This window comes from Epinephelus fuscoguttatus, linkage group LG18, assembly GCF_011397635.1.
Source record: "Epinephelus fuscoguttatus linkage group LG18, E.fuscoguttatus.final_Chr_v1".
NCBI classification, from domain to species: Eukaryota; Metazoa; Chordata; class Actinopteri; order Perciformes; family Serranidae; genus Epinephelus; species Epinephelus fuscoguttatus.
In genome coordinates, this window is record NC_064769.1 from 19742864 (window position 1) to 20031221 (window position 288358).

At 40.4% G+C, this 288358-nt stretch overlaps 11 protein-coding genes across 20 annotated transcripts; 6 read left to right on the forward strand and 5 right to left on the reverse strand.

Annotated features, from left to right (window-relative positions):
* Positions 1–5489: 5489 nt before the first annotated feature.
* Positions 5490–50159, reverse strand: lrrc75bb (leucine rich repeat containing 75Bb). Its single transcript, XM_049604980.1, has 4 exons — positions 49642–50159; positions 39516–39644; positions 33898–34010; positions 5490–9177 (listed from the first exon to the last, which is right to left on the reverse strand). Exons 1-4 carry the CDS (start codon positions 49921–49923, stop codon positions 8574–8576), a joined length of 1128 nt encoding a protein of 375 aa, XP_049460937.1. The 5' UTR covers positions 49924–50159; the 3' UTR covers positions 5490–8573.
* An 11252-nt stretch (positions 50160–61411) lies between these two features.
* Positions 61412–80988, forward strand: ggt1b (gamma-glutamyltransferase 1b). 2 transcript variants are annotated; one of them, XM_049603535.1, is made up of 13 exons: positions 61412–61620; positions 66801–67011; positions 67245–67375; positions 67496–67585; positions 67816–68008; positions 68092–68252; positions 70293–70442; positions 73285–73421; positions 75377–75564; positions 75658–75785; positions 78154–78266; positions 78399–78512; positions 79090–80988. In XM_049603535.1, the coding sequence occupies exons 2-13, from the start codon at positions 66845–66847 to the stop codon at positions 79234–79236; spliced, it is 1719 nt and encodes a 572-aa protein (XP_049459492.1). In that variant the 5' UTR covers positions 61412–61620; positions 66801–66844; the 3' UTR covers positions 79237–80988. The 2 variants fall into 2 exon arrangements, with proteins under 2 accessions (XP_049459492.1, XP_049459493.1); XM_049603536.1 differs by lacking the exon at positions 61412–61620 and adding an exon at positions 65150–65362.
* Positions 80989–82952: 1964 nt separating this feature from the next.
* ggt5b (gamma-glutamyltransferase 5b) lies at positions 82953–93240 on the reverse strand. Its single transcript, XM_049603538.1, has 12 exons — positions 92067–93240; positions 90106–90233; positions 89927–90022; positions 89212–89407; positions 88333–88493; positions 88025–88171; positions 87742–87872; positions 86437–86624; positions 86235–86326; positions 86007–86116; positions 85813–85923; positions 82953–85552 (listed from the first exon to the last, which is right to left on the reverse strand). Exons 1-12 carry the CDS (start codon positions 92240–92242, stop codon positions 85406–85408), a joined length of 1683 nt encoding a protein of 560 aa, XP_049459495.1. The 5' UTR covers positions 92243–93240; the 3' UTR covers positions 82953–85405.
* cabp1b (calcium binding protein 1b) lies at positions 90178–132828 on the forward strand. 5 transcript variants are annotated; one of them, XM_049603540.1, is made up of 8 exons: positions 121202–121782; positions 125546–125713; positions 126592–126622; positions 126737–126880; positions 128396–128505; positions 128830–128904; positions 129042–129114; positions 131247–132828. In XM_049603540.1, exons 1-8 carry the CDS (start codon positions 121741–121743, stop codon positions 131270–131272), a joined length of 669 nt encoding a protein of 222 aa, XP_049459497.1. In that variant the 5' UTR covers positions 121202–121740; the 3' UTR covers positions 131273–132828. The 5 variants fall into 5 exon arrangements, with proteins under 5 accessions (XP_049459498.1, XP_049459496.1, XP_049459497.1 ...); XM_049603541.1 differs by lacking the exons at positions 121202–121782; positions 125546–125713 and adding an exon at positions 90178–90278; XM_049603539.1 differs by lacking the exons at positions 121202–121782; positions 125546–125713 and adding an exon at positions 110426–111987.
* Positions 132829–135742: 2914 nt separating this feature from the next.
* On the forward strand, positions 135743–144062 carry LOC125906269 (glycerol-3-phosphate acyltransferase 4-like). 3 transcript variants are annotated; one of them, XR_007451763.1, is made up of 14 exons: positions 135743–136046; positions 137126–137432; positions 139349–139418; positions 139528–139822; positions 139939–140013; positions 140211–140300; positions 140443–140536; positions 140664–140779; positions 142397–142452; positions 142549–142634; positions 142720–142848; positions 142983–143062; positions 143217–143293; positions 143548–143684. XR_007451763.1 is itself a non-coding variant. In XM_049604773.1 (13 exons), the coding sequence occupies exons 2-13, from the start codon at positions 137265–137267 to the stop codon at positions 143702–143704; spliced, it is 1416 nt and encodes a 471-aa protein (XP_049460730.1). In that variant the 5' UTR covers positions 135743–136046; positions 137126–137264; the 3' UTR covers positions 143705–144062. The 3 variants fall into 3 exon arrangements, 2 of the variants coding, with proteins under 2 accessions (XP_049460730.1, XP_049460731.1); XM_049604773.1 differs by lacking the exon at positions 143217–143293 and having other exon boundaries at positions 143548–144062; XM_049604774.1 differs by lacking the exon at positions 143217–143293 and having other exon boundaries at positions 137162–137432; positions 143548–144062.
* Positions 144063–146461: 2399 nt separating this feature from the next.
* LOC125905685 (trichohyalin-like) lies at positions 146462–166450 on the forward strand. The gene is made up of 6 exons (XM_049603823.1): positions 146462–146958; positions 156200–156627; positions 156711–158904; positions 161435–162307; positions 165211–165325; positions 165526–166450. Exons 1-6 carry the CDS (start codon positions 146579–146581, stop codon positions 165721–165723), a joined length of 4188 nt encoding a protein of 1395 aa, XP_049459780.1. The 5' UTR covers positions 146462–146578; the 3' UTR covers positions 165724–166450.
* Positions 166451–168330: 1880 nt separating this feature from the next.
* brf2 (BRF2 RNA polymerase III transcription initiation factor subunit) lies at positions 168331–179081 on the forward strand. Its single transcript, XM_049604797.1, has 4 exons — positions 168331–168673; positions 173505–173564; positions 173670–173991; positions 177977–179081. The coding sequence occupies exons 1-4, from the start codon at positions 168334–168336 to the stop codon at positions 178788–178790; spliced, it is 1536 nt and encodes a 511-aa protein (XP_049460754.1). The 5' UTR covers positions 168331–168333; the 3' UTR covers positions 178791–179081.
* Positions 179082–193667: 14586 nt separating this feature from the next.
* Positions 193668–201053, reverse strand: LOC125905978 (prolactin-releasing peptide receptor-like). Of its 2 annotated transcripts, none has more exons than XM_049604332.1 (3): positions 200989–201053; positions 195979–196458; positions 193668–194301 (listed from the first exon to the last, which is right to left on the reverse strand). In XM_049604332.1, the coding sequence occupies exons 2-3, from the start codon at positions 196425–196427 to the stop codon at positions 193668–193670; spliced, it is 1083 nt and encodes a 360-aa protein (XP_049460289.1). In that variant the 5' UTR covers positions 196428–196458; positions 200989–201053. The 2 variants fall into 2 exon arrangements, with proteins under 2 accessions (XP_049460289.1, XP_049460288.1); XM_049604331.1 differs by having other exon boundaries at positions 195979–196453; positions 200989–201045.
* Positions 201054–215176: 14123 nt separating this feature from the next.
* anxa4 (annexin A4) lies at positions 215177–229689 on the reverse strand. Its single transcript, XM_049604627.1, has 13 exons — positions 229547–229689; positions 226726–226775; positions 224391–224478; positions 222425–222519; positions 221388–221501; positions 219737–219827; positions 219134–219213; positions 218719–218775; positions 218551–218644; positions 218170–218265; positions 216209–216267; positions 215730–215852; positions 215177–215412 (listed from the first exon to the last, which is right to left on the reverse strand). Exons 2-13 carry the CDS (start codon positions 226732–226734, stop codon positions 215356–215358), a joined length of 963 nt encoding a protein of 320 aa, XP_049460584.1. The 5' UTR covers positions 226735–226775; positions 229547–229689; the 3' UTR covers positions 215177–215355.
* A 4861-nt stretch (positions 229690–234550) lies between these two features.
* Positions 234551–259152, forward strand: LOC125906169 (AP2-associated protein kinase 1-like). Of its 2 annotated transcripts, none has more exons than XM_049604618.1 (20): positions 234551–235598; positions 236920–237038; positions 238685–238793; positions 238985–239127; positions 239734–239855; positions 240241–240322; positions 241627–241759; positions 241918–242021; positions 242342–242424; positions 242588–242748; positions 243484–243605; positions 243804–244175; positions 244485–244630; positions 244724–244932; positions 245024–245113; positions 246873–246965; positions 247368–247475; positions 247695–247865; positions 250207–250314; positions 256761–259152. In XM_049604618.1, exons 1-20 carry the CDS (start codon positions 235436–235438, stop codon positions 257462–257464), a joined length of 3342 nt encoding a protein of 1113 aa, XP_049460575.1. In that variant the 5' UTR covers positions 234551–235435; the 3' UTR covers positions 257465–259152. The 2 variants fall into 2 exon arrangements, with proteins under 2 accessions (XP_049460575.1, XP_049460576.1); XM_049604619.1 differs by lacking the exon at positions 256761–259152 and adding an exon at positions 250688–255383.
* Positions 259153–269592: 10440 nt separating this feature from the next.
* Positions 269593–287791, reverse strand: LOC125906172 (anthrax toxin receptor 1-like). The gene is made up of 18 exons (XM_049604622.1): positions 287425–287791; positions 282656–282727; positions 282499–282570; positions 282273–282354; positions 282115–282148; positions 281769–281848; positions 280510–280578; positions 280341–280421; positions 280172–280232; positions 279883–279981; positions 278069–278138; positions 277886–277964; positions 276185–276280; positions 276028–276069; positions 275767–275859; positions 272103–272261; positions 271249–271329; positions 269593–270560 (listed from the first exon to the last, which is right to left on the reverse strand). Exons 1-18 carry the CDS (start codon positions 287628–287630, stop codon positions 270180–270182), a joined length of 1857 nt encoding a protein of 618 aa, XP_049460579.1. The 5' UTR covers positions 287631–287791; the 3' UTR covers positions 269593–270179.
* Between the last annotated feature and the right edge of the window lie 567 nt (positions 287792–288358).

Sequence of the window (288358 nt, forward strand, 5' to 3'; positions counted from 1 at the left end):
CAGATGTAAGTCTTTAGCAGTCCCACCGGAGAGATTTTCTTTTAAAACTTCTCACATGGTCTTTGTTAAATAACTGTGCGAGGCCCAGAGAGGTGAAATTATCACATTCCAAAAAAAAAAAAAAAATCAAAGATGAGAGAAAAGTCCCACAAATGGGAACAGATATGTGTTGCAGAACTTTGCGTTTCTCCTTCCCTCTCCCATTAATCATCTCACAACCTCTCAGATTTATCTTGTGACCCTGTAGAGGGGGCCGACCCCTACGTTTGGAACACTATACTCAACAGCCTAACTATATATTAAGTAATTAAACCTCAACTGTATTTTTACATTGTTTTATTGGTATTTTTACTTCAGCTAATGATCTGAGTACGTCTTCCACCACTGCGACTGTACATGGCGAGCCAGCAGTACAGTGCTATGTGCTGCTGGCTGAACTCCTGTCATTAAAAAGGAAGATGTGAGAGAGTTTGTACCGGGGTCAAACCACAGGAAGGAAGAAACACAAGGGCAAATGAATGAAAACATTCTCCCTGCCTCCTACATCACTGAAGCACTGTGTGTGGTAACTTGTGGCCTCTCATTGCACACACACCATGTCTAAGAATAACCAGGTCAATGCATAATGACTTGGCTGGACTGTTGGTTTAGTAAACAAGGAGTGTAATCTCTTTGAAAAATCTGCACCGACACTTTGAGATGATTGAACTGGGTAGAAATGAGAAATGGTCGGTGAAACTCTTTGGCAATGTCACAAAAGAACAAATACTACAGTACAAGTTGTGCATTCACAAGTTCCATTTAAAAGCTTAGTGTTAAAATATTGATCGAAAAACATGCGAGCAACATTTTAATGTTGTTGCTGGTGCAGGTCGAACATTACTTTCATGTACATCTGTTCAGTTAAAGAATAACATGCAGTCCAGGAAGAAGACGTGTCTAAACACTGGCTGGTTTAAAGTCTCAGTTGGAAACATTTTGAAATTTGTATATTTTTTTCCCCAAAAAACATTTGTACCATATCTAAGGCACACATATCTAGTAAAAGTACAGTCAATGTTTAGACTTTTTTGAAATGTTTCTCCCAAAATGTGTGACTACTGAAACATATACACTGTAATAAAAAGTATTATGCCCTCAATGGCCACTTTATTAGGTACACCTTGCTAGTATCAGGTTGGACCCTTTTTGCCTTCAGGACTTAATTCTTGGTGGCACAGATTCAACAAGGTGCTGGAAACATTCCTCAGAGATGTTGGTCCATATTGACATGATGACATCACACAGCTGCTGCAGATTTGTCGGCTGCACGTCCATGATGAGAATCTCCCGCTCCACCACATCCCAAAGGTGCTCTATTGGACTGAGAGCTGGTGACTGTGGAGGCCATTGGAGTACAGTGAACTCACTGTCATGTTCAAGAAACCAGTTTGAGATGATTTGAGCTTTGTGACATGGTGCGTTATCCTGCTGGAAGTAGCCACCAGAAGATGGGTACACTGTGGTCATAAAGGGATGGACACGGTCAGCAACAATACTCAGGTAGGCTGTGGTGTTTAAACCATGCTCAGTTGGTACTAAGGGGCCCAAAGTGTGCCAAGAAAATATCCCCCACACCATTACACCACCACCACCAGCCTGAACCGTTGATACAAGGCAGGATGGATCCATGCTTTCATGTTCTGACCCTACCATCTGAATGTGGCAGCAGAAACCGAGACTCATCAGACCAGGCAACGTGTTTCCAATCTTCTATTGTCCAGTTTTGGTGAGCCTGTGTGAACTGTAGCCTCAGTTTCCTGTTGTTAGCTGACAGGAGTGGCACCTGGTGTGGTCTTCTGCTGCTGTAGCCCATCTGCTTCAAGATTTGACGTGTTGTTGGTTCAGAGATGGTCTTCTGCAGACTTTGGTTGTAACCAGCGGTTATTTGAGTAACTGTTGCCTTTCTATCATCTTGAACCAGCCATACTCCTCTGACCTCTGGCATCAACAAGGCATTTATACCCAGAGAAGTGCCGCTCACTGGATGTTTTCTCTTTCTCGGACCATCCTCTGTAAACCCTAGAGATGGTTGTGTCTGAAAATCCCAGTAGATCAGCAGTTTCTGACAGACCAGTCTGTCTGGCACCAACAACCATGCCACGTTCAAAGTCACTTAAATCACCTTTCTTCCCCATTCTGATGCTCAGTTTGAACTTCAGAAGGTCGTCTTGACCATGTCTACATGCCTAAATACATTGAGTTGCTGTCACGTGATTGGCTGATTATTCATTTGCATAAATGAGCAGTTGAACAAGTGTACCTAATAAAGTGGCCGATATGTGTATATACTGTACAAACATGTAAGGATTGTGTTAACCAATCATTATCATAACATTTTAGTTGATAAGTCAATATACAGTATTTAGTTTGCAAGGTTGAATCATATTCCCTCAAACTAATTCCCTTAACTTAACTTATAATATGCCTAAAATAATATAAAGACAAATGTTTTATGACCAATAAAACTTTATTACTACAGACATAACAATTGTTCCCATCAAACCTTAACCATTTATTTGGAAGGACAAACACTACTTATCAAGTGTCACTTAAGTTTCTATATGAAGAAGAATGTCTTAAAAGTAAGACCCCAAGTGATTTCAGCTTTTTGAAAAAAATATAAACCCAAAACAAAACATAAAAAAGCTATTAAGCCGCTGCTGTCAGGCTTTTGAACACTTTAACTGGTGCATCCTCAGAAGGTGACAAATAGATTCAATATCTTCAAGAAAAATACACACACCAGAGAGTGTTACGCAGTTGTGTTAAGCTTACACAAACATCAAATGAGCCCACAAGGACCAATCTCAAAGTCGTTTACACAGATGTCCTGGGGCACGGGAAAAACAAGTGAACTCATAATATCTAAGACATTATCCCTGAAGGAAACCTGGAGACGGTTCAAAATAACACAACAGAACGGACACTGGAGAGGATTCAAGTCCAATCTCTTAGCCGATCTCCATTGGGGAACGCTGTTGTAATATAGGGAAGAAATATTCACATGTTAGTGAGTTTTGATTTTGGGAATCCTTCTTAACTCTTCAAACATGCTGTAATAGACGATACTAGTCTATATGATGAAGCTGACTATGTTTCCTCACTTTAAAAGGTTTAAAAATTAAGTACGGGTTAAAAACTTGCTTGATTGTTTGCTAGTAGCTGTTAGCTTGTGGGCTTACTGGGGTAGCACGTCTAGTTCAGCTGATTTAAGGTTGCATCTGCTTCCTTGTTTTCAGTTTTGTTAGTATTTCCTGCTTTATTTTGACGCTCACCCTTGTCTCTCATTTCAGGTAATTCACTTCCTGCCACTGTGTGATCACCTGCCCCGCCCTGATTGGTTCCACCTGTCCCTCATTACCCCTCCTCCTGTGTGTATTTAGTCCACCTGCTGCCCTTTGTCTGTGCCAGGTCATTTTCAGTTTTCTTGAGCACATGTTCCAGCCAGCTCTTCCTAGTGTTGTCTTGGTTTTTGATAAGATATTTTGCATTTTTGCATTCTGCTTCAGGCCCTAGCTTTTGGAAAGTTTTGTTTGTATTTTTGAACTGTTTCACTGTGCACCGACCTTTATAAAAGACCTCGTGTTTTTGAGTCCTGCAACTGAGTCCTTTCTGTGTTGGTGCCAGTCTGATAGCAGAAAGGAGGGTTTAGGAAAATAGCATTTTGATGCTAAAACATACTTCAGCTACATGGAAAGCAGGAAGGCTACGTAATAACACATTTTTTATTCATTTTTGTATTTTTACGACACCCAAGGACACCTCACAAAACCAAAATAAGACAGTCATCACATAACAAATCTTAATGAAATGCATATACATGTAACCAGTGGACTGTAGTGTTTTTGTGTTGCATTGTGTTGATATGAAGAGGCACAGACCGTGGATATCTTTCGAGCCGATCTCCATTTATTCCTGACAACTGGCAGCAAGAGGTAAAAACAAAATCTTTCGTCAATTACAACCATATTACCTCAAGTCCCTACACACATTAAGTGACACATGAATATGTTAGCATAAAATTAACTTATAAACATAGCTTAACAGCACTTAAACACAGAAATTACTACGAGAGCGATTTCCCTCACCAATGGAGTACAACAGCAAAAGGGGAGAGAGAAGGTGGGAGACATCCCTTTATAAGTAGGGTACAGAAGAGTATCAAACATTCCACATATTGACTATAGAGCATGTCAGGTAATTCTAATACTTAATATTACAAATGTACATATGACTTTGTTACACATATCACTGCTGTATAATTGACCCTGCTACCTACAGATAAGAACATATTCATCAAACATACTATGAAACACCAGGAAAGGCTGACCTAAAAAGTTGAGAACAGCCTTTTCAGTTTTCAGTTGCAACTTAAATGAAGAAAGTGACGTGCACTGACACAGACCCTGAGGAAGGGCATTCCACAGATTAAGGCCAGTAACACTACAGGCCCGGTCACCCATAGCACAGAGCCTGGAGGGGGAGGCGAGAGTAAGTGGGCTTCAGAGGAACAGAGCGAACAAGACGGTGTGTGCAAATGGAGAAGAATGATATAAAAACCTTGAAAATAGTGTCTCTGAGTGTTTACAGACTTTTCGTCTGGGTTGGTAAACTGCATCTGCTGATGATGCAGATTATGATGCCTGCATGACTGAAAGCTGTGAGACAGTTACTAAATGGACCTTGTGGTGAGACGGATTTCTCAACCTTTTTTTCCAAGGTCAAGAACTTCTTTTTTAATGTGTGTTGAATCAACTTTATAGTCATTCTACAGGCTGTAGTTTGTGTTACCACAAAGCTGTACTTACTGTAATTATATTACAGTAGTAAATTTGCATTGTTACCCCCCCACTGCTGTACATAAGACACTGTTAATGTCTGACAATTTGTTAAGACGTGAAGAGCTTGAATGTCTGCAGGGTGTTTAAGTGTCGGCTACAATCCAGAACAGATTGCTCTGTTACCCGACACTCCTCCGCTTCTTCTTTTAGAGGGACAAACAGGGATCGAAGATGGATGGCCCCGGGCTCTCCCCCTGTGAACATGAAAATGCCTCGCTAGCAGAGCAGCTACAAGTCAGCAGGATGTTGATATTATTCTGCCCCTGACAGGTCCATACAGGGCTCCCTTCTCATCCTCACACAATATTAAAATGCTGACATGGAAACCAGCTGCTGAAAAACCCCAGAGTCATCAGACCATCCCTAATGCGTCCCTGAAGTATGAGAGCAATTACTAACTTTCAGGGCTTTATATATTATCCAAACTAATGTGTGATGGTGAGGTACAGAAGCAGCTTCGTTAATGGAAAATAGAACTCCTGGTTGTAATAAACATAATCCAGGTACAACGCACAATTAATAACTTCAGATTTACCAATGACAAAAACTCCACAAAAGACAAATATTATTCAAATCATGTTTATTTTTAAAGCAACAGCAGGCAAACATCACTTTAACTTTAAAAGCGAGCTGTGATTTAATGAGCCAAAAACAAAAATTAAGCAAATTCACAACTGATTTTCATCATGGCAGTGAATTGTATGAAATTCTATCAAACGAAGAAGTTGAGATAAAACATTTATTTCAGGATGCGGGTGACTCAGTGAGTTGTTTTTATATCAACAACAACAACAACAACCCATGAAAACAAAGCTTGTGCATTCAGGGACGGATTCGTCCTTAAAGTGCAAATGAGTAAACATTTCATTTCTACGATCAAAGGTAGCAATTTACTCTGCATGTCCACAGTACACTCATGCACACAGGCGCACACTTTAATTATGCTCTCATAGACACACACATACACACACAGACGCACACACACACAAACCAAGCATCCTGTTCATTAATATCCCTGTAAACACAAATAAACAGATTTTCCTGAATAATAGCATGGAAAGGGAACAGACCACATTAACATCTGTAGGCAGGATAAAGTGTGGGCAGTTGTGTTCACATGCGGCAATGTTAAATCCAATCCCTCACCCCCCCAAAATAAAATCTCAAATATATTGGAACATTAATGTACATGTAAACATGCTCTCTGTCTGTGGGATCTGACGTCACGCTACAGTAAACAGTCATGCCCATTTTTTAAAAAAACAATACAAAAAGATGAGAACTACACACCTAAAAAAACCCGACTAGTCAAAAAAAGAAACTGTTGCAGTTTACTCATGCCACAACATGAATGTGCACGCTTTAGCACCACAGAGGAAAAGATAAAAGCAGAGCTGTTGGTAATCGCTTCATTGTCTGTGTGCGCCTTTAAAAACAGAGTGGGCATCTTCCTCGTTGCTTATGGTCTGATTCATAAATAGAATCACTCACAAACCACCAGTGGACCAAATTATCTGGGGCTAGTCCTATTTGCTGGGAAAAAAATAGATCCTCTGCTCACCATCTGTGACTAAAGGGGCCTAACAAGACCTGATAGAGGCAGTAATCAGTTCATCGGCAGCTCATCCCAGAACACTGTGTGTGTTGTCTGCATGTCCGCGTGTGTGTGGATCAGGCCGAGGTTTTTCTCCACACAGCTGCAGCATCGGTGTACCAACACCAGCTGAAGCACCAGCGCTGGAGAGTTAAACTAAAATGGATTCAGTATGCCTCATTTACTCACCGAAACCATTTATTTAAAGACAAATCCTGACTAAATACTGTGGCCCAACAGAAAAATGAGGATTACTTTGTGCGAACATAATCTCACTGCAGTGGAGTTCTGACTCCAAACATAAATATAGCAAAAATGTCAGTTGAAATTAAACAACTTCTTAAAGGTGCAGTGTGTAGGATTTAGGCGGATATATTGGCATGAATGAAATATATTATTAAAATTATGTTTTCTTTGGTGGATAATCACCTGAAAATAAGAATCTTTGTGTTTTAGTTACCTTAGAATTAGGCATTTATATCTACGTAGGGAACAAATTCTCGTCCACAGAGTCCGCCATGTTGCTACAGTAGCCCAGTTGGACAAACCAAACATTGCTCTACATAGAGCCATTCCCATTTTTCCATCAGCCACTGTAGTTAGTGACAAGCCGAACAGTGTCAGGAAAACACTGATTTTTAGCTTGAAACTGCTTTATTCAATGTTTTTATCAGTCTGAATCACCGAGTCAGTTTGTTTGGAAAAGGAAGAGACCTCTGTGGATAATTCGGCTCCCTGCAAAAACCTCCTGAAGGTCTGGATCTTAAGTTATCAGAGAAAAAAGGTGAGCTGTAACAAGCTGAACAGCGTCAAACACTGATTTGTAACGTGAAACTGATGAAGCTCAGCGTAAGTTCAATCTTGACTCTCCCTCCCACTCCCACTGCTTCCTCTAATCAGCTGTCTATGGGTGTTCACTCCTCTAGTTATCCTTTGCCACGATGTCTATCAGCCAATCAGGATGCTACTGCAAAATTTTAAATCTGCTCTCTCCTCTGCTGCTGTCAGCCATCATTTTAGGCAGAATTGTCATGCCATTCTCCACCCCGTTCACCTCCAGCCATTGTATCCAGAGTCCAGGACAAGCTCAACAAAGGCCATTCCTCTACTTATGCTGAACATCAGCACTTATCCAAATTCTCCACATCTTCTTCTCATCTCATCCTCACCACCTCTACCGCCACAAGTGTCTAGACCACAGGAAGTTTGCCTATTTGACTATGGATTCATCACCCTTCTTATATCACACTATCTTGATGAGGTCTAATCACCAAAGACTTTTCACATTTTTCATTCTCATGTGCACATGTAAGAACGAGTCTCTTCTGACTGAACTCTATTCAGTGTTTTTACTGGTATTAATCACCTGATCTGTTTGTTTTGGCAAGAGAGAGACCTCTGCAAATATTTTAGCTCCCGGTAAAATCCTCCTGAACAATGAACACTGAAGAATCCCTAAGTAGGAGTTCACGCTAGGCACACCATAGAAATTACAGCTGGTTGCAGTCTGCTATTCTCACAACTGGATGCTACTAAGTCCTGCACACTGCTCCTTATTGCAGGATATTTAGTTATTTCTTCAGGGTTTTCACAGAAATGGGGCAGCAGGGGTGAAATTGTCAGAGAGATCAGCTGGGTAAATGTGCTGGAGGGATGTGAATTAGTAACACTCCCCCTTTCCTCAACTGCTACTGTCGAGGTGCCCTTGTGCAAGGCACTTAAAACCCAGCTGCTCAAGTCGACAGTGGTAAATAATGGGAAGCTTCAAGGTGTGAGAGCACAAACTGTTCACTGAGAAACAGCAAACATGTTCAGTTAAACTTCTCCTGAATCAGTGAAGGTCAGATCGATCCATAAATAAATTCTGAGCGTCTGTACAACCACAGAGCTGCCTGCACTGCTGAGCTTCAGTAGTCAGAGCATCCAGAGGGACACATAACACAGTTACTTATTTTTAAGTTATTTTCAGAAAACACGTGGGTCACTGTAAGCATCTGCCGCAATGGCAGCTGCTAACACAGGAGGCTAGACTTAGGGCGAGGTGATACTGAGAGATATGAGGGGCAGCCAGTCAAAAAGAAAGCAGCTCAGGGCAATCACCTCCCACAGAAGTGCAGTGGCACATTTTTTGACATGTTTTCTTCTCCAAAGCCCCAGGCTTGAAGCTCCAGCCTGTCCTCCTCCTCCTCTTTATCATCTTCCTCTCCATCCCCCTCCTCGTACAGACTGGGCTCCTCCACAGACGTCTCCATGTTTGGGTTGTAGCCACTGAATGTCTGCGCCTCCCTGTACTCGTAAATAGTGGGGAGGCTACTGCGCAAACCAAAGCGGCGCCGCAGGGCCACAAGCAGCGGCTGCGGCACGGTGAAGATATCCACATTGTTGCCCAGGTCGACCCAGGCCAGGCTGGGGAAGCTCTTAGGATCCTTCACTGCGTCTGTCAGGTCTTTCAGAATAGCCACTGTCAGACGGTTACCATTGACGGCCAGTATGGTCAGTTTCGGCAGGCAGCCAAGGTGGGGCAGCAGCAGCCGTAAGCTCTCGTCCTGCAGCTCTGTGAAGCTCAGGTCCACAGCCGACACTGCGTCACTGCTGCTCTGGAGGTAGAAGGCCACACGGTGGACATCTCGGCCAGACAGCGGGATGCCTGACAGGTTGACCACATCGCCGGACAGTTTCTTCTTCAGGGTGGTCTTTAGGCTGAAAGAAGAAAAAACAAACTTCTATCACTTTGTTTATAAGTTGGATTTTTGAGACACACAACAGCCATTTGTTAGGTGTGCTAATTCTTCAGCGCTGGCAGTTAGTTTTCCAGAAGTGTGTAAAGACAAACGATCTTTACTTAATGATGCCGGGGTTATTGATTTTAAGGGCTCTGTAATGGGGTGCCACACTGTCCCACAAGTACAGGGGAACTGCAAAGCACGCAAAAAACAAAACAGTATCCACCAGTAGAGTATGGAGAGTGTAGCAATCAATAATGTAAAGAAGAGAATTTGCATTTAAATGCGTCTCGGTCTGAGTTCCCTAAGCAGCAAATTCTGTCTCCTGGGCTGAATGTCATCCACTGAGGAGCACCAGCTGTTTTCAGTTTCGTGTGTCACTTCTTTCTCGTAAAGCCACCTCTAAGCCAGCTCTCTAAGTCTTTAAGTGCAAAACAACCATAAAAAATAAAGAAATAAATAAATGACTGGAAAACAGAGTAAACAAGGCAGAAAAAGAAAATGTTGGCCCTTCTGTCAGGGCCAATTAGCAACAGATGTGTCACCTTGTTTTGAGCTGCAGTTGTAGTTTCAACCTCGGGACAAGTGTCATTTTGTAAACAAGGATTCAGGAGAAAGAAGCATCTTTTTGAAAATCAGGTCACATGCGCTAAGGTGTTGTGGGTGACACGTGAATAAGCTCCTTGAGCTCATCTGGAAATTTTGAAAAATGTGAGAACTCACTAGTGTGATGCCCTGCTCTAAGGGCTCTGACACACCAAGACAGAAGAGGAATGTAAGTGAGGAACGCAAACAAACGACTATAGTTAAGAGGACGTGATCAAAACAAACTTGTTGGGTTTTTTTTAGCCAATGAAATCTTTAGCAGAAATGGTTAGTAATTCTTTGTGCTGTTGTTTGCTAGCGCATGGTAAATATTATTTGTTCCTCTAACACTAGGTTGTGTTGTTAATGTGATACTTTTCTAACTAGCATCTTGAATCGATCCTGTCAGATTTCTGGTTTTTCTTTTTGGATGACAAATACAGATTACCACCGCCTGCTGTTATGGAGAGTTATTTCTTCTCACGCATGCACAGGCCGTACATGCAAGCTGGCCATTGGCTGCAGTCTTTGTAGTCTGTTCAAGTGCAACTTTTTGGCTGTATCACAGGCAATGTGAGAAGATGCAGCAGTCAGCTTTCATCGCCAGTAGCTCTTGTTGGTTGTAACCTTGTTTGATGGACAATTTTAAGAGGAAGGATCAAAATCGATGCAGCACAACCGGATATATTGTCTTTTTTTCCCCCATGCAATCTCCTTCAATGTCAAAACCTGGTGTCTACATTACCCACAATGCAACTTGACCACTAACAATCCTGTGGGAAATTCAGGTATATAATGCTTGTAGCTAGAGATAGGAAGTGGGATAGAGACGTCAGGTAAGCCAACTTCTTTCTAACTCCACACATCCAGTTTGTTTTTTCTATTTTATTTAGTGGCCAGGCTTAACTGACACCAGTGACCTCACTTGAGGCAGAACATGACATCATTGGCGGCAGTTTAGTAACGCTCATTTCAGACCAATGATTCCCGATGAGACAAAACCACTTTAAAACGTTGCGGAGAAAAGTCGGAAAGTGGCCATCTGAGCTCGACTAAATCTGGCTGATGGTGTCACTGGCAACTCCGCTGGTCAAATCACTGGCAGCTGATTTTAGAATGTAAGGCTGGTCACCTATTTCCTAATTCAGCTTGTATTGAAGTCCACTGGTCAAGTGTTCGCTTGCTGTGGCAAGGGCTCTATGCCCACCGAGCCCTCTGTTTCTGTCCTCAAGATGCGCTGGTATCAGACGGTGTGTTGCTGTTGCTGCTTGCTGTATGTGCTTATTCCTCCTCTGACACACGCATACTTACTGACTGATTAATTTGCGCTGCCTACTTCTATTATTGTGGCCTGTTTACTATGAATACAGTCCATCTGATGCTCATTTTGTTTCTGTTTTTCGCCGTTTCGTCACTACTACAAATGTAACCATAGCCAATATCTCACTATCACTATCCTCACTCATATTTTAAGAAGCTACAAATTATATTCAGCCACAAAATAAGCCTGAAAAGCTGCAAACAGAGCAGAGGTACAGAGATTTGTTGCATAGAGGTGATACACCGTCTCATCTAGTTGCGTTGCTGTGAACCACCAGCTTTTTAGAACGTCGCAGAATGGCACATTGCAAGTAGTAGCATATTTTAACTTATCTTGTTGAGCCTTTGGTCTGAACTGGGCTTTAGAATTTGAATTGAAAAGTTGGTGGAATCTTCCTTTCACTATCAAGGGGTGTGAATTGTTTTTGCGCCTCAGTTATTTTATGGATGACATAAGATGTTATATGTTAATTAAAAGGGCTGGTAGCTGGATTTTATAACCTTCAGACAGAGCCAGGCTAGCTGTTTCTCCCTGCTCCCGGTATTTATGCTAAGCTAGTTCAGTCAGTTCCTGGCAGTATCTTTATTTTTCTTGTACACACAAGAGTTGTAACCACCTTCTCATCCACAGCTCAGCAAGAAAGTACGAAAGCAAATGTCCCAAAATGCTGAACTTTTCCTTTAACTTTTGTCAGACTGTGATAAATGTCTTCTGAGACATTATGTGGGACAGACAGGAGGATAAAAGGGTACTGGATGGATGGATGAACACACTATGGAGGGACGTAAATGAGTGAGAAACGGGAGCGATAAAGGCAAGTGATCATCTATTTCAGTCCAAATGACTTGAGACAACAGGTGTGAGGTGAATCCATCTTAAGGAAAAATACGACTGTAACCACCGCAGCTGTCAGGTTAGATCATTGTCTTCCTCGCCGCCTCTGATAGCACACTGCGATCTAAAACAGCATGTTCTCCCTATACCAGAGTGTGGTTAAATATGCATAGGAGAGCTATAAGGAAGCTGCATGCATGTGACAGTAGCACTTGAGAGTTAAGGACCATCTACACAACGAGCGATAATGATGTGAGCATCACTGAAAAAATGATAACATTCTGTAAACAGTGGCGCCAAACACAAGATGCGCTCCAGCTGTGTGGCCTTGTTAGTTTAGGTGGATTTTGATTGGCTCTCAGTGTTTATATCAGTCATAAAATTGCTCTGAAAATGATCCCAACAATATCATTGGCCACTGCCATTGTTGTTACACTTTCGGTGTGGGCTCTGCCGTCCACAAAACAATATTAAGTTATTGTTCCTTTGTGGTCGGCCCTTAAGACAGAACTACAGTGCATTAGACTCCTTTTGTTTTTACTGACATGTAGACTCAGAGGCAAGACATCTGCCAAACAGATGACAATGCAGTGGAAGCGTGGGAGACTTTGTTTAAAAAAATTAGACAAACAGGAGAAAATTGTTGTGTTTAACTGGCCAAAGGTTTATCCTTTCTTTGTCTTAGTCCTGTTTGCCTTCGCTCGTCCCTCTGCCTCCTCAGGCATGGAGAGGATTATCCTCACATCTCTCTCCCCTCTCTCTCTCTGGTCTGTCTGAGAGCCTTAAAAATCGGCAGCCTGTGCTCTTTACATCTGTCACCCTTTCTGCTCGGTTAAGGCAAAGAAAAAGATCTGTAGCACATCGGGCTGTGATTCGCAAGATTATTGATTCCAGGAGTAGGCTATAATTCATCTCTCCCTCCTTCACATCCTAACTCTCGCTCACTGCCTCTCACTTTCTTGCTCTTCTATTTCTTGGCCTATTTCTTTTCTCTCCAATAATCCCACTGACTTTCTTGTTCTATATTTGATCTGCTGAAGCACCTGTAATCTCTCTTTCATTTTTCATTTTTTTCACTGGCTAATTGTAGTTGTAACTTTATTAAAATTCTTACCTATCAAAGTCCATACTAATTCTGCCTGTATGTGTTTCCCTAAACTATTTATTAAACATTATAAGGCTGCAAATAACGATTGTTTTCTATGGACTGTTTCATTGCTTTTCTGTTGCTAGGGCAGCAGCTTTGGTCCCTGTTTACTTCCTGTCAGCTTCTGCATTTACATACATTCAAACAGGAAATACAAAGGGACCCATTTAGAATGTTTATGTTGTCTAGTTTGAAATAGTCTTATAGACCTTTATTCATCTGTTTAGCCCAATGATTTAATCATTTATTCCAGTGGTTCCCATGTTATATCTGAGCAGTCGTGAGAAGACTAACAGAATAGGAAAGCAGAAAAAAAGTATTTCTACTGCACAACATTATCCTGGTTTTTCTGTCCTTTTCTAGTCTTTGCTTTTTGCCTGTGAATTACTGGATCATTTGACATCTTCAGACCACTTAAAAGTATTAAGCAGTCAGAGACAAAAAAAAAGGACTGTTTGGTTAAGAGTCTACAGCCATCAGCTTTACAAGGCTACACTGAGGCACAGGCATGCTTCGTGCTACATGATAACAATGACAATGCTAACATGCCGATGTTGGTGCTTCACAAAATGTTAAGGAATCACCAGAGTTGTTATAATTCATCCTGAGAGGAACATGAATGTCTGAACCAGTTGTCACGGCAATCCATTGATAAGATGTCAAAATATTTCACAGAATAAGTAAAAGCTTTGACCTGCTAGTGGTGCTAAAGAAAAAGTCAGAAGATCACCAAAGTCAGTAGAATTCATCTTCTCAAAACCGTGAATGTCTGCACAATATTTCATGGCTATCCATCCAGTAGTTTTTGAGGTTTGTCAATCTGCAGCAAATAACAAATAATATTCACCATGCTACTGCGTGCTAGTGGACAATTACACAAACAATAACGAACAATCTCGTTAAAGAGCTTAATGGATGAAAAATAATCTTAACCTTATATAATAGGTTTGCTTGATCTCACGCCCTCTTGACTTTAGGTGTTTGTTTGCTTTTTGATCCATTTCTTTTCTCATGCATGGAGCTAAACCACCAATAAGAGTGATCTCACTCACCTATGGACTCCGCCACCCCGATTAGACATGCTGAATCGGCCAAAAAACATTTGACAAGGGCCGATAAAGGCTGACTAGTTCCAATGTTGTGGAACACGCTGCAAAAACAAGGACATCAGATGCTCACTGATGGGCCTACACTGTCGGCTTAGTGCGTCAGGCCCCTTACAGATAGACATTGCCATCTCTAGAGCCATGGCTAAAAATGCATGAAACCACAGGTTAAGTCCTCCACATGGCAGAAAATAGTAAAAGAAGTCAATCACTATTTTCATTAGCCAAAGTTAATGTTTTCAAAATGCTTGTTTTGTCTCACCAACAGTCAAAAACCTTAAGATATTAAATTCAGTTCAGTTCAATGATATAAGCAGTAAATCCTCATACCCAGACACTGAAACCACTAAGTGTTTGACCATTATCGCTTGACGAATCCCGAAATGATTAATTGATTGTTAAATAGATATTGATAAATTTTATGTCGATCTAGGTAATGTACTTTTTGAGTAATTGTTTCAGCGCTCAAACATTATTGACCTTGACTGTAGCATCTAAAAGTGCCAGGAAAGTCTGACGGCATCCGCAGCTTCTTGGCACACTCGACCGCTGCTGTGACTTCAAAGGGTTTACTGTACCGCTGTGCAGCCTCTGCGCTTTACTGTAATGAAACTGATTATGGGCATTGAATTTTGTTCTCTTGGACTTATTTATAGGAGGGTTTTCCAACTTGCGCTGAAGCCCTCCTCTCTCACCTGTGTGCCTATATTTATGTAGGAAGAGCTGTTCCATGAGACAAAGTCAGCCAGCAGCACTGTAGCTGAGTGGGTGGTGCAGGGGGAGGGTGGGCTCTAATGTGCTTTTAATGAGACAGAGTAAAGACGACTTCAGACTTCCTTCCAAATCCTCTGCCTCCCAGCTCCGTGAGCACAGTTCCACCCACAGGCTGCTCGGCTGGCCGCAGGCACAGGGGCACAGATAGCTTTTCTAAAACCACAGTGTACAGTGTAGTCCATCACCCATAAATGATAACAACATAAACAACAAAATGTCTCATCTTGCTCCCTCTGATGTGGCTGCCATGCTCGTAGGCAGTGTTGCATATCCTCTTGGACCAGCTTAGACACAAACAACTTCAAAGGATAGTGTACCCAGATAAACACGATGCGCAACAAGAGCGTCCCCTGCATCGGGACTCATTCGAAATCAAACATCTGAGGGAAATCCATTTATTGACATCCTCAGGAGCAACTGATATAATAGTGCAGGAATCTAATAAGAGCAGACTATCGTATGTCGAACTATTGGCTGCTTAAATGTGGGTTCAGGCAGGCTGTCTAATTGCTTTTCATAGCCTGTCTTTCCTTGGGGATGTTGTTAACTTTTATGCACTGAACAAGGGTCCTTGTTGTTCTATACTTATGTAAACCCCAGAGGTAGGGAATAAAACATCTGGGGTTTGTGATGTTGAGACAGTGTGCACGCAAAGAGACCGAGCTTACAGAAAAGGTCAGAACAAAACCTGGGAATGTGTTTTTTAATGAATCATTTTAATGAAACAGTGTTTTGAGATAAGGTGCTGAAGAATCAGTGATTCGATCTGTGTTTAAACTGCAGTGGGAGGAGTTCATACTGGATAACAAACCTACAGTGGCTTGATCTATCTCGCAAGCTGCCAGTGTTGATACAGAGATTTACTCAGGCAGCCTCAGCTGCCCAGCGACTATTGCAACAACTGCACACTAAACATCTCTGCTTCAACGATCTCTTCCCACAGCAAGAGTGGAAATCTGCATTGAAATATACAGTGCACACCTTTCTGATAATGTGTGAAGTGTGGCTTTTGGCACTGTTATATCCCCCAGTATTTACCACATAAAACATACAGCTGTATATTGTGTAGAGAATATTATATAGACCAGCTCCAAAACCTCCACTTCTGTTTCAGATCTTATTAAAGGCTGTCTGAGATGGCCCTACTTAGTGCGACCAATTATCTCCTCTTCACCTCTGATGTTGGCAGGTCTGCACTGATTTTCTGTGACTTTATCTCCTACCTGTTGAGCAGCCAGTTAACACTTACCACTGGCAATTTTAACTCAGCTACTGCCCCTCTGAGTTGTGGAGAACATCAGGGCTCTGTCCTTGGTCTCCTTCTATTTCTCATCTAAGTGCCTCCACTTGGTGGAATAATAAGTAAGTTGCATTACTATGTTGATGACATGCAACTCTATGTATTTGTAAAATCAGGGACTACCAGTCTCTGACTAACAACTCAACTTAAACTCTAAAGAAATATCAGAAATAATCCTGTTAAGGATTCAACTCGTTAATTTAGTGATAAATTTGATAACTTGCCATCCACGCTCAAAGTACATTATGCAGTCAGTGGTCTGGCTCCAACAACATATACAAGTATCTTTGAGCTTTTGTGCCTTTATGTACCTGTGCTCAACCTCAGATCCTGGACAAAACTCTGCTAGCAACACCCCAATCTAAAACTAAAGGAAGTCTGGAATTTGCGGTCAGGAGCCTTAAACTCTGGAACAGCGACCCTGTTCAACTTTATCTTGCTATCAGTGATTTCCTTTAAATCTCTCGTAAAAAATCAGCCCAGTTGTCAGAAAATATGTTCCTCACATGTTTTTGCAAACCAAGGACACATTACATTTGTATATTATTTTGTAGCAGATATGTTTAAATCTTTATATTTCTCAACAGCGCTGTGATGAGGTTAGGTTTAGGCACAGTGTTTGCTTGGTTATTGTTCGGAAAGGATCATGTTTTGTCTTAAAACATCCACATTTGGTGGCACAAAAGCTGCTCTAATAGCCGGGACAGGTCAGAAAAAATACCCAGGTTTGGTGGCTCAAATTCCACAGAGAAATGCCGCAATGTGTCAGTGAAAAACACTCAGGTTCTGTCGCTCAAATGCAGTTGGGGAATGCTGCAATGTGTCGGTAAGAAACACCCAGGTTCTGTGACACCATTGGCATTAAGAAACGCTGCGATGTATAGCTAAAAAAAACAGGTTTGGTGCCACAAACAACAGTAAATGCTGTAAAGGACAGTAAAAAGATAACTAGTATCGTTCGTTTCAAACAGTCTGCAGCTTGTCAGGTGTCTCGCCGAGGTAACACGCCATCCACCATCCCCTCCACCTCCCTGATGACAAAGGTCAGCTTATATATTATGCCATTTTAAAAATGTTGATGTTATATATCATATTAAATGTGCAAATGTGATGTATTCATGGTCTGCAGAGATGTAAAATGTGAACATTTTCTCCTGGTAACTGGCCTGAAAAAAACCTATTACAATATGGCATTTCTGTGTTGGAGTGCTATACGAAGAAAGGTTATTATTATTATTTTATTGTTCCATTTTTATCCTTTTGTGCAATACATTCCCAGACAAGATGAAAGCCTCTCCATTTAAGGTTGGGTCAGGTCCATTGACTTCTGTAATCACTCATTTTCTAACCCATGTCTCATCAGCAGCATTACTCTGCAGCTTCTCTACTACACCATTCTGATAATCAGTTTCCACTCGAATGCAACCAAACAACACTCCCTCTACACTTAACCTAAAAGAAATGAATCGGCCGAGAGGTTAACATTTAAAAAGGGCTGAGAGGGTCGGACCAACAAGTACATTCTCCTAAATTAAAATACAATAACATTTTTACAAGGAGAATCGTACAACCTCTCAATACTCTGCCACCTGGGTGAGAGTTAAAAGGAAATGGCAGGAGAAACTTGTAATGTGTCCACCCACATAGAATACACATTCCCCTTCATTTACTCTCATGAATCAGTAATACATCAAGGGACGGGGGGAGTGTTAGAGGCCATATTTTTTTCCTCGTGTTCATGTGCAGTGGGATTTCATGTAACAATGTGTGCAGTATGTACTAAGACTGGTCTTGTTTGGTAAAATAAATATGTTTAACATTTTTACCTCTTTTTGTTTGCCTGAGCATTCAAGCTTTTTTTCAGCACTGCTGTATGATCACAGCAACTTCACTGAAGCTAGATGATTTGGTACACATTTCATAACACCCTTTACAAAGCACCTTTTAACGTTTAACTGATAGCAGTATTAGCTTTTCGGGAAATGCTCTTACTCTCTTTCTTGATGAGCGTTAGATTAGAATATTCACGTACTGTTGTTATGCTGTCTCAGAAATAGTGGCGATAAATGATATAACCGCCATTTTGAGACCATTTTATGCCACTGATACACCCTTTCAAAGACCAATGAACCTTTAACACTTGAAAATATCCAGACATTTGAATTGGGAAATGAAAAAAGTATTCAACTAATCTGAAGAATGAGTTACCACTGGTTAATATATACAAGGAAGTACATATGAAATGTGTACCTTTATAAGAATAGCTCCTCCTGGTTCCCTCATCTGGAAGTAAATGTGTATTTTTAAATGTTTTTTTGTTATATGCCTGAAATAATGACGGTGGTCAACACATATTAACATATTTTCACATTTTGTTGTATTACAATATGTCAGTAGAAACCTACTTGTGAATTTTGGAGCCTCTATGTGTCTTAAAAATATGGTTGCTAACAAGTGGTTAAATGAGACTACAAAGCATCATCATGCTGAACATGGCTTTACAGCCTCATTATGAAGGCGACATTGAAGGCATCCGTGGTGTAGTTTGTTTATAGCCTAATGTTAGCTTTTCAGCTTTTTTCACTGCATTTAGGCTTCAAAATATCATGAAAGTAATGTTCTTTATTTATCATTAACTTTTGTCTCCACAGAGCTTATTTTCTGTGATAATCCAAAATCCAATAGAAAAATTCTATTTGCTTTTTGTTGAGAGAACCAGATCAGTGGAAACATCCAGGTTGGCCTACAGATAAAAGTCATCCCTGCAGCACTCTATTCTGCCGTTGTGCAGTAGCCAGCTAGACATTTTAAAATGTGACATTCTTATGTAAACAAACATCCATGTAAACACAACGGGCAATAATGAGGTCAGCAAAATAATTGAGGTCAGGTCCAAATGTCACACAATAAGTCAATGAAGTAATTATCATGACAAGCCTAATGTACTGTATGTAAAATATGAAGCTAGTGCTAGTTAGCTTAGCATGAAGATTAAGTTAGCCAAGTTAATGCTAGAGGAGGATATATGCAACCTGGCAACCCAAAAAACACTCTTATGCTTGGATAATGCTATTACTGATCTTTAAAGCACTGCTAGATTATTTATCAACCATTTATTACCCATTTAAAAATAATAAATAAATAATAAATAATTTAAAATATATAAACTCAAGCTTGATAATAGTGAGAGAAAAAATATTTATATCTTGGATATTTTGTATGTTTCAGTAATATGTATTTTTCTTGCTGGTCTGGTTGCTCATATGATAAAAACTGCAAAGCTCTGGCCAGCATCTCAGCTGGGAGCACAAACTCTGTAATACAAATTCAAATTTGCTTTCCGCTGAGCACGCAGAGAGACACTTGACTTTTTTTTTTTTTCAGGGGAATGAAATAAAAGCACTTGAGAAACATTGGATGTGGATGCTGTTCCACGGACCCATGGGATTGGTCAGATCAATGTCTGCTTCATCAACGCTTTGGTCTTGACCTGTTTATTCTTCAGATCGATCTAAGCTGTTTTGCCTCCAGGCATCTGTATAATACATGCGGGGTAGTCTGGCTCAGCCGTGGGAGAGCCTACGAGGGCCTAATGTAAAAACTCATCCTTGAAAAGCGAGCTGATAAAGAACTGCTCATTTATTTCTGTGTGTCTGTGTTATCTGAATGTTGCTTCAGGAATGTGACTGCAGGCTACGGGGCTGTACATTTCCTGTTCTTGTTTGTTTCACCCAACTCAGTTTGAACATCAAATGTGTGAGTGCTTTGGTACAGTCTGGTCCATGTTAATGAGAATCCTGTACAGTCACTCTGAGCAAAAAATGTGGTTAAATTTGCCTCAACTATGCGACTGTCACACTGATACTACGGTTCTGCAGAAAATGTGCTGGGAAACATGAAAGTGGTGATTGCCTACACCATCCAGTGTCTTCCAGTTTCATGGGGATAATGGCACATTTACTGTGAAGGAAAATATAGCTCCAAAGCTCATTTGGATTTGGATTAAATTTCAGTGAAACATTAAACGGATGGGCTGATAAAGGCTTCCCCTATTGTTCGTCGTCAATGCCTCAGCTCCGGGCTGTGCAGTGTTTTGACATCTCAGATCAGTCACTTGGTTCTTTGAAACTTTGAATTCGAAGTTTCCTGGGAAATGTTGATGTCAACACAAAGTGAACTGACAGCAGTGATGGGAACAGCACATGTGCCCTTAAAAAGTCATTAAAAACATGGGCCACATTCCCACCTTACAAACAGCTGAGTCAAATCTGTGCAGATATAGCATCATTATTCTCACCAGCCTTTTGTACAGGTGTGAAGGTGGAGTTTTAATTAGCCCAGAGAAGGACAGAAAAGGGCTCAAGGGGCTGTCGAATCATTCTTAGGTTTCAGCTACTCCATCATGCAACTCTCATGGGCTCTTTGGATGTGAACATGAGAAACCACACAGCATGTGCTGAACAGCACAAACAGGAGTGATATAATGTAAAATACAACATACAAAAAAGTGAGAAGCAGAGCAAAAAAACATAATATAATACAACTCAATTGCAAGAATAAATGTTCAAACCACATAATACATAATTGTACAATATTATGTATTATATGTTTGGCACGATTAAGGCACAAAAACCACTTGGTTACAGTTTGGGTAAAATTCAGGTTTTCACTTAAAATACTTAGTTTTGGTGGCCCAGTCCTCACTGAAATTGCAGCGATGTTACAGTAAAAAACAATCACTTTTCAAGGGACAACACACTCCAACCTTGTCACATATTGACGTTTGGTCATGGACTTTCCACGTCCAAATATGACATGAAAGGTACCCTGGGTGCGTTGGTTTTTGACGTTCTGGGACATCGTGTCAAGTTTTGCCTGTTACATGCATTGTCTTTTTTCAAAATACACTTTGGTTTTCACAGGAAATTTGACGTTTACATACTGTCTCTTAAAATAAATGCACTGCATTGGTACAAAACCGCCAATTGACATTTCTTTTGCTAATGCATGTGGTTGGGTTTAGACAACAAAAACACGTGGTTAGGTTTAGGAAAAAAGAACAAAGTTTAGCTTAATAATCTTACGGGGTGCAAACACCGCTCTCCCGTGTGAAGGTTGGTGTTTGTTGGACCCATCCAACATCAGTCCCGCCCGTCCTGCTAGGACTTTCCTCCCCTTACTTTTGTTCATGTCCTGCCACGTTTCCCCCTGATGCCACTGAGCGCCATAAAAGAACAATGCTGATGTTTAAGGACAACTTTTCCATCAGTGTCCGACACCTTAAGTCATTGCCCAAGCGCTGGATTTCGCCAACTTTGGAGTGAGACTGAGTTGCAGGGTACTATCCTGGCAGGAAACACAGCAATGTCTTGGTAAAAAATAAATGCTTTTCGTGGCACCATCCCAACAGGAAACACAGCAATATTACAGTAAAAAAACAATGCTTTTCTTGTGCACTATCCCTGGTGGAAACACGCTAAAAAGCATCAACGTTTGGTGGCTAAAAAGCTGCCGGAAAAGCAGTAATGACTCCCTAAAAAGCAACAATTTTTGATGTTTGTTGGTCTTGAACAATGGTCTGCAGTTTGGTGGGCATCTCACCAAGGTGTCACGACATCCACTATCCCCTCCTGATGACAAAGTCAGCTCCTACACTATGTCAGTTTAAAAATGCTGATATGATATGTATGAAATGTACAGATGTAACATACCCAGGGTTTGCAGGAATCTACAATGCCAACATTTTGCTCTGGCTGCTGGGTTGTATAATGTGCACATCCAAAATAAAGAAGAAAAGGAGGAAGAGGTCTTCATTTCTTTTGTAAATCTCATTTCCCTTAAACTGACACCAGAAATACCTCAAACATCCTCACACGGATGCGACATGGATTACCTCAAATAATATGTGACTTCTGACCAAAGATAAAAGCATATTTCCTGTGCCAATGATTATAAAACCTCTTGGTACAGAATGTACCGTAATGCAACTGTGCAGCGTGTAAAATGCAAAATGTACTCCACGGCTGAGCTATAAATTCACCCATGACTTGATTTGATGTGACAAACTGGATGCTTAGGAGAAAAGAATACTGCGACATAACACAGAAAACAGTTTGCATTACATAACTGTATGGCATGGAGGAGTACGCCTGTGTCTGCTATAGTATGTCAAGGCACGGTTATGAAATCAGCATTAAAATGCAGGGCTGTGAACACAGACCGAGGGGCTTGATCGTTGGGGAGTGATCTGTATCAGCTTTAAAAGAACGAGACCCACACATCATCTGAAGCACACAGTCCTTGTTTCTGTTATTTTTTTTAGCTCTATTCTTGAGCAGCAGCAGCCTTATCTCAGATTTACAGTTAAAATCCAATCAATGAGAGGTTAAGAGAGGTTCGATCCCTGGATATAAACCAATTAAGTCTTGAAATTCTGTTATTTAAAGCCTCAGTTTTTTTTTTTTTTGTTTTTTTTAATTTCTGTTAAATTAAAAACACCTCCGACCTCATGTTTACCGGTCAAGACATCTAATCATTCTCATTATCTCATTATGGCCCCAGTACCCTGTAGATTGGAGCGATGGATTGGATACTGAGCTTCTCTTCCACCTCCCCCTCACCCTCCAGGATCTCTGTCTCTGTCTGTACCGCGGGAAGCCTTCAATTATTCATGGACGAGGATGGTGGCTGGATCTTTAAGTCTCTATTAAAAGTGGAGGTCAACTAGAAAGCAGATTGAGCAGACTGAGTGCAGCGTGCAGTCAAGTGGAACACTTCATTTCTGAATGGAAATATGAGCAGAGAAAGCAAAACCCTTCCAAGAAGAAAACAGACATCTGCGATTGCGTATATAAAAACACAAAGTCATGTTTTTCAAATATTCCTTCCCCGTGCTGTGAGATTTTTGCCCTCGCCTTAGGAGTCGACCTTGTACGCCAGTCAGAGGTCAGGCCTGCTGAGTCAGAGCCTGTTCGGCCTTCCAGTGCACACCTCAGGGGGGTGACTTGGCTCCAGAAATAGGTCATACACGTGTCAAAGGCAGATGACACATGGCTCGGTGTACGGATGCCACATGTACAGTAAATGCAATAAGGAAGAATTATCTGGCTTATTTTTCCAGATATGGCAGGGCAATTGTGTCACAGAGAGTAGGTTTAATCAGATCATAGATGACAGCTTATTATTATTAGTAGTAGTATTATTATTGGGGCATCACCTCAAGGTAAGAACATACTGAGTGCAACTCTGGCTCAAGGAATTTCCTGCAGTTACCTGCTTTAAAAAGCTTTGATGCCTCTTAGGTCATACTTTATGGCTAATGTCTGCGTGCTAACATGCTAACATGCTCACAATTCCATCGCTAACATGTTATTTACCAGGTATAATGTTTACCATCTTCAACATCTTTGTTCAGCATGTTAGGATGTTAACATTTGCTAATGTTTGCGAATGTCTGTACAAAATGTCATGGCAATCCATCCAATAGTCGCTGAGATATTTCCGTCTTGGCTACCTGAAAACCTGACCCTGCCATTTATTTAGCCACACGTATCTCCTACCTGACAGGAAAATATTCTTGCCTCTCCTTCTTACAGTATTTAGGGGGACTGCCCATTGTTTGGTTCATATTTCATACCACTGGATGTAAAGCCCATTTGTTGGACAGCCTGCTACCCAAAAAAAAACATGCATTGCCCTGAAGGGCTGTTTCTCTGAAAATAGGCTACATGCTCACCCAGACAGAAGTAAATGACTAATTATTGTGCTGAATGACATCATTAGACCTACTCTGCCTCTGATTGGCTAGTAGTGATTGTTTCAATGGTTATGTTTAGGCAACGTTATGTTCAGGAGTAATACCGGTTAGGGTTAAAAATATCAGAGTAGGCCAATCAGAGGAAGGTCTATTGAAGTCAATCTGTCATGGTCCTGGGTTTGTTCATATTCTGTTATCCTGTGGACTGTTTGTGTTCCTTGTTTCATGTGGTTCATTCGTGTTTAATCTGCTTCCTGTTTTATTTTGTAGATTCTCTCCTCATGTGTCGTATCTGGTTTTTCTTCCTGTCTTTGTGTGTTTTCCTGCCTGTTTTCTGTCACACTTGTCTCATTAGTCCCTCCCTGTTCCCAGAGTCTTCCCCTCACACCTGTTCTGTATTAGTCTTGTGTGCTCCACCCTTGTTGTTAACCAATCTCCATTTCCCTCCTTTTGCTCATGTCCTCCTGCTCCAGCTGTGTCTCGTCCTTGTGATTAGTTTTCCGTGTATATATACCTGTGTGTTTCCCTTTGTCCTTGGTCAGTTTGTCTGTTTTCCTCCTGTGTTCCTCCTGCATTCATCCCTGTTCATCGTGTTTTTCCCGTTTGGTATTCAGTTTGGTTTTTGTTCTGCTTTCGTTTGGACTCTGGGTTGCCTGCCTGTGCTGGATGTTTTCAATCGGCTACATTAAAGCTCGCTTTTTGTTAGAAACTCTGACTGTCTGTTGGTCTGCATTTGGGTCCTCCTCTGAACTGACACGTGACACAGTCTGCATAATAATTAGCCATGTGCTTCTTTTTGGTAAAGTGCCATTGTAGAAACAGCCCTTCAGAGCAATGAACATTTGTTTTCAGGATACAGGGCTGTTGGACAAATGGCCTTTCAGACTAATGGGACATTGTTTGGACTATTGGGGCTTTGAAATTATGAACCTTAGCAACAATGGCATGGCACAGTGTGTGGTCCCCTTGACTCCCCAGCTTTGCCATCCTTTTTTGTGGCTCACGGCCCTTTCTGAAGTGTTGATGGTTTGTGGTGCAAATTGGATGCGTTCTGGTTTTCCGTTTATAGTCACCGAAGTATTGACCAATTTGAGTGGAAGGTTAACAGTCCCTGTGGAGAGCAAAAGGGGAATTGTGCATTTGCAGATATACAAATATGCAGATATCTATTTGTAGAAATTGTCCATAATGACCAGCACATGGAAGAGGAAGTCTTGGCTACATCAGATCTCCTGAAATACTGACCCTTGCCCCAGAGGTTTATCGTTGTCAGACCAATAGCTGATGGGTTTTTGGATTGTCATTATTATGACTGTGATTTATATCTCTCCAAGGACTCATAACACTTTCATCTTCTTTCGCTAAAATTTGTTCTTTATCCTTTTTTTCGTGTATGAAATTGCAGCACTCTAGAAAAACAATATGGTCACACAAACATGCCTCAAAAACACATAGTTTTAAGGGTTAATATGCCAGCTTACTGTGGATGAAAGGCCAATACATAGAAATAACAAAAAGATTTTCCATCATGTAGACATGACCTTGACGAAATGGACAGCAGAGCAAGCTTAATTTATAGGTCACCAACGTGTACAATATTGAAGGCTGTGAAGGTGGAAGGTGTAGTGCCTTGGTAATATTGCTGTGGCTCTGGAAGGATCATGTAAGGGAGAGGAGCTCAAAATAACAGCGAGGAAGCGAGGTAGAGGGGATTTCTTCAAAGATTAGAGCAAATTAGCCTGAGCAGAGCAGGGAGAAACTGGAGCGAGAATCCCAGTGAGCACTTCTCCGGTGATTAGCCGGTGAAAAGCCGTCTAGGGATCCGGACTAGAAGTACAGTTGTGGAAATGCAGTTAAAAAAAGTGGTCATAAGCATCCTGGCTATTATGCAGATGTCTAAAAAACTTTCACTGCTCGACCAAATATAGTTATAGCCAAGATGCCTGGATGGCTTTTCACTGGCTAATGCTTGCCGGGGTGTGATTTGGAAGTGAGAGGATGACGTGAGGTGCCACTTGAGGAAATTAGTTTTTTAGCCCATGAGCAAGGACAGGAAAAAGGTGGTTATCTTGTTTAAGGGGGGAGGATATTCCAATACTGGTGATATAAGCGAGAAAGATCAATTTGTGAGCATCATGATGCCGGTCACAGGTTGGTGTGCAGGATAGGCATTGGCCCGTAGGTGTTGAGTGGTGGCCACTGTGGCAGCCTCATACTGATTGTATGCATCGTGAGCCACAGGAAACCTCTGGAGGTAGCTGGAGGATGATTTGATGAAGGAAAAATTTGGGAGGCTGAGGACAAGTTAGACCGCAAAGATCTGGATGAGCCACAGGCTGAGGGGAGTATTTTGAGAGCCGAGTGGGGAGCGTGTTTCTATAGTTGAGGCAGGAGACAGTTTAAAGAGTAACCCTTCACTAAATTTTGAAAGGAGGAAAAACATAGCTGCGCCGGCCTCTATGGGTGTGTTCAGAGATGTAACATGGTTCTACAGTGTGTGGGGGGAAAAGCATTTTATCAGGGCAAGTCAGATAATAAGACTTCATAGAATTATATTAAACTTCAACAATGAGAGGAGCAGAATCTCTAGTGAAGAAAAGTTGGGATCTGACATGTTATTGAGTGCAAACCTGCAAGTTTGGGCTGCAGCTGCAACACAACATGGGGAACATTGCTGGGTGTCACATCAGGATTCTTTAGGCGCCAGTCTGCTTCAGTCAATCAGTCAGACAAGTTTGTACAAAGTGTTGTCTTACAGGAATACTTCACCCCCAAATGACTATTTGTATAACAATTGTTCACCTTGTGTTATGTTGAATTTAAGATGACAAGTTTGTTTTACTGCCATGCCTTCACGCCTCAGATGAGAGCAGAATCCAAAAACTGAGAAAATTTTTGATGAATTGAAGTCAAAACTGTATCAAAACATCCATTTCTAACTCCCACACAACTCGTACAGTATAATCCAAGTCGCTGGTCTACTGCTGCCTCGATCAGTTAGGTAGTTTGTGTCACTGTGTGACTTTGGTGAATCCAAACATAGCCTTTAAAACACCAAAGTCACTCAATGACAAAAACTAACAAACTGATCGAGGCAGTGGTAGACCAGCCAACACATTCTCACTCCAACCCCATCACATATTGATGTGCTTGGTCATGGACTTTGCAAGGTGTCAACTTCTGCCTGTTAGATGCATTGTCTTCTTTCAAGATAAGCTTCTGTTTTCACAGGAAATTTAACATTTACATAGACTCTTTCAAAATAAATGCACTACATCGGTACAACACCGCAAATTGACGTTATTTTTCTTTCAACAACAAATGCACGTGGTAAGCTTAAGGCAACAAAAACACGTGGTTACATTAGGTTGAGTAATAAAGAACAGGGTTTGGCGTTGGAATCTTACAGGATGCGAACACCGCTCTCTCGGGTGAAAGTCGGTCTTTGTTGGACCCATCCACCACCCAACCCTCCTGCCCACACACACTTTCGCCGTCTTAACTTTTGTTCTTGTCCCACTGCGTTTTCCCCTGATGCCACCAGGCACCCTTAAACTATAACAGCAACTGGCCACGTACCATGTCGATGTTACGATGTTTTTTTGTTGGTTTCTGACGCTGCAAGTCACTGCCCAAGCACCAGATTTCAATGACTTCAGAGAGAGACCGGGCTCGACGAGCAGCTCCTGAGTTCAGTGAGGTAAAATTACTGTTATTGTCAATGGAGTCTGGCTTTAGAAAGAGCATAGATAAGTTCACTTTACGTTCAGTTCCCTGTTGGAAAAGGCTGTCTGTTTTGGAAGTCTGTATAAATAAGACTTGGATTATTCTGCTAGAGTTGTGTGACAGTTTGCGAATTGATGTTTTGATATAGTTTTGCGGTTGTTAAATGCAACTACCTATGACTTTAACTAATCAAGATCTTTCTCTGTTTTTGGATTTTTCATTGACTGGAGGCATGAGAGAAAAACAAAGGTTTAACACATGGAGAGTAATTGATACACAAATGGTCATTTCGGGGGGTTAAGTATTCCTTTAAGGCGAAAGTGTGCTGTTTCGAATGGGAATAAGCCTGCCGTCATAACGATTAATGATGCTGCACTCAGCTATAAACATGAAATGTGGTGGAGCTGGGTGAAGAATGCAAAGAGTACATTTCTCCATACGGTTTATTTCATTGACAGTTGCAGTCCAGTCGTCCTTTTCGGAGGGTTTGGCTGCAGTCGTATTTGTGGGATGGCTTTCTTGCTAGCAGCCAGGTGGTGGGTGTTTCAGATGCTGTTTGACAACATGACAAGCAAGCTTGAAGTGCACTGATGCCTTTAGCAGTCTATGGAGGGGTCAATGTGGTGCTGTCACTGCTGATGGAGAGGAGAGGCAGAATGCTGGAGCATCTTTGTCATGTTGAGACTGGGTTTAAGGGTCTTACGAGACATCAGGCTGGAGTTTTGCAATATCAGGCAAAACTGCAGACCCCTCTTTGACTCAATCTTTCTCATAACCCTGGTTTCGTAACAGTTTTGTTTAACATTGTTTGCATGACTAAGACAACACATGATGACACTGTGCAGACATGAGGCCGAGTGTTTCCACTTCTTTGTGAACATTGCTGTCGTATGTCACCATTTTTGAACAGTGCAACATTAAATATGATGTGTTTTCAAACATGTTCAGATGTTAAATGTTGCCAGATGTTGTTATTGACTGAGATCAGCAGAGCAGTGAGTGTTTGGACTCTGACTGTTATCTCAGGGAAGTGTTTATTTCAATCTTAAGCTGTGAAGATCTGCAGATATGCATGCAGACTATTTATATTTTTTTGGCAGGTGAACATGTGGAAGTCACGCCAAAGAAGCTAGCTGGCAACATACTGCTTGTTACTACTCCAATAGCCTAGTTTCAGTAACTGTTAAGCTTTATATGCAGATGAATTAAACCAATGAAATTTCTTTAGGACAGAGTTTGTGTGTGAGCTGTGGGAGGAAAGGCACTTTAGTCTGAACAGTGTGAGGTCTGGGTCAAATATCAAGACTCAGACAGACTATCAAAGCTCACCCACAGCTAATTACACCTGCCCAAACAGCTGTCTCGTTTCACTCTTATCATCAGTCGGTACGACCTACACGACTGAATATTGGCACTTAATCCCATCAGCTATTCTGCGGAACATTACATTCTATGCTGACTCAAATAAAGCAAATAAAATGCAAGATGCACTTAGATTTCCTTCAATACTTGGAGTGTCTTCACTCTACAAAGCTTAACACTAAATACAAGAATTCAGTCGCGTTCTCGAGCCACAGTAATTTCTTTAAACGTACTGAAGATGTCTGTAATAGCTGCTGTAAGAGCCTCGCATCAATTACTGCCTCGCAGTAAAGACAAGCCATGAAATAGCATCTGCAATCGGAGTCCAATCTCTTCAAAATGTGCTGGAAGGGCAATTTTAGTGTCATAAAAAAATATGAGCTTGATTAATCTGAAATTCAATACCAATTACAATAACATTAAGAACTCCTTTGGGGACTCAGCAATACTGTGCTTCTCAGAGACCTGGCACATGAAGCTGCAGAGGGAAAAATGAAATTGCCTTGATAATACATAAAGTGTGACACTCTTGCTTTGCAGTTACAGTGTCATAAAAGCAAAGCAGGCTGGAGTAATAAAGCTTGAATCGTGATTTATGTGTTATCTCTTGAAGATTTGCAACCAATTGCATACACTCCATGAAAACAATTCAATTTGAGTCCCGGTTGGAGAGCAGGCTGCGGCATTTCCAGATTGATCAAATAGGCTTTTCAGCATCACTTGAAGGAAATAAGAATGTAAGAATGCAATATAGGTTATGTGATAGGTAATGCTTTTTATCCCTAAATAAGAAGAGATCAAATTGGCGATCGATTCCAAGCGAGGCAGGAAGGAAGAGGGGGAAAACGCGACTTCTAATCGGCAACCTTGCAGTGATTCCGCCTCCCCCTTTTTCTCTCCGTCTGACAGAGCGTTTCCCCAGAGCCTCAGCTCAAACTGCAGAACCGCTCTGTGTGGCAACTGTTGAACAAAATGGACTCTCACAAGAAGGAGAGAAAAATCTTACAGGAAAGGAGGAGAGGAAGAAAATCAATGCAAGGAAAGGGATTTTAAAGTAGGAGAAATGGAGGGGCTGAGGGGAGGAAAAGGGAAAAGGAAGAGCAGAAAGGTGAGGGGAGGAGGAGACACTGAGGAGAAGGAAACAGAGAAAGAGCTCTAATGAACAGATCAATAACAGAAAAGCATTTGAAACCATACTAACTGTGCCCTAATGCTTCATTTGATCCAAAGACTCCAATATTTGCTGGTGTTAGTGGGCGTCATATTCACAGAGAAAGAAAACAGTCTGGTTTGAATCCTACAGTAAGTGCTGCTGCCTGGATGCTTGCAGGCTGGGAGGGAGACAGAGCTTGCTAATGAGCACACTGGGAGAGTCTGCCTTGTTGTTCTGTTGAGTGTTATTTCGAAATACTGCAACCAAGAGACAGGGGCGGGAAGTTAACTCAAGCTGTCAAAAAAAATCTTTCAATCTGGGTTAATAGCTCAGGGAGAGGGACCCTCATGATCATCATTAGAGATGCTTTTTTTTCTTTTTCTTTAATAACCTCTCCACAGATGTACCTGTTACTTAGTCTGAGTTAGAGAGCATTGTTTGTTTACAGTGTGTTTGTACAGTAGCTGGAATCTGCGTCTCTCTGTTGCTCTTTCTTTTCTCACCCGAGCGTGGACAATTAGTGTCTGACCTCTGATAGCCTGCAGTTAGGTGACAGTTGGCCTGAGTTTAAATCTGGCTCCGACTGTTCAGTCACGCTCCTCATCTTCATCTTTTTTTTTTTTTATTAGTTATTAGTTTCTGTTTTGTTTCAGATCATTCTTGCAGACATTTGTAGACGCAGAAAAAAAAAACTCTGGGTCACTGAAATCTCTGTAAACACATCACACTTGTCACGGGTGGTGTTTTAGATGGTGTGAGGCTGTTTTTGTCACAATTTTGCTGCTGAGAGGCAAGTGTGAAAATGGACGTATCATCCTCGTGAGACAGTAATGCCGGTTGATGATGTGATGACCCTCTATTAAAACCTGACAACAGTTTAGTTCCAGAATGTGGAAGATAAACCTTGGGTAGTAAGAAAACATAAAGTATAAATTGACAGGCGAAAAGTTGCAATGCTAGATTTGGTTAAAAAAACAAAACCCATACATGAAAATACGCCTATGTTGAACAAAAATATAAATGCAACACTTTCGTTTTTGCTCTGATCTTTCATGAGTTGAAATTAAAGATCTAATACTTTTTCTATGCAATCACAAGGCTTAGTTGTTTCAAATAATGGTCAAAAATGTGTTTAAATCTGTGTTAGTGAGCACTTTGCAATGTGGCATATCAAGATGCCAATTAAACAGCCCCATTACTACTTAGGGGTTTTAGGATGATCACAATAAAATGACAAACACAACACAATGCCACAGATGTGACATGTTTTGGAGGAGTGTGGCTTTGGCGTGCTGACTGCAGGGACCATCCAACAGAGCTGTTGCCCCTTAATTAAATGTTCATTTCACTACCAAATGCCTCCAAATCTCCAACGTAATTTAAGAAAATTTGGCAGCACATCCAACCAGCCTTACAACTGCATACCATGTGTAATAACCATAGACTATAGCTACAGCGACAAATTTGGCATTTTGGCTGTCACCGTCTTGTTTTTTTGGCACCACAAGTGACTATATTTGGATGAGAGGTTGGAGCTGTGGAGGAGCGAGGGCTGGTTCTGACTCATAGACTTTGGTGACGCCTTGCAGACAGCCTGTCATTACAGGCAGCCACACCCTTAATTATGCCTGACTTAATACCTTAATAACCTTAATTAAATTTATACAGGTGAGCTTTATAAAATATCACCCCCCCTAGAGTTATCATGAATGTGGAAATTAGCTCTAGGGCCCGAGGTGATCTTTTGTACCAGGCTGTAAACATGTTTATTTCTGCTGTAAAGCTGGTGCATGTTAACATGGGTGTCTATGGGGACTGACTCATTTTTGGAGCCAGCCTCAGGAGGCCATTCGATTTGCACAATTGAAGAGTTTCTGCATAAACTCTGACAAGCCCTCTCAGAGAAGCTCATCTCAGTAGCAGACCATTTTGCAGGTGAAGGAGCTGGATATGGAGGTCCTGGGTTGGCTCACTAGACCGGTTGGATGTAGGCCTACTGCCAAATTCAGAAATGACACTGGAGACAGCTTATGATAGGAAAATGAATACTCAATTCATCTGCAACAGGTCTGGTTGATATTTCTGCATGCCAATGGCATTTTAGAGTGATCGTTCACTGTGACCATCCTAAGGCACATCAGTGTGGTAATTATGCTGTTTAATCAAGACCTTGACATGCCACACAAAGCGTTCACTAACATGGATTGAAACAAATTTATGAACATAATTTGAGTGGACTCAGCCTTTTGTTTGCATAGAAAAACTTTTCAACTCATGAAAAATAGAAGCAAAAAACATTTTGTTTCAGTGTATTAAATGCAACAAAAATGAGAAGCATAAAACATCACAAATTAATTCCACATTTTAATCAGTCACAGTCACCTTTGTTTTTCATTGTCTTTCGACATGATTTTCCTCGGGGACGTGATCGGATTTATTTCACCTCTAATCAACACATAAAGATATGGCTGAATTTGGTACAGAACAATAATGTGTTGCTAATCTAGTCACATCCTGGTATTTTATGGGAATTTTCACTAAAATCTGCTTCTGTTTCCCAGAATACGTGTGCTCTGAGTGTGTTTTGTGATACTAAAGAGAATCGTAGGTGCTGAGGCACTGAGGGCTCTCCAAAAGTCATCAGTGCTTCCATACAACTGTCATAGATATTGAATCTAAATTAATGTTATTACAGTCATACAGCTGGATCAATTCAAGCTACATAAACAAAAGTGACAGGTTACAGTTCAGCTCAGGCAAAATATGTTTTAGATAATCACAAACTTTAGGTGCAAAAATGCAGACGGTGAACAAGTGATTTAATTATGCAGACCTCCAACCCAATCTGCTGCCACTGCAGCACTAATATAGAGCTTATAATAGACTTAGGCTGCCCGAGCTACCACACCCCGGCCCGTAATTTTGACGGTGACAACGTGTGTGTCGGCTTTGTCGAGTGTACCAAGTGCTGCACGATGCTGGTATATGACAGCAAAAAGACGGGGACCTCACACAAAGGACGGGCCAGGCCGGGCTCGGACAGAACGTGCACGGGCTCGGGTGAGGTCGGGCTGGATGTCTTGGTCCCGATCTAAGCTCTGTTTTTATCTGTTCAGCACTATAAAGATGGTCAGACTCTCCATTATAACCACTACTGATGATACACTGAAACACAGATGATAAAATATTCTGTATGGTTGGCATTGTGTTGTTTTCCACCTCAAAGACACTGCACATTAGCGAGCAATTGCTTGATTAAAAATCAAAGAATTATGTAAGAATGACATCATATAATGAGAATAAACTGCTGTTTTTCAAAAATCAATTTTCATTCGTGGTGAGAATTAAAGAGTGATATGTTCCCAGTAGGGAATCATTTTAACATCACGACAAAAAACTTTCAGTCCTAATTAACACACTATCACAGATGTAACCTTGACATACTGGAGGTAAATCTTCCCACAAACTGGTGGAGGACTTCTTCCAAACTTGTTCTCGTATTTCAGAGAGGCTCTCCGGAGATTTATGAGCAGCACTAATGCTTATGGTGATGAATGTGTTTACTATGGCGGCAAATGTCCATCTTCAGAGTGATGGCACAGCGTGTGGCGGCAGCAAAGAGGACACACTCACCAGGCCTGAGACTTCCTCCTGGGCACGCTCTGTCTCGTCCACTTGGAGTGAGGGGTCAGGTGGTAAATCAGCTGGCGGCAGATTTTGTTGGTGGACTTGAACGAGTCAGTCTCCTGTAACACACACGGAGGACAAATGATGGGTGACACATATTAATCAAGCTCAAACAGCGGCTGCTCGGGGATAAATGGAACAGTTTGAGGGATCACACATTCTAACACACCAATCATCTCTGAATTTTGCACGTATGGAAAATGAGCTGTTAGATATTCACAAGGCAAAAGTAATTTATAAACTCCGGATGTCTGATCTTGCTTTCTTTCTTCCTGCAAACAACTGATGCACTGATTTCCACACAGTCACAAAGTGTTTCTCTCTTGTCCTTTGAATACAGCCGCTTCAAACATTTTCTACATAGAAACATTCATTTATTTTCCCTCTCGCCTCCCCTCTTGCTCCATGTCTCTCCTCCCCCTCCTCTCCCTGCCTTCTCTTTTCTCTCTCCCACCTCCGTCAAAGACTTTAAATGGAATGGGTTGTGCTGAGCAGGGTAAATCTAATTAATGGTACAACACAACAACAAGAAAGAGGCAATGTGGCGAGAGGGAAAAAAAGACAGGGGCAATTTACCTTAAGGCGATTAACCATTCCCACTGCCACTTCCTTTCTTGGGCGACAAACAAACATGCCTCATACTTCAGAACATTCAACACTGCTGTTTCAGCCGCTTGGATGACTGAACACAATGTTATAGCTGCGCATACTGATTCGCAGTCAAAGTATTCTTAGAAAATGTGAATCCATGGACTGGAAGGATCGACAAAGTCACTTAATTCTATAAGCATTACAAGCGTTAATCACGGGTCTGTAAAGCTGAGCGCATCACAACATACATTAAATTAACTGTCAGAAACTGAAGACCATGAGCTTCAAAACATTCACAGAATATGCATCTTTCAGCCCTCAATATGTTCTTGAATATATAATCTAAATAAATCTCAGTGTGGTGGAAAATACTGGGCATTGAGGCAGCTGCCAGGCCTTAAATCCAGCACACTGCCTCTCTACATCCTCGTCACGTCTGACACAGTATCCTGCCACGGGTCGCCAGCCAGTCAGGAGAATGCTGCCAGCTCCTCACTTTCCCTCCCGTCCTCCTGGGCTTTCCCCGCCAAAGCAAACAGCGATAAGATAAGAGTTTCTCACAGGTGATTATCATCTGGTCTTGGTAAGTAAAAACTGGACCACAGTGGCTTTATCTTAAGGAAGCCCATCTTTTCCTAAAAGAGATAAGCGCAGACTTACAGATAACTGTAATGGCTGCCGGGTCTGTGTTTTACAGCCACTCTGAGCTGCTTCTGTATTGTCTTCACCCTTATGCCAGAGTTTGAAATGTAATTTGAATTTTAATATCTTGGATTTGTGTGCTGTGCTACATGTGAATGGGCTGACTCCCAGTCTGGATAAATCACAATTTACAGTTTATGTTGACGAGTGTCAGACTAACTGATGGGTAAAGACTAATGTTAGACAACTGAACGTAAATTATTTACGTTCTGATGCTGTAAAATGTTCATATCAGAGAGTGATGCTAATCCTTTGTTTTGAATTATGGGGTTGTTCTAACTATTCATTATTGGACCATATAGTGTCATTCATCATTAATCAGGCTTTTTAACTGATCTCTTTATTTATCTATTTTAAATTCTAAATTCCTCTTATAACCGATTTATCCATCTATTATCTATTTTTTATTTATTTTTTATATTCTTACCCTTCCTCTTTTTACGTTCTTATCTCATTTAACCTTTATCTTTTGTTATTTTAGTTAGCCTATAGGTTTTAGTTTTGATGCATTTTATGTCTGTTTTAGATCATTCTTGCCTAGCTACTAACTCAGTTTTATGAGCTAAATAGCTTTTTGCTGGGTGGGAGGGTTGGGTTTTCTCTTTTCTTTTTGCTTTCTGTCTGGATCTTTGTTGTTTTTAACCTCTGTGAGGCACTTTGTGTTACTGTTGTATGAAAAGTGCCAAATAAATAAAGTTGATAAAGTTGATTCACAGTGGGGATGCCGGGGACATGTCCCCACCACTCATTTGAAATGGCTGATTTTGTCCTCATCACTTTTTTAAAAGCATTATTTGTTAAAAATGTTCTGAAATATAGCTTGCACCAAGAAATGCTACATGTAACTAACAAGACAGGAAACCTATTAACCTTTATAAAAGTAACCTAAACAAAACAAAACAAAATAAAATAAAATAAAAATAAAAATAAAATACAATTAAATTAAATTGAATTAAAATTAAAATTAAATACATTTAAATTACACAAAAAATAAAATAAAATAAAGTAAAATAAAATACTCCCTAGCATACTGTGCCGATCAGTAATTTTAATAAGTAAATTCTTAACACAGTCCAAGCTTTCCATTCTTTCTCTCACTGAACATAACAGCACAAGCGATCAGATCCTTTAGAAATGATTTAAAAATTCATTCATGTGTCATTGGCTTGAATGCAACATGCACATTTAAAGAACAAAACAGGACAGAGACGTACATCATGCCTTCTATACATGTGTGTTACTTCAGCAGGAATAACATGAAATGGGAAAAGTTGAAGAGTATATATATAAATAAAATATGAAAGCAATACAGAATGCCTGAGAGCCTTAATGTATTATATTCCATTGTATTTTTATATTTTGAATTGTGTTTGAACAGTACCTGAATCATGTGTTTTCCTTTACATGAATAAAAAATTCCCATTATAAACTGGTGCATAAAGAAACAGCAGAAAACAGGAAGTGCAGTGTTTGATGCTCAAAGTCTCCTGGGGGAGGACTTCCAGATCTTTCACTTCATGTGTGTCCCTCCCACAGTGTTAAAATTAAACCCTACACCCCTTAGTAGTAGCCTTGGCTATGCCCTTTTGATGCACCATTTTGCCCCCTACCAGCTATAATTATCTACACTGACCTTATAGCAATTCCCCCATTATGTTGCCTAAAATCACTTATGTTAAAGACATCTGAGCCTTTATGTCCCCACTCCCCAACACTGTTAAACACAAAGTAATGCCCTTGGTTTGGACTGTACCTTTAGGGACAAAAATTTCTGGCCTGTTGAGCAGAAATGAACCTGATGTTTCACTTTGTAAAATAGCAAGGCCCTCCTAGGGCTTTTGAACTGCATTTGAAGCCTTGTCTTGAGTTAAAAAAAACAGCACGACCCTTTGACAACATGTAAAAACAAAAACAAGTCTTTTTGTCTTCTGCAGACTGCAAGGTGCATCATTATGACCCACAGCACAAATAGAAGCTATGTTTTTGATGCAACTATTAACTATAACTTAGATAAAATATAAATTTGGGATGGGAAAAAATCACACCTTCAGCTAAAAGAATAATACCTTTCACCTTGTCTGACCACCTTCCCCCTCAAATAATTTTCATAATGTCCCTCACAAACAGTGAGAGGTTTCTGTTACCTGTTACAAAACAGGCTTCACAGCACTCAGCGGACTCCAGTTTGATCCCACTGGCCACCTGCTACCTGCCAGAGCCCTCAAAGTTCTCTGCCAAAGCCACGCTGGCCCACAAGCCTCAGTGCCATTGACCATGGCCTCGGGCCCTGTTGACCTCAGCGTGATGACCACTGGGCAGCTGCCCACTCTTCCCGATATGAAGCAACCTAGGCAGGTACTCTTATACACCTGCAGGTCCTGGAGCACAGCTGCAATCCGATGTGCTGAAAGAGCACATGAGCAGGGGGGAAGACAGACCACATGGTGCCACTGCAGAGCCAAACCCTGACCCAGTGCCTCCCACTACCCACCCTACAGCATGCAGGTGCGACCTTTGTAGCTGGCACTGAGAGGCAGTTTTCATTTCCACCTCCAGATTGTCTTCCAAATGCTGCTCCTCCACATGCAGACTCAAAAATGAAAACAGGTGGCAAAAAACTTCTCAGAATATATTGTGAACTATGGCTGAAAATATCTATAAGTGCCTATAAAGACATGTTCAAATGTAAATGATGATGCAACAGAAAAAGGATGGTGCTTGTGTAATGCCTTTGGAGCCTACCGGACACTCAAAACACACAAACACAAATTGCACACACATTCATATACTGGTGGCCAAGGCCACTTGCTTCTCAGTGTTAAACATTCACACCAGTGGTGTAAGGTAGTTACAGGCCCCAGTCCATGCTGTTATGATGGGCCCTAATACATGCTACTGTGCACATATCGTCTCGTCACATGATCAAACGGAGACTCAACACAGGGCATCAACATATATATTACCCAGCAATCATCTTTGCATCTACTGTGTACTGTATATGACAAAAATATGGATATGCCTTTTCCAAGGGTATATATAGCAAATAGCACCTTTTTGAATTCAGTTCAGTTCTTCTTTGAACACAGGCATAACTCTAAGGTAGCAATCACTCATAAGGGCTCATTTGCCACCCAACACATTGCTGGAGGGTCTGTTAAAACAGTGTACTGCTGTGGACAGAGGGCAGCAGTGAAACATATTGTAGCCACCTAAAAAAAATCAACAAAATTTTAAGTGTATGCTACATTGAGAGTATTTTCACAGCCCTTTCTGACGAGGAAGCCATTAACAGATTCCCATCTATACTCTTGTCAAAGCTACCAGACTCCATTAACAAAAACAGTAATTTCACTCTGCTGAACACAAGACCTGTTCTCTCTATAGCCCCCCCCAGCACATAGTCCCCAGTGCAACCACACTACCTGTACTGTCTATATTTACGCCCTTGATTCACATGCATTCACGCACCACTGGGAGCAATTTGTGGCTCAGCATCTTGCCCTAAAAATACTTTTATACGCTGACTAGAGAAGCCAGTGATCACCATTCTATGGATGTTGATTCTGTTGTCACATATTGTTGATGTACACCAGTGCTGTTCCATTTTGCAAGGAGTTTTGTTATATTTATTGGCTCTTGCAGTTGTACAGATGAGGTTTTGACATTCAGTTTCTCCACACTGTGTTTTTACACTTGTTATTTCTGTCAACTCTGTATATGACATCGACTGTCTTTCCTGGAAGAGCAACTCTTCCTCTGTTGTCCCTTCTGCAGTTTCTCCCTTTTTTCCCATTTAAGACTTAGCAGAGCTTGTCCTTATCTGATTTGAGGGTCTAAGGATCAAGGGTGTCATATGTTGTACACATTATAAAACAGGAGCCAGCCACTTATGCAAAATCTCTACGTAGTAAAAGTTAATATGTCACCTAATAGTGAAGTCATTTTAGAGACACCAGAACATGCCTGGTGATCCATTATGCTACTGGCTAAACACCTACAGTATCATTTTCCATGCTTCCTTCCATGCTTCTGTAGCCGTGTTAATATTAAGAGAACTGACACTTCATTATTGTCACAGAAGCATGACAACAAATGTGACACATGCACTTGGGCATGGCTAACATGGCTAACATGGACATGTCGCAGCTTGTCTCTCCTCTGTTTACAGTTGTTGTCCTTGTCCTGTTAATTAATGTAAAATCTGTATAGATGGTTTTTCATAATTCATGAATGTAACAGTTAAAATAAACTGGATCGTTCTGGATTCTCACCCTTTTTGGACACTGCAGGTCGCGGGCGAGACCGAGCAGCAGCTCGTGAGAGATGGGGTCCACCAGGTTGAGAAAAGCTGCATTCTTGTACAAAATGTCATTGAGCGACGTTCCCTGGAGGCCCAGATCCTGAGGGGAAAGCAAAGAGAGGAAAGTGTTCGGTCAACTCTTAGTAAAACTAACACATGATGTAGAAATTCATATGATTAAAACAGCCATGTCTGAGCCTCGCTTCATTTAATATTCAAGTGACATTTCATGGATAGTTTAATGAAAATAGATTGTCAATGTTTATGAGCTTTGTTCATCATCCCCTTTCATTTTGTCCTCTTATCATGCTGAGAGCTGATAAGGTTTTGCTATCGGAGGCATGTATTAACACCCAGTGCACTTGATTAGGGGTGGGGAGGGTGTCTGTGTGCATATGTGAGTGTGTGTATGTGTGTGTGAGGGACGGTGGGAGTAAAGTTTAAGTAAGCTAAGATATAAGTGGTGTGGTCTTTTTTTAAATATTACAGTTACATTCTCGAGTGAAGAGAATAACACTCCTGGTTCGTCTTATCTCATTTGAAGGTTTCACTTGTCGTATTGCCTGTGGGACTTTCTATCATTTTCACAAAATACTACTACTCTTAATTGTCTTAGGAAAAAAGTTTAGATTCCAGTTAAATGTTCCTTCGCTTTCTACCCTCAATCTTCAGCATTCATAAGTGAAAGATTGTGTAGAACAGAGAAGAGTTAGAACCAGGATAGGCATTGTTTAGTGAAAAAAACAAAAAACAAAAAAAAAAACAGGCTTTTTAACAATTTGAAGTGGCATCATATCTTTTGATATGAGATATGCCAATGCTAGACAGGGTTGGATATCACTACTCGATACCTTTATGGTTTCGGTTGAAATAATCCAATACCACATAGTATTGAAATTAGGGATGTGAGTGATTAGACGTCGCAACGATTAAACATCCACCCCTTCGCTAGTTGGCACCAGAAATATCAGTCGATTAAACCAATTACTGTTTTATTCATGTACAAGGCTGTTTAACTGTCATGCAGCCGCCTGCCACTAGTGGGGGCGACAGAGCCGTCAGACAGCAGTCCCCCTCCCCGCGGTAATGCACGAGTAAACTGGAGTTTTAAAACAGCATGGCGGGAAATAAGAGAGATTTCCTCTTGCAAAGCCAGCGCTGTTTGGCAGTACTTTAATGTAGTAAATGAATTCAGTAGCAATTTATCTTTTTGAGACGTTATATTATTTGTTAACTTTAAGTGAGTTGTTGTCAGATAATGTGCAGGGTTTACATTCATACGGCGCAAAATGTCTCTCATTTCATCTGAAATTTAGCTTATAATTTAGATATTTTGTTAACTTTAAAGTGAATCATTTTTGTGGGATAATCTGCAAGGTTCAATGTGCCCCAAATTTCAGAGGCAATTTATTTATTTTAGATTGTAGTGGTTAACTTTTGACTGAGTTGCCATCATGTTCACATTTGTACTGCATGGCATAAAGTGTCTTGTACTTGGGCATTTAAAATCCGACATGGTTGTTGAAGATTTTGACTGTTTTCTTGAGTGCTGCCTAGCCTTAATTAAAATTTTTGTTTAGTCAACAGGGAAATTAGTTGCCAGGAACATCCTACACCACCCCAAACTTTCTGTTGCTGCCATCTCCGGAGCTCCGGACCTCTCCTCTGGCAAGTGTACCTGGTTAGCAAGAGCTAACATAGTAGCAGTGCTAACATCCAACACTGAGCCATTTCCCAGTGAACTCATACTGATACCAAAACAGCTCTACTTGGCTGATAACCATTAAATAACATTAGAAACTGTTAGATAATGTAACTGATCCTGATGCAGAGCTCACAATCCCACAGCAGCAGCTACAACTCATACAGTCTGTGGTGTAGCGAAGTCGAGCTTGGTGTGTTTGACTGAGTTGGCAGTTCAGATGCCACCAAAATATTTGAAAGTATGGCTATACACTACATTCACATGATGAGTATGGAATGAAGTACTCTGATTGGTATCACTTTAAGGGTACTGGTATTGCTGCTGGCATCATAATTTTTTAGAAGATCCCCGGCCTTAATGCTTGATAGTTTTTTCTTTTAGGTTGATGTATATGCAGCTTGTGTTTGTAGGGTCTTTTTATTGTTAGTTTCTCAGCAGTCTCTTTGCTGAACACAATATTTACGATTATCCCGATAATTGAAATTCACCACAATCAACTTATTAAGCGTTTTTTTAAAAATCATGATCCGTGACAAAATTGTATCTCCTCCAATCCCTAACCAGGAACCAAGACACATGCCTGCTTATTAATGACACTTTTATCACCTTCAGGCTGTTTTATATTTGCGGAGACAATGTAAATATGTTGCATCTTCAGGTAATGCTTCGAGTGCTGACGTGTCATTAACAACCAGTGTTTGAGCCTCACCAGCATGCAGCATCCCCCGCCTTTTTGGGGAAGATACCAACACTGAAACAGGAAGGAGGAGGAAAAAAAACAAAACAACAAACAGCAGGGAAGACATGAATCTGAGCAGATGAAACAAGATGAACAGAATATGAAAGGCGAGAGGAGTAAGAGGAGAAATAGTGAAAGGAAATCTCCTTTTAGGCACAAAGCTGCATTTCTCTCCTAATCCACAACAACTGTTAAAAGATGATTTACTCTACTCATCCATGCTGTTATATCAGTGACATAACGGCTGCTGCTGACTAACAAACATATTTCACTGGACCATCATCCTCTTGTAAAACTGTTCAACTAGAAGCTGCGGAGCTGATGAGTAAATACTGTCAGCTCTATATGAACTGAAAAGCTTTTCAAACAGCAGGCTGGAGGTTGAGGCTGTGTAAAGCATGCTGTATACGCTCTGACAGCCCTAACACTAAGGGGCACAGTGGAAGCAGAGAGGAAAACTCCCATCAGCATTTTCTCCTCCTCCAGCTTTTGAGTTGATTTATTACAGCGGAGCTCTGTGGGATTCCCTGACGCTGGACTATCCTCCCCGACCAGCTCTCCCTTCAATAAACCTCATTTAGCACAGACTGAGGGTACCACATGCATCCATAAATGGAGACACAGAGGAATTTGAAGATTATTTTATGATGACGTGTGCTAACTACGTAGTGCAGCATCAGATATGAGGGGGGACTCACAGCTGAAATGAGGCACATCTTTTAAATAGATGCAGAGATTTGATCCTGTGGATTAATTTGACTGATTCCTAATCATAAAAGCGTGAAATGTTTTCCTATTTGTCACTGACAGGATGCCTGCGTACTTCCCCTTAGATCCCACTACAAATGTCCCCCTGAAAGCCGCATATCTAATCTGACGTCTGCCTCGTCACAAAAAAGTCTGAATAAAGCGAGGAGCTCCGAACCGCAGAGCATCATCCCACACATGCAGTTCATTAGAATCCAATTAAATATATTGCGCTGCATGACAAATCCAGTCCCACAGTCCTCTGCTTCAGTGTAAGAGACATGTCACAGCTGTCAGGTGTCCACTGTGGTTTGCTTACTTTTACTTGGGCAAAGTATATGAAAATCCAAGGTATATATTCAGAACTGCATAGTTGTGATGTGAGAAAGCACTGAGAAGCAGAAGATTCAAAGACACAAATGCTTGGCCAGCAGCAGCTATGTTTTGGCAAGGATATGTGACAAGTAGGATGAGATCAATATCTCAGCTTAGTCAAATGTGACAGGACATATGAAGAATAGTTTCCTCTGGCACACACTGATATATCTGTGTATGTGTATGATGTCGTTGACAGAGCATGTTGCTTATATTGCTACAGTCACATAAGCAATCTGTCCCTAAAATAACGAGTAACTTTATATATGCATTACCTTTACAAACTGACTCTCCAGTACATTCATTTTCACCAGGTCTTTATGATATTTATGTTGTAGCTTCAGACCACATGAGCCAAGTGCCAAAAGCTTGACCTTTTTCAAATGCTCTCAGTTTGTGAGAAGCATACCAGAAGCTGACCTTCTTTAAAGGAATAGTTTGACATTTTGGGAAATGTGATTATTTGCTTTCTTGCTAAGAGCGAGGTGAGAAGATTGATATGAATCTCATGTCTGTGGTGCAAGTGTGAAACTACAGCTAGGAGAGAGTTAGCTTAGCACAAAGACTGCAGCTAGCCTGGTTCTGTCCAAAGCTCATTAATTAAATGGATAGTTCAGATTTTTTAAAGTGGGGTTGTATGAGGTGCTTATCCATAGTCAGTGTATTACCTACAGTAGACGTCTGTTAGTATGGCCCCCAGTTTGGAGAAGTAGCAGGAGTGCTGACGTGGAAGCTAAGCAGTGTACTGCTGTGGGCAGGCTGTAGCAGCCAAACATATTTTAGATACCTAAAAAACATTTCACCTAAAAAAAAAAATGAATAAAAGTTTAAGTGTATGCTATGCTGAGAGTATTTCCACTGCTTTACCTTTCTATCAGACAGTCTTTTTTGATGAAGAAGCCGTTAATGGATTCCCCATCTAAACTACCAGGCTCCATTAACAAAAACAGTAATTTTGGTCTGCTGAAAACATGACCTGCTGGTCTACTGCTGCATTGATCAGTTAACTAGTTTGTGTTATTGTGTGACTTTGGTGAATCTAAAGTAACCCTTTGAATTGCCAAAGTCACACCACAACACAGACAAAATAACTTATCTAAGCAGTGGTACACCAGCAACTCCTGTGTTCTGTGATGTTAAATTGTTGTTTTTCTCAATGGAGTCTGGTTTTAAAGAGAGTGGTATAATGGCTTCAGCTCCCCGTTGGAAACTGCAGTCTGACTGAAAGGTAAAGGAGTCAAAATATAGTGTACACTTCAACTGATTGATTTAATACACTTTGTTGCTGTCCCTGTCCACAACAGCACATTTCTTAGCTTCTGTGTCTGTAGTCCAGCCTGCTTCCCCAAAGTGGGGTCATGCAGACTGGCGTACCCCATACGACCCCACTTAAAAAGATCCGAACTATCCCCTCAACACATTACATCCTGTTTGTTCAATCTGTACAAAAACCAACCTGTGAAAACAACTTCCAGAACAGCTGTTGTCCCCAGTCCAGTTTTTATGCTAAGCTAAGCTAACGGCTGCTGGCTGTAGCTTCATATTAACACAGATATGAGAATGGTATCAATATTTTCATCTAACTCTTGGCAAGACAGTGAATAAGTGTGTTTCCTGAAATCTTGAACTACTCCATTAACATGTCCATGTCACACTTTTAGGCTATTTATTTATTCATTATATGGGACATTTTGTCTTTATTTGAATAGCGTAGAGAGAGGCAGGCAGGAGGTGTGGTGAAAGAGAAAAATAAACCCTAACTCTAACCCCTAACAAAACATAAATATTTCTACCTTAATTATGTCTTGATGGATGACTTTGATCAGAGAGGCACCAACATCTGGGTGGCTGACGCATTTGAAGTTGAATAAAATAAACAAATTAAAAATATGTGTTGTGACAGCTAACCTCGGACTTCAGAATGGTCTTCACACACCACAGAATACATCTTAATTAGTGTCTTCTCCGTGGCTGCACACTGGTTACTCTGTGTGCACGCTGTAGAGCGTAATTGATATGAGTATTTGCTGATTCTTTGTTTACTAATGAATATGTAGAAAATCCCAAACTAATTAACTTAATGGCCCAGAAATCAGATCTGCGATGGAGATACAGCGCGGGGGCCGGTGTTTTTGGTTCCTCTTTGTAATGACTTCCTCTATATGAAAGAAACCTGTTCCAGCATCCATCATCTCAAGGTGATTATCTCCAAATCCATCCGTCTCTGAGAAGGAAAACTGCTTTGCTGCTGGAGAACAACAACAGGAGATCTACTGCCAGTTTTTTTTTTCTTTTTCCCGTCTTGAAGTATTGTTAGTCAGACACTTGGCTTCAGCCCCAGCGACATACAACAGCGCTCTGGCTTCACCTCACTGAGCGATGGAGAGCACATTGGTGCTTCGTGAGCAGTTTAAATGCAGAGCTGCGGAGAAAACTGCCCCTGCTCACGACCGACAAATGTACATGTTGATCTCTAAAATCTTTTTTCGTACAAGATATGACTGACTGCAGGACTGCTTCAACAAACAGGCACAGGCACAGTGAAGTCTTACAGGAAGAGATGCATGACTCATATCCCTCCTGCTTCACACAAATATGAATATAAAGCTTTAGAGTGAAAATTAAACTGTATATACTGAGATAATGGATTCAATGCAGAGCAGAAACGATACCTACAAATTTGTCTTCAGTTCAGACTCCTCCGACGCCCGAAGCTTCTCCTCAGGATTGTTTTCCCTCTTTAATCTACACACATCTGTGTAATTTATTCTACGGCACCATACAGATGGGCAGGGAGTTTGCATGACAGGGGGCCCTCTTGATCAGAACTGCTTTTGTCTGAACTTCAAAACTGTTCTCCTTTGATCAATGCATAGCTACCAGAAGGCAGCAGAAAGCTCAAGCTGAGCTCTAAAAACTATTTCTTTTTCTTCTCCCCGTTTGGATAAATCTTCAGAAAGTGTGGATTAGAGTGGGGAAGGTGTTACAAGGGGAAGTGTAACAGATAAGACGTGAAGGTGGAGTAAGCGATCCTGGAGAGAGATTACTGATATTTGAGTTGTGGAGTTTTGTTAGCATAGAGTTACTGTCGCTCATGCTCCCACGTAGGGGCGAAAATCCCATTTCATATTTGGGGGGGGGGGTTGAATAAACAGTAAAATTTTAGAGAATAATTCCAGGGGGGGCCAAGGAAAAAAAGTTGTAGCCTGTCTTTTATACAGGATCTTTTACCGCAATTTGACGCTTTAATCTTCTCTCTATCTCTCCAACAGGCAGACTGAATGTCTATACTAACTAAACTAAAACTAAAACTAAACATTTCCTGCAATTAAACTGGTAAACTGGTTTATAAACAGTGTGCTGTGAGATCTGCTGCTGCGCACCTCACAACCGTGCGTAATAGTCACGCATAATGACTGCTCCTTGTCTGCACGTCTTTGATGTTTGTCTCACTGACAGGAGGAGAGCCTACAGACAAGTACCCATTAGCTACGCTCCGTCACAACCGTGCGTAATAATCGCGCGTAATGACCGCTCCTTGTCTGCACGTCTTTCATGTTTGTCTCACTGACAGGTGGAGAGCCTACAGACAGGTACCCATACGAGCCGCTCCGCCACAACCGTACATAATAGTTGCACGTAATGACCGCTCCTTGTCAGTTAGACCGCACGTCATTCATGTTTGTCTCACTGACAGGTGGAAAGCCTACAGACAGGTACCCATTGCTCTGACTGCTCTTGTCCTGTCCTCTTCCTCTTCTTTCTCTCCTGTCCTATCACTAAACTCTGAGCTTAATCATTGGCTTTTAGCTTAGCAGCACTGATAATTGAGTAGGCTTTTGAACAATGCAGGAGAAATGTTGCAGACAGTTTATATTATCAGCCTGGGCCTGGGGCTTGTTGTAACAGTAAATGGGATGTGTTGTAACATGTGTAAGTTAAACTGTGTCTGTGTGAGTGAACATCTTACCCTGTGATGCGCGATGTGGGCAGCGGTTCCAGCCACACGCTGCTACTGCTGCCAAGCAGCCCTGCCCGTTGGAAAGAGTGTGGGATATACCACTACTAGGAATGGGAGGGGGGGACTAAATCTTTTAAGATTTAAATTGCACATTATTGCGCGATTATAATGAGCACCGCTTACATTGTGCTTTCAATAAATACTACTGCATTGTTCAAAAATTATTAATTGTGTCTCAAATGATTCTAGGGGGGCACAGCTTTACTGAAGGGGGAGTCATGTCCCCCCTGTCCCCCCTGGGATTTCCGCCCCTGCACTGTACTGTCTCTTTATACGTCCATGGCCTTTCCCCAGCCCAGTGGCAAAAAGAAAATGTTCGTATTGTAGGTTTCTAAAAATCAGAGATACGTTACATTTGAATGTTTTGTACACAGCATATTGACATTTCTATACTGACGTAGTACATGAGCTGATTTTGTCAGCAGGAGGTGGAGGGGATGGTGGATGGCGTGATACCTGGGTGAGACGGCTGCCAAGCTGCAGATCACTACAGACCACTATTCGAGACCAACAAACAACCGCACCAGTTGTTTTTGGGTAACCCTTCACAGCATTTCCACTTGCGTTTTAACACAGAACTTGGGTGATTTTAGTGACCCTTCACAGTGTTTCCTAGCGATGTTTGAACCAGCAAACCATGGTGTCTTTTACCAACACGTTCCTGCTTTCCAAGACGCGGGTGTTTAAAACCAAACATGACCTTTTATTAACCATAACCAAGTTGTTTTTGTGCCTAAACCTAATCACACTTTTACCACAGCATTGTTGAGAAATCTTTAATTTCTTTGTATCTGCTACAAAATAATGTACAAATGGAACGTATCTGTGGTTTGCAGCAACGTACAATGCCAACATTTTTTCTGGTGTGTGGGTTGCCTTTCCCCTGTCCTGTGCACGAATACGAATGCCCCCTGTTGCTGATTGGCTGGATCGGACCGTGCCACCTTCTTTTTTTGCCATTTACAGAGCCAGGCCTGTGTATGACCACCAGATTTCTTCAGCATACACACAAATCAGAATGTGAGGAGATCTTCTCAGAATTTGACAAAAAGTGCACTGGATTAGAATCACTGACTGCACCTTTAAATGCAAGAAATAAACATACCTATAGTTGGGGGCTATGACGCTGTCAACAAAGAAGTGTTTGCACAAAGCCGTGCAACAGGGGAGTGGACGGGTTAGTGTTGTTTTAATGGTAAATGGATCTGCACTTGTACAGCGCCTTTCTAATCTTCTGACCACTTAAAGCCACCTGCCACCTGCTACTCAGTTTTTAACACACTCACACACTGATGAAACAGCCATCGGGTTCAGTATCTTGCTCAAGGATGCTCCGACATGCAGACTGGAGGAACTGGGGATTGAATTGCTGATCTTCTGATTAGTGGACAACTCGCTCTGAGCCACAGCTCCCCCACAAAACCACATCAGAGTATCAAGTGAGTTTGCAAAAGTGCTTCTTCCTATGCGGATTTATATATTTAAATAAAAAACCATCTCATGCACATTTCAGACCTTCACACGGGAAACAGTGAACAATGGCAGAAAAGGAGAACAGACTTGTCTTTCCACTCACTTGTGTTATTTACATAATATTTCCTTTTGCACCCTTAACTCTGAAACCTTGTTACCAAGAGGCCACAGGCTAGCATATCATTTGTTTAAAAAAGACCCAATCCCAGTCATTCACTTAAGATCACAAAGTTTGTCACAGTAGAAACAGAGGCAGCCAAGTCTTCCTGGTGTATTTTAAAGGGCGGACATATAATGCACTCAGTGTTCTGTGTTGTTTGGAGCTGATTGAATATTCAGAGCATGAATCGGCTGGCTCTGTAGCCATTCCCTTTCAGACAAAACAGGTGGTTGTTGATTTAAACCAGCGTCTCATTATAAGTGCTTCTTTTTTTCCTCAGGAATATTAAAAGGAGGTGACAGAGGATACAGTGTTTATGTCCTCACTGGGAAGCTTTTATGAGAACTTGCAAAAAGTAGATGATGAAATGACTTTAACTTTAAAAAGATATGTTAACACACTGATACCTGCAGATATGAGCACTCCATGAAAAGTGGGATTTTCTCCAGTGGGTGCCATCAGTTTTAATATAGCTGGGCTTTTGCTGGTTATATACAGCAGGGAAGTCCAAAAATACCCATGTATGTAAAGCTCTGTGTACATAACATATAGGAGGTGTGTCAGATTTATTGAAATAAGGACACACGTGAATAAACTGCTGTGATTTACATATTTAAAAGCATCTGCACATAGATTATCACATGAACTTGTTTCTCAATAATATAAAATCAACAGGCCTATATGACATGCAGATAAAACAAAATAAAGTGCATTTTGACGCATGAATGTCAGAAAACTTTTTGCCCACGTGCTTATCACCAAAACCCACTCACAGCATCAATTAAACCACATTTCCTGCTGTAATAACAGCGCGAGAATAAAGTACAGCCGAACAAACTCAGCGCATCCATGATCCATAACAATGCCAGCCCTTTACCTTCCTCAGCAGTTTGAGCACTTCGGCTGCTTGCTCCATCTTCTGCTCCCGGAGAAGCCTCTGGATTTCCCGGATCCAAGCCACCCGTCTGACATATGGGCTGTGGTTGGTTTTCCGCAGCATCCCCGGGAGCTTGTCGGACTTGAGCATCAAGGAGGTAAACAAGAAGTCCCCGCCGCCACTTCTCTCGCCCTCTCCCGGGGTGTCATTCCTCTGGCGTCTCCTCTTGGGCAATTTGGTTTCTAAATCGAGACTTCTCTGTCTGGTCAACTTAGAGCCCATCACTCCTGAGAGGATGTGTCGGTGGTGGTGGTGGATGTGGTGGTGAGAGGGATTTCACAACATGAAGCCAAAACATCACACTTAACTTGCTCCTCTCTGTAAAATAGTGTCTCAAAGTTTCAAGGCTACTCTGCACTGTAACGCAGCATCCTCGTTATAATAATAACAACGTGTGCCCGGTCTCTCCGTCGTCCCCTGACTGCTCGCATCCGTCCATGGACTAGTGCCTGAGCACTCTGGCATCCTTTGCTCTACTCAGAGCTGGTGCGCTCCTCAGCCAATCAGATCGTGATTCTCGGCACAGCCTGAGAGTGAGAGTCACGTCGGAAACTGAGCTCGGCTTAGTTTTCTCGCTGAGGACCCCCACATCATAACGCACAGGTTGTTTATGTGACTCTGAGTCAATCAGACAAAGTGGACTCCTTTAATCCTGTGTTATTGTGCTGTGGGGTCTTATGTAACAATTTCATAATACTGTAATATGAAAATGTGATAGATAGATAGATAGATAGATAGATAGATAGATAGATAGATAGATAGACTGTTCTTTTGCATAAATGAACAATTAATATAGGAACAAATCATAAGTGCAGGACAGAGAAAAGAGAGTCCCAACATTTGAACATTAAAACAATATAGGTTTTACAACCATGGGCGGATTATGAGAAAGTAGGCCCCTGGGCACAGATATGCAAAAGGCCCCACCACCTCTCCTACATCATCACATATTGATGTTTGGTCATGGACCTCCCATATCCAGATACAATGAGAAAGGTTCCCTGGGTGTGTTGGTTGCTGACGTTCTGGGATGCCGTGTCAAGTTCTGCCTGTTACATGCCTTGTCTTCTTTCAAAATACACTTCTGTTTTCACAGGGAATTTACTGTTTACATACTCTCTCTTTCAAAATTAACGCACTGCGTCAGTACAACAATGCAAATTGACCTTTTTTTCTCCAACAACTAATACATGTGGTTAGGTTTAGGCGACAAAAACACGTGGTTAGGCTTAGGCAACAAAAGCACGTGGTTAGGTTAAAGCAACAAAAACACATGATTAGGTTTAGGCGACAAAAGCATGCGGTTAGGTTTAGGTGACAAAAACACGTGGTTAGGTTTAGGCGACAAAAACATATGGTTAGGTTAAAGCAACAGAAACGTGGTTAGGTTTAGGCGACAAGAACATGTGGTTAGGTTTAGGCGACAAAAACACGTGGTTACGTTTAGATGACAAAAACACGTGGTTAGGTTTAGGCGACAAAAGCATGTGGTTAGGTTTAGAAGACAAAAACACGTGGTTAGGTTTAGGCGACAAAAGCATGTGGTTAGGTTTAGGCAACAAAAGCATGTGGTTAGGTTTAGAAGACAAAAACACGTGGTTAGGTTTAGGCGACAAAAGCATGTGGTTAGGTTTAGGCAACAAAAACACGTGGTTAGGTTTAGGCAACAAAAGCACGTGGTTAGGTTAAAGCAACAAAAACACGTGGTTAGGTTTAGACAACAAAAACACATGGTTAGGTTCAGGCGACAAAAACACGTGGTTAGGATTAAGCGACAACAACACGTGTTTAGGTTTAGGTGACAAAAGCACGTGGTTAGGTTTAAGCAACAAAAACACGTGGTTAGGTTTAGGCAACAAAAGCACATGGTTAGGTTAAAGCAACAAAAACATGTGGTTAGGTTTAGGCGACAAAAACACGTGGTTACGTTTAGATGACAAAAACATGTGGTTAGGTTTAGAAGACAAAAACACGTGGTTAGGTTTAGGCGACAAAAGCATTAAGTTAGGTTTAGGCAACAAAAGCATGTGGTTAGGTTTAGGTGACAAAAGCATGTGGTTGGGTTTAGGCGACAAAAGCACGTGGTTAGGTTTAGGCGACAAAAACACGTGGTTAGGTTTAGGCAACAAAAGCATGTGGTTAGGTTAAAGCAACAAAAACAAGTGGTTAGGTTTAGACAACAAAAACACGTGGTTAGGTTTAGGCGACAAAAACACGTGGTTAGGATTAGGCGACAACAACACGTGTTTAGGTTTAGGTGACAAAAGCACGTGGTTAGGTTTAAGCAACAAAAACACTTGGTTAGGTTTAGGCAACAAAAGCACATGTTTAGGTTAAAGCAACAACAACACGTGATTAGGTTTAGGCGACAAAACACGTGGTTAGATTTAAGCAACAAAAACATGTGGTTCGGATTAGGCGACAACAACACGTGATTAGGTTTAGGCAACAAAAACATGTGGTTAGGTTTAGGTGACAAAAGCATGTGACTGGGTTCCTGACAAAAGAACAAGGTTTGGCTTAAGAATTTTACAGGACGTGAAAGTCCTGGGTGAAAGTTCGTGTTTTTTGGACCCATCCACCACCACTCCTACCCTCCCTACTCAGATTTTCGCCGCCGTAACTTTCGTTCTTATCCTGCCGCGTTTCCCCTTGACACTGCTGAGCGCGGTTAAACTATATCAACAACTAGCCAAGTATCATGCCGACGTTAAAGCACAGCTTTTTCGTCAGTGTCTGATGCTGCAAGTCACTGCCCAAGCACCAGATTTTGACAACTTCAGAGTGAGATTGGGTTGTTTTAACAGAGATTTTGTTGTACGGCTGCTCCAAAGTCTCTTCTTTGGGGTGCTTTTGCATTTCTCTCATTTTTCTTTTTCTTCAGTGTAGTTTTAGAAAGCATGCTGGCATTACAGAAGCAAAGGAGGCGTGACTGGTGTGTCATCTAATACAACGGCATCTGCATCTAGTTTGACATACAACATATGCTTCAGCAGTGCTTTCTAAACAATAACAATGGCATTAATATGGCAATAACAATCATTTACTGTCTCTGCTATATGGCTGCATATCTCATCCTCTGCTCGGAGGATAAGAAGCTCCTGGAACTTATTGTTTTCTCAATTTGCAGGCATTTTGTGGCCACTGTTCTTCTTTGAGTTAGCTGCTAACTGCCTCTAGCTGCCTTTTAAATCTCCAGTGGTGGGTTGCACACATAACATGTTGTCAAAACACCACACTTATCCTGCCCATGGTCTCATCCCTTTTATACAGTGAATCAGTGCTGTTACTACCTTTCTTGTCTGCTTAACAGCAAAACAAGTCTGTCCATCACTTTGCAGTTTTAATTATTTTATACAGAATGGCAAGGCGCCATAACAGCACAATATTTCCGCCTTGAACAGGGAATAAAAAGGGGCTTTTGTAGTGGTTTTGTCTCTTTTGTTGTTGTATGTGTGTTTTTTGTTCATTAATCATCTCTTTAAGATCATTTTGAATATCTTTATGGCTGTTTTGTGTCTTTGAGGTCATCTTGTGTATCCTTGTAGTTGTTTTGTTCATCCTTGCAGTCATTTTGTGTCTTTTTTGGTTATTGTGTGTCTTTTGTAGTTGTTTCGCATGTTGTTACAGTTTCTTTGCATCACTTTGTATTCTTTTTGTGTTTCTTTGTGGCCATTTTGAGTCTCCTCTTGGTTGGTAGATATTAATTAGAGTGACATTTTGCAATTGAAGGTGGCTCTCTGACACTCTGGGCTCCTGGGCCTGTGCCTGCTAGGACCATTCAGTAATCCATCCATGTTTATGACAGTAATATTTATGACACAGCTGGGTGTTTCATTGGATAGCATTACATTTTTAATGATATTTATATTGATTTGTCCAGCATCTCAGGTTGGAATATATATGCAGTCTATGATTCATGATTCATTATTGCTTGGTGCAGGTGGAGGCTCATTTGGTGAATTGGAAGAACTTGCATCATTAAGATATTCATGAACTTGGTTAGTTTAAAATTTATGCTCACCATAATCTTGGGTGCTATTTTTCCTGAGGTTTTGGGATACAATGTACAATACTTAAGGACAGGTAAGTAGCCATTCAGCGGCCTGCTAATGCTGAGTAAAAACACTGAAACTCCCCTGTTTAAATTGCAAAGTAGCCTCCAACTAAAGTGCATCTATCAGCTATGCAGACTGCATGAGCTAAACTTTTGGGTGTCCATTAAATAAGGAACAGTATTGATCAAGCCCAGACTGATGCGCTGGTAGACAGATTTAATCAGATACTGAGAAACATGACCTGTAACTGTGATCAGTAGAGAGGCCCTGACAATCTAAAACAAATGGATTAGTAATGATACATCTTTAAAGAGAAACAAACTGGCAGCTGACCTCCATGAGTTTAACTTGTCTATCTTGCAGCAGTGATGTATATGTGTACTCCTGAGTGTGGCTACAAGTGCAACAGAGTGCACTGCTCACAGTGATTTTAGAAGGGAACCAGACTTGATATTTACACCAGAGAGACCATACAACTGCTTTTAGACCTAATGTTATGTTACACTTTCCAAACGTAAGTGCTATATCGTAGGCAACTGGACTTGAGTTTCTTGAAGACGTTTCACCTCTCATCCAAGAGGCTTCTTCAGTTCTAACGGACTGGTGCAGAGTCTCAGGCTTTAAACTCTGTGTAGGTGTGAATCCTTACAGAGTTGTTGAGGTTACATGTGAGCTCTGAGTTTCAGAATCGTTAAGGTCCAGACCAGGTCCAGGTCCAGGTTTGAAAGAGACGTGAAAGAAGCCATCTACGTCAAACTGGAACAACCATGGTTTACGACACCACTTATCACCCACCTACAATCCAGTCTTGACACACATCACACAAGATGTTCGGGTGGGTCAACGACTCACATGTGACCTTAACCACTCTGAAACTCAGAGCTCACGTGCGACCTCAACGACATCATTAAGCGTTCACACCCACACAGGATTTAAAGCCTGCCATTCTGCACCAGTCATTTCAAGAAACTCAAGCAAGTCCTGTTGCCTACGATATAGCACTTGTGATTACCATGACCTGGATGACTGAGAATCTTCATAATTTTTAATGTCAAAAATAATCCCAACATATTAGTCAATTATTTATTTATCTATTTATCTTTTATAAGTTTTTGCAAAAAGGGAGAAAGAAGGATTTTTCCTCTCAGTGGTTTGAGTGGTGTGTCTCAACCATCATGAAACCAGAAGGTATGAAATATAAATTTAGGTTTCTAATTCTCTAAAAGTCGTCAAAAACTGCTGCTGGGTCAGTGATTTCCACATCAGACACTGACGCAAAAAAGCACCTTTCAAAGGCATGATATCTCAGCGTAAGTTTATAATGCCTCTGAATGGTATCAGTTGGAAACCATGCCGGTGACAATGTAATATAAGGAGCTGAAAAGTCCCTAAGGCCGGTGGGAAGGGAGATGGATGGGTCCATGTGTCCAACAAACTCTGGACTTTCACCTGGGAGTCTGTTTTTTCTAAATCTAATCATGTGCTGTTGTTGCCCAAACCAGAACACAGACTTTTGTTGCCCAAGGAAATGAAGTCCGTTTTACAGATGTTTTAAGTTTATTTTGAAAATGACTGTTTGCATCTAATGAGCAGAAACTGTGCACAAAACAAACAACGAACAAACAAAAAGCACTTTAAGTTCAAGGCAACTTAACAGCTGCTGAAAATCTTGCTTTTCTTGACCTCTCCTTGCTGAATGTGCAGACTGCAGGACAAAGTGGCCAGAATCTGATTAATTTTGCTCAGATGCGACTGTTTTTGTTAACAGTATTATGAACAGCAGAAATCACATAAAATAAAACGTTGACTTCAGTGGCCTCCATGTTTACCTCCGTACAACAGCGTGCTGCATGTCTTTGTTATTGCACTTGTGGGTCAGTTAATGACCATGACCAGCGGAATCCAATATTGGCCACATTTTAAAAATAATATGAATAACAAACAAAAAAAACAGGTAGCAATAAATCCAAATTGAGCACTAACAGCCAAAATAAATTGTCAGGTAGGCGGGGCAGAGCAGGGTTTTTTTAACCTGCTACACAGACTCCGTCTTTGTAGCATGTGGTTGTTGCCAGTTTGCTGTGTGTGAATTGAGTTTTGCTAAGTGATAATGTAGTTTGGAAGAATAGAAGCTATATTAACTGATACTGAATTAATTAACTGAATTGTTTTAAGAACAGGATGCCCTGATTTGATTGATTCAAGTTTACTGGCTGCTTTGCATTGCCTCTGGTACAATAAGGTATTAATTTTTATCCCTTTTAAATTGTACTTGTTTTTTATACAGGCCTGCGTAGTTTTTGCCTGTTGCAGGATTGAAGAGTCACGCAAAGAGAAAAAATATAGTCCAGTTGCGTAAAAATAGATAAGAGCCGCATGATGCCTGCACAGGTAACCATGGTCAGTGTAGCAGTATCAGTTGATTATTACTGACACGCTTTGCTGCAGGCATGCTATGCAGACATGTCGCACTACATCTCTGTCCCATGTCTTTCAGACATAATGCTTGCAGTGTGAATGTAGCTTATGTGTGCTCCACGATGCGTCAGTTCTATGTGACATCACTGTTGGGTGTGGTTAGCAGTGCAACAGACTGGAAAGTCTGACGAGGGGTGAGGGTATACACTGTTTTTCATTCTGGTAATAAGTTCCTCTTTGAGGCTACAACTATGTTGTCTTTGACGTACTGCTAACAGACATTACACCGTGACGTGGACAACCTAACATTCATAAGCTTGATTTGTACATTTATTCATGAAATGAACAGAAATCAGAGAAGGACGGCTCTGTGAGAATTTGCCTCCAATGAAAGGAACCTTGACATCAGGGGCCTAAGGTGAGATAAGTTACACAGTGTGATGACATGCTTGAATCACTTCCTACAACCTCTAAGCTGCATTCTCTGTCATTGGTTCGGATGCATCTTGTTAACCGACTAAAAGCACTGAGGGAATCTTTCTGTCTCTGATCCGTGACAGTGAGAGATGAGTTAGGGCTCGAGCTTTAAAAACCTTCAGTACTGTAAGCCCTGTATACTATAACAGTGGGTATATGATCTTACATTATCAAACAACCCCTAGTGGTATTGAGCATGTAAAAGTTGTATCACCTTCCAGCCTTAATGCAAATCCATGGAAACTGTAGTGAACATATGCTGGAGAGGAGAGTAATACAGTCATCGAGCAGCACCTGGTGCATCCCCATCATGCTGGAGCTAGATAATGGCGCTCACTGGCTCTGTCTGTATGTCAGGATGACACTGCCCAGCCCCACTGTCAGGTCAATGGCAATTTTATTTATAGAGCACATTTCAGTGAACTCAAAATGCTTTACATTGAAAGAAAATAGATTAAAGACAATATGAGGACATAAGCAGCATTAACATGTAAGAATACGATATGAGCATTAGTCATCAACACCAACGTGACAATATACACACAAAAACATCAACACAATCAAGACACACGTGCAAACTGACCTATCACTAACAAAAACTGACCACTCAAACTGAAGACAAAGAGAAACAGTATAGTCTGTAAATAGTCTGTCAATATAAATACTTAAGCAATTAACCAAAACACCAACAATCTAATATAGTCCAGAGAAATACACATAATCTCTACAGTATACGTCCAGTCCCCTCCTCTCCTCCAGGATGTGGCAGGCACTCAGTACATTCTGATTGGCCACTTCCTGTATTTACAGGCACATATTTATAGGACCCATCTTTTGCCCCAGCCTGCCAAGATTTTCCTCCAGCAGCAGCACCCTCGGCACTAGAAACTCAAAGACATAGAAATTAGAGCAACTAAAGGCAAATTAAAGTGTGACTGCACAGAAGTTAACTAAATGTGACAAATAGAAACTAATGCGCTGCCAACAACACTAAATAAACTATGAGTATGATGAATGAAACAAAAGCCATGCATCATTATTTATCTGTTTGCTGATGTGTGTACAATATGCATGAGGTCGAAACATCAGCAAACTCAATGGGGAGAAAATTAGTGTGAACAGCAAAGCAATATAAGGCGTGTGTAGGAAGGTTACAGACATTTAAATCATCTGTGCGACAGCAGGTCAGGCCATTGCATTTCCCAACCTTAACCAAGGAGATATTTTAGTTATTTCATTATGAACAAGGAATTTTCCTTACAGGTAGTTTTTGTGCCTGAATATAATCAAACCACAACTGTAGCATTGATTGGAAAACTGTTTTACGTTTTTTTGTTTTTCTAATAGTAGTTTGTGATCATTTTGAAAGGCACTTCAAGGCATATTCCACTCTGTTTTTCTCACATGCCTCACATGCAGTGAACAAACAATCCAAAAACTGAGAAACTTCTCAATGAATTGAAGTAAAAACAGTGAAAATATATCAAAACATCCATTTACAAATTCTTACACAAGTCGTGCAGTATAATACAAATCTTGTTTATATGAATTTGGGAACTTCACAAAAGGTGTAACTTATGCTCTCTTCAAAGCCAGACTCCTGGTTCAATCCCAGGTGGGAGCCCCTCTGTGCAGAGTTTGCATGTGCTCCCTGTGTCAACGTGGGTTTTCTCCAGGTACTCCGGTTTCCTCTCACAGTCCAAAGACATGCAGGTTAATTGGTGACTCTAAATTGTCTGTAGGTGTGAATGTGAGTGTGAATGGTTGTCTGTCTCTATGTGTCAGCCCTGTGATAGTCCTCAACAGATTCATAAAATCATAGAATTGTAAAACTATAAAATGTAAAAATCAAGTAAGATTTTAAAAGAGTTGCAGCAGCGCAAAGCGTAAAAAGAAAGAGTTTCAGAATGGAGGACCTCAGGAGGTCAGAGCAAATTAAAGGCTAAAGTGAACTGATACATTTTTATCTTTCTTCTAAAAAATATTTAGCGAGCTAGCTTCCCTGATATCTATTGATAGTGTGTTCCAAATCTTTGAGGCGTAATTGACAAAGGCTGCATCCCCGATCTTCTTCCTGCTGTTGGTGGGAACCTCCAACAAACCAGCAGTAGATAATGTCAGGCAAACAGTTAACAAGGAAGTTAGCAATGTAGCTTGGTCCTAGCCCATTTAGGGCTTTGTATAAAAGGAGGAGGAGCTTAAAATCAATTCTAAATGTAACAGGAAGTCAGTGCAGAGCAGCTCAGACTGGCCTGATGTGCTCTCTCCTCTGGTATCTGGTTAATATCTGAGCTGCAGGGTTTTGAATGAGCTGAAGTCACCCAGTGGTGTTTTTTGAGAGGCCAGTAAAAATGCTTGAAATAAAGGCATGAATCAATTTCTTGGCATCTTTTTCATTAAGAAATGGTCATACCTTAGCTTTGTTTCTGAGGTGACAAAATTATGATTTCGTCACCTTGTTAATGTGGGACTTGAAGCTCACACCAAGGATCACACAAAGTGAATGTCACATAGGTTGAATAATTGATATACAAATGGTCTTTTCTTCCTGTTGATGGGGGTGTAACCACGTGAGACACACAAAAGGACAATTGAGAGGTTTAAAGTAACTTTCTGTGAGCGGGCACTGTACACTGCATACCTGACCTTTTGTTTCCAGACAGATGGAGTGACATCTGGGATGTTTTGGTGCAGGAGGCGTCAGAGCCGACAGCCAGAAGGACGCTCCAGGAGCAGATCATGGCAGAGAAGGAATGTTTCATGATATTTAGTATTATCGCCTGTTCTGCTTCGCACTGCATGAGGGACACCAGTGTCACTCTGTGGTTTACGAGTTTACAACCCTTTAAAATTCATGGTGAGTCGTGTGAGAATAACTGACTGACTTGGTCCCTCGCTCTTCATGGTGGAGCGGTGAGGTGGTCCTCCAACATACAGTGTCAAGCCAAAAGCAGGACTCATACATCTCCACTGAGGTGTGTCAGCGGTTCGGCTTACATGCCTCCAGCGGCATACGAATTGATTTACAGCCTGATGATTGTCGTGGCACCACCACAGCACAGATGTGTCATTTATTATCAGGCTCTGACATGCATTCTTTATATAACCAAAGTAATTGTATTTACAAGGGAAGAAAAAGGAGACAGAAGTGATGTACAAGAAGAAAGACAAACATGACAGCGCATATCATAAAGCCGCTTTGTCAGTGGTTGCAGACGACTTTTTTTTTTTTTTTTTTTTTGCATGAAAAACAAAAGGATGAAAAAACAGTGGATGTTTTTTTGTTTTGCATTCGCTGAATAAAGGAAGAAATCAGAACAATACAGCTGGTGCAGCTGCTGGTTTAGCAGATACAGTCCACTACACAAATGTTAGGCTTGAGGTGTAAATGGCTAAAATATTTTCTGCATCTACAGGAAAGACATTGTCAATTCTAACCTTTATACTAAGTATTAAACCAAGCTTTTGTCATTGTGTGTGGCCAGATATATATATATAAGCCACGTTGGCCCTCTCACAGTCACGTCTCAGTCTTGTGAAATAGAAGATGGGAGTCCAAAAAATAGCCACTGACTTGTCATTTAAGTAAAACAGTTTTCCACCAGAGTTAACCATGTTTTGTTAGCTTTTACCAGCCCAGATGAATGTCATATTTTCTTACATTCCATGCCCTTCTTTAAGTTTCTGTTTGAAACTGAGCTATGTAACTAACTTTGGATATTTAGTAGAGCTGATGGGCTACAGCTGTGATAACACAAACATTAAGTGTTGGTGTTATCACAGCTGGAACTAAATGTCCAATGCAGGGACCAAATGAATGAAAAAAAAGACTCAATGGATGGTGCTATTACCTTTTCTTTTGGAAACTGGAGGATAAAACTGCACAACGATACACATTTAATGCCTGATTTTGCTATAGTGGAATATGTTGTGGCGGAAAAAAGTAACTTATATAACTGGTTAATTGGGAATCAATTCAAGGCTGACTGTCAGGGCTTTTTCTCAAACTGCATACATGCCCCTACTTGAGTGCCTTCAAGGCATCTGGAGCTTAAACAAATTAGATTTTTAGCACTTAGTTTTTCTCCATTTTCTTCATGAATTGTTTTATTGCTGGAGCTTTACATGAGACGGTGCAGTCTAGGAGTTAAGCTCAAACTTAAAGGTGAATTCAAAGGGGATTTTAATCTATATAGGTTTCAGTTAGCTGCTCCTGGTGTCCCCATGTCAAAGTTGAGAGTCCTCTGCCCTGTCCCTGCTGGTCTCACCCTATTAGCCTTGCTGCTTTTAACTGACCCTTCTCATCCAGCTCTGCACCCCATCACACTGTCCCCCTGCTGTTTGCTCTCCTTTCATCCTCTCATGGCGGATGTGTTCTTCTCCCTCGCAGCCCCGAAAGCCTACATTTTCCTGGTGAGGAGGCACTTTATTTGAAACTTAAATATCAAAGGCTTTGTGAGCTGTCATACGAAAACCAATATTTTTTTTTTCTCGAGCTGCTTTGCTTCAGAGCTTTGGAACAGGTCCCTACTTTATCATTCTGTGAAAGTGTTGTTTCCTAGAGTAATATGTCATCAATTTAAAATGAGCCACCAGCAAACTACTGTTAGTTAATCTTTCTCACAGAAAAGTACCCGAGCATATAGAGATCTATTCATCCAGTGACGTGCTGCTTCCTCTCAGTTTCAAGGTCATGCAATTGCTCAGTGGTATTTAAGAAAGGTATGTGAAGATTGAGTACAGATGACTAATTATTTCAGTGATAACTTGAATATCGTCTCAAGTTGTTTCTTCTGTGTCCGTCCCCTTAGAGACACAAGATAGGTGCTTTATGGTGGGGTGGGTTAAAGTTTAATGACCTGGTGATAGTTACATATTGAGAATCACAGTAAGCCTATTAGCTATCAGCTGCTGCAGATCTGGGCAGACACACACAGTGAGCAGGCTGTCGCCGAGAGAAACCAAGGTAAGATAGAAACTTGTTTTACATCTCTGGGAAGGTTTATCTCAAACATCCAGGTGGTACAATGTTGAATCCAAAGCCAAGACTAGGATTCAAATTTCTCCTCATGGTGTCTCTAACCTCACAAACATCCTTTTATCCTTTAATTGGTAAAGTTACTTTGTACTTAAAGATGTGAAGGCAGGCGACAATTTATATAAATGGTGTGTGTGCTGTAATGTTCAACAGTAGCGCTTATGCTGTGTGACTAAATCAATTCACGTGCCTGTTACATAATCTGGTTTCATTCCTCTGACAGACCAAAGAATCTGCATGACAGTAGGCTTTAGGGGTTTGGAGCAAATGGGGGGAATGTTTTAAGCTAAAATACTCTTGGCTTTTTTTCTATTTGTCTTATTGGCTGCTAAAAGCAGAGCCAGGAGGATTCACTGCCTCACAGTCAGATCATCTCAGACATACAAACCTTCTCAGTGCATGATTCAGACAACTTTGGTTTAGCACAATTATTCAGAGGTTTATATGCCAGCAGAACCAAATCCTTCTGTTGTCTGAGCTGACTGCATTATTTTAGATGTATGTTTCAACATAGCAGGGTTTAAAGTTAATGTTTTTTCCTGGGACAAGCAAGAAGTTTACTTGCCTGAAGTTAATTTTCACTTGCCCCTATACAAATTGTTTTATTTATTAGCGGTAATCAAATAACAGAAAAGCCAAAAGTTTTTCAGAAACTTGATGTACATTTAAAAAATGAACCCTGTTTTACCCGCCTTGCTCTTAAACTATCAGCACACTGCCAGCGGTACCCAACTAAACTCCTGTTTCCAGAGTAATTGAAATGCTTATGTGCAAGGGCATATGTTTTATATTCAGTATTTGGGGAGAAAATATGAATTGGCAGGTATGGGAGTCCTCTGCAAGAAAAGACTTAATTTTCTGCATCTTGGTGAATTTTTATGCACCGATTCTGCGTTCTCTGTATCAATTTATGGTGTACATGTTCCTTAAGAGGGACGTCCCATTTGTTCATTCATAAAACAGGTGCAATACAAGTACAGTCCACCAGACATAATGAAGATGTGAAATGGGACACCCTGATAAGCTATCTGAAGCTTGTGATCAAAGGCCCAGACACAGAGCAGATAGTAAATATGAATTTACAATATATGTTTACCAACACGTTAAAAAAGTGCATGTATCATACAGTAACATTGACAACATTTGGTTTAATAGGTCAGATACAACAGAGACATGCGGCAAGTGGAAATAACAGTACAATTTAAATGGTTTCAGAGTAGAGAGACTCCAGCTGGTTCAGGTATTTAAGCTTTGTCATATTTTGGTAGTAACTGCTGCCATTGTCATGATCCTGGGTTGTTTGGACTTTGTTTTGGAGTTTTCTCTTTGTGTTCCTTGTTTCATGTGGTTCATTCGTGTTTAATCAGCTTCCTGTTTTATTCTGTAGATTCTCTCGCTAGAATCTCGTCAGTGTTCATTGTTCAGGAGGTTTTTACCATGAGCTGAATTATTCGCAAATGTCTCTTCCTCTCCAAAACAAACTGATCAGGTGATTAAAACTTGTAAAAACACTGAATAAAGCAGTTTCATGTTACAAATAAATGTATCTGTAACAGTGTTTGACATTTCGGAGACAGGCGGCTCACCCAACGCATGCTCCCTCTAATTTCCCTATTAACTTCATGTGTGCTCACCTTTTCCTGATCCAGACGTTCAGGAGGTTTTTATCAGGAGCTGAATTATCCAAAGAGGTCTCTTCAACTACCACTAAATAAACTGGTTTTACGTTACAAATCAGTGTAACTCGGACACTGCAGATGGGCCTCTATCTACAATGGCTGATGCAAAAATGTGCATTGCCCTATATGAAGCCAGTGTCTGGTTTGTCTGTTCTGGACTACTGAAAGAACATGGTGATCTCCATAAACAAGGACACCATCCCTATGTAGATATAAATGGCTCATTCTAAGAAAACAAAATGTGATTATACATCAAAGAAAATACTTTTGTTATATTCCATTTCTGCCAATATATCTCTCAAAATCTTACACACTGGACCATCAATTCTTTTTATCACATGCCTGATAAGGCAAGTGAGTTGCTAGATTTACTAGCCCAATGTGGCCTTGGGTGTACTACCAAACAGGCCTACAAAGCCCAGGCTCAGGGGCCCAAGGGGTCAGACAGCCTCTAAGACAGAACCTCTTCCTGAAGTTGCTGTCAATAACTTTGCCTTTCTTGACAAAGGGCTTAGTCATTCATGTCAGTAAAAGAGTCCCTCCTAAAAAAGTACTAAAAAAGAACAACTGAAGGAAGAGCTTAAACATTCACTTTGAAGATGTCACAAGAAAGAAACCATCATGACACATTTTAAGTGAGTGTTCCTATCCCCTCAGTTTATATGTAGGACTTTAGACCTTTTATGTGTTTGGCTCAGGGGCCCATTGTGTCATGACCCACCTCTGGACAAGGTGTCTACTCGCCCTGGACAATCCCTGTTGTTGAGACCTGCATAGGTATTTATTTGATGGACAGTTGCAGGCTAGTTAACCACATACATTCAGTGTGACAGAGTAGCACAGTATTTTCATCCACTTAATCAACCTTCATTTAAACATTCTGGCAATGTCATTTAAAAAGAAGCTCAGTATGATGTTTGACACGAAGAAGCCTCAAGCCCTCTGTGTCAGACTGTATTAAACTTCTTACTGTAGTGTTTCCACTGTAGCCTGATAAGCAGTGAGGTATTAACGATGTCAGTAGAGGTGTAGTGGATTTGTTTACAACCAGGAAGTTAAACAGTTTAAAGTGAGTTTAGGGTTATATTGCTGCCATTAGAGCCTCCATATAATTTGACCTGTTGCCCACAGATCAGCTTAGCTGGGTTAATTCTTAGCTAACAGTTTTACTTTTAGTCTTATTTGATGTGGATATGTCAGAGAGAGATATGCAGGTGCTGATTGGTGTTAAATCCTTTGGTTGAAGTTTGGCAGCTTGGTGCTTGAGTTGTCTTCAAATTAATCAAGCAGCCTGTGTTTGTACTGACATGACAGTGCATTACCTAGACAAAACATTATGATGAACACCATCATGTTTGTGCTGTCTATTTTATCACAGCTCAGTGACTTCTACATTTGCTCAAGGGCAACTCCACGGATTTTACACATCGTCTGTTTACATGTCTGAGAGGGAGTACTACTGCATCTGTGAAAAACTTTGTTAAAAGCCTTTTGTTGCTCCACGGGGAGGTGCGCAAAATCTTAAAATTGCCTCAAGTGATGTCACCTGAGTCACAGAATTGGTTGGTGAAGACAACAAGTTTGACAGTGGTGTGGGGTTATCAAGAAATTGGTTTCTCAGAGCTCTGTAGCTTTGCTTGAGGATTATGGCTCAAGGCTACATTTCAATCAGGAGAGACAGGTGAATGTGGTAAAGATAATTGTTTACTACAGATTACAGGTGTACAGATTAACAGATGATATGTGATGATTACGTTTTAACAGAAAGACTTTGGCACTTGGACGCTACAGGGAGAATGTTTAATCTCATCTGCACTGGGCAGCAGCAAAATAAATCACACCATGCAGTCCAGACACTGGTGGCAGCGGCTGATGACTCTGATGACACTGATGAGCACTGATGAAGCTGATAAATCTGGGGGTGCGCACAACAGCAGCATGAACAATCATATTTAAAGAGTCAGCAGCGAGATGATGGGCAAACAATGAAGGTGTGTTGGCCAAAGACTATAAATAATGGACGTTGCTACTGTGACATCACCCATTGGTTTGAGGACTGCCATTTTGAAGCCTCAAGCTCGGCATTTCAGCCATTGCCATCTTAGTTTTTTCGGAGTCAGAAGTGACCATATTTAGAAGAGAGGTTGGAGCTGTTGAGGAGTGAGAGGTGGCTGGGTGTCATAGACTGTGGTGACACCTCACAGACAGCCTGTCACTCAGATGGCCCCATCCTTAAATATGCCTACTTTTAAGTCTTTATAAAATGTAAATGGATGGTTTATAAAACAATTCACCCCGTACACTTGTCATAAATATTGAAATTAGCTACAGAGACCAAAACTGTTTTTTGTACCAGGCTGTAAAGTTGTTTATTTCTGCTGTACAGTCGGGCATGTTAACATTGGAGTCTATGGGGATTCACTCTGTTCTGGAGCCAACCCCCAGTGGCCATTTAGGGAACAGCAGTTTGTGGCACTTCAGCCTCGGAGGTTGCCTTTTGGTGTCGGCATGTTATTAGTTAAATGTAATAAGCTGACAGAACAGCTGATATCTCAATTAAAAGCGCCAGACATTGATGGCATTGAATTTTGAGTGGGCAAGTGTTTCAAAGCAGGTGGCAGTAAGGCTCATTTGGTATATCTCCACCATCTTTTCAGTTGCCATTTTCTTCTGCAGTAAAGACAAGCAGTGAGCCGTGACTATGCATAAGCCAGTGATTCCCTAACTAACTTCTGACGCACTTGGACTATTGACCATTGTAGTTACTTAGTTATACATTTAACATTACTCACCTGTTGGTACATGCTGTAACACAACAAACAGATGCAACTCCATGGTAATAAGCTGATGTTAGGCTTCCGTGCTGCTGGGAATCAGAGTTTAAAAATCACTCTGGTCGAACATCCAGTAATGATGATGAAAATAATAGGGGATAGAGGATTAACTGTCCTCATTGTTGTGACTGTGAAGACATCCGGATGTTTTGCTTGTAAAAATGATTCCTGGTTTTAATTTATATATACGCATAAACTTCACATTAACTGAACAAATGCATGAAAATATTTGACATAAGTGGCACCTAGTTGTGAACAAGCTGTTTTTTCCACATAAATACTCTGTAGGTTTTGTGTATTAGTACTGTTATATCAAGTTCCAGCTAAATTGGAGTCATTAATATGTATAATCTTTTCATGTAATAAATGTTTCAACACATAGGTTTCAAAGATTAAACCTTAAAATGAGGATTGAGGTATCATATTGCTTGAAATTTATGGATATTTATTGATTCTGCAGATAATTATGTATCATCTATGTGTGTTTTGGGTTTGCTTGCTTCCTTTTTTTATAAAGCACAGCTATTTTCAGCTGCATTTTCATTTTAAATGTAAACATTTAAATTCAAACAAATAATGTTTTTTCTCTTGACAGGCATTAAATAGAGCATTTATTGTCGCTCAGCTGTAAAAAAAAAAATGGCAAAGAAGACAATAATTGTGGCGCTGGCGATGCTGCTGTTGGCAGCCGCCGCCACATTCGTGGGTGTCTTCTTTGGCGTCGGAAAAATGAAGCGACCAAGTGAGCAGGTGTTCTTGAAGGCAGCTGTGGCAGCAGATGCTGGGCCGTGTTCAGAGGTCGGCAGGTGAGAGCTTACACACTGAAACATCCTCCAGGACAGACACATTGCTCTGCTGTTGACAGACTCATATGCATGAACATAGAAGCATGAAGATTGCTTGCACATACAGCCATATCGATGCAAATCCCTGTGAACCTGCTTTATTCTTTGCCAATATGGGGTCTTAAGTCTTAAGTGTAAAAACTAATCCTCCACCCCTTCCCTCCTTGTGTGTGTTTTAATTAATTTTACCACAGAGACATACTAAAAAAGGGGGGGTCTGCAGTAGATGCCTCTATAGCTGCTTTACTGTGTGTTGGACTTGTGAACGCTCACAGTATGGGCATCGGAGGAGGAGTTTTCTTCACTATCTACAACGCCACAACTGGTACACCTTCAGTCTCAGATATGTTTCTACCACAAAGTCTTCTGTTGTTTATGTTCCCACTGATGAAACAAACTCATACAACTTCCTAATTATCTGGTTCCTAAATGCATTTCCACACAGGGGAGGTTGAGACCATTGATGCCAGGGAGACAGCACCACACAACGCAACAGAAAACATGTTTGGGAACAGTACAGATTTATCCCAGAAAGGTAATGTTTAACCAGTGCTATCAGACATGGAAATGAGCTGATGGAAATTAAAGCTAACGTTATCACGAAAGAGGATGACCTTGTGCTAGTGACGACAAAAGAGAGTGTGTAAATTCTCTGAGAGCTTGATAGACTCTAGAAAAAGAGTATACCAGTGCCCTAGAATAATGTCTAATAACTTATGAGGCAATAATCTAAGTCTTTGTTTCCTTTGCTTCCATGGTTGGTAGGAGGGTTGTCTATTGCTGTACCAGGGGAGATTCGTGGTTATGAAATGGCATACAAACGACATGGCAAACTACCTTGGAAGGACTTGTTCCAACCGAGCATTGAGCTTGCAGAAACAGGTTTTCCTTTGGGCAGGGCACTTGCCATCGCTCTGTCCAGGCACAAAACTACCATCATTGCTGACACAGCGCTATGGTGAGAAGCATTGACCTAAGATGATAAAACTCACTTAAAGCAAGCTTTGCTAGCATCTTAAATTATTTTTTTCTCTATTTCAGTGAAGTGTTTTGTGGACAAAAAGATGACGTCCTTAAAGAAAACGACACCATCAAATTTACCAAGCTTGCAAAAACCTACAGGAAAATAGCAGAAGAGGGTCCTGATGCTTTCTACCAAGGAGAACTGGCTCAGAACCTTGTGAATGATATTCAGGCAGCAGGTAATATTTATCAGCTGCAACGGCATGGCTGGTATTGTTTGTGAGTCTGTGCGTGTGTCTGGTCATCGTTTCATCATCATTTTCGGATAAATGTATCCTAGTTTCAATCAATCATGGCGGTCTGGTCAAGGGTATATGGAATAAATCCATTGCTGTTTCACTCCCCATTCATCATATATTGATGCTTAGTCAGTGGCCCTCAGGGTCAGATACTGACGTACTGAGGCACCCTTTAGTGACGATATGAGACACACTAGGTGTTTGCATTTTTTGCTGTAGTATAAAGAGAAAGAAAGTCTGCATAGGGAGGGCTGGAGGTGAGGTGTATGGATTAAGCAAACTTTCACCTGGAAAGCGCTGTTCGTTTCACATATGAAACTGATTGTTTAATGTGTAAAATAGTACGCTAGTCACATGTGTCACGTGTTACATTACCATAGCTATCAAGTGACATATTTTAAGCCAAACCATGGTGTTTTTTTTCTGAACCTAACCACGTATTTTTGTTGCTTAAACCCATACCTTCATCACACCATGACCTCCAGCATGCACTGGAATGGTTTGCAGCCGAGTGTGAAGCTGTTGGGATGAGAGTCAGCACCTCTAAATCTGAGGCCATGGTTCTCTGCCGGAGAACGGTGGATAGCCCCTTCCAGGTTGGGAGAGAGTTACCACTCCAAGCAAGGGAGTTCAAGTATCTGTTCATGAGTGAGGGTAGAATGGAGCATGAGATGGATTAGAGGTTTGGCATGGTACCTGAAGTAGCTAATATGGGTGCTGCGCCGGACTGTCCTGATGAAGAGGGAGCTGAACCTGACTGGTCCATCTTCATCCCAACCCTCACCTTTGGTCATGAGCTCTGTGTAGTGACTGAAAGAAGGAAGTCGCGGATACAAGAGTTAGAAATGTGTTTCCTCTAAAGGGTGGTGTAAAGTAGGAGTAGAGCCGCTGCTCCTTCGCATCGAAAGGGGTCAGGTGAGGTGACTGGGGCATCTGATCAGGATGCCTCCTGGGTGCCTTCTGTTGGAGGTGTTTCGGGCACGTCCCACTGGTAGGAAGCCCTGGGGCAGACCCAGAAGACACTGGAGGGATTATATATCTCATCTGGCCTTGGAACGCCTCAGGATCCCCCAGCAGGAGCTGGAAGGCGTTGCTGGAGAGAGGGGCGTCTGGAGCACATTGCTCAGCATGCTGCCTCTGCAACCCAGCTTCGGATAAGCAGTTGAATATGGATGGATGGATGGAACTTAAACCTGAACTTTAGTTTTTACCTCTGCTCTTAATTTACTTTTAAAAGAGACTGTAAACATTTAACAAGCATAAACTCTACATACGTATATTGACACGCTGTCCCTGAGTGTATAAAACTGACACTGGATGGGGACTAGAGCATTATAGTTTGACCCATAGGGCCACTGACCAGGCGTCAGTATTTGCATGCTGGGAGTGAGAATGTGTTGATAAATCTGGCACAGTTCACCTGTTTCACCAAACTCCTCATGTCATGTGCTCCACTGCATCATACACACTGATATTGCATTGTGGCTGATGTGGTTACATCACAGGACAGTCTCCAGTTTCATATTTGTTGTACTAAAAGCCCTTCAATGTCTGTATAACCAAATTGTCTGAAGTCACATCATAGTGCTTGTTGAAAAGCTCATTTTCTTTGTTAGATGAAATAGTCCACTACAAATAGTAGCAATAGCAAGTTTCCACTTTTGTCATTAACAGTAAAAAAGATACAAAATTTTGTAATCTTTTTAGTTTATTTTACAATCCAAACAGCTATTTCTGCAGATTAGATCATGTTTCTGTAGCCACGAAGCACATTAATCTCTTACACAGGGACTTTATCATCATATCATTATTGCAACTTCTGTGATCATTTTAGTCATTTGCTAAATAGACTTAAGGACATATAATAAAAATACACAAACACCCACCTCTCTCTGCAAAGCTAATTTGTATGTTAAGGAGGATTTGTATTTCCAGTTCTGTCCAAGTGTGCATTCACAGTGTGTGTCAATCCGTGTTTAGGCGGTATCATCACAATGGAGGATCTGAAGGATTATGGGGCTGTCTTGGATGAGAACCCTTTAAGGGTGAACGTGGGGGAGTACACCATGGCTGTTCCCAATGCCCCCGCTAGCGGCCCTGTGCTCTCGCTGATATTAAACATCTTGAATGGTAAGCCTTGATGCTTTGTCCAAAACCATCCCGAGTGGGAGTGCTTCAATGTGAGCTGCATTCACTTTGCCAGTCACTCTCTGAGACTCTGCTGTGAGCAGCATGTTGATCTACTGTACAGCAAATCTACTCTTAAAATAAAACAAAAAGGTTTGTTGACTTCAAGTTATCTAAGAATATCATGAACTACTTTCTGGCTCTGTGTTTTACAAAGTACTTACAAGCAGTACTTTTAAAATATCATATAGCATATAACTGCATCCCTTCCCTTAGATACATATGACTTCTCCTAAAGAACCAAAGGCAGAAGATGTGTGACATTGCTATAGCACCACACAGCCTCCCGTGTAACAGTCAATGTTGCCGTTTTTAACCACGACCACAATACATCCACAACCCTAACCAAGTAGTTTTTCGGCTGTAGGAATAGCAACAGACCAAAATATCTTAACATTTAATTCATGGATTGCCACAAAATCTGGGACATAGTCTGCATTTATTTTTTCCAGGTGATGTATCATAAAGGACGGGTTTATAATTCACAATTTCCATCTCAAAATAGTCTGGTACCCATATGAACACTGGAAGAGGTTTTGCTTGCTGTAATCATTCCTCCTGTTGATGCTGGCCATTCAAAGATCCCATTCTGTCAGAGATTTTTACATTTAAAGTGCATTAGAAATCTTAAAATAAATTCAGTCAGAAACACTATAGTCAAAGAAAACTTTATTTCCATATGCAGTATTTGCCAGTATGGCTCTGTTCTGGGGCCCCTGCCTTTCCTCTGGCTTACACAGAAAGCATAAGGCAGAGAGAGCACACCTGTCTGCCCTTCCATGTGCAAATGCAGAAAACCTGAGACAGAGAGAGCACACCTCTCTGCCCTTCCATGCACCTACATAGAAAAGCCTAAGGCAGGCAGAGCAGCAGCAAAGACCCTCCCAAGCACAGAACAGAGCCAGCATCACAGAACATTTTTGCACAGAACATGGGGTTGTAGTTTTTTTATCTCTTAAACTGAAGGTGCACTAGAAAAGGAATCTTTTCATGGTAAGTATGAACAGGAGGAATGATCACAACTTGCCAAACCTGCCTCAATGTTCTTATGGGAACCTGTCTACTGTTTTATGACACACTAAACATGTGGTTTTGGGTGAAATGTATCAACAATAATTGCCATGAAATTTGGTACAGATGTTCATGCATAGCCCACATGGTTCTGCAAACCAGGGATAATTTACATCTGTACGTTTCATCATATCACTGTTTCTAAAGTGTCATAGTTGTCATTACATGCATAAGTTGACTTTACTATTGAGAGGAGGAGGGCATAGTGGATAGCTTGACACCTCAGCAAGATGGCTCAAGCTGCAGACCACTGTTTGTGGCCAACAGCAAGACTAGTTGTTAGCAAGATATTGGCAGCATTGTGCCACCAAATCCAGGTAGTTTAAGCCAAAACATGAGGTTTTTCAAATCAAAAACAAGAGCACAAACATAACCACACATTACAGCGTTGTTGAAATATAAAGAAACTTAAAGTTCCGCTACGTAATAATTTACAAATGCAACATATTCATGGTTTGCATTAATGTACAATGCCAACATTTTTCTGGCAGTTGGATTGTCTGGCAGTTATGTAACTGTAATGCTGTGGTTTTATTAGCTACAAATGTAAGAAAAGAAGGAAGGAGAATTAGACATTTTTCAGATGAGTTAAATAAAATGTATGGTAAGTTATGAAGCTATGACTAGCAGCTGGCTGATATAGCTTAGCATAAAGACTATAAACAAGGAAAAACAGCTAGCTTCTGTCCAAATGTAATCACATCACATTTAAAAAAAAACACCTAAGGCTCACTGATTACCATATTAATTAGGTGCTAAGGAAAAATCTAGCACATAACCAATGGTGAGACTGCTAAACGTTGTTGTTTTGGTATGAGCTCTGTTGCAACACTGACAGATGGTACCTTAGAATGGCATAAAGCAATAAGCTACTGAAACAATATCAACATTTAACTTCCTCCGAATCAGAATGAAGTTAAATCCACTGAGGGAACGACTCTGTAACCCTGACAGAAGGTCTTTTGTCTGATTGAAGTTATGACGATCTGAACATAATTGCTGTCTGTGTCTTTACACCTGAGAGACTCACAGGAGTCTGATCAGCTAAGTTCATGAACATTTTGCCAATCACATTGTTGCTACCTTGGTCTGTCGCCATCTAATCACGCCTGTGTACTCTGTCTGATTTAACTTTCTCCTACGTTGGCTGGTCGTTGCAGAAACTGTCCATGTTTAAGACACTTCCTCTTCCTCTCTGCTACTTTTCAGTACAGTGACAGTGTCTGCCTCTGAGGATTAGACGAGAAACTTCCTTCTAAAGTAATTAATCTCTCTGAACCTTTCCTTTCCTCTGACTGGCCACCCACTCACTGCGGCCCCCTGCCTCACACGCTAACACTAATCTCACCAATTTACCTCTAATTGGACACAGTCGGATGGTGGAGGCTTTGCGCACACATTTCAGTGACTGCCCAAAACTTTCATTCTGCTGATTTACCGTGACTCTTGCCTCTGTTGACAGCTGAAACCCATCAAACCAAAAACTCTCTGGTTCCCTCAGCCGCCCCTTCTGTTTCCCCCTGTGGCTGTCAGCTCAGGCTAATACCCATGGTCTGGTCACGGCAGCTTTTAGACTAAATAAAAACACAGGAAAAGGCCGGGTCAAGTCCATTTTAGCTGTCTCCTTACCTACCTGAGCAGCCATCTGAATGAAGACAGATGAGTGAAGCTGTGGTTTAAACTCAGTTACTGATAATTGTTTCATTGTCTACAGGGTACAACTTCACCTCAGACAGTATGGCAAACACTGAGAAAAAGATCCTAACCTACCATCGCATCGTGGAGGCTTTCCGCTTTGCTTATGCAAAGAGGACTTTACTTGGAGATCCAAAGTTTCTCAACATCACAGATGTAAGGTCATGGTCTCTGCTTCACACAGTTTTAGTTTTTGGGGCACCACACTATTTTAGTGCCACTTATCCTGAGGCAGCAGCAGCTTCTCATGTACACAGGGAAAAAATGTCTTGCACTTGTTAGCACTCATTATAACAATTTTAAAAGAGAGTAGCAGTGTGCTACCACAGGGGGGGGGCGCCAAAATCAGACATTCTCAAATTTTACACACAGTAGTGTTAAAAAATGTTTTTAAAGAACACATTCTCACTCCCAACTCACCAATACCAACACCTGCTCAGTGGCACTACACCTCAAACTACAACACTAGCCCACTAGCTCACCTGCCCCATGTACAAAGGCTATATCCTTGCTGCAGCGGCAGGGGGCTCAAATTCAAGCCAAGGCAAAAAAAGGCCCCAAAATATCCTAAAAAAACCTATAATGCCCCAGGTACACCTCCAACACCAGTTTTGGATGCTAAGAGACACCATGTCAATTTACACTAGTTACAAGCAATCTGTCTTTTCAAAATAAACTCCCATTTTCACAGGAAATGTACAGTTTCCACTCGTTAAATGCACACAGTCTCTTTTTAACACAAACTTATAAGGTATTAAAAAAAACATTGCTTTTAGGTGTACTTCCTTAAGGTAAGGCAACAGTAGCGCGTAGTTTGGTTTAGAAAAAACATCATGGTTTAGCTTAAAATAAGTTGGTTTGTTACTGATGTGATGTAACTTAATGTGACATACTTCACATTCATCATATGACATATGTCACTAGCATAATATGCGACACCTAGGCGACAGTACTAGCACACAACTTTGTAATTGAAATAACTCAATTGACTCAATTGAAGTGTCACACAGGAAATTAATCAGTGTTCTCTGAGCTGAAAATTCTGGAGTTAGTTAAAACATTTCCTGTTGAGCCCACTCTCATTCCAAAGATGTCGAAATCTGGCCCGTGGGCAGTGACTTGCAGCGTCAGAAATAAATGAAAAAAGCTGTCCTTTAACATCAGCATGATATGTGGTCAGTTGCCGTAAAGGTTTATCAGTGTCCAGCGGCGTCAGGGGGATATGCTGTGGGACAAGGACAAAAGTTAAGACGGCAAAAGTCTGAGTGGGGCGGGAGGGAGTGGTGGTAAATAGGTCCAACAAAATCAACTTTCACCCGAGAGAGTGGTGTTCACGTCCCATAAGATTCTAAAGCCAAATCCTGTTTTTCTTGCCTAAACCTAACCATGTGTGTTTGTTGCTGAAGGGAAAACCATGTCAATTTGTGCTGCTGTACTGACGTAGTGCGTTTATTTCCGGTGAAAATGGCAGTGTATCTTGAAAGAAGACAATACATGTAACAGGCAGTACTTGATACTGTGTGCCTAAAAACAACCAAAACATAAAAACAGTTTATTCATGCTTATGTTATAACAAACAAAAATTGTAATGCCATAGGACATACATACGATTTAAATGCAGTATCAACACTTTCCAACTTGGCAGATTTGTTACCATGTTTCCTCTTTATGATGTTAAAAGAATAATAACAAACATATTCTAGATGGCGTTATGTTTCTCCTAAAATATCCTGTTAAAAATTTATAGTATATAATTTGTAGGAGACAAATGGTTTGTGTTGGTTGGTGCATTGTGATAAGAATAATGTTTTTTTTTGATTGACTTTGAAGAGTAAATATCTAAATAATCACATATTCAGCATAATTCGACAAGCCTCTCAACTTCGGGGAAACCATTAAGTCTCTGCTACGTTATCACACAGACATGAGTGACTTGAGACATAATTAAAAGCATGCAAGACTTTGCCTGTCGTAGATTAGTAAGAACAGTTGTAAAATTCCCCAGAACGTGAAGAAATACTTTATTTAAAAAATAAATAAATCAAAAACACCAAACAATACTTCCTGTAATATTTACTGATTGATTTCACATCCCACTTTCTCTTCCAAAGCTCATCCAAAACATGACTTCAAGTTACTATGCCGATGACCTCCGGGAAAAGATCACAGATGACACCACTCATCACATGAACTACTACGAGCCAGAGTTTTACATGCCTGAAAACCACGGGACCTCACACCTCTCTGTGGTGGCAGAAGATGGAAGTGCCGTGGCCGCCACCAGCACCATCAACCAGTTGTATGACCCTACAAATCACCTTTACCAATGTCGGTTAATAAGTCTTGTGCCTGTAACTCCTCTGATATCTCAACTGTGATTGTCTTCCTGCAGTTTGGGCTCCAAAGTAATGTCAGGATCAACAGGGATACTTCTCAACAATGAGATGGATGACTTCAGCTCGCCGCTCATCACTAACGGCTTCGGAGTCCCTCCTTCACCCAACAACTTCATCAGGCCCGGTTAGATTAAAACACACACGCACACACACACACACACACACACACTAGCTCATACACACACAAACACACAAGGGTCCTCAAGTGAAATAGTATTATAGATTGACTGTAAAACGTAAGGCTGATTAAAGGTCACGCAGAGGTCAACCTGTCCTTCTTGACACTGCATGTTTTGTTTTTGGCTTCTGGATAATGTTTTTTTTGTAGATTAAATGTGGATTTTTTTAGTGATCAAGAAGAAAAAGATAATTTAATGTCAATAACAGGTCTTTATAAAGTGATTAATTACAGATATAAAGTACACAATAATAGATCTCTGTGTATCCACACAAAAAGCCATGATAGGGTCTGTGTCCACATAACATTTTCTTTTTTTTTCTTTTTCAACAGAAAAGCATTGGCATGGTGCTGCTTCATCTCAGTGCTTTGTAGAAAGTATTTTTTTAATGACCTGCTCCCATGAGTATGTTTCTATGACATATTGACACTGACTTTAGCTAAGTAGCTAACTTAATGCTACACGAACAGATGGTCGTCTACACAGTCAACAACAAGCTTACAAAGTCAACAGTGTTAAAACAACAACACTCACCAGCAACATTCAGCTTCTGGTAGCTGATCTGCACCTGAAAACAAGCTTTTCTGTCTTTGCTGTGACGGTAGAAAGGAGTATAGCTAAAGAAGCCGCAGTAACGTCATCTGCACTTTTCTGAAAAGTTCAGAGACTTTCACCTGGAAGCGAGAAAATGGTTCAAAACAGATGCTGGGCATGGTGGTTTTCTTCTAGGTGGCTGCATGCACTCTCTCCTCATTGGGAACAATTGAAAAGTGATGAGAAAAAAAAAGCTATGTGGACACACCCTTAAATCTACTTTGATTCAATGTTATCTCTTCCCTACTTGTCATGTTTTGTTGCTTGGGCAGAAGCCACGGTTGTTACTAAAATGACACTGGAGGCCCCTTTTGTGCTGTATCTTGACACAAGTGGTTTGTAAGAAAGGGCCAGTGGTTAGGTTTAGACACAAAACTACTGGATTTTGGTTAAGAAAAGATTGCACTTGGCGTTGAGTGGCAGAAACACTGCAGCTGATGTTGCTGTTTGTTGGTGGTGAACATGAGTCTCTTAGACCAGACTCTGCTAGTTCAATCAGGAGAGACAGAAGACTGAAGTAAAGATAATATTTAATACAGACTATGAGTGTACAGATTAACAAATGATTTGTGCTGATTAAGATTTAACAGAAGTCTTTGGCACTTGGACACCAGAGGGAGATATTTTGTGGAGGTGATGGTGGCTGATGACTCTGAGACTGATGGCTAATGAGGCGCATGAGGCTGATGAATCCATAAAGACTAGGTGGTGATGGGGAGGTTGAGAGTGTGCACGATGGCAGCAAGAAAGAACTACAGCAGAGAAAGAATCATGTTTAAAATGAGGAGCAGTAAGACGATAGGCTGATAGAGGAGGTGTGTCGCTGTGCTATTGGTTGAATCAGCTGATGACTCAACTGACCTACCCAGACAATGAAACCTAAAGATAGTGAGTGAGCATACATGCAAGGAGTGAATGGCAGGATGAGATAGATACTTAGAGCCCAAGCACTGTCTTCCAGTCTGAACTCTTGCTAGAGCTTTATTTGTTGGACCCACCCACCTTAAGCGGACTGTCACTCTACTTAAAATACATCTGTTGCTCTGAATTTTTATAATGCCATGGGTGGGTTTATGTTGGAGTTGGTAGAAACCCTGGTGTGTCTCGCAAAGATCCTTAATGGTGACAAGACTGGTACACAGAGATACTGGACTCAAGGTCACGACTCATGAGACAGTTCAGTTGGATAATCAAAAGTCTTTACTTCATAAAAAGGGTTCGGTACACAGGTAGGTAGTCAAACAGGTGAACAATCTAAAAGGGACCACAGGCAAAAGACGAGTTCAAAAAAGGAACACTAACACTAGGAAAAATGCTGGAATGGTACAAAGACAAACTGGCACAGGGAACAGGGAGCACACAGGTGGGGATATTTGGGCACAGGTAAACACATCAGGGTGGGGCAGACAATCACAGAAGCAGGGAACACATGAGGACAGGAAGTGGGGATCTGAAATGAGAGGAGAGGTCAGTAACAAAATAAAACAGGACATAAATCTGAAGAAGGAGAACAATAAAAAACATGACCTAGGGAGCTTGACAAGACATGACGAACGGTAGACGCCAGTGACACTGCTCAAGCGGCGTATTTTTACACCCTGGTAATGAGACCAGGCTTTGATTCAATGTTGTGAGGCAATAAAAAAAAAGATTACTGGAAAAGACATAAACTTGTTTCATTTGAGTTTGTTAACCACAACCATTAAATTCTGTTCAAAGGAAAAAGGCCAATGTCGTCTATGTGTCCAGCCATCCTCTTTGACAAAAACGAAAGGGTTAAGATGGTGGTTGGAGCGTCAGGAGGAACGAAAATTACAACAGCTGTCGCTCAGGTGAGATACAAGCTGCGGTCAGAATTTGTTACTGCAGTTGTAACCATTTAAAGTAGCATATAAATAAAGTGTCTTATCATAAGCAGATAATTACTCCTTGGCTGTGAAGTTATCCTGTTTGCTGTTTTGTAGGTCATTCTGAACGCACTGTTCTTCGACTACAATCTTGATAAAGCCGTGTCAGATCCAAGACTTCACAACCAGCTGAGTCCAAACGTAACTGTGGCAGAGCCAGACTTTGACAAAGTGAGTGTCACAAACAGCGAACACTACTGATATATATGACTAATGGCAGGGTGACGGTGTGTAGGAAGATAATCCTTCAACCAAAAGCCCAGCTAATACTCAGCCCCTATACCTCAGTCATGACCGGCACCTGGGACACTGTTCATTATGTTTACCTGCAGGGATGTGTTGTTCTCACAAGAAGAAAGATATGCCAGCAAGGGTTGGTAATAGTCTAATCTGTGGTTGTACATAAATAGAATAATAGAAACTGGAGAACTAACCCTCACTTTGACCATTTTACTGGGATGTAAAATCCTTTGTTGCTGATGTTACCACTCAACTGGCAGGATTTTGGCATCCCATCGATTGTGTGTCAGACAGCACATCATGGTACAGTGTTTTCTTTGATTTCTTGCTTATTGAGAGACGTGTTTTCAAAGACTAAAAATGGGTGCCAATCCTCTTCATCAAAATGATCTTACACACCAACAGGCAGACACAGCATGGTTGATCCCTGCTGTGTGACATGAACAACATGCCAAACCTATTCAGTCTTCCTCAGTCTGTGTGTCTTCATATATGCTTCTGTTTGCAGAGCATCCTGGATGGTTTGGCATCAAAGAACCACGAGACAGAGTACCTCACATCAACAGGTGCTGTGGTACAGGCGGTGGTTCGCTATGATGATGGACTCAACGCTAAGTCAGATCCTCGCAAGTGGGCGTACGCCGCAGGGTACTGATGTCATATACACACCTCTGATTATGGAAAGACTGTAGCTGCATGAACCTTGACACCAGCGGTATGAGCTGAGAGATTAGAGACTTGATAAAGAACAAGGGACCATCGTCGGCACCAGTTAAGTTACAATAAAGTTCATGTGCTTCGTAGCGTGCAACTCAGATAACAGAGCATTGACATATGGCTTGTTATGACTTTGAAAACAAAGTGCCTCAGTGTGACGTGAATTTTGCGCTCTGATGTCTCATGTCCAATGTGTTTATGTCACATCATCATATCAGGTAATTAAGAAAGGCATAGGATGTTATTTAAATGGATAGCTTTACAATCATCAGTTCACACGCTCAGTCAAACATGTACATGTCCCCTATTTATGAAACACTTTTGTAAATCATTAGCAGTGTAAAGCTGTTTCCTGCTTTTGTTCATTAGAGATATGGTATGTGATGTCAACACTAATTATTAACAACTGAACTCTTAATTAATGAAATATCCACAGAACATATCAACCAAAACTAACCTCAAATACATATATAGTCATTTAAAGGGACAGGTTACCCCAACATCAGAAATACATATTCTTCCTTTTGTTTTGATGTTGGAAAACAAAAAAAAGTTACATAGAGAAATCATGACCCAATTACTCAAGATAATCCAAAGACCTTGTGTGTGCAGTTTCGTGAAGGAACTATTGTTTTCTACCAAACTACACCCACCAATTGTATCACCACACAAAAGGAAGCATACATCTACTGCTAGCTCACCTAGCACAACTGAGCTGGGATGCCGCTGATGTTTACATCTCGTGCGATCACGAGCTTGAGTCTCTCGTCCATGAGTAGATGCACTCTTCCTTCTGCATGGTGATATGGCTGACAGGCATTGTTGGTAGAAAGAAAATAGTTCCCCCACAAAACTGCTCACACAATTCTGTGGATTATCTTTAGTAACCGGGTCATGATTTCTGCAAGGAGACATTGCTGTTGAGTTTTTCAAATGTATTTTTTGGCACTTTGAGCACCACGAGCCGAGTGCCATCTAGTTCTATTATGTAGGAGAGAAGGCAGACACCTCTATGGCCAATATTTCCAACACACTGCAGCTCACATCAGAACAATCTAGACTGATAAACAGCACTACAGGTAACATTAAACATATGTATTTTGGATTTTGGAGTGAACTGTACCTTTAAAACTTTAACATATTTCACAAGGGCTGTCCATGTGAGGTGACAGCAAACAGAGGGAGAGTAGGCAAAAGGTTCTGTTAAAATAAAGGACTGTAACACTCTGGGGACAAACAGTCCCTCTTAATGACGTATTTCCCACAACCCAGAGTGCAATGGCCTGCAATGACCCCAAAACAACATTACAGCTGTTCCTGCTCACTGTCACCGCTGGGATTCAGGGCTTCTCCTCTCTCAGCTGGAATGTAAATGTGTTATATAATTAGTGATATGTATGAAAGTAAATTTATACTGCTTTTATCAGCGCTTTGCTATTAATGACTGGTTCTTATGTGATAAAAACACAGTTATAGTAGCCTACAAAGTGGTTTAACATCCACAACACATGTATTTATTTAAAAACAAATGAATGGATAATTTATTTGAAAATGAAAATATACCATTAATGTGTTTTATTGCTTTTTTTTAGATTGATAAAGTAGATATTGTTGATGTTTTCTATTTTTTCCCCATGAACACTTGAAATGAACATACTCTAATTATTAAAAACACACTTGTTGAATAAAAGTCTTTTGGTTTTTTATCAACAATAATTTTACAGACTAGCTGGCAGAAGCTTCTTACTTAGTGTGTCTACCAGCGTAACTGACATTTGATTGACAGATGCGGGGAATATAAGCTAATGGTTAACAAGAGCATAAGAGTTTATGGCCATGTTATCGCTCTGTGAGTACTGTAGGTACTGTAGGCATTGATCTTTGCTTTGAGATAAATGTTAATGTCAGCAGGCTACCGTGCTGACAAAGACAATGTTAAGCAGAAGCTAAGCAGGTGTAATGGTTTTGCTTGTTTGTTTGATTAGTGTTTTAGCATGCTAACATATGCCAGATTAGCACCAAACAGAAAGAATTTCACTTGATGGTGATGCTAAAAGAAAGTCAAGGGATCACTGCAGTCAGTAAGATTTGTCCTCTTAGGAGTGTGAATTGTAGTACAAAATTTCACAGCAATCCATTTAATATTTGCTGAGATATTTTATTCTGGACCAAATTGGTGAAGCAGTCGACAGGGGCCGACTTGTTACCGTTTAACTAGCACGGCTTAAATGTTATGGAAAACAAAAGTTTAAAGTTTAGGTGAAAAGTTTGGGCAAAGCACTGACGTCAAACATTAAATAACTTCATCAGCTGTTTCATTCATGCCTCATAATCACTGGCTCACCAGCTGTGTGGCTATCAGCCGATATGTAACATCCAATCATATTCAGGTGTAGAGCACAGCCATGAACTTCACACTTATCACGTTTATTTCGCTGACATGCTGCAGCAGCTCCTCCACCAACCCCACCTCTTTCTGTTGGGCTACATTTCTGGTAAAGTTGTTTAATATAAAGGCCGAGATGCAGCCTAAATCTACCTGCTGTAAAAGGTAAATCCCTTGATGCAGGGCTCTCTGGCTGAGCTTTAAAAATGTTTTTAATATGACTTTAAATTGTATCTAGATTTGCACATTATGTTTGCTGATGTCATTTCCAGTGATAGAGGCCAATCTAAAATTTGTAGGTTTGTAGTACCCGTTATCCAGACGGCCGATGTTAGGGTTAGTCAAGCCAGATAATGAAAAGATATCCGGGGTAAGTTGACTTTGCAGTACAGGCCTCTAGTGCGGTTACAGTTATTTTCAAGGAGATGATGAATGCAGAAATGAACGACTCACACTAGAATTTTCCTTGAAGGCCCAATTAAGGCACAAACTCACTTCCACATAGTTAGAATGAACTTCAGAGTTATGCAACTCACCCCTTAGGCATTAAAGAAATCTGTATATCAACGTATACGTGGCTTAAATGTGACCAACTGCTTTGCATAGCATTATGACAGTTAAAAAATAATGACGAACACAAACAGACTGAATCTGTAATAACATCAAATAACTAATTATTGAGATAATTTGCTTCATCAGGGGACTTTGTGGCTAAAAGTGCGCTAACAGTTGAAGTCACAGAGTCATCGCTAGATTATTTCACTGCTTCTGCTTTGAGTGAAAGACATTTTCTTCATGGTGTAAAATTATGCTTTAAATTGCTGTTATTCGCACAGAGAGGGTCATATGAAGAAGCTATAAAGTCACAACTTATTCAGATTAACTCATTTGTCATACAACAAAGACAGCAGTGCTTCACACAGACTCAAATTTGCATGTTCTCATAACTCACAGCTAGTGCCTCAAAGGAAAACGGAGCAGAATCCACTTAAGAAATCATTACTAATTCATAAGTCTCTCCACTGAAATGTATCTCATTACTGCTTCCTTTGTCTCAGAGCAAAAGTGCTGCTCTGAAACAAGGCAAACAGGAAAACATGAGGCAGATTATTGCTGATCGTACTGTACTAACACCAAAGGATAAATGTTTAAAGATCTGTAGTTTACAGTGAAAAGCATATTGAAGGATTTTGGGTTGAACAAAGAATGAGCTCAAGCAATCTTTTTATGTGTTTGAAAAGTATGTCTGCTGGAGATCAGAGACTCATCAAGCTTTGTTTGGACTCTTATTTTTTATTGTGAAAACACAGATATTCACAGTTAATACTTGTAAAAATGTGTAGTTATTTTACAAAACATTTTGACACATTAAAACACAGAAAATACAAAATGACATGGTGGTGTAAAAATACACTTACTATTTTTTAGAAAATTGTGTTCATTGTGAATCAACTTTTTTTTTCTTTCTACAGTATTTCTTGATCTTCAAACAAAGATCACAACATCCTCAGGGCCTTGAACAGGGCTGTTTCACATACAGTATAATCTTTAAGGTCACAGTAAATGTTCCCTGTTTGGGCCTTTAACTCACATGTCCATCAGGATTTCACTTTGAAAGGGTTACATGGCTCATCTGTAATAAACAGTTTTTATGCAGATTGTCAGTCAGATAATAAAACACTCGCTGATTTTAACAAACTTAGCATGACACAGCGGTTGGTTTTGTTTTGTCGGACTGCAGCAGATTTTCTTTTATGGCTCGCTGCTGCAACCGTACACTTTGGTCAGGAGTGTGTAATCCTACAACACAGGGTGTGTCAGCGTGTGTGTGTGAGGACTGGCTGTATTAAAAAAGGCTTTATATATGAAGCAGTCTGATCAGCTCAAAGGGTGAGTCCTGTTTATTATCACAGCTTGGGTCTTATTTTTGTAGTAGCAGTCACCAAGTTTATTACTAAGATCGGGGAACATCACAACATCACTAAAAAGAACACTGACAGGGTAAGAAACCCAAGTAGTCAGTCAATAAAACAGTTCCCATGGTTACTCGAATGTCTTTGTCAAACCTTGGGGGTGAATGCTACCCAAATTTTCTTCATAGTCTATTTATTGGCTTTTCCAGAGATCTCAATTGTCATGACAACAGAGCAGACTCCATTTGGTGATGAAGACTGTGAGATGCAGTTGAAAATTTCAGAAAAACCTAATATGTGGACAGTGAGTTAAGATCATTTTGTTGAAGTGCTGTTTAAAAGATCAAGAAAGAACTTTTAGGATCATTTCCTGAACTGTGCGTTTGGGGCGAAGAAGTTGGTCTCTGATGCTGCATTCCCATTGCATGGAATGGTACAGCATGGCTCTGCTCAACTTGACTTAGTCTGTTTTGGTTTTCCATTGGCAAAAGTTGTGGATAGTACCTGGTCAACGTATCGTCATAGAACAGTTCGTATGACATCCTTCGAATTAGCCCTCCAAAATTAAGTTTTGTTCTTAACATAAAGTTACAGAGGTATGGTCTGGGGAGGTAAAGTTATTACCTTAAATTACCTTAAAATGACTCAAAATTCATTCTGAGTTCACATGGGTCCAAAGACGCATCTCCAACCTGCCTCCTTAGAAGACATTGTTGCTAATGAAACAATTCTGCAAGTATCGCATTGATGATGATGTCACGACAGTTTCATCAATGTCCCTATGCTGATCAGATGAGAGTCCTGCCTGCACTGAGGGGTATTATCTGCAGTGAAAAACGAAAAGGAGAATAGCGCCTGGTACCAAAAGTGGGTTGAGTCAAGACGAGTCGAGTTGAGCTGAACCATGCAGTGGAAATTACACATAACAGTCTCTGAGAGCGACTTCTTGGTTCAACGATGATCCAAAGCACTTGATGTGGTTGTGCATGCACACAGTTTTTTCTGTGCAAAGAGGAATTACTATCAACCTTTCTGGAGCAAAAGTGAAAATGGTAGACATTAAAAAAAAGAAAAAAGTCAAAATATCACAAAGAATTTGCAAAATTTGTGCAACTTTGGACGACAAGAGGTTTAGATAATCTGATCATCCGACCACTTGTGTTTCTCACTCCATCTGACCTCTTTAGAGCCATGTTGCACATTTCAAAAATCTGTGCAATTACAATGGTGAGTTCAATGCTGTCTGACCGATGTGTACAAAAAGAAGACCAAGGTTATAATAAACTGGAATTATCCCGTAAAGGTCCAGTGTGCAGGATTTAGTGGCATTTAGCGGTGAGGTTGCAGAACTTCAACTTCTCCCATGTGCCAAGCATGTAGGTGAACTACAGTGGGTGTGGCAAAAACGTAAAATTGCGTATAGCCCTATTTAGAGCCAGTGCTTGGTTTGTCCGTTATGGGCTACTGTAGCACAATATGGTAGACTCTGTGGAAGAGGACCCGTTCCATAGATTTAGACATAGATTTAAACGGATCATTCTAAGGTAACAAACTCACAACAATTCTTATTTTCATTATCAACTAATGGAAACATTATGAATAACACCTATCATTCTTGCAAATAGATGCCCCCCACACTGGACCTTTGAGTCAAGTAGTTTGTTGATTGATTGTGTTGCTCATCTGAAAAGAGCCCAAGCACCTCACATTTTGTTGCTGGTGTATTCACTGTTCTTAAGGCTGAAGGTTCAGTCAGTCATTTGGGCAGATTTTATTGTGAAGGTGGTGTTTCCTTCTGGTCTGTGAGGTCAGTATCCAGCTGACACTCCATTCTTCCTTCCGTCCGATACAGCCACAATGCATCCATTCTCCTTTTCCACAGCGTTGACTACATTGAAGAAGTATTTCCAGTCCACAGGTTTGTGTCCAAGAGCTGTGAGGCCATCTTTCACTGACTGAAGGCACAAAACACACACACACACACACACACACACACACACACACACACACAAATTAATACCACTTATCCTTCCCACTTCAGATTTCAAAACTGATTACAGGTAAACTGAAGCGGACATTGTAGGATTATGTCCTGGTAATTTCCATCAGAACCCATTAAAATTAATAGAAATGTTATTCATTAGATAGGCGGTCACAGTCTAGTGAATTCAAATGTCATTAATGGACAGTGAGGATGAGAACATGAGTGTCTCACCTTGTCAAAATGATCCTCAAATTTCACATTGTTGTTGGAGTCAACAAACACTATAGGTGCAGCAATGGCTTCTGTCAGATTCATCCCAAGCCACAGACGATTAATTATAGACTACAAGAAGGAAAGAGAATCATGTAAGCAAACAAATGAGGACGCAGATTAACAAGTATGCAAACAGAGTTCTATCGAGCTACCAAGGCCACTGCTGAGGTGATCATGCTTCCTCCCGATCCGCCAATCACAAGTAGTCCTCCAGACTTTGACTCCAATATTACTGGGGTCATTGAGGACGGAGGCCGTTCACCTGTGACACCGATTACACTCCATATCAGACAGAAAAGAGACTTCAATGGCTACATTAAGTAATGTCTTTAATTTTATTGTCTGAGGTTAAAAGTCCATGTTTGTGTCTGCGACTCTACCTGGCCTCATTGTGTCTGCTCTGCCACAGAAGTCAGACAGCTCATTGTTGAGGATGATGCCTGTTTTGGGAGAGTAAATGCCTCCTCCAAATCTACAAAACAAAACAAAGAGGACTGAGCTGGTAAGTATTACATCACAGTAGATTTGATGTCATTCAAAGTAGATGCAGAACTCTTCCACTTCAAGAGGCTTCCTGCTCACAAATGGTTTATGGTGCTGGTGGCAGAGACAGCCAGTCCATCTTCATCCAGGACAGACACGTGTGTCGTCCCAACGTGATCAGGGGAGGGCTTGGTATTGCTGTAGTAGGAGTTGTCATGGGTGCGGTTCAAAAAAATCATGCCCCTGATGTGATCAGTGAAGACAGGATCAATCAAATGATCTGCACTCTGAAAGAGAAAGAGTCATGATGAGGAACAGGATATAACAGACGCTTTTACAGCCAAATATAAGCACGCATGTTGGCAATAAAAGTGTCAATATGGTCTAGACATATAAAACTATTGCCAGCATTAAAATGTCTGGTTGTTTGATGTTTGGATGTCAGACTCAATAATCCATCACCGGACTCAAATTCTACAGAATTCCAACAGGATCACATCTGTTTGTGAGCAACATGTTTCAGCGTAATGAGTTACTGTGTTAAGTGGAGACTCAGCTGAATGTGTCATGGTTGCTCATAGTGATGGCAGCTGTTGAAAACATGAACAGAGCATGTAGGTGTCCTCGTAAAAGCCTTCAATTTTACCTTCATTTTAAGGTAATTAATTTTTTATCTGTTTATTATCTTCGCCAACCATTTAAGTATGTTACGACATTTGGCCAAAAGTCACCAGTTAACATGGTCTGGCTATGGCTGCAAGCTATTAAACATGTTGACTGCCACTGAACTGAGGACATGATCAAAACTACGTGTTACAGTAAAACTGAAACAAAATTCATGTTTGCACAACAGCTACATCATCGAGCTCTGAACTATGCTAGCTAGCAAGCGGACAATAGAAAACAATACAACCTGGTCTGCACTGGTGTTTAGGTGGGTGGAGTGTGTCTGGTGGTATCAACGTGAATGTCAGAACCCAAGGTTTCCCAACAGAACATTGCATTGTAACAAGACGATCAATATTGTTCACGTCACCTGTCAGTGGTTCAGTGGTTTCGATGTTTTGGCTGGTCGGTGTATGATGTGGAAGTTGGTCATTATTTGGCAAAGTTAATTTGATTAGGAAGCATTCGCAATCTTTGGTGGTTAATGCCCTTGTGTAATGCCACATAAACCAAAACAATGAGCTGCAAGTTGCTAAAACGCTGAATAGAGCCGGGGAAACTCTAGGATCGCGTGATAATTCTCTACAAGTGAACATCTCATCACTAATTAAGTTAATATGATTAGTGCAGCTTTAACAATTGTTATAAAGTGATTTTTGGCACTTTTAACCTGTTTTTCTTTTAACATCTTTTGTCCTAAGAATAATGGAAAAAACAGTAACTATCTCAGACTCCAACCTCTGCGTTATTAAATACAGGATCGCAAACACTTCGCCTTTGTCCATTAGCGAATTTAACTGCCTCTATATAACGATGGTACAGCTGAATCTTCTGGTCACCATCCAGAGAGTTTGGACTCAAGGGGAACCCTGTGGAAAAAGGAGAACAATAATTAATTTTAAAACCATTTTGCTCTACTATCGTTTCATAAGAGTACAAGTCAAAGACTTTGGAATTGAATGAAACTGCTATGGCAGGTCAGTTTAAGGAATCACAGGAGTTATCACACGGTACGTGAAACCTTTCATCAGTCTGAGAATGAAGGCAAGCAAGGGGCCCCCTGATGGTGGTTGAGGGATGTGCATCTGAGCGCCTCCCACTTGGACTGTCAATGCATTCTCCGTCCGTACCTGGAAGGACTTCAGGTCCTCCATTGTTAGAGTCCCATCTAAGAAAAACATGACAGATTTACAAACAACGTGTTCATCTTAAATTCTCTTTACTTTTCTACTTTTTTTTTTCTTAACATCACAAACAAGTGCATTCTTTTTTCTGTCTGTTCAAGTATACACCTGCAGCTTGCCAAACTAGTGCTGAAATGACACCAACCTGCAGCCTGTATGTCTTGGATTAAGTCATGTCCTATCTTGCCAGTGTAGAAGGCATCTGCCCCTTGCTTTGCAATTGTTTCCATGGTTTCTGCAAGTTTAGGAAACTTCAAGGTGTCTCCTGTGCGCAGGACGGTTTTGTTCTTGTGGCAGAAAACTTCACTGGAGACGAGCATCCATGTAACAGAACATATGAGAACATGTTATACAATAATATCATGCTTCCTGTTTTATTTCGTAGATTCTCTCCTCATGTGTCATGTCCGGTTTTACTTCCTGTCTTTGTGTGTTTTCCCGCATGTTTTCTGTCACACCAGTCTCGTTAGTCCTTCCCTGTTCCCATAGTCTTCCCTTCACACCTGTTCTGTATTAGTCTTGTCTGCTCCACCTTTGTTGTTAGCCAATCTCCATTACCCTCCTTTTGCCCATGTCCTCCTGAGAGAAATCTGAGAGAAGGTGACCACTGCTTTTATGTCTGGGTCAGAAAACCCTGTTCCTGAAATGTTACGTTAGGAACTAACTGTGTGCCCCCTTCTGCTATAAGAATAAAACACTAATCACTAATCCCAGAAAGCATTCGAATGAGAGTGTAAACTGTGTGAAACTATTACGTAACATGAATTTCTTAAAGTTAAATACGCAGTCAATTGTTAACCCAGGTGTTAACGTAAAACTAGCATTAAATGAGTTAAAGCAGAGTTTATAGGAGAGGCCTTTGCTCCAGGATTTCTGCAGTGACAAGGCTTCAGTGCCCTAAGTCATTTATTAATAGTGTTCCTGCAAAGCAGATATTCTCAAAGTAACATTTATGTTAACAATTATATTTTTGGAGACCTTCAAAAGCTCTCAGTCACTATAAGCAGTAGGTGAGGTGCCGTACCAGAGAGATGAATTTTTCACGTGATTTTTCACAAATTGGTCCTCCAGAAGTCGTCCAAGATACGCTGGCATAGGGATGCCGTCCCTGGCCAGTTTAATTGTTGGCTCAAACAGCCTGGCCCAAGACAGCTTCCCATACTGTTTGTGAACTGCCTCATAACCACGCAGCTCTCCAGGAACGCCGATCCACTGGCTGCCTACAGTGAACAGGTGGGAAACAGTGCAGCTGCATCAAACAAATGATGGAAACCAATGATCAAAACTTCAGGTGGACTTACTGTATGTGGGAAAGAAGGAGGAGCAATACAATGTTTTTGACTCCTGATGATATTGTTTGTTAAGATCAACAAATGTGGTTACATTCATAAAATTTGAGCAATTTAAGCCCTACTGAGTCTTCTTCTGTGATAGGTGGTGATTTCAAGCAAATTTAAAGGTTCCGTTTTTAGGATTTAAGGGGATATATTGTCAGAAAAAGAATAATAATAATAATAATCACCATCAGTCATCACCTTTGTTACCTTAGAATGAGCTGTTAAAATAGGGAGCAGGTTCTCGTCTACTGAGACTGACATTGTTTCTACAGTAGCCCAGAAAAAAGGTGAAAAATGGTGTTGAAAATGATCCACGAGTTACTGAGATGACACCGCAAGAGGAAGTGTGGGTAGGAAATGTTTATAATAAGCTACTTTATACCTATAGGCTGTTTGGCCTACCTGTGATCACTCCAAATGATTTGGGACAGTCATTTAACAGGTTAGTTTTGTAAGACTGCGGGACGGTCTCTCTGAAGTTGTAGACTTTAACATTGCCTGAGAAGAGACCAGCAATTCAGAATGATCAGCCTAATCAGTCATTATCAATTGTGGTTGCACAAATCAATGAGAAGACCCACCTTTTTTATTTCTTATGGTGAAGAAAGATCCCCCTCCAATACCCATGCTCTGAGGGTTGACCACAGATGTGCACAGAAGAGCTGCAATGGCGCCATCTACTGCCGAGCCTCCCTGCTGGAGGATGTTCCTGGAAAACATGTTCCCAGTCATTCACACTGGATTTATGGGAAAGGTATGAACCCACAGTCACTCACTCCCTGGCAAGATATCTACCCACCCACAGACACACATGGACACATTCTCTGGTAGTTGCACACATCACTGGGGTTCAGTGTTTCAGGGTATCAAAGTATCGAAGTGCTGCCAAAAGGCAAGTTTAAACCATGTGCTAATGCTTGAGGTAGATTTCAGGCAGCATACCAAGAAGGCGCTGGCCATGGTGTTGCTTTGAAACTTAACTCTACTAAACTGTCTGTCTTAACAAATAAAACTCATTTGTTATAATGAGGCTCACACAGCTTAATTAAACTGCACAACAGAGCATGTAAGCTAAAATCTGAACCGACTCCCAGAGCTCTGAATGGGTCCTTTCACTCAGAGACTGGCATGGCATCAGATGTGCTCGCTGAACGACAAGAGAAGGGGGTGTCAGGAATGTTTTGGCTCTGTTAACGTCAAGTGAACTCAGGCCTTAAAGGTTGCAGGGTCTAACAAAGGAAAAAATCCCAGGAGGTCAAATGACAGACTAAAATCTAATGAAGAATCTCACTAAAAGAGTCCCATGTGAACATGAATGTTTGACACTGGTTTATGTCTTTACATCGTAAACTGAACTTTTCATGAGATATTGTCTGCAGAAGGACAAAAGCAAATGTAGGTTGTATATTTGTATTTACTGTGTTTTCATTAGTTTCTATCCATACCTGAAACAGTAGGGTAAAAAGTTAGTTTGGAAAAATTGGAGATAAGAGAGTCTTTCCTGCTTTTTTACTGCAACTGCTGCACAACAATTTCCCTCAGATTATCTTATCTTATCTTATCTTATCTTATCTATTTTTTTCCTTTTCTGCAGACTAGGACTAGGAACTATAAACTTTAAAGCACATGTTGCGCAGATGATTTAGTTCAAGAGAAAAAAGGAGTGATAGGGTGTTGTTAAAAGTTTCTTTCATCAAATGAACGTGTTTCCTCAGTACATTACTCATTGAGCTCATATTCATTGTCTCTGCTGTGAAGTGGGAAATGAACATGTGGACAGAAAAAAGCTCTGCAACTGAACACAAAAGCAGGAAGAGCTTCATGCACATTCCAGTGATGCAAAAAAGAAAAACTCTCACCTTTATTCTATATTTGGAGTTACTATGATGATTGATTGATGGAGCCACAGTATGGACTCCATCAATCTATCATCATAGTAACCCTCACCTTTATTCTATATTTGGAGTTACTATGATGATAGACTGATGGAGTCCATACTGTGGCTCACCACTGAACAAATAACTGCATCAATGAGTAGATTAAAAAAAAAAGTAAATCTGTGCCATCCATATTAGATAGATTAGGATCAGTATGCGGTTTGGAAACCTGTTTTTTCTGTTACTGTCACATCCAGCAGGCTAGTTTCGACATCTATCAACAAGAGGTGAGGAGAATCAGGGCCTGTCTGCACACAGTTCTGCAGGCATTATCTCTATTCTTCAAACAGAGCCTATCAAATCTCTTAAACTGCTTATCCCATTGCTCAGTTCAGCTTTTTATCTCACCCACAGGAGCAGAGGGAGAGTGCAGCCTGGCAATACGCAGAGTTATGAGTAACTAAAGCCATTTTTGTGAATAAAATAAAGTGATGGGCATGCTGTACACTGTATCTAACACAACCTTACTCAACTCACAAATTCCCCCAACAAAGAAAAAACAGCATTCACACTTCAGTTTAGAGGTTTTTAGATACAGTGCACGGAGCCAACTTCAGCTCTGATTTCTTTCTTCTTAGAACACAACTTTGCAGAAGGTGACTTACCTGCCAATCTCGGAGCAAAGTCGCGAGTCCGCAGCCACAGCCGCGTGCCTAAAGCTCCCGCTGGGACACTCTCTGTCCACAAGTGAGACGATGCAAAGACAGATGACGGCAACCGCGCAAATCACACAAGCCAAGATGAAGCAGCACAACATCCACGGCTTGTATTTCTTAGCCATTGCAGCGCCTGTGCAGGAATCTTTGCGTCAAAGGGAAACTGTTGCTGCTGCCGCTCAGTGCGCACACATATGAACCCTGCCTAATCCTGAACGTGGGTTCACCCCTCCCCTACATCAACTGTCTGCTGTGTTGAAGTGAAACCGAGGAGCACTGGGACGGAGTTACTGGACAGCATCACGACGAAAATGACTAAATCTGTATTCATCATCCCACTCTCATCCCACAAACCCTGTGGGGATAACTATGAGCTCACGGTTAGTCCCAGATGTCGGTGTTTTTTTTTTTTTGGAAGTTTAACTGATTTGCTGTAAATGAGTTCACTGTTGTATCATTTCCAGGGAACTTGGCACAGTTTTCCCCCTTTTGTCTTTTTTTTTTTTTTTTTTTTTTAGCTCCCGCAGCTCCACTTCTCACTAACCAACAGTATCGGGAAACACAGCTCACTCCCTGCTGTACCATTATACATTACTGGATCAGATGTGTAGATTACAGGGGACACAGGGGACACTCCCCCCTCAGCATTTACAACATGTGCATTCCCTTCAATTAAAACATGAAAGTAGCTTTATTTGGGCAAAATTAATGACATTTTTATCATAAACTGATGCAGAAAAAGAACAAACTGAGGCATAGAAATACACAAGAATGCAGAAAATTAAGTGTATGATGCTCAAAATGTTATAGCAAAGGACCCCCAACTTCCTGTTTAATGTGTGTCCTCACCACTGTTGAAAAGAAATCTACACCCCTGCCCTGACTTAAGGATGAATGAATGATCTTTAGTGTCATTATACTCAGCTATTTCATGAGGCTTCTCCCTGTGTTGTAAAAATTAAGCAAATAGATAAAAGAAGTGATTGCAGCATAATGTTCTGAAGACTTATGCAAGTAATACTACTACTACCACTACTACTAATAATAATACATTTAGTTTATAGATCACACTTTAAAAAGTTGTACTTGCTAAATTAAATTTACACATTTACAAGGTTACAAATTTGCAGGGATGAAAGTTATAAATAATAAATAAATGTTAAATCTTTGTTTCTAATGTTTTTTGCGTGTGTGTTTGTTTCACAGTCCTTGATGTTGGTTGGTGTGTGTGTGCGCTCACAGTTCCTGTCATCTTTTCTGTTGTTGGGCAGGGAGGTTTGAGAAGGAGGCCAAAGCTCTCAGGTTTAAGTTACTTTAATCTACCAGTAGGTAGATTTTTAGGGAAGGAAGCTGCGTGATATCTTATTGTTCTAAACTATTTGCTGGAAGGCAGCTGTTCAAACAGGAAGTTCTTAGCGTGTGGTGTCTCTGATCGACTGGCACAGATAATGTCCGGGTTTGGGAGCTCCATCCAGACAATGTGCTGGGCCGCCTTCGCCACACAATGTAAATCCTTTCGCTTGCTAACAGTGGCACAGTTAATCAGGATGCTCCTGTAAAAATTTCGTAGCAGTTTGCGTGAGAGCTGGGCCTGTTTTAGTTTCCTGAGGAAGAAGAGTCTTTGTTGGGCCTGTTATGACCGGGTGCGAGGTGATGGAGGTCCATGTCAGGTGTTTTGACACTCTAAGGGACTTGAAGTTTTTCATATTTTCCACTGCTTCTCCATGTATGAGGAGGGAGAGATGGATTTTCTCCTTGGTTCTCTAGAAGTCAGTAACCATTCTCCTTAGAGCCCTCACACTCCAAGTGTGTGTGTCCCACACCATTGGCACTAGTCTGCCCTTGTTGTCCATTGTTTGTTTTTTTTTGCTGATTTATTGTGTTGAATTGGCATTTGAGCCATTGTAATCACTGTGATTGTAACTTTAGCTCTGTGCAGCTGAAGAAAAATGGAAGTTATGAAAGCAAACAAAGGGCTAAAGTCAAAAGAGTATGAAATCAAAAAAGGTGTTATATTATGTAAGATTTTTTTAGCCATTTAGCTTTTCAGTAGAAAGAGTTTGTTAATGTTTATGTCATTGTTCATTAACACACGGTGAATATGTTTTGTTCTTTCAACATCAGGTTATGTTGTTAATGTGCTAACTGGATGACTAGCGTCTTGAATCCATTCTGACGGTCTTCTAATTTCCCTTTTTGAAAGACGAATTCTCACTGCCGCAGCCTGCTTGTATGGAAAGTTAGTTGCTCTCACTCGTGCACAGAACACACATGCTAGTTGGCCATTGGCTGTAGTCTTTGCAGTGTGTTCCACCGAGTTTTTGGCTAAGACACAGGCGACATGAGATGACACAACAGTGTGGGTCTTAAGTCTTGGTCAGTCGCCCACTTTGGTCCAGACTGACATATCTCAAAAACTATTGGATATGCTGCCTTGATATATTGTAAATGTTGACAACTGATGTATCATAAGCAACTCACCAAATGAAAGTGTGGGTCTTAAGTCTTGGTCAGTCGCCCACTTTGGTCCAGACTGACATATCTCAAAAACTATTGGATATGCTGCCTTGATATATTGTAAATGTTGACAACTGATGTATCATAAGCAACTCACCAAATGAAAAAAAGTAAAACTGGTGATGGACAAGTGAGTGACTTATGAGATATGATGACCTCTTACTCACTTGTGCTGAGCTACTACTGGCGACTGAAGGGCTACCAAGCAGAATAAGATTTCTGTGTGTTTTTGATGTTGCAGCACATATTGACAATCCCAAAAGTCTCCAGATGGCCAGGCTACCCTTAAGCTGTGTAGAGTGGCACAAGCCCAGACTGGGAACATGAGCACAACATAGCTGCCAGCACCTCAGCCACTCTATCTCCAACTTGACTCATTTTAACTTCAGGTGAAAGCTGATTCAGTAAAGTTAACACTGAAACAACAAAGCTCCACCCAAACTCTGGATTTCAGCCCTGCAGGTGACTGCAGCAGAGGGCACCAAGACTGAACATGTGAGCTGGTACATTGCCAAATCTTCCAGCCAGCATGGAGGAGAGCCAATCTGATAATCCATGAGCTAATTGCACATGATCACACATGGTTAGCCTGTGGGGAGGAATAGTAAATACCAGGTTATATATGAATGATCTGATACAGTATAGGTGCTGCTATATCTCAATTTGCCTCCATGTGTCAGTGTTTGTGCTGGAAGTATCTTTATGTAATGTAAAGTGTGTCAGGTTAAAAGGACACTTCAGCTGTCAGATCCCTGCTCCTTTTGAAAGCCTGCATAAATTCCTAAACCCATTCCATCTGGATGTACTGGCCAGATGCACCAATATAATCTTCACCTTCCTGGACCTAAAGGGAGACACAAAGCACAAGCAGCAGGCCAGGCAAGACACAAACTAACAAGCCATGGCAGATCCAGACAGCCTCAGCATGCACCTCTGCCTGATTGTCCCCAGTGGCCCGTGGTGGCGTTCGCTGACCGAGGTGCTGAATGTGCTCTGGCAAAGGTGGCACTGACTGTCGCTGTCCGTGGTGCTGACCCTCAGCTGGGGCAAAGCCCTCGGGAACTGTAAGGGTCTAGTGCCATGAGAGACAGCTGTTTTTCCACTGCTATTTATAGTAACCTCGAACTGAATCTAGTTGACAGTAAATTGTTTCTATTAACTAATATTAAAAGTAACACTAATCTTGCCTTTAACCTCAGCAGGATTTTTAAAAGTTGATTTTCCCCTAATAAATGGTTTAATTTTAGGAGATTTTCCTTATGTTAATCCCAATCTATAGGCATATGTATAGTGAGTGGCCAGACACATGACTAAATACAGAGTGTTTTAAATGTACTGTATATGAACTGTATAAGCTGTCATTTCAATGCTGAGGGAGAGCACACTGATATGATTTACATACATCCTGTCCAGTGCTGCCTATGGCCACGTAAACCTTCAACACAAGGGGGAGACGGTGTGTATATTTCCAGTAGGAAACCTCTTGACTCCTGTGATGATCACCAGTAAAACATCATCATCACTCTATAGGTTCGGTGTCTTGTTTGGTACCTTAAATTTCTACCTCATTGAGACGGAAGCTGTTTGATGAAAAGGGATTTTGGAGCCCCGTATAACTTTTTCAGAGGAGGAGTTTAATGTGCAAAAGGCTGGAGAAGATGGTGTCAGAGTCTAGGGATGTGGCAGTACAGCACCAACAGTCTCAGCGGAGAGGAGAGGCAGATTTACAGGCTCAGGATGCATTTACACATGGGGATATTTTAAGGCAGGTGCAGTATTGGCATGGGGGGTTTGGGCTGAGCATAACACAGCCTGTATGGAGCAAAGCAACAGCAGCTGGCAGCAGGAACCTGGTTGTAGAGGAGATTTAGAGGCAAGAAGAGAATGTTGGATGTGCAGGAGCAGTCTCTCAGGCTAAACAGGGCCAGGTGATGAGTTGAGAAAGTGTAGACAAGGGTGTAAAAGAAGTGTGTGCAAAAAGGACACAAGATAGGATTTCGTTTGTTTGCGAGAGTAAACAAGTCAGCGGGCGAGTAATTTTGAACAGGCATGAAATAGGGCAGCTAAAGATAGGGAGGCACTGGAAAATGTGAGAGGATAATAGCTCATAGTCCCTCAGGAGACTGCTGCCACTAATCTAAAACCAGATCTTGTGTTGTGGTGAGTGTTGTATGTTTTATGACAGTACCATGGGAGGATGCAATAGAAATGGCCTGAGGGAAATATACAGAGTAAGGAGTTGGGAGCAGAGGTTTGTACCCTCAGGTCCATCCAGTGGTGGATGGCTGCAGGAGTTTTGCGCACATGCCTGCAGGGCTTTTGTTTTTGAGTTGTTTCGTTGGTATTTCATGTTTTAGTACTCTGTGATGAAATTCTGTGCTAGGAAAGGCTCCTCCTACTGGGATCTACTTGTTGTTTTAGTTTTGCTGGTTGTGATAATCTATAATTAACCCCACTTGTGGATATTGTTTGTGATGTTGGCAGATTACACGCTGAAGAAGGGCGTCTGCCCCAAAACATCCGTGTGGCAATATTATAAAGTAAATGGGGATGCTGTCCTAGTGTTTACCTTGGCAGAAATCTGTTCATTTTAAACCAAACCACAATCATTTCCTTAAATCTAACTGAGTAAAGGCTTTCTGGCAGAAAGCTCTGAAGGTAACAGCAGGTTTTGTTAGCAGATCAGTATTTTCCCTGCTAACTGAGCTGGGTGTGAGAGGGCGGAGCCAAAAGCAGGCACTAAACAACATGGCCGACACTGCTGCCATTTCCAGTGCTGTGGGTTAGAAGAAAGGTGAGTGACTGGAGCAAAGATAGATGAGTTCAGGACTTATAACATCAACATGTGATGCAATAGACTAGGGTGACCATATTTTGATTTCCAAAAAAGAGGACACTCGGCCGGCCACGACATAGCATACTTAAATGATACTTGCAGCTTACGCAAAGATGCCTTATCATTTTAATATATTTAAAATTCATATGTATGGATAGAAAATTCAGTTATATTACAAAATAATATCTCTCAAAGACAGAAATTCAGATAGGCCCCAATAGGGGACACACACACACACACACTGAAGTGTGGCGATCCGAGCCCAATGGTACCCGACGGGTTGGGCCAGGTTTGGTCAAAAATGTAGCTATAAATTGTATTCGGGCTCGGGTCGGATTCGGTCAGCTTTCAGTGAAAATGTAGTGTAAAAATAAATAAAATCCTATTGTCTGTCCTGTTTATTGCTTGGGCGCTGTTATTTACGTGACAACACCTGAACATAACACACACAGACACACATTAGCTTTTTGTTTCTACCTCTCTCCTCTCTGGAAGTCTCGGACCTCCAGCCGCCCGCCACCGCCTTGATTAAATGCTGAAAATAAAATAAAAGAGGGAGACAGGTTTTTCCTATTTTATCTTATTTTGTTATATTTCTCCCTCTCCTCTCGCTGGAAGCGTCAGACCTCCCGCTCCCGTCTCAAACACGGAGGTCTCCCTCTCCGCTGAGCACACCCGGCCTGTTAAATAGCCTGTAACCGTAACAACTGTGTGACACAAACTCAGTGCTTTGGTCATTAAATAATATCGGGCTCGGTTTGGGTTCGGACAGAAATATGCGACCCATGCCGCACTCTAACACACACACACAAACACACGGAAAACCGGACATTATCATCAGTTTATAAAAAAAAACCCAGATGCCCTGGACGGGACGTGAAAAGTGGACATGTCCGGGCAAAAGAGGACGTTTGGTCAGCCTATTCAATAGACAGAAGTGTACAGTGTGGTGCTTGTTAAGATGAAGTAGGTGAAGGGTCTTCCCCCAGCATGTGTGGTGGATTGAGCAACATGCTGCTGAGGGTTAGGTGGCTGCAGGCCTGACAGGCTTTTGGATCAACTTGTTGCTGCATGTCATTGGTTAATGGTGTGAGACAGAAGTGTATGCTTTGTTGATTGCTGAGGTGAGACTAGCTATTTTATGGTGACGTAGGCAGTGTGCTCGTTAACATGACATATTGGGCCTCATTCACGGTGTGTATACACAAATCTGTGCTTAAAATGTGCTTACAAACGTTTTATGCACAAGTCTGGGATTCATTAATGTTTTCTTATCTGAATTTGTTCGTACTCCGTAAGCAAATTTAGAACTGCCTTAAGACTGCAGCTGATCGGAAGATTGGTGGTTTGATCCCCAGCTCCTCCAGTCCGCACATCGAGGTATCCTTGGGCAAGATACTGATCCCCAAATGGCTCCTGATGGCTGTTCCATCAGTGTGTGAGAGCGTGTGAATGGTTATTGAATATCTTGTATAGTAGTCTCAGACATCAGTGTGTTAATGTGTGTGTGAATGGATGAATGTGACATAGTGTAAAAGTGCTTTGAGTGGTCAGATGACTAGAAAGGCCCAGCTGTATTAGAAAATATAAACACACCTTTTAACTAAATGTATATTTAGTAAAAATGCACTGAGGCTTTACTAGACAAGATTCAAAACCATTAATTTACAAATGTAAGTGAAATATTTAGTCTAAACACAATATAACATCCGTAGATATCCACATGCTGCTGTTGTATTGTTTCAAACATTCATATTTCTCCATATATTATCCATAATATCTTCAGTTTGCATGTAAATATTGCCGACTCCTCTCTGTAAAAGTGGTGGCTGAACCCTGACCTTTTGATTAACACCTCTATTGAGCCAATAAGAGCTTCCATACTGAAAGTCTATACTTCAATAGGCAACAAGGGCCTGCCTTGATGGAAGTGCCTCCCCTACTTCCTTTGGCCTCAGAGCCCATCAGTGGCCAGCAATTGGCCCGATGGCTTATGTAGTTAGGGACACTCCTCACCTCCATGGGAGTTTTTAACTCTCTCTTGGCATTATAGACTGTCATACACACACAGAAATGATAAACACATGGCTCCTCTGTTGTCTCAAGGGGGGAAAAACAGTCTTTCTTATCACTTAAGGTTTTCTAGAAATGTTTTCATACACAGAAAGCTTCTAAATAGACATTTCTGTCTATGTTTAATAGTTTTTCACTCATATTCACAGATTTAGAGCATTGTTTTACCCTCTTTTTAAAAAAAAAAAAAAAAAGCACCAAGATGAAACCTTAGAAAAATGTGTAAAATGTTTATTTTCTGTGATGTAGGTGTCTACTTTGAATTGAGACCATGCATCTTTTTTCAAGATTAAAAAAAATGCTTTATTTCAGTTATTTTGAAACTCATATGACTCAATGACGAAAGCACTTACAGTGATTTTGATTGTTGGGAAACAAACTTTGAAGCGTTACCTTTCATATGAGACCATGTATGTACATGTACTAAAAATGGAACAAGACCAGCTTTCATTTTACTGTGGGTATGGCTTGGATGGACATTTAAGGTGAGTTTAGGTGAATTTTACAAGGAGGATGAGAGGGTGCCCACCTGCTGACCCTGTAGACTTGCCTGCACTCTTACACTTACGCACAACTTAATTTCGATACCATGTTCTGTTATTTGCTAAGGCAGGTTGCGGGACATAATTCAATACTGGGCTTACATAGCTCACCTGAGTGTTGGCGCATTTTACTATGCATTGATAACTGACAGAGATAATATTAATGAAAGCATTTAGACAAAAATACTCATATCTCTTTAGGTCAAGTGCATGAATCAATGCATGTGTGTAGAATTCACAGACATCAGGGGTATTAAAGAGTAACTAATGACCTTTAATAAGACCTGTAAATAGAAAATCTTGCCATAAAACACATGCTTGTTAATGCTAATTAATGTTACATTATCTTAATGTCACAGGGTGTGAATGCCTACAGCACTGCATTGTAATCCAGGGAGCTGGATAATTTAGATTATTTTCAATTATGAAACCAATTAATCTCACTAAAATACAAGACAATGTGTAATCATTAATATCTTCATGGTTGAACAGCACACAGAGATGGTGCAGGAGCATATTTTGCAAGGATACCACTGTAGGTCGTTGTGTTCCTATAAATAGTGCATAGTTATTATTCTGCCCTCCCAGCGTTGAACCACCCCCCACCCACCCATGCCATCCCCTATTCACTCACATCCACCATCCTATGTGTGTACTACACCTATACAGCTCTTAGTCTTTCACTCCCAGGCTCTTTGTCTTTTTGTAGTCTGTAACCTTTAAATTCTTCAGGAGAGTGATTCATGATCCCAAACACTCACTTGTCTTGTCTTTGTTAATGCGTAGTTTGGATTATATAATTGCTAACATGCATTTCAAGACACTCTGAGGCTGATGGACAGATGAGGGAGCATTTTTGTCTCCTCCTCTGAGGCATAAATAGTTCCAAAACAATTTTCATCTGGCTGAGTCACCCCTGAAGAGCAAAATTAGGTCAGCCGGGTAAAGATGGATGAGTACATTCAAGATCATTTGGATTACAGATGATACTGATAATGATTTCATGCATCATTCCAAAATACACTCTTAACACTTCAATACAGTACAATATGCAATGATGCTTTTTGCAGTACATTTGCAACTAATGTTAGACACTAAAATAAGAACATTTTCATGCAAATTACTGCTGTTATTCCACCATTTGTTACTCTTTACCAAAGAAGTATGACAACTTCCTTGGTATATTTGCACACACTTCTTTTAAAGGAGTATATTAGTCATATATTTTAAGGATGAGAGTGCCCATAAAATCACCAAAAATATCACAATTGTGCTTTGGATATGAGCCACATTTAGTATATTTAGTAAGTATTTAGTCGAGTAAGTTACGTTAGTCTTTATTTCACTCCTTTATCCACCACGTTCAAAGTGAAACGCACCTACTGTGTCTGGTAACAGTAGCACTGATTGAACTTGCACCAGCCCTCCATTTACAGTGATGAAACCATTATTGGAGTGGGTGGAAATTAAGCAGTTTAAGCTCAAAGGAATTAATACCTCCCTCATACAGCTGTGGCTGATTGAAAATAAGCACTTGAACACGTCATCAGGTCCTTATACCCACTCATTCAGAGAGTTGTTTCAAGAACATGGATGCTTTGTTTTTGACAGTTTGTTAGTCCAATGAGCCCAATGAGCTATCAATGGGCGAACCAAGTGACTGTGTTCATTTTAATGCAGACTTCCGACCAATTTGACAACAACATACAGTGGTGGAAAAAAGTTTTCGGACACCCTTAAAATTTTACACAATCTCAAATATTATCATGAAATATTTGTGGGAAAATCTTTTTTGTGTTTCAAAAGGTGTGGCTGTATTAGACAGATACAAACAAATACAAATTATATTTTTTTGTTTATTGTTTACAAGAAAAACTAGCAAAACTAAATTCTTGACAGTTTCAATATGTCAGTTCTCAACATTGTTGGTATCAAAGTCAACAAATAACAGAGAATGTGTTCAAAACTGAACAAAAAATAAATAAACCATCACATCATCAATTTAATATTTAGTAGTCCTGCCATTGGCACGTAGTAGAGCCCTAATCCTGGCTGGCATGTTCCCCACGAGCCTTTCACACTGTTGAGGGGTAATCTTGTCCCATTCTTCTTGAATTACTGCTTTTAATTCTTCTAAATTCTTTGGTTTATGCTTTGAAACAGACCTTTTGATAATCCACCACAGATTTTCAATGGGGCTCATGTCCGGGGATTGAGCTGGCCACTCTAAGACCTGGATACTGTGCTCCTGCAGCCAAGTTCTACTGGCCTTGGATGTGTGGCAAGGGGCATTATCTTGTTGAAACATCCAGTTTTTACCTTGACGGAACAGTGCACGCGCAGAAGGGAGCATGTGGGTTTCAAGAATGGTACAATACTTGGTAGAGTTCAATGTGCCATCACAGACAGTGAGATGACCAACACCAGCAGCACTCATGCATCCCCAAACCATGATACTGCCTCCACCATGCTTGACAGTAGGTACTGTACATGCTGGAGATAATGCTTCGCCTGGCCTTCTGCGTACCCTCACATTAGTAGGAGGAAGATAAAGCTGGAAACTGGACTCATCTGACCACACAATCTTCTTCCAATTCCTGGCTGTCCAGTTCTGTGTGCCTGGGCCCAACGACGCCGGGCTAACCTCTGTCTCTCATTGATCAGGGGCTTGATAGCCTTGTAGGACCTTAAGCCATGATCTAAAAGTCGGCCACGACAGTGCGGGGTGGAACACTGGACACCAGTTTGGTTTGACCACTGCTGCTGAAGCTCCTGTGATGTCATTCGGCGGTTTTGCCTGCACATGCGGATCAGGATGTGGTCATTTCTTGCTGAAGAAACCCTTGGACGCCCAGATCTTGGTTTGTTTTCCAAGCTGTTGGTTCGTCTGTATTTCTGCAGAGTGTATCCAACTGCTGAAGGACTGCATCTGCACTTCCTGGCTATCTGGCGGCAGCTGTACCCTTCCTGGCTGAGAATCTTTATCTTCAGGCGTGTTTCCTGCGTTAGGTTCCTGGTTTTAGCCATTTTTGTGTCTGAAGAACTTTCAAATGTGCTGGCTTTATGTAGACACGAAGTTTGGCAACAAAAATTGTGTCTTTTAATAAAAAGAACAACCTTCATCACTGGTACCAAAATGACCCAATACTCAAAATTTCTTATGTATTTTTATGGAACCAATCAATTTTAAGTTTTTAATGGCTTTTTTAGGATTTATTTAGTATTTTGGCTGTGACTGTACTAAAAGAAATTGCACTTGAAGACCTAAGAGTGATTCTTAATGCAATATTTCACAAATGCATGGGGTGTCAAAAAACTTTTTTCCACCACTGTATATTACATTTAGATTCTGGAACATACATTAGCCATTAAACATTAACGTCACGTTATATAGCCCAGTCACCAGAAGGAAATGTTGGCATGGTACATATCTGCAAACCACGGATATGTTACATTTAAATAGTTTATACATATATCAACATTTCTAAAGTGACATTGTTCTGATAACATGTAGGCCTATATGAGTTTGTTTGATACCTAGGCATGGTAAAAGGTAAATGGACTTGCACTAGTATAATATCTTTCTAGTCTTCCAACCACTCTTTACACTACAAGTCACACTACACACACATTCACACACTGGTGGCGGACGCTACTGTACATGATGCCACCTGCTACACAGCTTAAACACACACACACCAATGGAACAATCATCGGGAGCAGCATGCAGTTCAGTAACTTGCTCAAGGATATTTTGACATGTGGACTGGAGGAGCCAGGGATCAAACCACTGATCTTCCAATTCGTTGACGACCTACTCTACCCCCTGAGCCACAGCTGCTCAGGAGGCACCTGCCACAGCTTGGCAAGATGGCCACCAAGCTGCAGACTATGCCATTTAGCAAGACATCCCAGCATTTTCTGCAGCTACCATCAAAACTGGATGTTTTTTAGAATATCACCGCACAGCAGGAAGTGTGTATTTACTGCTAACTTAAAGGGAAATTTCAGTTTATTTCAACCTGTCTCCTATTGTCCTAAATTTGGTTCAAGTGACTAGTGACATACAGATAATAGTTAGCATGTTAGTCGTTAGCCTAGATACAGCCGTAGCGTCAGACCTGTTAAAACGTAAGTGAACGGGCAACCTTCAAGTGCAAAGTTAGTCCACTAAACAAGCTTTTTTTCCACAAAGACTGCCTCATATCGTTAGGATAAATGTCAGAGAACATATAGAAAACGACATGTAAACGTGTTATCTTACCTTACTGGTGTGGTGCTATGTTTGTTTATCCCTCTAGCTCTGCTTTCCAAAGTGCAGCCGAAATATATCTCCCCAGCTCTAGATAAAGCCCAGCTGGATACTACTCCAGGTGGAGGTGTCTCGTCCTCGGTCACATCCAGACCTTGAAAATAAGGCTGCAACCGGTTCCATTCCTTGCAACAGAGGCATTCCTCTTTTGTGGGCACTGGGGCACAGCATTCACAGGTACACCACCAATCTCCAGAGCTACGCAGCCTTGCAGCAGCCATTCCTCCTCTCTCATCCTCTAACTTTACCTGTTGCGCCTCTCTCTCCTCCTCCTCCTCCTCCTCCTCCGTTCAGGCAACATGGCAGCACACCGGTAAGGTAAGACAACACGTTTACATGTCGTTTTCTATATGTTCTCTGACATTTATCCGAACGATATGAGGCGGTCTTTGTGGAAAAAAAGCTTGTTTAGTGGACTAACTTTGCACTTGAAGGGATGCCCGTTCAATTACGTTTTAACAGGTCTGACGCTACGGCTGTACAGCTCTGATGAGGAGGATGCTATCAATGTTTACATCTCATGCTATCATGAGCACAAGCCTCTCATCCATGAGTAGATCCACACGTCCCCCTGCGCAGTGATACGGTTGGCAGTTGTAACTTAGTAGACAGAAAATAGTACCTAGACAGAACTGCTCACAACAAAGTCTGCGGATTATCATGGGTACTGGGTCATGATTTCAGAAAAGAGACATTAATGTTGAGTTTTTGTTTTTTTTTTCTAATTTTTTTTTCTTTTTTTCTTTAGTGCTTCGAAAACCACAAGCTGAGTGACATTTAGTTCCATTATATTTGAGAAAAGAAAAGGCAGACATATCTACTAGGCTTGGGCGGTATCGATCAGTGAGATGAGCAACTTTGTTATGTTTGCAAAGTCTTTTAGCCTTCAGTCTAATAAGTGCACAATATAAACTCACAAAATGACAAGAAAGTTAATATTCTTACACTTATTTCCTTACTAAACAGAGACATGCAACTGCACACCTTCTGAATTAACATTAACTCATCCTTCATTCAAACTAGACAGAAACAAAATTAAACTCATCAAAGCTGTCTTGTTATCTAGTTAGTCCACTGTTCCAACAATCACCACATGTTGAAATAACTCTAAATTCTCTGAGTTAGAAGTTCTCCCCACCGTCTATCTCTCTGCTGTTGCTGGCCGGCTGTTTACAGTCCTGTAACGTTATCCCATTGGCTTTAAAATTAACCATCAGAATCATCCAACATGGGGCGTTGGTGGCTTAGTGGTAGAGCAGGCGCCCCATGTACAAGGCTGTTGCCGCAGCAGCCCGGGTTTGAGTCCAGCCTGTGGCCCTTTGCTGCATGTCATCCCCTCTCTCTCTCTCCCCCTTTCACACTTAACTGTCCTGTTCATTAAAGGCAAAAAATGCCCCCAAAAAAATCTTAAAAAAAAAAAAAGAATCGTCCAACATGCTTTTTTAAAATTTCCACAGTGAATGAATATCACATAGATTTAAGAGTATTGTATTTCATGTCTCCATCTGTTGGTGGGCCATCACGATAAGAGTATACATGCATAATATGATGTTAATTCCACTACGGAAGAGACCTGATGATCTAAAATTAGGTGGTGGAAAAAGTGGATATATCGGTATCGGTATCAGTTATTGGCCAAATGAGTTGTTACATATTGGCATATCAGATATTAGTCCAATATCATGTATCCCTACCTACTACATGAAGAAAGTGTGGTGGTACATTACTGTGGATTGTTGAAGCATCTATCACATGATGGTCCAGGACCTGCAAGACACTCTTGATCACAGACATTTGAGCTTCCCAGAGGTTAGAGAGTTAAGATCAAGAGGAACTGACTGTCCTCATGAATAAATATTTGATTATTATTATAATGAGTTGTGCCGTGGTTCATTGGAGCATTCAGTTAATTATCATGTCATTCTATGGATGACAGCGAGGCTTTCATCTGAACTTTGTCCAAGTATCAGGTTCGTGCTTGTCCCATGTGACCCTGATTGTCTCATACCAGTGTTGATATTACATCCTACAGAAAGTGCCCATTAGATGAGTGGGCAAAATGTTTTGATGATTCGGGTGAGGGAGTGCTTTCTTCACCTTGTAGGTCCCAAGCTGCTCTGTGGTTAATTATTCACCCTGCTGATTAATCTTTCAGTAACACCAAACTGCGCCAGGGGACGAGGTTAAAAGGGATGCAAGGTGTGATCAGAGTCTCAGTAAGAGTTGGCGTGAAGAAAATTTAGACTTTAAAAACTTTAAAAAAGAAAAAAAAAACTGTCCCATGTCACCATAAAAATTACAGTACAGGATGTTAACGTCAGTACCCTACTAGCATTAAATATAAAAATTAAAAACAAAATTTATGTGATTCAGTGTTACTATTTATTTAAATTTATTTTTTGTCAAAGAACGCACGATGAACTCTCTTTTAACCCACATTAATGTCACTCACATTTAAAATGGCAAGTTAATATTTGTGTCTTTTCTTCACAAATATCCTATTTCAATCTTTTATTTGGTTTTCAGAGGGTTTCCAAAATTAGAAGACTACCAAAATCACTACACAAAATTTTGACCATATGTAATGCTTTTATGTACCATTCTCATGAACATCTTAAGATGACCTTGAAGGAATTCTTTCAAGTTTTGCACAAACATCCATTTGGACTCAACAATGAACTGAATAGAATTTGGCAGTCAATGGTCATGGTCAAGGTTGTTGTTACCTTTTCCGTCTCATTCTTGTGAGTGCGATATCTCACAAACACCTTGTGGGAATTCCTTGAAATTTGGCACAAACATCCACTTGGACTTAACGATGAACTGATTAGAATTTCATGATCAAAGGTCAAGGTCACTGGGACCTCGTCTCTCATTTTCATGAATGCAATATCTCGAGAACATCTTGAGGGAATTCCTTAAAATTTGGCACCAACATCCACTTAGACTTGATGATGAAATGATTAGAATTTCAGGGTCAAAGGTCAAAGTCATTGTCACCTTGTCTGTGTCATTCTCATGAACGCGATATCTCAAGAACACCTTGAGGTAATTCCATCAAATTTGGCACAAACATCCATATGAACTCTATTTATATTTTGATGTTCAAAGGTCACTGTGACCTCACAGAATGTGTTTTTGGTAATCAATCAATAATTTATATGCTAATTATGACAAAATTACACATAAATGTGCAATAGAATAGAATAATTGCGTGATGACATTTTATATCCAAAAGGTCAACTTCACTGTGACGTCAGCAAAAACACTTTTCTTGCCATTACTCAGTGCCATAACTGCTGACATTTGGTCAGATACTGAAGTGGTGACACTAATTATGGGTGCCCACCTTGAAGCTGTGGTGATTATATAGATCGTCTGTATTGCTGGGTTGAAGATATGTGTGAAGCAACCATGTTTTAGAAAATGTAGTTGTTGTAGCTAACTGAAACTTGACTGTTTCACGGAGGCATACAACTGCGAGGCGATAGTTCTAGTTTTATTTAATCAAAGATTTTGTAGTTTGGTGTCCCTCCCTCAGCTGGACTTGGGACATTGTCTGCCATTGCAGTCCAGTTGGCAGCAATCCTTGTCTTTTGAGTTAGATTTTAATATTTGATAAATGCAAAATATTTGACCAGATAGGACCTTACATCACCCTCAACAGTAGATGAGGAAAAAAAACCTCAAGATCACCTCACTCACTGACTTGTTATGAAGCTTTACGGTCTTCAAATCTCCTGTGTAAGTGAATAAGTGGACCCTCTTGAGCTGAGACTGTTTGTCAAAAGATTCTTCACATTAATCATGCACAGAAATATAACACAACATTGTCAATATGTGTGCTGTGTGTGAGCACAGAGCAGCAGCTGTGTGCATTGCAGCACTTGCCATGAAAGTTAGTTTGGCCATCTGACCCTGCGGAAAGCTGGAGCGGGTGATGTCGGGGTGGATTGGGGGGATAAGCGCAAAAATAGAATGTGACATGGCCCCCCAAAGAGTAAAAAAAACATGTAACTTTGTTTTTAGTCAGATTTTGAGCAATGAATTCCCACTGTCATCTTTTTTCTGTGTTTCTGTTTTTTTAAAATAGGTGTTTATTTTGTTTATTACTGTACACCACATTTTTCTGTTGTTTTTTTTCTTCTCGCTGTCTCTACGGACATTAAATGGGCCATATTGCACCCTGAGGCTTGTGTGTCCCCCGCTGCAGTCCAGTGTCTACAGAAGGGGAAAGAGCAAGAGAGGAAAGGAGGGGCAAATGAAGAGAAAATGCTAGAGATGGAAAAAAAATGTTAATAAACAAGACTCACACATCTTATATGCATGATATGTTCCAAAACATACATCAGTGGCATATCAGATCCAAATATCAGAATTTCTGCTGAGCATAATAGAAAAGGAGAGGGTGTTGATAGTACTATGAGTGTAACTGATAGGGTTACACCTGATAATGACTGTACAGAGTATGAATGGCCCAGCATCGGCGACACTTGATGAGATGCACAGAGCATAAAAAGGTAGCAGAAGAGTTAAAGCAGGCCGATGCTGAAGAGGGGGGGAGGACGGGAACGCTGGAGTGAAGATACTTTGCCTCTCCCTGGAGCAGAGGAGACAGAGACACAGATGTCAGAGAACAAAAATTCCCCAGAGAGAGGAGGGCAAAAATCTGCTCATTTCTCAGCTTTGCACTGTGAAACACAGTTCGTGAGAGCCTGATAGTCTAATTGGCTCCGTGTATTAACATCATTACACACTTTTGCCCTGCGTCCCCGGACATCTGCTTTGAGAGTTATGACCGTAGGTGTGCAGATGGGGTGAGACTTAATGATTGTCACGCTTTATTTTCAGTGTTTTTCTTTTTCCCTTTTGAACTTTGCTGTCACTATTCTGAGTAACCCACAGTCAAATATTCCACTATGTTCACACTTTGGCACCATTATTATACCCTGATTATGCAACCGTGTTGTGTGTACACAACAAAAATATTTGTGACTCACAGAAGTTGGAAAGCAAAATTGGTGTGAATTTTATTTATTTACACAAGTTAGAATCAAACCAACTAAATAAGAAATAATAAAAAACAAATGTGCAGGGAGAGGAAAAGAGGCCATGCAATACCAAGATAATAAAAAACAATATTGACATTGTCATATATCGAGTATATAAATAAATAAAACCGAGACCAAAATATAATCTAAAATTTGCTTGCTTAGTATTCCTTGTACTGTGATTTTAACCAAATTAAAATAATGTTTCATAGTTTAGGAACTCTAACAAATGAAAATGTACCTATCATAGTGAAATCTTTGGGTATATGAAGATTATATGACTCTCAGGTTGAGGAGAAAGTGAATCTGTGAATTTGTTGGAATATACAGTAAGAAGAAAGATGATTTGGTAGATTGTTTAATTTTTTTCAATGTTTTCTTTGGTTCAAAAACACTGATGTCCAATGGCCATGTAACACTGCATTTCCAGTCTTTTAGTGGAGAGTATTAAAATAAATCATGCTCTCAAAATTCAACATTGGTGGAGACGCAGAAAATGGAAGGTTGGGAGACCTCTCCCAGAAATTTTTGAACATTTAACACTTAAGTTCCTGCATTTTGGTTAATTTTTATGCACCAGTTTGGGTCTTTTCTGCATCAATTTGGGCAATAAATGTTTCCCCAAAATAAAAGTCCTCTGCTACTTTCATGTTTTTATTGGTGAGACAAATGCACATGATCTAAATATTAAGGGGACCCTGTGCCCCCTCTGAAATCTGCACCTATGTTTGCTCTAACAGCCTATAGTTCTGTTTAGTATATCACATCGCAGTTGTTTGTTTATCCCCATGCTGACTAATGAATAAATGGAGCCTCAGTGTTAATTCCAAAAAAGGTTATGTTACTATTTATAGCTCAAAACTGCTGAAGTGTGTAAAGGAATTTCACTTTGTCATCATTTTTGTGTTATGCTTTTTAATGTTTGCTCTTGTATTGAATATATGTTGCATTGGTGCAGAGTCTTTAAATTGTAAGAAAATCAACACCTTTTAGAAACTCAACATCTGAACTGATCATTTTAGAGGATTTTGAAAAAAAAATCTTAGATCAGGGGTTCTCAACTGGGTGCCATTTTAGGGAGCCAGCATATGATTAAAGGCCACACAGGAAAAGTGCACACACTAAGGCTCTTTATGACTTCTATGACTTTTTATGACACACTAACACTTTGCAAAAACTGTCAGGCTGTTGGGGCATTTTAAGCATGACTGAATATTCGGGGGGATTTGTCCTCAATATACATCATAGTTAGTTACACTACAGGTCTGTAGGACACAGGGCTACTTTCTGACATGCTTAAAAAAGACCTCTGACCTTTGGCACGAATGTGTCAGCAGCCACTTGTTGATTTTTTTGGTGAATCTGTCTGTCTGACATCATTTGTCCGCAGATGTGAAATATTTAAGGTTGTGTTTTCTTAAGTAAGAGAAAGGTTCAAACTGCAATAACAAAATAGAAAAGGGATATTAATGAAGCGCCTCATTATGCGAGGAATGATCTGTAGTGACGTTGGTCCTAATGAACTTTACGCGTGGACTGCGTGACAGACAGGCGGCAACGCAACACAGTGCTGTCATCCAAACTTAGCGGAGCCCCCTGTGAAGCGTCAGACGGAGCGCCCGGCTGCCAGATCAAGCTGCACTTCACTTTCACTGCAAATGCTCGATCAGGTGGCTGCTGCTTCAACTTCACCCCCGCGGACTGTGCAGTGATGGTCGAGTGCGTGGATGTGGATTAGTAGAGAGTGTTGGTCCAACTGGCTGATGCTGAACACCTTGCACGTGGCGGAGGACTGCCTTCTTTTCTTTTGCTCGACCTCCAGCCTCCAGCAGCTTCACTCTGTCTGTCAAGCGACAGAAAGCGAACCATGAGCTCCTCTCTCCCCAAAAGCGAGTCCACTACTTCTCTGCTGAGATCCTCGGGGTTCAACCGCAGGTCTGCGCACTCCAGTAGCGCTCCGCGAGATCACCGGAGCCACCGCGCTCACCATCATCCCACCGGGGCCGGAGGCTGCGATGATGCAGGCTGGACAGAGGACTGCGAGACGAGCGCGCGGAGACCTCTCTGCCAGCCAAGACATGCAGACTCTCGAAATGTTGGTGATCACCGGGCGCAGAAGAGCCACTCTCACCGGCAGACGAGCGTGCCGGATGACGGTTACGCTCAGGAGGATGTGAGGCACCGGACGAGCCGGCATCAGAAAGAGCGCAGCAAGTCCACCAGGTCCAAACACTCTCATCATCACCACGACTCCTCTCGAGGCGAGCTGCCTCCTGCAGCGCATCACCAGGGCGGCGCCCAGCAGGACAGGAGGACCTCTCCAACTCCTTCTTATCCTAAGCAAACGGACGACGCGGCTTTCTTCTTCGAACCCAGAGAGAGAGTCATCACCGGCTCGTCCTCCAGCCTCAGCTCTGACCCACCTGCGACAAGCGCACCTGTCAAGCCCGCATCCAGCCGCACATCCAAAAGACTGAGCGCAACCGCGTCAGAATATGACTCTAGCCTCCATCCTATAGTGAAGTCAGTCTTTGGGCAGGTAAGGGGGCATGGAGAGGACATTAAACCTTTGAAACAGTTGTGCAGATATAAGTTTGTTTGTTGGACTTCAGCAAAAAAGTCGATTTAAGAGTGTGCGTCTGCGCAAATGTGTGGGAGTTTTGTCTTGTAACACAATGCAAAGGGCAAAATTTCAATTTGCAGAGTAAATACATCAGCAGCAGCATGAATCAAGAATCCAGACTCAGAACATTTGGTGGGAACAGGCACACAACTTCAATACTCAGATGGCTAAATTTAAGAACAATGTAAGGACCTTAATACCAATGCAGTCTTTTTTCTTTTGTCAAGTCTTGCTGGTTTCACATACTCAGTCTAAATGGCAAAGACAAGGCAAAACTCCCCAAAAACTAAAACAAGTGAAATATTTTAGAGGCAATTCAAAGAGAGATCCCCCTCTGTGGACAGCTGGGGGTGCAATTGGAGCCATAGGTGGGGAAATAAGCAAATAGAAATAAGACAGCTAATTTAAAAGTCCATCAGTGAGAGTGTAAATCCATAGGACTAAAATCCAATCATTACACTAATCCCAGTATAAGAGGGAGCAGGTATATATCAGTCTCAGCGGCTTACTCTCACTCAACATTACGTCCGTATTTTAAACAAACTTATGTGATATTCTACTCCTTTATTGTAACATTTAGCTGTGGGTGCTTGACAGTGTATCACTGCCGCAGAGCTGATTGGTTGACAGCAGGTGGAGGTTCACGGGTGAGATGTAGGTGAAGCTGGCAGCCCTCCGGTCACCCCAGTTGAGCAGATTAAAAATGGATGCACGCATTCAGTCCAAATCTGGTTCCTGTATGTATCTGGTATCCATCACTTTCATGACGGGGGTTGCTGCAGTCTGTCATGCATCCCAGTATGAATACAGCCGCTTTCATTGTGCCTGTCACCTGAGCAACAGCAGGGGGATCAGCTTTCCCGCTGTGTGGAAAACTTGTCAATGATGAGAACTTGTCACTCACACAGACACACACACATGAGCACACAGGTAAGTACGTTAATATACTGATACACATTGAGGTGAATATGTGGGTTAACATCAAATAAAGGGTGTTATTTCTTTTCCCTGCATCACCCGTTCACCTACTAATAGTTGTCTGCCACACTTCTCCTGTGACTCCAACACATCGTGCAGTTGTACAGCACAGCAGGCTGTCTGTTCCCTCCCATCTTTTTTCTTGTTTCAATGAAATCCTTCTCTCTGCGTTGATGATAAAAAGCTCAAGAGGAGACAATTACCTCCCCGAACGCTAATGTGTTCCAGAAATAACTCCTCTCAATCCAGGCCAGAGCTTCAATCAGTCTTAGGGGTTCCAGTGAGGCGAAATCCATGCAGCGGTGTGCTATATAAAGTCTCTGGAGCTGCAGACGTGTGTGGAAATAGCAGATGTTTTGTCATTGCCATCGAATCTATAAATGACTGCTTATGTTTTCCACCTGAAATACTTTGAGTTTTGGGAGAACAGTAAACAGTTTTACAGGGTTATTGTTTATTTGGATAGTGATGTTGGCAGCTGTGGATATTTTCTGTTGAGAGAGATGTGAAAAAATAACAGGATTACTCAGTTATCAACTCACATTAAAAAAGTTCAGACACTCAGCGATGATGAATGCATGTTTTGTGACTGAATCATCAAGTTTTTAAAGAGGACAAGTCCCTGTGATGCCAATGTGAAGTCATTTGACGCCACTCAGTTGGGCACATCAGTGTGTAAGATGTGTGTGAGCATGAAAAGAAAGAAACTGATAGAAGAGAGGTTTTTTTTTGCACCTGCTCAGCACCTTACCGGAGCTGTTTCTCTCAAGTGACCACGCAGTCATAATAACATGCCTTTAATGCTTCTTGAATAGCTGTGGCAGTGCACCGCAGAATGCAGGGTGAGATGTTGCACACTACAATTCTACTCTTTCTTTTCACATTTTCTTATGTAACATCAAGATCTGCATACAATCCCAACAGAACTCATTTGCTGCCAGTGAAAGAAGCTAAAAATAGCCCATCAAGACCTGATTACGAGAGACTGGAAGAGGACAGAGTGTTTTTTATTTTTTTGTTGTTGTTGTTGTCTTGGTAAGAATATTCAGATCCTTTGGCGAACATGCTACCTGACAGAGCAAATTTGAGATACAGTTGAACAAAAGAGCAAGTTACCAGCATGTGCGGTCATGTTTCTCTGAGCCGCCGATTTATAATCCACGCTTTCGTATTCATAAAATGAATCATGGTTGCAAAATAAGGCTAATGTGGGGGTTAGAGTAAGGACAAATGTGAGATGCGGCGAGCTGCTTCAGTGTGTTTTGCATCTTGATGGTTGCTGTGATTCAGATAAAACATTTCAATGTGAAAATGTGTACATTCAAAGCATGCAGGCTCCAGTAACCTCACATCTCTGCACATTAAACTATCCAGGTTGCACCAGACACCTTGATCAAGGACGGAACATGAGCAGTTTTATGTCCCTGTAGAAATTCTGTTTCTATTTTAGGAGATTCCAACAATCCACATCCCTCAGCTTTTGTGACCTTCAGTGACCTTGCTCACAAAAACCCTCAGTGGGAATCTGGGAACGTGCTACAGACCTCTTATTTTAGGACTTCTGTTATCTACTGTAGAGAGATTTATAATTGAGCGGATGATTTTCTTTTCAAATTAAATTTAGATGAAAGAATCTGCGTATTAACCAGCAGAGGGAGCACACACCGCTCGCACTAATGGGTCTGAACTCAAAAGAGTGTGTGAGTGAGGGAGATTAACAGTCCACTGTGTGTCACATCAGTGAGACAAGAGAAGTGAAAGGGCAGCAAAAGAAAGTGAAGGAAGCGAGGCAATCGGACAAATCAGGAGGAGGAGGACAAAGGATAAAATAGAAAGTGCTGGCAGACCTGATGATTGTTACATAAGACAAGCGCTCATCAACTCTCACTTCCCTGCTCCCACCTGACAGCGGCGGAGACAATGAGAGGAAAGGTCTTAAAACACAGATTAGCCCTTCACTTCCTCGTCTGGTTCTCCTGCTCCCATCCTGACATTTCCTGTCTGCCTTTCCCTTTCCTCTTCTTCTTTGCTTTTACAAAATATCTCTTCTTCTCCTTGTTTCCTCTGCCGGGGTCACGCTGACCTTGATGATGTCTGAGGAGTGAAGGAGAGGAGGCATGCTTTACAACAAAAGACAAAATTAGCAGAATAAAGAGAAAGAGCTTTGTGGAAATGAAAGGAAAGATCATCGCATTCACCACAGCATATGCCTCCAGTATGTCTAGAGTATAACAGGCTATTTTTAGACACAGAGGGATATTTTTATATCTGCGCTGGCAGAGAAGGAGGTAGAAAATTCACTCTTTGGTTAAATCCCTTTTTTGAGATGAGGATTAGGCAGTGAAATGCAAAAGGCTGCGCGCACAACTGCACGTGCTGCAATTCTAAGCACATGCGTGTGTGTGATGATGCTAAATATTCATGCAGACCTGAGGCTGAGAGCGAAAGTCAGTGAGAGACAGGGAAATGAGACAGAGGACACAGGATAAATGAGTCAGAGGAGAAACAACAGAGGTTTAATTGACTGAAATGAGACATGTCAATATTTTTTTTCTCCCGCTGACGCACTAGACGTTTAACCACACTTATTGAACGTGTATCTGAAATAACACCAAAACAGCAGAGTAATCTGCATGAAAGCTGGTGATTTGAGCTATTTGGATTTAAATGACTTAATCAACTGTAGGATAAAACTGTGACGTCTTAGCCCAAATACAAGACGATGACGCAAGTGTGCACTGTATTCACCACCCTAAACGTCCTCTGTTGACGACAAAAATACGCACAGAAAAATCTCACAGTCACTGTTTTTATCCTTTTATCTTCACTTCAGAATACGTTGTGAGCTAAACCCACACTTTAGAGGAATTTTTGACATGACTACATCTTATTCCACTTTGCAAATAAAAAGATGGGCACAAAATTTTGCCTTGAAATAGCAAAAGAACAATGTCAGGTTGCTGAACGCATGAGAGCTTGCTATTACATCAATCCCTTCCTTCCCCCTTGACATCTTTCAGCTCATTTAACACACTCGATGGCTGTGGATGAAGCAGGATGAGCTTCCAGTCTAGTGCATATAGATTTCTGTGCATAGTGTGTACAATGCAAAAATCATTTTAAATCCTGGAAAGCTGTAGGAACACAAACACTCCTCAGATATTCAGATACATGTTCTCCTGAGATGTTGGTGAAATGTTGTCGGTATGTGGTGTGTAAGCAGTTATGTAAAGTAAATGGTGTGTGAGAGTGAGAAGGGGTGAGGAAGAAGGACACAGCCAGAGAGAGAGGGGAGAAATGGATCTCATGCCCGTGCACACTATGTATGGTCTGACATTATGAGAGCTGACGGCTCCTGTGTCTGACGTCTGATGTGTTCTGAAGTTCACAATGAGCCTCCGGTGAGAGGCTGGGTGATTCATCTGCAGAACAACACAGAGGAGCCGCAGAGATGTTGAATGGGAGCGAGATCTGAAGCGACTCCGGCGTGAATGTGTTTATTAAAATAGAAGAGAATAGACAAGGTCGAGCAGCAGAGGGAAATAAGGATACTTATTAGTGCTGCAATGGCCAATGCTGAAGTTATCTCAGGAGTGAATGCAGCTGTTAAAAACCTGAAATGAGGATTTTATACTGTGTATTATGGTTTGTAGTGGTAGAAGAATTGCTCACATCCTTAAAGCCCCCCTAAGTTAGAAAATGTGTTTTGCTCATCGTTACTCCACTTGGATGTTTGACCTTCACTCTGCAGAATGATGTGTGTGCAGAGTTTGACACTAGAAGGCTGTTTTGTAATTCATCTCCTGAAGGGAGAAAGTTTCTCTGTGCTGAACTTAAGACAAGCACAAGCATGACTTTATGACATCACAGCTTGTTTGGAAGCTAATCATGGTTCGATCTGAAACTTATACAAGTGTGATGTGGAAACTTGTAGCCTCTAGCACACACTGAGAATGGAAAGTATTATGAGGGGCCGGGCAGCCTAAGCTGCCAGCACGGTATTGTTTTGTTGCATGTTCTTCTTCTTCTTCTTCTTCTTCTTCTTCCGAGGAAATCATACTTCCCATGCGTGAAAAATCACCAATCTTTGCACAAAGTTCCAGTCCCATGCCAGATTGCCTCAGCTGCAAAAACAGGCCAATAGTCCTGATGGTGGCGCTACAGCAAGCCTCTAAAGTTCAAAAATTTGAAAATTCACAACAAATCAACCATATATGCCACAGATTTGCAACTTTCACCAAAATGTAGCCCCAATACTTTTGTACATTTAAACCTATTGCAAATTTATGTCCTACACAAACGATGTACACAGATTTTTGATTTATCGAAAATTGAGCCTACAGTGCATCAAAATGTTTGACTGTAAACGGTATTGTAAACATATACTTGCAAATTCTTGCTAAATACATTTTCAATGTTCATTAAAAAAATGACAACATTTTGGAGTCACGGTAGATGATGTTTGAAAAATATCAGAATTTTATCTCAAAAACTGAAATTTTTTTTAACAGCATTTTGAATTTTGCTCTAATGTGAACAATTGGAGTCAATGCAAAAATGGCATTTTTAAACATCAGTTTTTCACTTATGGAGCAAATTAGTCATTGTTACAAACAAATTACCAACATCTCCAGGCTGTCTAGATGCAATTTGAGCATTTTCGGATTTTTGTCTTAATAACTGAATTTATGACAGCCATTTGAATTCTGCCTTTACACACTAACAGCTGCTGTCTTGCACACAGATGACTGGCTTAGTCAATTTGTGAAGCTACAGGTAATATTTCTGTTTGCCAGTTAGCTCAGTGAGATAGAGGATGGTTCTTGGTGCTGAAGATTGTGAGTTCAAGCCTCAGCTCATACAATATTTCCGTATGAGAAATCTCCCCAAGCTTTTCATAAAGGTCCAGTCCCATGCCAGATGTCCTCAACTGGAAACACAAGACAATAGTCCTGATGGTGGCGCTACAGCAAGCCTATAAATTTCAAAACTTTGAAAATTCATAACAAATCAACCATATGTGCTACAGCACATGGCTATTGTAAGCACCCTGATGCTTGGCTTAGTCAATTTATGAAGCCACACATGAACTGTCACTTGCCAATTAGCTCAGTGAGATAGAAGACAGACCTCAGTCTCAGAGATTGTGAGTTCAAGCCTCAGCTAAGGCAGAATGGGCATTCTAATGTGAAAATCTTATGTTCAGGAATCATGCTATGTAGAGACTACTAAGGTTAAAATAATTATGATCCAGGCAGTTTTGCGGAGAGACAAATACTCCCTGTTATCCCTTGTCTCTTTTCCCTGTTTATTTGGCTTAGCTATCAGTCAATATGCAGAGTCTATCCAATAGCTACTTTTACATTTTAAAAAATGTTTTTGTCTTTGTCACCATGGATAATGTTTAGCTTTAAGCTAGATCAGGCCAGTTTGTTCATGATTGCTAGCAGTTAATGCTATTCTTACTTTCTTGTTCTTGAGTTTTTTCTTTCCTTTGTATATTATGAGTCTGATCACTTCAGCCACTCATCCACAATTTGAAGGGCATGCCATAATTATATGATGCAACATCTATGTTGTGATATGCTTTGTTTTAGTGTGTGTGTTGCTCAGAATTGCCTAATTTTGCCTAAAATTGCCCGGCCCCGACCATTGTTGCGCAGCAGCTATAATTTAAAGTAAACTGTTTAGTCTGAAGGGGCTTAAAGGGACAGCTCACCCCTAAATCAAAAATGCATATTTTCCTTTACCTGTAGGGCTATTTATCAGTCTAGACTAGTATTGACTTTACTCTTGTTTGCTGTGGCCATGTCTGTTACCTAGTACCTAGCAAGAAATATCTGGTGTTAGGTGACTGTTCATTTTCTTGTTTCCATCTGTCTATAGCCCCTTTTACACTGCCTCTTCAAGATGGCAATTTCAGGTTATGTTATGCTGCCTCGCCGTGCTGTTTAAAGCAGTGGTTCCCAAGTAGTCCAGCCACAGGGCACAGATACCTTTTTACTCAATAGTTAAAGGCTCAAACAGTGTAATATATTCAGTGTCATACTTGTGTTTGGCCATGTTGTCGAGCTAGTTTGCTGTCTCTGTTAAGTTGTTGTCCATCAGTCACTCACTCTACAGCAGGAAACAGCACTTCAAAATAAAAGCTCTGTGCTGGAAATTCACTGTACTTAAAAATAAAGTGTGTTTTTTTTTACAAACTTAACATGTTTGTGAGTCACTTGTGGTCCATTCAAAATGGATGTGCAACCCACTTTTGGACTGTAACCCACCAGTTTGGACCACTGGTTTAAAACGTGCAGTCAAGGTGCTGAAACGATGGACAGCCAGTAGAACAGGTCATGAGTGGCACAGTTTTATGTTTCGACAACATGTTATGGGTGTCACCCACTGCGTGGGATTCTAAAGTTGCAAGTAGCAGTTAGCAGCTAACTTAAAGGAAAAATATAGCACTGAAAATGTCCACAAATTAGGGAAACAATGAGGTTCACAAGCTCCTTAACCTCCGAGCAGAGGGTGAAATCAGCCACCATATGACAGGGATGATAAATAATTGCTGTTGCCATGTTATGCTGGTGTTGTTGTTGATAAAGCTCTGCTGACACGTATGCTATATGTCACACTACAGGCCGATGTTGTTGTGTTGCCTGTCATGCCTGTAACGCCTCTTTTGATTATATGACAATTGCTGAGACTTCAAACCATTTCTATACACACCTTGGCAAATGAAGATATAACAATTTATCACATTTTATAAGCGATCATATTTTTTTTCATATGTTTAATCATCAACCACTGTGTATTCAGGGAAAATTAACTGAGCATTAAGCTCTTTTACAGCCCTGAGTTCACATTCAGTGGGCTCGAAGGATACAAATATATAATTGCAATAAAGTGATGGGAAAAGTCCATATAAACAATAAATAGGCAATATCTACCAGGAATTATAAACAGCATTGGAAATAAAAAACAGTAAGAGTTAAAGAATTGAAAATGGAGTCTGCCATAAAGGATGGATATATCACAACAATAAAAACAGTAATATGTATAAAATATCATGTCTGTCAATTAACCAAAGCAGCAACTCTGTAAAACAACCATATCATCTAGCATACACTTGAAATGATACGTAACAACACTTACCTGTCTAATTTAATTACCTTTTGTAACTTGTTCCATTTATGTGGGGTGAAAAAACTAAAAGCTAATTTAGCGAGCTCTGTACTGTATCTGAGGGGTTTCAAGGGATAAAAATTCCTGTGAGCGTGAGTGATGAGAGATGGACTTGATTTTTAAAAGGGAAGTAAGGTAGAGGGGCAGCTTTAGACAATGTTTTTCCCTTCTGTCAGTGAGAGAACACCATCCTACATTCTGATACAGCTCACAGTGATCTAAATTTAAATTTGCAAAGTCAATATAGCTGTAAAATTAATGAAGTGAAGTGAAAAGTGCAATATTACTCTCTGAAATGTAATGAAATAAAAGTGGAAATGGAAATGGAAATGCAAGTACAAGTAACTCTTAATAACACATAAGTACCTGCACATTATTTTCCACTGCTGGTTTTAGAGGTGTTTGATCTCCAGTGTCATTGTATTTTACAATAAATGCGTGTGTGTGTGTGTGTGTGTGTGTGTGTGTGTGTGTATGAGTGAGGCAGAGAGAGAGCATTTGTTTGCCTCACTGTGTGTGTTTGCATTTGCACGTGTTGGTTCGCATCCTTGGTGGTTCACAATCCGTGTGTCATTTCTTTGCATATTTTGGCTTTGATCTGAATCCGTGCCCTTCAAGCTTAACATGACATTGTGATGCTTCTACGTGTGTGTGTGTGTGTGTGTGTGTGTGTGTGTGTGTGTGTGTGTGTGTGTGTGAGAGAGAGAGAGAGAGAGAGAGAGAGGGTTGGATGCTGGGGGAAGAGTGGGGAGAAATATGAGAGAGTAGGGGTTGAAGAGCAAGCGTGTGTTATATTTTTAGCTCCACAGCCCCACATCCATGTGTGTTTAATCGAGTGTGTGTATGTGTGTTTGTGTGTGTGTGCATGTTTGGATTAGTGTCTCCAGTGTCTCGCTCAGGGGAAGGTAATATGCTTGTCCGAACGAGCTTCTTCTGTCACATTCGCATAGATGGTTTAAAACTGTGGAGTGAGCGGGAGTAGAGGGAGGGAGCGAGGGAAAAAGAGCGTGAGACAGACAGACGGACGGAGAGAGGGAGTGAGAGAGAGGGTAGAGGGGAGGGAGGAAAGACACTGTAGGAGAGAGGATGGAATGAATAAGCAATCTTGCTTTTCCTACTCCTGGCGTTTGCATCTCGCTCTGATCACATGCATGCTTCCTCTCCCTCGCTTATCTTTGTGTTGTTCTGATCTGTCCTTCGTCCTTGTTTACATATTTCCTCCTTTGTCTCAGTGTCCCTCCCCTTGTACCTTGCCTCTAGGTCCTCCCCGTACACTCCTTCGTCCTCTCCCTCCTTCTACCTCCTATGATATCTCTGCTCCTCTCCCTGCCTTTTCCCAAATGTCCTCTTATATTAGTCAATGACCCACTGAACCCTCTTTCCCTTTCTAATCACTCCTTTTCCCATGCATGCCCGGGAACATATGCAAACACACATGCATACACTCACATACAGGCACACTGACACACACACGGTTAGAGAGAAAACATAAAGCAAGGAGGATTTTTCTTTGCAATGGGCAACTCTGTAAAGTCGCTTAAAATTTTCACCAAGAAGGTAAGGTCCGCTCTGCTGTGGTCTCCTTGAATCCCCTGATTGTTGGTGCATGTTTGTCTCATGGTGTGACCCCAACCTGACCAAAGGCTATGTGACTGGACCCTGTGTACTGTCTGACTGGGTGTTCACAACAGGCTGTCTCGAACTGTTTCCCTGTGTTTTGTGTCGTCCCAGCACATGGGAGAGTAAAGCTTGCGCAGTATGTCAACACTGGGGCTTAAAGTATTGATCAGGACTTTGCTGACTTCCTTTAAAACTAATTCTGCATGTGCTTTATGAATTGCACTGAGCTCAGTGAAGCGCTAATGTGGCATTTGCATCTTATCATATGCCTTCTGTTCCCTCTGTGCTCAATAGTGCATGTTGCATTCCCTAGAAACCAATTTTAGCCTTTTAGACAAGAGGTCAAAGGAGGCGGTCGGTGCTGCTTGTGCTCGACCTGTTTGCTGAGGTGAAGCCGTTGAATTTGGATCATGTCACCGAACATTAGAGTCAGTCAAATCGCACAGTGATGCCACCTTACCAGCCAGCGGAAGATTTCTACCCTGTTGAACCTGCACCTGCGGGATGTGACCAGTCAGTGGAAATGTTGCAAACAGGTGTGCTCTTTCAGCTATATCAGATTCTATTAGCCCTGGCTTTGAAGCTTTTAGACAGCAACATAAGTGCACAGTTGAGGAGCAACGGAGGAAGAACACTCAGGTGCGTTTTTGTAAAGGCTCAAGAAGATAACCTTCATTCGTACAATGCATCTCTCACATCTGCTGCCATGTCAGCGTATGCTTGAATAGACTCTCAGTGTAGCAGGCAAACAGCCCCACAAATAGACTTTTTTCTTCATATCAGCAGCTGCACATCCTTGAGGAAGCACAATATGACGTGCAACTGTTGATGCCATCTGTGCAAAATGGTTTGGAGTGGTGGAGAAGTTCTTACTTGACTTTTTTTTTTTTTTTTTTCTTGGTTATATAACTGCGAGCGCGTGGCTTCATAGTACTTTTCTGGCACGATATACCCACAGACAGCCCTGCTCCATGCATCACTTGGTCAGATTACCCAGTGGGCATCCGTTCCTGTGGTGGAGACTGTAGGAATGCATGAACTGGCATTAGGACCGGCATGGTAACAGATGGAGTGTGAAGGTCATTTGTAGAGAACATAATACCGTGTATTTTTACATGTAGTTTATGTATGCATATATATTTTTCATTACATATGCATGTAGTTGTTTTATTGTAAAAGCATCTGGAGACGGGTAGCATGTCTGAGAGATTTAAAGCGGCAGCAAAAATGGTCCCACAGTAATTTGCTGTGACAGTGAATCCAATCCACTCGCTTTTAGCTGGATTTTCCTTAACTGAGTTGGATGTTACACGGCAGTAATTGAAGACTTGACTGGCATTATCATGTTTTATAAGAGAGATGAGATGATACTGCTTTTGCATGACAAAAATGTGCAGCAGATAGTGACAGAGCATGAGAACAGAGTCCTTTGTCTGATAGTCTCTTGTTTTCTGCATATCAGATTATGCAGCTAGTTTCTCTGATTTAAATATTAGTCAGAACAAGGCTTGGACCTCATTTGAATTTATTTAGACAAAGCTATTTTTGTCCAGTGGCAGGCAGCGATTGCTCATTTTTAATTAACCTGTAGCTCTGTCTGTAATTGGGATGACTTCTCTCGGAACAACGTTTGCCCCTTGGTCGGTTGGCTAATGGGTGATTATAATGAAATGGCTGGCTGAACTTTAGTCTTCTCTTGTCTTCTGGACAACACAGTTATTTTGTAATTTGCACAAAAAGCTTGTCGCTCTTGTTATCCCAGCATGACTCTGTAAAAAGACTGTGTCGTCGACCCTTTATATTCCCTCCCATCAGCAGACATCGTACTACCACTATGACTACCAACACATTTAGACTGTATCATTAGTTAGAGTCATAACACTGTCAGTTAAATCTTTACTCATGTGAACTCTGTTGTTTCTTAACAACCAACAAATTGGGTATTAAAGGATTATTTCAGTGTATTACGACTTGGGTCCTATTTTTGTAGTTGTGGCCATCGTTGCTATCGGTTATTATAATATTGTACTAACCAAAGTTAGTGTTGTTAATTTTGGAGCACAGCAACGTAGCTACAACAAAGTAGGATGGAGCAAGAAACATAAGTGGTCAGATCATATAAACTACTTAATTCGGAGATAATTAATTTATGATAATTAATAATTAATTTGGTGCACTTGAAATGTTGGCAAACTGTGGAACTTGTTCTGCTCCTGTTGGGGGGTTGTGGGGTGCTGGAGCCTATCCCAGCTGACACTGGGCGAGAGGACACCCTGGACAGGTCACAGGGCTGACACACAGATCCATTCACACTCACATTCACACCTACGGACAGTTGAGAGTCACCAATTAACCTGCATGTCTTTGGACTGTGGGAGGAAGCCGAAGTACTTAGAGAAAACCAACACTGACATGGGGAGAACATGCAAACTCAACGCAAAGGAGCTCCCACAGCCTGGGTTTGAACCAGGAAACCTCTTGCTCTGCCACCACACTGGCAGCACAAATATAGTCAGTATGTTAAATTTAAATCACGAAGTTGGTCTGTAAAACTGTTTTCTATGTTTATAGCATACAGTTTGGTCTTCTATTTTAACTTTTGCCTTAATTCCAAAAGTTAAATTCCTCTTCCAACTGAATTCTCAAAGTTAGTTTAAAGCTTATAAAATCATATATGATCTGACTGCTTGTGTTTCTCACCCCGCCTGACTTTGTAGTGGTGATGTTGCCGTTTTCCCAGATCTCAGCAGTTACTTTGGTGCTTAGATGTTATCATAAGACCACATTTATTGTGTTATTATCCCTCAAAGACAGAAAATGTGCAGCTGAGGACTAGAAAAAATAAAATAATTAAAGGCTGGGTATAGTAAGAATCAGAGCTTTCTATCGTTCATTATATGTGTACATTAGAAAATACTTGTTAAAACGTGACAACACTAGGAGCTATTTTGTGGCTGGGAGCTGAATTGTAGTTGTTGTCCACTGCTGTGGATGTATGATTTATGCTATCATTAGCTGTTGTTAGCTCCTGAATAAAAGGCTGAGACTGTACAGTAGCTCACTCATTCCTCGGCCTGGTGTGTGGGTGCTGTCCTGTAGCTGCTAACAAGAGTCTGTCGCTTTGCAGTGGCTCGTTCTTTGTTTCAGGTCCCTTGGCGGACACGCCCCCAGCATTGCACAGCAGAGAATACTGCCTATTTTTTAACCAATTTGAAACCTAATTTTACTTAAATACTTAATATTGTAAAAACGTACACCTTTCTGTGATGTGACAAACTCAGAGCACATGTTTATTTTTGCTTGACCTGGACTTTAGAGAGCAGTTACATGAAGCTATCAGTGTGACAAAGATGTATTTTTGCTATGCAGTAAACTACGCCATTAGCATTATGTGTAACACATGATACAGAGGCTAAGTATTGTTCTGTTGTGCAGGATTGTGACCTGCAGTACAGACTCATGGATGGCATCAGTTGCTCTTGTCATGACAAATTACAACATCTTCCCTCTGACTGAGGTGCTCTCCTCCATCATGACTGACCTGACTCCACACCTCTCTATGACTGACAGGCATATGTCTGTCACCCCCTCCATCCCACCTCCTTGTCGACTCCATGCTGCCACAGTCTGAGTCACGGTCTCTACCCCTGTCTTTGCCTCTGCTCCCATGTCTGGCCCCCCGCCCCGGATGCTGCTGCAGGACCAAAAGAAGAACTACAAAGCAGTGCAGTCCTGTGAGGAGGGGGGCTCTGGGGGGGCCTATCTTGAGCCGCTAGTGGCCCTGGCCCAGAACGGAGCCAACATGCACAATGTACTGGGGCCTGCGTGCATCTTTCTACGAAAGGGCTTCGCTGAGAGCCGGCAGGCTGTACGTAAGTCCAGACAATATCATGTGCATGCATGCCGTGAGATTAGCACCCAACACAGTATACGCCCAATAACAGAACCATGTGATGAATGTGTGTGATAATCACCTCTCACTGGAACGTCAGCACTCACAGCATGTAAATAATCACAGTGGAAATAAGATGGTACCTTTAAGGTATGAAATCCTTTTTAGTCTTTTGATAGCTAAAATGCTAAATGCAAGAGTGTGTGTGTCTGTGTGTATGTTTATGCATGTGGCTGCATTACTCATAAACATTGGTGGATATTTGTGGCAGGAAGGACGGAGGATTATTAAAGCCGGGTTATGGTGATGGCAGAAATGCTCCCTACATGACGATTATCTGTCTTTGTCTGCAGTGACAACACGAGTCAGGGTTTGTTATTAAAGAAAACAGTGATGTTGAAATCTTCAGTGTGGACGACCGCTGTTTTACTGACTGTTCTGATAACAAGCTCTCACATGGCTGTCCATAATGGATAAAGGGGTGCAGATTGAGTCATTTTAAGTCAATGGACCATCAAATAAAGGAACTGTTGAGTACTTTGCATTTTTTATTGCCTCTGCATCACCATCTTTACCTTGTCTTTGCTATTTAACTTTTATCCCATCACTTAATGTTTTATTTTTCAACAGGATGTCACAGAGTGCCAAGAGTCCGCATGTTTTCTTCAGCATGTGATAAGCTCTTCCTCTTCGACTGGAAGGAAACCTGCAGACTCTTGGCATTCTGCTGCAAAGACGTGCAGTTTCTTATTTTTTTAGCAGCATCATATTGTGTGAGGAGTGCTGCGTATTGGCATGATTTTAAAAATATCAGGAGTGTTTGGATCCTAACCTTGCACTGTGATCCTTCACAGGACCGAGAACTGAGGCCCGAAGAAATGGATGGTATGTATGTCACATTTTAGAAGTGAAAATAAAGGACGTGAAAATAAAACTCTAACTTTCACAATTATTCTCAAATAACTTTTCACATTTGCACCCTGTCTCCCTCACTGTCAGAGTTGCGTGAGGCATTCAAGGAGTTCGATAAAGACAAAGATGGGTTCATTGGCTGTAAAGACTTGGGGAACTGCATGAGAACTATGGGCTACATGCCAACAGAGATGGAGCTGATAGAACTGAGCCAGCAGATCAACATGAATTGTGAGTAAATCTGTCTGTGTGTGTATGTGTGCATGTCTATGAATTTTGTCTTCCATTTTACATACTCATATCATTACTGAAAATGTTTGACTTCAGTACATTTACAGCCACATTAAAGGAGCAGTGTGTAGGATTTAGCGGTGAAGATTCCAGCCAGCTATAACTTCTCCCATGTGCCATGTGTGAATTCCCAGTTAGGATTATTTCAGTGCTCATTGTTCCATTGTTCGGGAAGTTTCATTTCTAAATAAACGGACTAGGTGGTAAAACCAGCAGAAACACTGAATAAAGCAGTTTGTCATTAAAAATGGGTGCTTTTTCCCAATGCTGTTTGGCTCATCATGGAGGGGTCGCTATACGGTGACTGATGCGAAATTAAGAGAGGCCCTATCTAGAACCAGTGTTTGGTTTGTCTGTTCTGAGCTACTGTAGAAACATGGCAGTGCAACATGGTGATCTCTGTGGACAAGGACCCACTCAGTATGTAGATGTAAATGGCACATTCTCATGTGGGGTTTATTCTTCTGTATCGAATCAACACTATAGCCTGGCATGCACCTCCTTGGAAAATTAACTCCACGTCGCAGCGACACAGACCTCCTGTCTATTTTTGGAAACTGAAACCATTTCCCTAGTTGGCAACAAATCTTTTAGTTACTTTTATTTGACAATAAAGAAACAATAAATTGTGAGGACAATAAAGCCTCCACAAAAATAGCATTTGAAATCTTGTGTTTGATTTATCCTTCAGGGGATTATACTTTGGGATTTATTTTGGCTTCATATGAACAGAGGAAAATCGCCACTCATTGCTAAGCTAATTTATACAATGTAAAATGCAATAGGCTTGTGCTAATAAGGTTAGCATGTTGTATTTGTTTGGAAAACCTGTTAAGTATAAGACAGTTGTTTTGTCTGTGAATCTTGAGAGTTATAATGGAGCTGAATTTTGTAACATTACCTTTGTTAAATGTTGCTGTTGTCCCTGGCTTCATATGAGTAGAGGAAAAATCCACTAGCCAGTAGGCTAATTTATACAATATAAAATGCCATAGTCTTGTGCTAAAATCATTAGCATGTTGTATTTGTGGGGAAAATGTGTCCAGCAAAAGACAAGTGCTTTGTCAGTGAATGCTGCGAGTTATAATGAAGTCGATTTGTGTACTTTTGTTTGAAATTTCACTATTAAGCCATGTTTAATGTGTGTTTAATGTGGCTTTTGGATGTGTTTTGAACCAACTAAACTTTACAGCACTTTACAGAAACCCTGCACAAGTCTAAATGCTCACGTGCATAGAACTGACACACAAAAACTATAAATCCAGTTTAAGATAATGAAAACAAGATAATTCAGGTGATTATACACCAAAAAAAACTTATTATATTGTATTCCATTCCTTCCAATACCCAAATCTGACACACTGGACCTTTAAAAAGCACAAATAAAGCAAAATGCTCTGTCATTTTTTGTCCTTTAAGTGTAACCCAGCTTCCTCTTTTCAATCTGTCCAACAGTGGGAGGACATGTTGACTTTGAGGACTTTGTTGAACTTATGGGGCCCAAACTTCTGGCTGAAACGGCAGACATGATTGGAGTGAAAGAGCTGAGGGATGCATTCAAGGAGGTGAGGAAAGACATGGGGAGAAGCTCACAGAATAGCAATCAAGCATGTTAACAGCATTATGTGAAGATTATCTTAGAGTGTTACCTTGTGGAAAGAATATCTTTAGAGGGGATTTCAGGTATGGCAACTATGGCATTGCAAAAACAAAACATAAGATTTTATGTCAGATAAAAGTGACAATAATCAGGATGTTCTACTTGGGTAATTTAGGGATGTTAACAGTGGTAGGGATGTATGTAAGAAAAAGGAAAATGGAGGTTTGATAATCTCATTCAATGATTTTATCCTTTTTGTATTCTGTTTCTCTGTCTCTCTCTCTCTTAGTTTGACACAAATGGTGACGGACAGATCAGCACAGCAGAACTTAGAGAAGCAATGAAAAAACTTTTAGGACAACAGGTACAGAGTCTGTCCTCCTCTCTCTGTAGCTCTCCATCAGTCATGATGTCTGTTTGAATCTTTCCTGTTTACTTGTGCATCTTGTCTGAGATCGTGTCGTGGACATTCACACCTTCCTCACAACCTGACTTTTTCAGGTCGGACACAGAGACCTGGAGGACATCCTACGAGACATCGACCTCAACGGAGACGGACATGTAGACTTTGAAGGTAAAGAATCTTATGCAGTGTGTTTGCACAGCATTTCACTGTGTGCAAAGCAAACAAACATGCTTACACCATACCTTTGTCTGTTGGTGTCTTTCTATTTCTGTCTCTCACTAAACACACATAAACCTGCAAACACATTTTCAATGTAAAATCCCAACATGTGTGCTGGTATTCCAATACCATGCTGATAGTGAGGTGAGGAGATGAAGGCAGTAGGTCTGTCTGTCAGATTATCTCCATACCAAAGGATTATGGCACCTCTGAGATTACCCACAGAGAAAAAGATGCATACAGGCTGTCTGCGATGAAAATATCAGAGAGGGCTGCTGTTCTCAGTAGTGCAATACTTCAACATATTTTCACATTTTCCATCAGCAATAATGTCCAAGTTACATTTGATTGAACAAGACCGAAAAAGAAAGTATACCTCTGGAGTGCTAGAACACATGTAGATCATGGTGAACAGGATTAATGTGACTTTTGACATAGGATGTGTGGCAGAAAAGAACCAAGTCATGTCCACAGTCCATCAATAAACGTGCCTATAGGTCCATGCATAAGTGAAAAATTCTGCTTTGATCTATGATTGAATTGAATGTTGCTAGCAATACTTTAAGGAAAAATCACAGCAACTAAATACATTAAAACATACTTGGTAGTGTTCTGTTGTGCAGGTCTGTGCCCTTGATCTTGTTGTATATTTTTCCATCTGACAAATGTACTGTAACTCTAGTATTCATTCTACGATCTTAAACCGCTAAATGTTTACCAGCTAGCTGGTTGCTAACTGTGGTTGTCTGTCGATTGGTGCTAAGCAGCATATAGTGGGTAATTAGAGCTTATTCACTTAAGAAGAAGTGCTACAGTATGAGCTATGAGAGTGGTGAGAGTGAACCAAAACAGTTTAAGGTTGTAAGATGTAAAACCAAAACAATGAGCCAAAAGATGCTAAAATGCTCAATAGATTTGAGGGAAACTGCAGAGTTGAGTGATAATTTCCTGGAGCTTAGTCACTTTGAGCGACCCCCTTTTACTTTACATGTAAATATTGTCTAGCGCAGCTTTAAATAGTTGTTATCAAGCTAAAATATTTTTGCATACAAAGGGGTGTAAAGTACAGACCATCTTGCAATTTTATAACTGTTTTTAATCTTGCTTGAGTTTCTTGAAGACGTCTCTCATCCAAGAGGCTTTTTCAGTTCTGACATGCATACAAACAGAAGAAGGCTCTTAGCCTCAAGAAACTCAAGCAAGTCCAGTTGCCTACGGTATAGCACTTACAGTATGAATGTGGACCAGGGGCATAATTCTGGGGGGGCAGTGGCCCCTTCCCTAATTCCTAGCCCCGTACTTCTGGCGTCCTTGCACAAACTACTTCTATCCCAATAGAAAAAAATGATTTTCAGTGATTTCGTTTCCTGCATTCTGGTGACATTTAAACAGTATTTTTCTGTTAAACGATTTTAACTTTACTTTTGACTCTAATCTTCTTCGTCTAATATTTGCTTGAGTATTTCTTTCTCCCACTGTTTGGGGTAGCTGTAACTTTGCCCGGGTGGAAAAGGTCATTGGGCTTGGTTTATAAATGCTCTACAGTGCCAGAAACAGGTTGTGGCAATGAAAAGGGGAAAAAAAGGTGTGAAATCTTTCCATAAATTGGGGGAAATGTGAAAGAATTGTGCAATTGTATGAAAACTGTGAGAAGGCAATAAAAAACACGAGTCTCCTGGGAAAATGGGGAGGGTTGGCAAGTACGCTGAGAACCCATTGCGTTAGGGAGTGATTTATTTCAGCTCATTAACCCAAAAGATTTCTTTTTTTGCACAAATTATTCACAAACAACAATAAAGTGAACAGAAAGGCATGACACGCATTCAGTAGCAGAAAATCTCTGGTGATTATGAATTTCCTTTTGGGAAAAATGGAAATTTGTATTTAGCGCTTGGCAAATAAATAGGCCACTACATTTTTGAGATGTTGCTGCTGCTCATCTTCAAAAGCAGACAAACCCTTCAACAGCATGACGTATATATTAGGGAGCAGTTGTGCTCACTTGTACAGCATCATATATTTAACTGAAGATTTTTAACTGAAGCTTTGTAAATCAATCTGTCTTCTTCTTTATTTCTCAGAGTTTGTGCGGATGATGTCTCGATGAGTTCCTGACAGAGAGTCGACATGTTCAAACACAACATGGATGCTCTGTTGGTGTGGAAGGAAGAGGAGAGAGACCCACACAGAGTACCGACGGATCTTGAACTTCTGAACTGTCAATGAACGAGAAAACAAAAACATATCAACCCTGTCCTGAAACTGCCACGCTGAAGCACAAAGGCTGACGACGACAGCCGGGAGCAACACTGTTGATTACATGCTGCTGCTGTTTCTTAGAACATAAACACAACCAACAGCTGCGTTTCTGACTTTTACAAAGTATATTTTTTAAAGAAGCCTATTTTCCTTAACAACAGAATACAAAATAACTAATCAATAATAATATTTCTAAGGCTGATGTGGCTGTTGATTTAATGGTTAATGGGACGTTTGAGTCAGTTTGCTCAACACCATGTTAATAACTGTAGCAATTAAGAAGACATATTTTCGACTGCAGCAGTATGCCAGCAAACACCCAAACCAATACAGCACCTTCTGCTCTAAAGCTGAGGACAGCTTAAGCACAAATATAATATGGCAATATGGATATACTTCATGTGATCCTGTCAAAGCTGTGCGTTTGTGTTTTGTGCATACTGTTGTTTCTCCCCTCTCTGTACTGTAGGTTTATTACATCCACTGAGACTTTTGTCAAACCCTGGTTAAGACAAGCCAGTATTTGTTTCGTAATTATGTGTAATGTAGCACTGACACAGTTCTTCGGACTTAAACGACATTACGCCTATCTTACTGTGATATATATGTGATCTTCAGTGTGCATAAGACTCCTTCATCTGCAAAAATATGGAAGGAAATTCTCTGTAGTTGCAGTGCTAATCTTGACTACTGCGATAAGCCTTTTTTAATTACATGTATGTTTTATTAATTCTGTATATTACTCTGCATGAATACACACAGAGTTTGACAGATCACCACGATGACAGGTGATCAACAGAGCGTATTTATGAAAAGAGAGCCTTTTTTTTTTTTGCTTTAATTTATCAGAGAGCTTTCATAAATGTACGTGTTTATTGGGGTTTTGTGAGTCTACCGAGTCTGCAGAACAGTCCTGAAGTGATTTTCACTTTGGTGCAACATTTACTCTTTTAACTTTAATACCTCAAGATGGACTGAACAATCAACCTCATCCATAAACTGCCCCTTGCATAAGCTCAAACACAAATTTCTTTACCCTCTTACCTTCATATCTATATTTATAAAGAAGCAGCGTTAGCTCCTTTATGGAAAAAAAAAGCCAAAGAAAGTTTACAGAAATATTATTTGAGTCGTGTATAGTTGGTGTACACGGTGTGTTTTAGAAATATGATCAACATGGCTGCTTGAAACGCCCTTCCTGGTTCGCGGGGCAGCTAAATTGCTGGTTGACTGTTCATAAATGGACACAGGGGTACAGTATATGCATGCTATAAAGTTGAGATATTCTTCCAAAGGGAAATCTTACTTTGTGATTTTACTTGTCTTAACTGTGTGAAACTATGCATGCAACAAACAACTGACATTTGTAGCAGAAGATATATGAAAATAAAGGTTTTTATTGGAACTTGAGCACAGAAGCGATGTCTGTAAATAACTGTGTGTCTGTGGGGAGTCTTTTCTTTGTGGGGACATTTGCGTTCAAAAGCTGGTCCCCATAATATCAACCAAATCTTTAAAATTTCAGTATAAAGACTGGGTTGCAGGTGTCCATTAATTTCCAGTATTGGGCATAAAAAAGTCTAAAAAAGGTTAATGAAAAACTCAACTGTGTGGTTTTAACTCTACCACAGCAGGCTCATGGGAGAATTGAGCAATATTAGACACCACTTCTTAAGAAGATCAAAATAAACTTGACCCTCGCCTGACAATATTTGGATTGATGGAAAAAATTAAGCTCCTCAAATCCAGTGAAGTCTGAGGCAAGACAGAATCTAGTCTGATGTTGTGTTTCAAAAGCCAAAATGGGCTTGAACAAACATTTGAGTGTGGTTTATCAAACTGAATAATTTCCTAAAATGTGGACTGAGGCTCATAACAACAAATAAAGATGGGGACAAATACAATACTGACATTTACAGAAATCTGTTTAAGTAGCACACTGGCGAGTCTTCTGTAAACACAGGCTTTTCTCGACTCACTAATTATGCAGAGTAAAAGCCTGGCTTGGCTTTTAACGGAAACAGCAGTGCATCTTCTTCAGTGTCTTGTAAAATTCAAATGCATTTTTCAGTGTGAATAAAATATTTATCAGAGAGGATAAAACTTATAATAGCAAACAGGCAGCGTACACAGCGACAGCAAAGGTTTCAAGATTAAGAATCAGAATCAAGGTAGTCCAATTGTCTCATACCAGGTTTCAATGAATTGATTACAGGAACAGGGAGGCACGGTGGTGCAGTGGTTAGCATTGTTGCCTCACAGCAAGTGGGTTCCCAGTTTGAATCCAGGGTGATCGTTTGAGCCCTGCTGTGCTGAGTCTGCATGGTCTCCCTGTGTCAGCATGGGTTTTCTCTGGGTACTCCAGCTTCCTCCCATAGTCCAAAGACATGCGGGTTAACTGGTGACTCTAAATTGTCCGTAGGTGTGAATGGTTGTCTGTCTCTATGTGTCAGCCCTGTGTTTGTCTGGCGACCTGTCCAGTTCTGGACACACTATATTAATTTGTTAGAAGTGTAACTATTCAGTGTGTTAATTATTTTAGCTAAGACTGTGTTTTTTATACAATTGGTATAACAATAGCCCGTAACAGATATTATGCAACACCAATAGATACATTATTGAAAAAAAAATGTATTCCAAAATGCTTTTAAATCATATATATAATATTTTATATACATCCTGCTAACTCACAGTAAATCTTAATAATAAAAAACAACGCTGTATGAATTCAGACAATTTACTGCAGTTATAATGATCCCAGACAGGGAGTCTTGCACACTTGGTTAGAAATTTAAAAATTCCTAATCTACTCCAACAAAATGTCCTTGTTACTGTTTACTCTGCAGCCCACATGAAGAAAACATTGTAGCCCACATTTTAGTTGTTTTAATTTGGGTGCAGTAGACAAACTTCTTTGTAAGTTTACCACATAAGTAACAGCCTGGCAGTGGGCACATTGTACTGTAACACATTGTACATTGCACTGTAATTGTGGGAGGGAGTGCCTCCCACAATATAAACTACTATTATTATTTGCTTTCCTTTGGTGCCCATTTTCAGCATTTTTAACCATTAGTGGGGTGAAGTCAGGTAATTTAAGATATCAGGTTAGAAAGGGACAAAGAAGCTTTTACATCTTGGGCTCGTATATTAGCAGCCAGTCACCAAAGATGTTATTGAGTTGGTGCCACAAATGTGCTTCACATGAACACTTTTACTGGTCTTAGATATGGGAACAAAGAACAGAACAAAGTATAAAAACATCACTGCTCCTAGAACTTGCAAGGAAAGCCATGTGGCATGTTGATTTTCTCATTTTGGTAACAAGACTTCTGCAGCTACAACAATAAGGGGATAACAATGAAATGGTTGTAGGATGATGCATTTTATTAAATGTTTGCTTTATAATCAAAATACTTTCACGATACACTAATCATTTTATGGGAAAAGGCTTTGAGTGAGTACTTTATGCATTCAGGTAAAATGAGACATAAAATGAAGCTAAAAAGTGAAACATTTTTCTGAAGTGAAACCAACATGTTTTGGGGATATCAGGTGCCATAAAGTTATAACTTATGCTATTTTTCCAATTCAGTTCAGTCAATTTATTATCAATTATTGTGTGCAACCCTGTAATATTACAGACATTTTTAGTATTTTTGTCACTTTAAAAAATTACTGATGTTGTAGTGAGTCCATATCAGCTACAATACCACAGAATTACACACATGTAAGCCCACACACACACACGTCCACTGTAGACAGTATGGCAACAAGTAGACCTGCAGAAAATGGCCAGGGAAAGCATAAAGAAAAGTTGTGTTTTCTAATTAATAGTTAGGTTACATTAATGATTTTAATGAATTAATGACTGAACAAACAAACATAAGTGTCCAATTTTATCTGAGTTTGAAGGTCCAAAGTTGATCATTTTACCTATAACGTAACATATTTTCCTTATATAAATAGAACCGAGATCTATAACAAGTTCTAAAAGTAACACTTGAGGTAGTCCTCAGAATTTTAGATGGTTTTCTTGATGATCTAAAATAAAGTGATTCAAATGACCTGACTTCACCTCAGGCCTATTGATGGATGGAGCTACGACAGTATATGATAACAACAAAAATGGTAGTTCCTCATGTTGTCATTCTCCAGTATGAACACATTAAACACAGTTAATGTCAGTACTTCTAATTCAGACAAAGTTTTGACTAATTTTGGACCACTGCACTGTAATCAGATTTACTATTCAAGTTTCAAGTCCCGCCCACAGTGCAGTGACAGCGGCCCTCATTGGCCATCTGTTGCCATGGCGACTCGCTACAACGCTGCCTGTCGTTGTAGTTAGCATGTTGCTAACAGCCTCTAAAGCCAGCACCAATGGCCAGCACAGTGTCAGAGAATCCTTGTATTGTCCAGATGGAGGACTACCTAACCATCTGTCACCTCGGTCCTCCTCCGGCACACGACCAGCGTTAAATCCGGAGGACGCCACGATGAGAGCCGTTAGCCGTGGGTCAAAAGTTAGCTTTATTAGCCTAGCAGCGCCCTTGTAAGCTAATTAGCGTGGTACAAACCAAACTTATTGAGACGTCCTAATATCAATAACCACCAGAGGGGTAAGTTTATGTGTCCAATTAATGTTACAGGGTGCTAGTACTGTATACAGGTGATAAACGTTAAGCATGGGAGACAATTGAATAGTTGATGTTATCTATAATTTAACGTTACGCAGTGTGTAATGTTAAAGCATTGTTGCTAGATATCAGTGAAGCTACATAATGACCACTTACTGTAGGCTATTTAATTAACTTTAAATAATGTTGTTGTCCCTTAACGTTAAACTACTGTAACTTCATTATTGTAAATTACTGTATTTTCCTGGTCTTATAAATTAGTTAGCTAAGTTGTAAGTTTGAATTGCTGACTATTACAGAGCTAGCTGCCATTACTGAACATTTTTGTGTCCCTTCAATTACATCACCTGCTGTAAGGTTTTAGTGATATTGCACCTGTCATTCATGCTTGACACAAACCAGGGACAGCTGTATTCTTACATTTAATTTCATCACTCAATTTATAGATGTTGACAATATTTCATACCTTAACTACACAGCTAGACAAGATGTTAGCCAGCCAATAGGTAAACTGAAGCTCTTGGTGGATAACTCAGAAATGATGTACTCATTGTCATTTCATCAGATTCTTTTTCGTCAGCTTACATCAGAGTTAAACCAGTTTTTCCTGCAAAAAGGCAACGGCTGTCAATTAAGCAGCTACTGCCTCATTGTTGAAAAGCTGGAATAACTCTTCTGCATGCTGTCACAGGAAAGTCAGTGAAGTCAAGTTATTTTGAACCCTGAGAAAACTCATCCTTGTGGGGAAGTATTGCACTTTAACTGTATTTTTCATTACTAACCTTCAGTAAGAGAAGTTCCCCAACAACAGTAGACCACTCCGTTCTAACAGCACACCGTCCAGTGGAGGGATACCCAGGAAATAACTCTATATTAGTGTTAAACTGTAGCCCAGGATGCTTGATTATAGATAATATGTCAGTTTGATAATGATTTATGTGTGAAAATATGTGGGTTGATGTCTAGACCACTTACCTTAAAGGAAATGCAGTGAATTATAAAGTTTGTACTTTTTCTAATGACATGATTGTGATATTTTCTATTGTCTTTGTCAAACGCAGACAGTGAGTCAGTTCTGATTTCAGTGTTGACTTTAGACACAGACTCTTCAAACGGACCAGAAGACTTGCCTTAAAGCTGTGGGTTTCGCCGTGGCGTGCTGCCTCTTTGATCCCTGAGACTCTTCGGCTGTTGAGCAGCATGACTTGGTTTACATTTTCTGCTGACAGTCTGCTGTGCAGGTGTCTTGGCATCGCCATCACTGTGTGGTTTACTCTTCTGTTTGTCTTCACAATCGTGCCAGCTGTACTTGGAGTCTCTTTTGGTATCCGAAGAGTCTACATGACGACACTTCTCAAGGTCTTTGAGGTGAGTCTTTGCACAATGTGCAGTATTATTAGAGGGGTACAAAATCAAATTCTTTGTGTTTTAATGTTGTTGAACAAGGGGTTTGATGAACAGAAAATGTTTGTTTATTCATTGTGCAACATTTTGGAACAAGTATCTTACTTCTGAACTGCTGCAGTCATATACTCTTACCATTTAAAACACTAATACAGTTTGCAAAAAAAATATTTGGCAAGTTTAATCTCACTGATTTTAAATGTAAAAAAAAAATGCATTCCCCATTGGATGCAGCCCCTGGGTTTTCCAAGCTCAGGGGGACTGATAGAGGCACAAGCCATGTTCCTGCCTCCCTTTCCTCTGGGACTTGGATTTTGGGACAGACTCCAGGGAGGAACAAGCTTTTAGCCATGGGACTACCATCTGAGGTGGTAAAGATACAGAAGGGAGCTCAGACTCCTGGGATGGAGTTTATCTGCTGACATAGTTGGAGGATTTTTGAGATGTGGTAGAGTTATCACAAAGCAAATCTCACAAGCTCAGCTTCTGTGGCCCTACAGTTTCTGTTGGAGTTGCTAGAGCTCCCCTCCTACACTCAGGATAATGGAGATTGGACAAATAGGGACATACTCTGTTGACCGAGCAGGCTTGCAAACTGCTTTTCCAACCTGATGGTTGTAGTACATTTGAAGGCAGCTGTTGTAAGGCAATTTTACCACTCTTTGAGCCCCTGGAGCTGGTCAATCTGAAGTAGCTGTCAGTCAAGACTGTCTTTCTGCTGGATTTTGCCAGGAGGTAAGGATGAGCTGCAGGCTCTCTTGAGGCTTATGATGGATCAAGGTATAGGGGTGGTTGTGCAGCCAAATCTGACATTTCCTCCAAAGATCCTCTCTGGCTTTACTTTCTGCTTTGTCCACTCAGATTTCTGACATTGAACCTGGCAGAAAGCAGACCTACAATACAGTGGTTTCAACCCAGAGACCTTAAAGTCCAGGCTTTCCCACTGGACTCAAGAGGATTTACAGAAGATAGATATGAAGCTGGTATTCCACTGCCTTCATTAATGACCAAATTCTACCTGTGATAGGACAGCATCATTGCATTCTGCTGACATATGTGGTATTGCTACATAGTCTGTACCACCCACATGATTCTGCTATCTTAATGTAGCTCTGAGTACCTCCTACAGGGAATAGGTGCTTCCTGGATGGACAACAGGAAGTTTTGTGCCTGGCAGGCTGGCTTTAGTGGCTTATCTACACTGTCAAATCAGCCTTGGTATTTTGCAAGGCTGGTAAGCCTTTGGTAGTGACAATCATGGCCTCATTCAGCAGGTCTGGGAGTACTTGTTGGTGTAGGAGTGTGTATGTAGTATACAATTGTGAGTGGTTTGTTTTTTTCATGAGCTACAGCCCTGCTGGAGTGCACATTTGTGCTTTATTTAGAGAACACACCAGGCGATGGTTTTTTAAATTTCCCCTCTGCAGGTCTAGGTGGCACAGATGCCTGATCCATCAAAAGTGTGACCTATTTATGCTTGAGTAAGTCAGACAAAGGCTTTCAAACTGAAACTGGACCAGAATAGTGTTGTATGTTTCTGCAGTTTCCCTGCATTGTTTTCTCAACTGCAAGTTTCTAAGGAAAAGATGTTCTGTTTTGCAGAGCTGTCTCTCTGCCTCCAGGGAACATGTTGCCTAATTTCATAACTCTGATAATATCACAGTCTATGCTGCCCATATCCTTTTTGAGTCTGTAACCTTGAATGCAATTTGGAGGCCTGCAGTGCTTACTAATGTCTGTACAATTTTATAGCTGCTAGTCAGCTGTAGCATAACGGAATTAAGGTCTTACTCTTATCTGTATGTCGAACATTACAGCAAACAACGAAAGCATAATTGTTAATCTTGTTTCTTTCTTAATATTTTTCCTTTTTTAATTAGTGGGCAACCATACGAATGGAGATGGGAGCAAAGGAAAAGAACCAGGAACTCTATAAACCCTATAGCAATGGTAAATGAGTCACATTTTAATATTCCTCAGTCATGAATGCTTGCTGCACCTGCATTATTTTGACTATTAACTCAAATGCATGTTTTTCTTTTTTTCATTTTCATTGAAGGAATCATTGCCAAGGAACCATCATCTTTGCAGCAGGAGATCCAGGAGCTCCGGGGTTCTGCCAGCTGCCTGCGCTCAGAGCCGGAGTTTGAAATGGCTGACATTTTCTACTTCTGCCGGAGAGGTGTGGAGAGCATTGTGGATGACGAGGTGACCAAGCGTTTTTCGGCCCAGGAACTGCAGAGCTGGAACTTGCTGACTCGAAGCAACTACAACTTCCGACATATCAGTCTGAGAGTTACTGTCCTGTGGGGACTAGGGGTCCTCATCCGTTACGGCATCCTGCTGCCCCTCAGGTCAGAGCAGCACACAGGCAGGTTATGTGGTTGAGGCACATTTTGTAGAACAAAAGCTGCAAATGAGTGAACAACTTGTTCAGTCTTGAGTAAACTATATATTCTTGTTTCTGCAGGGTTACTCTGGCAGTCACTGGCATTAGTCTGCTTCTAGTCCTGACTACGTTCGTGGCCTTTTTACCAAATAAAGAGTAAGTTTCCCCAAAATCTCGGAACAGTTCAAGCATACAGGTGAAGATAGATCCTTATAAAAAAAAGTAGATATATGATCAAAAGCTACAAGACTGGCTCAGTATACACCTTGTTTTTTAGCCTCAATTTAACCTTGAGTTGTGCATTTTTAAGGGTACTGGAGTAATTATTGTTGCATTATGCTGTATGTCTTCAGTTTAAGGTTCTACCTGAGTGAGAAGGTTCATCTGATGTGTTACCGCATCTGTGTGAGAGCTCTCACAGCAATCATCACGTATCATAACAGGTACAGTATATTTAATAGTCAGAAACAAAATCAGCTTCCAAAGAGAGAGAGTGTATAGTTACCTCTTTCAGGAATGGATATTTGCCAGTCAGTCTTTCCTGTCACCAAGTTGTGTGACTTAAACAACCTTGTTTAATTTCAGAGAGAACAAACCAAAGAATGGCGGTATCTGTGTGGCCAATCACACAACACCCATTGATGTCATCATCTTAGCCAACGATGGCTGCTACTCCATGGTGAGTTTATTTGTCTCTGAATGTGTTTCTGTGAATGAGTGTGTGTTTGTTCATCAGAAGAGTGAATGATTGTGAAAAATCAGGATTGATGTTTTTGAGTTGAAGTTGAGTTAGCCTTGTCTCTCAGGTTGGCCAGGTGCATGGAGGGTTGATGGGAATGATCCAGCGAGCCATGGTCAAATCCTCTCCGCACATCTGGTTTGAAAGATCAGAAGTCAAAGACAGACATCTAGTGGCCAAAAGGTAACAATGCATCTTCACAGTGTTGGCATTGCTCATGTCTCCAGTTGAAGTATCCTCCTGAGACTCTTTTGTTTGGGATGCATTTTTAATTTCTCCAAGCTATTTGGGATCAGTAGGACCTGATAAGTATAAAAACTAAACATTGTCAACAGTAATTTAGTCCCAGTGTCCTCAAACAAGATAATAATAAAATCCTAATGTGTCCTAACCAGTACTTCCTAATTGACAGTGCCTCAGCTTGTTGCTATTGCTAAAATTGGTCAAATTTGTTTCCGTATCAAACTACAAACATTCTTAATCATAAATAAACACGTTTCAACCACTAAATGTCATAAGGTTTTGTCCCTTGTCCGCTTTTGTGTCGATATCAGCTGTAGCTGACTTGGCAGAGATGGCTGCCATCTTGTTTTTACACGGATTAGTGTACTGTGCTCTTACTACCACTGAATGGCACAGAAAATGTCCACGAATAAGGACAACAAGCCTAAGTTAAGCAGAATGAAGTGTAAGGTCAAGTTAACTCAAAATGTGATGTCATATGAGGACATGGGATCTCAGCAGGATATGGTCAGTCCTGCTGCTGTGCAACCACTTATCAATTAGGAATGTCAGCTCAGTGTGCACTGAATCATGGTACACTTTGTTCACCCCTGAATATACTTGTATATATCTTACTGTGACTGGGTGTCACAACACTTGGTGCATTTGGTTTACAGTCAAGTTTAAATGATGGCTGAAATACGAAGTTGTGGTTAAAACATGTAACTGTGGCCCAGACACATTTGTTACATTTTGACTAAAAGGTTAGCTTGCAGTTAAAGTTTAACTCAAGATATTTTGTTACTAGTTGGCCGCCACAGTTTTTTCTTGTGAGAAAAGGGCCTATTTCACATTATGTCTCCCACCAGAGGGAATGTTTATTGGTCCGCAGTGCATTCTGGTCGATGTAGGTTTTCTGCATCTTGAGCCAAAGCAAATACCACAGTCCTTTTCCTGTGTGTGTTGCATCTGTCAAGTGTTTGCATCTGTCTGCTGTGTAGACAGCCTAGTTTAATGCAAAGACCATTTTCCAGCTGTGAAATACTTCTTTAAAACATAAAGTTCAACCACTTCGCACACACATTATAGAAATATGTTTTTGTTATGGTTAAGGCCTCGTGACACATAATACACTGGTCACTTGAATGGCAGCGCTGTGAGTAGATTACTCTGACAACAGTCATATTCTTGTGTCCTTGCTCTAAACATGTGTTACAAGAAACCCCAGTGTTTTCTCAGTTAAGGACACATCAGTATGTGTGTATGGTTGGCAACAAACAATGAACTTGACAGTGAGCACTGCCTGAAATAAAACTGGTATAGCCTGTAGGAGCTTGTTGATAGAACTTGCATTTATAAGTGTTGGAAGGAAGTATATAACAACAGTTCATGTGACTTGTGATCACTTATTTATATTTTAACTTGACAAAGACTATGGATATTAAATATATAATGGTTTGGTTTTGCTGTACAAGTAGTAGTTTAGATTGAACATTATTTGATTTCTAGAAGTGAGGCTAATGGCTAGATTTAAAAATACATGCATATATTTTGATCACTTCTGCTTTGTCATTGCAGGCTAAGTGATCATGTTGCTGACAAAACTAAACAGCCCATCCTGATCTTCCCTGAGGGTGTGTATGGTGATATAATTGTTTTAAACCCAGGTGCAGAGCACATAAGGCTTGTTGTTTAGTGTTGATAAGAGCTTCACACTGTGTCTTCCACAGGTACTTGCATCAACAACACATCTGTGATGATGTTCAAAAAGGGCAGCTTTGAAATTGCCTGCACAGTGTATCCAGTTGCCATCAAGGTATAGAAACTTTTTTGTCTTTTTCCTCCTCTCTGCTCCTTTTACTCCAACCTACACTTGATATGACCCTGTGTCTTTCTTGCAGTATGATCCTCGGTTTGGGGATGCTTTCTGGAACAGCAGTAAGTTTGGCATGGTGAATTATCTGCTGAGGATGATGAGCAGCTGGGCCATTGTCTGCAGCGTTTGGTACCTGCCACCGATGAACAAAAAGGTGAAAGTCTTTATCACAACCTTGTTGAATCACCAAAATCAGTGATACAACTTTCAGCTCATCTGTTTATTCTATCCACTGGAGGACTTTTTCCACCTTTTCTCAGCCTGTTCTTTTTTATTGTCTTCATGTAGGAGGGGGAGGATGCGGTGCAGTTTGCCAACAGGGTGAAAGCAGCCATAGCTGCACAAGGAGGATTAGTGGATCTCATTTGGTGAGCCATTAGCCAAGTTTTCATTCAAATGTAGCACAAATGTTAATAGAATTTTCAGATAATCTGCAAAAGAAATTACAAATGTATGCACGTTTCTATTCTCTGCTGTTAGGAGAATATTAGGAGTTAGTTCATGGAGATATTCTCTTGTCAGGTGCCGTTAAACTGTTGAGGAAGAACAGGGTGTAACAACATGACGTAATCAAGAGAACGCCAGCCAAATCTCAAATGGTGAAAAAAAAAAGTCATGAAATGAGTCAATAAAACTGTATGTTTATTGCTGCTAAAAGAGAGGTTGCCAGGAACATAAAACGCAGACACTATCTCACAAAATGCATCATTACCGGCTTTTAGCTTTGACAGAAATTGTGCAGTGTCATACCCGGAAGATAATTCATGTTTCATTATGTCCTTCAGTGGTTTGTAGAAGACACTGATGACACTGTGTTTGACTCTCTTTTCCTTCCTTACCTCTGTTCTCTCAGGGACGGAGGACTGAAACGAGCAAAAGTGAAAGATGCTTTTAAAGAAGAGCAGCAGAAGCTTTACAGTAAAGTTCTTGTAGGTGAGCAGGACGAGGGGGACCAAAGTGACAACACACATTTAGAGGATGGGAATCCAGAGGAGGATAAAAACAAATAAGACTCAAGAAAAGGACAATGAGGATGCAGTGAATGTATGATGTCGTAAATACAGAATCTTACATAATAGTGAATTATCAGAAGTAGAAATGTATATTTATGGTCAGTGTAACTGTGTCATTTCTACCAGACTATGAGTGAAAGTATTTATGTTTTGATATTTATGTTTTTGTCTGTGTAAAATCTTTATTTATTTACATTTGTATGATGTGAAATTAGGAGAATGGGTACACTTACAGTGCAGGAAGGTCAAACAAATGCTCATAGGTCACTTTTTTTAATTGTTCAAGTGACCTTTGTTCTGCCTCCTTTTCACTGCCCAGGAGCTTGATATGTGTCTGATTAAAACACATTCTCTTCTAAAAACACTGAACTTTTTGTAAAGAATTTAGAATTATTTCAGAAAATCTGTTAAAGCTGGGGTAGGCAGAATTTAAGGGTACTTTCACACCTACCCTGTTTGGTTCGGTATAATTGAACTCAAGTTCGTTTGCCCCCTAAATGCGGCTCATTTGGGCAGGTGTGAACACAGCAAACACTGGACCGAGACCTTCTTGAAGAGGTGGTCTCGGTCCGGTTTCAAACGAACTCTGGTGCGGTTTGTTTGTGGTGAGAACGTGTTCCGACCTCGATCCGAACCAGCTGCAGTCACATTACGCATTGTTTGGGTTAAACATGAGCATGTTACAGTCCTGAAGGATTATTAATGTGCACCTCCTCCTGTACTGCCTTAATATGCACATTCAGCACATCCAATGCATCAACAAGTGTCAAGTGTCGCCTTTATCTTGCAAGTGTACTCTTCTTCCTGGATTTTTCCCGTATGGATATTCGGACCAATCAAGAGCAGCTTTCTGGAGCAAGGCATTTGATCTGGTCTGCTTGTAAATGCTGCCATGAAAACACAAACCAACTCTAGGCAATTATGCAAATTTGTAACAAAATTAGTCCCTGATTCAGACCAAAGCAGGACAACTCTAGGTCTGAAAGCACCCTAAAAATACACCCTCCTCCTGCAGCTCTCCCCTCCCTGTCCTAAGCCCCTCCCACCAGATGACCATGGGCATATGAACACGCTTCAAAGAGTAACCCAGTGTTTCCTGTGCAATGATTTATTACATCTTATTTCACTGTAGAGCTGCACACAGCGCTCTTTTTCTCTCTCTCAGATGACACACTGTGATTCAAGGCTCTCTAACATCAGCTACATAAATGTGAACTTGAAATTTGAGGCTTTGGCTGCAATTAGCTGAAGGCCAAACTAAACATTCCTCTCCATCTCTGTGATGCTTTGTCGATATAGACGTGTTTTATTGTGTCAGACTAGAAAAGCCAAGGGGAACACTTCTCTGAAATGACCTGTGATACGCTCAAGTCTACTGTCACATGCTTGTTCTTCAAAAGTCTGACAACAGTCAGGAGGAGGTGTTGAAGTCTAGTTTTTTCTCAGACCACTTCAACTACAATATGCTCTAAAGTTATTTGGGGATTTTTTTTTGCCCAGTAACACCAATAGTAAACCACCTATCCCTGCTTTAACAGCAACACTGTCATTAAGGGTGTTGGTCCTTTTCAGCCCTCTAAACAGACTCAGAATGCTTTGCTCTTTGCCATTGTATTCAGCCCTCTAGATCACATGCTGTTGACCTGGGACACCTGGAAAAAAAAAGACAAAACCACGTCGGTCTGTATGGCTTGCAGGGACGTAGGACAAGGAGTAGTTTGGTCCAAGGAAAGAAAGCTACTGCTATTTGAAGGGCCTAGTACTACGGTCGTTACATCATAGTCAGACGGTGGCAGTGCCAACACTTGTGCGTCACCTTGCTAATTGGCTGAAGGCTCTAAATGTGTCTTCAGTCCTGGTTCATGATGTAAGCCATGATAATGTAGGTTTTCATTTGGTTTGTCTTCAGTTGTTAGGAAAGTCCTGAAGTCCTTTAAGGATTGAGATTTAGTGATGCAAGGGAACTTAACCAGAAATTTTGTTCCTTTCTTCAACAGCAGGAGTCAGTGTTCAGACATGAATCACTCTGAGTATTGTCAACATACAGACTGATTTAAAGATCTGTATAACTGTCTGAGGTACATACCTTTCCCATACCCTCCTAATCCTACTCAGGCTCATTGGAATTGAGGGTTTATCCCAGCATGCACTGAGGTAAATGCAGGGAATCAACTTTGGAAAGGTAGCTGGTCCAGAATGGACTTAACAACAGACAAAACAAACACGTTCAGGTATTTTCAACTCTTCAATCCATCTGAAATCCATGCAGACACTGGAGCTGCATGTGAAACTGAATCCAACCATATAAATGAACCCTATCAGCTGTCTCGGGCCTGGTCTTCACTCTGCCAGACAATTAGAGCAGAAGTCTCATGTTTTCAGATCTAGATCAGGAAGTCAGAACTGTGACTATAAATTATTACAGAACACACTAAAATATTCATTAACACGTCTTTAATGATAAGACTAAATCAACTAAGGGACTAGAAGATTAAAACTGTGAATTTAAGCGAGTCTCCAAATCAATCCATCAGTCTTGTCTTTATTTGAATGCAGCTGATGTGATGCTGATGCAGTCTGACAGGTGTCAACAAGCATCAGGTGTGGCCTTTTGGCTCCACTAAATGATTGTTGTGGTGTGAATGGGCCAAGCAGCAGTGTGTGTCGGATTCGTTTCATGTAATCTGTTAATCTGGGGGAGTGTCTCGTCTTAACCAAGGCCCCCTCTCGGTGCTAACCACGCCCAATCAGCTGTTTCCTCAAGTTCCCTCGAAGCTCACGGGAAAACTTTCCCCAGCTTCTGTCCACTCTCACGGTGAGCGGATGGTGGACCTCAGCGCGTTTTGTTTTTGGATCTAATCTCTGCGCTGTATGAATCCAGCAACAAGTGGTGTCAGCATGTCTCTGGCGGATCAGCAGCAGTGGTGTCCCACAAGCGTCCAGGTAACGGTGCAGCAAGCCAGAGGCCTCAGGACGAAGGGGAAAAGCGGCACCAACGATGCGTACGCGCTCATGCAAGTGGGCAAGGAGAAGTTTCAGACGTCGGTGGTGGAGAAGTGCGTGGCGCCCGTGTGGAAGGAGGAGGCCGCTTTCGACCTGCCAGGAGGAGGAGGAGGTGGAGGAGGCACGGAGCGATGCGTGCTGCATGTCCACGTCCTGCACCGGGCCCTGGTGGGTCCAGACAAACTGCTGGGACAGGCTGTCATCAACCTGCTGCAGCTTAGTGAGGACAAAACCCGCAACAAGACCGAGTGAGTGCACACAGCAGGAACCTAAAGGCTCTTTAATGGGTAGAAATAATGTAAAAAGTTAGATGAACAGATGGATGGATTATATAAGGGCTGCAACCAGCCATTATTCTACTATCAATTAATTTAGTCCAGTATAGTTTATTGTTTTGCATAAAGAAAACACAAAAGCAGGCAATAAATAAATGGATAATTAAATACAGTGCAGGGAGAAGCTAAAAACCCAGAGGGCTTATGTGAAACCTCCACCTAATGAATTTTCACAAAGCTGTTAAGAACTCAGAAGTGTAGAAAGATAAAGAACAATACAGAAAACCACTAACAGCAAAGTATGTTTGATTGCATCAGCCAAAAAACAGCAATAGCAGTATCCATTTAAGAGCAGAAAATGTGAGTGTGTGATGTGTAAATCAGTGTTAGTGTAATTTAGAGATTATTTTCTCAATTAATTGTGTATGTCAGCAAGTACACAAAATCTCTATTACAAGATCATTGGAAGTCCTTTAATGCCTTGTTTTGTTTGACCAACAGTGGCGCCCCCAGACATTTTTCATAGGGGTGGCCACATGGAGCCATTGAAAATATTGGCACACGAGAACCAGAAGCCATAACTGAATGTTTGGATTTTGCTTATGCCATTGAAGTGTATAGACTAGATGAAAAAAACTATGTCAATGTAGAGAGTTAAGAAATTGCATACTGATATACTTTGGTTTCTTATTTTACAGGTGATAGACTAAACCTGATACCGTTAACATGTTGAGATCCACAACAGTCCTGTTTTAATGTGTTCGTATCTACCCATGTAAGGCAACTCGTCGATCGTCAAATAGGCTGGTTGTCCTTGTCCCTAAAAGGACAAACATACAGCTTAAGTTTGAAGGAGTACAGTGATTGTAAGGAACAAAAAATTTACTGGGAAAAACCTCCTCAAATTTAAGGGATACTCATGGGTACCCATAGAACTAATTATTGGGTTCTTGGGATGAACCCGGATGTTGTTCCCTCACCGAACTGTAGCCTACCTTTTGGAGCGTTTAGCCCCCTTTCTGGCAAGCTATGCTGATATGGTTGGTACCAATGGATGCCTTAAGTTGTCTAGTTTCTACCACTACCTTTGTGCTTGCTTAAAAATGTGTACACCATAGCCTCTCAAAGACAGTAATAAAGCCTTCAGTTATTTTTGCTGGGGTAGCAATTGTATCAAGGGGGCCCCTCCTTGTAATATAACATTGATTATCAGGTGCAGTCTGCTTTTTCCACCATTTTAGTTAATTATAAGTAACTCTTGTACTTCTTACTCCTGTTGCTACCCTGTTAGGCACTGGTTTTGCTTTTGCTCCTTGAAAACATTTCTTATCTTCCATATCTGTATATTTTTACCGATATTTAATACTGTTTTGTTTCTAAAACTGGACCCAGTGAGTGAGCCTGACCTGGGAAGCCACTTGTTATTCTGCTTGTTACTGGTTGTGAATGTTAAATTGTGGTTACTGCACTTACTGTAGTGTTACTGGTATCTGAAGCATTTTCTGGCACAAGAATTTCCTCAGGGATAAATAAAGCTCTATTGAATTGAATTGGGGGCGGGACTGTCGAGCAACTGTCCACAAACCAAAGATTTTTTTCGTTTATCATCATAGAAGACCCCAGAAAACCGGAAATAATCACATTTAAGCATCTGGAACCACTTGTGAGGAAGTCATCTAATCAATAAATCAACTAAGCCTTGAATTTAAAGAAATCATTATTTAGCTTTTCTCTTGGTGGGGTAGCTCGGTGGTTCAAAAGAAATCATCCTGTTGAAGTTTCTTTGAGCATCGAATTCGTCCGCAGCTGACCCTGAAGACGGATGAGTCAAAGGAAAAAGTGTTGCTTATACAAAAAGCATTTTTCTTCTTTAAAGATAACCCACATGAGTGTGTAAAACACTGCTGTTTCTTTTAGGCTTTCAGTCCTCTGAGTACAGGATTGTGTGTTCTTTGCATACTGAATTATTTTTGGGCAGATGTTTCTCTTAGCTCTTAACTGCATGTAAATGAGGAAATCATAGGGGGTGAAATGAAGACTGAGGAACTTTGATTTTCATCTGCACCGCAGGGGAACAGCGTAGTCATACTGCAGCTTTATGGTCTGGCAGGACGAAACGCCTTAATCTCCATTTAATCCATAATGACAAACCAAGTTTTTAATAATAAAAATATGCAGCTTCTGTGGAAACTGTAGCTTAGTGTTGCTTTATGTATTTCCCTAAATTTGTGCCTTTTGAAAAGACTCTCTGAAAGTGAGTTCCCTCTGTGATATTTGCACCTATTTTTCCCACTGAGGTGAGGTATTTGAGCACACACAGCCATGCATCACTACACAGACCCACTTTGGTGGGTTTGACTTATGAATGTTGCCCACTCGCTCCGGTGCAGCTTAAGGGATTTGTTCCCTGGGCAGCAGCCTTCAAGGATGCCAATCAGCATTACTTACTCAGGCGAAAGACGCGAGTCAAGAGGATTCACTCTTTCATTCACTGAACCCGTCAACAACAGACACATTCCTCAGAGAAGACCGACTTCACCTCACTGTGCCAGAGGAAGCACATTTTTGTGAGGATGCTTAGGTGAAACGTAAAACCTTTAGATTCTCATTACACTGCATTCACAGTGAGCACAGTAGTGACGTGATTAACCGCGGTGATCAGGTTTTACAGGCCTTGCTGGTACTGTATGGTCTCTGTAATAGCAATTATACTTGCTCCTTAAAGCAGAAAACATCCTCTTCAGTTGGTCGAACAAAAGCTAAAACATTTTGATCCATGATGTCCTAGTTGAAGTCTGAAACACAAGGCTCGTCAGCCGAGTCTGTAGTTCAGTAAGAATGGAAAATGTTTTGTTTGCTAAGCTGTTGCTGAGTGTTTCAAGCTCCCACCGTGTGACTGGTATTATACAAAAGCAGACTGCATACCAGCCTAATGCACAACCACACACGTACGCACACTTCCTTCTCCCACCTTCCCCATAATTGTTTGTTGTTGTTAAGGTTTGTCTGCTCTGTTTGATGTCTTCTGTCGTTGCATGAATTTTTATGTAGTCCGTAGCAAGATTTGAGGTTCATTACTGCTTATGTTTTGCTCCTAAAACAGTAGAGATTTGCCGTCTGCTCATTTTATGCTAAATCTTTCATAAAACAGAGCAGCAGCTAACCCACTTTAATGTTTTTTGTGACAGTCACTGTGAGAAATCTTTCAGATATGAGGGCATGAAGTGACCTATGATTAAAATGCATTGGTCTCACACTTTTTCATACTGTTCTGCGTGCTTTGCTTCGGGTTTGGTTGGTGTCCAACTCCCTCAGCATGCTAAGCTGAACCTCACCTGGCTGTACGCTGCATGTTTAATCATGCATGGTTTTGGGTTTTGCACTGTGTGTACCTCTGCTGACATCTGCTCTTTTTGGCAACGTGTCCTTTAAAAATAAGATTCTGGTTTCCCTTGACCACTGCTGCAAAAATTAGCATTTTTATACACGCATTTAGTTTTATGAGGATGTCTTTTTTTTTTTTTTTGTAAAATCAGCAGGGACTTTTGCCAGTGTTGAGTAAATGCTCCACTTGTTTTCTGTTGATCTTTCTGTAGTCCTCTGTGAGCTGGGTGAGTGCACCTTGACTCTGAGGTTTAAATCCAGCTTGAGCCTCACATTCCTGACTGTTTTTATCTGTGCAAAGTAAACAGTGATGGCAACAGCGGCAGTCTAGCAAGGTCAGTTTTCTTTTAGCAAGACCACTGTGTCTGGACTGACCCCCGACATACAGGCACAGTCTACAACCTGCCAATACAACAGCTCTGTTTGAGGTGCACTGTGTTAGCTGAATTCCACCAAGTTTTACTCATTTTGAACACACATCGCTCGTTAAAAAAGGAACTACTGTTATTAAAGTTTACACTCAACTGTCTGTAGAAACATTTAGACAGCACAGGTGGAAATGAACAGAGCATTCCTTTACAAACACATTTTATTGTTGGCACCTGTGCTTTTCTTATTCTGACATGTCTTCTGTGATATTGTAACACCTACACCAGCTGACTGACATTCATTGTAGTGCCTCTGCTATAGAGTGCTGCAGGGATGACCTTTACCTTTTGTGTAGGCCGACCCGGAAGTTAGTCACCCTTGTGAAAGTCAGGGGTATACGGATTATGACAAACAGAAGTTTAATACGTAAACCTTTTGTTGAGCGAGATAATCTTCACAAATGAACACAGCTTGTATGCTTTTTGAAGCGTAAATGCAATTGCCAGAAGTAAAAAGCTAAAGTTAAGCTATGGATGAACTACGCTAGGGTTGCATGACTTCAACATTGTCACCACAACGGGGCTGGAAAACCGTGCTCGGCATAATGACATTCTGTACTTCAGCCACTTGTCAGCTAACCGCCTCTTTAAAGACATATAAAAGTATCAATATTCACGAGACATATTTTATGTCGTAGAATGAAATGTGAAAACCTCTTAAGCTTGTGTTAACCACGGGTTTTATTTCAGCCATCAAACAAAAAACACATTGACTTTGAGACAAGGGTACTGGCAGTGCAAAGATGATAACTCATTTCCACATTTTAGGACTCATTCCTGCAGCACTCTATCACCAAAATCTGCAGTCAGGCCTGAGAGCACCTGCGCTGTGAACCCTGGATACCAAAAAATAGGCCCCCTGTTGTCAAAACAAACATTCATACCTCCTATAGAGGCATTAAGGATATTAAGAAACCTGCAGTAAGGTCAGTCTCAAGTACAGCTTTCATCCAGCATTTTGTCATTTCAAACAGCTTTACTGTAAGTTTATCTTCCCTTAGCAGTGCACGATGTATGGTGATTGATTTTGGCTGGAAAGGGATTTTTGTTTTCACAGGCCTTCATTTTGGCTCTTCTGAATCCTGGATGTGGGCTGGAACAAAGAGTCCTGGGCAGTCTTGGTCTTTGGTCATTATCACTGTCGAGTCCACTCACACAGCTGTGCTCCGTGATAAGAAAGGCTCAAGCCACGCATTGTCTTATCAGTTGTTCAGGCTCCGCAAGGAAGGATGTGTGTGTGCAGAAAGTCGAATACATTTACAGAATGTTGAGTCATGCATTGTGCTCTTGTGGCTCTGTCTGTGCAGCAGAGCAGAACACTTTCCATCCTTCACAGAGGGGTGTGAGATTACTGAGTTTAAGCAAGGGCATCTTTATTATCACCCAGGCGCTGATAAGTGAAAGCTGCTTTTAATTCCTCCTCCTGCACACCGCTTACTACCCCAACCAGCTAACGCCCAAACACTTTCGCAACTTCCCTTCTGTTTAAACTGAACTAGCTTACAACTTCTCTTTTTTATTCCATGTAGGATGCATCACTGTCAGTGGCACGTGTCAAGCATGATAGTTGTTCAAAACTCAGGGCTGTGAATATACTGTACATTTCAGTATAATAAAAAATACTGTACAGCATACAGTGTTATTATTGTTTAGTATCTTATTGGGGACACAAACATGATTCCTATTAAATGCTAATGTGGCTCTATGTGTGCTGGATGTGTAAAGAGGCATCTGTTCTCTAATAGGTTTGCGAAATCAAATTATATTCCGATAATATGTCCGTGTTGTGTTCACAACTTGTTTCCTCTGCCCTGAATTAGCTAATGCAGATTTAAAGGGACAGTTCAAACCCAAAATCAAAAGTAAAATTCTTCCTCTTACCTGTAGTGCTACTTATCAATCTAAATTGTTTTGGTGTGAGTTGCAGAGTGTTGGAGATATCGGCTGGAGAGATGTCTGCTTTTTGTCAGATATAATGAAACTAGATGGCCTAATGGTGCTTAAAGTCCCCAAAAAATACATTTGAAAAACTCAACAGCAATGTCTCTTTGCAGAAACCATGACCTGGTTACTCAAGATAATCCACAGACCTTGTTGTGAGCAGTTTTGGAACGATATTCTTTCTTCTCTTCTTTCGTCTAGCACCACTGAGTTAGCTAACGTTACAGCTCAGCTGAGGAGGATGCCATTGACATTTACATCTTGCTCGGTCACAAGCGGGAGCCTCTTGTCCATGAGTAGATGCACGTTTCCTTTTGCGCAGTGATGTGGTTGGTGGGTGCAGTTTGGTAGAAAGAAGATAATTCCTCCATGAAACTGCTCACAACAAGGTCTGTGGATTATCTTGAGTAACCGTGTCGTGATTTCTAAAAAGAGACATTAATATTGAGTTTTTCAAATGTGTTTATTTATTTTTTGGCAATTTGAGCACTACAAAGGAGTGCCATCTAGTTCCATTATATTGGAGAGAAGGCAGACATCTCTATGGTTGATATCTCCAAAACGCTTCAACGCACGCTAAAACCATCTACAGTGATATACACCGATCAGCCAAAACATTTAAACCACTGACAGGTGAAGTTAATAACTCTGATTATTTTGCTGGGAAACCTTTGGTTCTGACGTTCATGTGGATACCACCTGACATGTTCCACCCACTCAAACACTGTTGCAGACCAGGTACCCAATGCTGTTTCAGCTGTTGTAACAGGGAGAATAATTGTATGACTGCTCTGACAATGAGTGTATTCCAAAGGATGATGCGATGCCACAGAGGGATGGGATGAAATATTATTTTCATAACTTTGTCCCACACATCCCTGTGTCACTATGCACGGGAGCAAGAATATATGTAACAGCTACACAACACTGTCTCATTTGCATGAAAAATAACTGCAATATCGATCTAGCACTGTTTTGTTGAAGGACGTTCATCAGGCGAAACATGAAGGCTCACAGAGGAATTCTTATGAACTCAAGGCCTTACATTTGCAGATCACATCCCATTACTCATATGCAGTAGGGGGCAGGGGAGTTGTAACAGCAGTCTCGCCCTTTTAACTTCCAGGAAAAGACGTTTTCCTCCTTAATTTGTTTGTGCAACACATCTGAAGCATTGCTGAGGGAGGAGGAGGAGGAGGAGGAGGGTGAACGTTAACATCTTGTCTGACTCCGTACCACCGAGAGGAAGACACTGTTGGGTCTGTATGATATGCAGCTCAGGGAGAGGTGTTAGGTTAACATGAAGGGGGGAAATACTGTTTATGGCACCAAAACACAAAACATGATTTAGACGATCACAAAATTGCATGTTGCTTTTTCAGTTTTTAAAAACGTTTTTGACCACATATATTCATTGAAAGGTAACTTTCATGTTTCACATTGCAAGAACAGGCAGTTTATGATGTTGCCATAACACAGAATTGTGCGCTTGGCCCCCCCACACACACACACACACACACAACCACACACACACACACACACACAAAAATGTGCCCACGGCCCCTTCCTCATTTCCTCATTTCCCCAGGAATCCAGATTTCAGTTGGAGTTGTTTGTTCAGTGGTGAGCAGACCTCAGATTTCTGCCTGATAGGCATTTTTTATGCTGACTGCTCCTTTTTGCTGTTCTGTTGAAGCATTCTGCTTATTCTGAGACCCTTCTGTCAGAGTTGGACCATGACGCAGGTGCAGACATTGCAACAGCTGGTCTCAGTGGACATCTTACTGAGTTGGTTTAGACTTTTCTACATGTTATCCCAGGACTTAACGTTTAGGTTGCAACTTTAAAGTTGTAACCAGTGTTTATGTAGGGTATCTTGGCTTTCATCTTGGTATTTCAAGCTTCATGTGGTGGTTACAGGGTGATGATGAGTCAGTTTCCTGTGAACCCGACCAGTTTAGGTTTTGTGAGGACTAATCTAGTTTGATAACAACTCTCTCCTTCAGGGTCAGATGTCTGGGAACATGCAGTACTGTATATGATAAAATCAATTGTGATACCTCTCCAAGGCATAATGGGTCACAAGCTATCAGAGAGCCTGCTCAGTATAATCTATGCTACGTGTCTGATCTGAACAAGTACTTTTTATTAGGATTTTAATCATGCGATGCATCGCAGGAAAAGGGAACAACTATCATTTTTTGGTGCAAAACATTACACACAGTACAAGCATTCATAACTTCCCCACATTGGAGGCTGCCACAGGCAGAACAGGACTTTTTTTTTAAACTTTCCTTCATGGTTGGTTTGCTGGTTGTGGTTAGATCCTCACAGACTTTCCAAAAACATTCAAGTCACTGCTGAGTCATTCTCCATTTGCTACGGGATGGGTCATAGTTTCCAAGAAAAGGCAGACGAGGACTTAACATCAACATAATGTACATGAATCTCAGTCTGTTTACTGTAAGCCATTCAGTAGACAGCCAATAATAGTCTGTAGGGACAGTATGCCCCATTAATACAGCTCTCCTCTCTGTGACACCTTGTTATAGCAGTTATTGAGTGGAACATTAGATTTAAAAGTTAGCAAAGTGATTTAAGTACAGGCTTTTTGGAGAACTCTCTGACCTTCAGCTTTTCCTCTATTCATTCAATCTTACAAGCTCTCGTGTCATTATTTAGCAGCATAGGCAGCTGTTTTGGGCTATAAAGCTCCTAAAAAAACACATTACACTACCTGTTAGCAGCTGTAAGTCAATGTTTTTCTCTCAGGAGTTGGTAGAGACCAAAACCAGAGCTACAAGAGAGTGAATACTGGACTAGGATTCACCAGGTGCACACAAGCTCAACCCGAAATGAATAACATTGTTGCTTTGTTATTGCAGTTATTGTATGGAGCATTAGATTTAAAAGTTAGCACATGCTTTTTGGAGAGTTTCATCATTGAATTCTCTGACCTTCAACTTTTCCTTTATTTGTTCAATCTCACAAGCTCTCATAGTGTCATTTTCATCAGCAGCAGGCAGCTGTTTTCAGCCAAAAAAGCTCCAGAAACCCACATTACACCACCTGCTAGCAGCTTAAAAGCTAGATTTTTCTCTCAGGAGTTGGTAGAGACCAAAACCAGAGCTACAAGAGAGTGAATACTGGACTAGGATTCAACAGGTGCACACAAACTCAACTTAATGATAATGTTGCTTTGTAACTGCTCGATGTGTAAAAATTTGCCATATCAACATAAAGTGTGATTATGTCTCATTTCCACTGCCCCCAAGTGGCCAAAAATCAGTTATTCCAGGTCAAAGGATGTTTTTAACCTTGGATGACATCCCAGATAATACATAGAATGTGTTTTATAGTTTTGAAATAATGTTTGCACAATTAATCAGACATTTGGGGATTATGTATCTGTGAACATGCATTCAGAAATGTTTTTCTAATAAGACTCCTCTCTTCAACAGATGGTTCAAGTTGCTGGACAAGACTGGCAAGGCAGACAAAGACAGAGGAGAGGTGCTTGTGAACATCCAGTTCATGAGAAACAACATGACGGCCAGCATGTTCGACCTCTCCGCTGCCGGCAAATCCAGATCTCGCCTGGGCAAGTTCAAGGACAAAGTTCGTGGCAAGAAAAAGGAATCGGACACCGCATCCAACGTGGTGCCGTCCTTAACTCAGGTTCTGACAGACAGCGAGGGGGAGGAGAACGGGGACGGTGAGGTCGCTGAGGGCAAGGATGAAAAAAAGAAGAAACATAAAATGAAGTCTTTGTTTTCTCCCAAGTCTAACCTGCAGAAGAACATGTCCCAGTCCATGTCGGTTCTGCCTGCGAAGAACTCCTCACTGAGCGGCAGCCAGTCGTCTGGTCTCAATGTGGATTCCTCTGAAGGTTTATTTTATGACCATTATTTCATTTATTTTCTCTTGTCCTCTGTGTTTTAAATGCATGTTAACTATCTCATGTCCTTCCAGGTAAAAAGAAGTTCAAGTTCAAGATACATAAACGCTCAGGCAGCTCAGGCAACAAGGATTCCCCCTCTGGTCACCAAAAACAGGGCACTGTGGAGCAGAGTAACCTGTGCATCAATGGCAGTCATGTATACTGCGAAGAGCCGCCGCCTCGGACGTCTCGCATCGGCTCAAACTTCAGTATCGCCAGTTCAGGCCACGGATCCATGGAGGAGGTCCCTGAAAGCTCTCCTCCATCTGTTGATTCACTAAGGGGGGTGAGGCAATATTCACCATGGACAGAGGAGGAGGAGGAGGAAAATATAAAAGAGGATGTGGGTGAACTAAGAGGGGAGGAAGAGGAAATGATTATGATGGAGGAGGAGAGGAGGAGAAAAGAAGAGGAGAGGGCTAGGAGACAAGAGGAAGAGCTTGCAGAGGAGAAAAGGAGACAAGAGGAACAAGAGGAGAAAGTTAGAAAGGAGGAAGAGGAAAGGATTAGAAGGGAAGAGGAAGAGAGAGCTCTGGAGGAGAAGAGGAGACAAGAGGAAAAGGAGAGGGTTAGGATAGAAGAATTAGAGCGTCAAAGATTAGCCGAGGAAAAGAGGAGACAAGAGGAACAAGAAAGAAGGAGAATTGAGGCAGAAGAGAGGGCACAGGAAGAGAGGAGGAGACAGGAGGAACAAGAGAGGAGGAGAACTGAGGAAGAAGAGAGGGCACAGGAAGAGAGGAGGAGACAAGAGGAAGAGGAAAGGCTAAGGAGGGAAGAGGAAGAGCGTGAAAGATTAAGAGAGGAAAAGAGAAAACAAGAGGAACAAGAAAAAAGGAGAATTGAAGAAGTAAAAAGGCAGAGAGAGGAAGAAGAGAGGGCACAGGAGGAGAGGAGGAGACAAGAGGAAGATGAGAGGCTAAGGAGGGAAGAGGAAGAACGTGAAAGATTAAGAGAGGAAAAGAAAAGACTCGAGGAACAAGAAAGAAGGAGAATTGAGGAAGAAAAAATGCAAAGAGAGGAAGAAGAGAGGGCACAGGAGGAGAGGAGGAGACAAGAGGAAGAGGAGAGGCTAAGGAGGGAAGAGGAAGAGCGTGAGAGATTGGAAAAGGAAAAGAGGAGACTAGAGGAACAAGAAAGAAGGATTGAAGAAGAGAGAATTAGAAAGGAGGAAGAGGAGAGGGCTGAGGAAGAGAAGAGGAGGAGACATGAGGAAGAGGAGATGGTGAGGAGTCTTGAGTTAAAGAGGAGGCTTGAGGAACAAGAACAGAGGCAAAGGGAGGAAGAGGAAAGGATTAGGATGGAGGAGGAAAGGGCACAGGAAGAGAGGAGGAGACAAGAGGAAGAAGAGCTTAAATTAGCAGAAGAAAAGAGGAGACAAGAGGAAGAAAAAAGAAGGAAGGAGGAGGAGGAAAGGGCTGAGGAAGAGAAGAGGAGGCGAGAAGAAGAGATGATGAGAAGACAAGAAGAGGAGCGTGAGGAAAAGAGGAAGCTTGAGGAACAAGAAAGGAGGAGAAGGGAGGAAGATGAAAGGATTAAAAAAGAGGAGGAGGAGAGGGCGAGGAGGGAAAAGGAAGAGTTTGAGAGATTGGTAGAGGAAAAGAGGAAGCAAGAAGAGGAAGAAAGAAAAAGGATTGAGGCAGAAGAAAAGATTAGAAGGGAGGAAGAGGAAAGGATAAGGCTGGAGGAAGAGAGGAGGAGAAAAGAAGAGGAAGAGCGTGAGAGGTTAGCAGAAGAAAAGAGAAAACTAGAAGAACAAGAAAGAAAGAGAATTGAGAAAGAAGAAAAAAGACAAAGGGAGGAGGAGGAAAGAATTAGGAAAGAGGAGGAGAGGAGACAAGAGGAGGAGGAGAGGGCTAGGAAGGAAAAGGAAGAACATGAGAGACTGATAGAAGAAAAAAAGAGACAAGACGAACAGGAACAGAAGAGAATGGAGGAAGAGGAGAGGATCAGGAGGGAGAAGGAAGCTGAAAAGGAGAAGAGAGAAGAGGAGGCCAGGAAGCTGGAGAAGGAGAAGTTGGCAAAAGATGCAGGAGAACAGAAGAAAAAGGAAAATAAAACCAAACCCAAAGCTCCAGGGAGGAAACCTAACGTGGCTGAGAGGAGCCCTGCACGAGTCACCTCTACTAACCCGTTTGATGAAGACTTCTCAGATCCTTCTGAGGAGATTCTTGAGTCACCTGGTGGACCTGATAGCAGCACAGCCAAAGTGTCAACTGCTCAACAAAGGTTAGTCCAAGCAGTCTTATACTACAGACATGTCCTCTGTCTGGTCCAGGGGCCAATCACAGCTCATAGACTGATTTTAAATGCTCTATATTGGTTAATCCTCTTTTTATTTGTCTGTTTGGTGAATCACTTTACATTGTTTCCATTCACCTCACAATGGCAGGGCTATCATACAGTTTGTGGACATGCATCAAGTAGGTACTACGTATGTGTCCTCATGAAAAGACAGCAAATAAGCAGTTAACCTAACAGCAGATATTTCCTGTTAGATAGCAGACATGGCAACAGCAAAGAAGCGTAAAGTCGACAGCAAGGGCCATTGTATTTCAGAGTGGAGGAAAGTTGAATAGTTTTAGACTGAAAGATGAAGCCGTGGAGTTTTCAATTTGTATGTTTTTTTGTTTTTTTTTAATAACCCATATGATATGAGAAGCAGCTGGCCCCCAGGTATGTTCACATTTTCTAATCTGGCCCCCATTCCTAAATGTTTGGACACATGTAGATCAAAGACACTGTGATAGATACAGTATGTTTAACTCCAAAAATAATTTAACAGTGTGTTTACAGTAGGGCTGCAACTAACGATTATTTTCATTGTCGACTAATCTGTCGATTATTTCTTCGATTAGTTGACTAATCATTTTATCGAAAAATGTGTTAAAATGTTGAAAAATGTCAGTCTGTCTCTCCCAAACCCCAAAATTATGTCATCTAATGTCTTGTTTCGTACTCACGCCAAAGGGTTTTAGTTCACCATCGTGGCAGAGTGTGTAAAGCTGCCAATATTTGAACGTACAGAAGCTGCTATAAGAGTATTTTGGGGTACTTTTATAGTACTTTTCTATGAAAAATGACTCAAACCGATTAGTCAACTACTAAAATAGTCACCAATTATTTTAATTGTCGATTAGTCATCGATTAGTTGACTAATCGTTGCAGTACTAGTTTACAGGTCCTTAAAAAGTCTTAAATTGTCTTAAATTCAGATTTGATGGATCTTGAAAGTCTTCGGTCACACTGCAAACAGGAAAAGAATCCAGGCACTCCAAACAAAAATGAGAATGAGGAAGGAAAGATCAGATTAAAAAGCCTTTAATATAATGGCCAACTCATTAAAAAGCCAACATGTTTCGACCACTGTTGGTCTTCATCAGGGCTGGAGAAATCTTCGGTCACACTACCGCAAAAATTTCTCCAGCCTGAGAGACCCAGTGACTGTTAACAATCATAGGACAGACCGAAGAATTGCAATAATAAATAGCATTTATGACAGTGATGAGATTTTGTTTTCTCTTTACATTAAACACATTAAACTTACTTTAATGTAACTAAACTTTAAACTAAAACTAAACCTTACTGTTCATTTTGAACTGACATTATTGTCTGCACTTACCCATGTGTGTCACACATACGTAAATGTATAATGTGTATTTTCATTGCAGGCCTGGTCTTAAATTTCATATAAGGTTGTATAAAAAAGGTATACAATATCTGAAATTTGATTTGTATCTGTAGACACCCTGTATAAGAAACAAGTAAACAAAAAACAACAACCCTTATTGTTTTGTTGCATATAAATAGTATAAATAAAACAAAATTAACAGAACAGAGCGGCAAAGGAGGTGGTGAAACAACCTGATGAATGCATGATGAAACATGATATGAAGTCAGAGTCATTTACATCTAAAAAAAGCGTAATCTGAATGTGTCTTCTGTTTTTCAGTCTGTCACAACACAGCAACAGTTCTCTTTGAACGCAACCTTAAGCTGACACCTTCATGAAAGTTGCATAGCTTTGCTCTTGTACGTTCGTGAGGAGCGTGCAGACACATGTGTGTCTGTAAGCACGGATGTTTCATGTGTCAGCTGAGATTGGGAACCCATTGTACAGTCTTACCTCATTAGAGTGGGTGTCATATGATCAGGGAGTGAAAATGAGATTTTCTTTTCTAGCTATATTCTAGCTATATTCAAAGCATTTGTTCTTTTTCTTTAATTAATGAAAGCTACAACAATAAGTGGATCCAAAGAAAATTAATCACCAGCTGTTTTGATATTTAATTGTTTATTAAGTTTCCAAGCAAAAATGTCAAACATTTGCAGGTTCTAGCTTTTTAGATGTGAGATTTTGCTGCTTTTTTTGTCATTCATGATAGCAAACAAATACTCAAAGGGTTTTGGGAAATTGTGATGAGTTTTTTCACAATGTTTTGACAGTTTATAGACTAAGCAATCAGTCAGTTAATAATGAAAATAATCTGCAAATTAATTGCTAATGAAAATAATCATTAATGCAGCCCTAAAATCAGTCTTACTACATTATAATCCCTTTACTATGCACTGCTTTTTCAAATAAAGATTCTGTTGTCCTTTGTTTTCTAATTATGCAACAGAAGGTTTTAAGATTTTAATATCTTTAATCTCCTTCACATCACCCTAGAAAAGTATTATTTTGTTTTCCTCATGAGATTATTTTCAATTAAACACTTAACTATGCTCAAATGTCAAGTTGTCGGTGTCTCATTTCCAGGATTCAATCTGCTGCATCATCCATGAGGAGCAATCCTATTTCCACTGATGAAAAAGATCCCATCAGCACTCAACGAGAGAAGCGACCGGCTCCTCGGCCTCCAGGAAGTAATCAAGCAGAGAGACAGAGTCAGAGGGAACAGGACGCATCTACACGCCATCTGGCACAAATTAACAAGCAGAGTAAAGACAAAGACGTCAAGACCGTCAGCGTTCTCCCTCAGCGCCTGGTGCAAATGATCGCCCCTCTGAGTAGGTCTCCCACAGATGCAAAGAACACCCAGAGCTTGACGCAAAGTAGCACCACCAGGGGAACATCAAATGCAGCCAAACACAATAAACGCCCTGCGCCGTCTAGACCGCGCTCTGCGGAAGAAGAGCCACCATCTGAACATAAAACAGCCCCGTCCTCTGATGGCAACATTTCCAATAAATGTGCCTCAGAGGCAAAACAAGCCCCGATTGTTTATGGCTTGAATCCATTTGAAGATGACGAGGATGAAAATGCAGCCCAAGATGATACCACAAGCTCTGGTAATACTGCTTCAGTACAATGGCCCCCAGCTGTGTCACAAGCTGCTGATAAAGATGCAGCCTCTCATGCTAAAATCAAATCCTCAAAGACCCGTGCTCCCCCAGTTCCTGCACTGAAAGCTGCAACGCTGAGCACTTCAGTTGAACAAAACACTGACGGAGGCCATGTTACAGATGAAACAGGTGTGACTGAAACTGATAACAGTTCACGTGACCCTGAGACTGTAAATCCTGTGCCTGACCAGGAGGTATCACCACAAGAGTCCCAGCCTGCGACGGTGCAGAGTGCTGGAGAGGAGGCAGGTGGGAAGAAGGAAGGACCTCCTGTAGCGTCACGCAGGTGAGACAGTTAGCTCCTCAGCAGGATATTTATGCAACTCAGATCACACACTGCTGGCTCCCAACATGATGCCTTTCATAAAAAGGAAAAATATTCACTACATTGCCAGGGCACCTATAAACACTATTAGTACAGGCACAATTAAATATAAAATGGAAAGATGTGGTTCTTGTCGCTGATTAGACAATAACCATGGTTTAATGGCGTTACAATACGGTCTCTTGTATGTTATTGCTCCTTTTTATTCACTCACCTCTCCACTTTCAACATGCTTCCTGCCTATCATCTGTTCCTGCCAAGTTACACATATAATCAGTGATTCCCAAAAAATACTTCCATGGGGCTTGCCTCACAGCTAGAGGGCTCTGGGTTTGAACCCGCTGTCCAACTGGGGCCCTTCTGTATGGAGTTTGCATGTACTTTCCGTGTCAGCATGGGTTTTCCCAGGGTTCTCCGACTTCTTTCCACAGTCCAATGACATGCAAGTTAGAGTAACTGGTGATTGCTCGTAGGTGTGACTGTGAGTGTGAATGGTTGTCTGTCTCTATATGTCAGCCTTATGATAGTCTAGTGACCTGTCCAGGGTGTACCCCACCTCTCACCCAGTGTCAGCTGGGATAGGCTGCAGCCCCCCGTGACCCTGAAAACGATAAGCGGTTGCAGATAATGACTGAATGAATGAATGAATGAACTTTCATGAATGTGTTGAGTGAAGAAGCACAGTGGTGGACTGACCGTGCTTATTTGACATGCTGTAATATGTTGAAAAATAACTGCAATTGAACAATATCACTTTGGCCAGCTAATCTGAAGACATTTGCAAAATGATACCAATATTCCAACATGATTTCACTATGAAGCTTTGTAATATTAGTTAAGTTAATATAGCTTTGTCTGAAGACAACACTTACACTGTCATGAAATAAAAAAAATTCATGCCCTCCGTCTTCTGTAATTTGGGGATTTGGACTTTTTTCTAATGTTTAGCTTGCTAGCTGTTAGAATTGGTTTGAATGAACACAAGAGGAGAAGGGAAGTTTTCTGTCTAGTCCTAGTGTGTGAAAGTACTCCAAGCTTGGGTCCTCTACCAGAGGCCTGGGAGTCGCAGTATCTTAGCTGTTCCTAGGACTGCACTCTTTAGGACAGTGACCTCAGATGTTGGAAGGCAAGGCAATTTTATTTATATAGCACCATTCATACACAAGGCAATTCAATGTGCTTTACAAGAGAAATACATTAAAATAAAACATTAAAGGAACAATAGATCATTAAAACAAAAGCTAAAAGCAAGACAATAAATAGTTAAAAACAGTGCAGAAAATGCATTTAAAAAGCAAACATAAAGCAAAAGCAACAGCAGACAAATATAAAAACAATAGCTACAGATTATCCTAACAATAAATTACATATCTAGTTCACTGGTAAGCTACAGTAAATAGTAATGTTTTAAGCCCTGATTTAAATGAGTTGACACTTTCAGCCGACCTCAGATATTCTGGAAGTTTGTTCCACAGGCGGGGAGCATAGAAACTAAAGGCTGCTTCACCTTGTTTGGTTTTGATCCTGGGAACACTGAGTAAACCTGTTCCAGATGATCTGAGGGGTCTGGATGCTTCATAACGTACAAGTATATCAGAGATGTATTTAGGCCCGAGACCATTTAGTGCTTTATAGACAAGTAACAAGATTTTAAAGTCTATCCTTTGACACACAGGAAGCCAGTGCAGTGATTTAAGCACTGGTGTAATGTGCTCCACTCTCTTGGTGTTGGTGAGGACTCTGGCAGCAGCGTTCTGGACAAGCTGCAGTTGTCTGATTGATTTTTTACTCAGGCCTGTGAAGACACCGTTACAATAGTCCAGCCTGCTGAAAATGAAAGCATGAACAAGTTTTTCTGTATCTTGTTTAGACAGAAATTCTTTTATTCTTGCTATGTTTTTAAGGTGGGAGTAGGCTGATTAAGACTGTACCTGGACTCTGCTGGAGCCACTCTCCCAGTTTGGGGGTCACAGCCCCCAGTGCTCCGATTACCACTGGCACCACTGTTGCCTTTACTCCCCACATCTTTTCGAGCTTGTCTTTCAGCCCTTGGTATTTTTCGAGCTTGTCGTGTTCCTACTTCCTGTCGTGTGGGATTGCTACATCTATCCCCACTGCCTTCTTCTGTTGTTTGTCGATCAACATGATGTGCGGTTGGTTAGATGTCACCAGTTTGTCAGTCTGGATCTGGAAGTCCCACAGGATTTTAATCTGGTCAGCAGCTGGATAGCTCAGTGGTTAAGACTACTGACTTTGACATGGAAGAGTGGTGTTCGTTTCTGGTCAGGACAGGACCTGGACCCTTAGGCAAGGTTCTTAATGCTGCTAGCCTGCCTTGGCATGAGTAAAACCATGGACACAAGAGTCATACCGGCTCAGATGTCACCCAGGGCAACAAGTTCTGTGTTGAGGACCAGGGCAACCTGATCAGAAAGGGGCTACTGAAAAAAAAAGATGGACTAGAGCAGAGACAATGTTAGTTTTCAGACTGCAAAACATGGAGGGGTCGAATACAGTCATCTGAAAAAGTAAAGGGGACGTGTCACCCCTGTATGTGGCACACTTCTAATGTCAAGTCCTCTCTGATTCATCCTTTCATTTATAATTTATACCCACTCATCTTTCACCTTTGCTTGTATTATTAATTGTGTTGTATCTGATAGGGTTGGTGTGGATGAATGAGCTTGCAGTGATAATAAAACTACCATAGTCTGTTTGACTAGTGATTGCAAAATACTAAAGGTTACTCTTTCATTGTTTAGACAAATGATGCAGCATCATAACTGAGTCATACTCAGCATTTCACTTCACGTCTAGCAGGTGCCTTTATCTTTTTATCTCTCTCTTTTTTTTTGTCTTTGCAGGCTTCAACCTGTAAAACCGCTTAATCCTTTGGAGCAGCGATCTGTTTCAGCCGTTCAAGGGGAAAAAGAGAGCAAATCCACAGAAATCCTTTGTGAAGTTCAGGAGAAAACAAAGGTAACTTTTTTAGCCAAAGCATTTATACTGATTTTCTATCTCTAAATTATTCAGGGAAGGTTTCTGTGTTGATATGTAAATGCTTGTCTGTCTGGTTCATCAAACAGCATCAACATTCAAATCATCCATTAATGGTGTTGTGTCAATTTGTGTTCTTAGTCTACATAAACATTGTCTCCATGTTTTCTGCACTCTCACAGGTAAATGGCACTGAGCTGAAAGGGCCCTTCTCCCAGCTGACTCAGGAGGAACTCATCTCCCTGGTGATCAAACAGGAAACGCAGCTCGCAGACAGAGACAAGAAGATATCAGATCTGGAGCAGTACATTGACAACCTGCTTGTGCGTGTCATGGAAGAGAACCCGACTATTCTCATGTCCCTGAACGCTATGAAGTAAGCTGCCCAGGTGGATTCACAGCTGACACTTTATTCCCTCTGCACCTAATCAGTTCAGACCCAATAATCTGACAAGGCCACAACAGAAACTTTAAAACACAGTGGATTATATCATGAAAGATAACTGGAGTAAAAGTTTACAAGTTTGAAACGGTTTATATTTCCCAAGATTGAATAAATAATGATGAAGATTTAAATATATTGTGTAAAGTTAGTCTTGCAGAAGCTGCTGCAGTTTCAGCTGAGAGCTGTACATTACTTGCAATCAAAGATGTTAATGATTACAAAGAAATTCTACATTTTTCTAAAAGATGATCAGCAATATTTTTGACACTTGTGTGATGTTGAAACAACCTGTTCTGTGTATTTGTTATTTTCATATTGAGCATAAAATAATTTCCAGAAATTGCTTTGATACAAATGCTGCCAACGTGACAGACTTAATTACTGTATTTGATGGCTAACAGGCTGCTTACTGTACCCTGGAGATATCTCTGTTATGAAGAATGAAGTATGAAGTATGAGGAAGAACCATGTTTTTCTGTCAAACTATGCACTAGTTATGGAGATAATGTTTCTTGCTCTTGTACTGAATGACAAGGTTTACATGATTGTACTAACCCCCAAAAGGCACTTTACGCAGCTTATACTAACGTGATGTACACTGAATTACTGTCCTGTACAATATGCAAAATAAATACATTTCTTTCTTGTTCTGATAAACTGAAGTTTTGCCTTTCTTTGTCCATAAAGTCTCACTGTGGTTTTGTAAAGAAAATATTTAGAGTTAATATCGCGTGTGATTTGGGATTCCCTGTTTTCTACATTTTTCACTCCGGTAGGTGTCCTGTTTTAAACTTTTATAGTTCCTAATATCTACATAATTAATTATTAATGAACAGCTTTCTGTATTTACTAACTTAGGGACTGTTCTTAACTTACCCAAGGACGGGGTGTGACTTTGTGGTTTCTTTTTAGCCTATCACAGCAGTGTCAAACTCATTTTAGTTCATGGGCTGTATACAGCCGAATTTGATCTCAGATGGGCCAGACCAGTAAAACCATCGCACAATTTATTTTTGTGTAAAGAATTACATTCTGTAGACGTTCATCCTTTTACAAAATAAACAAACAGCCTGAGATATCTTAAGAAACAAGTGCAATTTCAACAGTATGCCTCAGCTTTTCCTCATTCAGTCAGTCTACTTCTCACTGTCATTACATGTGCATTTATCCAGACATTTCCTGATACAGATTCTCTTGAACTGAAGCTGCTGTTTAACAATATTTTGCACAATGCTCAATATCTTTAAACATGGTCACAGTAAGAATTCATTGTTACATCAGAGAGTTGTATTCTGGTCAGGGTGGAAAAGCCTCTAAAGCTGAATTTGTCATGAAGTAGGCAATGCATTTTTTAACCTGCTCCTGAAACCTGCCACTTCTTAGTCTAGTCATCTAGCCCAGGGGCTGTATGTTTGACACCCCTGCTCGACCCGGAGTTGCAGATATTTTTCCCTGAGCATCTCTGAGTGACAGGAGGAAAATGCATGACCATCTCTCCACCATAAATTAGTTACGACATTTTATAAACTTACCCTTTGATGTTTCAAAGTTAAAAGTTGAATATGAAATCCTGTTGTTGAAAAGGCCTTGTTTTTCACTCTTGTCGTGCATGCTCTTTAGTCCATTAATTAAAAGAATTTATTTTTTGGCTGAATTTAAAACAAGACATGGAATAAAGTTATTTTGATGAAATATCACTAGTTTGAGCTGACATATCGTTTTTATATTCCAAAATATAACGGGTTTTTTTTTCTGATGGAAGCCTTTGTTGCACATAATATGTTGTATAGTGTGAAAATCCAATGATAATTTATGGTTTTACAGTTTCTGGCTATGATACATTGTGTGATTTTGTCGATGTTTAAATAAAACATGCCTTCCAAACCCACTGGTGGGCTCTGGGGCTCAGAGGGTATTAAAGATGAATACAGAATACTGCCATTTAAAGTTGTATGTCGTTCCCCTAAGCCAAAATAAAAAAAAAACAAACTCCTCTGTGCTTAAATTATCTGACATGCCTCTCCCTTTTTTGCACCAACCCGTCCTCCCTCATAAATCATGAACAGTCCAAAAGCAGTAAGGTTGTCTACAAGATACATATTTACAATACGATATGATGAGATATGATACAATATACTTTATTGCTGATGAAAGGGGAATTTGTCTTGGACTCAGGAGCTGCACAAGTATTGCTGCCTTACAATAAGGGTCCAGAGGACATGAAGCATACACCTTTAAAACATACAAAACATAACAGTATTGCACATCAGCCATTCATGTATTTCACACAACAGAGCACCATAAGCAAAGAACAGCATAACCCCTAATGTATCAAGCGCCATTATTTAAAATGGCGTCAAAATGGCTTAGAAGTTTCTTTATTGAGGTTGACACAAATCATTTTTAGTGTATTGTGAGTTAAATGTGAAAGTTATAGTTTTATTTACAGCGAGGATAGCGAGAGAAATTGTGTGTACGCTCCTTTATGTTGATGTCTTGACCAAGCGGAACCATCGACTTCCCCAGTATTTGTACCTACCCGGACATGTTTTACTCGCCCTCGTTAGACCGGCTACAAAAACGTTCATTGGTCGTTCAGCAGCTGTTTACATCCTCGCCATGCTTATGTTGGGACCACCAGTGTGCTGCAGGTGTTCAGACTAACACTTGTGTGATATTATTAACCTGTAGTTGTGTCGTCGCTGTCCGCACGCGCCCGCAGTTTATTTGGAAGATGTCTCGTGCGGGTTTGAGCTGCCCGGGCTGCGGCTCCTCCAACTTAGTGGACGATGATCTGTACTGCCAGGCCCAGCTGGTGTGTATGGACTGCGGCTCTGTGGTGTCTGAGGGAGTCCTGGCCACCGATGAGTACGTCGGGTGTTCAGGTACGAACAGGGAGGAGACGGATACCTCAAAAATAGGCTACTAAAGATACTCTCTCAGTTTTATAATGTTATCACAGGTCAACAACTGTACTTCCTAAAATAGGGTGACCGGAAGTCCCCATTTTCCGTGGACAGTCCCCAGTTTTGGTGACCAATATTTGCCACTTTTCACATTGCATGCCACACGTCCATTTTCTCACGCAGAGAAAAACAAATTTGTAGCTGATCATTAGGCTTCACTGCACACGCGCACATGCCAATACATGTATAAATTCTGTGGTCATTTAACAACAGTCTGGTGCTGGTTGCACAAAATGTAACCAGAAGATCTGCCGTGCATCATTAGTGCGCAACAACATGGGATAGATACCTGCAGCTTTCAGATGGCTGTAAAGGAGAAGTCTTCACTACAGTATTACTAACTCATGGCATGCACAGCTCGCAGGGTGTCTGCAGGTCCTTTACAAGTCTTAAATCGTCTTAAATTTATAAATATTGGGCCTTAAATGTCACTAAATAGTCTATTATAATATTTGAATTGTCAGGTCTTAACTTCCACAAAGTCCACATTTTAACAACATATAAACTGCCATGCAGCATTACAAAAGAAAAACAGTCAAATAAAAAGCACATACTCATGTACACTTATGCACAGGTGCACACATATACAGAGATACCTACATACACACAGAACCTTTCAGGCAGGGGTGTCCAAACCTTTTTTGAATGCAGGCCAGCTGCTTCATGCATCATGTGGGTTATTAAAGTTTCATTTTTCTATGAAAATATGTTCAACTTTCCACCACTCCTAAAAACAGAGGCCTCACTGTTGACTTCTCACTGTGGTCATTTCTGCTATCTAACAGGAAATGTCTGCTGTCAGTTAACCGTTCTGTTTTCTTGTTTACTCTCTAATTACGAAAACACATTAGTTCTGCCTGTGTAGTTCACACTACGGCTTATGATAGGCCTGTCGTCGTGAGGTGAACTGAAAAAATGCAAAGCAATCTTGCATGATTAACCTTTATTGTGTGGCGGGTCACATTTAGTATATTTTGAAAGTCAAGCCAAGAGCCGTTTAAAATTGGTCTGAGGGCCACAATTAGCCCCCAGGCCAGACTTTGGACATGCTTGCTTTAAGGGAACTTGGAGTTACACAAGATAAAGACACAATCAGGACCTATTCTATTATGATCAGCTACAGCAAGATGTAAAAAAAATAAGTAAATGTGACGTATTTCACGTGGAGTTATCATTAAAGTTAGGGTTCAGAGTCTAACTTTTATATATTCCATAATTGGATTCTAGATTCTTCTAAATTTATCAGACGAGCCAGATAATGGGAATTGTAGTTTCTAAAGTTTGAGATGTTGCATAATGTCACCAACCAGTCCAGCTCGGTGGATGAGAGTTCTAAAGTCCACATTTCTGATGTTACACATCTTTAAACCAAGCACGGTACCTTATACTGTCTTTTTACTTCATACTTTCACTAAGCTGATGGTAAAATATACATTAATCCAACTCATTCCAATAACTATATTTTAACATAAAACCTACCTCTGCACAGGACCATAGTTTTACTTACCTTTATGCTCACCTGCAATGTTTGAATACAATTAAATAATAAAATAAGAATTCTCTTGCAAAGTTCTTAAAAAGCATTAAGTGTTAGTGTGATACCTGTAGACACCCTGTTACTGTATACCTAGCTGGTATTATTGCCATAACCGCTGTTTGGAAAATGCATGTTGCAAAATAAAGCTATTGTTGCCGTCACAACAATGAACTAAATTAAGGATGTTTTCACATTTTTAAGTGAACTCATGGTGATTAATCAGCATCATTTAGGCTGTGATGTCTGGAGGTTGGCAAGTATGCTGATGAAGGATTCAAGGACTTATTATTGTCATTATACGATACAAGACTGCATAATGAAACGAAGCTGTAGTTTCCTCCACGCCACACACACAGAAAAAGAATAAGAATATATTCATAATATGTAAATTAGAATAGAATATAAACAATAAAATAGGCATGTTAGTAGAATAAACTATGTAAAAGTAGCTCTATAGGAAGAACTAAAAATTGTATTTCATTTTATCGTTTGGCCTTCACCATAGTTTCTGTTTAGGGATGCACGATATTGGTTTCCTTGGTCAAATGAAACCCTGATTGTCTTTTTTATTCATAAGCAATAACATGGGATGTTATAATGATATATTAACTGCCAAACTGGAAATGTCCTTGGTTTTTATTTCCAAACTCTAATTACCTTACCCTAAAAACAAAGCAGTAGGCCCCCCGATACTGTTTACATACAACCAGTTTTCCCTTGAAGACACCAGTCTTTGAGTTTTCATGTTTTGTTTGTGGTGCTGATATTAGGCTACTTAATAGGATATTTTAAATCCAGGAGTATCCAGTCTTGTCACTGCAGAACTTGATGAATTGCACATCTCTTCGCTTATAACAACAAAGTTCAAAATTTACACTTGACCTCCACTGATGCCATTAATAATAAAATAATACATTTTTCTACGTAGCGCCTTTTAAAACACAGTTACAAAATACTTCACAATAAAACCAGAACACATATAAAAACATGTACAGAGAATGAAATTCACTAAGAGCCAAGGACTAGGTACATAATAAAAACAGGGTAAGATGAATCAAAAAGTCATAAAACACAAGTAAAATCAGTGAAAAGCATTCTTTAAAAAATAGGTATTTCATAGTTATTCAAAAGACGATACAGAGTATGCAGCCCCGATCTCCTCAGGCAGGTCATTCCAAAGTCTAGAAGCTCTCACTGCAAAGGCTTTATCACCTTTTTGAATTTATCTGTACCTGGGAGCGACAAGGAGCGACACATCTGAGGATCTCAGGGTGCAAGAAGGGATGTAGGGCAATAACAGGTCAGATAAGAAACTTGGAGCGAGGTCCCTCGGGGCTTTGTGAGTAATTGATAGTATCTTAAAATCTATTCTAAAAGCAAGCATGGAGAAAAACTGGGGAAAAGAATATCTGAGGATACCTTGGATGATACTTTATATACAGATATATATCTAAAATACTAAGCAGTATAGCCACTAAATGCCAGATGACACAGAACACCAGCCCCTCTCCTAATAGGACACGTTTTGTTTCATAATGTCTGACTATATGATTATTAATGAGGAACTCTTGGCCATTGTACTTGAGTCACTGTATGTGCTGTTTTTAGCAGGACTACTATCAGCCTAGAAGGAGTAGTTAGCAGTAGTAGTGTTACCCTTATAGTAGCTAATGGGGATCCAAATCAGTAACTTAATAAAATAGCCGGTCCAACGGTGAATTTTTGACATTGGTACCAATATCTGGGAGTTTTAAAAATCCAATAATAGCCTCTCAAACCGCTCTTTCTCTCCCCCATTTCCTGTCTTCCTTTACACTGTGGCAAGAATTCTAAAATACTGAAGTAGGGGAAAAATCTGTACCCAAATCGGCAATATTTTATTTATTTATTTATTTATTTTAACATACATAGATAATAATGACTCCTGACATATACCTCCTTAGATGTTTTTTATTGTGACCAATAGTCTATACATACTGAACAGGGCACTTTACAGGTGGAAAAAGCAACTTCTTAGTGCCCTCTGGTGGACATACTGTGTAATGGCAGCACTGTTTCTGAATGATCTCAGGCGTAGTTTGGCATCTCTGTAGACCGATATATCTGCAATATGATAAAATTGGCTGATTAAGCTAGCTCTACCATTACTTAATCCAGTCTTAATGGTTTTTATGCTATTGCCAAAATACTGATCATTTTATCCTCATTTTATCCCCTTGGAAGGTATCAAGGTCTGTTGCTTATTGCCTCATAACAGCCAAAGAAGATTTTACAGCAACACTAGACAACACCAGAGCTACCTACAGTGGAGCGTTGGCTTCATGACATATTGGGTACACTCGTCTTTGCAAGAATCAGGTTCGCTCTGAAGGACAACAATGAGAATTTTAAGAAAATATGACCCCACCCCTGCATTACTTTTCTATAAGAAGTCTATGTCAGTTAAAACTTTTCATCTTCATCAGACAACTCTTAGAGGATCGTTTGGGGTTTTGTTTATGTCAGACTAAACTCTCTTCACTGCATTCACTGTGTTTTTGAGGGTTCATCACATTCTGTAGTCTGTTGCCTGGTTTTATTTTGTGGGATGATGACACGCAGCTGTACCAACTGTGTGCGAACGATAGCAGAGCATCAATTAGAATACACTCTCCAAAAATTATCGGTGTGTCCTTCAAAAAACAACGCCCTTGTTACTCCACTGCATAATCCACAGACCTCACCATGAACATTCTTTTTAATAAATTAATTTTTTAAATGTTATTTTTCCAATACAGTGAGCTCCATAAACAAACCCCATTCACTTTCATTATACTGGAGTGAATGCAGACATTATAGAGACAGATATCTGTAAACCTTGCCAAATAAATCTAAAACTGTCTGCATGGTCAGACACCATTAGAGGTGAGGGAGAATTTTTGTGAGGTCCACTTAATTTGAGTTGATGTATCGTGCAATAATGTTGCATAATCCAGACAAATGTGCAGTTTATCAAATAACCACAGGGCAGCTGACACAGTTAATATGAGACCTTAGAGACCCCCGAGGGTTTGGGGCCCTGGAGCAACTGCCCACTTTGCCTGGTTGGCAATAAAAAAAAAGCTTTAAAAGTCGAAACTCTTCTTCGTCTTGGGGTTTGCTAATCCCAACACTCTGTGACTTTCTTTATGTTTACCATGATATTTTGCCTTGACTCTGTGTGCTTTCTTACAGATGTCAGCTACAGCCGAACCACAGCTGTGACCAAAAAGCCGTGTACGAACCTGAAAAAAGGTGAGGTCTTCTCCATGTGGAGCTTTGGCTTGTTAGAGACACTGTGACACAGGAGCTCTCCTCGCTGGTCTCACATACTCATCTAACTTTGTTCCACCTCCGCAGGTCTGCAGCGCGTGAAAGCCTTATGTCAGATTCTCCGGGTCAAGGGTGAGATCGAGGAGCTCTCGCAGATGTATTACAAGCAGGCTTATGAGCATGAAAGTTTCATCAAAGTGAGCCTCCAGAAGAAAGAAGTTCTCGCTGGTTGCTGTGTGCTTGTGAGCTGCAGGCTGTCGAACTGGCCAATAACCATAGGAACCATCAGCTACCTGGTGGATGACAACCAGCACATGGTGGGAGGGGTTTTCCACGAGATGGTCAAGATTCTCAACATCGAAGTTCCAAACGTCAGCATCACAGATGTGATCGAGGCCCACAGTCAGGAGTAAGTGATAGACGATGATCTTAATGGTCCTGCTTGAGGGGGGCGCTTGAATAAACAGGCCATTTAAAAAGACTTAGTTTTTTACATTGTAGAATAGCAACAGATATGAGCAGGAGAGGCATGTGTTTTTGTATCTGCAGGGCTCCAGACTGCAACCATTTAGCTGCATTTTACAACCATGGAGTACCTGTGTGACTCGCAAATATAATTGATACATGAACTGAGGGGTATTCCAGAAAGCGGGTTTAGTGAAAACTGAGTATGTTAACCCTGAAATGAGGGAAACTCTGGGTTTTCAGTTCCAGAAAGAGAGGTAAATCAAACTCTGAGTCAATCACCATGGCAACTGAGTCTGTGAACATAACCTGCTCACTGACAGGTTTTCTTCAATAAACCCTGAGTTTTTCTCTGTCTCCTCCCTCTTACACGCTGATCCATTTCCTCATTCATTCAGTCCGTGTCAAAGCTTGTATCAAAGCGCGTTAATTAGCGGAGATTTACCGTCTGTCACAGTCTAAATCCTGCTGGATATTAGTTTGTTACTCAGGACTGTCTTAAGTTACTGAATTTATGCACATCAATCATTTCTTTGGCCATTGGTTTTTGTCTTTACATTCAAATATTACACAGCGAGAATTCACCCTCAGCTCAGAATCAAACCTCTGTCCTTTTTATATTTATTATTTTTTATAACACTATGCACAAGGATCAGACTGTCAGTCTGTTAGAGCAGCTCCCAAATGTTTATTGCACATAATGTGTCGGTCTAAATATTTAAATTTTAAAAATCGGTATGAAGCTTTAGACACGTAGTATCAATGACTAATGATCTCTATCACTGATGTCATTGGTCGCACTGATGGAACATAATTCCTATAGCCTAATATTGGGGATTATATGTTAATATTTCTGAGTGAGCAATGGTGCAGCATTTCAATGTCTTTAAATTTACTACATTTGTAGCTGAAATAAAGTCACTGAATGCTCTTGAGTCAAGATACAAATAGATGTCCAACATTTTAAAATCTATGTATTTTAACCTTAACATCTTTTCAAGTGCAAATCACCAAACATATTATTACTGGGTCAGACTGTGAGTTTACAGTCATGTCTTTATGTCTTTGATCTATAGCCTAGCCTATATGTTTTAAATCTTCCTATTTTTCAGTTGCTGCCTCCTGTGTTTTTCCCCATCAGATTAAATCTGAACAAATATATTAATATAATGTAATGTATCTACAGCCTGATACACAGCCACTTTATCTTCATTAAGGAAATGTAAGTCTGATAAATGATGAATAAATGGACAACACTTTTTTATTGACTTTATGGTTAACTTATTTACACTTTCCTCGCTCTTACTCAGGCTCTTCTTTTAAAGATAAACGTGCACCATCTGCTACACATGCATTAATATCTCTACATCCACTGGATTAAAATGGAGGCCTGTCTTTTATTTACCTGTTGCCATGGTGAATCGTGGAGTCGGAGCTCCATTGATGATGGCTTTTTATTGTCGACTTAACTGAGAGTGAACATACTCAGAGTTGACTGAACTAACTGCTGTTCTGGAACCGGTAACTCAGAGTTTCCCATCTCAAGGTAAATCAACTCAGAGTTCAGGATTAGACTCAGAGTTTGTTGAACCTCCTACCTGGAATACCGCTCTGGAAAGCTGTTGGGTTGTGTTGTTTCCCGCTTACAGTGAATAAGTCGTCACGTTTGAAGGCGCCACTAATGGTTTAACTTTCTGCTAACAGCTAACTGTTGATTGGAAGCTTCAGTACTTTATTTAACTTTATTGTAACAGTTCTTTGTAGAATTGTGTTATGGCAATACTTTATTTAACTTTAGTATAACAATATTTTATATAATGTTTTTATAATGGCACATTATTTAACTTTATTATAACTGTTCTTTTATTTAATTGTATTATATTAGTACTTTATTCAATTTTGTTAAAATAGTACTCTATTTAACAGTATTGTATTTAACTTTATTATAACAGTTCTTTATTTAATTTTTTTTAACAGTACTTAAATCTTTTTGGCAATTATACCTCTGTGTTATTTAACTTTATTATAACAGTTCTTCATATAATTTTGTTATAACAATACTTAATTTTATTATAAGAGTTCTATTTAATTTAGATACAATTGTACTTTATTTAACTCTACTATAACAGAACTTTATTTAATTTTGATATAACATTATTTTTTGTTGTAACAGTACTTTATTTAACTTTATTACAACAGTTCTTTATTTAATTTTATAACAGTACTTAATTTTATAACAGTCCTTATAACAGTACAGTAATAGTGCTTTATTTAACTTTATGATAACAGTAGTTAATTCAGTAGTTTAATATCAGTACTTAAGAGGAGATTTCAAAACAGGAGATAAATATCATGTATCCAAATACAGCCAAAAAATATTGCAGTACTATTTATAGGCTGTATCGCCCAGCCCTACAGTAAATTGCCCTTTATTACTTTAGACAAGGTTTTTTTTTGTTTTGTTTTGTTTTTTTAGAAATGTTCACAAGTGAACAACAATGATTATTATTTGGTTTTGTTAAAGAAAACAACAACAAATCAACTGTAGGTCAAACAAAAGGAATGCTTTATATGATATATTTCAAAAAAGATTACAAGATTAAGACCCCAGGAAGAATAAATGCTGCTCTGGCTACAGCTAACGGGGATTCTAATACACAATATTAAAGGGAAATTTCGGTTTATTTCAACCTGTCTCCTATCGTCCTAAATTTGTTTCAAGTGACTAGTGACATAGAAATAATAGTTAGCATGTTAGCCGTTAGCCTAGATACAGCCGGGGCGCATAGTAGCGTCAGACCTGTTAAAACGTAAGTGAACGGGCAATCTTCAAGTGCAAAGTTAGTCCACTAAACAAGCTTTTTTCCACAAAGACCGCCTCATATCGTTAGGATAAATGTCAGAGAACATATAGAAAACGACGTGAACGTGTTGTCTTATCTTACCGGTGTGCTGCCATGTTTGTTTACCATCTAGCTCTGCTTTCCAAAGCGTGGCCGAAATATATCTCACGAGCTCTAGATAAAGCCCAGCTGGATACTACTCCAGGTGGATGTGTCTCGTCCTCGGTCACATCCAGACCTTGAAAATAAGGCTGCAGCCGGTCCCATTCCTTGCAACAGAGGTATTCCTCTTCTGTGGGCATTGGGGCACAGCATTCTCAGGTACACCACCAATCTCCAGAGCCACGCAGCCTTGCAGCAGCCATTCCTCCTCTCTCGTCCTCTAACGTTACCTGTTGCGCCTCTCTCTCTCCTCCTCCATTCTTCAATTTCACAAAGCTCTTCGTCAGTGTATTCTGGCTCAAATAAATAAGGGCGGCCATCAAACTCTGCAAAATCAAATTCCTCCTCCACAAAGTCGAAGTCTGGCAAAAAGTCAGCCATTATTCTATAAATCTTTCATAAAATAAATTAATGAACTTTTCAGGCTACTGTCCGGTTCTGCCTTCCAGCTGTTGCTGCTTGTTCTCGCGAGATTTCAGGCATTGTATGAGATCGCTGCTTGTTCTCGCGATATTTCGGCCGCGCTTTGGAAAGCAGAGCTAGATGGTAAACAAACATGGCAGCACACCGGTAAGGTAAGACAACACGTTCACATGTCGTTTTCTATATGTTCTCTGACATTTATCCTAATGATATGAGGCGGTCTTTGTGGAAAAAAAAGCTTGTTTAGTGGACTAACTTTGCACTTGAAGTATGCCCGTTCACTTACGTTTTAACAGGTCTGACGCTACTATGCGCCCCCGGCTGTATCTAGGCTAACGGCTAACATGCTAACTATTATTTTTATGTCACTAGTCACTTGAAACAAATTCAGGACGATAGGAGACAGGTTGAAATAAACCGAAATTTCCCTTTAAATTAAATATAATTAGATTAAATTAAATGAGTTCTGTAATAACTAAAAATGTTGTTTCTTTCTGTCAGGTACAAAATTAGCTCATCCGACGTTCCTGAAGTATTGGCTGAGAACTTCAAGGACTTGACCAAACGTGCTGTGGCGCTGGTGGAGCTGGCAGCAGACTCCTGGATTGTGACTGGCCGTACACCGACCCCCATCATGATGGCAGCAATTTATCTGTCCTGGCAGTCCTTGAAACCCAACAAGCACCGGCTCAGTGTCTCTCTGGACAAATTCTGTCAGATTGCCAAAGTGAAAAGGCTCCCTCCTGCTTCAAAGAGAATAACTGAGATGAAGGAGATGCTGTGTAAGCTGGGAAAGGAGATTCCTTGGGTCAGGGAAGAGGTGACGCCACACAATGTTGTTCAGCAGCTGGAGGATATTCTAAAGTACCGGTCTACCCTGCTAAGGAGGGCTCTGAGAACCCATGAGGAGGCTCTGCTGGCAGAGTGTGAGGACAGCTGCGAGGACTCTCTAACTGAGGAGACTGCTCCCTCCCAAGATCAGAATCCACATGCATCCTGCGTGGAACAACTTGAACTGAATGCTGAAAGGGCCCAGCGACCAGGAGGTGGAGATGATAATCCACGCACAATGCCTGAGCTGCATAGAGACTCTCAGGAGGGCCAAGATCCAGCACCAAACTGGGGAAAGAGAGTGCTGTTTGCTCCCCCGTGTGTGGTTCATGCTAAGAAAAGACGAGTGGAGCAGCCAGAGCTCAAGGATGTAACCGGTGATGAGGAAATCTCTGACAGTGAAATTGACTCTTACATTCGCACTCCTCGGGAAGCTCGAGATTTTGCTTTGATGCAGAAGATATATGAGATTGAGAAATCATGACCTGAATATTCTAATAAGGATGCAGATGTTTTATTTAATTAATAATTTCTAGACTCAGTTGATAATAAGAGATTCTACAACCTATTTTATGTCTGTGCTGCTTATACATGGTTCACTTTCAAATCAAATGGTGTTGAAGTGGGTAGTTAAAATGAGGAATTTGGACACACCACGTGTAGTCAGTGGAAAAATGCAATGTGAGGAACTCCACTTCAACTGTAAAATGCTTTACCTTTGAAGGCACTGTCATCACATATGAAAGTGCCTGAAATAAAAGCATTTACCTTTTTACAGTATGTGATGTTTTTTTTTTTTGTAGTTTTGCAGAGTAGACCTAATTTGCTTTGCACTTTTCTCAACTTAAAAACGGCAACACGCCTACATCACACAATTACCCTGAGAGTTTCAAACCACATTTTGTTCATTAAATATCAACTCTACAATTCAAAATGCAAAAATATAAAATAAATAAAAATTCTGCACTAACTGTTCAGTTTCTTTTCATTGTAAACAGCTGTACAGTTTTAGGTTGACTGTTGAATATGTGTATTTTTGGCAGCAGAATATGTAAGAGGGAATGAGTCATCTTCATAGAATGTGACCTACAGTAGATCAAATAGTTTACACATTTGCTGCAGTAAAAGCTAATTAGCAACATGAAATTGCTGCCAGTGATCTACAAATAATCTAACGTATGTCGCCTTTGGTTCCAAATTTGTGAAAATAAAATGCACGGATACAATATTAAAGGCACAAAGAAGAAAAAAACACAAGCACACTTCTTTGAGTTGTTTCGTATCCACATTAAAAAAATGATCTTACCATATAATTAAGAGAAGTTAAACATTTTTCTGACTGAGATTGGATTTAGCTGTAGTTGCTCTATCTTCAACAGCTTCAGTAAGCTATTTGGTGTCCAAAACCATGAAAAAATATCATAGTATAGTATGTCGTCCAAAACCATGAAAAAAGTCATAGTATAGTATGTCGTCCTAAACCATGAAAAAGTCATAGTATGGTACTGTCGTCCAAAATCATGAAAGAAGTCATAGTATGGTACTGTCGTCCAAAATCATGAAAAAAAGGCATAATACAGGATGTTGTCCAAAATCATGAAAAAAAGTCAGTATAGTATGTCGTCTAAAATCATGAAAAAAAGTCATAGTATGGTATGTCGTCCAAAATCATGAAAAAAAAAAAAGTCATAGAAAGTAAGTCATGGTATGGTATGGCATCCAAAACCGTGAAAAAATGTCATAGTATAGTATGTTGTCCATAATCATGAAAAAAAGCCATAATATAGTATGTTGTCCAAAACCATGAAAAAATGTCATAGTATAGTATGTCGTCCAAAGTCATGAAAAAATGTCATGGTATGGTATGGCATCCAAAACCATGAAAAAAAGGTCATAGTATGGTGTGTTGTCCATAATCATGAAAAAAGTCATAGTATAGTATGTCGTCCAAAACCAAGAAAAAAGTCATAGTATGGTATGTCGTCCAAAATCATGAAAAAAAAAGTCATAGAAAGTAAGTCATGGTATGGTATGGCATCCAAAACCATGAAAAAAAGGTCATAGTATGGTGTGTTGTCCATAATCATGAAAAAAGTCATAGTATAGTATGTCGTCCAAAACCAAGAAAAAAGTCATAGTATAGTATGTCATCCAAAACCATGAAAAAGTCATAGTATAGTATGTCGTCCAAAGTCATGAAAAAATGTCATGGTATGGTATGGTATCCAAAACCATGAAAAAAAGTCAGTATAGTATGGTGTGTTGTCCATAATCATGAAAAAGTCATAGTATAGTATGTCGTCCAAAACCATGAAAAAAAGTCATAGTATAGTATGTCGTCCAAAATCATGAAAAAAAGTCATAGTATAGTATGTCGTCCAAAACCATGAAAAAATGTCATAGTGTAGTGTGTTGTCTATAATCATGAAGAAAAGTCATAGTATAGTATGTCATCCAAAATCATGAAAGAAGTCATAGTATAGTATGTCGTCCAAAATCATGAAAAAAAGTCATAGTATAGTATGTTGTCCAAAACCATGAAAAAATGTCATAGTGTAGTGTGTTGTCTATAATCACGAAGAAAAGTCGTATAGTATGTCGTCCAAAATTATGAAAAAAAGTCATTGTATTCTATGTCATCAGAAACCATGAAAAAAAGTCATAGTATAGTATGTCGTCCAAAATCCATGAAAAAAAGTCATAGTATAGGATGTCGTCCAAAACCAAGAAAAAATGTCATAGTATAGTATGTCGTCCAAAATTATGAAAAAAAGTCATAGTATAGGATGTCATCTGAAACTATGAAAAAAGTCATCGTATAGTATGTCGTCCAAAACCATGAAAAAAAGTCATAGGATAGTATGGTGTCCAAAATCATGAAAAAAAGTCATAGTATAGTATGTCGTCCAAAACCATGAAAAAATGTCATAGTGTAGTGTGTTGTCTATAATCATGAAGAAAAGTCATAGTATAGTATGTCATCCAAAATCATGAAAGAAGTCATAGTATAGTATGTCGTCCAAAATCATGAAAAAAAGTCATAGTATAGTATGTTGTCCAAAACCATGAAAAAATGTCATAGTGTAGTGTGTTGTCTATAATCACGAAGAAAAGTCGTATAGTATGTCGTCCAAAATTATGAAAAAAAGTCATTGTATTCTATGTCATCAGAAACCATGAAAAAAAGTCATAGTATAGTATGTCGTCCAAAATCCATGAAAAAAAGTCATAGTATAGGATGTCGTCCAAAACCAAGAAAAAATGTCATAGTATAGTATGTCGTCCAAAATTATGAAAAAAAGTCATAGTATAGGATGTCATCTGAAACTATGAAAAAAGTCATCGTATAGTATGTCGTCCAAAACCATGAAAAAATGTCATAGGATAGTATGTCGTCCAAAATCATGGAAAAAAAAAAGTCATAGAAAGTAAGTCATGGTATGGTATGGTGTCCAAAACCGTGAAAAAAAGTCATAGTATGGTACTGTCGTCCAAAATCATGAAAGAAGTCATAGTATAGGATGTCGTCCAAAACCATGAAAAAATGTCATAGTATATAGTATGTCGTCCAAAATCATGATAAAAAAGTCATAGTATAGTATGTCGTCCAAAATCATGAAAAAAAGTCATAGTATGGTACTGTCGTCGAAAATCATGAAAGAAGTCATAGTATAGTATGTCGTCCAAAATCATGAAAAAATGTCATAGTATAGTATGTTGTCCAAAACCATGAAAAAATGTCATAGTGTAGTGTGTTGTCTATAATCACGAAGAAAAGTCATAGTATAGTATGTCGTCCAAAATTATGAAAAAAAGTCATTGTATTCTATGTCATCAGAAACCATGAAAAAAAGTCATAGTATAGTATGTCGTCCAAAATCCATGAAAAAAAGTCATAGTATAGGATGTCGTCCAAAACCAAGAAAAAATGTCATAGTATAGTATGTCGTCCAAAATTATGAAAAAAAGTCATAGTATAGTATGTCGTCCAAAACCATGAAAAAAAGTCATAGGATAGTATGGTGTCCAAAATTATGAAAAAAAGTCATAGTATAGTATGTTGTCCAAAAACATGAAAAAATCACATAGTACAGTATGTCGTCCAAAACCATGAAAAAAGTCATAGCATAGTATGTTGTTGAAAACAGTGAAAAAACATCAGTCATAGTAAAACTTCAATCAGCTGTTGGCTATGTCGTCCAAAATCATGAAAAAAAAGTCATAGTATGGTACTGTCGTCCAAAATCATGAAAGAAGTCATAGTATAGTATGTCGTCCAAAATCATGAAAAAAAGTCATAGTATAGTATGTCGTCCAAAATCATGAAAAAAAGTCATAGTATAGAATGTCGTCCAAAACCATGAAAAAATGTCATAGTATAGTATGTCGTCCAAAACCATGAAAAAGTCATAGTATAATATGTCGTTCAAAACCATGAAAAAGTCATAGTATAGTATGTCGTCCAAAATCATGATAAAAAAGTCATAGTATAGTATGTCGTCCAAAATCATGAAAAAAAGTCATAGTATGGTACTGTCGTCGAAAATCATGAAAGAAGTCATAGTATAGTATGTCGTCCTAAATCATGAAAAAAAAGTCATAGTATAGGATGTCGTCCAAAACCATGAAAAAATGTCATAGGATAGTATGTCGTCCAAAATCATGGAAAAAAAAAAGTCATAGAAAGTAAGTCATGGTATGGTATGGTGTCCAAAACCGTGAAAAAAAGTCATAGTATGGTACTGTCGTCCAAAATCATGAAAGAAGTCATAGTATAGGATGTCGTCCAAAATCATGAAAAAAAGTCATAGTATGTTACTGTCGTCTAAAATCATGAAAGAAGTCATAGTATAGTATGTCGTCCAAAATCATGAAAAAAAGTCATAGTATAGTATGTTGTCCAAAACCATGAAAAAATGTCATAGTGTAGTGTGTTGTCTATAATCACGAAGAAAAGTCGTATAGTATGTCGTCCAAAATTATGAAAAAAAGTCATTGTATTCTATGTCATCAGAAACCATGAAAAAAAGTCATAGTATAGTATGTCGTCCAAAATCCATGAAAAAAAGTCATAGTATAGGATGTTGTCCAAAACCAAGAAAAAATGTCATAGTATAGTATGTCGTCCAAAATAATGAAAAAAAGTCATAGTATAGGATGTCATCGGAAACAATGAAAAAAGTAATCTTATAGTAATTAGTACAAAAACAATAAAAAAAGTCATAGGATAGTATGGAGTCCAAAATAATGAAAAAAAGTCATAGTATAGTATGTTGTCCAAAATCATGAAAAATGTCATAGTACAGTATGTCGCCCAAAACCATGAAAAAGTCATAGCATAGTATGTTGTTGAAAACAGTGAAAAACATCAGTCATAGTAAAACTTCAATCAGCTATTGGCTATGTCGTCCAAAATCATGAAAAAAAAGTCATAGTATGGTACTGTCGTCCAAAATCATGAAAGAAGTCATAGTATAGTATGTCGTCCAAAATCATGAAAAAAAGTCATAGTATAGTATGTCGTCCAAAATCATGAAAAAAAGTCATAGTATAGAATGTCGTCCAAAACCATGAAAAAATGTCATAGTATAGTATGTCGTCCAAAACCATGAAAAAGTCATAGTATAATATGTCATTCAAAACCATGAAAAAGTCATAGTATAGTATGTCGTCCAAAATCATGATAAAAAAGTCATAGTATAGTATGTCGTCCAAAATCATGAAAAAAAGTCATAGTTATGGTACTGTCGTCGAAAATCATGAAAGAAGTCATAGTATAGTATGTCGTCCTAAATCATGAAAAAAAAGTCATAGTATAGGATGTCGTCCAAAACCATGAAAAAATGTCATAGGATAGTATGTCGTCCAAAATAATGGAAAAAAAAAAGTCATAGAAAGTAAGTAATGGTATGGTATGGAGTCCAAAACCGTGAAAAAAAGTCATAGTATGGTACTGTCGTCCAAAATCATGAAAGAAGTCATAGTATAGGATGTCGTCCAAAACCATGAAAAAATGTCATAGTATAGTATGTCGTCCAAAATCATGATAAAAAAGTCATAGTATAGTATGTCGTCCAAAATCATGAAAAAAAAAAAAGTCATAGAAAGTAAGTCATGGTATGGTATGGCATCCAAAACCGTGAAAAAATGTCATAGTATAGTATGTTGTCCATAATCATGAAAAAAAGCCATAATATAGTATGTTGTCCAAAACCATGAAAAAATGTCATAGTATAGTATTTAGTCCAAATTCATGAAAAAATGTCATGGTATGGTATGGCATCCAAAACCATGAAAAAGGTCATAGTATTGTTTGTTGTCCATAATCATGAAAAAGTCATAGTATAGTATGTCGTCCAAAACCATGAAAAAGTCATAGTATGGTATGTCAGTCAAAATCATGAAAAAAAGTCCTAGAAATTAAGTCATGGTATGGTATGGCATCCAAAACCATGAAAAAAAGGTCATAGTATGGTGTGTTGTCCATAATCATGAAAAAAGTCATAGTATAGTATGTCGTCCAAAACCAAGAAAAAAGTCATAGTATAGTATGTCATCCAAAACCATGAAAAAGTCATAGTATAGTATGTCGTCCAAAGTCATGAAAAAATGTCATGGTATGGTATGGTATCCAAAACCATGAAAAAAAGTCAGTATAGTATGGTGTGTTGTCCATAATCATGAAAAAGTCATGGTATAGCATGTCGTCAAAAAACATCAAAAAAGTCATAGCACAGTATGTCATCCAAAACCATGAAAAAAGTCATAGTATAGCATGTCGTCCAAAAGCATGAAAAAAGTCATAGTATAGTATATTGTCGAAAAACATGAAGAAAAGTCATAGTATAGTATGTCATCCAAAATCATGAAAGAAGTCATAGTATAGTATGTCGCCCAAAATCATGAAAAAGTCATAGTATAGTATGTTGTCCAAAACCATGAAAAATGTCATAGTGTAGTGTGTTGTCTATAATCATGAAGAAAAGTCATAGTATGTCGTCCAAACTTATGAAAAAATGTCATTGTATTCTATGTCATCATAAACCATGAAAAAAAGTCATATTATAGTATGTAGTCCAAAATACATTAAAAAAAGTCATAGTATAGGATGTCGTCCAAAACCAAGAAAAAATGTCATAGTATAGTATGTCGTCCAAAATTATGAAAAAAAGTCATAGTATAGGATGTCATCTGAAACTATGAAAAAAGTCATCGTATAGTATGTCGTCCAAAACCATGAAAAAAAGTCATAGGATAGTATGGTGTCCAAAATTATGAAAAAAAGTCATAGTATAGTATGTTGTCCAAAATCATGAAAAAATGTCATAGTACAGTATGTCGTCCAAAACCATGAAAAAAGTCATAGCATAGTATGTTGTTGAAAACAGTGAAAAAACATCAGTCATAGTAAAACTTCAATCAGCTATTGGCTATGTCGTCCAAAATCATGAAAAAAAGTCATAGTATGGTACTGTCGTCCAAAATCATGAAAGAAGTCATAGTATAGTATGTCGTCCAAAATCATGAAAAAAAGTCATAGTATAGTATGTCGTCCAAAATCATGAAAAAAAGTCATAGTATAGAATGTCGTCCAAAACCATGAAAAAATGTCATAGTATAGTATGTCGTCCAAAACCATGAAAAAGTCATAGTATAATATGTCGTTCAAAACCATGAAAAAGTCATAGTATAGTATGTCGTCCAAAATCATGATAAAAAAGTCATAGTATAGTATGTCGTCCAAAATCATGAAAAAAAGTCATAGTATGGTACTGTCGTCGAAAATCATGAAAGAAGTCATAGTATAGTATGTCGTCCTAAATCATGAAAAAAAAGTCATAGTATAGGATGTCGTCCAAAACCATGAAAAAATGTCATAGGATAGTATGTTGTCCAGAATCATGAAAAAAAGTCATAGTATAGTATGTCGTCCAAAATCATGGAAAAAAAAAAGTCATAGAAAGTAAGTCATGGTATGGTATGGTGTCCAAAACCGTGAAAAAAAGTCATAGTATGGTACTGTCGTCCAAAATCATGAAAGAAGTCATAGTATAGGATGTCGTCCAAAATCATGAAAAAAAGTCATAGTATGGTACTGTCGTCGAAAATCATGAAAGAAGTCATAGTATAGTATGTCGTCCAAAATCATGAAAAAAAGTCATAGTATAGTATGTTGTCCAAAACCATGAAAAAATGTCATAGTGTAGTGTGTTGTCTATAATCACGAAGAAAAGTCATAGTATAGTATGTCGTCCAAAATTATGAAAAAAAGTCATTGTATTCTATGTCATCAGAAACCATGAAAAAAAGTCATAGTATAGTATGTCGTCCAAAATCCATGAAAAAAAGTCATAGTATAGGATGTCGTCCAAAACCAAGAAAAAATGTCATAGTATAGTATGTCGTCCAAAATTATGAAAAAAAGTCATAGTATAGGATGTCATCTGAAACTATGAAAAAAGTCATCGTATAGTATGTCGTCCAAAACCATGAAAAAAGTCATAGGATAGTATGGTGTCCAAAATTATGAAAAAGTCATAGTATAGTATGTTGTCCAAAATCATGAAAAAGTCATAGTATAGTATGTCGTCCAAAACCATGAAAAAGTCATAGCATAGTATGTTGTTGAAAACAGTGAAAAACATCAGTCATAGTAAAACTTCAATCAGCTATTGGCTATGTCGTCCAAAATCATGAAAGAAACGTCATAGTATAGCATGTCGTCCAATATCATGAAAGAAAAGTCATAGTATAACATGTCGTCCAAAATTATGAAAGAAACGTTATAGTATAGCATGTTGTCCCATATCATGAAATAAACGTCATAGTATAGCATGTTGTCCAAAATTCGGAGAAAAAAAAGTCATAGTATAGCATGTCGTCCAAAACCATGAAAAAGTCATTGTATTCTATGTCATCAAAATCATGAAAAAAGTCATAGTATAGTATGTCATCCAAAATCTATGAAAAAAGTCATAGTATAGTATGTCGTCCAAAACCATGAAAAAAGTCATAGTATAGTATGTCGTCCAAAATCATGAAGAAAAGTCATAGTATAGCATGTCATCTGAAACTATGAAAAAGTCATAGTATAGTATGTCGCCCAAAACCATGAAAAAATGTCATAGGATAGTATGTCCCAAAATCATGTATAATAAAGTCATAGAAAGTAAGTCATGGTATGGTATGGTGTCCAAAACCGTGAAAAAAAGTCATAGTATGGTACTGTCGTCCAAAATCATGAAAGAAGTCATAGTATAGGATGTCGTCCAAAACCATGAAAAAATGTCATAGTATAGTATGTCGTCCAAAATCATGATAAAAAAGTCATAGTATAGTATGTCGTCCAAAATCATGAAAAAAAGTCATAGTATGGTACTGTCGTCGAAAATCATGAAAGAAGTCATAGTATAGTATGTCGTCCAAAAAAAAGAAAAAATTTCATAGAATAGTATGTTTTCCAAAACCACGAAAAATGTCATAGTGTAGTGTGTTGTCTATAATCAAAGAAAAGTCATAGTATAGTATGTCGTCCAAAATTATGAAAAAAAGTCATTGTATTCTATGTCATCAGAAACCATGAAAAAAAGTCATAGTATAGTATGTCGTCCAAAATCCATGAAAAAAAGTCATAGTATAGGATGTCGTCCAAAACCAAGAAAAAATGTCATAGTATAGTATGTCGTCCAAAATTATGAAAAAAAGTCATAGTATAGTATGTCGTCCAAAATTATGAAAAAAAGTCATAGTATAGTATGTCGTCCAAAACCATGAAAAAAAGTCATAGGATAGTATGGTGTCCAAAATTATGAAAAAAAGTCATAGTATAGTATGTTGTCCAAAATCATGAAAAAATGTCATAGTACAGTATGTCGTCCAAAACCATGAAAAAAGTCATAGCATAGTATGTTGTTGAAAACAGTGAAAAAACATCAGTCATAGTAAAACTTCAATCAGCTGTTGGCTATGTCGTCCAAAATCATGAAAAAAAAGTCATAGTATAGTATGTCGTCCAAAATCATGAAAAAAAGTCATAGTATAGTATGTCGTCCAAAATCGTGAAAAAAAGTTGTAGTATAGTATGTGGTCCAAAATCGTGAAAAAAAGTCATAGTATAGAACGTCATGCATAATCATGAAAAAATGTCATAGTATAGTATGTCGTCCAAAATCATGAAAAAAAGTCATAGTATAGTATGTCGTCCAAAATCATGAAAAAAAGTCATAGTATGGTACTGTCGTCGAAAATCATGAAAGAAGTCATAGTATAGTATGTCGTCCTAAATCATGAAAAAAAAGTCATAGTATAGGATGTCGTCCAAAACCATGAAAAAATGTCATAGGATAGTATGTCGTCCAAAATCATGGAAAAAAAAGTCATAGAAAGTAAGTCATGGTATGGTATGGTGTCCAAAACCGTGAAAAAAAGTCATAGTATGGTACTGTCGTCCAAAATCATGAAAGAAGTCATAGTATAGGATGTCGTCCAAAACCATGAAAAAATGTCATAGTATAGTATGTCGTCCAAAATTATGAAAAAAAGTCATTGTATTCTATGTCTTCTGAAACCATGAAAAAAAGTCATAGTATAGTATGTCATCCAAAATCCATGAAAAAAAGTCATAGTATAGGATGTCGTCCAAAACCAAGAAAAAATGTCATAGTATAGTATGTCGTCCAAAACCATGAAAAAAAAGTCATAGGATAGTATGGTGTCCAAAATTATGAAAAAAAGTCATAGTATAGTATGTTGTCCAAAATCATGAAAAAATGTCATAGTACAGTATATCATCCAAAACCATGAAAAAAGTCATAGCATAGTATGTTGTTGAAAACAGTGAAAAAACATCAGTCATAGTAAAACTTCAATCAGCTATTGGCTAGCTAACGTTTTAATGATCTGTTCACTTAGAAAACAGCAGAAGGTCACAATGACCGAAAGCTTGCATTAAACTGATATATGCACAGTGTTTGAGTGTGCAGCTGCTGTTTTGTTGTTTTCTGAGGCTCTAAGTTCAGCTCCAGCACTTCTTTAAGTTTTTTGCCTATGTATGAGCGGTGGCTTTTTTCACAATGATCTGTTCACTCAAAAATGCTCATCAGCTTTTTCAGTTTGGCTTTTGAGTTGCTTTCACGCAGAAGTAAAGATTTTTTGTAGTATTTTGAACATCACATTTTCATTTCTGGTAAGCTGTGAGCAAGCATTTGTAAATAAGACAAGTAAGATCCAGAATTTTGGTAGTGGTTAAGCTGGTATTAATGGTATGATCCAGAACAGACAGATGTTGTGTTAATTGTGTTTGGAGTTTTAGAAATGTTACTACAGATTTGGAAAAAAAAAATCTGTTTAACTTGCCTTTTTTCACAGAGGGCATTGGGACATGTCAGAGTGAGGACAACACAGATGTAAAAAATTAAATTATACATGGCTGAGTTCCATTTAGCTGCTTCAAGTTCCTCTGTCACATCTTACTGAGACACTTGAATAGAGCAGAGCCATTGTTAATGTTAATCCTAACACCTCTGATCCTCCTGCTATGACAAATCAAGACGGTAGGTAAAAAGTCTGTTATGCTAAGCCTCCATTGAAGCTGTCATTATGTTCATTGAATATCTACTTACCAATTAGCAGTTTCATAACACCTAAAAAGTTTATAACATTACTCCTCCATGAGAACATTCAATGAAAATGCCAGCATTACAGTCTGAATATTAACTGTGACTAATCATGCTGTTAAAATATATTTTTTCAGTGAAAAAAAAACCTTTCACTGCCAGAGTCTGTGACGTAAATGTCAAAGTATTCAAAGAAAAAGGCAATTACGGAGTGCTTAATTGACACCAACCTCTCCTGGCATTTATTAAGTTTGATATTTAATTGAGCACATAGCTGTTTTGGAATATGATCTTGGACACTAGATCATGACGTTATGTTACCAACTGTGGTGCACAAAATGTCCAAAACAAAAAACGGTGGTGCAGTGGTTGGCATTGTCGACTCACAGCAAGAGGGTTCCTTGTTCAAACCCTGGGGTGGGGTGCCCCTCCATGTGGAGTTTTTTCTCCCCATGTCAGAATGGGTGGTCTCTGGGTACTCCGGCTTCCTCCCACAGTCCAAAAACATGCAGGTTAATTGGTGACTCTAAATGGTCCGTAGGTGTGAATGTGAGTGTGAATGGTTGTCTGTCTCTATGTGTCAACCCTGTGATAGTCTGGTGACCTGTCAAGGGTGTACCCTGCCTCTCGGCCTATGTCAGCTGGGATAGGCTCCAGCATACCCATGACCCCCAACAGGATAAGTGGTTATAGAAAATGAATGGGCTTATTTCACAGCGTGAATAACTGTACAATTAACATTCAACTTCAACGTTCAACTGCAGGAAATTTACATCATTGTTGGCAAGCACCCAGCATGCTGAAACAATAAATTCTCACATTGTCTTATTGTCCTAAACAGGTCTAGCTGATATGCATAAAACACTTCTATCCTCCCTGTTATTTAATTAGTATATTCAGCGGGCAAATGCACCCTGACCAAGTTGGGTGTAATATTTCATCATGCAGTCACATTGATCTAAAGCAGAGAGGTCATTCGATCTTTGTATCTTTATTCACAATTCTCCACAGTTTATTCTTAGTACAGACAATAGATCAAATGATACACCACAAATCATATACACAATTTACAAACAGTTCAGTGGTAGTTATGAGACAGTACACCGTGAACAGTGTGCACCCAGAACTATTCAGTCAGACTCCCTTCATACAAGCAAATGTTGATGAGAAATGAGCAAAAAGAAAGGCACATGTTTTACATCCACACCGCTGTGGAGGAGGTTTAATCATTTCAGCGACAATAGCACGTCAAACTTGTTGACTTTGTTGAGTTATCACCGCTGCAAAGATAAATCTGTCCTGTCTGTCTGCAGGAAGGAGACAAATGTGCATTTAGAGAATACAGAACAGGTGACATAACAGCTATTACACAAACTAAATCATGGAAGTGGAATGAAAACAGTGAAAACAGCTATGTTCATCAGACTGGGGCATTTTGTATTAGAAATCTCAGGAATCAATAGAAATGAAAACAGAGAGCGACACAGAACCAACCACCACACTACAATCAATACATTTTTACAGCCTTTATACAATGCTATCAGACATAATATGATGAATTATGATGTTAAGGCGCATATTCATCAGTTACAGGCTTTGGGAAAATGAAAGGCCAAGGGCAGCAGGTTAATAACTGTAATTTATTCCTCAGGAAGGAGCGCCACACCAGGATTAGTCCTGACATCAGTGCCCTGGTGGAAACAATCACATCTGCAGTGACACACACAACCAGTTCAGTTAGGCTTCATCCGCCTTGCACAACTCCAGCTTTTTCTCTGTCATTCTATGTTTTCATCCTCATTCTTTTGTCAAAGGGAACACTTAAGATTCACCTCTTCTGGGGCGTCGGTGGCTTAGTGGATAGAGCAGGCGCCCCATGTACAAGGCTGTTGTCGCAGCGGCACAGGTTCGACTCCAGCCTGTGGCCCTTTGCTGCATGTCATTACCCCTCTCTCTCTCTTTCCCCCCTTCATGCTTAACTGTCTTATCTATAAAGGCAAAAATGCCCAAAAAATATCTAACCAAAAAAAAAAAAAGATTCACCTCTTCTGTATCACAAGTATGTTATCCATTTATGACAAGTAAGCTTCACTATTACATAAAGGTCTGGTATGCAGCATATGTACAATATACTACATAAAGTATTTCAGATACGAGCATTAATGTCTCCACAACTTTTCTCTCACAGCTTTTAACCTTTAATTTGTTATTTATCAACCTTGAATAAGCTACCGGTAGCAGTAAACATTTATCTTTTACTCAGGCTGCTTTTTGTATGTGTGTTTGCTTTTCATTTTTCAAACTAATGGCCTGAATTTCATGAACTCTGCTGCTGATATTTATAGTCCCCAGAGGAGAAGTCAGAAGCTGAATCCAAATGTCCACCCTCCAGACCTGCAGACTGAGCCTTCGCGGACTTCAGCTGTACGTACTGTGGCGTGTTTTCCATCTTAATGTCGAGCTTGCGAGGCCACAAAAGTCCTTGACAGACAGTACTCAAGTATGCTTTGCTCATTTCTTATTCAATAGTTGTTTTTTATTCCTCTCGCAAGTTGTTGAATCGCAACTGCCCTGGCAGACGATAAGATATAAATCCCATGTATAGGTTTTTCTTGTGAGTTTTAACGTTTCTATACAGCATATAGGCTATACACATTCAAATATAGAAATGTTTGTGAGAAAGGACCGAACGTTGACGACATAAATGTGCTATTACATTCATCGTAAGACCTTCTTTGGTTGCTATTCAGCCTTTTATGTTAGCCTATATGTAACAGCCACTTAAGCACAAATTCATATTTGGTAAAAAATTCTGTGTTGATGTCACATGTATAAATTCTGCTGTTTACAGATTACTATTTACAGTTTACACAACAGTTTCTGTATATTTTAAATAGCAGTGGACTATATTAAGCTTATGTTTATTATATTTATGTGTTAGAATACAGGCAAAAGCAATTTACGCCAGGTGTGGTGCCAAAAGACAGTTTAGTGCACATGACAAAGGGAGACTGTGGACAACATTGTGCATAAAAGACAACATGACGTTTGCGTTGTGTGGAAGTATAATAGCGGCTAATAATTTTGGAAGGACTTGGCCTGTTGTTTGTTTCTTTTTTTTGTATTCTCAATAAACCTTGGTCAACTTTTTCCCTGCCTCCTGTTTGTACTGTGGATCTTCAGAAAAGAAAGAGAAACATGAGTCAAAACTGAGACACCATGCAACCTAAGTGGTCTAGGAACTTCGGTATGTTGAAACAGCCACTATATTTTTTTTAGTCTGCAAAATAGGCTATGATGATGTCTGTATTGCAATGAATTGTGGGTAAATTAATCACTGAAGTCTGGTGAAGTCTGCACCCCAATCGGATTCTCCGGAAGTCTGCAGAGAGTTTGTTTGAGGCACCCTGTGGACTGGATGATTATCTAATGACATGTCCTCTTTTATTGATAAAATTGACAGAAGCTATCTAATGGTTGGTAATTTAATATCTCAAACTCCAATGGTGACATAACCATTAAATTGACTGAACACCTTCATGCTGCCAAACAGACTGACCTTTCCTATAGAGCCTCCCCTGCCATCATCTTTGTACACAACTAAAGGCTGAATATCCATGAAAGTTTCGTGGATTTTATCGGTGGCCAGAGGATGAACTCCATTAGTCTGACACACCAACGTTTCCACTTGTAGGATAATTCGGCAACTTACACCGCAACATTAGCAAATTCATTTCACAAGGTAATTACAAGACCACGCTGGCAGCACAGTGGTTAGCAGGCACTCCAATACGATGACGGCACTTGAACATCTTCCGTAGCTCGGTGCGGAAGCGATCGTGTAGCCATGCATACAGGAAGGGGTTACAGCAGGATGAGCTCATGGCACAGAGGTGGCACAGAAGTTGGATGAGTAAAAAATAGCGCTTGTTAATGAGATGAATGTCTATGTCTCGCAGCACATTGAATACATGAATAGGAAGCCAGCACACTGCAAAGGCAGACACCAAGAGCGCGACCAGGCGAAAGATCTTTCTCTTGCGAGCTTGCTGAGCACCCGCCTGGCCTTGTGTCCTGTGGCCTGGTGCGACACACTTCCTCAGTTTGACAGTAATACAGAGATAAGAGACAAAGACAGCTGACAGCGGCAGGACATACGTGACCAGCAGGGTGCTGTATGCATAAGCGCGTCTTTCTTTCTCCTGACCCAGCCAGAATTCCTCACAGATGGTGAAGCCTTCCTCTTTGAACTCTACATGGTAAGTGTGGGTGACTGCTGGTGCTACCAGCCCGCAGGACAGCAGCCAGATGCTGGTGAGGACGGAGGCACAGGTAGCTACAGAGGTACGCTTCTTCAGGGGATGAACTGTTGCATAATATCTGTAATAAAGAAGAGTAGTACTTTATAAAAAGGGTGCCAAGCTCGTGTTAATTAATGCATGTAAAGTCATGAGCCAAAGAATGAGTTACTCTACGATTTATTTTAAACTCCTGCAGCAAAAATTTGATTTCAGTTTAAATTACTTTCAGCTAATGGTTTAGTTAAAGATTCAGTGTGTAGGATTTAGGGGGATATATTGGCAGAAATGTAAAATAATAGAAGAAGGATTTTGTCTTTAGTGTTTAATCTTTAGTTTTATCTTTTCATTACCTCAGAATGAGGTATTTAAATCTGCATAGAAAGCGGATCCTCCCTCACAGAGTCCGCCATGTTGTACTGCAGTTTTTCCACAGCAGCCCAGAACATCAAACCAAACACTGACTCTTGATAGGGCCATTCATGTTTTCACAGTTTCCACCATAGTTAGCAGCCACTCTGATAACAGTGTGGAAAAACACAGCGTGAACTTGAAACTGCTTTATTCAGTGTTTTTTATCACCAGGTTCATTTATTTTGGAGAGAGAGATGCTTCTGCGGGTGATTCAGTTCAACACAACCAAAAACAACTACAAAAACAAAACTTTCAGTTTGCCCTGTACCGTACAATTAGCAAAAAAGGAAAATAATTGAAGTTTTAAACTTTTAAGCTTGAGCAGAGGTGTGCATATAAAACAGCAGCAAAGCAGTAATAAGCCAAGGTGGGTTTTCAGCTGGTGCTTAGATTGATGTCGCTGTCCTTGGCTTCAAAGGGAGATAAAGCAACATTTGAAATCAAAACTGCAGGAGGAAGCTTAACTGTAGCTCTCTTTTAGTACAGTGAGCAGCAGCGCAATCTCAGGGGTCCACCAGGGGACGTGTCTTTGCAGCTCATACCTGATTGTTCTTTCTGTGCACAAAGTATAAAGCTGGGTAATTGGATTTTGGTCTGTTCCCATCAGGCTCATACTGCCACGAGCAGCCCAGATTATTTTGCAGTCGGTCTTTGTTTTTGAATTCAGAAAGGGATTTAGCTTGTTATTACAAATCGTAAAAGATATATGAGTTTGACTTGTGCAGTTATGTATTGTTGATTTATTTATGACTAAACTGTTCATTAAAGTCTCTAATTTATGAATCTGTAACATGAGCTGATGAAAAGCTGATCATTTAATTAACATTGAGCAAAAGGAGTCTTTGTTACATCATGTACTGAAGCTGACACCGGATCACGATGAGTCATCTTTTCAGTCATTCATTTAAGCATAAGTGGTGAAACCTTATTGTTAAAGTGTTACCTTAAAAAGTGAGTAATCTGAGCATCTCCATAATTTCTGAACGAGTATAAATGAAACATTATGACAGATAATGATTGAATTTCCCGGTGGTCTAATTTCTGGCTTGTCAGTTAAACTCCACTCACACTGTGAATGATGTTTGAAATGTGGAATAAATTAGAAAGTGAGGAAATTCACTTCATGTTGTTTGACCTTTATTTAATCAGGGTGGTTGGTTGAGGTTTTAATGTGTTTTTCAAGAGTTCCTTGGCCCAAAATAGCAGCACAATCAGGTTGCACAAACCAACAGGGACACTAAACTGTGAAGATAATTTGAAAGGAATGATGAAAAAACTTTAAAGCTGATTGTAAATGTCACTTCTGATCTGAGTGGGATCATTTCTGCAGTGCAGATCCACCCACCTGTCCACAGCTATAGCAGTGAGCGTGAAGACGGAGACGTAGACCGTGACTGGTTGGATGAGGAACACCAGATAGCACATCGAGCGGCCAAAAACCCAACCGTGTGGGTTGAAGGCGTAGGCGAGAGTGAAAGGGACGCAAGTCACGCACATGAGCATGTCAGAGAAGGCCAGGTTTCCGATGAAGAAGTTGGTGACGTTGTGCATCTTGCGGGTTCGGCAGATGACATAGAGGAGCAGGTAATTCCCAAAGACGCCCACCACCACAACGAGCACATAACAGGGGATGATGAGAGGCTTGAACGTCTGCAGCAGAGCGACATCTGCAAACTGGGAGCTGTGGTTCGTGGAGCTGTTCTGCACTGCAACCTCGTAAATGTGTCCATCTGTCTGTTCTCCAGACACAGACTGCTGTGTGCTTCCTGCCAAGCCACTGTGATTACCCTCCATGGCAGCAACGCTCAATCTCCCAGTATCTACACTGTCCAAAAGACAATAAAACAGCTGTTATGACAGAACATTAACAACTTTTCCAAAGGTCAAATGGGTGTATTCAATCTAAGGATGCATGGAAAATGTAAATGCAACAATTTGTGACATTTACAAAATGGAAGACAATTATTACTAACCACGCTTTGACCAATACCAACAAACCCTCACAGTAAAAGGCAAGGAGAACATTATTAGGGAGCATATAATTATGAAGGCATTTAAATGCAAATAGCTAAAATGAGCAGCACAACTCTTGTGTAACCTCCGCTGAAATGTGCATATGGAAAATGTCAAATCACAGGGTTGTGTCTACATAAAGAGGACACAGTGCTATCTTAGTGTGATTACAGAGCAGCAGACTGTTTTTAGTTCTTTGAAGCATCAGTGGAATATTTATTCAACATGACTCAAGTGCTTTGATGAATTTATTAAACAGCAATAATAGTTTTTTACTTTGCTGATTATTATTGTCACAGTCATGTAGCTGAGAATGAATTACAGTGAAAACTAAAGGAAAGTACAATTGCAACATAATATTCTCTTTGGCATGAGTCTCATAAATATTAAATATTCAGCACAAAGACACTTCAAAGAATGATGTTGAACTTGAAGCCAGCTGCTCGTTGACTTAATATGTCTTGTTAAAGAAGCTCTATACGATATTCAGAGCATTAACAAAGCAGCACACCACTATTTGTTTTCCAATGATTAACAGAGTAATGGTGCCCTGAGCAGAGAAAGAAATCATTACCTCTGTGTGAGTTGTAATCTGAGCTTCTCTGTGTTTTGTTGTCGTAGACTATCCAGCCACAAGTGCACGTAAAGGGCCTGACACACCAAACCAACGGTCAGCCAACGACTGATGTTGGGCCGTCAGTGAGCATCTGTCACTCTAGTTTTTGTGGTATGTCCCATACTGTTGGCACTAGTCAGCCCTTTCGGCTTTTTTTTTTTTTTTTTGGGCCAATTCAGAATGTTGAAACAAGTAGCCCTTTTTAAATAGGAAATTTGCAGGAAAGCCCAATCAGTCTTCGTTCAGCATTGGCAGAATAAAAACAAAATCAGGGAGTGCGGCAAAATGCCACCTGCCTACTTTTGTTCATACAGAATGTGCCTTTTTCGGGCCAATGGGGGGCGTGAGCAAGTAGCAAAATGTGTAGCTCAGCGTGTGACGTAAGTGACACAGTGACGTGCTCCAAGGGAAGCCACGGCTGGTCAACCCTTCAACGATTCTCTCGTGAGCCGCCCCGTTCTTCACCGTGCCCGTCATCTGACTGTTAATGGCCTCTTCATTTGCAAGGGCAAGGAAGGCGCGCAATTCCTTGTCTCCCCAGTTGCTCATCTTTACAGTGTCTGTCAGGTTTGTGTTTCCCTTTAGCTACTAGCTGCTCATTCCTGCTATCAGCTGTTTCCTGTTAGTCCACCACCAGTGGGTCGTATGTACAGCGTCATCAACAGCTTCTCCCACAAGTCATCAACAGCTCCTCCCGTGGTGGAAGGCCGCCTCTGTCTTTTTAAACTAAAAGGGTACCGCCAATATGACTACCCTACGTGGCGGAAAATTGGGCACCTCGGATCAACTCGCCAATCCGGCTCAGTGTGTCTAAACACTCAGCTTGCCAGTAAAATGGCCCAACATTCGCCGAAAATCTGGCAGTGTAAAAGTGTTAGAGCCCGTCAGTGAATGTATTCACTCTGATGGGCAGTTCAGCACAAGAGTGCACAAGTGCACAAGAGAAACAGACATGAAGAAAGCAAACAAACAACTAAATTCAAAATGGTGGAGGATTAAAACAAACATGTTATATTAAGTAAGATATTTTTAAGCCATTGAGCTCTTTAGCAGAAACAGTTCACAACTGTTTGTGTTACTGTTTGCTAGCGCACGGTAAATTTCATTTGTTTGTCCAACATTAGGTTGTGTTGTAAAGATGCCAACTGGCTAACTAACATCTTGAATCCGTCCTCCTGTCGGTCTTTCGGCTTCTCTTTTTAAATAATGCATACAGACTAGCGCCACCTGCTGCTATGGAGAGTTATCTCCTCTCACACAGGTGCAGAACATATCTGCTAGTTGGCTGTCGGCTGTAGTCTTTGTGGTGTGCTCAGGTGCAACTTTTTGGCCGAGACCCAGGCGACATGAGGCAATGCATCAGTCGACGTCGAGGTCTCTAATGTCAGTCTAATATGTTTGGGTCATTAGCGCGTGCCAGTACCGTGTGTTGCCCATCGGCTAGCTAGTTGTTGCCACTCTGCACTGCCCTCATGCCACAGTTATCACTGATATCAGGATGGTTTCCTCTGTCACTGTTGCTGTTGTTAGTACTGTTAGCTGCATGCTAACAAAGAGCTAAAGAGCTTCTTTAAGCAACAAGAGAAGAACTGCTAATGAGGATGCTCTGATGGTCACACTTCTTAAAGGGGAACACCACCTAGACTCTGAATTCCAATATATTATTTCCATGGCCGAGAAAAGTTAAATCAGTATTTGTGAACATGAGTTGCTCTCCCTCAAAGCCAGAAACCAGAGAAGAAAGTGATGAAGTGTAAAGTCTGAAGCTGCGGCACAGCATGAGAATGAGAGATTTTGTGGACCCACAGAATGTTGGTTTTCTTTTTAAACCCAGATGAGCTTTATTCTGTTGTAGTCAGCTCTGATGTAGAAAATGTACCGAGAACATTCCCCTGGGTGCTCTCAGTGTCACCTATAACATCTTTCCCACTTCATTGTAAGTGAAGCAGCTCCACACTCTACATCCTACATTACTAATCTGACTTTTAGCACATTAGATTTTGGATTTTGGTGATAGTTCATTTTTACTTATATTTTTGGACTGTCTCAGACCATCGGAATAACATGTATGAATAATGAAAATGGGAATAGTTCCCCTTTAAGTGTGATATTAAATAATTCATACCAATAAAAATACCATTTATTAAGTAATATCGAAAGTATGTACATATTCCTACTGACTGTGTGGCAAGACAATGCAAAATAATTGTTCTTTTTAAAGACGTATCGCTATTTTTATTGTTTTAGTTGCATAAAAATTTTGTGATATAAGCACACTTTGCACCTAATTCAGTCACATGTCCCAATGCTTTTATATTCTATCATGTGCAATACCTCCTGGTGAATCAGATTACAAAATTAAAACTACAAGTTGTGGATGAAATATCAGAAATGCCGGACGCAATAACACTCCTGCAGTGCCAAACTGTTCCACGAAGCACATCAGTTAGAATTTTTGCAGTGGTTTTAATGACATTCACCTTGAGGGTCATTTTAAAAGCCATAGCTTGCACTGTTGTTTAAATGTCCTGTTAAAAGTCATTCATTCAGCATCGGGAGGGTCTACTTGTGACCATGGCTCCTCTTTGCTAATGAGATTTTTTCTATGTTTTGCACATAATTTCATCAACAGTGACTGTTTGGCCTTCTATAAGCTCTCAGATGACAGTCACATCTCTGGTCCAGCCTATTAATATGTGACGCACAGTGCAGAGATACAAAGAGGGACCTTGGGTTCTTGCTCCATATGAAATTAATTCATGCAACAGCTGATACAATGACTAATCAATTCATGAACAGCGAGGAAGATACATTTTACTGGAAAATAATGACAGATTTTGTCTTCTGTCTTCTGCTTTCTGGCTGCTATTAAAAATTTGAAACATCACAGTTTGATTTAAGTCTCAGTGTTTCAGACTAGTTCACATGCGTATAGAGTACAGTTAGTGCAGACCTCTGCTGTAACCTTCACTTAATATGACTATAACTTGGAATTTAAATGCATTGTCTTGCATTGTCTGTAAAGCATTTGCACTTACATGTAGAGAATATTACCTTTGATGCTCATTTATTAAAGGATGCTGACTTTGCTGTGCCCGTATTGTAGACTTACCACGGTTATGAAATTACATTGTTTTAAATCCAGTTTAAAAGACCATATATATGCATGAATTAAATGCTCAGATATTCAGCCTGAGCCAAATAAGAACTTTCATTTTAAAGCTGAAACTTGGTGCCCACAATGACTTTGCTTGAATATTTTTTACACATACAGTGTGAGGTCAATCCCAGTGGCACAGTGTGTTATCAACTTGGATATTAGAGTGCAGAAACAAAATAATAGAGTAATAAAAAAACAACATATTTGAGATAGATTTGTTCACAGTCAGCACCCTTCTCACCTATTTGCACCATATTCAAAGCTTTTTCCTCGTCTTCATCTCCTACATTATTTGCTTAGTCTGGCTTTATTATAGAAGTCCAGCTATAGGCTTTAGAGTTTAGAGTTTTCTTTCAATACATATTTATTTGCAGAAGGACATTTTTAAATAGATATGTGCTATCCAAGTAATGCATATTTCTATTATATACTACAGTTATGTTGTTCTGTCTTGGAGGAAAGATGCCATCACTACCTCTGACCTGAGGCATGCAAAATATATAAATTCATTAATGAATAAACATACAAACAAATACAGATTTGAAAAAAAAAGCACGGTAACTCACCTGTGTTGGTGTCTCTGCAGCGTACAGATGAGTTGTTTGAGTATGAAAAGCGGACTTTCCTTGTGCGCTTCTCCACTCTGAGTGAAGCTGAAGCTGCTGTTGCTTTAGGAGCAGAGAGAGGAAGAGAGGGGTGGGGGTGGGGGGGTGGGGGGGTGGGGGGGGGGGGGGCATGCAGAGAGTCAGGGGGAGAGAGAGATGACAGGATGCCAATAAGATGGCAGAGACCCATGAAGATTGATGTCTGGGTTGGACTTGACAATGATGTTTGATCTTGAACTGATTAGTTAGAGTCAGGGCTGATTGATCTCAGGATAACTGTAATTACTGATCTGTTCACAGACATGTGCAGGTCTCTATCTTGCTGACATGTGCATGTATTTATCACCAGTAGACCCCTGATTTAACGCTGTGTTAAAGTGCTGTTAGTGTATTGTTTTTTAGAAATTGTGCATTGATCATTGACTATAGATGGAGCTGAATGAAGATTATAATTGTTGTGTTTTGAAACAAGCTTTGGCACAGACAGAAAATGAAAATTATATCTAGGTGGAAGGAAAAATCATTGTGAGCTGTCACCATCTGCTTTTTAAAGCTGGAGTGCACACCTTTTGTCTCCTCCCTCTGGCAGTGAAACTCATTACACAAACGCTGTTGATGGGTACTTGTGAAATGCAGATAAGCTTGCCACATATCTCCCCCAACCCCAGGACAGCTCACTTCAAGTCTTATTTTTTAATTTAATCCTAAAAACAGATTTATTTATTTTTTTCCCTAGAATAAACTGGGAACTGTTAGTTATCTAACAACACATCAAAAATAATTGTAAGCTGAAGCTGGTCTCGTTCAGTGAATCAGTTTATCATGTACACTCAAAAAATATTTAGGTCTAATATTTAAGATTGTTTGCTTATAAATACATGAACCTGGTTGTTGTCTATTTAAAACACATTGGGTTTATTAGTGCTATTAAATAAATCACATTATTACTTTATTTTATTTTATATTATACTCATTATTATTACTTGAGCTTGTTCATTCATTCATTCATTCATTCATTCATTCATTCATTCATTCATCTTCTAACCGCTTCATCCTCTTGAGGGTTGTGGGAGGGGGGGGCTGGAGCCTATCCCAGCTGACTACTTGAGCTTGTGTTATTTATTTATTCATTTCACAGATAGTTTATACATCGTTAGTCCTTAAATCCATTATGAACGCGGACTTGGAATCATTGCTTTATTTTATGGCCTTGCTGCCCCGCCCTCAAAAAATTGACAACATGAAAGGCCAAGTGGCCTTGCCCCTAAAATGATGAAATTCCAGGCCTGGTGCCAAGCATGTAAAAGACCTATGGTGGTCAACACGAAATGAAATGAACGGCTCTATCTAGAGCAAGTGTTTGATTTGTCTTTCTGGGCTACTGTAGAACAATACTTTGGACACATTCAGGGTTTGTTTACAGAGGTAATCTGTTGTGAAGTTAGCTTGTTACCAGATAACACTACCTAGACAGTACATTTCAGCCAGTATTTTCATGCTAAGTGATATGGGGCACATGTTAGTACATTGTAATGTCACCGTGACAAGGAAAAATTAAATTACAGATATCTGCGGTGCATATCAAGTGCAGCTATTAGCTATACAATGACTTGCCACAGACACCATGGAACAGGACCCGCTCCGTAGGTATAAACGTCTCATTCTCAGGTAACAAAAAACCCAACAATTCTTGTTTTCAGGTGATTATAAGCAAATGAAAATATAGTTGTGAATATTATATTCAATTTCTGCCAGTAGATACCCCTAAATCCTGCACAGCGGACCTTTAGCATTCCTGCCTTCCATTCATAGAAATAACAAACAGAAAACGCAGCTTATAATTTTCAGTAGAATCAAAATTTTAACTCGTCCAGGGTCTCTGTTTGAAACCTATTTTCCAACAAAGACTATTCTAACTGCAATGACGTGGAGTGCAGCTTTTGAACAGCTTTTTGAAAAATGTCTCCATTTAGAGTATAAAGCCCCAGACTCCCACCTTTACAAGTGAGTGTTTACACAGTAAATCCATTGTCCACGAACATTCCCCAGATAAAAGGATTTTGAAAGTGCACTGTGATTCACGGTTACACGTCCTGTGGTTCCAAATGGCAGAGTAAGGCTAAGACATTTAATTCGTTTTGTTATAGATAATAAGAAAATGAATTTTTCATTGCAGACGGAGAATGAATATCAGAAACTGTGCAGCAGTTATGCCTCTGCTGGTCCTCCTATTAGTAATATGGACTTAAAGCAAAAAACATGCACAACATAAGTCGGTCATTTCTGTTTTGTAACACTGAGTAAGAGCTGGAAATGTTCCAAAAACGTCAGGGGGTAGTCGAGAATGAAAAAGATAAACCTTTATAGACACAGGGGCAAATGACCTGACTGCTTTCAGAGATAGTAGATATATGAGGAGGGTTATGTAAACGCTATCAGCTGTGTCAAGAAAAAGATGACATGAAAGGAAACCAGACAATAACCTCACTGCATGGAGCCACATACAGGCTGGAAATTTGCACAGTATTATAAGTACTCTGTATGTTAATATAATGAGCAAGACTGTGAGAACATACATTACATTCAGTGTCTACATTACATATTACATCTTAATTGACAGCACTGTAATCTTATATTGCTGAAGTCTATAATCAGTTAGGCACTATGAAGAAAAAAGAGAATCAATTTATGTAGCCAGAAGAAATATAGTCACAGTGACAAACTGATTACAGGTTTAGAGGACAACAGTGTAGGAAGCAACATGGTTATCTACTAGTGGAATACTTTCATCCAGAAAAGCATGCCTGTGGCTGCAGAGATAATAAAATACACAAACCAGATGGAGTTAGCGGCGTAAGTGGGAGTATTCCTTAAAAAGAAAAAAAAAAAACAATTAAAAGATGCTGAAATATGCTGATGTGTTGATGCAAATATGGCCTACGAGGGGTGATCAGTAGTCAAGGAGACGGACCATCTGCTGTCAGGGGCCCCATTAGCTCCATTAACAATACTCCAGTGTATTTTTAAATAACTAATTTTAATGCAAGTGTGTGTCAAAGTGTTTTCACAAATGAGAAACACTGATTAGGCTGCGATGTTTACAGGAAATCACCTTTGCTTGAAATGAGTACTGCAGGAGCAGCGCTCAGGTCAGCAGGCAGGAATTTACATGTCTCAGGAGTGTAAACACCAACATCAGGTCATTTTAGTTTAACTTTCGCTCTAATGGTCTGTTAGCAGAAGATGTGCTCACTGTGAGCTGATGTTCACATACAATAATATATGGCTGATTTAGATAAAGCATACTTTATTGAAGGTTTTATCACTGATTGACAAATAATTTACTGAATCTTGATACGTTATAGATCGGTAATAAGCCATTAATTTTTTATCTGTAATTCTCAGGTACATTTTTATCCAATGAGACAAATCAATAACCTTTACCTACCACTGTATCGTACAGTACATCAAGGGGACAGTATTAATTGAAGTACTATGGAGCCCAACTGTGGAATGTGAACTTGAACTTTTTATCTGACTCTATGTCCTTGTCTGAATACAAAAAAACTACATAAAGTATAAATCCTCACTGTGCTGTGTGGCTGCTGTGTTTAAGCAAAGTACTGATTTATTTGATGTTCTGTTCATTTGTCCTCAGTAGTGTTGATTGTGTGGATATGAATCTTTATCAACATTTTACTTTGCATCATGTTGTATTTCTAAATCTATCTGTATTTTATACTTCTGTTTTTATTATTTGTTACTTTTCTCTGGTCTTTATATTTTAATGTGCAAATAAAGTTAAACTTTAAACTTATTTACAACTTCAGAAGACTCATTAACTTGCTGATTGTCTGTGCTGCAATTATGCTTTTATAAAAATACACGTAAATGCTTGAGTGGACCTGTGCAGAGAGAGTGTTATGTGTCATCTCCTGTCAGGAGGTGGTCTGAGTTCGGTTTGCTTTAAGTAGCCTGTGCCTTGTTAATACAAAGTGTGCCAGGTTCGCTCTCTAGATCACATGCTGTTGCACTGGGGTCCTTGAAAAAAGAGATGAAACCCCGTTGGCCTGTAATGCTTGCAAGGACGCAGGACAAGGAGTAATTTGGTACACAGAAGACACTGCACATCTCCAGATGTGGAATGGAGAATACATCAAATGGCAACAGTCTACAGCACAGAAACACTGAGGTTTACCTCCAATTTTAAGTTCATGTGAAAGTGAGGGGATTCATAACCATGCTGCAGTGCCACGTCAAAGTCAAAACAAAACCATGTCAGTATATATTATATATAGGCTATAGTGTGAACAGAAAGAGGACTGAGGCCCCATCAGAGCTGAGGTTGACCAGAAAGAAAACTGTTACGAATGAACTGACAACGTGAACACAAAAAGAACTGAGTCCTTTTTCTGTTGGTCCACTTTTTGGTGCACTTTCAGGGGACTGAGATCGGTTCATTTAAAAAGGACTAAATGTGAAAACACCCTTGCAGACGTTGCTGAATCTGTAGGCCAGGGTGTCTCCGACATGCCACAGCCTGAAGTCCGAGATGCACCTCAAGAAAGGCCGAAGAGTGATGTTGACTTAGTGTATGGCAACAGTCTGAAGTCAGTAGTAAGTAACAGTTACGTGTGACAAAAAAGGACAACTACAGAAGCAACCAACATGCGGCAAAAGTGGACCTTGACGTGCTCTCCTCCATCCCCTCGGTAGGTAAAAAACTGACATTCCCTGGCCCCTTGGGAACCAAATAAATAATTAAAAATGTTTGAACCCTTTTGAGCGTTACGTTGTCTTTTGCCCTTACATTACCTGGTGTAAAATCGTGAATCTGCAGACCCACTGTAAGTATTGCAGTAGGGGTGTTATGGGTTTGAAACTGAAAGGCAAACAGTATAAAAGAAACCACCATGCAAACATATCCAAGCAGCATTTGCATGTTCTGTGCACGTATAATTCCAGGTTTAGAGGCTGTGAAACCCCAAACTCTACTAATATCTGTAGCTGCAGAAGGGATGGTTTCGTAGACAGCTAGACCATTTATCCTTGATTAAAATTGCCCAATTACATCTCCACAGTCAAAGTTTATTATAAACTTGATTACTTTTTAATGGAAACTTGAAAACTTTTTTTTAACATTCTGTACTAATGCATTTTATATGTCACACTGTTATTTCTGAGTTTAATGAAGGCATGTCTGTGCAAGCCAAGCAGTTCAGGAAGATTTCTAATTATAATCATTAGAAAGTCACGCCTCGGTCTGAATTTCAAATTGTACTACATCTAAATCAAAGTGTTGACAACCTCATCCTGAGGAAAGGACACACTTTGCCTCAGCTGATAGCTGATAGAGTGAGTGTAAAGCTCTGCTCATACATTAGAGCACTACAACAGGCTGTTTGAACTTTACACCAAAACAAGTTTTTATAGTTCTCTACTGAGAAAACTTTAATCCCTTAGGGACTTCTTGAGGGAGTTTCAATAATCAAAGTGATGCTCTGTTCAACATGAACAAATCCCCCAGGACTAGGATCTCCTTGCTGTGTCCTCTGAGAATCATACCTTCGCCTGACCGAAGTCTTTGTGAGCATACGCATAAATGTGGGCGGGGATGCAGGGGACACGTCCTCTTCAGTATTTAGAATAAGTGTATTTGTCCCTGCGAGTAAAAACTTGGAAGTGGCAGAGGACTTCTAATTCATTTGATGAACTGCTACAATGTGACTCATAGACGTAACAGTGCCTCAGTTAAAGTAGGTGGTGGCTAGCCTGGAAATCCAGACCCAAATCTAGAAAGACTTAGGGTCTGGCTATGAATGCAAATGGCCCAAATCGAGGGGCGGCACCAAGCATGCATTTGAAAATATCACTGCTGTATCCGGTCGGCAAAACAGCAAAAACGTCCTTCTTGCAAAGGAAAGACTGGAGCGGTGTCTTCTGTTCCTCTTTTAGAGAAAAAGCCAAGTCTAACTCGTTCATTGTAGCGGCCAAAGCTGTTTCAAACAACTGGTGTTCATCCGTAGCCATCTTGCAATGTTTACTGACTGATTCCGGACTTCGTCGTCGCAGCGCTGTCGTCATCTGTTTAGCTCACCTCTGGCCCGCCTATATCAGATACACCGATATGATTGGTGCAGCTCGGCTCCAAGGGCATGGGTAATGAGCATCATTACTGATTGCCAGAGTGACTCACTGAGCAAATTCAAATTGTACTCTAGCGAGAACTCTGGATTTCCAGGGTAGGTGGTGGCAGCATACAACCTCAAAAGCAATGGTTGCAATCTGCCATAAAAAAACGGAAAGAAGATGCAAGTGCGAAAAAACTGAAGCAGAAAGTACCATGACATTTCCATCATAAAATGATACAGTTGATGCAAGTTGTTTTCACATTTTGTGTCTCTTTGAGTTTGTTATGCCTCTTTTGTAGATACTGTGTGCCTCTTTGCATCACTACGTCTCTTTGAGTGACATTTTGCAGGTTAAGGCCAGAGGACCTCTGACACTTTGAGCTCCTGGGTTTGTGCCCAGTAGGCTAGTTTAATAGGTTTGAGCTGAATACTCCAATACAGATAATGTTCTTTTTACAAGTACGAATATTGAGTCCGGTCTCTCTCCAAAGTCATTGAAATTCGACGCTTCAGCAGTGATTTGCGGTGTCAGAAACCAATGAAAAAAGTGCTCTTTAACGTTGGCATGATACATGGCTGGTTGCTGTTATAGTTTAACAGCGCCCAGTGGCATCACGGGGAAACGCGGCGTGACAAGGATGAAAGTTAACACACCGAAAGTCCGACTGGGGTGGGCGGATCCAACAAACGCTGACTTTCACCCAAGAGAGCAGTGTTGACGTCCCATAAGATTCTAAGGCCAAACGCTGTTCTTTTTTCCTGAATCCAACCACGTACTTTTGTTGCCTAAACCCAACCACATGCGTGAGTTGTTGGAGGGGAAAAAAAAAAACAGTTCATGGTGTTGTATAGTGTATTTTGAAAGACGACAATGCATGTAACAGGCAGAACTCAGGGTACCTTGCATGTCATATATGGACATGGAAAGTCCATGACCAAACGTCAATATGTGACAAGGTCAGAGTGAGAATGTGTTAGAATATCATACCACTAAAATGTGTCAGTGGCTGAACTCATGACAGAGGAAAATCTTCATTTGGGTAGCTGTGTTTAATATATTACTCTTACAATAAAAAATGATCTGAAGCTCAGTTCTCAGGCTGCTCTGTAAATCCTTTTCTCCTAGGTAAAAAATATTGCGACTTCTGATTAACCCATATAAAGTTCAGGCTTAAAATAACAGCCTCTGATTAGGCTCAACCCACTTCTGGTATAAACTCTACCTGTCTGGGGGGATAATACTGGAAACTCAACCAGGCCTTCAAGGCGTCTTTGAAAAAGGGAAAAAGATCTGCTTATATACATATTTTTACATAATCATTCAAAGTGGTGACAAAACTAACTAAATTAAAGTGGCACCCACCCTGACCTTAGACTCTCAATGACAGTGAGGAAAAACTCCCATTATGAGCCAAATAAAGGAAGAAACCTCGGGAGGGCCTACTCAAAGAGAGATCCCCCTCCAGGACGATCAGCTGATGGGTGCCACTGTCTGTGTCAGTCTTCATCTCTCATTTTAACGTCCACAACATTTGCTGCTCTCCTGTTCCTCACTGTCCTGAGGTGATCTCTTTCTTGATCCTCTTGGCTGTGGGCCCTCCTTCTCTTCCTCCTCCTCACTGTTAATGTGTTCTGCAGCACCTGCATCTTAAGCCACATCAATACTGCCACTATGGGCACGATCGTGGCCAGGTGTAACGTAAAAGTGTCTGAGCTGCTATCTGTAAATTTGTCACACCATCTGTGTTTTTTGCTTTAGCAACCTCAACACTTTCTGTTTCCTCATTGAAATCCTCACTTTCCTTGCTCATGCGACCATCTGGATACCATGCTGCTTCGTTCTTCAGTGTCATCCTCATCCTCCTCTCTTGCCTTCTTCCTGGATCCTCCTGGCAGAGGGTTGTCGTCTTCTAGACAATGGCTGACTCCAGCCTCAACCACAGCACTGTCAGCATTGTCAGCATTGTCAGCGCTGTCATTGTTATTGTTGACAATGTTATCAGCGTCTTTGTGATTTTCACCATTGTCCTGGTTTTTATTGTTTTCCTCGTTTTCATCATTATTGTTGTCAGCATCAAGTTGTTGTAACATGGCCAAAACCACAACTTGTCTTTGTGCCATGTTGGGACATCAATGAAAAATTGGTTCCAGGCATTGACTCCATAATACAATTCAATGTCTGATGGTGGCTGTGGAGGGGGGCCTGCAAGTTCAGGTGGAGCATTGTTTCGATTAGAGTTTTTCAGGGCACTTGGATTACGACGGACAAGACGTCTGACGTTTTTGAAATGCATTAGCGGAGTTTTATTACATTTTCAAAATGTGGGTTCCATGCACTTCAAGTGTAGCTGTTATTCCGACTAGCTGTTATCCTCTGATACACCGAACGAGTTTTGTGGATTAAAAAACTACACTGGACTTCTTGTCGGCATAAGGGTCTGTATTTTCATTCTAAAGTGGCCATTTCCTTTAACTTTAGTTGCAACTACTGGCCTGGCATGCCGGAACTTTTTTCAAAACGAAAATGAGAAATGATTCCGTTTACAGCGGATCATTTTTGTGTAAACATGGCCTGCGTGTAGTCTTTGGTGCCTCATCCTCTGAACACCACAGTTGGGAGACTGTAACACACACTGCAGGAACTACACAATCATTTCACATCTGCTTCGTTATGCAGCCTAAAGGCCACTTTCAATCTAACCCCCACCCACTTCTTGTATAAACTCCACCCACTCATAGTACAGATACAGATAATTTAGTTGGTTACAGATACAGATAATGGTGTACTCGCTCATCCTTACAGTTTAATAATACATTCGTGTGTGTGTGTGTGTGTGTGTGTGAGTTTCACACTGATGGACACCACATGTCTACTGTCAGGTGTTGTCTTTGAATATGTCCTAGTGGCTGTCGTGGGGTTTTGAACAAATCTTTCTCTTATTGTCTGCTGTCTGCAAATTGCTGTTACAATACTTGTATCCCAGTTCATTATACGTGTAGCTACATGTGCAAACAGCACCAGCTGAGCTTTGGATTTCATCGTACTCAACAACAGCTTGGACTTTTCATGTAACTTTTTTTCCAGAGCCTCTTCCATATAAATGGGTGCGTTACCAGTACCTGGTCCCATCAGTCAGTCGCTGAACAGTCTTGCAGGGCTGACCTTTACTTAAACCATGGAACGGCTCACATGATGTTTCTATCTCTCAAACAGTATTCAGTTCTTTTTTTTTTTCAACTTTCTATCGCCCATGGAATATTTCTCACTTTCCGTTTTCTTTCTACAAAATGATTGACAGCTTAAATTAATGACCAAATGTGCACTAAATATTTAATGTCCTGCAATTCAAGTTATGGGAACTGAACATGAGCATTGAAACAGTTTCTAGATTGCAATATCTGTAGAGAAGCTCATATAATGGCAAGTGATTGTTATTCCACAACGGAAGATGAGATCGGAGGTGACAGGAGCTCATTTGCATAGAAAGAGTCACAGAAAACAAAGAAAAGACAGTTTCAACAGTAATGGCTGTCAAAAGATGCTGTGGCTCTGATCTCTCTGCCTTTTGAATTCCCATCTGTCATCTCAGTTGTCTTTGCACAGGGAACTCCCTTCCACCTGCCCAAGTCACTGAACTGCCACTATTATGCAAATGTGTGCAGTGTTCAAACACGATAAGCATTTTGCTTGTTTGTTTTTGTAAATTATGAGCTAAAATGTAGCTGCTAAAGGCGTCAGGCATATTTTTTTATGTATTTACACAAGATTTTTGGATTTATTTTCCTCAATGTATTCTGGAGAAACATGTTCTTCAAAGGGGTATCTGATAAGCTGAGCTGAAAATATGTTTTTTTCTTTTTTAGTTTGAATACATAAAAAGCCCAGAGAAAAAGAACAGAGGAAATAGGATAACTAAGGGAAAATATTATGGGCCATAAAGGAATCCCTCACCCACAAAAACGATCATTTGCAAACCAATTAGTGATTAGTGATTCATGAACAAAGCTTTGTTTTTCTCTCATGTGTCCGCTGCAAACGGCGAGCATACTGATTGACTGGGGACCACATTTAACAACAGCAAAACTGTATCAAAACAAACTCTCACACAACTCGTGCAGTATAATCCAAGCCTCATTATGCTCAGTATTCCCCAAACACATGCATTTTTTGATTAAAAACACAGCAAAAAAAATAAATAAATAAAATAAAAAGAAATTCATTCATTCATTCATTCATCTTCTAACCGCTTCATCCTCTTGAGGGTCGCGGGGGGGCTGGAGCCTATCCCAGCTGACATCAGGCGAGAGGCAGGGTACACCCTGGACAGGTCGCCAGACTATCACAGGGCTGACACATAGAGACAAACAACCATTCACGCTCACATTCACACCTATGGACAATTTAGAGTTACCAATTAACCTAGTCCCCAATCTGCATGTCTTTGGACTGTGGGAGGAAGCTGGAGTGTCTGGAGAGAACCCACGCTGACACGGGGAGAACATGCAAACTCCGCACAGAAGGGCTCCCACACCCGGGATCAAACTGGCAACCGGCAGGAAGTATTGAGGATACGACTGGATAAGTGAGTTAGATTTACTACATGAGTTGTGTGAGGGTTTGTACACAGATGTTTTTTTCACAAATAGCTGTTTTGCTGTTGTTAAACATGGTCCCCAAATCAATCAATAAATCAATATTTTTGCCGTTTTCCATGGAAGCATGCAGAAACACAAAGTTGTTCTTTTTTTCACAAATTCAAGGTAACACACATGAATTGATTACTGAACGGGCTTACTGGGCTCAGGTGAGAGGAGGAGACTCAAAGTTACCCCAGAAAGACTCAGAATTACCTCAAAGACACTCAAGGATACCTCAGACAGACTCAAAGTTATCTCAGAGAGACTCACAATTACCTTAAAGAGATTCAAAGTTACCTCAGAGAGACACAAAATAACTTAAAAAATGAGCAAAACAACCACAAAGAGACACAGAACCACCAGAAATACACATTACCTCAATAAGACACAAAAGTACCTCAATAAGACACAAAATTACCTCAGTAAGACAAAAAATGACTTCGAAGAGATGCAAAACAATGACAAGGAGACACAACATGACCTGAAAGCAGTGGTATAGTGGTAGCTGATAAAGTGGGCGTAGGCTACTACTAGGACATGGGTATGTTACTGAGGAGGAGGTAGGTGTACTCTCTTATATTTTCAATGGCTTTTTGGTTGATTGAAGGGTACACTAACTGACCAGAACAGATGTGGGTATACCATGTATACCTGCGTACACCAACCGAAAAAGATATAAAAACACAAAAAGATGCATATAGACAAAAAGAGACTCAAAACCACCACAAAGTCTGTGTCTTGCTCCTACATGGTGAGGCCTTTTGCATCTGTGCCCAGTGGCCAATGGTGTCATAAACCATCCATGGGCTAGCACAACATTAATAACTGATATATAAATGGTGATTTTGTGGGTTAAGTGCTCCTTTACACACACTCAAGGACATGTGATCATGTAAAGTACCAGATCAATATGGAGAAGGAAGAGACTGAATAATAATGATGCTGCATGTAGGATGGACCACATTTCAGATGACATTATGCCATTAATTCTTGCTTTGGACAAAGGTAATATGCCAGCATTCAGCAGGTTCAGTGTACATTATGCATTAGGATGTCTGCTGTTGCTGCTGCTATGGCAACGTTTGCAGCCTTGCGTTCATTCTTAAAGACACGCCGAACATAGAGCTGCGAAAATAGATACAAACAAATGTCTTGTGTGACCTTCAATGCAGTCCTTCAGTCATGAAGGGTCTGCCGTATTCACTTCGTCTTGCCTGTTTATCACATCTGCTCAAGTCTTCTCACATTTATCAAAGACATTGTGCCACAAAGCTCAGAGAGCAGCTTCTTACTTTTAATCAAAAGTGAGTGCGTATAAAATCAAACACTTGTGATCTTGGCCGTGACCCTGTTTTTTCCATTATTATCAAGAAAAGTTGATGAAGTGGTTTCTCCTGGGGTCCTGGGTTGAAACATCTTTTAATGGTCTTTTTTAAGTGTATACATTCATTAGAGTATGTTTTATTGTACACAGTGAAAAAACAAATCCTCTTGTATCTAATGAATAGACTTTATGCCATGAATTTAAATAAATGGAGGTGCCTATAAACAGGATTTATATTGAGCACCATAAAACAGAAGCATTTACTTAAAGCGCTGTTTGAAAGTATTTCACTTGATAAACTAAAGCTATCCTTTTATTATGATGTCAAATACTTACCATGTGCACAGCAGTGATTGTAGTTGCTGCACATGAGGATTTAGGAGCAATAACCTTGCACAAAACTAATGCATCACTGAGTCCAAGGGCTTAGGTTTTGTTTCAAAATTAATTAATCAGGGGGTTTGGGGTCCTCTGCCAGAAAAGTTTGAGCATCAAACACTTAATTTCCTGCATTCTGGTGAATTTTCTGCATCACTTCGTGGTGGAAATGTCTTTGTCAAAATAAAAGTTTTCTGCTACTGTCATGTTTTTATAAAGAGGGACAAATGCACTTTCTAAATATTAAGGGAATGTGTCCCTTGCATCCCACTGGAAATCTCCACCTATGACTGAGACAATGTTTTACATACGGCCCCGATCAACTTCACAGTTTTTGCATGGAAAAATCTCTGAATGCTCTGAGATGACTAAATGAGGCGTTCAGCAGATGGCCACAGAGGGTGGCAGCCCCTCAGAGAAAGACATAAATGGATGCAGTTGTTTTGGTATCTAATATGACGACCATTGAACAAACAGTCTGATGAGGGTTTAGTGATGTTTCGCCTTCCTGTTTGCACCACACAGAGTGTGAGTGGAGTGCCGGCAGGGATAAGTGCTGCAAAGCCTGAGATAGTTAGTATTGAAAATCTGTATGCAGCATGTGCAGATAGACCCCAGGTGGTTCCCAAGCACCTGCCCTTTTGGCCTCTGACTCGATAAGTGCCCTCTTTGCAAGACTTTTGTCTTGGATTTCTTTCTCTGCTTTTATATTTTAGTGTTTTTTAAATTTAAATTTTGTGTCTTTTTTAGTCCAAGGTAATTTTGTCTGTTTGTTTTGTGTTGCTTCGTTGTCATTGTGTGTCTCTTTGTGGTTATTCCATGACTCTTTGTAGTCATTTTGTGTCTCTGTGGTTGCATTGTGTCTCTCTGAGGTAATTTTGTGTCTTATTTGGTCATTTTGTGTTCCTTTATGGTCATTTGTGACCCTTTATAATCGATTTGTCTCTTCATGTTTGTTCTGTCTGTTTTTAGAGTTATTATGTGTCTCTTGGTGGCATTTTGAGTCTCCTCCTGCTCAGTATGTGTTATCTGAGGGACATTTTGCATGTGAAGGCCAGGGGCCTGACACTTGACCAGTAGACCCAGCCATTAATCTATCCATGGGAAGAACTTACTATATATTTTATAGTTTTACTGAGAAACAGACCCCAATTGTGTTTTGCAGCTCAAGAAAAACATCTCATTGAGCTCTCTGCTCTTCACAAAGGATGCCAATAGATTCCTGTGCACTGCTGAGCGCCCCGCTGCTTCAAACTTCATAAGGAGTTATTTTGGTTCCACCTAGTGGTCACCTTGAGTACAACCACTGCACAGTATTTCTCAGGTTTCCTGCCCTGACATGAAGCTGTAAGTTTGTATGAGCTATGGGACATTCTCCTTAACTTGATTAGAGCACACTTTACTGCCTCCCAAATCAAGCTAGCGTCCCGTTAATGTAATTGAGTCAAATGACGAAGGGCTGACTCAACAAATGAGTAACTGCTACCAATTAAACAAATGGACTTCACTGACTGGACAGTGATGAAAATGTTGTGCTGTGACAAGACCGGGAGCTGGAGGCCAATCAAAGTCATCTTTTATGTTCTAAAAGATGCGAGAAGCATAAATATACGTCTCTCTAACTAATACCATTAATTAATCCTTAACACAGGATCAATAACAGAAACACAGACATGTGTAAAAGGTCACTGGTCTTTGGTTTAATTGGTATTACAGTACAAACAGTAAAACAAGGCACTGCGGTCAGTCAGTGAAATGTGAAGACCAAGAAAGAAGACAAGATACGGAAGTCATCAACAGGATAAAGCGCTCATAATGTGGAATAAAGACAGAGCTGGATGCTGTTCTGATTGTCTTTTACTCGCCTCCGCACAGCTCCAGGAGGATTTTGCGGTAGTCACCAGATGTATCTCCCTGCGTGGTGAGACAAAGAGCTGTGAGACTTCAAAGGACCGGCGTAGGGAACAACTGCGATCAGTCTCATTAGGCAAAGCTGATAACAAACACTAAGATATTCAGATTCCAAGGCTTCAGGAAAACAAGATATTACTCATATGTTTGTAACTAATCAAATTAAATGACAGAAATGATGAATTTAAGTCGTCAAAGTTGAAACCTACATAAAGGGTTTACATCAAGTTAGAGGTCCAATTATTACTGTATCACAGCTGATGTATTGCAGAGCTTTTGCTGACTATAGTACTTCCCGCCCCCCGTTTTTAGTGCCTCACCTTGATGAAGGAGTGGAGAGTCTTGCCATACATCTTCAGGAACTGCGCCTTAATGTCCAACATGTCAATCTCCGCCCGGGCGACCATTATTCTGATGAGGACACTATCTGTAGTGCCCAGGCCCTGATGAACGACAGAGAGTGAGTTCATATGGCGCTAGAGTTTGTCCCTGCTTATTTTTTTAACCACATTGAGTATGATAGCAGCCTGCTTTTCTTATGTAGGAACTGTAATTGTGTGTATTAATAACCACACACTAACCAAATTGGGTCAATCACAGTACCCAGCACTGCGTCAGTCTAACACTGACAACCCACAAACCCTGAAAATGGGTCAGGAGCTTGACCTGGTATTTTCCCCGGGTGTAATCAAGTAAATGAAAACATGATATATTTACACACAAACAGTCACAAACAATTTTATGTGTAGTGACTTCGCAGTACAGTTTAGTAGCTCCATTACAAGCATGAAATATTTACCTTCATTGATTTGTATAATCGCTCTGCAAAGAACGCTGGCTTGCTCCTTAGACATTTCACTGTAAAGCAAAAACAAATCCCAGCGCATGAGGTACACGGTCGTCACAACATGATTACAATGAAGTCAGCTGTTTAAGTGCATATACGCTCTGTTTTTAAAGTTGCTTGTATCTAATGAAAGGCCATTTAAGTTAATATTACATAAATTAAAACAAAAATAAATATGCCTGCAAAATAAATAAATATGACTTTGAAATAAATCCTGAAATAAATTCATGAGGCAATTAATTCATAAACAAATGTAAACGGGAATATATTAATGACTCATAGAGTAAAATATATTTTTAAAAAGTCTGTTATTTTAAAATAGACATTTTTCAAAGGACTACCTCTATTTAAGGGGACTTTTATTCTGTAATTTCACATTTATTCATTTATTTCAGGGGACTTTTCAAAATAATGTGACCTTGTAGATTTTGAAGCAGCATCACTGATGTACAAAACATACAGTAGTATGTTGCCATAGTGTATCAAGAGGTTGTTTCAAATATGACAATGTCAGTATGAACTGAGGGGAATCTGTATGTTCACAAAAACAAAGAGCGGAGCAAATGTAGAACAAAGATGTGTTTCAGTATATGGAGTAAATGTATGGAATGGGTTGTAAACAGAAATGAAAGTGTGTATTACACACATTCGATTTCAACAATTATTTTAACACAAGATGATTAACGAATATAAAACTAAAGTATGAACACCAACATGTACATGAAATGTGTTTGGGATATTTTGGCAGACAACAGGCCTATAAAATGTATATATGCTTAGTTTCTGTCAGTTTCTTATTGCTCTGTATTTTAGGTTTTCAGCCTACATCTCTTGTTGTATTTGAGTTTGAGTTATAAGTTGGAAAATGACCTAAATAAACTAATCTGAACTAAACTAAATGTGGAATTGTAAAATAAAAGTCCCCTGAAATAAATGAAAATAATCCTTTGAAAAATGTTCCACTTGAAATGAAAACCTGTTTACTTATTTATTCACGTAGCTATATTGGTTCATTTACATTTACATTGAGTAAATGTATCTAAATTAATAAAAATGCTTATGAAATGATTGAATAAATAAATACACCTATGAGAGAAATTTTGAAATAAATTAATGAGGCAATAAATATATAACTAAATGTTAACATAAATATATAAATGAATCATGAAAGTAAAAAAAACAATGTTTTTCAAAGAATCAATTTCATTTATTTCAAAGGACTTTTTATTTCATAATTTCACATTTATTTATTTCAGGGGACTTTTACTTCATAATAATGTGAAATAAATGTGAGATTATAAAATAACAGTGCCCTGAAATAAATAAAAGTAGTCCATTGAAAAATGTCCTTTTTCAAATAACCTTTTATTAATTTATTGAACTATACCGATTCATTTATACTTCATTTATTTATATATTTTTTTGCCTCATTTATTTATTTAGGGATTGATTTTATAGGCATATATATTTATTTTACAGGCACATTTTTATCCGTGTATTTATTTAATTAATTTTTCATCTAAAATTGACTCAAAATGGCATTCCGTACCGTCTTGACACACAGAAGGTGGACAAAATAAAACAATTAATGGAACACACCAACAACTGCATTAGACTGAACAGGTATTTCAATTATTTGGAGCCACCATACAGAGCTTTAACAGCCATGTGTATTAAGCTAAAAACAGTTCTTAATTGCTCTTAATTGTTTTAGATTTTGGTGACATCTTTGGTCCCAGCCCGTCACTGCAGTGTGTTTCTCCACTACAAGCTCTATACTACACGGTATTAACTTTTATTTTCTGGCTGTAAAGTTTGAGTTTGTGGCTTTGTTTGTGCTCATTTGCACGTGACTGTTGACAGCTTTCCCAACAGATGTCTATTTGATGGAGCGTGTCACAGCAGAAACAGACCTATGGCCAGAAAGATGTCCTCCAGACAGCCAGACATCTCCCTCTTAATGCTGTCCTCAATGTCTCTCCCAGAGATCTTCTGATACTCCTCGAACACTGAAGGAAGAAAACAACAAGATTTATGGAAACAATGAAAATAAAATTATCAGACTGTCACACAGTGTCTTGACTCTACACACTACATGAATGAAGATGAAAGTAATTTAACAAAGAGAGTGTCTGCTCCTCAAACTGCCGCAGAGGGTCAGTAAAATCCCTCAAATCTACTACATGACCTCTGTAGCCAGTTTAAGTAAAGTGAAGTATTTTCATGCAGCACACTAATAACAGAAGTGTGCATCAGATTTTATCATGATGTTTGTGAACATGCTGAAACAGTACCTCGCATCAGATGGTTTCGGTTCCTCACACAAAGCACCGTGAGGAATTTAACCTCGTCTGTGCCCCATCGAGCCTCTCCAGCCTCGTAGATTTCCTGTAATCAGAAACATTAAAAAACTGGAAGTCATAATTGAAACACACTTTCATTTAGAGAACCTCAACTCTTGCCTTGGCATCCTGAACAGCCTGGGCCTCGTCCACATTGTTGCTTTCATCCCGTCCAGCCTGCAAAGCAGAAGACACAAAAGTGAAGACAATAAAACAGTAAAAGAAGTGTGTTTATGATGCAGAAGGGACTACTACTTCCTCTTCCCTACACAGCTGACAAAGATTTCACCATAAGTTCCTACTGACATTTTACAAGTCATCTTGTGTCAAATGTAAGACATAAATTTATCTGCTGACGCTTTCCGGCAAGATACAAGGAAGTGAATACTCTTACTCTAGTTTTGAGGCCTTACTTAACTTTAAATTGAATTTTAATCAACATTTTATGTAATCTATTTTTATATGACCTCTGTGATGTGCCATTAAATTCCCACTGGGCCAAGCTAAAAGAGGTTATTGCTGAACGTTTGCTCACTGTGAGTAAAGAGACCAGAACCCTCTGAAACATTCCTGATGTGTCCCCACACACAGCGTCCTCCAGGGTCTTGCCATATTCTGCCATGATAAAGAAATAAAAATGGGGGCAGAAAATTAACAGAAACACAGCCACCACATTGTATATAGCTTTCTATATAAGTTAAGTAAAACTAATGAGCAAATATTACAACAGTTTCATTAATATTCACTGTGTCATGATCTAAATTCATCAACCATGCTGATATAATTGGCACAAAGCACGTACATCTAACACAAAGCACTACACAATACCAATTGCACCAATTGAAGACGTTTAAAAACCACTTTGAAAATACTTGCCGACTGCCGCCACTGCCACCAAAGTAGAACAAATTAGCAAACAATAAACTGCCACAGAGAGCAGTGATGGCTTTAATGAATAATTTATTGCAGTTGCTGCTTTCTAATAACGGATGCCATTGCATCTCTAAACAAAGAACAAAGAGGCTCAGCTACTGATACACAATATCAGATATCATACACAATGCATAGGCGCCAGCAGATGCTGAGACGGACCGTGACCTGATGTCAGAAATGCTATTCATAGATGTGGCACACTTACCTTTCTTGTAGAACGCATTGATGGTTTTTATTTCAGCGTTTGACCTTGAGGCGAGAATATCGATGAGACAGGCCTCTTCTGTTCCAGCACCCTGATGATGGACGGATATGGATATGTGTTAAAAACAAAATATGGAGACAGGATTACGGAAATGTGGCTTAAAGATATGTTGGGCAATATTCTATATTTTTGTTACTGTCAAAAAATTCCATAAAAAGGCCAGCAATGGTTTAGTCCATCTCTAAAAACTTTGGAACTTTCTTACCCTGTCTGTGGCTCTCAGCCTTAAGCCCATTTGTCTTATACATACTGAGGACATGTCACCAGTCCATGTCACCAGTCTATTAGTGACTTTGAAAATACTTTGCAAAATCTTAGTGTGTGACTAAAACAGACATTGCCTTTAGATGTAAAATGGTATCAGACTTTTGTCTTTTCAAAGACTGACGATCTTGCAGGTTCGCTATTTGCAAGACTGCAACTTGACTCATTTTGAGATTATTTCCCATCCTGCTCCTGGTGGAAACTATTACACCAAACTCCCTTTAAGAAATATGACAATTCCTTATTTGTACGCAAAAAGTTGTAACTCTAGAAACACAAGATAAAAGGCATTATATGTCTACGGTACCAGCCTCCTTGGTTAGCGCTGCTATTTTAGCATGAGAAGCAAACGGTTTCAAAACTCACTAAAATAAGTGCTGGTTGGCAGATCAAATACACATTGAATTAAACGTGACTCTTTCACAACTCCATCAGTTTCCTTTTCTATGGTCCGACAGAACCAAGACTTGCTAATGTTGTAGTGGCACAGTAACTTAATTCTGACACGAATGACAGGAGATGTAATCCAGTTACATTTACTAAAAAAGTTAAAATTACACTCAGTCAGTCACACAGAAAATTATGTGCTCCCTGGCCTAATGCAGCTCTCTGCTCAACTAAACTGCATATGACTTAAATCACAAAATTAAGGGAGCGATATTATCAAAATTCAACATAAATTCATTTTAGTCTTTTTACATTTTTTAAACAGTGCCTATGTTTCAAACAATGTCCTGGAAATGAATTTCGCATGATATTTAAATTAACTTATTCACACACTGTGGCTCTTACACACTTTCTTGAGTCTCCCTGGAGTCCCCTCCATGCTTATGGTCTACCCCGTTTGCTGCTCCCGGTTACTGAACTTCAGTATTAGTATGAGCCAAGACTAAAAACTTACAATAATATTAAACATGTTTGATTTTGTCTGAACTTAATCAAGAATTTCCTTAAACAGCAGGGCACTGTAGTTTTTAGCAAGCGTTATTAAAACAGGAGTAAACTGTGTGTTTCCTGGGGACTATTTCCAGCTGCAGATTAATACACATTCAATGCAATAATGAGTATTTACAGTCGCATAAATGTGTATGGGGAACTGACACAAATAAATCACAGTGCCCAGGTTCATTGTAATGACAGGACATGTCACACACTGCAACAGGGAGTCTGATTGAAGTGTTTCTGGACAACAATTAACCTCTATAGCACAGAAGAATAAAATCAGGCTATGGACATACAGACAATACTTGTTGGTTTCGGTCTTTTTGTGGAATTTATTGACAAGAGGAAAATATATACCATCACTAGACTTATCCTAAACTCTGACCTTCATTGCACTTCTCAGCTCATAGGCATCATACACAGGCGCCAGCATCAGCAGACCGAGAACAACGCTCCTGAAGTTCCCACTCAGCTCTGAGGACAGCTCATCAGCCAGGTCCTGTAGGAGGAGGGGAACAGATGGATTAACAGGATAACAGTCCACCAGTCGTTCCCAGTACGTCACTAATTTAACCATGAGCAGCATCTGTAATCAAATCTAATTATCTTTGACGTTACAATAAGTAAATCTTGGCTTTATGTTCGAGTCTTGTTCCGCCAACGTGGACATGAGACCTGACTTCACACATTCCAGCAGCAGGACTTGTGTCTCCGCTAGAGGGTGTGGTTGCTGGACACAGTCATGTGAAGCTGCTCCACACAGCTCTCCTGTGTAACCCCATGTGGGCGTCGCTGTGTGCAACATGACTCACTCTTTCTGCTTGCGAGGATCTCTCTCAACATCTTTTTTTTCTGCAGCTCTGCAATGGAACTTTCAGATGACTTTATCGACCTCTTACCGGACACCACACAGTGGGCTGGTTATTATCTCATTATGTCAATACCATAAACATGCCAGACTTCCCTTTCTGTTAATATATTGATCCACATAATCATGAAACAAAGAAGCAGTCAGTGCAAAGCACACCCCTGTGGGTTCAATAAACTGTTTCTTTTATGGAGGGGAACATTCCCCTTTCCTACAGAGTACAAGGCCCTCTGTGTCCTGCTGTTTGTTTACAGGGGGTACTAATTTCTGCTTTACAGTTAATGGTTAACTTACACATCAACAGCATCATGTTAGCACAGCAACCTTAGCTGGAAGACTGATGACAGCATACACAATGGAATAAGCAGTTTAGAGATGACACACCCACTGCTGCTGCCAATAGTGTCCATCAGGGCTGCTTTTTTAATTCTTCTGGGTCTCCAGCTGTACTTTATTTGCTTCCTCTGCTCCATGTATGCTGGTTAATAGTGGAAAAACATTCCCAAATAGACCCTGTTTTCTGCCTTAGAGTGCAGTGCAGTCAAAGCGCTCACCTTTCCCACTGCTTGCTTGTAGGCCTCTTTGATGCGCTGCCTTTGGGCGATAGTGCGGTGTGCTAGGACCTCGATGATAGCTGCCTCATCAGTACCTGCAAGAAACAATACAATATAGAATCTTATAACCTTTACCAATATTCATCTTAAATGTCTAAAATGGTGCGGATCATACATTCCTATCATTGGAGGTCAGTTTAAGGCGAAGGTTTCAGCCCATAGACACAGAATGAGAGTAGAACAGACATTCCCAAACAAATCAACGTAGCAGGATGGCCAGAGAGGCGGCCATTTTATGCGCAACATTGCCATTGCAACCATTGTGAGACATGTATAGTTGCAGCCATGTTTTGTTTGAAGCCAACACAACATGCCACTACAAACTGGGCTCATCAGTACAAGCGAAATCCACCTACTCAACGGTTACTTGAAGCCTGCTACAATGGCACGTTGGCCAAACGTGGCAATAATCCACTTTATTCATTATACATGAAGACAGGATTCCCCTCTTAAGTAATGACACGTAACCCTTGCCTTGACCTTAACCACCTGTCTTTTAACCTGACACTCAAAACACTAACTCAGCATATTCTTCAGGTCCTTCGCTTCCGTACCAAGGAACAAAGGGGGCTGTTCATGGACTGATGGTGGGCAGGTCATGCAGCTGCTCCAGCCAAAGCTACACCGGCAAACTTCAGTATAAACTTCCGTATAAACAAACCGATATGCAGCAAGTGTCGAACCCACTGAGGTGAGGTTTTGCAGTATCGACCAAACGAGCAGTGGTGTTGTATGTTATCAATCCATTACTTTTACAATATCACTTTAACTGTTTCTTTTATTGCCTTTAATTGTTTGTTTGTTGGGACATAATGTACTGTAGCTGCCTCTGAAGAAGGAGTGAGAGCTGCTGCTCAGCAAACAGCTAAGAGGCAGAGACTGCAGGGATTAACAGCGAGGAGATTTGCATGTTTTTACATCTAACTTAGTGAACTGATGGTACTGAAAAGATGATTAAGACAGTTTTGGTGAGTTTTATTTTGTATTTTTTATTCTGAATGAAGTGTGTTTTACAATGAGTTAACAAGGCAGCCAAGCTAACATTAGTCTAAGGCCGGTGGAAGAGAGATACTTGGATTGGTGTGGGGTTGTATTTTTCTGTTTATGAGGGAAAATAGGTGCAACAATAGGCCAGAACAGTTCTTAAACTAGTGAGTGTGACACAGTTTACAGCCCCACTGACGTGCATTGTCATAATAACAACTAACAACAATTGCCATTTTATTTTCAACTAGTCAAATGATCACGGCAAACAGTTCAATGTCACATCTGTTTATTCTGTTTCTATGCTTCAGCCCTAATGTGTAGCACATAGGATCAGGCACCACCTCAGCAACCCTGGAGATGAACCGAACACACAGCTGTTTGTTGGCATCGGCATGGAAACCATCTGTTTGCAATCGAGCTCAAACAAGAGTCAGGGGAAAATGATTATGCGAGCAAATCCTAACAACATCCACATTCCTCGCCATTCATTTGCTGATAGGTGACTGCTACATGCTCCTGGATGTTTGTCAGGACATCTTTGAGTGACAGATAGCCATCAGCATGGCTTCAAAACAGTGCAACCCATAATGAGATTACTATTTTACTTCCTGCTTGTTCAGCAAAGTCAAGATTAATCCTCCCTCCATATCAGGGGTGAAGAGGAAGCTTTACGACACAGTGGGCAGAGGCGAGGCAAAGTACAAGGACGCGCTCAGCACAATGAATGGACTATGAAAACTCTGAGCTGCCATGACAACACAAGCACTGAGCAACATGGAATTTAGTTTTCAAACTTTCCTGGACGAGAGACACTCAAGAAAAGAATATTTTTTCCCTTTGGAGGCTAAATCTTAATGACATGTTCAAACCTATCTTTAGCTAATGATGGTTTCTGGATGACAGCGGCTGGATCACTTACCGACTCCCTTCATGGCTCCTCGAAGACGCTGGGCATCTGCTTCTGCGTCAAAACCAGACGCCTCTTTCACCGTGCCACGGTTTCCGATCTGCATGTAATTGACAAGATTACAACCACTTATCTATTTAACAGACATAAAATAGGCAGACACACAGATTAAAGTTCCCTTTCACTCAAAACTGTGCTTTGCTAATTGTTACTTTACTTGGATATTTGACCTTCACTGTGCTGAATCATGTGTGCAGTTTCTCTGTGCTCACCTTAAATCTGAGTTTAAAATAAGAGACAAAGTTTAAGGGCTGTGAATTTTCTTTTTCAGACACTCATCGCAAACTTGAGTGCATCTCTTCTTAGATCTGGTCAAATTTAAAGCTGTAATAATCATGTTTAAAGCGAGAAATAATCTACTTCCGGGCCACATTCAAAAAATGGTTTGCTACAGGGAGGGGGGGTGGTTATAATTTAAGAGGAGAATTTCATTTTAAAAACAATGTGTTCGTACAACTAAGAAGAGTCTTTGTATTTCAGTGTGTGGAGTGGACCTGTGGAGTGGGCTGCATGATGAGTTTAAAACAAAGCACAAATAGAAATCAATTTCGGCAGATATATAGATGAGGAAAGGTTGTGTTAGGGGAGTGCATATATATTTTGTAACACTGGGTGGCACTTAAACTGTAAATATACTGGGTTTATTACTTATTTATTTAATTGGGTGGTAAATAGACTGGGGATAGAAGTATATTAGTTGTAAATAAATTTGGGAATTTGTTGAAATAATTTATGAGTTAAAAGAAGAAATGTAAGAAAGAGGTAGGGACATGAAGTTTCACGTCCACCTATTCCTTTTCGGACGCTGATCTCTGTCTTGTTTGTTTTTTAATTATGTTTCTTCCTTTATTTTCGGATTGAAATAAAGTCATTCATTCATATTAGGAGAATACAGTAATTCCCACAGTGTCATCATGTCACTGGAATTTCTATCTTTGATGTAATACGTTGACAAATATTGTTATTGAATACCATTTTCAATACCATGTCGAAAAATTGACATTGAGAGCATAACATTTCATTTTTTTTATGAAAAGATAAATATAACAAGTCTTTAAGTTGACAATGATGACTCTTCTTTTCTTGGTTACTCACAAAAAACAGCAGAATGACTGTCATAAACATTAACAATAAGAGAGAGCAAAAAGCACAGCTGGTAGTGATGTATCGATACTGCAGAAAATCAGTGCTGAAACGGTTTTAAATAATTCAGCTACAATATGTATCAATAAATCCATGTTTTTGACACAATATTTCCACAAGGGTGGATAATTATACTTAAAATCAAACTCACAATGACCAAAAAGATTTTTTATACTGCTTAATGACATTAATTCAATAGGCATAAGTTTTTGTATTGAAGGGCTGTGCCAAGTGTCATTTTTTTACATTCTAAGTTTCAATTTAGATTTTTTAATGCAGCTTCAAATACCTGTCATCATATTTATTGACATTATCACTCTAAAAATTCTCACACAAAATCCTCAATTTGAAGAAAGTGATTTATCGGATTAAAAGAGTTTGTCTTTTTTATTAAACAAACTTTTCTTTCATGACTTAACATAATTTTTAGTGCTGTTTTATTGCCTCTAGACTGCCCCGTTAATATAGGTGTGTCCCTTTGTGTGCGGCAAGCAAGAAAGCAAACCAACAAATATGGATTGAAGCAGAATATTTTTAGATAAAAACATGTTGTGAATTCTGAAATTAATAACATCTATCTTTTTGCAACAAATTTTGCCTTTTGGACTTTATAACGCTCCAGAGTTGTAGGAAATGTTTGGATTACATGAGTCTGAAACAATCCTACGCAGCCACCACTGGAATTCTACAAATGGTATAAGGTAATACTACTTATAATAGAGTAATCTTTAATTGAAACTGTGGTGAAATGCCTGATTTAAACAGAATAAATACACCTGGAAACAAAAAAATGTTGAATTTGAATGTTGATTAGAATCCGATGAATGAAGCTTCAAACTATTCAGTGCAGCCCTAAAATAATGCATTCACACCACAATTTGTTTCCATGTTAAGATTAAACTAAACATGACAACAGACCTGACACACAGGTTGCAGCAGCAGTTGTGAATCACAGCAGTAAAATACATAACATAATAATAATAATAATAAAAAAAGATTAAAATTTATGGTATTTAACTGCCGCCTCGCCCTGTTCACAACCAGGCACAAAAAAGCCGTCCAGTGTCCAGAGCAGAATCTCTACTGGTGATGCAAATAAATGTAAATGTTTATGACATGACCCACAGCTAGGGAACAGACTTACCGCTGCCATTGTAGGAGGAGTGAGGATTTCCAAACTGGAGGTGCAGAAAGCTGCAACAGAATGAATACATAATGATAGTTTGTCACTTGCACAAGGACAGGTTTATCAAAACACATAAATGAGGAAAATGTAAACACATCTCTCATGTGTCTAACAAAGGTGTAAAAAATATTGGGATTTTACAGAGAGTAAGACAAATTTCATCAAGAAAAACCTTCTGAATGTGTATTATTTTATCATTTATCCTTTCACAGCTTTCACAATAAATACAGTGTGGGCAAGGCCGCATGCTGTCCAAGTTGATCGCAGGTGGGCCAGACAAGTAAAACCATTGCATACTATCCTCTAAAGAACAAACACCTCCAAATTTTTCACGCTTTTTTTGTTTGAAGAAGTACCTTTTAAAAACATTAATCCATTTACAAAATAGACGGCAAACAGCCTGTGATGTCTTCAGAAGAATAAATAATAATTTCCACAGTCTACTACTCACTGTCATTACATGTGCATTTGTCTATACAGCTCCTCCCCTGTGTAGTAATGCCTGACATCACCACACCAAACTAAAGTGAAAGAAAAGAACTATATTCTGGTCGGGGTGGAGAAGCCTCTGAAGCAGCATTTTACATGAAGAAAGCTACTCAGTGTTTCAAAACTAATTCTTAGCCTTCACAATTGCATCACTATTAGGTGTGCAAGGTCATCCAGTGGGCCAGATTGGACCCTTTGGCTGGCCGGTTCTGGCCCCCGGGCCGTATGTTTGACACCCCTGCTGTAATCTGTATTTTTAATCACAAAAAAGGCAGAAAAAAGAAAAGAAAAAGTTGGGATGGTCACTAACTGTAGCTGGATTGCTCATACTGCACTATTAGAGTTATTAAACATATTTGACATTAATAAACCTTAGATAGGTGATTTTGCATTTCAGTTTCTTAACACCTCACTTCTCGCTTCCTTTCAAAGCGTCTTTGTAATCAGGTCTCCACTGTTATCACATTTTGTAGCCAGTTTAACAGAACTAACCAGTTTTCAATGAGGTACAGAGGTCTAATTATATAGAACAGCTTTCTGTGTTTTTTTTTATCTCTTACATGTCTTTTCTTTCTTTTAGATATTTTAAAATACTTAAGTCTGTTTGTTTATTGGTAGCATATACAGCTGTCTTTAACCCTCTGGAGTTGACGGATGCGCGGGTGTGTCCAAATCACACGATCGATTTAAGATGGTGTAGCAGCAAGACGCAGCTTTACTGAGTCTCTGTTCCAACTTGTATCGAAAGTGCGAACTTCAAACTATATACCAGTGTTAAATTGTGTTGATAGGCAAAGTAAAACCAGACTTATGATAAATAATTTCCGCCATGCTTTTTCCTGAATATTGTCGTCACGTTTGGTGGGCTTTTGGTGCAGGAAGAAACGGTAAAAACAAGCTATTTTGAGGAAAGTGCTTGCAAGCAAAAAAGTTGGTGATGCTTTTTGTCTGATTTTAGGTCCAATGTGTTAATACAGTGTGTCAAAATGAAAAATAACTGTAGTCACACAGGTGAGGTTGTGCTGAAAAATCATTCATTGTTTTTTACTTTTCCTTTTTAAAGTCCTCTGCTTTTTTATGTTATTGTGTATTTTTATGCACAAATTTAGAAGGTCAGTTTTAAGCATGACCCTCCCTGACCTCTAATTAATATTGCATGCCCTTCATCATCTCAGAGAGGCTTTCCGTCACACACATTTGCCCAGGGGCTCTCCTGCGTTCTGCATCTGTGCTGGCGTCCCAGGAGCTAATCTCATTTCGCTCGTGTTTGTTTGGACACACCTGTAATTACTCTACCGAGAGCGAGGCTAGTGGGGTTTCACTCCTACCTGTTTTCCTGCAGGTGAGGATCGACTTACCCGCTGTTGTAGTTATCGTATATCTGTCAAAATCAATTTAGCTAAACACTTTTTGAAAAGGATTGTTTAGGTTACAAGCCATGGAGCTACAGGGGGATGGATGTCCCCAATCCTGATGTCTAACATTGACAAGACTGGACGTCTGTCATGGAATTTGACATGTGAGATATTTATGAATCAATAGTTGCCTGAACTCTGTATGTAGGTCAGCAGCCACACCTGAGTGGTTTGTGAGGTAAATACAGCATAGTGTTCTTCAGACACCTCACAGCATGTGTGTGGATCACAGACTGTAAATAAACACAAGGTGGATCCTGTTTCAACATCACAAATGGTGCAAGAATTGTGGAAATCCTCTTCTGAACATACAAAATGAGATAAATAGCTCCAGATATTATAACCTGCAGCTGCACCAACACAGTGCATTTAAATCCACCTTAGTGTAAATGTATACATTGTCTAATTCAGGGCCTGGAGGTCTTAAACATCAACATGTCAAACTTATATCCCGACTTTAATTTCAAATGCATTATTTAGTATATCCGTGTCTGCAGCTTTTTTTAACTGATGTCAGCAAGTTCATTGGAAATTGAGCAACAGTAGGAAAGGGTATTCCTCTGTAAGTTACAATTAAAGATTGAAAAACTTAACACAAGAATTATGTAACCAAAGTTAGTGATGCAGCTGACATTTACTCCCCAGAGTCAAATTACAACTTCACAGTTTAATGTTGAGGTCAGCTGCGATAGTAAAATGAACAGAGTGTTTCAGGAAGCAGAGCTCAGCTTCTTAACAGTTAACTTGGCATGAAGTTAGAGGGCACACCCTGCAGACAGCCGCTCAACTGTCTGAGCTCTGCTCTGCCGAAACAAAGCCCCCCCCAAAAAAACACATTCAAAACACGCCTGACAGAAGTGTGAGCCACACCTTACCTGTCCTGGAAACAAACTACTCTGAGCTGAGCCCGACAGGAGAGTAAAAGCGTCGAAAAACAACTAGAGCTTATAACTCACAGCTGCTTCCACGTCCCACCCACTGCTGATGCTAATTCTCAACAGGACCCTCCCGTCGTCGCGTGCACCTTAGGGCGCGCACACGAGGCAGTGCTGCGTTCACGGGATGTAGGCAGAGCGGGAAAACCTTCCTTCACGCATTTACTGTTACTCAGTAGACCCTGTGGTCACAGAAGTGGAATGTAGGCCTAAATGTAGGCCTTTCTACTTCTACTCCACTACATTTCAAGGGAAATAATATAGGCTACTTTTTATTTTAAAGGAGCAATAAGCGAAATTCATCATTTCTAGATTGATGGAATTAAAAAATTGCTATAAAGAACTAGAGGTGTAATTTCATCTGGAGTATAGCATGACCTCACACACCTTCTCTCTGTGTTGATCTCCAGCCCCTTGTTTACAAGCCGGTCCGGCTGCGCATTCATGTGAACCCCCCCCCCCAAGCCCTTGGCCCTCCCTCCCTATAAAAGGCTACAGCCAGTGAGCAATGGCAGCGCAGAGTCAAATGTCTGTTTTAATTAGTGTTACAGTAATGTTAAGAACGTCGCTATGTCGATTCACTTAAATTCAATGTTACAATCGTAGTATGGGTTAATGTCCGGAGCTTGAGTTATTAGCGGCTCTGCCCCAGCAATGGGTCAGGCGTTATGGTTGTGTTAGGTGAGTAGCCAAACAGCCTAGCTAACATTTGCAATTAGCATTGTAAAATGTAGCCTGGCGGGCTGTGTTTAGCAATTTCCCTGCCTACTTCAATGATGATGGTACCTGTAATAAATGCAATATATTTGCTGATGGAGGCGAGGCTCAGTGACTAGAAGAACTGGCAGAAGCGCTCCATAGCTGTAAGTTACTCCAGTAGCCATAGTAGCTCTAGTGCTAACTCCAGGAGCTAACGCTAACATCCCTACGCTGCGTGAGACGGAGCCATGAGCCGTGGCGGGCTCACGGAGAAGAGTAGGAACGTTAGCGTGGCGGTCGACTAGTGCTAACGCTAACGTCCCTACTCTTCTCCGTGAGCCTGGCGGGCTCGCGGGCTCACGGCTCTGGCTCACGGAGAAGAGTAGGGACGTTAGCGTGGCAGCCAACTAGTGCTAACGTTAACAGGAAAGCAGGGAAATAGCTAAACACAGCAGAGACTGAGAGTGAGTGAAAGACATCGCTAACTGCTAAACTAAGCAAACTAAGTTGGCTGTTTAGGTTTTATTTCCTCGCCCCTGTGGCGAGTGAATCTTCCTGTAGTGAAACTGGGGCTAACTGGTGCTTCCTCCTCAGGCTCCACCCCTGGATTGTTATTCAGGTTAATGTGGGAAGAAGCAAGTATATCGGGCAGCTGAGTGAGGTGGAGCCTGCGGAAGAAACAGTGGGACTGTCTGGATGTAATAGTTTGTGGAGATGCTGCGGTGCTCGGCTGCACAGATGAGGTGAGTGGGGTGGGGGGTGGAGAGCAGAGGTAGAGGGATGAGTGGCTCATGACACACTTTGTTTTGGTCTACAGGCAGTGCACAACTGCAAACCTAACGGTGAAACGATTTCGCTTTTTGCCCTTTTAATTATTTGACTCAAACTCAAATTAATTTATAAAGCACATTTAAAAACAACTTACGCTGACCAAAGTGCTGTATGAAAGGAATAAAATGCTAAAAAAATACATACATAGGGGAGACGTAATTGTCAGGTACACAACTCACACATTTATAGACACAACCTACACAGGCACACATCAGGGAAAATGTATAAAAGTAGGTTTTGAGACTGGACTTAAAAGAGTCAGTGGTGGGGGCGGATCTGATTGGGAGGGGGATGCTGTTCCACGGTTTGGGGGCAGACACAGCAAAGGCACGATCACCCCTGAGCTTAAGTCCGGAGCATGGGACAGCCAGGAGCCCTAGGTCAACTGACCTGAGCGACCTGGGCATGGAATAAGGGGTTAGAAGGTCTGCAATGTAGGATGGGGCCAGACCATTAAAGGGCTTTGTAAACCTTAAAGTCAACTCTGAACTTTACTGGCAGCCAGTGGAGAGAGGCCAAAACAGGTGCGATGTGGTCTCTCTTCCGGGTACCTGTGAGGAGCCTAGCAGTGGCGTTCTGAACCAGCTGGAGGCAATACCAGTGTACAGAGAGTTACAAGAGTCTAAATGGGAGGAGATGAGAGTGTGGGTGACTATCTGCAGGTCTTTGAGGGAGAGACAGCTTTGGTTACTTTACAAATTACATACATACACATTACATCACAAATACAAACATACAAAGAGCTCAAATATATTAGGTTCTTATAAATTAAGTGGTGCAGTGGTTAGCACTGTCGCCTCACAGCAAGAGGGTTCGTGGTTCAATCCCAAGAGGGAACCCGTCTGTGTGGGGTTTGCATGTTCTCCCCGTGTCAGCGTGGGTTTTCTCTGGGTACTCTGGCTTCCTCCCACAGTCCGAAGGTTTGCAGGTTAACTGGTGACTCTAAATTGCCCGTAGTTGTGAATGTGAGTGTGAATGGTTGTCTGTCTCTATGTGTCAGCCCTGTGATAGTCTGGTGACCTGTCGAGGGTGTACCCCACCTATCACCTAGTGTCAGCTGGGATAGGCTCCAGGATAAGCAGGTACAAAAATGGTTGGATAAATTAAGCCCCCAGCAACATATATATGTACAGCTGAAATGATAAGTCGATTAATCAGCTGTTCATTTTCTGTAAACCCCTGGTCCTGATACAGGGTCGTGCTGGAGCCTATCCCAGCTGTCATTGGGTGAGAGGCGGGGTACACCCTGGACAGGTCGTCTGACTACTACAGGACTGACACATAGAGACAGACAATCATTCGCACTCACATCAACACATACGGCCCATTTAGAGTCACCAATTAACCTGCATGTCTTTGGACTGTGGGAGGAAGCTGGAGTACCCAGAGAAAACCCACGCTGACATGAGGAGAACAAGCGAACTCTGCACAGAGGGGCTTGCCCACCATGGACTTTGACTATGGAAGATAAATATAGGCCTACCAAAGCTATAACACTACAATGATAACTTTTCTCTTCTCGGTTAGTCGCAGAAAACAGCAGTTATTGTAGTAAAACAACAATAAGAGAGAGCGAGAAAGTGCCATTGATGCCACTGTATCGATAAAGCAAAAAATTAGTAGTGAGATCGTTTCGAATATTCAGAATCAAAATGTATCGACAAATTGATATTCTTGATAACACTGACACAAATATACAAAGAGCTGTTGTTATAAATTAAACCACCCAACAGCATAAATAAGAAATGATGAGGTCAAATAATCAATTAGTTGATTAAGAGAAAATTATTTGTCAACATTTTAATATTTTTCAGGCAAAAACATTTCATGGTTCCAGCTTCACAGATGTGAGGATTTACTACTTTTTCTTGTGATTTTTTATTATTATTATTTATTTTATTTTTTTTTTCATTTTTTTATTATTTTACTATTAACCCTAACCCAAGACAAGCATTGGGAAGGTGTCACTTTTGTTTCTGAATAATTACGATGGGTATTTCTCTCTAAAATGTAATTTCAGATTTATTACAAACCAAACAATCAAATGATTAAATGAGAAAATAATCAGCAGACTAATCCATAATGGAAACAATCATTAGGTGCAGTCAGGGTGTTTCATTAAGGTTTGGGACTAATTACCCCAGGCCCCAAAAAGAGGAGGGATGTCAAAAAAGCCCAGAAAGTGAATGAAAAGTTTGATTGTGTTTGCAATGTTTTATTTCTTAGAAATTAGAGACATAACTTGAGTAAAACTGGCTGAATAAACCAACTAAAACACTGAGCTTTGTATAGAAAGAGTAGCGGAAGCTCTCTGAGGCCCCTCTCAGCCTTAAAGGTGCAAAATGGTTTACACCAACCCTGCACTAGGATTTGTTTCTGTAGTGGTGGCCCTAGCACATTTGGTGTCGTAGCCAAACCTTCCCACCTCAATGCAACCTCTGTGAGCTGTTCGTTGCGGCCACCAGAGGTAACAATAGCTAGCTCTCCTCCTGCTGATTTCATGTTCTTTCTCACCACACTCACATAGTGTAGTGGTTGTTGAGTGGGCACCAGAGATCTGTTGTAGTTTTGACATGATAGCATACAGCATATTTTGGGGTTCAAGTGACATCAGATAACTCACCCATCTCCCCCAGAGAGCAGGTAAAGTGTAGTAAGCTGGGGAGGGCGGCAGGAACCCAGAAAAAAGGCCTCTCTATTATTTAGTAGGATTTGCTATGTAGTTATGTTGATGCAGCCTTATGTAACATTTCAACAATAATATTAGTAATAGTATTAGTAAAAAATAATAAAAGATAACATTTTGATTCAACAAAAAATGGATCAGGAGAGGAAGGGAGGGGGACCCAGAGAGACTGCTTATGCATAGGACCCAGAATTTGGTGCAGCCCCCCCTGGTTGCAGTCCTACATCAGGGGCTGCAATAGCTCAGTACATATGGACTTGGTCTTGGAACAAAATATGGAGCATGGACTGGTAGCTGGAGAGGTGCCAGTTCACCTCCTGTGCACCACCTTGGCACTCTTGAGCAAGGCACTGAATTCCCAGCTGCTCGGGGCCTGTCCATGGGCAGCCCCCTCCCTTTGACATCCCCCCATCTAATGCATGTATAGGTCCTGTTTGTGCATGTGCGTGTGTGTGTGTGTGTGTGTGTGTGTGTGTGTGTGTGTGTGTGTGTGTGTATTTCGGGCCTGTGTGTACATGACAACAGTGTGATAAAAACTGAATTTCCCCTTAGGGATTAATAAAGTGCATCTTTAATCCAAACTGTGAAATAACTACCTCCACCTTAACAAACTACAACAGTAAAATCATGCTTTTACACTGAGCGATTTGACTTGAACGCAGCATATGACCACACACTAAAGGGGGAGGGGAGGCTGCAGCTGCGCTCCGAACTACGTTACCCAGGATTCCGTCCGCGCGTCAACAGCAACAGCTAGGATGTTGCGATATCGCTGGCAGCCAAAGATTGCTGTGGTTGCAGAGATTAGGCTGCTGGGTTGAAGCCCCTGCCTAATGTTTAGCTAGATGTCAAATTCCGCGGTTGTTCGCGAGCAGTCTCAACAGACGGAGGTTTTAGCTTCCTGTCGACTCTGCGCCTGTTTGTGTTGATGAACGGCTGCATCGCGCTAATGCGTTAGCTTACTAAAACCCCAGTTTTAATGTAAATGGAAGCAATTAAATAGCTCGACGGGCAGCTATGTGCCATCTAACGGTCGCTTCACTTGACTGAGGATGGAAAGACTATTTCGGGCGACGCTATCAGACAAGTTACACGTCGGATACATCGCTCCCGTGGACATTATCTTCAGAGGATAACCTGGATAACCTTACACGAAATGTCATAGCGCGTAAGTAGCTAGCACTTAGCTAGCTGGGTAATGGCTGGACGAGATGGAGAAGGACCTAATGTTATCATCAGCAGCAGCCGACCATGAACAGCTGGATGGATAGCTAAAGAAATACTTTCTCCGGAGATGCTTTAGCCTCCTGGGTGGTGTAATTCACTTACATAACAGCTAGTCGCAACCGCTCTAGCTATCACCAACTGGCCTGTGTTGGCAAGCAAATGGGAAATTTGCCACCAAAAATCTGGGTTGTCTCAACATCATAAGTGACAAAGGCATCGCTGCATGTTGTGAGGCTGCAGACAGACTTTGCTTGAAGCGTCAGATTTCGTGTACAGCCTGACCTGCGTTATCTATCAGTGCAATAATAAGGTGCACAGGAAACAGGCACTTCATCTGTGTGCCTAGGATTTGAAGCCGCAAACACTCCTCCTGTCATTTCGACATCATGAGGAAGTTCTTTGATTCTCGTCGGGAGTTGGTGAGCTCCGGGCCTGGTTCTGGAGGAGGGGGCAGCAGCTCTGGGTCCAGTCATGCAGGCGGAAATTTCATTGGCAGAGCCTTCACTGTCGGGCGGCACCAAGTCACTGTTGAGGAGATAATTGCTGAAGGTGAGAAGGGGTTGCACAGACCCAGTGATGCTGTGTGTTTGATTTGTCCTCCATCATATTTCCATGCATGTTGCAAGCCAAATGCACGAGTCACAAGACACAGCAGGGATGTAACCTTATGCCATCCCGACAGAAATGATGCATCTATGTATCTTGGATACATAAATGCAAAGTAGAGGCCTGCTGCTTTGCCTCAGCTGTACTCTGACTAACACAACAGCTTCCTGTCTGCTGTTTCATGATTCAGAAGTGTGATTCAAGGAGATGGAGAGGTACCTGGTGCCGAGCAGTAGAGCAGGATCCCTTTCAAAATGAATAAAAGAAGGGTTCGTGTACAGTGCAAGCTGTGCATTACACATGATTGTTGGATTCGTTTAAAAGATAGCAGTGATAGCACTATTTGGCATCAGCACTGAATTCCTGAAGCTGAAGTGGAGGCCTGCACTGTGCCACAACAAAGTAATTTTACCCGTCATTTTGAACTTGGGAGTCAAATCTTTTTGTATTCTTATATTTCTAGAGTTATCAGTTGCTTACAATATATGGTAGTTTTTGTGTTTACAGCAAACATGCAAGTACAGTAACACATTAAATGACACATATTGCAGTGCTTTACATGCCTCAGGTAAAATATTCTTCATGACAAGTGACAAACCAAGACATTCTTCAACTCTATTGACTTTTGATTGAACACAAGCCACTAATCTCCTCACTCAGACGCTGTGGTAATTACGTCTCCCTTACAGTATCATTAGTATCGATGCCCAGCTTCGGCCTCAACCTGCACCCCTGCTCCTACTGTAGGTACCTCATGCAGATTTATCGTGCCACAATGCCACACAATACCATTTCACTCATGTCGAGTTGTAGATGCAGTACAAGCCGCAGTGTCTGCCTGAAATTGATGACTCTGTCACAACTCAACTCGGCAAAGTGAATTTGTGGTCTGAGCTATACCAGATGGTTAGGCCTCAATGTAGGCCTCTACGTAAAGCCTGCAGCAATGACATGACTAATACATAACGCTATAAGGCTGCACCATTTGGTCCTGATTGTCCGTATTGATGCAAGACAACATGGACACAAATTCCAACAGTTGTGGAAGTAATTGGGTGTGAAAATGAGCATGTTAGCTACATTTCCAAAAGCATGATGCCCTAGAAAAACTTGTAAGAATGGTGTGATGCTAGATTTCACCTATGTGGTTTGATTGCAATGAAATCTGGCACTTCTCTTGTAGTGTGCATCTAGGTTTTGGTGATTTGTCTATCATCTCTTTGAGGTCTGACAGTTCGATTTGGTCTCTTTCTCTGTCCTGCAGGTGGCTTTGCAATCGTGTTCCTCGTGCGAACAAATCAAGGGGTGCGTTGCGCCCTGAAGAGGATGTATGTCAACAATGAGCATGATCTGCAGGTGTGCAAATGCGAGATTCAAATAATGGTGAGTTGCTGAGACTAAATCCTTTCTCTGCACGTTCTCACACACACACACAGCTTGTGATTTGTTTCCCATTGGGGTTAAAGCCACATATGAATGCATTTACAAAACAAACTCAAACTCAGATTGTTCCTGACCGTTTCCAACAATTCACACATGCAAGTCCTCTGTTCTGTAAGTTCGGTACACATGCAGCCTGCAGCAGTTTTGTTTGGATGGTGGTATTTATTCATCTGGTTCTTGGTGTGCTTTGTTTTTGTTTTCATAGTGTTGTCTTTCACGTTCTGCTCGCCCCCTGAGATGTGTTGTCAGAGGAGCCACAGGGTTATTTGTATGAACACAGACTCTTAAGGACCGTCTAGTCCCTGATTTTTGTAAGCAGTCGTTGTTGAGATTGGTGAAAAGTTCTCGTTTTAATTGATCCCCTGTGAGGACGAATTTGACAAATGTATTGTCTGACCTCTTGACCTGGTAAAAATGCCAGAGCAGAACTGTGATTTATTCAGTGTATATTTAACACATATGTCATGGTCGCCGCCCACAATTTATATCATCAGCAGTCTTGAAGAGTTATTTCCTTCTTTTGAAGCATTTTCTGTAGCTGAATGCCAACATTCATTGAGTTCACACACAGAATTTCTGCTTTTCTGTCTGAAGGAGCAGTCAGGAAGGAAGGGAGGGAGGAAGCAATGGATGGTCAAATTACAAAAAAATAGCTCATTGTATAAACATTAAACAGAATTACGTACAGTACGTTCTAACAGCTCAGGTCCTATTCTTGCTTTTGAATGACACTAACAGACCCTAACATTTGGTTTAAAGATGTGTAATATTCTTTATTATATGACATGTTGTCTTTACCTCTGTTTCCGTCTCACTCACTCACTCACTCTCTTACACCAGCACACATACACACATGCACACACACTCACTGACAGACAGACAATGCTTCACCTCATTCGCAGCACTTGACATTTTTTCATTACCTAATAGGTTCCTGATTTCAGCTGTCCATCGCAGCTCCCTCTGCAGGTGGTGGACTCACACTGCATCGCAGAACACTGACCAGATTAAATTAAAAGGGATATGGCATTAAAATTCTTACTCACCTCTTTGCAGCAAAATATGTTCCTGTGTCCTTATTTTGTTATGTTGCATAGCATTTGTCTCTTCTTCTTTTTCTGAATGATGAATTTAAAGTAGAAAATCAAGTCAATAAGAAATACGTCCATTCATTTCACCAGTCATGTTATGTGCATGCTATGCAGGGGCTGCAGTCAGGCCTAACTGTTGTCATTGCCTATTATTTTCTCAACTAGTCAGTTAAGTGTTTGGTTCATAAAATGTCAGAAAATGGTGAAAAATGTTGATCAGTGTTTTCCAAACCACAAGATGACGTCCTCAAATGTTTTGTTCTGTCCACAACCCAAATATGTTTAGTTTGCTGTCATATAGGAGTAAAGAAACCACAAAGTATCCACACTCAATAAGCTGGAATCAGAGAATTTTAATCGATTATTAGATTAGTTGGTGTGATTAATTTAATAGTTGACATCTGTTTGGTAAATCGTTGCAGTTCTACATTTTGGTACACACTCTCTGAACAGTGGTGTGTTAATGCTCTTGAATGTGTGTTTGTGTTCTTGCAGAAAGATCTTGTGGGTCACAAGAATATTGTCGGTTATCTTGACTCCAGTATTACTGCTATGGGATCAAGGGATGTATGGGAGGTCTTCATACTTATGGACTTCTGCAAGGGTGAGTGCTGAGAGAAAGATGTGTTGTGGCTGCAGATACACACTTCGAGTTTAAGCACCAGTTTCAGAGTGTTTGGAGCAATATCAGTGTTTTAAAAGAGTAACACACACAAGTTAAGGTTCAGTTATACACCTGTGAGGTTAATTTCCCCTGTCGTGTGAGGCGCTGTATAACTGGATGCTGTTTTGCAGGGGGGCAGGTGGTCAATTTGATGAATCAAAGGCTGCAGACCGGCTTCACCGAGGCTGAGGTGCTGCAGATCTTCTGCGACACCTGTGATGCTGTTTCTCGCCTGCACCAGCGCAAGACACCCATCATCCACAGAGACCTTAAGGTGACACTTTTTGCCACTTCTTTTTTCTGTGTAATGCTCCGCTCTGCAGTGTGGAGGTGAGGACAGGCAGCCCAGGGGCAACACCTACTGTGGATCACCATGCTGTGTGTTTGAAGAGTCATGATTGATATGTTGGTGTGAGCTGAAGCTGTGTTTAATTATGGATAGCTCTAATAGGAGGGGAGAGGAGATTGTCAGCTGTCAAAATATGTGAAATGTCTTTGCATTTCTGCAGAGCGTTGTCAACTGCAGTGTGGTTGTTGCATTAATTTTAAGTTGCTGTCACTCAGTAGATTTAATCCAGGTGGAAACATGACATTTTATTGCAGTGTAGATCTCTTGATTTACTCAAACACCTGAAACGTTTAGGAGTGTGTTGGAGCATAATGAAAGGGACTGACTAAATCTGCATGTCATAATGTGAAGGTGCCCTCACCTTGGTATTTATATTCATCATTATCTCGAGTGTACACGTTGCAGGAAGTGAGACTTTGCAGAATGTGTCAGTTACAGCACTGCACCGCCTCCAAACACAAATTGGGTGCTTTCATGTATAACCCCCATGTTTCTCAGACAAAGCTGTCTGTGTGCGTCTTGTATATCTAGGTGGAGAACATCCTCCTGCATGACAAGGGTCATTATGTGCTGTGTGACTTTGGCAGCGCCACCAACAAGTTCCAGAGCCCACAGACCGAAGGAGTGGCCGCCGTGGAGGAAGAGATCAAAAAGTTTGTGCCTCTTTTCGTCCACTTTGGCTATATGTTCAGCTTTCGTTCATTAGCACTCCCTGTAGGTACGGCTGCACAGAAACCGTCAGCAGTTCTTCATTCATGAGCAGCTTTTGCTGTTATTCTATAGACTCATTGAAATTTTCACCTCATCCTCGTATGGCAGCTCTGCCCAGCGCTGTGAATATTTTGACGCGTGTGCAAAACAGGTCTTGCTTGATGCAGAATGTAATTTGTAATGGATGAAATCACTACTTTCATTAGCCTTTATGAGCACATAATACTGTGTAGGCTGTTTTTATTTCACTGCCACATCAAAATGGGTGGTTTTCGTACCAATTTTGTCCCGTTTTATTCTTGCTCATTTATTTCCGTTTCCTTCCAGGTACACCACTTTATCATATCGCGCCCCAGAGATGGTGAACCTCTACAATAACAAGATTATCACTACAAAAGCAGATATCTGGGTGAGTGCAGAGGGCAGACAGATCCGTAATAATCATGACGAGGGTGCAGAAGAGCTTACAGAGCAGCAACACATATTGTATATATGTATATATTGTAAAACTAAACCATAACCTCTACTGATGTAAAACATGATCAGAGTATTGATTATGGTATACTTTGTTCAACTAATATTAATTATTCATGGTTACTGTATGTTTTACAGTCAAGTTTGACATAGTGACCCATGGGACAGGAGGAAGAGAAGAAATATTAAAGGGATAGTTCAGATCTTTTGAAGTGGGCCCATAGTCAGTATATTACATACTTTAGATGTCGGTCGGCACACCCCCATATCGGAGAACGGGGTAGGAGTACCAACATGGGAACTAAGAAATGAGGAGCTTTGGATCGGGCAGCTGCCAAACGTATTTTAGCCATCTCAAATGTCAATAACAGTTTAGTATGCCATACTCAAAATATTGTTTACTGCTTTACCCTGACGCAGGCAGCCCTTTTCAATGGGGACGCCATTAACAGCTTCCCCATCTATGCTCTCATCAAAGCCACCAGACTCCATTGGGAAAACAGTAATTTTAGCTCACAGAACACAGGAGTTGTTGGTCTACTGCTGCCTCAATCAGTAAGTTTGTATTTGTTATTCTGTGATTTTGGTGAATCTGAACTAACTCTTTTAAATGCTGACGTCACAAAAAAGCACAAACAGACTAATCAGTCAAGGCAGCGGTAGACCAGCAGCTCCTGTGTTCTGTGACGTTAAATTAATGTTTATTCTTAATGGAGTCTGGCCTTGAAGAGAGTGATGTAATGGCTTCAGTTACGTGTCAGAAATCACTGCCTGATGACGAGTTAAAGCAGCGAATATATGCAAAATATAGTGTACACTTAAACTGATAATGATTTTTTTAAGTGACTAAAATATGTTACACAGCAGTACATCGCTGAGCTTATGCGTCTGTACTCCTGCCTGCTTCTCCAAACTGGGGGTGTGCCAACTGACATCTGCTGTAGATAATACACTGACAGTGAGTTACTACCTCAGACAACCCAACTTCAGACTATCTGACCTATTCTTTTTAACCTGTAGGCTTGTCAAGTAGCAGATGTATGAATATTAGTGATTGTTTTTTGTTTAAAAAAATAGAAGTTGTTGACTTTATATATAGTTTTTAATGTTATTCCAGCTTTTATTTACAGAAAAAAAGGATATTTGTTTTGTATTATTGATACTCTTTATTAATCTTCTCCTCTTCTCGTGCCTTTGTCTGTGTTTAATGGCGGACGTGCATGTGATTGTCTTCTCCAGGCGCTGGGCTGTTTGCTGTACAAACTCTGCTTCTTCACTCTGCCCTTTGGTGAAAGCCAGGTGGCCATCTGTGATGGCAGCTTCACCATTCCAGACAACTCCCGCTACTCTTATGATCTTCACTGCCTCATTCGTGAGTCTGTCTTAAACAATAATGAATGTTTTCAACAACATCAAATGCAGTTTTCACAGACACATGCACTTATGGTTGAATATGAATATCTAGTCACTGACTATAATAACTCTCCACGTTTTGAGTCCCACTCTTGTTTCTTCGTGGTGTTTTTTCAGGGTACATGCTGGAGCCAGACCCAGACAAAAGACCAGATATCTACCAGGTGTCCTACTTTGCTTTTAAACTAGCTCAGCGGACCTGCCCTGTTCAGAATGTGAAGGTCAGTCTCCCTCAGCACCGGAGTCAGCTGAAATATCTGGAAATGCTTGGCTTTCTCTCATCAGGGATTGATTTTCATGTCGTATTCAGTAGAATCTGCTATGGGTTGTCTGCCTGAGCGGGTACTTGTCACACTGTGGGAGGAAAATCTGCAGTAATACATCAGCTGCAAACAGTAAAAAAACCTTGTTAGAACTGATGAAGTGCAAGAATCAGGAAGTTTTCATTGTCAAATAGTGTCTGAACCATTGTCAGTGATGCTGTCTTGTGGGAATTTAACATGCATTTCTGTAAATTTCCTTTCTTCCTTCCATTATCCAGAATTCTCAGATTCCTTCTAAACTTCCTGAGCCAATCAAAGCGAGTGAGGCTGCAGCCGCGAAGAAGAGCCAGGCTAAACCCAGGCAAGCATGACCTGCTTACACTGTATCACCATTAAAGCTGTAGTAACACGACATTTTGAGGAAGTAATTAGGTGCCGTCAGTATTCTGATACTCATTAAATAATGATGTTAACACTATTTGCCATGATTAACAAGAAGGCCAACATGCTCCCTTTGTTGCCAGACTGACGGATCCAATTCCCACCACTGAAACCTCCATCACCCCTCGCCAGAGGCCCAAAGCAGCACATACCCAGCCTGCGGCTGGCATCCTACCCATCCAGCCTGCTGCTCTCACCCCTCGCAAGCGGGCTAATCTCCCTGGTGGTGCAGCTCAGCCTGTGGGTATGTACAGCACTCCATCCTTATTCTCCTACTCGTCATAGGACAAAGAAACAGATTTTGAATAAAGATGTGCATAAAGACAGGAGTTCCACAGAATTATAATTAAATAGCTTTCTGCTTGACTTTGTGCTTGGTCTGACAGATCCAGTCAACACACACATTCACCTCTCTTTTATCTGAAGTTCACCCCTTCCCATCTTTATCTGATAATAGCTTCCGTTGTCATCACACCCATGGCCCTTTCCGGTCACTGTCTTCCAACCTACCTGGATAAACATTTTGTTTGTTCCAAGAGCTAAGATTGTCTTTCCAGCAAACTCTCCCAGAGGTCCTGGGCCCCCAGCAAAGCACGTACCTGCTCACCTGTTCCCCAGATCCGTTAATATCTGAACATGTCCATATAAGCCCATGTACTACAGCACCCTCCCACAGCATGCAGGTTAAGACTCATGCAAATTAAATCAATCTAACCACAGGCCCAAAGTGATTATGTAATGATTCTCTCCACACTGCTTCAGCTGATATCAGTTTTTGTACCTGTTACAAATCACTTACCTTTTTTTTTTTTTTTATTTTAATCAGCATTTCACAGATTATATAATCCCCCGAAATGCTCCTGATGCTCCTGTGTATCTTGATTTTCACTGTGTTGCACATCTGTATCAGTATTAAGATTTAAAAATGTTCTATGCTGTTGAGTGATGTGTAGTCTGTGCTCTTTTTAACATCCCACAGGAGTCAGCTTAAACCTCTCTCAGCCAGCTGCAGCTCTGCAGTCACAGAAGGCACAGAGTTCAGTTTTGCCTCTCATCCAGTCACAAAACAATTCAAGTCAGGCTGTGGCTCCGCAGAAGCAGGTACGTACTGACAAATGACACTGAACACACACAGGAGCTTTTTACAGGTGCAAATTAATACAAACTCTGATTTTTCTGTATGAAAATGTTCAAAAAATAAGCCCAAAAGACAGGAGCACAAACTTAGTTAAGATGGTTTCAACCATAACCTTATAAGTGACGACAGATTCTCTCATATTTTTGTGATCGCCGATGCAGCCAACCGCAGCTCCAGCAGCAGAGACTGCAGCAACAACAGCAGCAGCGGTGTCACCAGTCACCAAGGCCGACGTCCAACCACAAGCACAGCCAATAGTTCAGCAACAGACCACACCCACATCCGCGGCCAGCGCCACCTCCCAGCAGGGAGCACAGACTCCGTCGAGCCCGGCCCCTCCTCAACGCCCAGCTCGACGCAAGCAGGCTCAGCAGCCAGCGGCTCAGCCTTCACCCAGCAAACCGGCCCCTGGTCAGCCGCCTATATCTCAGCAGCAGCAGCAGCAGCAGCAGCAGCAGCAGCAGATAACTCAGCCACCAGCTGCTCAGGCTCCGCCCACCTCCACTGAGATCAGCCAAATAGCAGCAGAGACAGTACGTTCTGCTCATTATTCATTTTCTGACAGTGTCTGAACATCATTATCTCTGTAGAGCTGTCAGAATTAATAACTTCTCCTTCCTTTTTATTTGTCTGTAATCTTTTAAGTGGCATGTTGTTCTCTTAATCCATCTCTCCATCACTTGGGAAAGAAATTGATTTTGGGATGAACTGGCCATTTAATAGCATGTCAAACACATTCTAATATTTACACATGCTGTGAGGCTTTCCGTGACCTGTGAGATCCTCTATGAACTGTCTTGATCTTTTGCGTTTGGTCTTCACTCCATACCTCTTTCGTTCAGACTCCACCTGCTTCTCCAAAGACGACTGAAGAGCGAGGCCACCAACGCACACCGAGTGATGCTGCAGCGAGCAGCGTTGCTGGAGTTCCAGTGAGTGACTCCTCACAGCAGCCACAAGGAGCTAATGGAGACGCTGCCCTCAACCAGTAAGTTGCACATGTAGTGAGGATAAGTTCAAGCTCCATTCTTCTCCTGTTTGTTTTATTTATGATATGTTGTGCCTTTTTTTCTCCCTGTAGATCATTTACATCTCAGCCAAGCACCGCTCAGCTTGTACAGCTTGGTATTGATGATGCAGGCCAGGACCAAACCAAAGCTGGAGCCACTGTTTCTGCGCCCAGCGATGCAACCAACACCCCCACACAGCCCGCATGGAACCCGTTTGACGATGACAACTTTTCAAACCTCACTGCAGACGAATTCAAAACTGAGGACAAAAAGCCCACTGGTACATCTATTAATACCACCGTTCATGTGTATATTTGAAGTATTTTAAATATGTTGTAAACTATTAATAACTGTGAATTTCCTTTGTTCAGACCTACCTTCAGAAATTGAGTTATCATCCTCTGAGGCGTTGATACCAGGCCTGCAGGCCTCATCTGTGGCTAATACACCCCAAGATACTGGTATGTCACATTTTTTCCCTTAAGATATGCTACATGAGTGTTTTTCTCCTTTTCTTGCTTCTGCATTTACCTGGACCGACATATGGGCCATATATCAATATCATATCAATACTGTCATATGAGACTAGATATCGTCTTAGATTTTCGATATTGTAATATAATAAGTGTTGTCTTTTCCTGGTTTTAAAGGATGCATTACAGTAAAGTAATGTAATTCTCAGAAGTTACCAGACTGTTCTAGCTGTACTATTATTTACCTTTACTCACTTGGTCAGCATGTCCACATTACTGATGATTATTACGCAAAAATCTCATTGTGTAAATATATTTGTGGAAGCACCAATGGTGAACCCTGCAGTAATATTGCAATATCAAGAAGTATTTGCTCAAAAATATCGAACATCTGATTTTCTCCATATTCCCCAGCCCTATCTGAACCTGTGAATCTCCACAGACCCTTTAGTGACATCATCATAAAGTCATGCTGTCCCCTCACTGTTCATACTCACATTATAATTTTTAAGAGCTTTCATCAAAAGCTAATACTGTTTGTCAGACCGCTACATTTACCTTGTAATGTCATGGTTCTGCCTTAAAAAGAATGTGTCTTTGGACTTTATTATTTCACCTTATTATACGATAAGTGTCATAAAGCCAAAACTCTTAATGAAAGCAGGCAACAAGGGGGCTGGAACAAACAAATACACAATAGGAATTTAATCTTGTAAAACTGTGGAGAAAACATTTTGTATGACTTTAAACTAATTAGATGTGACAACAGTATTAGTTGTTAAAATGTAAAAAAAAAATGGGCCTTTTTTAGCTTGTGGAAACATTTCATTCAGTTTAGTTTAATTCAGCTGTATTTACACAGCCCAATATCATAAACCACAATTTGCCTCAGGGTGATTTACAGTCCATACAACATATGTCTCTGTCCTTGGATCCCCACAGCAAATAAGAAGCCCCCATTCCCAAAAAAGATCCCCTTAAACAAAGAAAAAAATGGAAGACATCTCAGGAAGAGCAACTGAGAAGATGTCCCTCTCCCAGTATGGACAGACATGATTTAATGATTGGTCTTTACAAATATTGGGGGCAACAAATTCCCATTTTTCTAATATAGGGGGTAATATAACCCATCCTGTCCCCCGCAGTGATTGCACACTTCATTCAAATGGTCAACATTTCTTTGGCAAGGTAGCTCAGACTGAGATTTACAGTAAATACAAGCTGATAAGTTGTTCCCCGCTTTAATACCTCACTGTTGTACTGTTGCCACATAATGCATCGTACTGCATGAGTCTGAAGGAGTATAATGTAATATCAACCTGGTAATGCACCTGATCCATTAATCTGATAGTTTTGAGAAGCTTTCAAAAGCAAGTGCCGCCAATGTGCATCACATGAATAAAATAAAGGCTTTAGTTAGAATGAGAGAAATGACGACATTTTAACAATGTTACTCTGTCGATTTTAATGGTGCTGCTGTACTCAGCAAATGTAGCCACATTTTTTTTATGTGTTTCCTTTAACGAGATAGAAAAGTTTAAGAATTGATTCGCTCATATCCTACATAAGGTAGGACTGTTGCTCAGAGTCTCACATAGTCTGACGTTCAGTACCAGCTACAGATAACAAATAAACACTTGACTTGGTACTTGACATCAGCCTCCTCCCATAATGCATTTGTAGTCTCACTGTTAGGCTTCGTAATGGATTAAAATCTTTGCTGTAAAACACTGCTTCTGTTTTGTAGTAGAAAAACCATCATCCATTCTCGATGTGGATTCAGGAGCCTCGCTGCTGGCTGTCCCAGATCCTTTTGGTCTCGAACTGTCAGATGCACCAGGTAAACATCTCTCTCTGTGGATCCATACTATACACACATATTTACCTTTGCATTTTTGTCAGTTGTGGTCAGATTTCTATTATATACATACATAAATATGAATTTAAAGCAAGCTTAAATAAAGCATGTGTCCACATTTATCCATAGTAACCTCAATGAATAATAGAAATGAATAAAAACATTAATAAATAATGCTATGGAAGTACATGGTATAAACATTAGGTACATGATCAGCAGGCAGTCTGGCTCCAAACCAGGTATGTGTTTGTGAACACACTGTCTGTATTCATCTCTCTGTTGTATTTTGCTTTGGGCTTTTTACATTTTATGCCACAGCTGATATTGTTCTTGCACTTTCCCCGAGTACGTCTCCTTTATCACCAATTCTTCGTTGGCCTTCAGAGAAGCTGATTGAAGGACTCAAATCTCCAGACACGTCTTCACTCATGCTTCCTGACCTCCTGTCATTGTCTGATCCCTTCGGTGGCTCTGTGGAAGAGTCTGCAAAAGGTGTGTGTGTGTATGTGAGTGCGTGCAGGAGTGGATTATGTTTTTAAGAGCTACAAAGGTCCTTCAATATTACAGTTTTGTAACTAGTATATGAAACCGAAGTTGGAGGGTCAGTGCATATATCTTAGAATCATGTATGTTTGTCCTCGTTGTACTTGAACCATAACTAAACTTCACCCTCTTCTCTCTCCACCTTTGGCTTCTCCTGACCTGCCCCAGACCCTCTCGCCGCAGACGACACTCTCCTGGGCTGCTCTCTGATCTCTGGTCCGTCCGCCCCTCCGGCAGCGAGCAGCGCCACCTCCTCTGTCTCCTCTGCTCCCACCTCCGCTGCCTCTGCTTTAGATGATTTCAGCTTGTTGTCTGGGGACTGTGCACAGCCTATAGCAGGTAAGCTGTGAGAAACTGAAGACTTCTACAAACCCCAGTGACTCTTAATTAGTGACAGAAGTGTGTCTGCACTGCAGCACCAAGTACTCACAACTATTTAGGGCAAAATGTTGCCACCAAATGCTTGTCAAATTCTTTACTTAAGCTTTGATCAGATATTTTTGATGGTTATTTTTGTCCGTGCTGTGCTGGCTACAAGGAGGTGACAGTGTCTGAGTTTGATTGAGAGTGGCTAACAGGCTGAGCTCTGGTGTTAAGCACCAACAGGGGAAGAGAGACAAAGTAAACCAAACCTGAGCTGCAGGTTAGAAGCCGTACAGTATGTAGACTTTTTTTAGCAGTAGCACCAAATAGTAAGCAGCACACTAACGTCTAACTGAACCAATGTGATATTTGAGGGAAGCTTAGAAGCTGTTTAGGGTGCTGCGGCTGACTCGCTCTGCAGGCTGAGGTGCAGGAGCCATGGATGTGTGGAAAGTTCTCCATCCATGTAACAATATTTTAATGAGACTCCAAAAATGCAATTTATTTTTCCTTATGAGTTTGAATTTCTTAACCACTGGGTGGCAGCAAAAGCATTTCCATCACATTTCAAAGTCATCTTGACAGCGTATGTTATGTTCATTGTCATAACTTCCTAAAGTTTCATCATTAAAGGCGAGTAAATCAAAACTTTCTCCATTCACTATTGTGGTTTTATCTGTGAACAACAGATTGATGGTTCCACATGGATGTTATCTATTTCACATTAATTGAAAGCTTTTTTAAAAATAGCGAAGTTCTTCTTTTGAATGGAATAATTTGTAAAACCGCATCATGTGTCTCAGATTGAGAGCTCCACAGCTGTGGTGTCGTTGTTGGTTCTTGGCTGGTGAGCGAAGGCATTTGACTGCTGTTGACAGTGCCAACTCTGAATCACAGCCTGACTGTGCACCAGCTGCATGATCCTAATTACTACTGATCTCGCCTCATAATGTCTTATCAAACGGGCTTTTTACCACTGGGGAGCTTTCGGTGTGTTACTGCGGATTTTATTAAACAGTTTATCATGGTGACAAAGGTATTGAGTCTTATTGTTGTCGGCCTAAACTGTGGATGAAGTATCTGCTCCACAATGCTCTAATAAAAAGCAGTCATCTTTTTAATAGGCCACAGTGCTCCTTTTCATTTTTTTTGACTCCTAATCTTAACATTTTCTAGCACAATTGGGCTGTCATACTTTAAAGCCAACAACCCATAGGGTGACCACGTCCCGACAAACCAAATGTGGGACAAAGAGTATGTTTGTCCTTGACAATGTGGGACATTATTGAAAATTACTGAGAGTCTCCTTCCACCGGCTTCACCCAGTTATAAGTGCAGTAGTTTCCGGCCTTTGATGTAGCTGCCATTTTTCCATCATATTCCACCTAGATCTATGACTTTGTGGTGAGTTGCAATTTTCAAGACTGACACTCACCTGCACGTGACCCACATGTGCAAACACAGCCCCTGTGATTACAGTGTTCCCTGCCTCTTCATAGCTATTGGATAAAAGACAGATTTCAGAAGAGCGTCCATGTTGCAGTGGTTTTACTTTTGAAAACTTGAGCCAATCAAAACATCTTAATATGTGGGATAAAATTGCTGAGCAGTCCTGTGGGAAAGTGGGAAATCTTGTCACTCTAACACAGTGTTCCTGCGGATGCTTTAAAAGTCTTACAAGGAAATGAATTAATTGATCAAAAATTAAGGCCTGATTTGGTATTAAAATGTCTTAAATCAATCTTAAAGTCTGATTTAAGACAGTCGAAAGTCCTAAAAATGCTAAGACAGGGTGCCCATTAGCTCACCTGGTGGAGCAGGTGCCCCCGTACACAAAGGCCTAGTCCTTGCTGCAGCAGCCAGGGGTTCAATTCCAGCCTATGGCCCTTCGCTGCATGTCGTCCCCCCTCTCTTTCCCCCCTTCACACTAACAACTGTCCTGACAATTAAAGGTAAAAAAACCCTAAAAAATATCTTAAAAAATGCTGAGGCTGCAAGGCAAGGCACACAAGGCCCGGTGTATTTTATTCAAAAAGTTTTCCGAATTCGGCACAATGGGAATTAGGGTAGTGGAATCCCACATGCAGAGTGAGAAACATAAAATCGCCAAGAAAGCCCACCAAAAACGCCAGGTATTTCCAGGTCTATTGACGTTGGTTCATGTTTTTTGTTCCTTAGTGTTGCTCATTATAAAATTTCTTTTATAAATTTCTTTCTGAGAAGCACTAAGAAAGTCTTCATAAGTCTTAAAGCTACTGTAACTTGCTTTTGAGCTGCAGAAACCCTGCTAACAATCCCCCTTTTTTGTCCTCTGCAGACTCGTCTCTCCTGATCTCAGACTTTGAGCCGCAGCAGGCCACAGCGGAGGCAGGCACAGAGGATGAGTTTGATCCTATTCCCGTCACAGGCCGAAAGAACTCCCAAGGTGAGTCTTTACGTTCTTCATCAGGAAGCACAGGTGGGTCAAGTTGATTTAAAGGATTAAATTCACAGTGATTGGCTGTTTATTGAATTTCCCTCACTTGCATGCTGATTTGCTAAATAATGAATGTAACAGACAAACAACAGGATCAGGTGCCTGCACTTTTTTACACCCTCAGACTGTTTTAAAACCAGTAGAGGTAAATGGGTAAACTCTGCCCTCTCTTTCTCTCTCTCTTTCTTTCTCAACCTCTCTCCCCTCCTTGACTGCTGTGTTTGCTTGTTGTGACTTCGCTCCTCTGCTTCTCCCCCCCTCTGTCTGCCTGTATTCGTCTCGTCCCCCCCTGCCTTCCCTCCTCCCTTGTCTCTCCGGCCAGTTTCAGGAGGCCACTCGCGCAGTAACAGTGGCGGCTCTGAATCCAGCCTGCCCAGCTTGGCCCGCTCCCTGCTGCTGGTGGACCAGCTCATCGACTTGTAGGCGGCTCCCCCCAGTAGAAGCTGTAACACTGGATTATAGACTGGCATAGCATAACGGCAATCAACACTGTTGTCATAGCTAGCTTCCTGCAACCCCCCCCTGCCCTCAGCTGTCATCTCCATTCTAGTTCTCACAGTAGAAATCATCCTTCGCCTTTCAGTGCTTCTTCATACCTGCCCTCTCCGCCATATCAACTGCATTATCTGGCTTCTCTCCACCTCTCATCTCTCACCCTCTCACTCGCATCTTCTCTTTGTTGTCGTCTCTGCACATCACGTGTCGTCCATTGGTTCGAAGAGCGGCCAGCTCACTAACATCATCCTTTCTCGAGATTAACCATCCCATCTTCCTGTCAATCAGGATATATTAGTGCTATCCAGTTTGTTTGAGCAATATTGCATTATGTCTACTAGCAAACAATAGAAGATCATTGTTGTAATGTACAATAGGCATAGTTATAAGTGGTTGTAGTTATTATCGTGCACAAGTGAAATTGTCGTCATTTGCCTTTTTTAAATTCTCCTCCCCAGATTTATTTGCACATTTTAAAGTTAAAAACCATGGAAAGCGTTAAACGACCATTCGTTCAAATGAGGTCCGTTTATTTCTTCTATAAAAGGGAAACTTATCGTCATGTAGCCCGATTTTGCACAGTAGCATAAATGTTACCTCCGTCAGGGCTGTTGGATGGAATATCTTCAACAATTTAAAGCTGCTATAGATTAGACTGAAAGAAATTACAATCTGGAAACTAAACAGCCATAACCACACGTCCTGCGAATACCATATATTGTGATGAAGAGGCGAGCAGGAAGGTTTTCCTGATCAGAATAAACATAAGTGCCATAAAATAATCTGTGAATAACTGTTGGCTGGTGGCGGAAGTGTATCAGCTAAACTCTGACTGCAAAACAAAATAAATTACGTCCAACAGATCGTTTGTGGAGCTAGAACGGTGACAATAAGTTTTGGCATCGGAAAAGGAAAAACTGACACTGAAAAAAATTCCACTGAAAAATAAAACACGGGCATGAAAAATTGTTTTATTTTGATAGTTTTGCATTCTGATGTGTTTTTCAGTGACAGTCCTTCGATGTGTTCTCACTCTTTTTCTGCCAGACAAGATTAACATCAACTTAACGACATCACCACGTGCCATATGTGTGTGGCAATGCCTCAGGCTTTGGCGTGGACCGTGGGTCCAGAAGAGTGACATTCTCTCCTTAGTATGTAGACTAAATGTAAATCACACTGTCCTGTCACCTCCCCTTATCCTCCCTCCTTCCGCGCTGAAACGGGGACAGAAAGTTGAAACTGAAAAACGAGTGACATGAAGAAAAAAATATGAAAATTGCCACTGAAAAAGACATCCAAAGGAAAAAAAAATCAAAACAGTATAAATAATTTTTAAAGCCTGTGTTTTATTTTGCAGTGGAACTTTGTCAGTGCCAATGTTTCCTTTTTTTAATGCCAATTTTCTTTTGTCACTGTTCGAGTTCCATAACTGCTCTTATTTTGTAATATTTTGATCTTATTTTTTTAATTTTATCCTCGAGGCAAGCAAGAGATTGTTTTGGACTTAAATGACAAATCAGGGTCATTTAACAGTGTTTATAGCAGTGTGCCATATCAACAGAAAATGCATGAAACCATGAAAATAATTTGAGTAATCAGCAGTAATAGGAAACCGTAGCTTTTACCTAGAAAGAGACCATTCATGACTATTCAGGTGATTTTTTGGCACTAACAGAAACAGTCTAATATGGCATTTTAGAAATGATTTCCACTCACTTGCACTTTTTTGTTTAAATATCAACATCCATTCCGCATTGTGCAATCCTTCCCACATTCCTGTCATTTGTTCTCTCCTGATTTATGTAAATAGATATCTGCAACCCCTGCAGGCTCGTGTCCAGACCATAGAATTGGTTATTCTTCCCTTGTAAATATTAAGTCATTGTCATAAAGCTTTACTTGTGGAAAACATATTGCTTTACTTGTGAAACCTCATATATCCATCCATATATACAGCATATATATGCGATAGATATATGACTGAAAAATGACATTGTTTTCCTGTTAATAAATGTTAATATGAATAGAGTGTTAGAGAATGAATGTAAGAAATAAATATTAGTCTATAATAAAAAAATATCTATGATTCTGACACCATAATCACTGAATAATATTGAAGAATACTCTATATAAATATTTCATTCCTCTTTGTGGAATTGTGTGTTGAGAAAGTTTTTTTTTTTTCTTGGTTATATCTACTCAATTATTGTCAGTACATTAAAATGTATAGATGATTATCCTAGTCTTTGTTCGACCCGGAGATTAGGCTGAACCCCATGTCTTACTCCACCTCCTCTACCGTTGTGAAAAGAAAAGTGAGCCTGTGTTCTGTTTGTTTACACTGACTGATGAAGGATTATATTTTTATTCAAAACCGTCGACAGTTTTCTGGAAACGTAGGAGCTCAACCTCTCGAATCTTGTTTCATTTCATCGCTTAAACTAGAACTTTTTTCTGAGAAATTGTGCTTTGTAAAGCTTTGTTTTGCTTTACCAGCTTTTAGTGATCACAGACTTCATATCAAAAAGCATGGCAGTGTTGTTGAATGTTATGTGTGTGTTGGTATACAGTGTTATGATAAGTATGTGTGTGTGCGTGGAGTCAGAATTGTTGGATGTGTTTTTTCCAGTAGCCTCCTTGTGTTGTTGTTTGCTGCAAATATGGCGACGGTCACGTTGTCATTAAAATCTCTTCTGAAAGCACAGCCCCCCACCCACCCAACCCTAAATTCTCTCAGGAAGTCAGAGCTACATCTGAGAGTTGGATATGTATTGGCTTACTGCTCCCCAGTCTGTCCTCTGGAAGTCTGCGCTCCATATTATAGTTAAGAGAATCTGTCTGACGAGGTTAATGTGTGAGGGGCTCTGTGAAGTGTGGAAAGGTACAGCACTCAGCGTCAAGTCAGTTGTCCAGGGTTTGAAAAATCAGCTCCAATCAGCAATATAGACGTTTCTGTAGGATCAAACAAAGTTGTGTTGCTTCCTAATACAGTGGGAAGAGTACCTCCATCTCTGCGTTTACATTTTGTCATGTTAGAACGTGAATTATTTTTGTGAGCTCTACTTAAAATAGTCCCTGAAGGTGGCAAAGTAATTCAGAAATAAATTAAAATAGTCAGGATTTATTGTTTCTTTTTACTGGTATTGAAGCGTAACAAGAATTGTTTTCTAATACCGTCAGATCGCACAAATCTTAAAGGTTCTGCATGTGACATTCAGAGCATTTCGCTGCCTCTGTGTGCGTTGTAATCAGAGTTTGTCTGGTTTATTGTGGTGAGCCGGTCCGGCCATGCGTGTTTGTTCGTGCATGTGTGTATCCCACTGGCTTGCTAATTGCTGCAGCTTTGCCCTGCACTCATATGGCAGTGATACAGCTGATATCGGAATGGCGTCATTGCAGAAGCATAGCACCCGCCCTCCGCTTACCCCACAGCTAATGTCGTTAGCGCCGTCAGCACTTTTGCTGTAATTTAGCGCCAGTGGCTACCAGGTAACGGTGCTGGCTCAGCCACCTCCATGTTGAGAGCCATGTGCAGACAACTCATACGCTCTGAATTTTGCATAGAGTACCTTTAACTGGTTTTCACATGCTAGTTCGATGTATATGTGTTGCTGACTAACTAAACCGAAGGCCTTCCAAACATCTGACATCAACACCATCTTCATGTAAAATATTTGGTATATTTAGTCGTAAGGTGTGAAGAACAAAACCCAACATTTGCAAAATGTCATAATGTTAATGTCCACACAATGTGAAATTCTAACATTGGTAGACGTTTAAAATTTAAGTTAAAAATTTCATCTACCTAATTTTCTCGCAACCGAAATTTAACAAAAGAGTCCAACGTCTTTATGATATCATACTGACGTCGGTTGCCAACTGGGATGGAGCATAGTTAGTGGCTTATTCACGTTCTTTAATCAGGAAATCTACGGTCATGGGTTTAAACATCTTAATTTCTGTCCTGTTTCAGTTGTATTCGTTAACCCCTAAGATTGAGAGTATTTTAAGTAGAACTCCTGATTTCAGTTTTTAATCACATCCTTTCATCTTGGAAATAAATTTGCGAAAACTCAAAGGAGTGGCTGGTTCCAAAGCACCAGTCTGCTCGGTGTATTTCCTGTAGGTACTGCATGTGCAGCTGAAGGCTTATGTTGTTTCCAATCACCCTCTTTACGATCCATCCTCCGAACAACTCAGTCATTTTGCAGTTACTGTTTGAACCTATGCAACTCTCGAGCTTTCTCCCTGTAGCCGCCAGTGTGCTGTTGTAATCAGTAAAGCCAAGCAGGTAGTGAGATTTAGTCCCTGATGTGAAACAGAAGCCCCTCATTTTCTCTGTTGTTTTGCCAAAAATGAAAGCTGTCGATTATCTGATACTATTGAGTGTTTTGAGACGCCTCTTGTCTTTATGGCCCAAACCTGCGTCAGAGCTGTGGTATCGTGTGCTCCTTCTATTTTTGTGAGATAATTAAAGAATTATAAAGGGATGGCAAATAAAATACAAATGTGAATGTCAACGTGTGGAGTATTGATTGTGAGGTTTTCTTTGTCGTCCAGAGTATTGGTTGATAGAGCTCAACAAAAGTATGTGCAAAATTACAGTAAATGGAAAAGTTTCAGCACTAGGTATATTCCACATGTTAAACAACTTAGCTTAAGTCTGATCTTTAAACTGTCATACTCCACCTTTTTACACAGCCTGTTTACAAGTCTGGAGAGAACTACAATACCTTTATGTTCATGGAGAAAAAAAAACGGTAAAGCCTTTATGTTAAAGAGGAAGCTGCAGGGAGTTTAGCAAACTCTGATAAGATTAGGCTGAAAACTACAAATTTGACAATGACAAAAATCTGGAGGTGTGGAGTCAGAAAAACATCATCTTACCAGACATCTGTAGCTTCTCATCTCTGCTTGAGGCTAGCAACTCTAAGCTGCGTAGCCACTACTAGCATTACACACCTGATCTCAAACCATACTGCTGATGGTGTGGGTGCATTGTGGGTATTGTAGGCACCAAGAAGGAAAAAGACAGTATCTCTTGTTCTGCTGCATTAGCTTTTATCCTTTCTAAAACTTCCATTGATAATTTTAAAGGAGCGCAATGCTAATTTGATGCCAAGCTCCTTTAATTGCTTCTCATCATGCTTGAGAGCAAAGATATCTGCATGGGTGAGATATTAAGGGCTTAAATTATCTGGTAATTGATGTGTTAGCATAATAAAACACTGGAAGTTTAACTGTGTAATGCACTAATCCAATTCTTATTCTGCTCAGGTTAATGCTACTCAGGTAAGACTTTCATGCCCCGTTAAAATGTCAATCAAGTTTTGTTTTTGTATATTTTTGTGACTATGGCTTTACTTTTCAAGAGGCTACCATTTTTAATGTGCCTGAATAAAGGTCAGGGTCAGGAATATACTTGCAGCTGAGCGGGATAGGATCATTTTGGAAGCCTGACTGACAAATCAGCAAATATATCAGATGGTTTGTCCCCAAAGAGAACTGACAAGTTTACTTTTCAGTCGTAAAATGTCCCGCTCAGTACATATCTTGGACACAACTCTGCAATAACCAAATTCAAAATGCTTGTTGTGTTATTTTATTGGGTTTGATCCACTTGAGAAAGACTGTCCAGATCCAACTTTATTGTCCACCAGAGTGGAAAAATTGTATTTAGCTTACCAAAAGCCAAAAGAAAAACGTGACAACAAAGAACAAATATGTTGGTCTAGTCTGAAGCTCATGTGAAGAACACAAAAAACACATTTCTTTCTGTGATGGTAAAATCATAGATAAAAAATGTCTACATTCTGTATCATATGCAAGAGATTCAGATGTCAGCAAAGCTGTCAAGCCTTTATCTTCATATCTTTCTTCCATCTTTCCACATGTAGACCTGCAGAGGGAGCTCAGCAGTAATGTACTGCGAGCCGCTCGGACTGTGGCTCCTGTGCAGCCCACTGAGGAGAATCAATGGCCAATGGTCCAGCAGAAGACTGCTGAGTGTGTCTATAATAAACGCATGTTGCCACCAGATGAGAGGAGCGTGCAACACCATATGATACCAGCTACTTCCACAGGCCTGCCTTTTATACCTGTCAACCAAATATCCCAGTTCCAGCCCCCGAACAGCCCAGTCACCTCTGATGTCTTCCAGCTGGCCCCTTTTAAAACACCAGGAAAAGAAAGCAAGATGGCACTTGGCAGCTCCTCCTTTTCTTCATCTCGTAAACCTGCTGAGACATCAGATGTTTTCCTCCAGGCGCCATTTGGAAAGAGGCAGGAAACAGCCAGATCTGTTCCTACTAACACTCACGTCTTAAAGTCTGGTACACAGCAGATTCAAACCAGCAAACGGTGTCACCTGCTCCAGGTGTCTTCTCACTCTGGTCCTCGGGCCCCTCTTCTGCACACAGAGGCGCCTCTGCTTCAGCAGCCAGTGGCGGTGCACCGGGTCGTCTCCAGGATTGGTCAGCAGGCCGCCGTGGGTTCGGTAGCTGTGGGGCCTCTGTATTCCTGGACGATCGGGGGAAGACCTCTGGATGACCCGTTCACTGCTGCACCTTTCCAGCCAAGATGCTCTCAGGGGAAACCTTGATTTATATCACCATCTCTCAAAACATGCCAAAGCATAGCTTTCTCCTGTAATTTAAGACCGAGACAAAGCAGAGTTCAGTCACAGTATTACCCAAATTTCTAATGTAGTTTTACTCTTGTCGTCATTATTGCAGTATTAAACCAAGTAAACTGTTTAAACTTAATGTTCTACCTCAGTCGTGGGATTTGCTTTCAGTCTGAGCACAACAGTGCATCATGTCAGCACTTTACAGTTTGAACTTGGGCTGAGTGAACATGAAGGTTTGGCCCTGGTCTCAATTCAAACTTGAATTAAGGATATCAAAAAGGGTTTCGTGAAAGGCCCAATCATGTAAGTCACAGTTTTATTCAAATAATGAATAAAAAGAATTTAGCGTGTATCTCAATTATCATAATTGAAATAGGGGTCTGTTTTACCTGGACCTTTAGAAACATTACTCTTTTAATAATAATATTACTCTGATGCTGTAATATCAGAAAACAATAGCTTAAGGATAAAATTGCTGTTCTCAGTTTTAGTCTTTATATTAGAAACATGTCATGGCAGTGGTTGCAGATTCTACTCCTTTGTTGTTGTTTACCCTTTTGTTTACATTTTGATTTCAGATTGTGCCTTTAATAGCAGTTGTGTTATTTTTCCAAAATGGTTGCAGGCGTCTGGTCAATGTTTGGCACAAGTGCTGCAATAGACACCAAATATTCTGCTGCAAGCCAAAGAAATTATTGGAAATAAAGGAAATGTTGTGAAACATTTTCCCACAGTTTGAAGGACAAAAAATATTCTGGCAGTTATTACTTTTATATCAACAGACTGAAAGCTAAATGGTTAAGCTAAATACCAAAAGGCTAGTCACTAGAGAGCTGTACTGGAACCAGTATGATGTATAGATTTGGACGGACTTTAATGATTTCAAGCTCAGTTTACCTGCTTTACTGCTCAATAGTTGTGCTGCCATTTTCCATCACACCGCACCAGTGTTAATGGAGCTTTATTGTTCTCTTGAAAGGATTTTTGAAATGCTAATGTTGTTTGTCTTTGACTTATGTGTTTTAAATGAAACATATCACATCTGTGGTTTAATTCACTGATGTCTTATAGCGTAAGGTGACAGGTCAGAAGGGATTCTCAAGACATAAACCAATGTCATCTTTACTGAGCTGACTTTTAGTAAGTTGCTTTTAATGGTCCTGTGTGTAGGATTTAAGGGGATATATTGGCAAAAGTGGAATATAAAATTCTCAACTATGTTTTCATTAGTTTATAATCACCTGAAATTAAGAATAACTGTGTTTTTGTAACCTTAGAATGAGCCTTTTATATCTCCATATGGAGTGGGCCCTTGTCCACGGTCATGTTATTCCTACAGTAGTTGACAAATGCACATTGGCTTTCATGTTCACACACACACATTCACGTTTTTGCGTTGGCCACTATAGTTCCTCCTTTTCAGTTGGTTGCAATCTGCAGCCTCACCACTAGATGCCACTAAATCCTACACACTGGACCTTTAAAGTGAAGAGATTTCAAATGATGCTTCAAAGTTTGCTTATACTTTGTCACAGATAAGGACGTTTTGTAAACTATGCTGCCTTGCCATGCTAACAGTATTTGTATATTTTATATTATCTGGCTATTAATACTGGATGTTAGGAGTTGTTAGTAAAAATTTAAACTGATTTTATTAAAGGTTTGTAAATGCAATGGCATCCTGGTTATTTACTCACCAGCCAAGTTGGCATAAGAAAATGTTGGCATTGTATGTTTCTGTTAACCATGGTTACGTTACAGTTGTACAATTTGAATGTTTCATATCAGCGATCACACCAGCAATTCAAAAAAGTTCTTCTTTATGAGGTCATCGGTGACATTTCCAGCAGTGATTGTGGCACCAAAACAGGATGTTTTCCTAATCACAGCCAAGTAGTTTTTGTGCCTAAACATAACTACAGGGTTGTGCAAACATAAAGATGCCTTAAGTTTCCAATGTTCAACATTTATTCTGGTGACTGAGCTGCACTCTTAAAAGACACACAGTGTTTGATTTTGTTCCAGGAACTTTGTCACATCCCTTCTTTGCTCCAAACCAAAATCAAACCCTGAAAAGTGTAGGGTTAGCTAGCTAGCTACTGAAGATATAGCCTACTGAATGTATACATATGCTGCCTTTGCTTTGTAATGATTATAACAGTGAAAAAAAGGCCGACCCTGCTGTACAGGAACCAGTAAAGGGAAGCAGTGAAACATTGTTTGACTTCCCCCGGAGATCCCTGCCCGTCCTGCAGCAGAGGTGCCGTTCATCTGCACACACTGCGATGCCACACAGCTGGTTCAATATCTGCAGAGTTTCCCTTTATATTCATTGTGTTCTGTGGCGATCAGCAGTGATGTGGTGGTTCACTTTTACACTGTGATGTGTAGCCTATAGTTCGGCTTTAGCTTCTAACTATCGTTGTCTTTTTAACCTGTTGTTGCTGCTGAGTCTGTTTGACATCCTGGATATATCCTTCAAACACTAGACTGTAGACCCCTCTGTCTGCTTCTCTCTGGAGTCACTGTTTCATTTTTTAAAAAATATGATCATATTTCTTCAGGGAGTGCAGTTAGTGCAGCAGGATGTTGTTGCCTTACGTGCACTGTCGCAGGCTTGTCCTTGAATGTGACACAGGAAGGCCCCAGGTGTAGTCATTCCAGGAAAGCTTTCAGTTTATTTTCCATTTTATTCATACAAGATTATACAGATTAAACAAAATGCAGAGGTAAAATGGAAAAAACACTATAAACACAGGTGACTGACTGAGCCTCCAATAAACCAGCACAAAAACATACAAGGTACAGCTCAAAGCTCTATCTACTTGAGCAACAAAAGGGTAAGTCGAGCTCGTGTGAAAGATGAGCTGCTTGTTTTTTTCCTTAAAACGTCATGTGAGCTTAGATTTACTAAGAGATGAAGAGCACATGGAAAAAGGGGAGAGCAAGCCAGGTTGCGAGCCGATTTCATCACAGTAAACATGTCAGAGTTTGTATACGTGAACGGAAATAGATAAGTCTGAGGCTTTCCTGTAAATTAGTTCAAGACTGTGCATAAGCTTTGCTGTAGTTTGTAAACTTGCTTCACTGTGGAGCCGATGAGCTGTGCGACATCAGTGATTGCCATTGTTTGTGCAGCCAAGGTAGACTGTGACACTGGCCAAGTTGAGGCCACTGCTAAGCATATTTTCCTCCTGGAAGTTAAACATATTCCTGCACTTTGAGGTTGCTTTTTTAGTAAAGGGAGCTCAAGAAAGAAGATTGATTTGATCATTCATGTTTTGCATTTTGTCCCTTTGGAGATGGGAAAATTTAATATTGTGTTATAAGTTCATCCTAACAAACAGTGAAAAAGACAAACTGCCAACACAAAGCTGGAAACAGGAAAAAAGAAGGATTAAAAAAAATACTTTAAAGTGGCCTAGAGCTGTGTAAATACCTCTTCCAGATCTCCATGGCATCATAGTTGGATTTTGATTTTATTGTCTGCCTTGAATCCGACTGCCTCTGCCTGTGGCAGTTTTCTCAGACACACCTCCATTAGCTCACTGCCCACAGGACTGCAAGTCCGTCTGCATGCATCTGTAAAAGCATTTCCAAATGAAGAGCAAACTAAGGAAAGCACATGGAAAAGATATATTAAGATTTATTTTAGTACATCTGAGTGGAAGAAGAGTCAGCTGACTCGTCTGCCCTTGTCGCTAGTTGCATAATCTCATTTTTTTCATTTTGAGAGAGTTTAAACACATGTTGCCCAAAATGGAAACTATTTACTCCAAACTGTTCAGAGTTATAAAGAAAGTAAATAATTTCACATTGTTCAGCCTTATTTTAATCCATCCACATTCAAGCTGTATGCAGATTTCCTGCACTGCCAGGCAGGAAAGCAGCGAAGCACAGATGCGCTGTTCTCAGCAAATTCCTCCAGTTTTTCCATAAGTAACTAATGGTGACCAAAATATATTTGTATGGACACATCTGGGAGCATCTTTACCGGGTGTAACAGTCACCTCAAACCCAGCTCAACTCCTTTTGTCAAAGATGTGAAGCCATGTTTTGGTTGTTTGTGTCTACTTCCCTCATTCTTTTGATCACTAGGAATAAATCCTCTGAGAGATAGTTCAGTGCTTTCTCCTTTAATGGCTGTGGATAGCTGCCCAAAAATGTTGCTGAAAGCACTGAAGGCATAAAAAAAGTACAATGTATGATATCCCTTTTAAGTAAAATGAATTCACATTTCCACTTCATCTTAAAGGAATATTTCACCCCTAAGTTAGGTACACCTTGCTAGTACTGTGTTGGACCCATTTTGTCGTCAGAACTGCCTCAATTCTTTGTGACATAGATTCAACAAGGTGCTGGAAACATTCCTCAGAGATGTTGGTCCTCCTAAGGTCTGGCAATTCATTTTCGTCCTCTGTGGGGGACATGAGTCTGAGACCTCTAAGTTAAACATCATTTATGCAATCTATTTGAGTCCCACTGTTCTGTCAAGAGGATATCCTGGGCTTTCTAATGATGCCACAGTTGTGGGGGTGTGGCTAACAGAGCACATGCACTCTCTTATCAAAATGGCAGGAATCACAGCTTCCACATTTTATGGCATCAAGGGAGGAAAGTGATCAATTTTTTGCAGATATCATGTTTCTGTTGCTAATAATCAAATTGTTTCTTCAATATAAAAGTCTTAACTTCAATTTAGTAAGATTTCAGAAATGTACAATATTTTTAACCCTGTCAAAACAAAACTTTCATTCAATGTCCTTTGTAGGGGACAGCGGGACGTGCTAACTTCTGTTTTTTACCAATTTCCATACTTCCGAAACTGTGAAGTGTATCAAATGTAACATGTTTTTGTGTGTTTCAAAGACAAAAAAATGCTTCCTGTTATACCATGCATGATGTGTTTCTACCATTTTTTCCCCCGTTAAAGGGTTTTTTTGGGGGAGTTTTTCCTTATCCGCTGCGAGGGTCCTAAGGACAGAGGGATTTCGTATGCTGTAAAGCCCTGTGAGGCAAATTGTGATTTGTGATATTGGGCTTTATAAATAAAATTGATTGAAATTGATTGATCTGTTGTTAGTGCTGTGTGTGATGTGACCTAAACCCAGCTTTAGGTGACTATCAAGTGTGTAGAATGCAGTTTACTTAAAAAGCTCCACAATGAGATGTTACTTCTTAAAATGATGTTTTAGTGTTCAGATGTGTTTCCTTCATCTAACTGTTTTTTTTTTTGTGAACATTTTTTATTGAATGCATTTAACTGTTTTAAATGAAGAAATTGGATTAATCTGTTTTAAGTGTTCAGGAAATGAAAAGAAATGTAATTTATCTGTTAGAAAAAATTTTACACCAAGCAAGACCCGATGTCCACTGTAAGGGACATTTGACAAAAAATAAATAAATAACATTCATGATTTTTTTTTTTTTTTTTTTTTGCTGTAACATGTTTCTTTCAACTACAATACTTAAACTATCTAAAAAAAATCTAAATATCAAAACCTTTTTTCTTCCGGGTCTCAGGAGAATATTGACATGATAGCATCACACAGCTGCTGCACATCCATGATGAGAATCTCCTGTTCCACCACATCCCAAAGGTGCTCTATTGGATTGAGATCTGGTGACTGTGGAGGCCATTGGAGTACAGTGAACCCATTGTCATGTTCAAGAAACCAGTTTGAGATGATCTGAGCTTTGTGACATGGTGCGTTATCCTGCTGGAAGTAGCCATCAGAAGATGGGTACACTTTGGTCATAAAGGGATGGACACGGTCAGCAACAATACTAGGCTGTGGTGTTTAAACCATGCTCAGTTGGTACTAAGGGGCCCAAAGTGTGCCAAGAAAATATCCCCCACACCATTACACCACCACCAGCAGCCTGAACCGTTGATACAAGGCAGGATGGATCCATGCTTTCATGTTCTGATCCTACCATCTGAATGTGGCAGCAGAAATCCAGACTCATCAGACCAGGCAACATTTTTCCAATCTTCTATTGTCCAGTTTTGGTGAGCCTGTGTGAACTGTAGCCTCAGTTTCCTGTTGTTAGCTGACAGGAGTGGCACCTGGTGTGGTCTTCTGCTGCTGTAGCCCATCTGCTTCAAGATTTGACGTGTTGTTGGTTCAGAGATGGTCTTCTGCAGACCTTGGTTGTAACCAGTGGTTATTTGAGTTACTTGTGCCTTTCTATCATCTTGAACCAGTCTGGCCATTCCCCTCTGACCTCTGGCATCAACAAGGCATTTTCACCCAGAGACTCAGACCAGTCTGTCTGGCACCAACAACCAAGCCATCTTTAACGTCACTTAAATCACCTTTCTTCCCCATTCTGATGCTCGGTTTGATCTTCAGCAGGTCGTCTTGACCATGTCTACATGCCTAAATGCATTGAGTTGCTGCCACGTGATTGGCTGATTAGCTATTTGCGTTAACGAGCAGTTGATTCGGTGTACCTAATAAAATGGCTGGTGAGTGTAGTTTTACTGTTATTAAATGTGGAACCCTTTTACCTCAATTCATCAAGAACTTTCTCAGTTTTTGGAATCTTTGTTTATCATGGAAGCATGCAAGAAAAAGTTTTCTTCACAAATTCAGCACAACACAGGGTGAGTAATTGATAAACAAATGATAATTTGGGGGATAAAGTATTGTTTTAATGGCATTTAACATGTCTGGTCATAGTCAGGAGTCTAATTTATAACTTCACAGTTGATACACAGTTAATGACCCTGCACACCCACACAGGTGTTGTCATTTCTTGCTGGTTAGACCTCAGCTCCGGTTGGGTGGAGCTACACTGAGAATTACATGATGTCACCAAACTTTATACAGTAATAAAAGTCCCACTCTGTGTATGAAATCCCTCCTTATTCACTATATAGTGCACTATATTTATCCTCCATTTTATTTAAGGGTGCCTCACAAATTCCAGCCAAAGACATTTAGACTTGTCATAACAAGAAAAACACTGACGACGCTGCAGTTATGTTCAAGTGTCCCAGTAAGTAATGACAGTGTGACAGTGAGCCAGCATGTCTGTTCCCTAAAATCCACTGTTGGCACATTATATGTTGATGTTGTGATTAAGTTTAATTGAGTTTTTCTATGATCACTTTACTGCAAATCAAGTTCGTTGTGATGAAGCAGTAGAATATTTTACAGCCTGTCCACACTTCTGTGAATCCAGTTTCCTTGTTTCTGTACTAAGTCATTTTTACAATACCCCTGGTCTAACTCTTGTTTATGAATCTTCATTGTTTTCCAATACTTCACAGTTTCACAGTTGCTTCCAGTAAAAAACCTCAAAGGCTGTCTGCTGTCCTCAATCTTTATTGGAGGTGAGTTCAGCCAGCTGCATAGCTGTGCGCCTACAGTGAAGGCAGAAGAACGTGTTCGAAGGTATATCACAGGTCAGGTGTGGATAAAGTTGTGGCTGCTTTTATTAAGTCCGTTCTTTCTTGGTCAAGTTGTGCTGTAAGATCACTGGTGTTACTTACAGATACCTACAGTACAGCATCCGAAGAGAGGGTCACGTCTAACACTCGGTCTATTGTTTCAGACTCTCAACATCCCCTCCATGTTGGGTTTCCGATGTTTCCAGCAGGGCGTAGGTTTTGCCTCCCTAAATCTAGCACCAAGCATTACAGGTCGTCCTTTTGTCGTCCGCCATTGCTTATCTAACCAGCAGTGCCACTACTGCTGGTAGTGTCCATTAGTTGTCCATGATTTACCCCTGACAGTGTGCGATACTGGATTCTATGTGTTTGAATGGTATTGTCTGTTTTGTTGTACTCATGACTACTGTCTGTCTCTCAAATTGCCCATCAGGGACATTAAAGTTTACCTTACCTTACATTTAAGTCTTAAACTGTCGTCATAACCAACATCAATCTGACTCTGGCTCGGTAAAACTTTGTGCAATGGTCAGTACGTCCGCTGTAGTTCTAATAAATCTATGAGTGGAGTGAAAAAAGGAGGGACAACTATTCACTGATGTGCTGCATACATAAACACGTCTATTCATAAAACACAAAAAATGCAGTCCTGGCTGCTAAATCACTCTCCGGCTGGTTCTCCAGAGGTCACTTTTGTCAGTGCTGCATAACTTGAATAGCTCCTGATAGTCAGCCTCACAGTCAGCCAAGTATGTCTTTGCAGATAGCGTCACAGATTCCAGTCTCTGGTTTTCTAACTTTTGATATCAGTAGAACTATTTTTATCAATAATAGTCTTGTAGATTGTTTAGGACACTGATGTATAAGTCTCAAAGATATAGTTTAATATTTTGGGAAATACACTTTCTTGCTTAGAGTTAGATGAGAAGATTGATGCTGAAAAAGTGATACAAGGTGTCCCTACCAGCACCTCTGAAACTCACTAGTTAACAGAGGTGGGTGGCTCGAGTCACATGACTTGACTCAAGTTAGGTTTGAGTCACAAAGTTGAGGACATAAGACTTGCTTGACTAAAGCCTCCTACAGAGTGAGATTTAAGCAATCTTATATGTTTACTACACTGGATCTAATGAACTTGGCTACAACATTAAGTTTGATGTATGCAGACTGCACGATGACGGCGCCTACTGAATCACAGGCTACGGTGTATGATAGCTTCCCATATTGAATGCGCAAGGATGCTGCACGGGTTATTACCTCTCCAACTGTGATGCACAACATAGAGGGTCACATTATTAAATAACCTCAAGTTTTGGGTACTACATACTGTGGAGTGTGTGTGTGTGTGTGTGTGTGTGTGTGTGTGTGTGTGTGTGTGTGTGTGTGTGTGTGTGTGTTTGCTAGCTGCTAGGTTGCTCACCTGGCAGCTGCAACTCTGCCGCTATTTCCTTCCATGCTTACACGCAGGGGCGAAAATCCCATTTCATAGTTGGGGGGGACAATAAACAGTAAAATTCTAGAGAATAATTCCAGGGGGGGACAAGGAACAAAAGTTGTAGCCTGTCTTTTGTACAGCATCTTTTACCGTAATTTGACGCTTTAATCTTCTCTCTGTCTCTCCAACAGGCAGGCATAGGACCTTCCTTAGCACTGGCTGAGTCCACCTGCACATGTCCAGATTTAAAACAAAATGATTGAAATCAAATTAACATGTACACATCGACAACAGTCAGGTGCGCCGTGCTGTCCAAAGTGCTGTGTGTGTCTGGAGCAGAGCAGGTCTCTGTCTCCCCGTGCGCAGTAGTGTGAATATTTATGCTATTAAGTAAAGGGAGAAAATATGTCTCTCATTGTTTAATAGCAGCAAAACAATAAGGCTTCATTCATCAAAGACAGAAACTCGATCTCTCTCCTTCTCTCCCTCTTTTTTCTCTGGCTCAGGTGTGTGGAATGGATCCTTCGTCTCTGGCTGGCTGCAGGAGCAAACTGGGTTTTTTTCTTTTAGCTTTTTTTTTTTACCAGCAGTGAGATCATAACTTTAAAAAATGTTTGAAAGAAAAGTAAAGAAAATGTATAATACTGAATATTTCATTTGGGTTTTTTTTTTTGGACTTTAAACATTTATCTCAGCATTGCAAGTTATTGATAAGGAGAGAGTCAGCAGCAGCCACATGTAGAAAAGTGGATATACAGTGAATGTCTATACTTACGAGAAATGGCTTAACAACTAAACATTTCCTGCAATTAAACTGGTAAACTGGTTTATAAAAAGTGTGCTGTGAGATCTGCCGCTGCGCACCTCACAACCGTGCATAATAGTCGCGCGTAATGACCGCTCCCCAGCAGTTAAACTGCACGTCTTTCATGTTTGTCTCACTGACAGGACGACAGCCTACAGACAGGTACCCATACGAGCCGCTTCTCCACTGACTGCTCTTGTCCTGTCCTCTCCCTCTTCTTTCTCTCCTGTCCTCTCTGACTGTCACTAAACTCTGGCTTTTGAACAATGCAGGAGAAATGTTGCAGACAGTTTATATTATCAGCCTGGGCCTGGGGCTTGTTGTAACAGTAAATGGGATGTGTTGAAACTTGTGTAAGTTAAACTGTGTCTGTGTGAGTGTACATCTTACCCGATGCGCGATGTGGGCAGCGGGTCGAGCCACACGCTGCTACTGCTGCCAAGTACTAACGGCTGCTAGCCCCGCCCGCTGGAAAGAGTGTGGGATATACCACTACTAGGAATGGGAGGGGGGGACTAAATCTTTTAAGATTTAAATAGCACATAATTGCGCGATTATAATGAGCACCGCTTACACTGTGCTTTTAATAAATGCTACTGCATTGTTCAAAAATTATGAATTGTGTCTCAAATTAGTCTAGGGGGGTACAGCTTAACTTTAGAGGGGGTCATGTCCCCCCTGTCCCCCCCGGGATTTCCGCCCCTGCTTACACGATCATGATAAAAGCCGGAGGACACACAAGCAAGGCACATTTCACACATGGCGAGCTGCTATCTGTCTGTCTGTTTATTTGGGTTTAGCACCAGTGTGTCATTTCATGCTGCATTTCTATTGGTTGATTAGTAGACGTTTCTGACACTGTCTGAATTTTATCCCAGACTGTCTTTGATTGCAAGACTGTGACATTGCCACATTTCTTTCATGTTGGTCATCTTCATCTGGGACAGCCAAAAATTGCACGGTGTATATCCGGCTTAACATTGAATAAAATAATAAACTTGACTTTGACGTAGTATTCATGACTTGAGACATAACTTAGACTTGAGGTGGATGGCTCAAAAGAATTGACTTTTTTATTAGATATTTGCATTTTTCTAGATATTGAGATGTTATGTTTTTAAGACTGATTGGGTGATTTCTAGTGCAAGGCATGCAAACCTGGCAACATACCAACCTACCAGCAAGGCCAACGCATGGCTAGTGCTAGTCAAAAATAACAAAATTGGGATTTAAACATTGTGATGACAGTATTAAGTGTAACAGATGTGGTTGAACCCAAATGCAGCACTCAGTGACAGTTGGTAATGACCTTTATTTAATCACAGAATAAACAGAAGCTTGAGCAGACGAAGGTATTCAATTAATAGTTAATGCTTCAAGCTCAGAGCCCACACAGTTTCTGGGTTCAGGGGCAGACAGGTAGCTGAAAGGTGGACACACACACAAGGCAGTGTGTGGTGTCTCCCAGATAGTCTCTGAGCTGCAGCAGGCAACTGACGTGGGAAGCACGTGGGAACGCAGGCTGAAACGTTGTGGCAGGAAAACACCACACAGCCACACGCAGACGGAAACCAGAGACATGAGGCTGGTGAGTTTACCAGGAAAGAGACTATGTAGACAGGCCAGAGGCAGGGTCAGTGACAGGAGAGCATGATGTTAAAGAACAATCTGGCAAAGAGTGTGTGTGCTGGAGAGGCTTATATACCAGGCTGATTGGCTGATGAGCTGCAGCTGTGGAGGCAGGTGAGAGGAGTTGTCTTGATGAGGGGGGCGTGGCTGGCTAGCAGGGTGCAGGTGAATGTACCAGGAGCAGACTGTGACATTAAGAAGATGAAATTGGTATGCAAGGTCTGCAACTCAAAAATCAGTGACACAACCGCCACAACATCCAGCTTTATCTGTCACTACTGATCCCACAGGTACCTGAATGTGTCTTATTAGCTAACTCATTAGCTTACTGGCTGGTCAAAGGTTAGCTTTCTAACCAACATTTGTCCAGATTATCCGACTTTAATATGACTTGACTTGTGACTCGCTTGACTTACTGTAAAGCACGGACTCGACTCGCCTTGCTTGATTCTCACCACAAGAACTTGGGACTTGTTTTGGACTTGAAAGTTAAGACATGAGAGTTGCGTTTGCCTTTAAAATGTGACTTACCCTCGCCTCTGCAAGTGAACATGTTAAATCTCATTTGTTTAATGAAACAAATAGGTTGCAGTTTGACAGGAAGTGACACACTGGAACTATTCACTTACTGATGAAACAAACCACCTGCTGGCTCTTGTTTTACACTACAGTGGTATTAATCTTCTCATCTAGCTCTCTGCAAAAAAGCAAGAACTGTACTTCCCAAAATGTTGAACTATTCCTTTAACTGCCTTTCATACTATCACCTTAAAAAATCATGAAATGAAAACTCTCACTGTCAATGGAAATCAGACATCTGATGCTATATGATGTAAATTGTATATAATTCAGTGATTTAATGAATATTCATTCACAAAATATACATTGTACAAAACAGCACTTGCCAAACAGACTTGCATGTATAAAACACATGACGCAGTTGCCGAGCCACTGGATTTCCTGCTGCTTAAACTCATGATTTTTGTTTTTCACTGCATAAAATCAATTAAAGATTTGTTTTAGATCCAAAGATTGACATCAGGCAAAGACTAAAATGCAAGTTTATGCCACTCAATAGCACATCACAATGCCTGACCACTGTGTCGGGTTTAATATTAGGTAGAAATGTTGTTAAAAATGGATACATTGCTGCTTAGCTCCAATAGCATGTAATAGCCAAAGCTGTGCGTGCGACACTAAATATTTACTTTCTAGACTTAAAAAAAAGTCATAGTTCATGGCACATCATGCGTGAGCCACTTGTTGAGGAAAAGAGACGGTGCAGGATTGAATCACCAGCTGCAGCCTCAAAAGGCAACATAATACAGTCAGTCTGTCTGTACAGAGACACAGTGAGAATATCCTTCCAGGCTTCCATCCTGAGTTCAGACCCTTCTCCTCAACTTTTTTTTTTTTTTAATCACCAGTGGTTCTCGTGATTGGGGCGTGGAGGGGGGCGTGATGGAGGAGGCGCTCTGCAAGGAGGTGGACCCTGAGGTGGAGGTGGAAGCGAGCCAGTTGGAGACGGGGGTGCAGAGACTGAGCTCATGTTGGAAGGGGGCAGGGCTCTGCTGGGAGGTGGTGTGTACATGGGTAGGGTGGCGGAGGATGGGGGAGGAGTGGACGGCAGAGGGGGGAGCGTTGTGGTTGGCGAAGGGGGCAAATTGAAGTCGTGGTCGCCCTCTGAAGGACGACGCCGGTAACTGTGGGGCAAAGTGTAGACGGGCGTAGAGGGGTGGTTGTAGATGGGATAGCGAGGAGCAGGGTAGGATTTGCTTCGGGTGAAGTTTATGCACTTACCCTGTAATAAAGAACATCAAAAAAGTAATCACAGGTTATTGAAGAGGTGTTGTATGAGCTTCACTGTGTGCAATGTGAGATGTAAAGAAACTGCAGATATTCCATTAAAAAACTCCTGATTCTGCAATGGCACAGCGATTGGCAGGGTTGAAAGGGTACAGCTCCCAACAGATGGAAAAAGGAAATTCCTCCGTTAGCGAGTGTCATGGAAGGAAACAGCATTCCTGCCAGCCCAGTCGAGCTGACGCTAGGAGCTGGAGGAGGCAGGCAGCATCTACTCTAAATGACTTCTGCAGACAGGAGCATTCCTCCAGACAATACTGCAGTTGTTTTTACCTTTGTCCACTCACTATGCCACTTTTGCTTTGAGTCACTTCGATGCAGCTTTAAATATTTAAATATGTTTAGTCCATGGATTATGTACATTTGTCATGCAGTTAGGATTTCAGTGATTCTGCTCTTTGATCCAGACTTCCTTTATCAATCATTTCCAGAGGTCTGAATTCAAGCTCTGGCAAATCTAACACATCTGCCTGCCAAAAGTTGACATAGCTGCTTCACAATCTTATTAACTGCTTCGTTTTGAATGAATGTGTTCTTATCTTACAGTTTTAAAGAGCTCATTAATTCATAGAGGAAGTCTTGGCTTTCCATCATTCTGTTATCTCTGGCTTGTCGATTTCGCTCACCTTGTCTCCAGGATGAGGTCGCATCACGGACACTCTGTCATAGCCTTTTCTCAGGAAGACACACAAAGCATCCAGCTTTCCCTGCAGGAAGGTGATCAGCACAAATAAATAACAGTATATTAAACCAGTGATCTCCGATAACAACAGGATATATAAACATGATTCGTATGCAGCGGTCAGCAGCAAAAGCAATCCTTAAAACGCTGACTAGCAAGCAAAGTGTATCTGTTTATTTGTGACGCTGCCAGACTGTATCTGCTCCACTTTTCGCTCCAGATGTCTCTGTTTGATTCTTGCATAGGAAGCTTTATATGATAGAGCGACAGATAAACAAAGAATGTATTTTGTTAGAAATAACACCCGCTCAACAGATTCCATATTCAGGGGTGAGCTCAGTTCATGTCTGGTTCCTATTACAGTCCATCCAGCTGACTAATATGTTAGGAGACACATTTTATTAACTATTTCCTGGTCACACATCATTCCCAGCAACACTAAAAATAATATTTTTAAGATTATGGTGGATAGAGGCCATTGTGAGGAAGAGGTCTTTCAGTTTTAAAGCATCTGGAATTGGCATCAAACTGTATATTAGGTCTACATATGTTAACATTATGTGATGCATGCTGTAAAATATATTTGATGACAGTTATGACAAGTGATCAAAGAGGAAGAGCATGAGATGTGTTTGAAAGCTCTGGGGGGAAAAATTGAAAGCCAAATAATAAACAGACATCTGGTTAAAAATTACAGACTCATATAAGATTAAAGTGACATGCACCAAATATAAATGTCCCCAGTGAATGAATAGATAACACAATTAAAATGAGTGAAGAGGTGAATGACTGGAGCACCTTGATGGGAGAGTACCACTTCTGGGAGGGGATAGATTTGTGCACGTTGTAGTAAGGCCGTGGCGGCTCAAACTCCTCCGGGGGCATCACAACTCGAGCGTTTTTAGCTTTTTCCAGTTTGGCTCCCTCTTCAGTTGAGCCTTTATCTCCCCATCGGACCTGAACAGAAGCAACAGATTTCAACACTGAGCTGCAATCAGTGACAAATAGGAAGCACACATTTAGAGTCAGACAGGTTTAAAATTGGAATATGGCGAATAAATCAACCATCAAATTTGGTTACTTTCGTCACAGAAGAAAGAAGCAGCAGCGTTTCTAATTATGTTTAGCCACGTTAGCAGTGTTGCTCTGGTAATGTTCCACCACTCTGGACCAGACTGAATTATTTTAACAACTCTTGGACGGATGAAATTTTGTACAAACACTAATTGCTCCCAGATGACAAATCCCTACTGGCTTTGGTGTTGCACTGACTTTTACTCCACAATATTTCGACATCTGTCTGGCTTGTTGTTGTTGTTGTTTAACTTTTACTCCAGCACCATCAACAGGTCAAAATTGTCAAGTGTCCAATATTTTTGTTTATAAATACTTGTAAAACTAATGACATCAGCCTCAGCTGTACTTTGCAGTTAGTGCTATTTTACCAAATGTTAGCATGTTAGCATTTATAGTTATGCGGTGGTGTGTCTGTGTCACTCTGCAGTTATACCGGCAGCGGGAGCGTACCTATGTTCCCCGGGTTCTATGTTCCCCGGGTCCTATGTTCCCCGCTTTGTATGGGACCGGGGAACATAGAACCCTTTTTAATAAGGGTTCTATGTTCCCCGCTTTTCCCCAAAAGGACCCGGGAAACATTGGCCCTTTTTTTTTAAAAAAGAGCCCTATCCCCCTAAATCTAACCCTAACCCCTTTTTCTTAAAAAGGGTTCTATGTTCCCCGGTCCCATACAAAGCAGGGAACATATTTCCTTTTGGGAAAGCGGGGAACATAGAACCCTTTTTTTTTTTTTAAAGGGTCCTATGTTCCCCGATCGGGGAACATAGAACCCTGGGAATATAGGGATGACCCCCCCGGCAGCGGAGGTTTCTATGACGTGCTGTAGAGGTTAGTAGACTAAAAACACACCAAAAACACACATTAAACATGGCTTAATAGAGACAATTTCAAACACCAGTACACAAATCAGCTTCACTATAACTCGCAGCATTCACAGACAAACACTTGTCTTTATTTGGACACATTTTCCCCACAAATACGACATGCTAACGTTATTAGCACAAGTCCATGGCATTCTACATTGTATAAATTAGCCTAGCAACTAATGATCTTTTCCTCTTCTCATACAAAACCAGGGACAACAGCAACATGTAACAAAGGTAACGGCACTCAATTTGGCTCCATTACACCTCACAAGGTTCACAGACAAGACAACTGTCTTATACTAAACATGTTTTCCAAACAGCTACAACATGCTAACGTTATAAACACAAGCCTATGGCATTTTACATTGTATAAATTAGCCTAGCAACGAGCAGAAATTTCCTCTGCTTTTTTAGTGGTTAGTGCTTTTTTATTTTTTGTTTCTTATCTGTGAAATAAGGGTAAATAAAAGTTTTGTTTCCACTTAGGGAAATGGCTTCACAGTTGTTTAATACATTTAGCCAATGCATTAGTAAATTAATATTAATACATTTTTAATTTCTATTATTATTATTTTTTTGTAATGAATACAGTTGGTTAAAGGTTGTGTGTTTACAAAGACAATTGGGCCTTCATCATCTGTGCGTTTCTATGGTCTGAGGCAGTTCTAAATGTGTTCACTGAGAATAAACAAATATTGATGAATCTTGTGCATAAAACATTCATATGTTTAAGCATGCACTGCGTAGGCTACGCACTGTTTGTGAGCATGTTAGTGTACTGACTGTTAGCATTTAGCTCAAAACACAGCTGTCCTTGAGTACAACCTGACAGACCCGCTCTTAGACTTAGAGACCCTCCGTCTTGCAACAATCTTCAGTTATTAATTTGCAATAATAAGACAGTTTAACATCAGCTGATAATGTCCGCTCAGGCAGAACCTGTTTTCCCCAATGCCTTTGCATGACTTCAGCTCTTGTCAGTGATGTCATTCTTTGCACCAACTTGCTGCCTTATTTTAACATATAAAAATTACTCTTTCCTCACATATCCAGATGTTTGTAGCATGTCGACATGGAGTTTGATTAAATCCAGTCCTCTGAAATCCACAAGACATCAGAAGTTGGCTCCATTGCCTTGAAATTTAATTGCGGCAATTTATGGTCCAAAGTTCTAGTTTTGGTATTTTTCCTAAGCCTTTAAGAGAACAGTAATTAGCCTACTTTTCAACCTGTTTCATAGCATAAAACCTAAATATTCAGCGAGAGACCCACTGCCACAGGTCATCTGCCTTCTCTCAAATGTAAAGAATATTTCACTAGGAGCATTTTTTTGAAGTTTTTTTTTTCTTTTATAATTACCTTGATGCTCTGAGAACCACTAAAAAGCTTAAGTAAATGTTAAGAACAATCCATCACATCACGAGTGAAACCAGCTCTGTCAAAGCAACCTTGGAAGTTCATTACTCACATTTACTCCCTTGCAGCTGCCACAGACAGGCCATGAAGGCTTTAACTTGGCAGAGAAAGCACTTAAATGAAGTTGTGCATATTTTCCATTGCTCTGTTTGGAAGCGGTGCCGCTTCAAGGCTTTGAGTTCACAGCACAGACTCCTCAAGCTGCACAGCCACTCTTTAAAGCACTTCACACTGAGAGGCTAACTTCTGTCTCCTTGACCCTCTTCTTAACAGACACATCTGGTCCCTCTTGATCCACGGACGTCTTATTCCTGTTGTTGTATCAATATGTCTGACTGCCTCTTCTTATTACAAAAGAAAACTCTTAACATCATGACTCTGAATTTTTCTTTCCACTGCTCTCCTTTTCCTCACAGAAATAGACATTCTGCCCTTTTACCATCTCAAGCTGCAAAGAGCAAGCCTTCACGCAAGATTTCACTGACAGGCACCTTCATTACTCCTGAGCAGAAAACCACAAACAAGTCATGCAAGCTCGCTAACAGAGCACACATCCTTGCCTCCGGGCATTTTCTAAATCTGTACTCCTTGCACTTTACTGACCAGATGGCCTCATCTTGACTCTTACTGGCTCTCCAAAACTGGTCACAACAACAGAATGACTCAGTCTCTTCCAGCATGGACCTGCACAGTCATCTTTTTAAGAGATGAGCCGCTTCCTGCTTCCTGTTTCCTTTTTGTATTCCTGCCATATTTGCGTTTGATCTCTCTCAAAGTAGCAGAGTACTAGATTCAAGCCCACCATGTGTTTCGTCTGTGAACTTGAAGCTGATGCAGACATGTGGTGAATTTCATTTCAAGATTTTCATATTTGATAGTGAAAGAAGCTGGACTTGGTTACACCACTAAAGCATGTTTGATGTTGATTCAGTGTAAAAAAAAAACCCTCAATGTGGCTTTGAATCAAACACAGTGAAAATAATCATGTTAATTTAAATTTAAATCAGTTTTTAAGTATCTGAAAATACTGCTGAACACCAAGTTTCAGTTCTTTATTACAGATTCATTTATTTGCCACCTGGACTGCTGTTCTCTCTTTTTACCTCCATTCTCTTGATGCCTCCGACTCCACGTCCTCCATAGTACGAGGCGTCCACAGTGGGCCACCTCTTCTTAGGAAAACCATCCTCATCATCCTGCAGAACAAGTGAACAGTACTCATGTTTAAAAAAAAGTAAAACAATAGCTGAACAGGGGAACTGTGCTTGACAAACAATATAATTCATACTATACTAATATATCAATATGAATGCCAAGTCTTTTATATAATTTTGTCACTATGAGTTGAAGAAAAAATCACGTACAGACGAGTCCTCTATTACTGGAGGAGGAGGCTCATGAATCACCTGCAAACAAAGAACAGAAAAATGCACTGTAATAATCAAAGGTTGATTGGTGTGTCCTAACACAAGCACATTTGTATGTTCTTTACTCTGAGAGGATCCAAGATGGCCGACATACCACGGTGCAGCAGAGAGGCCAGAACCACCACAGCAGGAGGATGGTAAGCAGGAGCAGGAGGATGAGCAGAGCGATGGCCACAAAGGTCCCGTCAGACTAAAAGGTAAAATAAAGATGGGACATGACGAGGGTAAATTACACTTAAAATCTTAAAGAGTAATCATCACCTAGGACCCACTGGAAGTGTGTGGTGGTGTATTTATCTGCATAGACTCTGCCCTCTGCCTGTATTTTCTTATTTTCTTAACATTTTCTATGTTCATAATGTTCCTGATCATAGAGCACAGGTGAGGTAGGGATTTTATAAAAAGGTAGTGACCAACTGCCAGACCTAAGCAGCACCTATCCAAGAGGAAGCTACAAAAATCCTGGACACAGCACGGAAAAATGCAAATACAAAGCCAGGGTTGGCTTTCACTTTTGCCAGTGATACTTTTTATAAACAGTAACTGATAATTCACGCATAGTATACCTCATACCTCACCAAACCTGTACACAGTTTACTTAACTCCATTTTACTTTGTGAAAACACTATGTTTTGATTTTGTGTGTGTTTAAATCACTGCCGTAATCACCTAAAAATTTAGGGAGGGGGGCATTTTCAGTATGCACCTTGTGCAACCCAATCCTCCAAAGAAGGTAATTACTCCCTGGAGAAATTTTTAGAAACTTAAACCATCATTTTAGAGCATTTGGAAACAAAAATCTCTCAAAGTTTTGATCACTGAGTGCCACTTAAGGAAGCCAGCATATGATTGAGTGACGCACAGGAAAAGCAGACACACTGTGACTTTTTTTATGACATTTTATGCTTCGACATTTTTATGATTTTTTTTATGACGTAGAATACTATAACTTTTAAATGACCTGTTTTATGACATTGTTAGGAAATACCAACACCGATAAAGCTGCTTAACAGTCCTATTACATTCTAGTTTTCCCTTTTTTAATACATCTGAAAGTAATAGAGATTGCACAGTATCTGACAGTGATTGTAGCTACCCACAACAGTCGAGCAATGGTTTGTACTGGGGTATGGCAACACCACTGGCACAAACCACAAGCAGAACTGCAGTACACCATTGTATAAGAAACATGAGTAGTAATAATAACTACAGTTTGTTCGGTTTATTTAGATACTGATTGCATTTGCTCCTGATTATTTTGGACAGTGGTGCGGGATGGCCTTTCACAGCAATTTTTTTAATCTATATTTATCACTGCACTGAAGAATTTTCTGACATAATATTGTCTATGCGTATTCTATATGAATACAATTTTCTTAACTTTTCAGACAAAATTAGATAAAAATGTATTTTAGATGACTATATCCATGTCCATGTTTTTTTTAACAATGTTCAGCAGGGTGGGAAATAGTTGCAAAGGACATTATGGGATACTTAAATTTTAGAACATCTTGTCAGTGTCAGTGTCGCCATAATGAAATGCAGCAAACTAGGTCAGAGGGGTCAAGCTGCTGCAGCTGCAGACATGTGTGACAGGAGCCGTTTCTTCAAAGATAAACTGAAAGAGACAGCTGATCCATACAAGAAGACAGGAGTTGCTGCGATGCAGTGATTCCATATGGCACATCAGTCACAAAGTCAGAAAACGAGCCAAAGTCTAAAGTTCACAGAATCCATTTTAGCCATAAGCTAACGTTCAGCTTTTTAGCACCACCTTGTTTTACACTATACTTACACATGCGACTGCAGTAATTGTGACGGAACTTGATATGAAGCTCAGGCCATTATTCATGCTGACGTGGAGAGTGGCAGACCTGCAGGAATGGTAGCAAAGTAAATGAGGGCGATGATAATTTGCTGACAGTTAGCGCCTCGGCTTAATACAACCCAGACAGCCACGTCTGTGACATTCACTTACGTTCCCACTTTTTCCAGAACAGGAGCTGGGCACAAAAGGTACGTATCTCTCACCACCAAAGGTCTTTTCACTGTGGACACAGAATGAGAACTTGTATCAAGATACACTGTAATTATGTGGTTTGAGAGTGCGCAGTATACAGTGAAGTAAGTTACAATATAAGCCAGGATCATTGGTGAAAGACAAAGTAAAGTGATGCAAATGAAAACTCTACTAGTCCTAAAACTTAGGAGATTCAAGCCTCAAAATATTCTTTTTTGTTATTAAATCCCTGGACTTCCTCTCCTTATGGAAAATGAAGCAAATGAGGGAGGGTTGTGGTTTATTTACCCTGGCTGAGTGAGTGTCTAGTGTGTGCAAAGACAGTGCTCGTGCCTGATGAGATCCACATTCCCCTTCAGACATCTGAGAAGCACTGAGCGTTATACCAGCTGATTCAAAGAGCGGGAAGATGGTGTTGATGGTTTTTGGGGAGGACAGGGATTTAAATCATTGTCTACCACAAAGAGTGGCTCTAACCCCCCCCACCCCCCCCAGCCCCTCTCTGCCTGTATGGCCAAAACAAACTTGTAACAATGATGTAAATGGCTGCTGAGTGAAATTCCCCAAACTGCTGCTTTTCTAGTTTGTCTATTAATAGTTTGGATTCACACACCTACAGTGTTGTTGTCTATCAATCACCTCACAATATAGCACGGCCAACAGAGAAGGTGATACACAGCTTATTCACACACACACGTTTACATCCTTCTTTAAGGACATACATTGATTAAGTCCACCTACGTACCACTCTGTATCTAAAATGTAAGAATGAGGTAATATATAAGATTACCTTTACAGCCTGTTACCTCTGGACAGAGCCAGTTTGCAGTCTTAATTCTCTTGGTTTCAGAACTCCACAACAAGCGTTCACATTTGACATATTACGGCCTTGTTAAGTTTTTTAAAAATCCAGCAGACGCACAGCTGCATGTGTCTGTACATTTGGTCCAATATTCCAACCCAGTTGCCAGAAGATAATGTTGGCATTGTACATTTCTGCAAACCACAAATATGTTTCATTTGTACATTTCATTTGTATCATACCAGCGTTTCTAAAGTGATGTAGTTTGTGAGCTGACTTGGAAACTTGGAAAGTGGAGGGGATGGTGGATGGCGTGTCACCTGGGCGAGATGCCTGCCAAGCTGCAGAGTACTGCAGGCCAAAGTTTGAGGCTGGCAAACAACCAAACTGGTTGAGTTTTAGCAACTGATTGCTGTTTTACCAGCCAGGATAGTGCTATGAAAACCAAATGTTCCAAGCAGAGACACAGACTTCTCTTAACCATAACCTAACCTGTGTGCTAATCTAACCACATATTAACCACAGCATTGTTGAAATATTGAAAAATGTAAAGTTTCAACATAGCTGCTATATAATAATGTACAAATCTAACATATCCTTGGTTTGCAGAAACGTACAAAGCCAACCTTTTTTCTGGTGACTGGGTTAAGTATTCTCTCTCCTTATAGCGCTGTTTGGTCTCCACCAACACCCGGTGAAAGTATCTGGCTTATTAGCTGCTAAATGCTCCACTATGTCCACCAGCTAGTCGCTAACTTTGTCTGTCTGCTTGAACAAATAACACTGTGAGCCATGAAACCAAAACAATTGGCTAAAAGATGCTAAAATGCTCTTTCGAGGGGGACTGCAGACTTGGGTGAAAATTTGGGTCAATTAACTCTTTATGTACAAATATGGATTAATTCAGTATTAAAAGTGTAATTCTAGTCTATCAGTGTTTGTGTATGAAAACCTTGGAGCATGTACTTACTCATAGTAACTGTGTCATTGATGCGAAAGCTGCAGAGAACTTTCTGTACGTCTCGAGCGTGAAGGAAACCATTTCCTTTGACTACCACCTGGAAAGATTCTGAAGTGGGATAAAAATAACCATTTTTATCATTTGTCCATGCAGTCAATTGTTCGGCGTGTATTAAGTGTACACTTAAGAAGCTGAAGCACTCAGTTTTATATCAAATCTAAGCTAAAAATAATATAACAGGTGTTTGTATAGTGTAGGCTATACTGTACAGTATTCAGCACCGTGTTGGTGCCTTTACCTCCTTCACAGATGCTGGAGGGCTCTACAGCCAGAATCTCGATGCATGATCTCTTCAGGATCTGAGATGAAAAATAAAAACATATAAAGCTGCACTAAAGGTACAGCATATTAAATTATGAGATGAGGTATTTAATCATCTTTCTGTGATATGAAAGTGACTTTCGTACCGAGTCAATGACGCCTTGTAGCGCCTCAAATCCATCATTCACAGGGAAGACGTGGTCCTTACTGTCAGCTATCGTTGAAAGCTGTGAAGACATGACTGAATGATTAACTTATAATTTGTCTTATACTTTGGATTGATTGATGAATTTGCTGGTTAACAGATTGATTTACCTGGGTTTCATTGAAGTCTTTAACTCCCACACAGTACACGGTGGCGCCCAACTGGCGTGCTCTGCTAGCCTGAGACATTAAAGGGACAGTTCACCCCCAAACCAAAAACACATATTTCTCCTCTTACCTGTAGTGATATTTGTCAATCTAAAATTGTTTTGGTGTGAGTTGCCGAGTGTTGGCAATATCAGCCATAGAGATGTCTGCCTTCTCTCAAATATAATGGAACTAGATGGCACTCGGCATAAGGTGCTCAAAGCACCTTAAGATTACACTTTAAAAACTCAACAGCAATGTCTCTTTCTAGAAATCATTACTCAAGTTAATCCACAGACCTCGTTGTGAGCAGTTTCATGTAGGAACTATTTTCTTTCCATTAAATTAAACCCACCAATCATGCCGTCATGAGGACAAGCCTCTCGTCCATGAGTAGATGCATGCTTCCTCCTGCGTCATGATACAGTTGAAGGGTGTAGTTTGGTAGAAAGAAAATAGTTCCTACATGAAACCGCTCCCAATAAAGTCTGTGGATTATCTTGAGTAGTGATTTCTAGAAAGAGACATTGCTGTTGAGTTTTTAAAGTGTAATCTTAAGGTGCTTTGAGCACCTTAAGCCGAGTGCCATCTAGTTCCATTATATTTGAGAGAAGGCAGACATCTCTATGGCTGATATTGCCAACACTCGGCAACTCACACCAAAACAATTTTAGATTGACAAATATCACTACAGGTAAGAGGAGAAATATGTGTTTTTGGTTTGGGGGTGAACTGTCCCTTTAAACAAACACACAACAAAAATCTTCAGTAAAATGATGAATGCCCAGTAAATCACAATGGGGAGAAAAGTGTGGTGGCACTGCTCTTTATAGGCTGAAACTTTAAAGCTTTTTCCACTTGTGGGTACGCCTCCGTCAGTGATGTGACTTCTGTTATACCATTGACAGCTGGAACACATCTGCTGTGACATCACTGAGAGTCATGTGGCCACAAACACAACAAGCCTGGGACTAAACCCAAAGAATACAATACACCAACATCTTCATCAACATCTTCCTGCTTTATGTATTGCAGTGTAGATTTACCCCTTATGTTTATAATTTTATATATTAAAGTAACATGGTGGGGGGAGCAATATGGTGCATAATGATGATAATGTTATATTCTGTATCATTATTGCAATCTTCTGGTTACTCTTCTGCTTTAACAAGAAAATAGCATTAATACAATGTTAAAATTATGCTAACTGGTTTTCATATTACCTCTCTTTGTGCCAGGTCAAACTGATTTTCTCTCAGTTCACCATCTGTCAGGGCAATGATAACACTTGCGGTCCGGTAACCTGAAAGTCAGAGCCAGATTAGGATAAAATATCTGTTTAAATAAAGACACAAAATCCCTCTAATCCACTGAAATCCATCTTTATTGTGTTTTTCAAAATATTTTGAACATAATTGTCACGTGATGGAAAGAGCAGCTGTGTTTTTATTGTTATTTCTGTCTTCATTTAATGATTGTACCATGTGTTTGAATTGAGCTCTGATGAATGGATAAAAAAGACTCAACACCAGCAGAAGGAATGACTAAGTGTTAGAAAGGAAAACTCACCATCTCCAGTCCCATAGTATATTTGCTCGCTGGCCTGAGAAGAGAAGTTAAGAGGCGTCAGTGACTATAAATTTAAATAGGCCTCATTTTAAAAAAGTTAGATGCCATTCTGATGGGTAAGGAGGATCAGTTTCCCATTGACTTAACAGATGGCTTACTCTTTGGAAGCCCCTGTGCATGAAGGTGTCTCCACCTGGCTGCACCATGCTGAGCTCCTCCAGTCCTGCCCGAATCTGTTCTCTGGTCATTGACGCATTCCAGGGAATAGAAATGAATATTGATTAAAAATGGAACAAGATGGCAATTTAATTAAATTTAACTTAATACCACAGACGTGTGAATGAAATCATTCAGACATCTGTGTGAGGCTGCGCATGTACGTACCTGTCTTCTGTTAGTGCCATGAGAGTCCGTCCTTCTGTTGAAAATACAATAAAGGACATCCGCAGCTGAGGACTGTAAAAAAGAAGACAAGAGGACCGTTTTACATTTTGTCATTTTCTTTTTACTCTTTAAATGTGATGTTTCTGTGAGGACCTACCTGATAAACTTGTGTGCCAGGTGATCAACAAAGTAATATATCTCATTCCAGTAATGTTGCACACTGCCAGACCTGAGAGGAAGATTCAAGAAATACTTATCTTGTTATGCAGTAAACGTTATACGTTTAATGTCATGAATTCTGTGGAGATAAATTAACACAAACAATGAATCAAAACTTGCACATGAGTTGTAACTAGATAAAACACTGCAGTCTGCATCTATGCTCTGGTGTGAACAGTTAAAAGAGTACTAAAAGTATGTAGTGTGGGATTTCCATACAGTTAGAGCTACAGTTAATAACATTTATGAAAATAACCTTTTGTCATATTTGCTGAAACTGTGCGCAACTGTATGAAAACAGCTAATCATAAGTTTAAAGCAGCTGTCAATCATGTCAACCACTGCTCGTAAACTAGAGTCAAACAGTCAAACTAGGCAGCGCTGATCAAATATGAATCAAGGTTCTGTTACTGCTTTGCTTGTTTCTCACCTCAGATGTTTTCAGAAACATATTTTAGTGTACTGTTTAGCTGTAAAATGAGAGAATCTGCTCCAGTCGGTGGGCTGTGCTTGGGTCCTCCAGTCCACCGTTTCCAACATCAGTGTTATCTGAACCAAAACTAAAGGAAAAACTTTTGCAGACTACAGTCTGACCAAAACAGCCAAACCTCGGTCCAACTTAACAGAGGTGGTATCCGTCTGGATAAAACTGAACTATGGTTCTGTTTGTTCCTGGTGCAAAAACTTTTTTTGGATGGTTTGAACTTTTAGACCAATTAAAATAATTTTTGGTAAGCTATCATCAAGTCATAAGATTAGTGTAGCACCTCGTGTGTAGTGTGTGTGGTTGAGTGACTGGAAGGCAGTGATAGTGGGCTCAGAGCAGACAGGTGCTGGTGATCTGATCAGACGTGAAATTAGCAGTAAAGTTGTCAAGTGGTAATACATTAGCAGTGTAGCTTTCAGTTTGTCCATTAACAACACAACATAACAAAATGAGCCACGTGATGTTGACAGGACACAGGTATGTCATGTATAGTTCTTAAGTGCGCTCACATAATTGAAATGTGAAACCAAAACTAAGCGGACAAAATGCAAACCCTGACTCACACTTTCAGATGTGAGAAGGCCTTAAAATCTGTTTCTTAAAAACATTTGAGGTGAGAAATAAGCAATTCAGTGACAGAATCTTGATTCATAGTTGATCAGCGCTGCCTAGTTTGACAGTTTGACCGCAGTTCACGAGCAGTGATTGATGTGAGTGACAGCTGCGTTAGAGACTCCTCGTCTCTGATTGATTGTTTTGGTTCACATGCACTAGATTATTGCAGATGCCATTAGAAACACTAAAGGAGACAAACATGATTCTTTTTACACATTATTTACTTCATAAACTTTATGTGGTGATAGCGACAGTTTCAGCAAATGACAAAAAGTAATTCTTATAAAAGTTACCTGCTACAGGACTTACAGGAGACAGACAGATTTGAAGAAACAAGCTAATGCAGCTGAAGCAGCCGTGTAATTCTCCTTTATGACAGGTGAACTGATCTTGCATAAAAAAGAGAAATGCCCCTTTAAAGCTAAGATAGGCTTTTAATACTGTGATGTTACCAAGGTCAAGGTTCGCATTATTCTCACACTGCGTTTACATCACAACTAATCAATATCAGATAATGGAGAAAATGGCAAATTAACATCTTTACAATTTCTTGTTTTGTCTTGTAAAATCCAAAGATACTGAGTTCACTATCATATGAGACAAAGAAAAGCTGGACATTTTTCACATCTCAGAGGCTGGACCAACTAATTCTCCAGCAGTATTGCTTGAAATGTCTTCAAAGTATTGATTGTTCATCAAAATTGTTAACTGTTCATTTACTAAACTAATCGGCTGATATTTGAGTCTGACCCAAAGTACTGCACATTAGGTAGGGGTGTAATGATACATTGATCTGGATCAATACATCAATTAAATGATAAACAACACAATATCATCTATACAAGCTGAAAACATGGATACATATAGTCATTCTTATTTTGAACTTCCCATAACACATCTATGTCACCAGTTCCATCCACACACATCTCCTTCCTCAACATTCAAACAGCGCTAGCAGCCTAACATCAGCTGACAATGGTAAACAGCCAAGAAAAAGACAAAGAGGGCATTTATTCAAATCAAAATCGTATTGTCTCAGATTTTGTGATATCAGCAAGTATTGTATTATTGTCCAAACAACTGATGTAGTTTCAGATCGTGGTGAAAATTGTGATTTACACTCCTGCATTTAGAGTAGCCAGTGAATCTAAGCCTTTGTGTTTCCTTCTGAGTGCTGATGCTAAATATTTCCACTTCTTCTCATGTGGCTTCACTGCTCATTTTCAAATGCCAAACAAAAAACAAAAAGTGCCACGTCATTTTCTCAGACGACCTTAGCTTTGTGTCAAGTCCTGATTTTGAAAACAGGTGGGAACTCAACAAAGTAATCAGAAAAGGAGTGCAGCTTTTAAAGCGGAAGTCAGCAATTAAATCAAATTGTGAGGCAAAATATGCATAATAATCTCTTCTCACGCTGCACTGCCTCGCCTCTTCTCCCTGTCTTATGTTTTCATTTATCCTGTGATGTGAGTCCCAGTGCAGAGACAGCCAAAAAACTCAGGATCTTTGGAACATCTGGCTCTAATGGAGAAAGGGTTCTGCAGACTGAGGCAGAGAGAGCCAAAGCTAAATGTGGGCTCCTGTCGGTGAAACGTGGCCGAACTTTGACAACAGGAATCCCTGCAGTGCATTTTATCATTAAAGTGAAAGCATCAGCACTTTGCAAATGATTCATCTTTGTGTAAACACATTTTCTGTCAACTCTCACTACTTTTAGAAAGGAAAGTTCACCCCCAAGTCAAAAATACATACCAGTATTTTTCCTCTTACCTGTAGGGCTATTTATCACTCTAGATTGTTTTGGTGTGAGATGCCGAGTATTGGAGATGTCAGTTTGTCTTCTCTCCAGTATAATGGAACTAAATGGCACTCGACTTGTGGTGCTCAAAGCACAGAAAAAATTTGAAATTTTGAAAAACTCAACAGCAATGTCTCTTTCCAGAAATCAATGACCCGGTTACTCAAGATAATCCACAGACCTTGTTGTGAGCAGTTTCATGTAGAAACTAATCTTTCTCTTTATACTTTCTGCCGAACTACACCTGCCAAGTGTATCACAGCGCAGAAGGAGGCATCTACTGCTAGCTCACCTAGCACCACTGAGCTAGCTGATGTTACAGCTCAGCCAATGAAGACACTATTAATGTTTACATCCTGCTGTCACAAGCATGAGCCTCTTGTCCATGAGTACATGCTTCCCTCTGCATGGTGATATGGTTGGCGGCTGTTGTTTGGTAGAGAGAAAATAGTTCCCGCACAAAACTGCTCACACAATTCTGTGGATTATTTTGAGTAACCAGGTCATGGTTTCTGGAAAGAGACATTGCTGTTGAGTTTTTCAAATGTATTTTTTGGCACTTTGAGCACCACAAGCCGAGTGCCATCTAGTTCCATTATATTTGAGAGAAGACAGACATCTCTACGGCTGATATCTCCAACACTTTGCAAATCACACCAAAACAATCTATACTAAGAAATGGCACGACAGCTAAATAGAAAAATATGTGGTTTTGATTTTGGGGTGAACTGTCCCTTTAAATTATTGTCTTTTTTCATAAATGGTGACATGGCTCTTTGAAAAGCTTTAAAAGCAGGAGAACATTACTATGACAACAACACACTGACACATAAATTTTGGCACAACCTGTTCAGGTGCTTCACATTCGCTTCATGACAGTTTAACAGTGTGATTTAACTTTCATGTCTGCACTCCTGGGGTAGTCAAGTCTCAAATCTGCTCCTGTGTCTGGTAAATAAAGTGGCTGAGAATTGCAAATAGTCAACTAACTGATTTTTGCATCAACAGAAAACTAATCTAGTGAAGTATTTTGATAATCAATTGATCGTTTTCAGTCATTTTCAAGCAAAAGTGCCCACATTGTCCGGTTCCAGCTCCTCCAATGTGAGGGGTTGCTGCTTTTCTCTGACTGTAAACTAAATATTTTGAGTTTTGAACTCTTGGTCAGACAAAACAAGACATTTGAGGATGTCGCCTGAGTCCTGTGATGTGCATTTTTATCTATTTTCTGACATTTTATAAACCAAATCAATTAGTCAATAATGCCTTTGTTGCAGCTGTAGTTTGTTGCAGGGCCTAATGACATTAAATTGAAATGCTATCAATTGGTTTACTATGATAAAGCTACAAAATGTTGTGGTAGATACACACCACTACTCTACTGCAAGAAATCACCAGACTTGATGAGTAAATGAGTGTTCCACTGTCTTACCTTTTTTGATTTAACCTTTAGCAAACCCCTCTAACCTGCTGTCTTAACCAGAGACAGCTGGGCAGGTGACATTTGAAAATAAACATACATTATATCCACATGTGCCGGCTGTGTTCACAAGACCTGAGCTTTGTTTTGGCAGTTTTGACTCTGAGTCAGTCACATGATTCTTATCCAGCCCAGAAACTCTCCTATTTTCATTTTTCTTTAATCTGCTTTTACTATAAAGCTGCTAGTTGTAGTACAGTAGCAAATATTTGTCATGCAAGTAGCCCATTAAAGCCTCCTGAAATCATCTTGAATGATGTTTGCACCTGTGTCCTCAATGAGTCATGCACCGAGTATTAAAAGCTGAGTAAAAGTAGTAGCACTCACTTGTCCAAAACAAAGTAGAGGTCAAATCCTCCGTAGCAGGATGACCCTGCCTCCCTCCTGTCATGCATCTGTCCTGCACTGCTGGCCACCAGGACCGCCACCAGCATGCCCAGTTCCACACCAAGCAGGACCTGCCTGCACCAGCACTGGGACATCACCCCAAGTTTAAGAGAAAGCACCAGCTCAAGCAAAGAGAAAGTAAACATAAATATTCTCCAGCTGGAGATGTTTGTCCACTTCTCCTCTCACAACACACGGATGCAGTCAGCCATGCCGCACAGACCGATCTCCAAGGCGTTAAACGCTCCTCTCTGGATCAGTGTCCCATCTCCTCAGCAGCAGATGTGTGCTGGCAGAGGAGGAGTGAAGCTGGTGGGACTGAGTCTTTGGCTCCCTGTCTCTCCACACTAAATCTTTTTAGCACACGATGCCATAAGTTTGCATCAACAAATTACCAAAAAAAAGTTGTAGTGGGTGATTGACTGTTTCTTTCACGTGTTTGAATGACTCTGCAGCTTTCATCAAACCTTAATACTTTTGTTTGTTTTTCTTTCTCGCCTCTTGCAGGTTTAGTGGATTCAACACCTATCCATCAGTGCCACTTAGTGGTAAACACAGGCACCATGCAAGTCACTGTGCTGGAACATAAAATGGTCATCCAGTTTAGTTTATTTTAAAATAAGAACTTAACCTCAGTAAAGAGATACTAGAAAATATGTACATTTCTTTGCAATTTCTAGATTGCTTAAGAACCAGAGAAGGAAATCATGAAGAGTACATGCAATTTCTTATCGGGTTGACCTTAAAAGAGGGTTAACAATTGCGGGTGGTCACACTTTCATAAGTGATTTGAATAAATTTGGGACTAATTTCACAGAGTTTATCCACAACAACAAAAAATCCAGCTTCCAAGCATGGAGATAAAGATGTATTA

What these genes read in the sequence shown, in the direction of transcription:
- ggt5b (XM_049603538.1), bottom strand. Translation starts at nt 92,242, where the DNA reads ATGGCTAAGAAATACAAGCCGTGGATGTTGTGCTGCTTCATCTTGGCT. An exon ending in CTTTGCTCCGAGATTGGCAG is followed by an intron (nt 90,234 to 92,066) that starts GTAAGTCACCTT and finishes CATGTTTTCCAG; the next exon opens with GAACATCCTCCAGCAGGGAG. An exon ending in GTGAAAAATTCATCTCTCTG is followed by an intron (nt 88,494 to 89,211) that starts GTACGGCACCTC and finishes GCTCGTCTCCAG; the next exon opens with TGAAGTTTTCTGCCACAAGA.
- cabp1b (XM_049603539.1), top strand. Translation starts at nt 111,316, where the DNA reads ATGAGCTCCTCTCTCCCCAAAAGCGAGTCCACTACTTCTCTGCTGAGA. An exon ending in GAGGCCCGAAGAAATGGATG is followed by an intron (nt 126,623 to 126,736) that starts GTATGTATGTCA and finishes CCTCACTGTCAG; the next exon opens with AGTTGCGTGAGGCATTCAAG. An exon ending in CCAGCAGATCAACATGAATT is followed by an intron (nt 126,881 to 128,395) that starts GTGAGTAAATCT and finishes TCTGTCCAACAG; the next exon opens with TGGGAGGACATGTTGACTTT.
- lrrc75bb (XM_049604980.1), bottom strand. Translation starts at nt 49,923, where the DNA reads ATGGGCTCTAAGTTGACCAGACAGAGAAGTCTCGATTTAGAAACCAAA. An exon ending in TGCTCAAACTGCTGAGGAAG is followed by an intron (nt 39,645 to 49,641) that starts GTAAAGGGCTGG and finishes CTTTCCCCTCAG; the next exon opens with GATCTGGGCCTCCAGGGAAC. An exon ending in AGGAGGAAGTCTCAGGCCTG is followed by an intron (nt 9,178 to 33,897) that starts GTGAGTGTGTCC and finishes TTCTTCTTTCAG; the next exon opens with CCTAAAGACCACCCTGAAGA.
- anxa4 (XM_049604627.1), bottom strand. An exon ending in AGGCTGTTCAGGATGCCAAG is followed by an intron (nt 218,645 to 218,718) that starts GCAAGAGTTGAG and finishes TTCTGATTACAG; the next exon opens with GAAATCTACGAGGCTGGAGA. An exon ending in GATTATACAAATCAATGAAG is followed by an intron (nt 215,853 to 216,208) that starts GTAAATATTTCA and finishes GTCGTTCATCAG; the next exon opens with GGCCTGGGCACTACAGATAG.
- LOC125906169 (XM_049604618.1), top strand. Translation starts at nt 235,436, where the DNA reads ATGAGGAAGTTCTTTGATTCTCGTCGGGAGTTGGTGAGCTCCGGGCCT. An exon ending in CTACAAAAGCAGATATCTGG is followed by an intron (nt 240,323 to 241,626) that starts GTGAGTGCAGAG and finishes TGTCTTCTCCAG; the next exon opens with GCGCTGGGCTGTTTGCTGTA. An exon ending in GCCCTGTTCAGAATGTGAAG is followed by an intron (nt 242,022 to 242,341) that starts GTCAGTCTCCCT and finishes TCCATTATCCAG; the next exon opens with AATTCTCAGATTCCTTCTAA.
- LOC125906269 (XM_049604773.1), top strand. Translation starts at nt 137,265, where the DNA reads ATGACTTGGTTTACATTTTCTGCTGACAGTCTGCTGTGCAGGTGTCTT. An exon ending in ATCATCACGTATCATAACAG is followed by an intron (nt 140,301 to 140,442) that starts GTACAGTATATT and finishes GTTTAATTTCAG; the next exon opens with AGAGAACAAACCAAAGAATG. An exon ending in GGATTAGTGGATCTCATTTG is followed by an intron (nt 143,063 to 143,547) that starts GTGAGCCATTAG and finishes CTGTTCTCTCAG; the next exon opens with GGACGGAGGACTGAAACGAG.
- brf2 (XM_049604797.1), top strand. Translation starts at nt 168,334, where the DNA reads ATGTTTTACTCGCCCTCGTTAGACCGGCTACAAAAACGTTCATTGGTC. An exon ending in GTGTACGAACCTGAAAAAAG is followed by an intron (nt 173,565 to 173,669) that starts GTGAGGTCTTCT and finishes CCACCTCCGCAG; the next exon opens with GTCTGCAGCGCGTGAAAGCC. An exon ending in ATCGAGGCCCACAGTCAGGA is followed by an intron (nt 173,992 to 177,976) that starts GTAAGTGATAGA and finishes TCTTTCTGTCAG; the next exon opens with GTACAAAATTAGCTCATCCG.
- LOC125906172 (XM_049604622.1), bottom strand. Translation starts at nt 287,630, where the DNA reads ATGTTTACTTTCTCTTTGCTTGAGCTGGTGCTTTCTCTTAAACTTGGG. An exon ending in CTCTACTTTGTTTTGGACAA is followed by an intron (nt 282,728 to 287,424) that starts GTGAGTGCTACT and finishes TCTTCCTCTCAG; the next exon opens with GTCTGGCAGTGTGCAACATT. An exon ending in GGCCTCTCTGCTGCACCGTG is followed by an intron (nt 276,070 to 276,184) that starts GTATGTCGGCCA and finishes CTTTGTTTGCAG; the next exon opens with GTGATTCATGAGCCTCCTCC.
- LOC125905685 (XM_049603823.1), top strand. Translation starts at nt 146,579, where the DNA reads ATGAATCCAGCAACAAGTGGTGTCAGCATGTCTCTGGCGGATCAGCAG. An exon ending in CAATGTGGATTCCTCTGAAG is followed by an intron (nt 156,628 to 156,710) that starts GTTTATTTTATG and finishes ATGTCCTTCCAG; the next exon opens with GTAAAAAGAAGTTCAAGTTC. An exon ending in AAGTTCAGGAGAAAACAAAG is followed by an intron (nt 165,326 to 165,525) that starts GTAACTTTTTTA and finishes GCACTCTCACAG; the next exon opens with GTAAATGGCACTGAGCTGAA.
- LOC125905978 (XM_049604332.1), bottom strand. Translation starts at nt 196,427, where the DNA reads ATGGAGGGTAATCACAGTGGCTTGGCAGGAAGCACACAGCAGTCTGTG. An exon ending in ACTGCTATAGCTGTGGACAG is followed by an intron (nt 194,302 to 195,978) that starts GTGGGTGGATCT and finishes TCTTTATTACAG; the next exon opens with ATATTATGCAACAGTTCATC.
- ggt1b (XM_049603535.1), top strand. Translation starts at nt 66,845, where the DNA reads ATGGCAAAGAAGACAATAATTGTGGCGCTGGCGATGCTGCTGTTGGCA. An exon ending in TACAGATTTATCCCAGAAAG is followed by an intron (nt 67,586 to 67,815) that starts GTAATGTTTAAC and finishes CATGGTTGGTAG; the next exon opens with GAGGGTTGTCTATTGCTGTA. An exon ending in CAGAGCCAGACTTTGACAAA is followed by an intron (nt 78,513 to 79,089) that starts GTGAGTGTCACA and finishes TTCTGTTTGCAG; the next exon opens with AGCATCCTGGATGGTTTGGC.